Source organism: Topomyia yanbarensis, chromosome 2 (assembly GCF_030247195.1).
Source record: "Topomyia yanbarensis strain Yona2022 chromosome 2, ASM3024719v1, whole genome shotgun sequence".
Lineage (NCBI taxonomy): Eukaryota > Metazoa > Arthropoda > Insecta > Diptera > Culicidae > Topomyia > Topomyia yanbarensis.
This window is the reverse complement of record NC_080671.1, coordinates 298,994,243-299,222,660: the sequence shown is the minus strand read 5'-3', so window position 1 is coordinate 299,222,660 and position 228,418 is coordinate 298,994,243. Positions and strand designations below refer to the sequence as shown.

General features: G+C 38.3%; 5 protein-coding genes, 5 long non-coding RNA genes and 1 pseudogene across 19 annotated transcripts; 6 read left to right on the top strand and 5 right to left on the bottom strand.

Annotated features, from left to right (window-relative positions):
- Positions 1-6,606: 6,606 nt before the first annotated feature.
- Positions 6,607-6,957, top strand: LOC131680479 (hemiasterlin resistant protein 1-like). Its single transcript, XM_058961189.1, has one exon. It carries the CDS (start codon positions 6,607-6,609, stop codon positions 6,955-6,957), a length of 351 nt encoding a protein of 116 aa, XP_058817172.1.
- Positions 6,958-14,091: 7,134 nt separating this feature from the next.
- LOC131683343 (uncharacterized) lies at positions 14,092-16,400 on the bottom strand. The gene is made up of 5 exons (XR_009304510.1): positions 16,151-16,400; positions 15,535-16,080; positions 15,159-15,482; positions 14,425-15,099; positions 14,092-14,360 (listed from the first exon to the last, which is right to left on the bottom strand). It is a non-coding gene; the product is annotated as an uncharacterized LOC131683343 (long non-coding RNA).
- A 2,415-nt stretch (positions 16,401-18,815) lies between these two features.
- LOC131679291 (uncharacterized) lies at positions 18,816-20,185 on the top strand. Its single transcript, XR_009303822.1, has 3 exons — positions 18,816-18,901; positions 18,999-19,554; positions 19,611-20,185. It is a non-coding gene; the product is annotated as an uncharacterized LOC131679291 (long non-coding RNA).
- A 16,893-nt stretch (positions 20,186-37,078) lies between these two features.
- Positions 37,079-125,790, top strand: LOC131683342 (uncharacterized). Of its 4 annotated transcripts, XR_009304509.1 has the most exons (5): positions 37,079-37,458; positions 37,513-37,755; positions 37,815-37,868; positions 79,526-84,796; positions 84,861-87,523. XR_009304509.1 is itself a non-coding variant. In XM_058965222.1 (4 exons), the coding sequence occupies exon 4, from the start codon at positions 82,177-82,179 to the stop codon at positions 83,977-83,979; it is 1,803 nt and encodes a 600-aa protein (XP_058821205.1). In that variant the 5' UTR covers positions 37,079-37,458; positions 37,513-37,755; positions 37,815-37,868; positions 79,526-82,176; the 3' UTR covers positions 83,980-87,523. The 4 variants fall into 4 exon arrangements, 3 of the variants coding, with proteins under 3 accessions (XP_058821205.1, XP_058821206.1, XP_058821207.1); XM_058965222.1 differs by having other exon boundaries at positions 79,526-87,523; XM_058965223.1 differs by lacking the exon at positions 84,861-87,523 and having other exon boundaries at positions 37,089-37,458; positions 79,526-82,166.
- LOC131683341 (serine/threonine-protein kinase Pink1, mitochondrial) lies at positions 52,300-125,482 on the bottom strand. Of its 2 annotated transcripts, none has more exons than XM_058965220.1 (7): positions 124,931-125,482; positions 124,757-124,871; positions 124,151-124,702; positions 123,924-124,093; positions 53,028-53,622; positions 52,837-52,959; positions 52,300-52,660 (listed from the first exon to the last, which is right to left on the bottom strand). In XM_058965220.1, the coding sequence occupies exons 1-7, from the start codon at positions 125,230-125,232 to the stop codon at positions 52,382-52,384; spliced, it is 2,136 nt and encodes a 711-aa protein (XP_058821203.1). In that variant the 5' UTR covers positions 125,233-125,482; the 3' UTR covers positions 52,300-52,381. The 2 variants fall into 2 exon arrangements, with proteins under 2 accessions (XP_058821203.1, XP_058821204.1); XM_058965221.1 differs by having other exon boundaries at positions 52,300-52,657.
- A 6,646-nt stretch (positions 125,791-132,436) lies between the features above and the next one.
- Positions 132,437-132,928, top strand: LOC131680478 (dnaJ homolog subfamily B member 6-B-like; annotated as a pseudogene).
- A 1,429-nt stretch (positions 132,929-134,357) lies between these two features.
- Positions 134,358-136,691, top strand: LOC131683337 (uncharacterized). Of its 3 annotated transcripts, none has more exons than XR_009304504.1 (3): positions 134,358-134,824; positions 134,878-136,041; positions 136,102-136,691. It is a non-coding gene; the product is annotated as an uncharacterized LOC131683337 (long non-coding RNA). The 3 variants fall into 3 exon arrangements; XR_009304502.1 differs by having other exon boundaries at positions 134,878-136,299; positions 136,376-136,691; XR_009304503.1 differs by having other exon boundaries at positions 134,878-136,471; positions 136,532-136,691.
- Positions 136,692-136,735: 44 nt separating this feature from the next.
- LOC131683336 (uncharacterized) lies at positions 136,736-137,529 on the bottom strand. 2 transcript variants are annotated; one of them, XR_009304501.1, is made up of 4 exons: positions 137,484-137,529; positions 137,105-137,418; positions 136,939-137,050; positions 136,736-136,875 (listed from the first exon to the last, which is right to left on the bottom strand). It is a non-coding gene; the product is annotated as an uncharacterized LOC131683336 (long non-coding RNA). The 2 variants fall into 2 exon arrangements; XR_009304500.1 differs by having other exon boundaries at positions 137,105-137,518.
- Positions 137,530-146,903: 9,374 nt separating this feature from the next.
- LOC131683333 (exopolyphosphatase PRUNE1) lies at positions 146,904-148,322 on the top strand. 2 transcript variants are annotated; one of them, XM_058965213.1, is made up of 5 exons: positions 146,904-147,042; positions 147,097-147,586; positions 147,647-147,903; positions 147,961-148,074; positions 148,136-148,322. In XM_058965213.1, exons 1-5 carry the CDS (start codon positions 146,998-147,000, stop codon positions 148,283-148,285), a joined length of 1,056 nt encoding a protein of 351 aa, XP_058821196.1. In that variant the 5' UTR covers positions 146,904-146,997; the 3' UTR covers positions 148,286-148,322. The 2 variants fall into 2 exon arrangements, with proteins under 2 accessions (XP_058821196.1, XP_058821195.1); XM_058965212.1 differs by having other exon boundaries at positions 147,647-148,074.
- A 2,101-nt stretch (positions 148,323-150,423) lies between these two features.
- Positions 150,424-159,387, bottom strand: LOC131683338 (uncharacterized). The gene is made up of 4 exons (XR_009304505.1): positions 159,164-159,387; positions 158,779-159,107; positions 158,060-158,359; positions 150,424-150,850 (listed from the first exon to the last, which is right to left on the bottom strand). It is a non-coding gene; the product is annotated as an uncharacterized LOC131683338 (long non-coding RNA).
- Positions 159,388-188,037: 28,650 nt separating this feature from the next.
- Positions 188,038-213,166, bottom strand: LOC131683331 (putative gustatory receptor 2a). 2 transcript variants are annotated; one of them, XM_058965211.1, is made up of 7 exons: positions 213,052-213,166; positions 211,886-211,988; positions 211,112-211,826; positions 210,660-210,954; positions 210,529-210,605; positions 191,002-191,151; positions 188,038-189,924 (listed from the first exon to the last, which is right to left on the bottom strand). In XM_058965211.1, exons 3-7 carry the CDS (start codon positions 211,682-211,684, stop codon positions 189,868-189,870), a joined length of 1,152 nt encoding a protein of 383 aa, XP_058821194.1. In that variant the 5' UTR covers positions 211,685-211,826; positions 211,886-211,988; positions 213,052-213,166; the 3' UTR covers positions 188,038-189,867. The 2 variants fall into 2 exon arrangements, with proteins under 2 accessions (XP_058821194.1, XP_058821193.1); XM_058965210.1 differs by lacking the exon at positions 213,052-213,166 and having other exon boundaries at positions 211,886-212,260.
- Between the last annotated feature and the right edge of the window lie 15,252 nt (positions 213,167-228,418).

Genomic DNA, 228,418 nt, shown 5'->3' with positions numbered 1-228,418 from the left:
ACATCATTTGAACATCATCGTGGAACCAGTTTATATGGGAATTTGCTGTGTGACCGCACTCTTCAACCCGTAACTCCGGAACCGGAAGTCGGATCAACTTAAAATTCAATAGCAGCTTATGGGAGCGTTATACCTTTCAGATGAAACTAAGTTTGCGAAAATCGGTTCAGCCATCTCTGAGAAAATTGTGTGAGTTTAAATGACACACACACATACATACACACACAGACATTTGCCGATCTCGACGAACTGAATCGAATGGTGTATGACACTCGGCCCTCCGGGCCTCGGTTAAAAAGTCGATTTTTACAGTGATTGCATAGCCTTTCTTTATATGAGAAAGGCAAAAACATTTTTTAGTTTGTTTCCTTTTAGGACAATAACACATCCAAACCCATGAGACTTGCACGACTCCATAGGTTGCCTTATCAGATCTACCATAGTTTGCAGAATAAACTTGGGATGGCAGGCTGCTAGCGGATTGACAAAGTACCAGATCATGTTGTGTGGGGTGTTGTCCCGGTTAACAATGAGGCGAACGAGATATTAGCAGATACGTCATTTAGTAGGACAACTGTCAGTTTGCTGGTTGAATTTAATTTGAAATTTTTAAATTTAAAAATCATTAAAGAATAATTAAGGTTTAAGAAGGATATGAGTGTACTCGTAAGGACACCCGCTACCAATACATATGAAAAACTGGCACATTTTTTTTTTCAAATTAAAGATCCCTATTTGGACAACGTCCAAATAACCGTTCAACGAACGTCCATCGTTGGACCCGTGTTGAACGATTTTGAAACAATTTTTTGAACGTCTCAGTGGATATTGAGACATTCACCGAAACGTACACGCCGCACCAACTGCTTCCTCCCACCCACTGAGACGCCCAAAACATTGTTTCAAAATCGTTCAACACGGGTCCAACGATGGACGTTCGTTGAACGGTTATTTGGACGTTGTCCAAATTGGTCCAACGAACGTCCTTCATTGGACGATTTTGAAACCAACCGTTCTTAGAGGGCACCCACTGAGACGTCCAAAAAATTGTTTCAAAATCGCTCAACACGGGTCCAACGATGGGCGTTTGTTGAACGGTTATTTGGACGTTGTTCAAATTGGTCCAACGAATGTCCTTCATTGGACGATTTTGAAACCAACCGTTCTTAGAGGGCAGTTAAACTCATTCCGGAACCGGTTCGGATTTCTGAATGGAGTCATTATGGATTCCAAATCACTTAGAATCGGTTGTTGCATTTGATTTGGAATCCATAATGACTCCATTCCGGACTCCGAATCAAATTCCGAATGGTTTGACCGGGCTATAATGCTGCTGTAACCCAGTAAAGTTCAGTCGTAAATGAACTGGAATTCTGGCTGGTTCCTGTTCGTATTCCGGCTCCAGTGACACAACCGATTCTAACTAGAATCGGTTGTGTCACGAGCCGAAATGCGAACTGGAGCCAGCCAGAATTCCGGTTCATTTCCGGCTGAGCTTAACTGGGAAGGTTGCCAGTAAATTTTTGGTTTAACTAGAACATGTATTTGCCAAAGAGAATAGGGAAAGAGACGAATAGTGTGAATCCAAAAATACCTTATTGAGCAGACCAATCGTGCAATGTAAATAAACATTACTCACGCCTGATCTGGAAGAGATAAGTATTGTACATCTTTTCAATTTTCGTCAGAATTTGGTTTAATCACAGATAACAGACGTTTAGGCTCGATTTGAATCGTGTGTAAATACCCGCTACTGAGATTCCGAATAAATCAGACGGCTGAAACACGTTTGGTCAACGTTTGTAGATGGCGCAGTGATCGATACAATGCAGTTAGAGTGCAGCTGTCAAATACGTATAGCAAACAATTGCGCAGATGGCAATAGTGAAACACGGATTTCCAACATTTATCATACTATGTTGCGTTTCGGCTTCGCCTCATCAGAAACCGACACTAACACATTGTCGGAATAGATTAGCGCCGGCTTGACGCAAATCCCTTAAAACTAAAACACACTATGTGTTTCAATCAAACGACTGATCAAACGTGATGTCCCGTTCGAGCAGAAGTTCTGTTTATGCCGATGAGACACAAGTGAAGCCGAAACTTGTCTTGGCTTAGCAGGCCTATGCGAAAGCACTATGCTATATTTCACGCTAAGGAGGAAAATTTGGTAAAAACCAAAATTTCTCACTAGGGTGAAAATATAGCATAGAACATTTATCAATTTGAAAGTTTACACAGGTTTTTGAAAAAAAATGTTCTAGCCTAAACGTTTGTGGTGTGACCAAGAGGCCATGACGTATCCAAACGAACATGAAATTTGACGTATTCACGATAGAAATGCGTCAGATTTCTGCTCGTTTGGATACGTCAAACGCGTCTTGGCCGCACTCTAACTAGAGTGATCTAAGTAATAAGCCTCCCATTTTGGTTTAAACGCAAGGACAGTTCTGTAAACAGGATCTGATTAATTAGTTTAATTTAACCAATTTTATCAATTCTGTAATTTAAAAAGAATTTTTGAATTATACTGAACGTGGTGAATTTGGCACCTTTTGCAACCGGTATAATCAATCTACACAAAGTGTTGCATAACGCAGGGCTGTTTTTTGGAACAACATGCGTTATCATTCAGTTCTTCGCTATGCAAAATCACGATATTATGACAGATGGGCTAAGCGCGGCGTTCCATGGAGCGCGGTCGTTCCTTTCAATCGAGAAAGGCCGCGTGAAATTTTGGGGAAATGCGCTAATAGCATACTTTCTATTCCCGTCTCTTTTCTTCTACTGTGATTTTTATGCATTTTCATGCATATACTTCTAGTAAGCATTCAATGAGTGGATAGACCGAATATATCCAATGCATAAAATTTACAGCAGAAGAAACGAGAGGCAGATAGAACCGTATACTACACACAGAAAAAAATGTTGGTAAAAATAAGAGTTTTTCACTCTTAGCAAAAAACAACCAAGGCATACTCTTAGTTTAAAAATAAAACTTTTGTTTTGAGTACTATTCTTTATTTGCTTAAAAGGAAAACTTTTACTTTGATTATTATTCTTGATTAATTTAAAAGTTTTACTTTCAACCTAATAGTTGGCGTTGGTTCTTTTTTGCTAAGCGCGGAACACTCTTACTTTTACCAATATTTTTTTTCTGTGTGCATCGATGCATAAATAAAATTCTGGGTGTTGGGCGAACTCGGTTTTGCTTGCGTTTTCTGGCTAATTTTGACAGGAACCGAGCAAAACCCTAGTATCCAGCTTTTTACGTGACATAATGGCGGTCTAAATTATTCAGTTCGTAATACGATTAATGGCCCTTTTTCGACAATAATCGTTTACGTCAATCGCCCAGTGAGATTAAGTTATCCTACGTTAGTCCAATGCGTTGGATGTTTATTCAATGAACGCCCGACATCTTCAACTGGGCGTTGCTATCAAGCTGTCGTAAACGATTATTGTCAAAAAAGGCAATTGGGCTCTGCAAGATGACGACACGAATGAACTCATGATGAATGAAGTTCATATTTGACAATTCTCGGTGGTTTGTTTACTTTGTCAGTTGCGTGAGTGCGAGTGCAACGGGTGCTCATCTGTTGCATTTGCACTCACGTAACTCCCATGTAAACAAACCACCGAGAATTGTCAAACGAAGTTCATCCGCCTCATTTTGTTGGGTTATGTCGGTTGGTGTAAAACCTAATTAAACGTATTACGAACTGAACAATTTAGACCACCGTTATGGCACGTAAAAAGCTGGATAGACTACTTGACAATCTGTAACTGTGTTAGTGTGTTCAACGATTTGTTTTCCTCCACCTGTCATCCTGGTCAAAAAAATGCGGACGAACATGGTCAGGCGATTTAAACAGTTTGACTCAACTCGCCTGTGCTAATTGCCCCTAGGAACAAATGCAATTTGCGAATGCGATTTAAAGGCAATAGGGATCTTTAATTTGGAAAAATTGTACCAGTTTTTCATATGTATTGATAGCGGTTGTCCTTACAAGTGCACTCATATAATAGACCTTTCTCGTCAAAATTTTTTATGAGTAAATATAATAATATTTTTATTGCTGATTTTATTCTACTTATTGATTTCGTGATTTGAAGCCTCTATTGAAAAAATCAAAAATACTGTAAATTGTCCATCTCGCCCAACATTCTCATGTGTTATCTTGCCTTGATTCCCCATATTTTTCACCATTCGGATGAACTTCATGTGAGGAGAATGAACCCAGTTAAGTTCAGCTGGAAATGAGGGTGCCTAGACTAATATTCTAATAGCTTACCGCTTGCCAGCATCTATTCAAAACTGCCTATCCGCCATTTCATTTACTGGGTCTCAACGGTGCAAAATTCACTCGAACCCAGTTAAGCTCACGTGGAAATGAACCGGAATTCTGGCTGGTTCCAGTTCGTATTCCGGCTCCAGTGATACAACCGATTCTAGTTAGAATCGGTTGTGTTACTGGAGCCGGAATACGAGCTGGAACCAGCCAGAATTCCAGTTCATTTCCGGCTGAACTTTACTGGGAAGCTGTCGAAGCTACCCTCTAAGAACGGTTGGTTTCAAAATCGTCCAATGAAGGACGTTCGTTGGACCAATTTGGACAACGTCCAAATAACCGTTCAACAGACGTCCATCGTTGGACCCGTGTTGAACGATTTTGCAACAATTTTTTGGACGTCTCAGTGGGTATTTTAGTCTTTCGTGCAGGGTGGCCAGATAGAATTCCTTAATATCGGTAGGGTCACTAAATGTTTATCGGTAGTTATCGGTAGGCCAGGTTGTTGTCCCAAAAACGTAGTACAGCATACAATTGTAAAATACTGACTACACAGATCTTAGACCAAATCCAACCCAAAAAATGAATGTTGAGTAGGATGTGTCCAAAATCAATAAAAATCAGTAGTTTTCGGTAGGAATAACAAAATATCGGTAGTTTTGTCTTGGTCGTCTGTGAATCGGTAGGGAAGACCAAAATCGGTAGGACTACCGATAAATCGGTAGGTCTGGCCACCCTGCTTTCGTGGGATGAATTATCATTTCTAGATGAACTTTTCGAAAGGTCTTAAGTGCAAATGAGGGCCACTGTTTACTTTCTATTCCGGTTCTAGTAACACAACACTGAATAGTTAGATTAATAATTAGAATCGGTTGTCCTTGGAACAGGAATACGAACTAGAACCAGCTAGAATTCCGGTTCCTTTTACGGGTGAGCTTTATTTAGTCGCTTGCTTTTACGTGTTTCTGAATCCTTTCTAATTTATTTATAAGCACAACGAAAACTTGTCAGTTACAGAAACTACCCTTTGTATAATGTGCTAGTCGCAATCAGCCCGGATAGAAATTTAAAACAGCATATACTCTATAAACAGTCACAAAACAATGGATATTATGGATATTACTGTTTCAACATTGTTTGACTTAGTGTAGATCTACAATAAAACTTCATGTAATAATTAATTTTACTGCCCAGCGAAAAATTGATATAGCAATTTCACAAATAATGTTACTGTTTCCGAGAAAAAAAAGTTGGGAAGATATTTGATTTTTTTTAATGTTAACCTTTTACCACAGAGAACAGACATCCATGATCGAACAAAAATATTTAAAAAACGTGTGTAAACATTTGAATGAATATACGATGAACACTAGCGCCGCCACACCAACCTATCCCAACTATTCGTCAAATCTATTCTGGAACCGGTTCGAAATCCTGAATGGATTCAGTATGGAATCTTGCTCAAAGAAAACAACCGATTCCGACTCTATCGGTTGATGCATTTGAGCTGGAATTTATGATGGAAGTCCGAATCGGTTCCGGACTAGTTTGACTGGGTAGAGGAATAACCGCTGTCAATAGACCTTTCTCGTCAGACCTAACACCTGTTTTTCTTATTTTTAATCGAAAGATTACACAATTATAAGAACATTTCCGTAAAAATGAGATTTTTAGGAGCTATCATGATTTTTTAATGATTTTTTAAAATTTGAAATATGCAAGAATGTTGAATATTTTTTTCACCTCAGCAAGAATGGTGTGCAAGTAAAATGTGCGTTTGGGCAGCACTGTTTTGAATATTTTCACTTAAGTTCTTGGCAACGCGGTAAATGAAGTGGTGAATCGCAGTACAAAATTCATTAGCAATGTAAACAAACTAAAATGAACCTCTCGCTGTAGAACATTGCATGCATTGGATGAAAATGTTTAACCTCACTTTTTTGACATTTCGCAGAGCTTGTTTACATAGGCTTAGAATTTTTTTTTTGACCGCAGTATGAGAAACTTGATTTGGTTTACGAATATCTTGTATTAACAAGCTCGCTAGGCTTTCATTTTTATTTGACGTCATTAGGCAATGTTCCATTAAATTTGGCATTTAGATTTTTCTTGTCCACGATTCGTTGAAGAAAGCGATTTTATTTGTTGCGATAACTTGTTTTGTTTTTTTGCTGAATTACAACATTAGCCACAAAACATTTTGATGATCTCTGGTAATTGGTAATCTCTAGTAATCCTTGAAATTATATACATCGCAATATAGGTCCGCACCAGTTGCAGCCGCTCCACCTCGCCGGAATCGAGTTAGCCGATGGTCCAGTCTGCATCACACTCGGCTGTCGCTGCACCAATGGTAGCTCCCAACCAGGCCTTTGGATTAATTGCTCAAATCGCAGCTACTGCTGGTAGTGTAGCGATCGGCTTCGTCGGTAACACCGTTGGACATGATCTCATCGGAATGTTCAGCGGTTCCGATTCACAAGAGGCAGCCTCGCTAGGACAGGCTGCCCCGGTATCGGGCGAGGCAAACACTCCGGCAGAACCATGCTCGTGGGAGATCAAGCAAATATCTTGTACCCAAGGCCAGGTCGAGTGTGATTCGGAACAATTACCAAGTATAGAAGTCCATATATATAGCGTTCACGTGATACATTTTCCTTAAAGTTGATTGAATAAAAATAGTATAAATGTTGGCCAAATCCTGCAGCACTATAGGATCACAGATAGAGCATTAACACCAACTCACTGTGCTTCGGTGTTTTTTTGCAAACGAACTATCAGGTCTATGTTTTTATTTAGTAAATATTTTAATAAATATTAGTTCATAACTCTCCGAGCTCTCGATCGAAGCAGTTCGTTTTCTGGTGCTGTGCATAAAGTGAACAAGAATATATATTGTCAGTGAAGGTTAACTATTGTTTGAGGCAGTCTTTGTTCGCCGGTGCCCAGGCTGGTGAAGTGAATACCAGAATTGCCGGACACGCCGCTATATAAGCTAAGTATTATTTTTCTTTCTTTCGTTTCCCTTTCCCCGATCGGTCTCTACTTCTTCCCTTTCCCCTGAATACAAGTTTCATCTCTCGTTTACACCACGTGCTATCCTCGTGCCTAAATGGCCGAGGGCGAAGGAACATTGGATGGGAATGATATTCCCATGGATTTACCGGATAAACCCGATATTACTCCCTCCCCTGATTCCCCCAGTCCTCCCCGTATTAAAACATACCCAGCCAGTTCAAATGGACCCTGGGTGGTGTATTTCCGGCCCAACACGAAATCGCCCAATATTCTAGAAATATCACGGGAGCTGACTGCTAACTACCCGGCCGTAGCTCAGATAACACGTGTTCGAGCCAATAAGATACGCGTTATAGTAAATGACCTCGATCAGGCAAACCAGATTGCTCGCAGCGAGCGTTTTACGAAACAATTCAGAGTGTAGTTGCCTTGTAGGGCAGTGGGGATCGATGGAATAGTCGCCGAACCGGGTCTAAAGTGCGAAGACCTGTTGAAGTACGGGGTTGGCTGCTTTAAGGACCCTTCACTTCAAAAGGTGAAGATTCTGGAATGCAAGCAATTGTATTCCGCAAAAACAGAAAATGATAAGACAACTTATTCTCCGTCAGACTCGATTCGGGTGACTTTCTCCGGGTCTGCTCTTCCCAACTATGTCCTCCTGGATAGGGTTCGCTTACCCGTTCGCCTGTTTGTACCGCGGGTAATGAACTGCAGCAATTGCAAGCAACTGGGCCACACAGCCACTTATTGTGGCAATAAAAAACGGTGCGGCAAATGCGAGGGAGAGCATGAGGATGACGCTTGCGGTGGAGAAACTGAGAAGTGTATTTACTGCGGGGGCCCTCCGCATGCTCTTAAGTCATGCCCGGTGTACAAGCAGCGCGGGGATAAAATTAAGCGCTCCCTTAAGGATCGCTCGAGGCACTCTTATGCAGAAATGCTAAAGAATGCTTCGCCATCTGTCCCTTCCGAAAATTCCTTTGCTCTTTTCGCTGGCGTTGAGCAAGAATCTGACGACCCACAAGAGGGAACATCATTGGTTAACCCAGGGGAATCCAGGAAGAGGAGAAATCTAGCCTCCCCTACATTGCCTCGTAAGGGTGCCAAGGTGTCGTCCACTCAGAGTGCGCCATCTACAACCAATAAATCCAACGGAAGTGATGCACAAAAGCCGAAGCAATTTGCTCCAGGACTTGGAAATATTAATTCTAACAAGGAGTACCCACCACTTCCAGGGACACCAAAAACCCCAAGTGTCCCCGTTTTTCAAACAGATACTCAGTCCAGTAACGGACTAATGAAATTTTCTGACATAGTGGACTTAATTTTCACAGCTTTCAATGTTACTGATCCTCTTAAAAGCCTTCTGATACGTTTTCTCCCTATAGTGCAAACATTTTTGAAGCAGTTGACTACTAAATGGCCCCTCCTTGCAGCGATCGTATCCTTCGATGGCTAAGTCATCGAACGAGGTCACCGATTCGATCACTGTTCTACAGTGGAATTGCAGAAGTATCCTCCCGAAAATCGATTCCTTCAAATTCTTACTAAACAGTTTAAAATGTGATGCTTTCGCATTATGTGAAACCTGGTTAACTTCTGATATAAATCTCAACTTCCACGACTTTAATATAATCCGTCTGGATCGAGAAAACCCTTATGGAGGAGTACTTTTGGGGATCAAAAAGTGCTATTCTTTCAACCGAATTAACCTCCCTTCGACACCAGGCATTGAAATTGTCGCTTGTCAAGTTTTAATCAAAGGTAAAGACCTTTGCATTGCTTCCATCTACATTCCTCCTAGAGCCTCGGTAGGGCACCGAACGCTTTGTAATATCACGGAATCCTTACCGGCACCGCGGCTAGTTCTGGGAGACTTTAACTCGCACGGTACGGTATGGGGCTGTCTTCATGATGATAATAGATCAACATTAATCCAAGATCTTTGCGACAATTTCAACATGACCATCTTAAACACGGGAGAAATGACGCGGATTCCTACACCACCAGCACGCGCAAGCGCGTTGGATTTATCGCTTTGCTCGACATCGCTACAGTTAGATTGCATGTGGAAGGTGATCCCTGATCCCCACGGTAGCGATCATTTGCCTATCGTGATTTCAATTGCTAACGGTTCAAGACCATCGAAAACAATTAATGCCTCGTATGACCTCACACGGAACATTGATTGGAAGAGTTACGCGACCGCGATATCCGTTAAAATCGAATCCACTCAAGAACTTCCTCCGGAGGAAGAGTACAGGTTTTTGGCTGGCTTGATTCTCGACAGTGCGAATCAAGCTCAGACTAAACCAGTACCCAGCGCGAATACCCATGGACGGTCTCCCACCCTGTGGTGGGATAAAGAGTGCTCAGAGCTGTACGCGGAGAAGTCCACTGCATATAAGGCCTTCCGGGAAGACGGGTTACCCGCTAGCTATCAACAGTACGCGTCGTTAGAAAAGCGAATGAAGAGTCTAATGAAAGCCAAAAAACGCAGTTATTGGCGCCGGTTCGTCGACGGGTTAACGAGAGAAACAGCGATGAGCACTCTTTGGGGTACGGCTCGACGTATGCGTAACCGTAACGAGAGCGTGGAATATTCAAACCGTTGGATATTCGCTTTCGCCAAGAAGATCTGTCCGGACTCTGTCCCGGTACAGAAAACGTGCCGCGCCGCGTCTCCTCCCGATACCGCGAACGAAACACCGTTTTCGATGGTGGAGTTTTCACTTGCTCTCTTATCATGCAACAATAACGCCCCAGGGTTAGACAGAATCAAATTCAACTTGCTGAAGAATCTGCCTGACACTGCAAAAAGGCGCTTGCTGAACTTATTTAACAAGTTTCTTGAGGGTAACATTGTCCCTCATGACTGGAGGCAAGTGAAGGTCATCGCCATTCAAAAACCAGGAAAACCAGCCTCCGACCACAACTCGTATCGGCCGATTGCAATGCTGTCCTGTATTCGGAAGTTGTTCGAAAAAATGATCTTGTTTCGCCTCGACAATTGGGTTGAAGCAAATGGCTTACTGTCAGATACACAATTTGGCTTCCGCAAAGGCAAAGGGACGAACGATTGCCTTGCGTTGCTTTCTACAGAAATCCAAATGGCCTATGCTAACAAAGAGCAGATGGCATCAGTCTTCTTGGATATTAAGGGGGCTTTTGACTCAGTTTCTATCAACATTCTGTCAGAGAAGCTGCACCAGCATGGTCTTTCACCAATTTTAAATAACTTTTTGCTAAACCTGTTGTCTGAAAAGCACATGCACTTTTCGCATGGCGATTTAACAACATCGCGATTTAGCTACATGGGTCTTCCCCAGGGCTCATGTCTAAGTCCCCTGCTCTACAATTTTTACGTGAATGACATTGACGATTGTCTTGCCAATTCATGCACGCTAAGGCAACTTGCAGACGACGGGGTGGTCTCTGTTACAGGGCCCAAAGCTGCCGACTTGCAAGGACCATTACAAAATACCTTGGACAATTTGTCTGCTTGGGCTCTTCAGCTGGGTATTGAGTTCTCCACGGAGAAAACTGAGTTGGTTGTTTTTTTCTAGGAAGCGTGAGCCGGCGCAACTCCAGCTTCTATTAATGGGTGTAACGATCAACCAGGTTTTCACATTTAAATATCTCGGGGTCTGGTTCGACTCTAAAGGTACCTGGGGATGTCACATTAGGTATCTGAAACAGAAATGCCAACAAAGGATCAATTTTCTCCGAACAATAACTGGAACATGGTGGGGTGCTCACCCAGGAGACCTGATCAGGTTGTACAAAACAACGATATTGTCGGTGGTGGAGTACGGGTGTTTCTGTTTCCGCTCCGCTGCGAACATACACTTCATCAAACTGGAGAGAATCCAGTATCGTTGCTTGCGCATTGCCTTGGGTTGCATGCATTCGACCCATACGATTAGTCTCGAAGTGCTGGCGGGCGTTCTTCCGCTAAAAAATCGATTTTGGGAACTCTCATATCGATTGCTCATCCGATGCGACATTCTGAACCCGTTGGTGATTGATAACTTCGAGAGGCTCGTCGAGCTTAATTCTCAAACCCGATTTATGTCCTTGTACTTCGACTACATGGCACAGAGCATTAATCCTTCTACGTATACTCCCAACCGTGTTCGTTTCCTAGATACTTCTGATTCTACTGTATTCTTCGACACATCCATGAAGGAAGAGATTCGTGGAATCCCGGACCATATACGCCCTCAAGTGATCCCCAATATATTTTATAATAAATTCCGAAAAGTCGACTGTGACAAAATGTTCTACACTGACGGATCAAATCTCGATGGGTCCACTGGCTTCGGTATCTTCAACAATACTATCACCGCTTCATTCAAGCTCAATGATCCCGCTTCAGTTTACGTCGCAGAGTTAGCTGCAATTCAGTACACCCTTGGGATCATCGACACTCTGCCCACAGATCACTACTTCATCATTTCGGACAGCCTCAGCTCTATCGAGGCTCTTCGTGCGGTGAAGCCTAAAATGCAATTCCCGTATTTTCTGGGGAAGATACAGGAGTCCTTGTGTACGTTATCTGAAAAATCTTATCAGATTACCTTTGTTTGGGTCCCCTCTCATTGTTCTATCCCGGGCAATGAAAAGGCCGACTCATTAGCAAAGGTGGGCGCATTAAATGGTGACATATACGAAAGACCAATCTGCTTCAACGAATTTTTTAGTATTTGTCGTCAGAGGACACTCAACAGTTGGCAAACCTCGTGGAGCAATGGTGAACTTGGACGATGGCTACATTCCATTATCCCAAAGGTATCAACGAAGCCTTGGTTCAGGGGGATGGATGTGGGTCGGGATTTTATTCGTGTAATGTCCCGACTTATGTCCAACCACTACACCTTAGATGCACATTTGCGGCGTATTGGGCTAGCGGAGAGTAGTCTGTGCGCTTGTGACGAGGGCTATCATGACATCGAGCACGTTGTCTGGGTATGCGCCGGGTATTTGGACGCCAGGTCTCAGTTAAAGGATTCCCTTCGGGCCCGAGGTAGACCACCCAATGTCCCAGTCCGAGATATGCTGGAAAATCGTGATTTCCCCTATATGTCCCTTATTTATACTTTCATAAAAACGATAAATATCCCAATTTAGCCCCTCTCTTTTTATTTCTCGTTTTTAGAAGTTTCCTCTTGCCGTGTGGAACCGATAAGCTTCAGACTGCCACTATGTAACCGCCGTCGCCCTTATCACTACGGAATCTGAAGCGAGAGCGACTCGAGGTCCGAAGGATTCCCTTTGAAGGATTCCCCGCGGGTCCGAAGAATACCATCCGCCAATCCGACCTACTAGACTGAGGCGCAAATTTTTTTCGCTGATCTCCCGTTTGCCCGAAAGTTGCAAGTTTTGCTCTTCTCTACCGGTCACCATCTACGCCTTCTCTCCCCTGTCCTTGATACAACTACTTCTACACCGATTTTGGAAATGACCAAGCATAAGTATCCGATAAAAAATCAAATTTGTATTCCGTATTCCTAGTTTTAAGATAGTTGTAATTTCTATTCTTTGTTAAAACTATTGCCCCCCATCTTGTAAATAGAATTGTATCCCTAGTTTTAAAACATCTGTGAAATTTTTCATAAATATTTGTTCCCCCTTTTGTGTACCAAACTATATTGTTAGTTTTAAGATAACTGTAAATATTTCCTAAAAAACTATTACTATTGAATTCCTTGTTTTATAATTTTTCATAAAAAAAAATCTTTTGCCCCCTCTCTTATATATAGAATTTTTTTTTTCTAGTCTTAAGATAGCTGTAAATTTTTTCTTTTATAAAAAAAATATTTCAACATTGTAACCTCCTAGTTTTAAGATATTCAAAATGTAAAAACAAAAGAATTCGGCACCGCCAAGCTAACGCATTTGTGCCTATCAAATAAACGAAATGAATAAAAAAAAATATTAGTTCATTAGGAGTATGACTTATTTTTATTTTGATGGCGCGGTGAAGGGGTGCTTAAAGTGCGAGTCGTATCTTTAAAATCGATCACTTGAAAGTAGTATAAATAATTATAAATGCGATAACAATAAACTCATAACCTTTTTAATGGTTATTTAGCCATAGGTAACGAGGAAATCGGTATGTTTTATTCATGTACATCAAAAAATACTCAGCAATAATGTAACTTATTATTAATTGTTACGTAGTATAAATGATCATAAAATGCGATAACATAAGCTCATAACCTTTCTAATGGTTATTTAGCCATACTGCCGTGATACGCATAACTGTCCCATCTGCATAGGAAACCCAAATGGGACTGTTATGCGGATCACGGCAGCATAGGTAACGAGGCAATCGGTATGTTTTATTCATGTACAACAAAAATTACTCAGCAACAATTTAATTTATTATTAATTGTTACGCGTGATTTTGTCTCCAGCGATTGGCCAAAATTGGTCGCTTTTAGAATCTGGTGCTCTAAGCATAACTGTCCCATGTTAATAGCGAATCCCATAACACATGGAACAGTATAGCGACCATACAGCTGCAACAGCGAATTTAGCATTGACATCAATATAACCAGGTTGGTTGCAAGCAGAAAGAACAATACTAGCTGGGCTGCTAGCTGTTTGTGCTACTAATAACACTTGCAGTCTGTCAAATTAACATGATTCTATGATCTAGCTTCAATGACGATGGAATATAGCCGAATCCAAAGCCTAACCCATCAGCGCATTTGATCATGTAATGGATATTATAAACTCTGAAAGAAATACATTTTATTGTTGTCTGTTTTTGAGGTTAGAACTTTTATACTCTTGTGAGAATGGTCCTCAGCAACTATCCTTCCAAATCAAAAACTCGTGCTAGCAATGGCTTCGTTCAGAAGCGTCAGCATCACAAGCGATGAATATGCATGACTGACGGTCATGGTGTTGAGCGGCTAACCCTGAAATCTATCCCAAAACCGTATTCGTTCGTTCAGTCCGAGCGATATTGCGTAACTCGGGGAACAGGCAAGTGCGACGTCATGTCGTCATGGGCTTCAATTTTGTACATACAGGCACCTATAAATAACCAATCAATTTAATTATGTAGATTTAGGCCATACCGTAAATTTGGCTGACATACCCCGTATCAAGTCCCACACACATAGCACACCATCCTGGCAACCAGATGCGCCCATCTCGGCCTGCCACTGGTCTATGAAAATACATGTGATAGGACCGCAATGGCCGTTTAGGGTGAACTGCAATAGGTGGCTATCAAGCCGGAACACGTTAACAGTGTGGCCCTGGCTGCCAGTAATGACTGTACCGCCCGCCTCTTCCAAACATGTCACCGGTGACCCTGCTGGTGAAACTCCAGGATACATCGAAGCTCCTCCTCGGATGCGTGATGTTGAGCTGGCAACGCTGTGGACGGATTTGAGCCGGCGAGTTGCTGAAATAAACTAATGCTTCCTACCGAACCGCTGCGTACGTGGGCTAAAAAGAAAAAGAATTAAGGCACTTGATGACATACTCATTACAGACTGAAAATTAAATGACTTAGAATATACAGTATTTTAAAAGAACAAGTAAAATCTGTCTGCGCCCTAGGTGAGCTTAAAAAATTGCTTGAAACATAGAACTTACTTCGCCCATATGCAGACGTAAATCCCCAATCGATCTGAAAACCTTACGTGTACGTTTCCAGTCTCAGAAAATCGATTCGTTCACTCAACCGTGCGACTATCACTTTGTCACCGGCGAGGTTTATGTTAGTTACCCCATTGTTGTGGTTGTTTTCAGCTTCATATATATCCTGCAATGAAACGTCCGTCAATAGTTGTAATAAAAAACAAATGACTCCAAACAATTTACCTAAAAGTTACCAGTCGTTCCCTCCCAGAACTTTAAACGGCCATCTGCACACCCAATCTCTATGAGATCATCAAAAAAAGTCCAGATACCAGATCGGCGAAGTCTGGTAACATTTCTTCCGCGCTGAACTTCCTCCTCCAGGTGGCTGAAAACATTCCCCAGCGCTCATCTGCTCTCGGGGTGGGCAGTTCCGGCATCAAGTGCAAAGCGTCGATAGTTTTAACCGAGTATAGCGTCGAAAAAGGATCGTTTCGCAGCACCCCCAGTTTTAATTCTACTAGATCTTTGCGAAAAATTTCAATTAGCAAACTTGCATCCGCCGCGCTAAAAGATTAATCGGGTAATTTTAAAGCTGACACTAAATATTTCGACTTACTTGCATGCCTCTGCATTTTCCGTGGAGGAAGCTGTTTCTCCATATTCGCTTCAGCTCGTTTTTGTTCAGGAGCTATGGACTAGAAGGTTTTTCCGCATTCTCTTTCTCTGGACTGTCAGTCGCCGGTTCTGATTCCTTGTCCTTGGTCATACTCAGATCGCTAACCGAAGGAAAAGTTAAATCCCATGGAACAATGATGGTTCCAAAAATAGTTTAGGTGGTTATGACAAAAAGAACACTTACGAGTGCATAAATTCCCAGAACCTCCGCCTTTTTGACCCAGTTATCTGCATCGCTTGCCATCGCTTCGACCGGGTACAATGTATGGGAAAACGTCCTGAATCCGAACGGGTACTGTCTCATCGGTGGTTTATTCCTGGCAAATCGCTGAATTTTGCTCAGAACGATCATGTGGAAAAAAACGATGCCTTTTTTGTCTGCTCACTTCGCTGCCATGAAACCGACGATGAGTCCTTTTTCCAAATGAGTCACACGGTTGGCCCGAGTGAATATGTGCGTGTAGAATACGCTTCCATTATGTTTGTTCTGTAAATCAACAAGGACATCTAGACATGAAAAAGAATGTTGCAGGGGGAAGCTTATGGTAAAAACTTACCGAACGAGAAAGTCCTTTCCAAGTATCTTGCTGTTGTGTTTAATGTTGACGGTAACGAAGTCGGAAGCGACTCTGACCTATGAGATTTTTCTGTCCCCGAGCGCTATCAGCGGACACACTACGAATTTAACCGTCAAGTGGCTTTCACTTTTGCTGAGCTGGAAGCGGCCGCTCTGAATCTGTACAGCGACATCCTTTTGAACCACTTCGGATTCATGAACTATACACTATAATTATATTATGCAATGGATTTTTTTCATAACGTTTACTATTCCCTAAAATCACGAACCGATCCAATGGCTAATGATTGTGTAGAACTAGGGGAAAGTAATAAAAACATGAACGACAGCGAGCAGGATAAATTCGAGGATTTCAAGAGTGCTGATTCAAATAGTCCTTAGTGACAAATGTAAACAAACTGAGTTATTTGCAGCCGAGCATGTGATTACAACATAGCTAACGACTACCGAAAACCAGGATTCATTATACCCAGTATTTATCAAAATAACAAGCATTATATAAAAAGTCGCAAAGTTTTCATGATCATATTTTGAAATTTTACACTTGAGACCTTTTAAATTGAAAGGACCTATGTGTGAAACATTTCAAAACCTCTGCTGCTGTTCATAGGCGCCATGCAAAAACGACGCATGATTCATTTTATTCTATGTTTTTCAAACTGCACATAGGTACCTAGTAAAAACGTCCTAAGCATCAAAATAAAAGAAATTATTTTCTTCTGTTTATGCGACTTATTTTCGAAGTTGAATTTAGAAAGTATAATAAATTAAATGATAATTGGAAAGCTTAGTTATTCTAAAGTAACATGCCATTCTTTGGTTTTAACCACTTCCAGCCAATGGTTTGTTAATATAAACTAAAGTTTTCCGCAATTTTTTTCTGCAAGACTTCTGTTAAATCCAGTGCAACTATTTACAAGAGTAATGAAGAACATTCGTATTCCGGTGCTCATTTTGTCGAAAACTTTGAAGATATTCAATATTCGTCGTAAGAGGTACCTTTGCTGAAAAAAGCCTTATGTGCAGCGTCGTATGATTCTTAGGCCCGAAAAAAGACCTATGTGAAAGGTCCTATAATTTTCAAAAGGACGCATCATTTTAAAGCGCTTAAAAACTACATTAGCACTAAACGTTTCATGTTTTTAGTATTATTTACCTAAAGAGCATAGTCCATAGACTATATTGGCATAATTGTTTCATCAAAACACATATTTGTTCTCTAATAGGGATTTGTTTTAGCTCCATGAAACTTCAGCCTTGTTTTTCTCAGTTCGAGCTCAATGTCACTTAGGACCTTTTGAATAAGTACTCTTGATTTGAACAATCAGTTAAGTCAGCTGTTGCGGGGTAACACATAACGGGCGCGTTCATCCGAGGTGAGATATAATTTCAAACTGTAACTGTAACTGGTGCCCGACGTCGACAAAAATCAGTCGTTAGTTTTCTGAGATTTTTTCTGCAGAAAACTAAAATATTTAGAAGTGTCAAACAATCAAAAACAAATCTATCAGTGCAGCCAGTTTTAGCACAATTTCATCAAAGTATGCTGTCACTCTGACAGTGTACCTTTATGGGTGTACCTGGGTCATAAAATGTGTCCTCAAAAAATCGTCAGAGCATTCCGTATTAACATATTTGTATTTGGTAACCTGGCATATTGCTGAATCAATTTCCGGATGATTTGATGTGGAAAGGTGAAGACATTTTCTAAAAAGGCCCATACGTAATAATATTGATCTTATTATATCTTATTATATGAAAATCGTGATTTTTTGGTAAGAAAAAAGAAATCGGTATTTTTAGTAACATTATTGGTATTGAAATTAAAAATCGGTTTAAATATCGATAAATCGGTATATTCTGCAACACTGTTTTGGGGTTCATCTACGTCAAAACAATGTTTTTGACAAATTGGAATGAACTCTTGGAGTTCATACCCAGTAAACGAAACGGCGAATAGCCAGATTAAAACAGATGCCGGCTAGCGGTAGGCTACTGGAACTATGTTATAGGCTACCCGCCGTAACTTTATTTCATATTCCCCACTCGAAGTTCATCCAAATGGTGAAAAAGTACGGAGAATCGAGGTAAAATAGGACAGGGGAATACAGAGTAAAATGGGCAGCTCGAAGAATTTTTGATTTTTTCAATAGTTAGAGACACCAAATTAACGTGACAGTATTCAGAATTGATCCAGCGATGAAAACGGAAGCTGTTCCGCATATAAAATTTTTTGACGAGAAAGGTCTATTCTGTCGAACTCAGCCACAAAAAACATGACGACAGGAGCGCACCTGGTTTGAATATCCCAACTACCTTCGAAACCGTTAGAGATTTTACACAAGTTGAATGCTGAAGATGGACGTCTGTTCTTTGTGCTTTTACTTCAATTGTTTTTGAATTGCAGCAATTCAATTGTTTTTGAATTGCAGCAATACATTACACTTTATTGTAAATTATTGTAAAATTACTGTACTGTCTCAGTGAAAATAATAGTTTTATTACTGTACTCTTCTATTCGGGAGAGTCTTTTGATATATACTGAAATAAAATCAAAAAGTTTTATAAAAGAGAAAGTAGGCAGTTTTCATTTGCAGTTAGGACCTTTTGACATGTTTTACTAGATTTGTCGAAAATATCACTGACGTATATAGCAAAGTTTAGCTTCGGATTGTTAATTTAAATTAATCATTTTTATCGGATAGCAGACAACAAAACGACACACGACGAGGTAAAGTCAGTTAAAAATCGTAAAATTATTTTGCAGATATTCTGCGGACAATATAAAAACGTATTCGCAATAAAATGATTTGATTTGCTGAAAGCAGGTTTCTCGCATCCGATTCTCTCAGCACCGGCTATCTCACCGTCACTCTGGCAGCCGCCTTACACATATTGTAATACAATCACAATGACTAGTTTCAGAAACAACAAGACCGCTATAGCATATTAAGTAGTTCGCAATGTGTCATTGATGAAGGATTACAGAAATCAACGCACGAAAGCTGATACAGAAGTTGGTGTAAACTAGAAAAACTCTAGAAAGAGAACTGCGGAGACTCCATTTTGACTCGATTGGATTCGCGTTTAGCTGTCAAAAAAGGGATCCAATCGAACATTGACTATCCTTATAACATTGGACGTGTTGCCATACAATGCCGGGACATACGTTGCCAAAAATGCTGTTTTTCTCTCCGCAGTTCTCTTACTAGAGTTTTTCTAATGTAAACCAAAGTCTAATAAATAAACGAAGGAAGGATCGGGATTGGGATGCCACCACATGAACTTCACATCAATCAACTTCTGGTAATTGACAACATTTAACCGAAGGCTATTGTAATTGCTATAATGGTTTGTGACTTCTTTTGACCTTTATTGTCAATGGTAAGTGTTGTTTATCTTTTTCTTGTAAATATACTAAAACAATTTAACATTTTCAGCACTCTTTGCATTGTATCGTGTGTTTGCTGTGACCACAAAATTTTGTTTTGGAGATCGATTGTGCATGTGATCGACTGAAAGCGCGCCCAGTATTGGTTGTCGACTCACCGACAACTGGCATCAACATCCTCTATGCTACCTAGGTGTTCCGGAAAAAGTCTTCACCTATTTATGCATTGATTACAAATCCTTCAAAAATGTCGCATTTTCGCTCCATCGGCAACAATCGTTCTCTTTCTAGAGTTTTTCTAGTTACCAACATACTCATCGTATTCGAGGGAATCAAAATGCTAAGCCAAAAGACGCCCAACAACTTGCACCAAGAAAAAAATTGGAAACATTTCTTCACATCTTGTTGCGGGCTGGGATTCTGGCAGGAACCGAAGGCATTCCGCAATGCCCTATCGGTATAATTGTTTGAGCACAGGAATATCTCAGATAAATACACACAAGGATCGGATGGATATGTAGCTAAATGACATGAATCAATATGGTTCTCTGGAGAGCACATCCGATGATTAAAACATTTATTTATAGTAATATTTGAAAGCTAATATATTTATTTTGCAGTGCACGTCATTTTCGAAATTTTTCTCATATAATTTGAAAGAAATATGTTTTATCTAAAATAATACTTCATATGCATGTACTGCACTTTTAAGAAAGGGGAAACTTTTGCGCTAGTTGAACCGGTGTAAAATTGGTAAAAAAACATTTGAAATCTTGTTACGTAACAAATACGTAACAAATAATAAATACAATGAAATGGATTTGCCTTCTTTAAAATTTTCGTAGTATATTTTTGTAGGGCTGGTTTTTTGCTAGGATAGGATCCGCCAGCTCTGTCCCCTGTTTTTGAACCAATTCTGAACCAGCTCGTGATTGGACGAAAGTGACATAGGCAAACCTTCGGCGGCTTGGAAACTAAAAGTACTAAAGTGCTGCTTGGAAGTGTTGTCATATTGTGATATCAAACATAAAACGATGATTGTTAACTGTGTTGATTTTTTTGTTTTCTCGAGATACTGCTTTCTTTCTATAACATCGAAATCAAACATATTATCCAGAATTGAAGTTCCCGAGAGATCAGGTAGCGCGGTTATCATGGATTCTGTTCTGTGTGCGGAATAATGCGGAAATGCCTCTTTTCGAAATCAACAGGCTGTGTAGCGTAAGTATGAAAATATTTTGAACTTCATGTAAAAATTGTCTTTGTTCCAGTACCGAGTAAATTCGAGGGGAACGACACGCCGTGATTTGTTGATCAAATAAACTTATAATTTAAAATTCTTATTAGATTTATAAAAATTGGTATTGGTTAGATCAAAATGGATTCGAATTTCCGACATTACTTGATAATGGTTTGGAATAGCCGAGGATAGTTTGAAATGTGTCATAAAAAATAAATTGAATTGCTCGAATTTCACGTTTTGACAGTTTCAGTGCTCGATAAAATCAAAACAAAACATTGCCAGCAGCATAACTACAGGAACAAATCAAAACAAACATAAATTTTGTTGCCAGAATTATTGAACGTTTCGAAAATAGAGCATGCAGAGTTGCCAGTTACATCAAATTGATCGGAGTTCGAGCAAAATTGGATTGAGATTTGTTAAATTTGTTGAATTTTTTTTCAAATATTTTAGCAATACTCGATGTGATAGAAAATTGAATAAATTTTCTAAAATTGCCGAAAAAATGAAAATTCATGCAAAATCGAACGGAATATAACAATTATTCTGAAGTGACGTTCCCCTCGAGTTTTGTTTTAAAATTTAAAACTGTTATACGACTCCGTTCTATTTGTTACTGATTTTAAAATACGTTTAGAACTGTGTTTTAAATACATGCAAAGTTTTTAGCACAGACACTTAGACCCGATAGACTGGGGAAAAATAAATTTGAATGCAGTAATGCTGGAGGAATGGTGAGACATGAATTTTAAACTGAATAGAACATCCGCTACAACTGCTGCTGGGGACAGCAAGGTCTAGTTTTAAAATTTTCAGTTTTATATAATAGAACTGTCAAAATTATGAATCTAGAACTGAAACACTCCTGAACATGCTCTTATCACAGAGAACAGACATCCATAATCGAACAAAAATATTTAAAAAACGTGTGTAAACATTTGAATTAATAAACGATAACCACTAGCGCCGCCACACCAACCTATCCCAACTATCCGTCAAATCCATTCCGAAACCGGTTCGAAATCCTGAATGGATTCAGTATGGAATCTTGCTCAAAGAAAACAACCGATTCCGACTCTATCGGTTGATGCATTTGAGCTGGAATTCATGCTGGAAGTCCAAACCGGTTCCGGACTAGTTTAACTGGGTAGAGGAATAACCGCTGTCAATTCAGTCGAACTCAGCCACAAAAAACATGACGACAGTAGCGCACCTGGTTTGGATATCCCAACTACCTTCGAAACCGTTAGAGATTTTACACAAGTCGAATGCTGAAGATGGACGTCTGTTCTCTGTGCTCTTATATTTTACTAATCCATCACTGAGCCAAAACAATAACCAACGACACGACCAGACACTGGCATTTAAAAAATGTATCGCAAATATGACTACCCCTCAGTGACTCAGGTAACTGGTACTGTCAAGTATGACATTTGATTAGAAAATGTATGAAACTAGCAGCACTGAATAGTCTGTTATTTTTTCAAACAACCTGTTGCAACCCCTGGTTACGCAGACATGAGCAATTCGACAACAAAACATTTTTCAATAGGAATCAAACCGATTTTCTCGTGAATAATCGCTAATGTTTCTACTTTTTTAGCAATTTGGATACATTGACCTTGCGGACAATCCGGAAGAGCACACTACCGTCTCCGACATAGTGAACTGGTCATATCCGCTTCCTAAATCTGTAACTCTGCTTGCGATGATATCACTTCAAGGTGAAGCATTCCACCAATACAACCCTTTCAATTTGGTTCTCGCTCTTCCGAAGGTCAACAAGCTCGGAAGAAGTCGCATTGCGCTTGAGTTTAGCCGAAACAGACGAGCTGGAGATTGCATATATCTGATGTGGATGAGGATTTATAGTCTTTCCGAATGTGGGTGCGGTACATGCAAAATCATATCCGGATCAATCATCCGAATGGTTATCTATGGATTGTATACAGTACTGCGTTGCGGCCCGGTGCGGCTCAAGTTAGAAAATCCAGGCCCGTGTGATATGAATTCTACCAGCTCGGACTGCTGCAGATTGGAAGCATCTATGCTGAACTGCCTCTTGAGCGAGATCAGCATGGAATAGTATCAGGACCGTGAATTGATTACCATCATACTTTCAAAGGGTCGTTAGCATACATCCGGTTTTGCGTTTGTTTCTGCTATCGAATAATTAATTGAAGAAAAGAGATACATTGAAACTTAATGCTGGTCTCGTTAAACACAATTTGAGTTTGGGATTTCGCGCAACATTGACCGATAACCGTAATTAACAGTATATCTTTCTCGGTTGCACATACAGATCACACCAAGATAAGTCCTTCCATCGAACACAAGTGGGAGCAGAAAAAGGTCTATAAAGCCGAATTCGATTAAGTGAGGTGCAAACATCGGGGCCGCCCAACCGATTCATTCCCGTTGTGGAACGTGGCAGGATTCGCATTGGGTGCCGGCAGCTCTTTACTAGGCGATAAAGCGGCCATGGCCTGTACGGTGACCGTCGAATCGGCAATTGTTGAACATTACAATGACCAGCTGCGTCAACTAATGGAGGGTCCAAATTGCAAGGGTCGGTAGCTGCTTGCAGTCATCACCAAATGCTGGACGATGAGCAGGAATATCATTAATGAATGGACTGTTACCGTCGATTCCAATTTATATTTTTTATCAAAAGCGCTCAGAATCCTGATTTTTGCAAAAGTTCGTCACCTTTTAGATTTAAAAAAAAAGTTTTATCGTATCTAACGACGGTAATTGTTTACTTTAGCTACTTTTCCCCCTGTAAGTGGAAAACATGTTTTTCTTTCGTGAATATGCTAGTTTAGTGTTGTAGATTCATAAAAATGAGGCGAAAAGCGAAAATTTTTAATAATTCATTAATTAGCTTGAAAGTAAGTTGTACCTAATAACTTTGTTCATAGGGTTATTGTACTCCCGAAAGTGAGGTTTTTGGCGAAGCTAGTTTAATGCGGCTATGCCGCACAGCCGTAATCCTCGTACTCGTCATCGGAAACGTAAACGAACCTGTGATCCACTCGTTTGCCCGGTATACTCAAGCATAGGGGCTATCCCTAGTTTAAGTCCGACTGAGCGGTAGCGAAGTCGGACAGCATGAGAAAAAAATCGATGTGGCGTAGCCACATTAGGCATTAACAATGTTTTATTTAGTAACAATAGGATTGTATTCATCGGCAAAAATTAAATTATTGTCACTGCCTAATGTGGCTACGCCACATCGTTTCAATTAGGTGCTGTCCGACTTCGCTGCCGCTCAGTCGGACTTAAACTAGGGATAGCCCCTATGTTTGAGTATACCGGACAAATGAGTGGATCACAGGTTTGCTTGCGTTTCTGATGACAAGCCGCATTAAACTAGCTTCGCCAAAAACCTTACTTTCGGGAGCACAATAACCCTATGTGCAAGGTTAGTAGGTAGAACTTATTTTTAGTCTCATTAATAAATTATATAAAATTTTCGCTTTCCGCCTCTTTTTTATGAATCTGCAACACTAAACTAGCATTTTCACGAAAGAAAAACATGTTTTCCACTTACAGGGGGAAAAGTAGCTAAAGTAAACAATTACCCTAACGACTAACATATAATCATAGTTTTCAACAATAAATTAGCTACTGAATGATCACAAAAATCAAATGAAAAAATTACCACCCTCGCAGTATCAACGTTGGTCTCCGGGTGGGCAGGAAGTTTCCCGGCGCGGTACAGTTGCCCCCATTCATGCATTGTGGGTAACACAGTGCCGTCACAATCAAACAGTACACGCTGCGTTACATAGCGGTACTTTCCGAGCCCCTGCTCGGCCGGAATGACATTTGTTGCACGCTTTGCTTACTTGGCTAGGTCCAACAAAGTATCCAAAGCGGTTTACCGGAAAAACCCACACAACGTCAATAAAGAGAACAGCATGCGTACACGAGACCCGATGGACATTCAAAAGATCGATTTCTTTCCATTATACATTGTTAATATTAAAAGATCCACGGCTCAGTTAAGTTAACGCCAAACTGTGTCAAACGAAATATAAAAAAACACTTGCTCCGCCTTGGATAATTCTATCTATTCTGATTGTGGTATTGATATAACAACGGTTAATAACACATGAGTGTTCCTCAGAATTATTTGTTTCATTGGCACTTTCGTTTAGTAACTAGCATTCATACCGCCGTTCACCATTGCGAATGAGTTATTGCGAGTTCAAGTTACTCTGCTGTTTAAATGCATCACCACATACATAACATTTGTACGGTTGTTCCCCAGTGTGAATAAGGAGATACTGATTTAGGTATTTTAGATGAAAACTTTGGACTGGTGCTCGCCAGTGTGGATTGTAGCGTGTTGCTGCAGGTTGCTTCTGAAGGTCTTCTTTGCGTTCGCCAGTATGGGTTGATATGTGCTCCTGTAAGGTATCCTTGTGTATAAATTCATTGTCACATATCTCATACTTTGCTGTGCGGGCACTAAATTAACGCAATTTTTTTTTTTAATTTAGCACGTTTTATTTATTAGGTACTTACATTTGTTAAGGAAGCTAGTTCCTCAAAAATTAAATAACACTGTAACGATAGGCCGCAGAAGCTGCCGGTTAGTGTTGAATCCGTCGGTGTTCAGATCGAAGCGGAAAATTCGATCGAAATGTTTATATCCAGCGAATTTTCGGCTGTTTCGTAGCAACAAAACATTACATTGGTAGCTACATAAACAAAGAAGTGTTGCTGTAGAAAATATTTTCGTGTCCACATCGAGGGGTAACTCAATATACCGGTAAATGGTGGGAAATCACTGAGACACTTTTTCTTCGGTATGTTTCATTAAATGTCTAGTCGTGTCGTTGCTATAACTATGTATATGAATTCTTTAATAATAATGACATTAAAACGAAATCGCATTTCAGGATCCGGAAGTGAAAAAAAGCTGTAAGCATGGAATTAATGGAAACTGCGGAAGAGTTCACTGGTTTCTTCAACACATTTGGAAAAGATATGGAAACAATATGCTGCGGCTCTAATAATTGGCAATAGGTATGTTATTGTAAATTATTCAAGTGAATAGATAATAAATTTAATTCAATTCTATGTTTGCATATTTATTTTACATCTTACGGTCTTCTTAAATTGATTTTCTGAATGCCATTTTAAATGCAGCTGAAAATCGCACGAAAATCATATAAAAATGAAACGGATTTCATCTAGAACGTATATGATATTCCGAAGGAAAGTATCTGAATTTCACTTAATATATAGATGCAGTCGACAGTGATTTTAATTAGACTGACAATAAAAACTTTTATGTGTGAAACATATAACATTTATGTGAAAAGTGTTATGGAAAATATTTATATGTTTTTGCATATGATAGGTAAGTGATAATTTTTTTGAGTGATGTTGAAAACGACATACCCCCACTCGACCAATGTTGCCAAAATATTTGTTTTGTTTCGGACGTATATTTGTTCTGATTAAAATATTCTATATTATGTACCAATTTCATGCTTCTGGAAAAATCAAAGATTTAGTCTTTATATCCGCATTCAAACGATCATAACGTCTTTTTCCATCGGAATACAGCAAAACAAAATAATATATATTCGTTATTGGACATTACGAAAAATATCTTCATGCCTCTTCATTTTTGTAAGTTGCTTTCTGAGTCAAGCAGGCTTACCAATATGACTGCCTTTTTACTACTGTCGCTGTGCAACAGAATCCGATGTCTCTATGTGTGCTCAACGCTCTCTTGCTACAGCACGTTCGCTCGCCAAGCCGAACTGTAATGGCAACAGTGCAATCTTGTGAGAAAAAGTGCTGTTTGGTGACAGTCTGTACCGCGCTCGTTTTGTTGAGAATATTCTACGCTAAACGTAGCGAGCCGAATGGGCTGTCGGTTTACCATTTTTTGTGTCTGCTGTTTCGCATAAACTGTCCCGGTGACAGCCTTCTGAGAGGGATAACATTCTTCGTCCAAACTGGTAAAACTGTCGTCTAGGGCTGTCATATGATGAATGTCACCATTGAACATTTGCATGGAGTTTGAATCGGCGCAGCGGCAACAATTTGCGCTAAAGCGGACCCTACACGAGCAGAAATATTGACAATAAATCATAGATTGATTCTTTAGAATTTAAATGAGATTGATGGATTGAAGCAGTCTTATCAATATATTTATTGACAATATTTCTGTCTCGTGTAAGGTCCGCTTAAGGATCAACGCATGTTTAAGCGAACGATCGTGTAAAATGTAGTTTTCAGCATAACAGTTAAATTTTGGTTGCAGTTGAAAATCGAAATAGTGAACTTGCGCTTTTTGATTTTTCTCCTATTTTCAGCGTGCGGAACTAAAGCGCAACTGGTGTAAATGATGCGCAAGTTGATTCTCTAACATGTACACAAGATGCGCTGTAGTTGCCCACTCTGCAAATAGGGAAAAAAAAAACGAAAGGCGCAAGGTAATTTTTCGATTTTCAACTGCAACCAGAATACTGTTATGCTAATCATGCGCATTAATTTGGATGTGCTTTAGGCATGATAAAACGCAGTTTTCGAACGTAGAAAAAATTGCCCAGGATAGAATTCTGGCACGATTTTCATTGGATGTCATTTAACATCAGTCGTCAGTTTTCATTACGTTGTCTTGGGAAATTGATTTATAGCATGATGGATTCAATTGATTAAACAAATAGTCAGTTTTCTAATGCCGTTTTTTAATGAACAACCCCGGAGCAGTAAGTTGCAATTTCTAGCGAAAGAGCCGGCTACTAGACGTGTTCATTCCCACTTCTGCCAGAAAGTGCAACACTAGTGCAATTCGCTGCCTTGGATAAACTTAATTTAAATAATTTTAGCATTTCACTTGTTTAGTTCTCACTGATTACTGTGACGTATGCAATCTGTATATTGTAAAAACGAAAACTGAACCATTAAAAAATATTAAAGTTTTCAAAAATCTAAATATTGATCAAAATTAAAAATTCGGAATCAAAAAATCAAAATATTTAAAAATTGCAAAATTGAAGACTTCAAAGTTGCAAAATTAACATATTAAAATGTTGCAAATTTTAAAAATCAAGAAATCGATTTTTAGAGGGGAGTGGGCCAATTCGTGTAAAGCAAGTATATAATTTTCATGACTGTAATGTAGCTCTGTTTTTTCTCCCAAAATTTCTCGGTTCTCAGTTTTCGTGAGCGTGCGTTTTTTTGATAAATGTGTAAACCGAAAACAAGATTATTGTTGGCAACAACAATTAATTAAATTAAGTGCATTATCGTGATTTTGAACCTGCCTAATATCTTTTATTTAATATCTTATTTTAGGCGAGACTATCAACTGTTTTCGTTTAATCTGTGTGTGAATATGGGTTGATCCAATTCGGACCTTTTCCCAACTAGCATTTCTAGTTTTATTGCACACTACAAGTGCAATCTAAGTTTTAACGAGGGCTTCAAGAGTACCATAAAACTTTAAATGTTACTAGGGTTACCATATATACGAAATGATACGCGATCACGAAAAACCGTTTGAGAAGTCGAGCTTTCAGGAAAAGATAAGTTTTCGTAAATCGGTTCACAGATTTCTACGTTTATAGCTCATAACCCTAGTAACAATTGAGGTTTTTTCTCGAAAACCTTCTTAAAACTTAGAGTGCACTTGTAGTGTGCTATAAAACTTAAAATGTTACTTGGAAACCTATTGCTAGGTAATTTGGCCCAACTCTTACTTTTTATGGAATATTCGCCACAAAATTTTATATATCAAAGAGAACTTTTCAATTCACAATTCGAAACTTAATGAAAATTAAATAGGAATAACTTGGGTCAACATTGGCATTTATTTCCATTGCAAAAATCGGTAAGACATGGGTGGTCCTAATTGGAACAGGGTTGGGGTAATTCGGGCCTTTCATGTACTTTTGCGTAGAACCCTTAATACACAATACGGTACGATATCGGAAAAAGTTACCTTCGAAAAAATGTGCGCAATTGATCAGACTTTCGAGAAAAATATTTATTTGTGAATCGGTTGTAGTTCTATAGCTCATAAACCCTTATTGGGTCCGAATTGGCCGACCCCTAATGATTACTGTACATTAATATTAAATATGACATAAAAAATTTACCGAACATTAAATATGACATAAAAAATTGAAAATTAAAGAATTTAACACTATAAGTAGTATGAAATAAGGATTTGTGCCCTCCTGTACAAAGACTGGTTTTTACCAACAAATTTTCACCCTAGTGAGAAATTTTGGTTTTTACCAAATTTTCCTCCTTAGGGTGAAATATAGCATAGTGCTTTCGCATAGGCCTGCTAAGCCAAGACAAGTTTCGGCTTCACTTGTGTCTCATCGGCATAAACAGAACTTCTGCTCGAACGGGACATCACGTTTGATCAGTCGTTTGATTGAAACACATAGTGTGTTTTAGTTTTAAGGGATTTGCGTCAAGCCGGCGCTAATCTATTCCGACAATACGTTAGTGTCGGTTTCTGAAGAGGCGAAGCCGAAACGCAACATAGTATGAAATAAGGATTTGTGCCCTCCTGTACAAAGACTGGTTTTTACCAACAAATTTTCACCCTAGTGAGAAATTTTGGTTTTTACCAAATTTTCCTCCTTAGGGTGAAATATAGCATAGTGCTTTCGCATAGGCCTGCTAAGCCAAGACAAGTTTCGGCTTCACTTGTGTCTCATCGGCATAAACAGAACTTCTGCTCGAACGGGACATCACGTTTGATCAGTCGTTTGATTGAAACACATAGTGTGTTTTAGTTTTAAGGGATTTGCGTCAAGCCGGCGCTAATCTATTCCGACAATACGTTAGTGTCGGTTTCTGAAGAGGCGAAGCCGAAACGCAACATAGTATGAAATAAGGATTTGTGCCCTCCTGTACAAAGACTGGTTTTTACCAACAAATTTTCACCCTAGTGAGAAATTTTGGTTTTTACCAAATTTTCCTCCTTAGGGTGAAATATAGCATAGTGCTTTCGCATAGGCCTGCTAAGCCAAGACAAGTTTCGGCTTCACTTGTGTCTCATCGGCATAAACAGAACTTCTGCTCGAACGGGACATCACGTTTGATCAGTCGTTTGATTGAAACACATAGTGTGTTTTAGTTTTAAGGGATTTGCGTCAAGCCGGCGCTAATCTATTCCGACAATACGTTAGTGTCGGTTTCTGAAGAGGCGAAGCCGAAACGCAACATAGTATGAAATAAGGATTTGTGCCCTCCTGTACAAAGACTGGTTGTTACCAACAAATTTTCACCCTAGTGAGAAATTTTGGTTTTTACCAAATTTTCCTCCTTAGGGTGAAATATAGCATAGTGCTTTCGCATAGGCCTGCTAAGCCAAGACAAGTTTCGGCTTCACTTGTGTCTCATCGGCATAAACAGAACTTCCGCTCGAACGGGACATCACGTTTGATCAGTCGTTTGATTGAAACACATAGTGTGTTTTAGTTTTAAGGGATTTGCGTCAAGCCGGCGCTAATCTATTCCGACAATACGTTAGTGTCGGTTTCTGAAGAGGCGAAGCCGAAACGCAACATAGTATAAGGATTTAATGATTTTGGAACTTTGAAATTTAAAATAAAAATTTAAAACATGAAAAATATATTTTTATTTAAAAGTTTATAAATACGAGACGGAGGAAATATTTTTACAAACCATTTTCAACTATTCTTGATGATGAAAGCCATCATTTTTTAAAAAAGTGCTGTGTTAGGGCAGTTCACCACTAGCAATAATAATACATTCCATATTAAATATAAAAAGTGATTGAAATTTATTTTTATCATTCTGTAGTACGTACGCTATGTTAGCAATGTTAAAGGCATTATTTCTTATTTTTAATGGGCCCATAGAAGTTAAATTTTAAGATAATTCTAAAGTAAATATGAGTTAGAAAAGTGATCTGATTCGCAATGGATAGGTGACCATTGATTCACGCTAAACCTCCTGAATTCGCGGTAACGGCACGGGACGATTAAAATTGTGGTATAATCCTGTTTTTCGGATAAAATTGCTAATAAGAAAATGAGGTCATGACAGTAGAAACATTTAACAGTAGTTATCAAATTTTAATTATTTATAGCTTAGCGCTGCTCACAACTCCCAATACTTCACAACCCCCCAACGTCCCCTATTTCGAGGTGTGCCTGTACCTTGAAAAGTACAAAATGTTAGGACAATCTCGACAAACACGTTTGCTATTGAGTGGCATTATAAAACAAATAAAATCATCAGCTTGTTGATCACCTCAAACAAATTAGCATAACCAACAAATCACGAAAATATTTCAGGAGCCTGAAATCGGCGGCGCGCCCCTCTTAAAATTAACTTTAACTATATTATGTATTTCTCTATTGTAGCAACGCAATTTTTTAACTTCCCGATGAAATAAAAAAGCCTCATAACTCATGTTCATGTTCACCTATTATCATGCTGTGATTCGTCACTAGGTGCAATCTGCATTTTCATCTACACGGCATATCAAAAATCCATTTTCTGAAACCGTCCAACTTTCCGCAATACGTACTTCTAAACGATTGCTTTCTGCCCCGATACGCCAATTCGACTCACATCACCATTACTGAACAATTACTATCCAGCTTCACTCAAACGATTCTCCCCAGCAACATAACAGTCTACCACAGCGACTAAAAATATTTGCTCAGGTTTTTAATTTCGAACGACGTTAAAAATTCGCTAAAAACAAATCAAATAAAGCCGTTGGTTGTCATTCCGTCTGGGAAATGAATAAAAAAAAATGAAAACCTTGCATGCAGCATTTCGATTTCTTCACCCTCTCTTAACTTTGAAACCAGGTTTACCAGTACGTTTAAACCTGGCTTAAGCGCTAAGCGAGGGTGAAGAAATCGGTCCTTAATCGTTTTATACTCCGCACCGTACTGAGCTTAACTAATGTACAGAGCACGACTTTCACAGAAAAAAAAAGTTCTTTGATTGCATCGACGTGTCGATTCTACCACTACGAACGATAGAAATGTTACGCAAAACCAACTGAGGCTGTCATTGCTCATTAACTATAGTTGTAGACGTATGCGCAAACTGTCGTGTGCGGTACAAGACGGCAACGTTGCAAGTCGCATAACAGTTTTACTGAGAGCTGTCGTGCTTGATTCGGTCATCAAACAGTCGAAGCGAAAAGAAGACGACAGCCTCTGAAATACTGTCGCAAGGCTGTACTGTTGGAACCCCTGGAGTCAAGCAACCTCTGCCACAAGAATAATCTTCTCTGTTCGGATTTATTTTAAATATTCTAAAACTACTTTTCTGCAAGGTTTAATTTTTGTTTTGGAGCAATGTATAGGTTTGTTCCAGTACTACATTTGATCGTTTCGGAGAAAACAGCAGTAGAAAATACACGCTCCTATTTACACCGACGATCGATTCAGTTGAAAACTGTAAAATTCAACTGTATCGATAATACCAAAGGAAGAACAAGAAGCGACTTCCGTTCTCCCTGTTTGCTCAGTACTTACAATTTACTCGAGGGGAACGTCTCTTCAGAATAATTGTTATATTCCGTTCGATTTTGCATGAATTTTCATTTTTTCGGCAATTTTAGAAAATTTATACATCGAGTATTGCTAAAATATTTGAAAAAAAATTCAACAAATTTAACAAATCTCAATCCAATTTTGCTCGAATTCCGATCAATTTGATGTAACTGGCAACTCTGCATGCTCTATTTTCGAAACGTTCAATAATTCTGGCAACAAAATTTATGTTTGTTTTGATTTGTTCCTGTAGTTATGCTGCTGGCAATGTTTTGTTTTGATTTTTTTTTGAAACTGTCAAAACGTGAAATTCGAGCAATTCAATTTATTTTTTATGACACATTTCAAACTATCCTCGGCTATTCCAAACCATTATCAAGTAATGTCGGAAATTCGAATCCATTTTGATCTAACCAATACCAATTTTTATAAATCTAATAAGAATTTTAAATTATAAGTTTATTTGATCAACAAATCACGGCGTGTCGTTCCCCTCGACAAAACTGTTCGAAATTATAAAACAACGCTCTGCTGGGGATGTGAATGTTTCAGTTCCAGTTCTACTTTGAAACTCCTATATAAAATAAAACGCTCCTGAACATGTCCTTATGCTTTAGGTTCTTCTCCTGATCGAATTTCTATTTCTTAGTAAAAGTACCATTTTACGGAATCTTTGCTTTAAAACTTATATTAAAATACACATTCAAGTTAAATTTTATCCTATTCTTCTAAATAGTAGATCATTCTCATTATAATTCGGATAGTTTCACACTTTTTATCCAAATACTCCCATTTATTTTTCTAATCAGTTAATAAACGGGGTCCTCAGTGGAGAATCCATAACATTTACACAATTATAAATTTACACTAAACGTTTTTCGCGCGCCTTAGAGCATGTTCAGGAGTGTTTCAGCTCTAGATTCATAATTTTGACAGTTCTATTATATAAAACTGAAAATTATAAAACTAGAACTTGCTGTCCCCAGCAGCAGTTTTAGCGGATGTTCTATTCAGGTTAAAATTCATGTCTCAACATTCCTTCAGTGTTACTGCATTCAAATTTATTTTTCTCCATTCTTTCGGGTCTAAGTGTCTGTGCTAAAAACTTTGCATGTATTTTAAACACAGTTCTAAGGGCATGTTCAGGAGCGTTTTATTTTATGTAGGAGTTTCAAAGTAGAACTGGAACTAAAACATTCACATCCCCAGCAGAGCGTTTTGTTTTATAATTTTGATCAGTTTTGTTTCAAAATTTAAAACTGTTATACGACGCCGTTCTATTTGTTGATGATTTTAAAACACGTTTCCAAAATGTAAACACAACTGTTGAATTTGTAGATCTAGGTCACCAACAACATAGAAAACTCCGATTCAAACCAATACCGCGATGAAAGAATGAAAGACATTTCCATAATGTTATATTGTACGAACCAGCTATTAAATCATAGTTTGGAGAAATGAGAAAGGCACAATTGCACCTCTAGGTGGATTAAAACAGGTTTATATAATAGAACTGTCACAATTATGAATCTAGAACTGAAACATGCTCTACCCAGTTAAGCTCAGCCGGAAATGAACCGGAACTCTGGCTGGTTCCAGTTCGTATTCCGGCTCCAGTGACACAACCGATTCTAGTTAGAACCGGTTGTGTCACTGGAGCCCGTGTGCGAACTGGAACCAGCCAGAATTCCAGTTCAATTCCGGCTGAGCTTTACTGGGTAAGTGCATGTTCACCCAGTAAAGTTCAGCCGGAAATGAACTGGAATTCTGGCTGGTTCCAGTTCGTATTCCGGCTCCAGTGCAACAACCGATTCTAACTAGAATCGGTTGTGTCACTGGAGCCGGAACACGAACTGGAACCAGCCAGAATTCCGGTTCATTTCCGGCTGAGCTAAACTGGGCAGGAGCGTTTTCCCAGTAAAGTAAATGAACTGGAATTCTGGCTGGTTCCAGTTCGTCCACGGGCTCCACTGACACAACCGATTCTAACTAGAATCGGTTGTGTCACTGGAGCCGGAATACGAACTGGAACCAGCCAGAATTTCGGTTCATTTCCGGCTGAGCTTAACTGGGTTATTTTGTATAGGAGTTTCAAAGTAGAACTGGAACTGAAACATTCACATCCCCAGCAGAGCGTTCTATTTGTTGCTGATTTTAAAACACGTTTAGAACTGGTTTTTAAATACATGCAAAGTTTTCAGCACATACACTTAGACCCGATAGACTGGGGAAAAATAAATTTGAATGCAGTAACGCTGAAGGAATGGCGAGACATTTTAAACTGAATAGAACATCCGCTACAACTGCTGCTGGGGACAGCAAATTCTAGTTTTAAAATTTTTAGTTTTATATAATAGAACTGCCAAAATTATGAATCTGGAACTGAAACACTCCTGAACATGCTCTAAACGTGTTTTAAAATCATCAACAACCCGGTCAAACCATTCGGAATTTGATTCGGAATCCTGAATGAAGTCAGTATGGATTCCAAATCAAATGCAACAACCGATTCTGAGTCGGAATCGGTTGTTGCATTTGATTTGGAATCCATAATGACTCCATTCAGAAATCCGAACCGGTTCCGGAATGAGTTTAACTGGGAAATAGAACGGCGTCGTATAACAAAACTGTTCGAAATTATAAAACAAAACGCTCTGCTGGGGATGTGAATGTTTCAGTTCCAGTTCTACTTTGAAACTCCTATATAAAATAAAACGCTCCTGAACATGTCCTTATGCTTTAGGTTCTTCTCCTGATCGAATTTCTATTTCTTAGTAAAAGTACCATTTTACGGAATCTTTGCTTTAAAACTTATATTAAAATACACATTCTGGACCATCATGCCACCAATGAAGACCAAATTTCTAGCAGTTGTAGTGGACATATAATACCCCATACAATAACTCCACTGTCCCTGCGCTGAATTGCTGTTATGTTATGTTAGGCTTTCACGTCCAGGTCTGAGTTCGATTTTCTCCACTCGAAACAACATTCATTTGAGTCAAAGATGTTGAATTTGGACTCGTAGACAAAGTTTACAATCTTTCCAATATTCCGATAAAATGTTTCAATGTTGTTAAGTAAATAAAAAATCAGTTCTTCGTTCTTCTTCTCTTGCTCAGAACAGAGACAGACTTATACTTAAATGCTATGATTCAATTCATTTACCATGTATATAACATTAATTGCTCGATTTTCCCAAATTGTTCTAATTCAAAATCGTTTATCCCTCATCGTAAATATTTTACAGTTCAAGTTTTTCGCAATATCTGCTCTACGTTTCGGAACATCAAAGTTTTTAACGACATGTTAAATAGTTGGAGGCAACTTTTGAACAATTTGAAAGATTTCATGAAGTGATTTAGCTTCGTTTTGGTGAGAAATAATTAGTTTCCGTCCCATAATAGCAGTTGGTTAACTTTTTTAACCGTTACGTTAATTTGAGGGAATTTCTTAAACTAGTGTAGAGGAAACTGTGCCAATGAACACTTCTCTGTAGTCATAAAATCTATTTTTCTAAGCAAAACAAAAAAATAAAGAAATAACAGGTCTTAAATTACAAATTAATTGACTTTTCTAAAGTGTACGAAAATGAAATTGTGCCATTTTCACACCAATCAATGATTTTTTTATGTGTAGTGTACGGAAACTTGAACACTTTAGATTACAAATGATAAGAAAATGACAGATGATGATTCTACTACTAGGGGCAGATCACTTGTGATGCATTTTTAAAAATCAGCTAAATGCATTTATTCTTTCCATCAAAATAGAAATTCATAATGTATTTTGCGTTGCGTGCAATATATTTTGCGTTGCGTGTAAGACGTCAAAACCCTATAAAAAATTAGCCCTACATTCAACAAAACGTCGAACAAAGTGAATTAGCGTAGGACGTTTGTTAAACAAACTTTTCTGCGATGGAGTGCAAAGTTGATGCAAAAATGGAAATTAAATGCATTTTTTCTAATTTGATGCAAATTTGTTATACATTTCTAGAGTGATCTGCACCTAGTTCTACTACCACATTTACAAAACAATACCTATATTAAATAGCGCAAACATTTATGAAACAATATTAAACATATACACTAGAGGTGTACGAATATTGTGTCCGATTGTGTCACTGTAGGTCCAGAGAAAATACGATTGTCGCTGGTTGCATTTTCCAGTTTTCAACTGTAACCAGAATACTGTTAAATTCAAAATGATTTGTGGTAAATTTTATTACTTCTTGAAAATAGTGTTTTCTGCCACCACTGCATAGTTAGAAATATATATATGGTACACCATGTCCTTCTCCTCAGTGTAGGACAGAAATTGCGGCCAATTTTTTTTTCTCTCCGCGTGTCTTTATTAGTGAAGTCTGATTTTTGCAAATAATCGATTATCCGTTAATCGAATAATTTTGAGAGCTTGATTAATTCATTCGATTAATCGACCAAGATAATCGATTACTTAGTAAATCCTGTTTGTCAACCAAAAAAAAAGGTCACTCGACACGTTTCGATAAATGTGGAGAAGTCTGGTCATATTTTTTTGCTCTGCGACTTACATTTTCAATGCCACCCTTCATTAATTATGCTCTCGATTAATTGATAGCAGCTACTCGATTTTGCTCGATTATACCGAAAGCTTGTAATCGATTATTGATTTTTCGATTATTTTAGAAATTAATCGATTATTTGCGTTAATCGAGTAAAAAAAGACATCACTAGTTTTTATATTCAAAGCATCGTCTTTGTTCCAGAACAGAGATGCCAGATTTGCAGACAAGTCTGCAAATTCGCAGACTTTTAATTTAAGCTGCAGATTTTTTCGATGACGCAGATATTTGCAGATTTTCTAGATTGGTTGCAGATATTTGCAGATTTTTTAGTTTTGTTGCAGATATTTGCAGATTTTTGAATATAAAGGCTTTTGGTTACACTAGCTTTCCTGACATTTTTTGTTCTTCCCAGACTTTTAAAATTATTATTGCAGACATTTGAAAAAAGTACCTGGCATCTCTGTTCCAGAATCCAAATATTTTTTTTTTGTAAATTGTAACATATTTATATTATCGTTTGTAATTACACTTACTGTTATTTTTGCGCGATATTCAATGGGAGAGCAGACTGGTTAGTTTTTCTATTTTATCATTATATTTGTTCAAAAAAATTCATATATTTCAGAAACAAACGACCACTTAATTGTAACTACAAGTAGTTCACAAGCAACGCGTGATACTATTCAAATGTTGAATGATGACATCGACCACAAAGAGAAAACTTTAAATAGCTTGATGGGCGAACTAAAAAACTGCGAAACACGTTTGCAAGCACTCGTTGATGATATGCTTTACCTGGAATACGACAACAATAAAATAAAAGAGCAGATTCAATCTACCATGAATGAAAAAACGTATCATGAAACTCGTGCGTGTGAATTCATTTTGGTGTATAACTGTAATAAAATTCTATTTAAACAATTCTAGGCAAAATGACGTCCGAAGACGATATAAATACTCAGCTCGAACTTACGCGAAACGGTAAGGAGACGATCGACAGAATTTTACAGCTAGGTTCAGTTCGGATGAATATTTGAAGAGATTTTAGGTTAACATCGAATAATAATGTCAGTAGAACATTTTATTTCTGATAACTTCACGCACTATCTACATTACACTGCCAGGACAAAACGGTATTATCAACGCGCCAACAGCGATAGATTCACATCAATTTCTTTTTCGACTAGTATTTAATCCCATTTTTTGTACTTTTAAACGAATCCAATTAGTAATTTTAATTTGTAGTTTTATTGCATACGAAAATCTGTTAGTTTACACTGTACATCAGGTCAAAGAAAGGTTAGTTGTAGATTACTAATGGCGTTTTTCATTGAAAAACCCCGGGGCGGTGGATTGCACTGGTGTTGCATTTTCTAGCAGAAGAGCAGGCAACTAGACGTGTTTCATTCCCACTTCTGCTAGAAAGTGCAAAACCAGTGCAATCTACTGCCCCGGTGTTTTTCAATGAAAAACGACATAAGTTATAAATTTTTTTAAAATTTATTGTCATAATACTCTAGTGATAGCAAGGATGTACAGGTACAGATCGGAAAACTAGAAGTGGCAGGGTCATTATAAACGCGTAAATCTGATTGTATGTCGTTTCCCGGAAAACCATTTCCCGGAATGTACTATTTCGCGGAATATTTCCCGGAATATCGTTTCCCTTAATGTACCATTTCCCGGAATACTATTTTCCGGATAGTTCCATTTCCCGGAATACCATTTCCCGGAACGTACTTATTCTCGGTAATTTGTTATTCTATTGAAATCTGAACTGCCGCTAGAAGCATAACTGTCCCATGTGTATAGGGATTCCCATAGCACATGGGACAGTTATGCTTCTAGCGGCAGTGAAGTACTTTAAGAACATTTGCATTTGGAACTATGTTGCTACTCAAATATTTGTTTGGTTCCCTTCACAGCTTGTCTTTGCTCGCTGATCATGTTAATGAATTTGAAAAACTAATTCTCATGCATATGTAATTTTATTTGAAATCATTATCAATCAATCGAAGGTCCAGAAAATTCATTCGTAACCCAACTTTGTACCGGGAAACAAGTGCTTTTTGTTCTCTCCGGTGTGGTTTAGTTTTTTCGGTGGTACGAAGGTGCTTGCTGTGGCAGAGGCTGCAGTAAAGCATTACTAATAAACAGTCCCGCGAGTGATAATTGTTACCTGCGATATCAGTTAAAGTAGTGCAGTGAAGTGCGTTACTAAACATTTTTCTTGCCTGAAAGACGGCTTTGTTTAGACGAGCTATATCAGCTCTAATGTGTGAAGGTCACGCGGGTGACGAATAAAACAAACGAAGGATCAATTCACCTACCAGCTCGTCAGGAACCAACTGGTGAAGTGTTTCGTTTTTTACTTTTCTTATCGATTTTTTTCTTTTTATTGCTTTTGATTTTTTATTTTGATTTAAGTTAAACAGTGCGGTCGAGCGTGTTGCTCCCGCAACAAAATGGAACAAACAGAAGGATCACCCTCCGAAGAGGAATATTATGAAGAAGAAGAACGTATATCTGATACTGAGACAGATAATGTTATGGTCGATCCACTTCCCCCACTTTCCCCCAATGTCTCACAGCCCCCCCGAGTCAAGGTTTACCAGGATGGATCCGCTGGTCCTTGGGTGGTATACTTTCGGCCCAAAAATAAACCGTTAAACAGCATAACTGTTGCACGGGAGCTGACAAAACGTTACTCGGCCGTAACCGAGATTAAAAAGGTTCAGTCAGACAAACTGCGCGTAGTCGTTACTGACTTGAAACAGGCCAATGATATCGTTAGAAATAGCCTCTTTACGCTGGAGTATCGCGTCTACATCCCTTCTCGTGATGTGGAGATCGACGGTGTGGTAAGTGATGCGGGTCTAACTGTCGATGATCTGATGAATGATGGGGCTGGCCGCTTTAAGGACCCTAACCTTCAATCAGTTAAGATTTTGGAGTGCAAGCAATTGCACTCAAAGTCCATCGAAGATGGTAATTACTATCCATCAGACTCGTTTCGCGTAACCTTCGCCGGATCTGCACTTCCGAGCTACGTTGAAGTGGGAGGAGCTCGTCTACCTGTACGCCTGTTTGTACCGCGGGTCATGAATTGTTCCAATTGCAAGCAGCTAGGTCACACGGCCACCTACTGTAGCAACAAGCAACGGTGCGGTAAATGTGGGGAACGCCATGCGGATGATACTTGCAGTAGCCCTGCTGAGAAGTGTGTTTACTGTGGGGAGAATCCGCATGCACTTTTGACATGCCCAACGTACAAACTTCGCGCGGATAAACTGAAGCGATCCGCCAAAGATCGCTCCAGACGCTCTTACGCAGAAATGCTTAAAAGAGCTGTTCCACTTATCTCCGAAAACCCATTCGCTCTCTTGCCAACTGACGATAACGCCTCTAACGACCCTTGCGAGGGGCATTCTTTGGCTCCGCTTGGAAACTCTAGGAAAAGACCTAATCAAAACTCACCTGAACTTCCTCGTAAGGGTCCTAGGTTGTCCCAAACAAGGGTACAAAATAAAAATAATTCATCAACTGGAAGGGCTGGTACAAATCCGAAGATAATACCTCCTGGTTTTGGGAAATTGAGATACAACCAGGAGTTCCCAGCACTCCCCGGGGCACCAAAAATCCCAAGTGCTCCAATTTTACAGTCAGAAACTCAACCTAAAACGGGATTCCTTAAATTTTCTGACATTGTGGACTGGATATTCACAGCTTTCAACATTACCGATCCTATGAAAAGCTTGCTGGTTGCTATTCTACCAACAGTAAGAACATTTTTAAAACAGTTGACTGAACAATGGCCCCTCCTTACAGCGATCGTATCCTTCGATGGCTAACTTATTAGACGGAATCAGGGATCTGATCACTGTTTTACAGTGGAACTGCAGAAGTATTATCCCCAAAATTGATTCACTAAAACACTTGCTAAATTACAATCATTGTGATGCATTTTCCCTATGTGAAACATGGCTAACTTCTAATATAAACCTCAACTTCCACGATTTTAACATTATCCGCTTGGATCGAGAAGACTCATATGGGGGGGTACTTTTAGGGATCAAAAAGTGCTACTCCTTCAATCGAATCAACCTCCCTTCGACGCCAGGCATTGAAGTTGTCGCTTGTCAAACAACAATCAAAGGCAAAGATCTTTGCATTGCTTCTATTTACATTCCTCCTAGGGCCATGATGGGATATCGAAGATTCTCCAACGTGATTGAACACCTTCCCTCGCCCCGCCTGCTTCTTGGAGACTTTAACTCTCACGGTACGGGGTGGGGCTGTCTATACGACGATAATCGATCTTCGACAATTCAAGACCTTTGTGACAACTTCAATATGACAATTCTGAACACAGGGGAAATGACACGAATTCCTAGACCACCTGCGCAAGCAAGTGCACTGGACATATCTTTATGCTCGACATCACTACGGTTAGATTGCAAGTGGAAGGTAATATCTGATCCCCACGGTAGTGACCACTTACCAATTGTAATTGCAATCACCACTGGTTCAAGACCATCGACACCAATCAATGTTCCCTATGACCTCACACGAAACATTGATTGGAAGAGCTACGCTGCTGAGATATCCAAAACTATCGATTCAACACAGATACTTCCCCCGGAGGAAGAATATAAGTTTTTGTCCAACTCGATTCTCGATAGCGCGATTCAAACTCAGACGAAACGAGTACCCGACGTGAACACCGAAAAACGTTCTCCCAACCCGTGGTGGGACAAAGAGTGCTCAGACGTGTACGCGGAGAAAGCTGCCGCGTATAAAACTTTCCGGAACGACGGGTTAGTTGCTAGTTATCGAGTGTACGCGATATTAGAAAAGCGAATGAAAAATTTAATGAAAGCTAAGAAACGCAGTTACTGGCGCCGGTTTGTCGACGGGTTAACAAGAGAAACATCGATGAGCACTCTTTGGGGCACGGCCCGACGTATGCGAAACCGAAACAGTACTAACGAGAGCGTGGAATATTCAAACCGTTGGATATTCGATTTCGCCAAGAAGGTTTGTCCGGATTCCGCCCCGGCACAGAAAATCTACCGCGCCGCGTCGCCTTACAATACCGCGAACGAAACACCGTTTACGATGGTGGAGTTCTCACTTGCTCTCTTATCATGTAACAATAAAGCCCCGGGGCCAGATAGAATTAAATTCAACTTATTGAAGAATCTGCCAGACTCTGCCAAAAGACGCTTGTTGAATTTATTTAATAGGTTTCTTGAGGGTAACATTGTCCCACATGACTGGAGACAGGTGAGGGTCATCGCCATCCAAAAACCAGGAAAACCAGCCTCCGACCACAATTCGTATCGTCCGATCGCAATGCTGTCCTGTATCCGGAAGTTGTTCGAGAAAATGATCCTGTTTCGGCTCGACAATTGGGTCGAAACAAATGGCTTACTGTCAGATACACAATTTGGCTTCCGCAAAGGCAAAGGGACGAACGATTGCCTTGCGTTGCTCTCAACAGAAATTCAAATGGCATATGCTAACAAAGAGCAGATGGCATCAGTATTCTTGGATATTAAGGGGGCTTTCGATTCAGTTTCGATCAACATTCTTTATGAGAAGTTGCACCAGCATGGTCTTTCGCCAATTTTAAATAACTTTTTGCTAAACCTGTTGTCTGAAAAACAAATGCATTTCTCGCATGGCGATTTATCGACATCACGATTTAGCTACATGGGCCTTCCCCAGGGCTCATGTCTAAGCCCTCTCCTCTACAATTTTTACGTGAATGACATTGACGAATGTCTTGTCAATCCCTGCACGCTAAGGCAGCTTGCAGATGACGGTGTGGTCTCTATTACAGGTCCTAAAGCCGTCGACTTGCAAGGACCACTGCAAGATACCTTGGACAATTTGTCTGCATGGGCTCTCCAACTGGGTATCGAGTTCTCCACGGAGAAAACTGACCTAGTCGTATTTTCTAGAAAGCGTGAACCAGCGCAACTACAGCTTCAATTAATGGATCAAACTATTGCTCAGGCTTCAACATTCAAATATCTCGGGGTATGGTTCGACTCTAAAGGTACCTGGGGATGTCACATTAGGTATCTGAAACAGAAGTGCCAACAAAGGATCAACTTTTTCCGTACAATAACTGGAACATGGTGGGGTGCCCATCCAGGAGACCTAATCAGGTTGTACCAAACAACGATATTATCAGTGTTGGAGTACGGATGTTTCTGCTTTCGCTCCGCTGCGAACATACACTTCATCAAACTGGAGCGAATCCAGTATCGTTGCTTGCGTATTGCCTTGGGTTGCATGCACTCGACCCATACGATGAGTCTCGAAGTGCTGGCGGGCGTTCTTCCGCTGAAAAATCGATTCTGGGACCTCTCATATCGATTGCTCATTCGATGCGATATTCTGAACCCATTGGTGATTGCAAATTGCGAAAGGCTTGTCGAGCTTAATTCTCAGACCCGATTCATGTCCTTGTACTTCGATTACATGGCACAGAACATCAATTCATCTACATATAACGTCAACCGTGCTCATCTCTTAGATACTTCTGATCCAACTGTATTTTTCGATACATCCATGAAGGAAGAGATTTGTGGAATTCCGGATCATATTCGCCCACAAGTGGTCCCAAATATTTTCTATAACAAATACCATCAAGTCGACTGCGCCAAAATGTTCTACACTGACGGATCAATTCTCGACGGGTCCACAGGCTTCGGTATCTTCAACGAAAATCTTGCTGCCTCATTCAAACTCAATGATCCTGCTTCAATTTACGTCGCAGAATTAGCTGCCATTCAGTATACTCTCGGGATCATTGACACCCTGCCCTCAGACCATTACTTCATCGTTTCGGATAGTCTCAGCTCCATTGAGGCCATCCGTGCGGCGAAGCCTGGAAAGCACTCACCGTATTTCCTGGGGAAAATACGGGAATATCTGAGTGCTTTATCTGAAAAATCTTACCAGATTACCTTGGTTTGGGTCCCGTCACATTGTTCTATTGCGGGCAATGAGAAGGCGGACTCTTTAGCCAAGGTGGGCGCATTAGAAGGCGACACTTACGAAAGACCAATTTGCTTCAACGAATTTTTCAGTATCTCTCGTCAGAGGACGCTCGATAGTTGGCAAACCTCATGGAGCAATGGGCATCTGGGACGGTGGCTACATACCATTATCCCGAAGGTATCAACGAATGCTTGGTTTAAGGGGTTGGATGTGAACCGGGACTTTATTCGTACGATGTCAAGGATCATGTCCAACCATTACTCGTTTGACGCGCATCTCCGTCGTATAGGGCTTGCTGAAAATAATCATTGTGTTTGTGAGAACGGCTATCACGACATCGAGCATGTTGTTTGGCTGTGCGCAGAGTACTGTTTTGCCAGGTCCCAACTAATAGATTCCCTTCGGGCCCGAGGTAGATCACCCTATGTGCCAGTCCGGGACGTCCTGGCAAGCCGTGACCACCCCTATATTTTTCTTATCTATATCTTTTTGAAAACCATTGATGTCCAAGTTTAATACATTTTACCCTCTCTCATTCACAGTAGAATCTCACCAACCTATCCCTGTATCTACAATATGGCATTGCTTCACGAGTCTTCGGTGCACACTCTTCTTGATAACCGTCTATCCAGAACATCATGACATACCGCACATGCAGATGATATAGAGTGCCAATAATTATCCGAAATATCGACCCTCCCCTCGCCCCTGCGATTACAGGCTGGAAACTACAACACTACAACAAAGTGTGCATATCCGCCACAATGATCAATCAGCAAACGACGATGTCAATTACACAATATGTATCCCACTTCCTACCTTTGTCCTTTACTTACATAAGAGGGGAGCAAGCCGCCCCTAAATTCGGCTTTCCCTTCCCCCACTAACATGTGACATGTAATATAAAAAAAATGAATTATCGGCCTCGTTAAGCTACAGCATTTGGGCCTAAATAAACGTATTTTAAGATAAGGTCCAGAAAATAGCTTATGCTAAAAAGAAGACGATATCAAAGAAAGTCGTAATTTAATTTAAAATTAATAGCATTTCAATAATATGCTACGAAAATTTTAAAGAAGGTAAATCGATTTCATTGTAGTTATTGTATTTGAATCAATGAAGTTCTAAAATTATTTCCATTGATTTATTATTGTTCCAAAGAAGGCTAATTCACATAGAAATTTTTAATACGAAGTGAAATTTAAAATAACTGAAGGCGTTTTCAATGCACTGTTACTGTAAACAAATACTAGTGAGAATAAAAATCAATGAAAGTCCAAGAGTATTTTCAGAGAAACTTCATATAGATTAAAATAACATTCTACACAAAATTCCAAAGAAAAATGCATATTTATAAGAAGGCGGCATCTCAGACAAATACATTCACAATCTATAAAATTTCAAAAGTTCCAGGAATATTTATAACTAAATTTTAAGAAATGTTTTTATTTTTTCATTACCTTTTACCTAATCTTCGTGAAAATCAATCAACGCACTCAGGGCATTTTAGAGTACTGTGATTGGTTATCATAAAAATGTTGTCAACGGTGTGGAAAACATTGCCTTTTCAATTTCAAAGATGGCCGCATTTCGAGGCGTTCTAAATTGATCATTACGAATTTACACTATCTCCTGTAATGTTTGACCTAGTGTCAAAAACTAAAGTTTTTTTCGATACCTTAGAACGATAGCAAATGACTTACGTAGGATTTTTTCGCTATTTTAATTTTACGCGAAACGCTGAAAATATTAGAATCAGCACCTCATCATTTATAGAATACCCGTCTTTCAATTTCATTGCTTTCGTTTCTCTTAGCCTTAAATTTGCTGAAAATGGCCAAGAAAATCGATACAGACATAATTTATTAACTAAAATCCTTCGCACGTCACTGTAGAAAATAATTTAGAATATGCTGTGAATATTTCAAAGCTCGTGGTTTGAAGTGGATTTGAAAAAAACGCCTTTGAAGTTTTTGGTACGCTTGGAGTTTACCTAAAAACGATAGGACAGAATTAATAATATATACAATTAGGTATTCTGTTCGCCTTCAATTTTCTATTATATCATTTTATTTCAATAACAAAATTTCCAAATCTTAAAAATTCTGCAGTGGTGTATTATGCTTTTCACCGAAGATTACCACGCGAAGGAATCGATTCGAAATAGTAAAACAATTGAAAATATACCTTTTTAACTGAATCCGCAAAATTTGGAACAAATATGAGGCAAAATATAGGGCATGTTAGTCAGGAATTAGACGGTCATGAATTTATGAAATTTATTCACCTCTTCACTGTAGGGTATGAGCCAGTGTAAATAAAATAAATCAATATTGAACTTTTGGAGTAACAAATAGTTGTATTCGATATTCGTACAAATCTACTCAACCTCTATCCCGTTATTTGTTTTGATGCAATAAAATCAAACGGAAGAACGATTTTAGGTAAGCAGGCCTTGGTTGTTGGGACAGACAATCTAGCTTCAGTTTTTGGAAGGAAATAGATGAGAGCAGACGCAAAAGCTCCAGTCACGACAATGGCGCAAACAACGCTCCCGGTAAGATTTTGTCAGTAGTTTTTGTTAATAAACAGCAACCAGCTGGACACTGGTTCTGATTTTAAAACACAATGCTACTGTTTTCCGAAATTAGAAAAATTTATTATGTGATGTAGCTCCGAGTTGCTGCATAAATAAGTCTCCCGAGTGAGAAAGCTCTGTGTGGCAAAATACGCAAAATATGATTCCTCCGAGTGGGACAATTATTGCTCCGTGTGGCAACAGATCATTTCCTCGAGTGGAAAAACCATTGCTCTGATTAGCATTATATGATTTCCCCGGAATGGGAAATCTTTTACTGTGAAAAGCATGTTCAACAAGAACTTAACAGATCCACAACGATGTGGATGCGTTCCATTCCTCGAGTGCATGACGTATAGTTTTGGTAAACGGTAGAGAAAAGTTCATTTGGAAGAAGAAAGTATAACAATGCGGGCTCGGAATAACACGTGTTTGCTTTGATGGAAGTGTTCTTGTAGAAAATCGATGTTTTTTGTTATGATTAGTGATGTAGCTGTGTTTAAAAACGAAAGAAGCATAGGTTTTCCGAATGAGAAAGCCTTGAGACGCAAAATATTATTCCTCCGAGCGGGACAATTTTTGCTCCGTTCAGCAACAGATCATTTCCTCGAGTGGAAATCGTTGCTCTGTGTAGCAACATATGATTTCCCCCGAATGGGAAAGCTTTTGTTGCGGAAGCAAGTTTACCAAGAAATCAACAGATCCACAACGATGTGGATGCGTTCCATCTTTTGAAGGGATAACGCATAGTCTTGTTATTTGAAATACTTTTAAAAAACTAAAGTGTAAGCAATGAAGAGTAAAGAGTAACAACTGAGAGTCCAGAGCAAAGAGTAAAGAGCCAACAGTAAAGAGTAAAGAAGAAAAAAGTAAAGAGCAAAAAGTAAAGACTAAAAAGTAAACAGTGAAGAGTAGAGTAACGAGTAAGAAGTAAAGAATACAGAGTAAAGAGTTAATAGTAAAGAATAGAAAGTAGAAATGCACTGAATATTCGGGCCGAATACCAGCCGATTTTGATTTAAGCCGAATATACGGTACACCGAATAATAAAAACCGACTTTCGGCCGAATATGATAAGTAATAGCCTAATATTCATGAAATATTTAAAAGAAACAAAATGAAAGAAAATACATATATTCAAAATACTAGAGATGCACCGAATATTCGGTCGACCAAATATTCGGACAACCGAATAATCGGGCCGAATATCAGCCGATTTTGATTTCAGCCGAATATACGGTAGGCCGAATAATTAAACATTAAATATTCGGTATTCGAGTGAAAGCCGAATAGTACTATTCGGTGCATCTCTGGTAAAGAGTAAAGAGCAAAGAGTATAGAGCAAAGGGCAAAGAGTAAAAAGTAAAGTGTAAAAAATGAAGAGCTAAGACTAGAGTAAAGAAGAAGATTAAAAGAGTAACAATTAAAGACATAATAATAAGGAGTAACGTAAAGAGCAAATAGTACTGTAGAACAAAGAGAAAAACATGGTATAGTAAGGACCAAGGAGTAATTAATTCAGAGTAAAGAGTAAACTACTGAATGAAGAGAAAAGAGATTAGAAAATACAGCAAAATGTGAAGAATAATGACATGTGAAGTGTGTAGAATCAATACTATAGATTGAAAACATAAAAGGAAATTATGTCAATTAGAGAACATCCAAGTATTAAATATGACATCCTGTTTGTTAAAACAAAAATCAGGATTAATTTATTACTTGCATAGTGTTTTTATAAGTCGCATGGAATAATCCATGTACAGTTGTGTTAGTGTGAGATTGAGGTTAAAACGGGAGGAATTTTTGACAAATGTTAAATATGGTGGTTCTACTTATGTGTTCATACACATTGCAACTGTGTTGGTGTCCTAGACGTCAAATAAGTCAATTGTTGCATAGCTGTCACACAAAAGCCTGATTGAATGGAGGTTCACACTCTCAAATAGAGTAGAAGAGGAGGAAGATGTAAAGTATGAGCCAGTATAAATAAAATAAATCAATATTGAACTTTTGGAGTAACAAATAGTTGTATTCGATATTCGTACAAATCTACTCAACCTCTATCCCGTTATTTGTTTTGATGCAATAAAATCAAACGGAAGAACGATTTTAGGTAAGCAGGCCTTGGTTGTTGGGACAGACAATCTAGCTTCAGTTTTTGGAAGAAAATAGATGAGAGCAGACGCAAAAGCTCCAGTCACGACATTCACTACCTGCGGTGGGAAAATTGGAAAGTATTTTGTTTCTATTTTGGAACCCATTTAATTCATTGATATCACATCCATTTGGATGCTTTTTATTCCCCACTCAATTTTTTTAAATCCTTCAAATCCAAATTTCTTTTTTGTTCAAAACCAAAAGACGTTCGTAAGCTGTTCATATAATGATCAATTTTAATAAATTTTCCTAACATCGCGGAATCGAAAAGATTAAATCTTTAGAATGACAGTTTTGCAATCTTGTCGCTATCTTGTTTTTTTTACCACAATAACCACTCAAGATAAAAAATTTTGAAAATATTTTCAAACAACTTTTCATGTTCTGAAGTAGGTAAAATGTCCTACAACACAATTAGCTGCATAGCAGGTCTTCTAAAAATGAGTTTGGTCGGTGAGGTACGAGTTTTTTTTTATTTTCAGGGAAATGGTATTCCGCGAAATGGTTTTTCCGGGAAATGGTTTTCCGGGAAATGGTACATTCCGGGAAACGATATTCCGGGATATGGTACATTCCGGGAAATAGTTTTACGGGAAGTGGTATTCCGGGGAATGGTTTACCGGGAAACCCGTAAAATTTTATGGACTTATCTTTTGTCTTCTGCTGACAGAAGTCAAGCTTAGGCCAGAGATGGGTAAGAAAACCAACCGGTACGTACATTCACTGGTATGGTCCCCAAAATCTCAACACGTGTAAAGGAGTGATGCACATCGTATTCGGTTTGGATTTCGTTCACACGGTAAACGAAAGAAAAACCTCCACCGAGTCTCAGTTTATAAAACCAAACCGAACCACTCAGCACCGTTTAAATGTGTGTACGAATTTCAACTAGGTGATGTATTCTCAGCAGCGGTTTCGGTTTGGCTTTAGAAAACCGAGCCTGGTTTTTTTCTGTACACGGTGCTTCGGCTGAGAGAAGAAGCAGTAAAATCGTCTGCAGTGCTGCCGAATAGACATCTGAATTGAGTTCAATTAGTTGTTGAGAGTCAATGGGGTAATATCGAAATGGCTGGTTCTGAGCAGTTGTTAAAAGTTCAACAATTGATGTTTGTTTCAATGCTGTACCATGAAATGTAGATATTTTTGATTTGGCAAAGTTGTCTAGAGCATACAAATTGATGTTAATGTCAAAATGTTGAAATTTAAATTAAAGAAAACAATGAAATCAGCGATGTCAATAAAATAAGAAAAACAATAAAATCAATTAAACTAATGAAATCAATTAAACATGACTTGAATCACTTGAAACTTCACATTAACACTCAATGTATTCAAAGTGGCCTGTATTTATATCGCTAATAGTCGTATCAATGAGATCTAATCCACGTCTGGTTGCGCTGGTTAGGCGACTCTGGAATAATCTCGAGCACACACTCGCATTTTGTATACATATATCCTTATTATTACTGCTACGGCGCATCGTATTGATACATCTATCCTTGCACAGAGGCAATTGCGTGTATGTGTGTGTTATTCACATATGGTAAGCAACTCAAACGCAAGTGGGGGGAAACTCACGATTAGATCCTTATTTAGTGAGTGTTGGTAATACGTATTTCTGTTATTTTGGCTGTTACTGTACATCGTTTTGAAACATCTAGAAGGTTTGGTCGCGAACATTCGAGTTTAGAGAAAACTACCACTAAATTATTGCGAATCTTTTCTAAAATCCACATCGTGACGTTTCAGCCATGCGCCAGCAAGCCGTGCGCCGAATTACGCGAATGTTCACTTTGCATTAGTGCAAGCGAAAAAACGGTTTGATGTTTATTTTTGTTTCGTTCGCACTCATTTGTGTCACATATAGTAACAAATCGACGAAATGCTAGTTTATCTCGGGATAGACAATATTCAATAACAAAAAAACTTAATTCATTGAGAACAGCAACCAACTAACGAATAGCAAAAACACTTTCATTTTATAGACCGCCGATAAAAACTAAGTTTCTTTATGGAATAAATATTTCCGGCGATACCAGTCGATGTGTGTGTGTGTAAATCTACTGCAGAACAATTAAATTTTTAAAAAATGTTGCGCAATAATTTGAATAAAAAATATTGTTCACATTGTGTCCAATCACTAAGTTCTCTGTCTTATTACAACAAAACATGTAAAACGACCTTCAATCATTAATGTGGATATTGGTCCACAATGTAACCATGCTAGTTGTTAAATCATCATGAATAGGCCGCCATTTTGAATTTCTAATTTACGACGAAATTCAAGTTTCGTTTCCTTGGAAATATATGCCTATTTAAAATGCATGCTTTTAAATGCTAAATCGTCGGGAAAATAACGCCATATTGGGATGCAAAATGACGACGAATAGCAATTTTTAATCTCTACACAACTTTTCGATATCAAAAATACCCTTGTTTCATAATATTTTTTACCATTAAAACGTTATTGAATACCAGTAGTATTGAATATAGCTCGCCATTTCAGATTTTAAATGACGGCAGGCATCACTTTGCAATCTTTTGACATATTTCTTATATTTAAAATGTCCATGTGGCGTGATTCTGGATGACAGAATATCTTGAATATACAGTCATCTCAAATTTTGACCTGCTATCATAGATATAAAAATTGCGGAGGCTATTAAATTTCCTTTTACTTTCGATTTTTGGGCAGTTTTCCATACCAAGCATATCCATATTGCAAACTTCGTTATGATAAATCATTATGAAAATGTCGCAATATTGTGTTAAGGAACGCTATTTACGACCACGAACATAATTTATTTGAACAGAAATATGCCTGAAGACATTTTTTCAATTACCGAAAAATACTTTATATTATAAAGAAATTTGTTTAGAATTCAGAATAAAATACTAGCAGCACTAGCACAGCCGATAAACATCAACCCGAATACACAAATGCAACACAACCGAAGTTTGGTTTCGTTATTCTCGTGTTTCCTTCCCATACTCGTGCACCGGTAAACGAAAATCAAAACCAAACCGCGGTGCTGTGTAAACGAAAGTCGGTTTGGTTTTCGTGTCTCGTATAAACACAACCAGCGATAAGACCGCACACAATGTAAAGGAAACAAACACTTGTGAAAATTTAGTTTACCGTACCGGTACTCAACCGGTATTTTCCCACCTCTGGCTTAGGCAGCGTTACTACAAATCGCTCAAGTCTATCATTATGTCGCACGGTAAATACAGACTTCTGGAGAAAATTTAGAATAGGACGTAACATTGAGAGCCTCTCTTTATTTTCTCTTTCGATTATTACAACGTCACAAAACTTTGCACTAATTTTTCAGTACATATCACAATCCGATGGTTTTTACCAGAATATGCAGAGTAGAGTAGTAAATGTTGAAACGACCGAGTAATGGTCAGAAGAGAAAGCCCCCGAAGGGAATCTCTCATTGTTACTTACGACCTATTCTAAATGTTCTCTAGACTTGTCCGTCTATATATTTCATATCATGCTTCATAACTTTTTCTACTTGGTAATCTATAGTTAATTGAATGTCCTTAAAAAGTAAAAAAGAAAATTGTGACTACGTACTAGTCGAAGAAAATGTTCTAACTGTAGGCCTGAACGAATGGAAATGGATTTTCAAGTCCTTTAAATCAACATTTGAATAGAGCGCTATGACAAAATCTCAACAATATAATTTAAACTCAAATATACACAAATAAATCTTTAAAGCAACGTAACGTAATCTCACTGCATAACGTGAATCCAATCGAGAGCTTGTTTGATGCGTCGGATTTTGGCTCGTACCAAAAAGCTTGAAATTAGCAAGTATTCCGTGTATGTACGACGGCCCATTGTTTCGCTACTGGCCTGTAGGCGACCTTCACAGAGTATCTTTGTTGTTAGGCTTAGCAGCCACTGTAGAATCTCGTTACTGGATGGGTTGAAATTAGCCTTCATCCAAGATGATGGAGACCACAGAAAAAGCTGCATTACGTTGGCTGCTACGTCGGCACTCAGTCGCTGCTTGGAAAGTTTTTGAGATATTGTTTATTTTACTATAAAATATGGTCACATGCACTAACGGGCGCAGCGAAGGGTTTTTCAGAGACTAGAGACTAATGAATATGACCATTAGTCTTCTAACCCATTCACCAATTAATCTGTCTCCACAGCGCACGCCAGTGGACAATAATACAAACCTCAGTAACATTCCTGCTAAGCATATTTTTGATAAGTTTCCGGACAATGAGTGGAACTTCTGTGTCCAATTGTGGGAGTTCAGTTTCTTTGTAGTTTGAACTTTTTAATGGGGTTGGAGTGCTCTGAAAAGGAAAGAGTTGAAGGTTACACTAGATAATTTAATAGATAATTCATCAAAACTGGAACCTACCTTGCTACCATAGAAAGGATTAGGGGATCCAAATATTTCGTATGCAATAGCACCGCATGCCCAAAGGTCTGATTTGATATAATTTAAAACGGAAAACGTCCCTGGATGCTTGTTGATAATTTCTGGTGCCATCAATGCGGTATTTCCACCCTTGTCGATTTCGCTCGATGTATATGGAATCTGCAAACCGTTCGTTTTGTCCGCAATACAGCACCCGAAATCCGACAAAACCAACGTCGGTGGCATATCCGGGCGCATTTCTATAAGTATATTGTCGCTTTTCAAATCGCGGTGTGCTACTCCATATCGATTTACGTGTGCAACAGCCTCCAATAACTGGCTAAAAAGCAGAATTCTGGTACGCATGTCCAGTGAATTTGCGTGATGAAGATAATTTTGCAGGTTGCAATTGTAGCGCTTCATCAACAGGAATAAACTCATATTACGGCCGTATCCTTGAGGATTAAGGCGCTGCGGCAGCGCCATTGGATACAACGATGAAGACATGTGCAGTTCAGGAACTTGATCGCAAAATACTCCGTACATTTCAACGATGTTTGGATGAGGTGGTAAGAAAACTGTTTGCTCCATTAGCCTAATAGTGAAAAAAGTCAATTATTTTAACCATCATGTTGTTCTACGAACTCACAAAACAATGAATGATTTGTTGGGCTTTTTGCATGGATACAACTTATGAATAATAATCAATATTGCTTTTCATGGACCAGAGCTTTGGTAAATCATCTTTCTCCGGACACAGCCGGACAACTTTACATGATGAAATAAGTCTTAGCCCTTGGCTGGTTATTGGACTGTCTAAAGAACCAATTTTGGAAACATGTGTGCAATAGCACTTTTCACTCCGTTGTACTTGTTAGTATTTGTAGTACTTTGGTCACATCGCGACTCAGAGACTATCGTTTTTTGTTTCTCAGGAATACATTGCTTCTAAATGCATCCATACATACAATCAGGAATCAGAATATATTGGCTTGATTAGCACGTTCCCATACCATACCGGACATTTGTGTGTGAGCACACCAATTGAGTTTTTTGAGCCAAGAATTACCAGCACGTACTTAAGTTAATCTGCGGCAAAAATTTCAGAGTCAAGGAACTGCAACAAACGAGTTCCAGTTATAATCCTTCGTTGCGTGAAAAGCATTGTTGTTTTCTTCTTCATTGTTGGCACGGCATTTGCGAAAGTTTCTTACACCGAAGTTTCTTTATTACATAGTATGTTTAAGGTGACCATATCAAGCGAGTGAAAAACCAGGACAGTCCAAAAGGGACTACCACCCTCCATCACCTCTTAATCGATTGTGCCTTCTCCCCACGTGTTCAGCAGCTAAAACGTTCTACTCGGCAGTAAAACAGTTCTGAGGCCTTAAGCTACCAGTATACTGTTTGTAATAACGTCAAATAATTGACATCTTTCGTGAAATAAATTTGAACTGCTGTGTACTGGCTCTTCAAATATTTGATCAAACACAGTTTGCCAAACTTTTTATTCGTGTTTGTCAAAGCGATTTTTTGTCGATTTGTAAAACAGTGTACTGACCAGTTTGTCAAAACTTCAAACAGCGTAACGCTGCAGTTTGTCAAACTTGTTGATGGAGAAGTTTGTCAAACTTGTTGATGGTGAAGTATGTCAAACTTGTAGATGGAGAAGTTTGTCAAACTTGTCGATGGAGAAGTTTGACAAACATGCTTTGCTCGTTCAGGATAGCAAAATACGCCGTATGCGAAACTGATTCATTTTGACAGAATTTGTCAAAACGAAAAAAAAAGGTTTAAAATTCGGTGCTATTTTGATATTTTTGGTATCTGTTTAGAAGTGGCAGAGCTTTAGATTTTCCCCTGGTAAAATTCCGTGCGAATTCCCGTCACCCGTTTTCTAAACTTTAAACTTGGTGTAACATTGATTGGTGTTTGTTTTGATTTAATTACAATCTGCATATTATGCTTCAAATGACGTCAAAAAAAGTTATAAATCCAAAAAGCAAAATATGTGATTCATAGATAAATAAAATTCGAAAATGCACTCGGTAGAGGTAGGTATATTGAAAATGTCCACTGAATTTAATCAGATGTCAGATGATAATCACTTTGCTAATTCCGCTTTTTCATGTAGAACAAATCGCCATTTTTGATTCCAATGAAATAATGGAAACGAGCTGCTGTGATTACCATATCAGCGTTGCTGGTACTACAAGACCATTAAACCAGACGAGTTGGTAGGGTTGCCACCCCTCCGGGTTTGACTCGGAGACTCCGGTTTTCGGGAGCGATCTCCGGGTCTCCGGGTTTTACATCAATTTCTCCGGGTTTGGTGGAAAGAAGCATAAGTTCAATTTTTTGGAATTAATTGATTCTTTACAAAATATTTAAAAAGTCTAAATTAATTATTACTCTGGTTCAGATTTATTTTTCCCGACTAACCCTTCGTTTCAAGGTGGCGAAGAGTTCACCAAATATTGCTAATTTCTTTCACAAAGCAATGAAAATGAACCTTCCGGAAGTCGCGCTAGTACACTGAGTGCACGATGCTCTGAAAATCTAGCGAAATCGTCTTAGGGGACCAGCGGCTGCTCGTTCGATAAGCCATATGCGCGACTTCCGGAGGGTTAAGGAAAGTAATATTTCGCTATGTGCTACAATTTACTATTTTATTTACTACAATTTTACCAAATCATTTCACTCTTAGTGGTGCTTATCACCAGCTGCACTAAGGTCTGGCAGATTTGTTCTAATCCAACTGCTCGTTCGATAAGCCATATGCGCGACTTCCGGAGGGTTAAGGAAAGTAATATTTCGCTATGTGCTACAATTTACTATTTTATTTACTACAATTTTACCAAATCATTTCACTCTTAGTGGTGCTTATCACCAGCTGCACTAAGGTCTGGCAGATTTGTTCTAATCCAACTGATTAGGTCAACATCAAACGAGTTCTTGCGGTGCTGTTGCTACTCCAGCAGCGATCCGTAACTGGGCTAGGGAGGTGAGTTTTGCCCCTTTGTTGCGAAATTAAAATTTGTTGGTGACGAATAACCGACACCACATAGTGTGATGTCGCAGCTCTGCCTCCTTTGCTCTCCTTCTCCTGTTAATTGTGGAGGAGAGCAATGCTCGTTCGAACTCCACAGTGAGAGTAGCTGGTGCTTTTATATTCTTGGCACTTAGTCGGGGAAGTGAGATACTACACCACATTAAACCGATAAAACCGTTCTCAAGTGTGAAAAATTTACAGTTTTACTTTAACGTGGTAATAAAAAGCGATTAAAGTGCTCTAAAATGCCTAGATCAGTGAAAATCTCCGGGTCAAAGCCTCTCCTGAGGTGGCAACCCTACGAGTTGGCAAAAATCCGATGCTGCACGGATGAGCAAACCATTCTCAAAAATATATGGAAAACCATAGCCTGGGAGCCAACAACAGCAATTTTGGAGCAGATATCAATGGTGTCGTTACAATATGCAAAAAAAGTTAAATTGTCAGGAGTCTGACTGCCAGACGCTCCTAGACAGATTGACAACATTAGTATGGAGTTCTATTGGGGTTTTCGATTGATTGACACAGGGGGGCGCTGTCTAGTAAGTGTTTCGTACCCAACATCAGCTGGACCGGACCTGATTATCACGGTTAAAAAGCAATAAATAATACCTTTTATAAACATGTCAACGACTAGTATACGAGACATGCGAAGCCGCTTACCCCATATTCACTTTTTGGGGTGAAGTAACCAAAAAACGGGGTCCAACCCGGTCAAACCATTCGGAATTTGATTCGGAATCCTGAATGGAGTCAGTATGGATTCCAAATCAAATGCAACAACCGATTCTGAGTCGGAATCGGTTGTTGCATTTGATTTGGAATCCATAATGACTCCATTAAAAAATCCGAACCGGTTCCGGAATGAGTTTAACTGGGAAAGTGCTGGACCGAGGCGAGATGTTGGGTACGCGCAAAATATATGTGATTTGACAACCACAGCCTACCCCTGGATTGACACCGGTGTAGTGGAGTGCACTGAAACTGCACCGTTTTTGCACTTTCTAGCAGAAGTGCAGAAAACTGGGTATGTTCCATTGACACTTCTGCTAGAAAGTGCAAAACCAGTGCAATCCACTACACCGGTGTCAATCAATCGAAAACCCCATATGCAAATCATATCACACACACTAATTGGGGGTTTGTTTTCCTCCAGCTGTCATATATAAAACTGTCAGCCAATTTGAACATTCGAAATAGCTCGCCTAAAGTATTTATAATGGTTTTGAAATACTCTATGACACTGTAAAACTTATTCCGGACATGCACAATACCGGTTGGTCAGGTTCCATGATGAAAATAATCCGACCGAAAAGCTATTTTCGATTTGTTTTCCTCCACCTGACAGGCGCGCGGAAAACAAATCCAAATCAAATGTAACAACCGATTCTGAGTCGGAATCGGTTGTTGCATTTGATTTGGAATCCATAATGACTCCATTCAGAAATCCGAACCGGTTCCGGAATGAGTTCTAGAGAAAATTTAGAATAGGACGTAAGTAACAATGAGAGACTCTCTTTGGGGTCTTTCTCTTCTGTTTATTACTCGGCCATTTCAACATTTACTACTCTACTCTTTGCATAATATTCTAGTAAAAAGCGTCGGCCTTCGATATGTACTGGACAATTAGTGCAAAGTGTTGTAATGACGTTGTAATAAACGAAAGAGAAAGTAAACAAAGAGAGGCTCTCAATGTTACTTACGTCCTATTGAAAATTTTCTCTAGAGTTTAACTGGGACCCTCTAAGAACGGTTGGTTTCAAAATCGTCCAATGAAGGACGTTCGTTGGACCAATTTGGACAACGTCCAAATAACCGTTCAACGAACGTCCATCGTTGGACCCGTGTTGAACGATTTTGAAACAATTTTTTGGGCGTCTCAGTGGGGAACCACAGGAATCTATAGCTCTTTTTTCCTATACAAAAAAATCGGCCTATATCTGCGATAACGCTAAAAAATCCGCGAAGAATTCGCAGATTATTTTGTGAATGAAGGAGATCTCACTTGGCAATAAAAGTAAATTTAGGAATTTAGGATAATTTCGTTTTTACCTTTTTCTTATATTGTTTGACTAAATTATTGAATTTAATACTGTGTTTGTTTTTTAATATCAAATATATGCTTCTTTCCCTAATCCCTGGGCAGGTATTTCCGAACAAGAAGGTGGTATATTAATTCGCTTGGTGGACGATTGGCTTGACATTGGGTGCGATTGATTTGTGGGTGGTTGCCAGAGATTGAGGCGACGAAAAATGAAAGTGGCAAGAATAAAGCCTGCCTCGTAAAATCAAAGTCAAACCTGGGCTTGGAAATAGAATTTTCGAACGGATCGGGTTTGATCGGTGAAAGGAGTGGTTATTTTCAGGAATGTGGATGACAATTTCTTATGAACCGAAGTTAAGAATTTACTATTAACCAAGAGAATGAGAGCCCCCTAGTAATTTTCCTTAAACGTCGATACAAATATTTTCTTTGGGTAGTCATTTACAAATCTTTGAACAAAACATACAAACACAATGACGAACAGCATTATTGTGACTGTAATATTCAATACATGTATACAAAACTGTAGTATCTACATATTCAAAGAGCATCAATACTACTTTTTGCTTTAAAATAAAAAAATAAGTTTTGGAATGGTTAATAATCAAACAAGATAGTTGATGTATTGTCGCCAAAAATAAGTTAGAAAATGGTTCTACAAATGTTACTATAGCAATCAATGATAATAGCCAGCCATATGAAACTTATCTACACCAATCCTGGGACGAGGCTTGCGAATAAAAAAACCTAAGGTAAAATTCAGCCACCATACATAAATTACGTAATTTTTTAGCACAGATTGGGGGGTGGTTTACGACAATTTGTTACATGGAGGGAGGGGTGAGTCAAATTTGGGCAATTTTTACGTAATTTATGAATGCAGCAACCTGTATTGGAACCGATGTCATGATTTTGTAGCCACATTCGACTATATTCTTGATCAGCTGATTGAATACGTCAAACCCATTAGTTGAGTGGGAAGCGTGACCTCCGCTCACCCCAGCTAGTCTGGGTTCAATCTCAGCCGAGATTGTTGAGATTTTTCCGAGCTGAAAAAAATCTGAGGGCGGGAAGTAAAGCCGTTGGTCCCCGGTCTATGAGTTGATGGGTCGAAATCTAGTACAGATAGTGAGAGTCATCTCTCTGGCGTCGGTGTTCGGCGTAGCGGAAATAGGTCGACAGAAAAAAACTAGAACTAGAGAAGAAGTTTTCGATACGATACGGTACCGGAATGCAGTCGGGTCTCCTACTACGCAAATAACTGGGGGTGTGAAAAAGGAATCCGCGTAATAGGAATCACATAGCTTAGACCATTCATATATTACGTAATGCAACAATTGTTCAAAATTAACTCCCCCTCCCTCCCTGTAACAAATTGTCACAAACTTCTCTACCCACCCTCCCCTATTACGTAACAAAATTTAAAAAAAAATTCTTTTCTTCTGTAAAAACATGTTACGTAACCTTATGGCCTGCTCCCCCTCCCCCATATGTCACAATTTGTCGCACCGACCAACCCCCCTCCCCCCTCCTCCCCCTAAACGAGTTACGTAATTTATGAATAGTCCCTTATGGGATTTTCACTAATTGGGGCTGTGGCCGAATATTTCGTCTGCGTTAACATTTGATCGTAACCCTCCCCCCAAATATTCATCAGCGGGTCGAGTGTTACCTGAAGACGAATAGATAATTTCAGATTTCAGCAACTAGGTGGCGCTTGGGAGAACACAACTTCCAGTACATGTTAGCTAATGTTTTGTCACGAAAGTTTAATAATTCAGAAAAATGTTTTTTTGTAAAGTTTCTGAGGACGACAAGGGCTGTTTGGTTATTTAAGATTAAATTGGATTCACCTACTAGGCGGTGGTAGTGAGCATACATCTTTTTATTTCAGTATCTAGGGTTACTGCGCCCTAATTCATCTTAGCACCTCTATTCATCCCACCTATTTAAACACATTAGTTAGAGCAGTATCTGCTATCTCTTTTCAATGCATTAGCTCAAATGGTGAGATGAATAAGGGTGCGTTGTACTGGACTTTTCGCTTCGCTCTAACGCGAGTATTTTACATTTTCCAAGCCAGATTTTTTATTGATCTGCTTCTTCAGAACAAAGAAAAATGTTGATACCTATTTAAGCGCAATCCAATCAGTGTAAGCCGAGTTATCAGCGAAATAGTGTGACATCGTGACTAATGAGATGAATAAGGGCACGTTAACCCTACAAATGACGGTAATTTAGAAGGGTGATGTCTTCAGCAAAGTGGCTCGAGGTGTCAAGGACTGCCCGATGGTGACAGATTAGTTTGAGATACTCAGACTATGCGGCACTAAACCTATTAATTTTATTTGCCAACAACTTACCCTTCAATATAAACTCACTCCCATGAAGTTGAAAAGTTTTCCATTTTTATTCATCGACGGACCCTCATGTGCATTGGAAATGTCCTAAACTATTGATTTACACCTCTCAACAACTTGCTTTTCAATATAAAACTCACTCCAATAAAATTGAAAAAAATCGTTTTGACACACTGGCGGACCCCTTGTGCACTGAAAATGTCCACACAATTGGTTTTCATCTGCCAACAAATTGCCCTTCGTAATAAAACTTATTGCCATATTGTAGAAAAATTTCGATTATCAAAATTTCTACCTCTACAAGAATTTTGTAAAAACATATTTCTAAATAATCGTTTTTGGGATATATTGCTATCTGCCATGTACTGAAAGCTTGTATGCTCATTAGCGCCGCGTAGTGAGAGTATCCCAAACCAATATGTCACTATCGGACAGTCCCTGATATCTCGAGCCACTTTGCTGGCGACATCATCCTTCTAAATTGTCATCATTTGTAGATACTGAAATAAAAAGATGTATGCTCACTAGCGCCGCCTGCGGGTATATCCAATTTAATCATTACATTATCAAACAGCCTTTGTCGTCCTCAGAAACTTTACAGAAAACATCATTTCCCTAAATTATTAAACTTTCGTGACAAAACATCACCTATCATGCACTGGAAATTGTATTCTCCCTAGCGCCTAATGCCTGAATTCTGAAATTATCTATTGGACCTCGACTCGACCGGCTGAAGAATATTGCCGAAGACACCACACTTCTAAATTATCATGATTTCGAGATACAGAATTTGAAAAATAGTACATGCTCACTAGCGCCGCCTGGCGGATCTATTTCAGTTTGATTTGCCCGTAATCGTGTAGCCCTTGATCTCCCCTAGAACATTGCCGAAAACACTATCTTTCTATGCTATTAGAATTTTGAGATGTATGTACTGTAAAGTGGTACGCTCACTAGTGCACCATAGTGAGAGTATCCCAAACTAATCTATCACCATCCGGTAGTCTGATTTCTCGAGCATCTTTACTGAAGGCAGTGTCCCTCTAAATATTCTTGTTAGTGAGATAAAGAATGATGTTGACATTAGTTGAACATTTGCATTCGCACTAGCGCCGCCTGATGGGACAATTCCGATTTATTATTTCCACTATCCATAAACTCTTGACTTTCTTGACAAATCTTACTGAGACACCCACCACCTTTCAATATAATCAGTGTTTCGATATATTTCATGTTAAACCTGTTCAACGATAGTCACATTCACGACGAGTTTCGATTTATTTACGCTCTGTTAAAGCATCCCGGCGGCAGAGTTCTAAACTAATTGGATATCCAGTCACTCTAAATTGTAGGTATAAGTAAGCACAACAACTTTGCCGAAGAAAGTATGATGTAAATGTTAACGCAGACGAAATATTCGGCCACAGCCCCAATTAGTCAAAATCCCATAATCTATGTGATTCCTCTTACGCGGGTACCGCGCAGTAGTATCCGCGTAGTAGGAGACCCGACTGTAAAACTTTTTTTTTTCAATTGTGTGAACTTCTCCGGCGACAAGTTTTTTGCTTACGCTCTATCAAGTCACCATTTGCCGATTTTATTACATCTTCATACCAATGGAATGTAGGGAAAAACATGATCACTGTCACATCAAATTTCCCTGCATGATTTCTAATTTGACTTCGAACGACATTTTGTCACTGAAATCCGCTACAAAAAATCGAAAATGTCGTTAATGATTTCCGAAGTGTTAAATTACACTTTGCATTAAGGAGCTTTTATTCTCAGGTGATACGATTATCTAAAACGCCGATCAGCCATGCTGGTTTTAAAAACGACAGCTAACAACATTGTTTACTAGTTACTAGTGATGAAACATTCGTTTCGATATATGACTGCTTGGATTTCAGTTTGCACCCAAAGTTGTTTGCTGTCATTTTTCAACCCCGCAGCTAGTTGCACGCTTACCTAACTTCTCACCTAATTACTGCCAAAGACGAAACACCTTAGAACTCTAAACACCTTGCTGTGCTTAAGCTACCAGTACACTGTTTGTCATAACGTCAAATATTTGATATCTTTCGTGAAATAAATTTGAACTGCTGTGTACTGGCTCTTCAAATATTTGATCAAACACAGTTTGCCAAACTTTTTATTCGTGTTTGTCAAGGCGATTATTTGTCGATTTGTCAAACAGTGTACTGACCAGTTTGTCAAAACTTCAAACAGCGTAACGCTGCAATTTGTCAAACTTGTTGAAGGAGAAGTTTGTCAAACTTGTCGATAGAAAAGTTTGTCAAACTCGTTGATGGAGAAGTTTGACAAACCTGCTTTGCTCGTTCAGGATAGCGAAATACGCCGTACGCGAAACTGATTTAGAATTTGTTGTCAAAACGAAAAAAAAAGTTAAGATTTAAAATTCGGTGCGATTTTGATGTTGTTGGTATTTTTTAGAGTGGCAGAGCTTTAGGTTTTCCCCTGGCCAAATTCTGTGCGAAATCCCGTGAGCGGTTTCCTAAACTTTAAACTTAGTGTCACAGAGAATATTGATTGGTGTTTGTTTTGATTTAATTACAATCTGCACATTGTGCTTCAATAACGATAATGTTTGTGGACCATTCATAAATGACGCAGCATTATATGGAGGAGGGGGAGTTTTGTATTTTGTGATGATGTGCGATGGCAGGGGGGTAAGAGGTCATGTCATGCTACGTAGCTTTTTTAAAGGGTAATAGGGATTGACCACAGTTGATAGAGAATAGTTGCGCAAAGAGTGAAGTCAAAAAAAGTCTACCTATCGAGCACAATTGGTCAGTGTTAGGTCAGACCGGACTAAGTGACAATTTATTGATTTCGAGAAAAACGAGTTTAAAGTTTGAATCGCAGCACCCTTTACATTATAATTGGAAATTAATTTTCGACATAATTCTTGCTTATTGTTACATATATTTTCAAATCTGGCAAAAGTCGAATGTAACTGAAGAAATTCTTTATCAAGTGCTATCATTATCTCATTTTTTGATGTTTTGTGACTTAGTCCGGTCTGACTTAACACCCACCAATTAGAATCCGTCTCTGATACCTGTACAGCAAAGTTGGATTCTAATTTTGCTCGATAGGTAGACTTTTTTGGCTTCAAACTCTGCACACTCTTCGCGTACCTTTGTACTAAGGCCTTTGGGGTTGACCTGATGTCACGACAATCTTACCCGTTTCATCTAACATCGTTTTTGAATTTTTTTGCGAGGACAAGGCGGAAAGGGTTACCGTCAAGCTACGAAATTACCAGGGGGGGGGGAGGGGGGGGGGTTATTTAGAGGTTTGTGACGAAATGCTACGATGGGGGAGGGGGATGTTAAAAATGACTCAAAAAATGCTACGTAATTTATGGATGGTCTCTTAGAGGGGTACTGCCATCAGTGAAGTTGCTCGAGAAATCAAAGACTACCAGATGGTGATAGATTAGTTTCGATTCGAATAGATAATTTCAGAATTCAGCCACTAGGCGGCGCTAGGGAGAATACTACTTCCAGTACATGTTAGGTGATGTTTTGTCACGAAAGTTTAATAATTTAGGAAAATGATGTTTTCTGTAAAGTTTCTGAGGACGACAAGGGCTGTTTGATAATGTAATAATAATATTAGATATCACCCACTAGGCGGAACTAGTCAGCAAACATCTTTTTATTTCAATATCTTCTAAAGACGGTAATTTAGAAGGGTGATGTCTTTAGCAAAGTTGCTCGAGCTGTCAAGGACTGCCTGATGGTGACCGATTAGTTTGGGGTACTCTCACTATGCGGCACTAAATATATTAATTTTCATCTGCCAACAACTTACCCTTCAATATAAAACTTACTCCCATTGTTCGGGTAGAACAAAGGACACTATTTTGAGATTCAAATTGTAAATACAGGTTTGATCGGGAAAATTGAAGAAAAAAAAAAATTAAAGGGTTGTGTACAGGACACGACCACGGTGACATTAAAAATGTAGCTTTTTTCAAGAGCGTGCAAATTAATTTTATCTATCACACATATCGACTCACGCTCTTGTTCACTCGCCTGTTTTCATATGTTACAATTTGCTATATAACCTCCCCATCAAAACATAATTTATTGAAGGTCTTTTAACGGTAATCTATTAATTAATCAATTATCTCACTAGGTGATTGGCATTATTTGGCTGATCCATCTAGTAAAAATAGGCTGGTCTGTCCAGAAAATATATTCAAAAGAAAAGTTCCATATTGAGAACTGTGATGAGGAAGCCCATGCCCGCCAACGGAAATATACAGATTCTCCATGAAATATGAAATTCCATTTTCCATTTAAATTTTCAATAATGTACTAATGAACTTAAGTAAACAATCTTAAGGTTAAGCATTTCTTGATCGATTAGTGGTTGAACAAATGAAATTATTTGATAAATTACATTGTTATACAACGTTCGCACTACCAGTTAAAACGGGTTTTTATGCTATCTTGGTGACATTTTTCTTGTTGCTAATTATTAAAACGTGTTATAACTCTGTAGTGTTAACATTGTATTATTGAACCAATTCTGCAGCGTTTTATGTTATATAGGTGTTTTATGTGGTAATAGGACTGACATAATTATATCTTCAGTACAGCGGTTTGTTTCATAATTTAAAACAGATTTATTTTAAAATTTAAATTAGTATACCCAACCGTTCTATTTGTTGTATACTTTTAAACGCAATTAGAACTGTGTTTTAAATACATAGGGTAGGACAGATATTCTGACTGGATAAACTGGGAAAACAATTTTATGTCCAGTAACGCTTAAGACATGGCTTGAATTTGAATCGAAAAAGAACACCCGCTTAAACTGCTGCTGGGACGGTAAGTTCTGTTTTAAAATTTTCTGTTGTGTGCAGTACGAAACAAAAGTGTTTGAAATTAGAAAACAAAAAGTTCTGCTGGGAATGTGATTGTTTCCGATGCAATTACACTCAAATTTTTCACGCAGGGGATACACGCCGTGTAAATGAAAACCGCGTAAATTTAAAAAAACGCGTTAATGAAAACCGCGTAAATTTCAAAATCCGCGTAAAAAACCTGAGTGTACTCTCCTATATAAAATACTACGCTGCTGAACAGTGCAATAACTACAGAAGCACGTTGTCAGATGCCTTACTCATAAAAAACATATAACCGAAATATGAAACATGAAAACCAATAGGCTCTTTACCCTACGCAGCTACAAAGCGCCGTAAACATGGATTAACAAGTTACAACGCACACGCATGCATAAAAATAAATATATTTTTTTCAAACGCAACACTCTTAAGCAGCACACACCGTATTGAAATCCAAACCACCCCACCCACCCACTTTGCAAATCATTCTGTGACACCGTGCTGGTACCCGAAAAATCCGCACACGGCCACCGCTGCCGAAAAAGCATAGCTTCTACCGCTTAGTGTAGTGCCTAGACGCTGCAGCCATGATCTTACCCGTTCGACATAAGAACAAAAACTGATTCAAACGGGTGACGCGTACCTCTATTTATAAACTAACCGTATATGGTTTAGTCACTTAGGTGCGAGTGTGTGCGAATGCCAACGTTGCCGAAAATCGATAGCGCTTATTGCATCGCCCGGAGAAGACGTTGCTCGTTTGGGATAAGAGCAACAACTGATTTAAACAGACATGCGTTGCTTCTATTTATGACTTTTCGTGTGTGATTGAGCCACTAACCTACCCTCTAATGACGGCTGTGTCTGAGAAATCTGCATCACGAATGGTAATTTTCCCGTTTTTCGTGAACTTTTTAATTTTACCAATTTTTAAAAGTCTACTTTTATTGGGGAGATATTAAATTATTACCAATATTTAAGTTAGGTGTTTCTGAATCGGTTGGTGTATGAATGATTAAAATCCATCTAGTAATATCGGAGTTATAAGCGTGCAAACCTTACATAGTTTCGTTACATGGGAGATAGTTTAGATTTTAGAATGACACCTAGCCCCAGATAGTGGAGTAAGACATTTTTAATGTCAAAAGTATATAGGTTAACTTACAAAGTAGTGTACAATTTCAATAAACCATGTGGTTTCTTTGGCCTTCAGTTGCCGATAATTTCTTTTTCTTTTGTTAGGATGATTATTAAATTATAATTTAATAGTATTCTTATAAATTAAACCTACCGTTGGAGAGCTAAACAACAGCTAGGAATTAGTTTTAAATTCACTGTAATTTATAAATATGATTTTTCGATATAGTTGCCTATGCAGTAGGCACTACGCTGCTCTATCTTCTGCCAACATTTCGTTTTCGTCTGACAGACCAAAGGACAGGTCACTGTCCACGGGATTTGTCAAGCAGTGTTGCCGTTTATGTTGTTCCTGTAGCAACACCCATGAAGTTGAAAAATTTTCCATTTTGATACATCGACGGACCCACATGTGCATTGAGAATGTCCAAATCTTTAGATCTGCCAACAACTTGTCGTTCAATATAAAACTCATTCTCATAAAGTTGATTTTTTTCGTTTTGACACATTGGCGGACCCCCCTGTGCATTGAAAATGCCCAAAACTTTTGAAGTTCATGTACCAACAACTTATTATTAAAAGTCACTCCCATGAAGTTGAAAAAGTCTGAAGTTGAAAGTCCCCATGTGCATTTAAAATGTCCTAAACTATTGATTTACAACTGTCTACAACTAGCTTTTCAATATAAAACTAACTACCCCTTGTGCATTGAGAATGTCCAAAATGATTGATTTTCATCTGACAAAAACTTGCCTTTCAATATAACACTAACTCCCATAAAGTTGAAAAAAATCGTTTTTACGCATTGGCGGACCCCCATGTGCATTGAAAATATCCAAAACTATTGGTTTTCATCTGCCAAGAAATTGCCCTTCAAAATAAAACTTATTGCCATATTGTAGAAAAAATTCGATTATCAAAACCCATCATTCACATCACATCATTTCCCTAAATTATTAAACTTTCGTGACAAAACATTCACTGGAAGTTGTATTTTCCCAGCGCCTACCCGCATAGTTAAAAACCATTTGTCACATAGTCCAAACCTATATTATGGGATATAGTAACCATTAGAGCTGATACTTTTGTATTGTTCCAACAATTTGAACTTTGATTTTATTCAATGAATATAATAATCACTAGTTTACAAAATAAAAATAAAAATCTGAACTTCAATATTCGAACACCATTTCTGATGTAAAATTGCGTGCTGAAACCGAAAATGAGGTCCAAAAATTAAAGGGTTGTGTACAAGACACGACCACGGTGACATTAAAAATGTAGCTTTTTTCAAGAGCGTGCAAATGAATTTTATCTATCACACATATCGACATGTTCTTGCTCACTCGCCTGTTTTCATATGTTACAATTTGCTATATACATTTCCCATTAAAACATAATTTATTGAAGGTCATTTAACGGTAATCTATTATTACAATTAATCAAGTATCTCACTGGGTGATTGGCATTATTTGGCTGATCCATCTAGTAAAAATAGGCTAGTCTGTCCAGAAAATATATTTAAAAGAAAAGTTCCATACTGAGAACTGTGATGAGGAAGCCCACGCCCGCCAACGGAAATATACAGATTCTCCATGAAACTTGAAATTTCATTTTCCATTTAATTTTTCAATAATGTATTCATGAACTTAAGTAAACAATCTTAAGGTTAAGTATTTCTTGATCGATTAGTGGTGGAAAAAATGGAATTATTTGATAAATTACATTGTTATACAACGTTCGCACTACCAGTTAAAACGGGTTTTTATGCTATCTTGGTGACATTTTTCTTGTTGCTAATTATTATAACGTGTTATAACTCTGTAGTGTAAACATTGTATTATTAAACCAATTCTGCAGCGTTTTATGTTATATACGTGTTTTATGTGGTAATAGGACTGACATAATTATATCTTCAGTACAGCGGTTTGTTTCATAATTTAAAACAGATTTATTATGAAATTTAAATTAGTATACCCAACCGTTCTATTTGTTGTATACATTAAAACGCGATTAGAACTGTGTTTTAAATGCATAGGGCAGGACAGATACTCTGACTGGATAAACTGGGAAAACAATTTTAAGTCCAGTAACGCTTAAGACATGGCTTGAATTTTAATCGGGAAAGAACACCCGCTGAAACTGCTGCTGGGACGGTAAGTTCTGTTTTAAGATTTTCCGTTTTGTGCAGTACGAAACAAAAGTGTTTGAAATTAGAAAACAAAAAGTTCTGCTGGGAATGTGATTGTTTCCGATGCAATTACACTCAGGTTTTTTTACGCGGGGGATACAGGCCGCCTAAATGAAAACCGCGTCAATTTCAAAAACCGCGTAAATGAAAACCGCGTAAATTTCAAAACCTGCGTAAAAAATACCGCGCAAAAAACACGTAAAAAACCTAAGTGTACTCTCCTATATAAAATATTACGCTGCTGAACAGTGCTTTAACAATAACTACAGAAGCACGTTGTCAGATGCCTTACTGATAAAAAACATATAACCGAAATATGAAACATATGAAAGTCCCTACGCACCTACAAAGCGCCATAAACATAGATTAACAAGTTATAACGCACACGCATGCATAAAAATTAATGTTTTTTTCGAATGCAACACTCTTGGGGTTTTCGATTGATTGACACCGATGTAGTGGAGTGCACTGGTTTTGCACTTTCTAGCAGAAGTGTCAATGGAACATACCCAGTTTTCTGCACTTCTGCTAGAAAGTGCAAAAACGGTGCAATTTCAGTGCACTCCACTACACCGGTGTCAATCAATCGAAAATCCTATCTCAAACAGCACACATAAGTCGCATCCTGCCGTATTGAATTAAATCCAAACTACCCCACCCACCCACTTTGCAAAAAAATCTAACACCGTGCTGGTACCCGAAAAATCCGTACACGGCCACCGCTGCCGAAAATGCATAGCGTCTGCCGCTTATTATAGCGCCCAGACGCTGCAGACATGATCTTACCCGTTCGACATAAGAACAAAAACAGATTCAAACGTGTACGCGTCACCTCTATTTATAAACTAACCGTATATGGTTTAGTCACTTAGGTGCGAGTGTGTGCAAATGCCAACGTTGTCGAAAATCGATAGCGCTTATTGCATCGCCCGGAGACGATGCTGCTCGTATGGGATATTAGCGACAACTGATTTAAACGGACATGCGTCGCTTCTATTTATGACTTTTCGTGTATCATTGAGCGACTAAGGTGCCCTCTAATGACGGCTGTGTCTGAGAAATCTGCCTCATGAATGGTAATTTTCCCGCTTTTCGTGAACTTTTTAATTTTATTAATTTCCAAAGGTCTACTTTTATTGGGGAGATATTAAATTATTACCAATATTTAAGTTAGGTGTTTCTGAATCGGTTGGTGTATGAATGATTAAAATCCATCTAGTAATATCGGAGTTATAAGCGTGCAAACCTCACATAGTTTCGTTACATGGGAGATAGTTTAGATTTTAGAGTGACACCCAGCCCCAGATAGTGGAGTAAGACATTTTTAATGTCAAAAAATTACAGTAGAACAGTTTTCGAGGTACAGTGAAAAAATGAATTTTATCTTTAAAATTAAAATTACGTTTAGTAAAATCCAAATATCTTCAGTTGTAGTGCATCGATATGAAATATTATTATGTTGAATTAAAGATAATTGAATGCACTTTCGATCGTTAGAACATTTTTTTTTATTCATTTCGTTTATTTGATAGGCACAAATGCGTTAGCTTGGCGGTGCCAAATTCTTTTGTTTTTACATTTTGTATATTTTAAAACTAGGAGGTTACAATGTTGAAATATTTTTTTAAAAAAGAAAATTTTACAGCTATCTTAAGACTAGAAATAAGATTCTATATACAAGAGAGGGGGCGAAAGATTTTTTTTATGAAAAAATTTTAAAACAAGGAATTCAATAGTAATAATTTTTAGGAAATATTTACAGTTATCTTAAAACTAACAATATAGTTTGGTACACAAAAGGGGGAACAAATATTTATGAGAAAATTCGCAGGTGTTTTAAGACTAGGGATACAATTCTATTTACAAGATGGGAGACAATAGTTTTAACAAAGAGGTAAAATTACAACTATCTTAAAACTAGGAATACAGAATACAAATTTGAACTTTTTTAGCGGAGACTTATGCTTGGTCAAGATATTCAGAGGGGGGCTGTAGAAGCAGTTGTATCAAGGACAGGGGAGAGAAAGCGTAGATGGTGACCAGGAGAGAAGAGCAAAACTTGCAACTTTCGCTCAAACGGGAGATCAGCGAAAGATTACCGCCTCAGTCTAGTAGGTCGGATTGGCGGATGGTATTCTTCGGACCCGCGGGGAATCCTTCAAAAGTCATCGGACCTTGAGTCGCTCTCGCTTCAGTTTCCGTAGTGGTAAGTGCGACGGCGGTTACATAGTTGCAGTCTGGAGCTGATCGGTCCCACAAGGCAAGAGAAAGCTTCTAAAACGAGAAATAAAAAGAGAGGGGCTAAATTGGGATATTTGTCGTTTTTATGAAAGTATAAATAAGGGACATATAGGGGAAATCACGATTTGCCAGTATATCTCGGACTGGGACATTGGGTGGTCTACCTCGGGCCCGAAGGGAATCCTTTATCTGAGACCTGGCGTCCAAGTACCCGGCGCATACCCAGACAACGTGCTCGATGTCGTGATAGCCCTCGTCACAAGCGCACAGACTACTCTCCGCAAGCCCAATACGCCGCAGATGCGCATCCAAGGTGTAGTGGTTGGACATAAGTCGGGACATTACACGAATAAAATCCCGACCCACATCCATCCCCCTGAACCAAGGCTTCGTTGATACCTTTGGGATAATGGAATGTAGCCATCGTCCAAGTTCACCATTGCTCCACGAGGTTTGCCAACTGTTGAGTGTCCTCTGACGACAAATACTAAAAAATTCGTTGAAGCAGATTGGTCTTTCGTATATGTCACCATTTAATGCGCCCACCTTTGCTAATGAGTCGGCCTTTTCATTGCCCGGGATAGAGCAATGAGAGGGGACCCAAACAAAGGTAATTTGATAAGATTTTTCAGATAACGTACACAAGGACTCCCGTATCTTCCCCAGGAAATATGGGAATTGCTTTTTGGGCTTCATCGCACGAAGAGCCTCGATGGAGCTGAGGCTGTCCGAAATGATGAAGTAGTGATCTGTGGGCAGAGTGTCGATGATCCCAAGGGTGTACTGAATTGCAGCTAACTCTGCGACGTAAACTGAAGCGGGATCATTGAGCTTGAATGAAGCGGTGATAGTATTGTTGAAGATACCGAAGCCAGTGGACCCATCGAGATTTGATCCGTCAGTGTAGAACATTTTGTCACAGTCGACTTCTCGGAATTTATTATAAAATATATTGGGGATCACTTGCGGGCGTATATGGTCCGGGATTCCACGAATCTCTTCCTTCATGGATGTGTCGAAGAATACAGTAGAATCAGAAGTATCTAGGAAATGAACACGGTTGGGAGTATATGAAGAAGGGTTAATGCTCTGTGCCATGTAGTCGAAGTACAAGGCCATAAATCGGGTTTGAGAATTAAGCTCGACGAGCCTCTCGAAGTTTTCAATCACCAACGGGTTCAGAATGTCGCATCGGATGAGCAATCGATATGAGAGTTCCCAAAATCGATTTTTTAGCGGAAGAACGCCCGCCAGCACTTCGAGACTCATCGTATGGGTCGAGTGCATGCAACCCAAGGCAATGCGCAAGCAACGATACTGGATTCTCTCCAGTTTGATGAAGTGTATGTTCGCAGCGGAGCGGAAACAGAAACACCCGTACTCCATCACCGACAATATCGTTGTTTGGTACAACCTGATCAGGTCTCCTGGGTGAGCACCCCACCATGTTCCAGTTATTGTTCGGAGAAAATTGATCCTTTGTTGGCATTTCTGTTTCAGATACCTAATGTGACATCCCCAGGTACCTTTAGAGTCGAACCAGACCCCGAGATATTTAAATGTGAAAACCTGGTTGATCGTTGCACCCATTAATAAAAGCTGTAGTTGCGCCGGCTCACGCTTCCTAGAAAAAACAACCAACTCAGTTTTCTCCGTGGAGAACTCAATACCCAGCTGAAGAGCCCAAGCAGACAAATTGTCCAAGGTATTTTGTAATGGTCCTTGCAAGTCGGCAGCTTTGGGCCCTGTAACAGAGACCACCCCGTCGTCTGCAAGTTGCCTTAGCGTGCATGAATTGGCAAGACAATCGTCAATGTCATTCACGTAAAAATTGTAGAGCAGGGGACTTAGACATGAGCCCTGGGGAAGACCCATGTAGCTAAATCGCGATGTTGTTAAATCGCCATGCGAAAAGTGCATGTGCTTTTCAGACAACAGGTTTAGCAAAAAGTTATTTAAAATTGGTGAAAGACCATGCTGGTGCAGCTTCTCTGACAGAATGTTGATAGAAACTGAGTCAAAAGCCTCCTTAATATCCAAGAAGACTGATGCCATCTGCTCTTTGTTAGCATAGGCCATTTGGATTTCTGTAGAAAGCAACGCAAGGCAATCGTTCGTCCCTTTGCCTTTGCGGAAGCCAAATTGTGTATCTGACAGTAAGCCATTTGCTTCAACCCAATTGTCGAGGCGAAACAAGATCATTTTCTCGAACAACTTCCGAATACAGGACAGCATTGCAATCGGCCGATACGAGTTGTGGTCGGAGGCTGGTTTTCCTGGTTTTTGAATGGCGATGACCTTCACTTGCCTCCAGTCATGAGGGACAATGTTACCCTCAAGAAACTTGTTAAATAAGTTCAGCAAGCGCCTTTTTGCAGTGTCAGGCAGATTCTTCAGCAAGTTGAATTTGATTCTGTCTAACCCTGGGGCGTTATTGTTGCATGATAAGAGAGCAAGTGAAAACTCCACCATCGAAAACGGTGTTTCGTTCGCGGTATCGGGAGGAGACGCGGCGCGGCACGTTTTCTGTACCGGGACAGAGTCCGGACAGATCTTCTTGGCGAAAGCGAATATCCAACGGTTTGAATATTCCACGTTCTCGTTGGTACTATTACGGTTACGCATACGTCGAGCCGTACCCCAAAGAGTGCTCATCGCTGTTTCTCTCGTTAACCCGTCGACGAACCGGCGCCAATAACTGCGTTTTTTGGCTTTTATTAAACTCTTCATTCGCCTTTCTAGCGACGCGTACTGTAGATAGCTAGCGGGTAACCCGTCTTCCCGGAAGGCCTTATATGCAGTGGACTTCTCCGCGTACAGCTCTGAGCACTCTTTATCCCACCACAGTGTTGGAGACCGTCCATGGGTATTCGCGCTGGGTACTGGTTTAGTCTGAGCTTGATTCGCACTGTCGAGAATCAAGCCAGCCAAAAACCTGTACTCTTCCTCCGGAGGAAGTTCTTGAGTGGATTCGATTTTAACGGATATCGCGGTCGCGTAACTCTTCCAATCAATGTTCCGTGTGAGGTCATACGATACATTGATTGTTTCCGATGGTCTTGAACCGTTAGCAATTGAAATCACGATAGGCAAATGGTCGCTACCGTGGGGATCAGGGATCACCTTCCACATGCAATCTAACTGTAGCGAAGTCGAGCATAGAGATAAATCCAACGCGCTTGCGCGTGCTGGTGGTGTAGGAATCCGCGTCATTTCTCCCGTGTTTAAGATGGTCATGTTGAAATTATCGCAAAGATCTTGGATTAATGTTGATCTATTATCATCATGAAGACAGCCCCATACCGTACCGTGCGAGTTAAAGTCTCCCAGAACTAGCCGCGGTGCCGGTAAGGATTCCGTGATATTACAAAGCGTTCGGTGCCCTACCGAGGCTCTAGGAGGAATGTAGATGGAAGCAATGCAAAGGTCTTTACCTTTGATTAAAACTTGACAAGCGACAATTTCAATGCCTGGTGTCGAAGGGAGGTTAATTCGGTTGAAAGAATAGCACTTTTTGATCCCCAAAAGTACTCCTCCATAGGGGTTTTCTCGATCCAGACGAATTATATTAAAGTCGTGGAAGTTGAGATTTATATCGGAAGTTAACCAAGTTTCACATAATGCGAAAGCATCACATTTTAAACTATTTAGTAAAAATTTAAAGGAATCGATTTTCGGGAGGATACTTCTGCTGTTCCACTGTAGAACAGTGATCGAATCGGTGACCTCGTTCGATGACTTAGCCATCGAAGGATACGATCGCTGCAAGGAGGGGCCATTTAGTAGTCAACTGCTTCAAAAATGTTTGCACTATAGGGAGAAAACGTATCAGAAGGCTTTTAAGAGGATCAGTAACATTGAAAGCTGTGAAAATTAAGTCCACTATGTCAGAAAATTTCATTAGTCCGCTACTGGACTGAGTATCTGTTTGAAAAAGGGGACACTTGGGGTTTTTGGTGTCCCTGGAAGTGGTGGGTACTCCTTGTTAGAATTAATATTTCCAAGTCCTGGAGCAAATTGCTTCGGCTTTTGTGCATCACTTCCGTTGGATTTATTGATTGCGGTTGGCGCACTCTGAGTGGACGACACCTTGGCACCCTTACGAGGCAATGTAGGGGAGGCTAGATTTCTCCTCTTCCTGGATTCCCCTGGGTTAACCAATGATGTTCCCTCTTGTGGGTCGTCAGATTCTTGCTCAACGCCAGCCAAAAGAGCAAAGGAATTTTCGGAAGGGACAGATGGCGAAGCATTCTTTAGCATTTCTGCATAAGAGTGCCTCGAGCGATCCTTAAGGGAGCGCTTAATTTTATCCCCGCGCTGCTTGTACGCCGGGCATGACTTAAGAGCATGCGGAGGGCCCCCGCAGTAAATACACTTCTCAGTTTCTCCACCGCAAGCGTCATCCTCATGCTCTCCCTCGCATTTGCCGCACCGTTTTTTATTGCCACAATAAGTGGCTGTGTGGCCCAGTTGCTTGCAATTGCTGCAGTTCATTACCCGCGGTACAAATAGGCGAACAGGTAGGCGAACCTTATCCAGGAGGACATAGTTGGGAAGAGCAGATCCGGAGAAAGTCACCCGAATCGAGTCTGACGGAGAATAAGTTGTCTTATCATCTTCAGTTTTTGCGGAATACAATTGCTTGCATTCCAGAATTTTCACCTTTTGAAGTGAAGGGTCCTTAAAGCAGCCAACCCCGTACTTCAACAGGTCTTCGCACTTTAGACCCGGTTCGGCGACGACCCCATCGATCTCCACAACTCTACAAGGCACATACACTTTGAATTGCTTCGTAAAACGCTCGCTGCGAGCAATCTGGTTTGCCTGGTCGAGGTCATTTACTATAACGCGTATCTTATTAGCTCGAACACGTGTTATCTGAGCCACGGACGGGTAGTTGGCAGTCAGCTCCCGTGAGATTTCTAGAATATTGGGCGATTTCGTGTTGGGCCGGAAATACACCACCCAGGGTCCAGTCGAACTGGCTGGGTATGTTTTAATACGGGGAGGACTGGGGGAATCAGGGGAAGGAGTAATTTCGGGTTTATCCGGTATATCCATGGGAATATCATTCCCATCCAATGTTACTTCGCCCTCGGCCATTTAGGCACGAGGATAACACGTGGTGTAAACGAGAGATGAAACTTATATTCAGGGGAAAGGGCAGAAGTAGAGACCGAGCGGGGAAAGGGAAATGAAAGAAGAAAAAAAAAAATACTTAGCTTATATAGCGGCGATTCCGGCTATTCTGGTATTCACTTCACCAGCCTGGGCACCGGCGAACAAAGACTGCCTCGAACAATGGTTGACCTTCACTGACAATTTATTCTTGTTCACTTTATGCACAGCACCAGAAAACGAACTGCTTCGATCGAGAGCTCGGAGGGTTATGAGAACATTTTGTTTTAGTGCTACTACTGATTCTGACGTTATTTACGTATCTATTGAACTTTTTCTTAATTTTTCGTCATTTTTTGAAGAAAAATGAGCGTGTGGTCAAAATTTTCGGCAAAATAAAGCAGTTCTAAAAATTATATTTTCATTGGAAATTAAAGCAGAAATTGCAAAAGTTATTCAATTTTTGTAAAATGGTAATTTTTGTGTTTCTCTAGTTCAACTTATTGAACCGTCTCGATTACAATTTTTTCTAGGGCTTGTTTAACAATATATTCTGTTCTGAAAGAATTTTGAGAGAATTTAATGTGGGGTAATACAGTAGGATTCCGTTTTTGGCAACAATTTGATTTTTTTCAGTTGCCAAAACCGGATCCGTGCCAAAAATGGAACCTTATTTTTAAAGTTTAGATTTTCAATTAACAATTTCAAAAATGTTTCAAGGCTGTTTAGTCATATGTGAAACGGAATGAGATGAAAGAAAAAAATAAGCAAATTCAATTTTCTTCATGTTTTTATCAAATTCAGACGTCGTACGGTGGGGCAGAATGCTACTTTCGACGCTTAAAACCTCTAGCGCCTTGGGTATATATCCTGGAAGATTAGTGTCTTTAGCAAAGTATCTTAGATGAAAATGATAATTATTTTGACAACTTTGGTTTTGATCTAGATAAGTAGAAACTGATCTAGATCAGTTCTATCTTTTGACAGAGGTGTTCTATCAAAAAACTTTCTTCAGCAAAGTTGTTTGATATTTTTAACACATATACTAAAGACATCTATACTTTATAACTTATGTAGATGGCTCATTAACATTTTTTATGAAAAATATATCTAGAAATAAATGTTTTATTCCTAAATCTTCGAAAATATACAATAATAAAGAAAAGTTTCAAAGTGTGATAAATGTTATCATGACATTCGCTCCTGGGATCGTTATCTTTTCTTTCGTGAATATTAATGAACAATTTTATTTAAAAACACAGCTCTTTTAAAAAATAAACAGATTTTGTTCTCTATAACTAACCAATCGTCGATCTTCCAGATGGAATTGATAGATTGAAAATCAAACTGCAATGTTTTAAGATAGTTAGGTTTGAAGAAAACCTGTATAAATCACTTGCAACTATCCAAACAAAAGGGATTGAAACAAAAGAGATTATAACTGCTAGAGGTCGCATGCTGCTGTTAACACTGATAATTTATCATCTCGCTCTTACATATGCTAGGCCCATTAGTTTGACACATATTGCCCGGGTACACACATGTCCAAGTAATGGGATACAATATGCTAGAGCGAGACCCCATGTTTCAGTCCGTGAATACTCGGAGACAGTAGCGCTTTGTTCCCTCTAGTAGTTATAATCTCCTTTCTTGAAACATCAGTGCTACGGTGAAAATGTGCTCCAATAAAAGTTCCAAAAATCTCTAGAACAATGCATTTGCGAGAAATTAACACATCAGAAGATAATATAAGCAACACTGTTTTTATAAAATCTTTAAAAAAATCATAACAAATTAACCATTATAAATAGCCTTGTTTATTTAGCAAACTTGCTTCTATTCATTTGTGTTATTATATTATAGGGCATTGCGCAGGTAAACTTCATGCATCTAAACAGTCGATACTTTGTACACCTCAACCACAAGGACCACCCTAATTCCATTCATTTGAAAAAAATCGCCAAAAAACTAGCAAATTTGCCAAAGACATCATAGAGCTAAACCAAACTATTTGGGGGCCATCAGTTTTGTATTCCTAAATACGGCTTTGGGACGCATCATGGTCAGCTTTCGATATGTACTGAAAATTTAGTGCCAAGTTTTGTATTGACGTCGAAATAATCCAAAAAGAACGAGGCTCGCAATGTTACTAAGGTTCTATAGAAAATTTCCTCCAGAACTAGTCTTATTATGCAGTGTATTCCTTCGTACTTGACTCTCAAAATGCACAGACTCTGGGTCTTACTATACAAATTGATTCCGTCAGACACTAGTTACACTGTTACCAATTATATTATACATAAGTAATATATCTCTATACTTATTGTGATCATTAAACACATTAACATAGTATGAAATATAGGTAACACTTAAATGCATAACACTGTTTTAAAACAACATTGCGAAAAACAACTCAAAATTATCACAGTAATGTATTGAAACTATGAGACAATTTTAACAAAATTTGAAAAAAAAATAATTTGCGCCTTTGAGGGTTAATATGACTCCCATGTTTGGAAATAAAGTCAAATGTGATGTCAATTGACACAAAAAAATATCTATTGCGCATTTTTAAGACTTATTATGTACAACAAGAATGTTGCCAAAAACGGAACCCATTTGTTGCCAAAATCGGAGGGTGCCAAAATGGGAGCATGCCAATAACGGAACGTGCCAAAAACGGAATCTTACTGTATTCGAACTCGATTATCCAAATGATTAAAGACTTCTGATAACAATAATTTCAGGCTCAGTGGAGTAATGTAATCAAAAATTTGGCATTAAAAAATACGCATAATATTTACATGTGTCATACAGAATCGTATATGTACAAAATACGTTGTAAACAGCACGCTCCACAATGCCTTTATACACACATCGGAAGTTTATGACAGTGCAAAATGCTAAATTCAGGCATTAGCTTCACGAATGATGACTTATCCACCTCTAGAAGTTTATAATTTGAAATTATATTGGATTCACATTGGCTTCTACGATGTACCGATTTTACTGTACTGGTTCACAAAACTTCAACATACTGCAATATATTACGTAAAACATCTAAGTGCAATCCCAAACTATTCTACGTTCTTCAAATCTTTCTAACGTACAGATTTGAAGATTTTAAACCTAAAATAAGTCTTGTTCGATGTCCTACACAATTTCAAAACACGAACCGCTAGATGTTCTAGGAAGGAACACAAAATAAAAGTTTTACAAAATTATTAATTTTATAATACTTGACGTATGTAGTATCACATATTTCTACGGATTCGCATAGTTTGTATTAACATTGTGCAAAACTCAATTGAGCAGCTAGCGTTTCAAAATACAAATTTTATAACGTGTGCGGGTTTAGTTTACAACAAATTTTGTATCATAAGAGTGTTATTTTATGTAATACGCTTGTAAATATTACACGCAGTACTGCATACCAATCATTCGATGACTTATAATTTCTTCTGTCTTCACAGCTGAAGCAGCTGCAATCTTCACCGCAATCACCCAAAAACCCACCGATACACCCACGGCTGTATTTTCGGACTCCCTTTCGGTCCTAACTGCGCTCGAGACTGGGACCTTCAAACACCTGTACGTGCAAGCAATAGAAGCTAACTGCGACACCCTCACTACATTAGTGTGGGTCCCCGGCCACAGCGACATTAAGGGCAACTGCGAGGCAGACCGCCTGGCAGCCATCGGACGAAAAGCCCGCACCATGATCTCCTAAGAGGTTCCTACCTGCGATATCATCAGAGCATTCAAACAGAAAGTAGAAATCGATTTCACCAGCCACTGGCAGTCATCCCAAGGACACCTACAAAAAATCAAAGGCACCCACCAAAAATGGACAGACCGTGACAACATGTAGGAACAAAAAGCTCTCTCCAGACTCCGAACTGGACACACTAGAATCACCCACGTGCACACCGTGTCCAACATCCCCCCTCTCATCTGCCCACATGTGGGACCCGGAAAAAGATGGAACACATTCTCATTAATTGTTTAGAATATCAAGATCTTCGGACCAGAACTGACCTCCCGCTATCCATCAGAGACGCCCTGTCCAACGACCCGGTCCGAGAGGAAATTATAATCTGTTTCCTTAAAGACGCCGGCCTCTTTGACAGTTTATAAAACAAACCAAACCCACAATTATGCAACACAGACAACCAAGAATTTCACCAACAAATACTGCGGGCCCCTCGCCACACCCGGACCGGGTGATGGGAGGGTTCACCGCGGCCCAATAGCAACCAACACATCCCATCGCAGACCATCAGCCAGCACCCTGCTAGGCGCTAGAGAGAATTCCTGAGGACCCAATGAACGAAGCAACAGCAACCCAGTGAGCAAATTTTCTGGCAGAGACCGCTCTGCTAGATTTCTGTAAGTCTTGGTTTGGCAGCCCTGTCAGATTTCTGCGCGGATCCTGTCGGGTTAGTTAAGCTAGGGCGAACTCAGATTCGCTCGCGTTTTCTGGCAAATTTTGACAGGAACCGAGCAAAACCCTGGCATAACTCGGACATAAACTGTGCAAAGATCCTGGCAATTCATACCTGGTAGAATTTAGCACGAATCGAGCAAAACATCTGACAAGGATGTGGCAGGAAGCGTGCAGAGATCTTAGCCGTACATTACTGGCTGGATTCTGGATAAAAGTGAGCAGCATTGGTTGGTTTAACCGCTTCTGTCAGAAACGGTTGTTGCATTTGAGCGAATTCGTTGCCAGAATTCTCGCACAAAGCGCGCAAAATGCTCGCAGAAACTCTGCCAGCATCAATTTTGCTTTGCTCAATTTTTGCTAACTTCCTGCTTGCCAAGCTGACCGGGAACATCAGTTGACAGTTGATTGATCGTGTAAACTGTACTGTCGTGTGCTGTACTGTTTTCATTTTTCGTAGTGTTTTATTTGTGTGAATAACTCATCAAATTACCGTCGAAGTCGAAAATATTCGTTCACCGTGCCAATCTCCTGCATAGTTTTGTGTTGGTTTGTGTATTTGAAACGAAAAACCAAAGATTTTCAGTAGTGATTTTTTGTTTGTCTCGTGATATTGTTTACATCACTGCGGATTCACCCACTAAATTTTACACAACGCAGTACGTTCGCCATGTGCAGGCGAGTAGCGGAAAGTGCTTCCCACACGTCAAAAAGGCGGATAGAAAGAAACAATGAATTCTGCTTGTAAAACATGTGACTCTCCTGTTAATGGGATCGAGGAAATTGCATGTCGTGGCAACTGCGGATCGGTTTTTCACCGCACTTGCATTCCTGGTATGCAGAGATCTGCTCTGGATTTGTTGTCCGGATTTAATAAGAACTTGTACTGGCTGTGCGACAATTGTGCTTGCAGTTTCAACAAGTGGATGGAGCAAACCGATTCCGCTGCTTCCATCGCGGACACTAAAAAATTGTGCGAGGCAGTAGATAACCTGAACGCAGTCGTGTCTAATCTCTCCAACCGCATTGAGACACATTTTCCGGCTAATTCTGGTTCTGTAGCTCAAAGGGGGTTGTCTGTCAAGCGACTTCCGGGGGATCTACCCACTCCAAAAAGAAGTCGCGAGAATTACGCTAAAATTCGCGCCACTGCAGCCGCTGTCTGTGGTACTCGAGCAATTCAGCGGGAAATCAGAACAGTTGCTGATGAGCGGGAACAGTTCTGGGTCTACCTGAGCCGCCTCGATCCGAGCCATACAGTGGATGATATCGTCGCTATGACCCAAGAATGTCTTGGAATAAGCGATACACCCAAAGCAATCTTTTTGGTTAAGAATGATGCTGATCTAACAAAGCTCAATTTTGTTTCCTTCCGAGTCGAGCTTCCGAGTGAACTGAAGGACGTGGCACTCAGAGCATCTACTTGGCCAACTGGAGTGCTTGTTCGCGAATTTAACTTCGACCAGCAGAGACAGGATAGATTTCGTCAATAGGTTACATCGGCCTCCGGGATGCACCGCAGCTTGTACTGTGGAAGCCCTCGATCTCCCCGTCACAGTCCAGCTACTGCAGCCAGCGTTCACCAGTCGTCCCGGTCATGTGTGCGGGAGTGGAAAAAGGGTCTTCCAAACTTCATACTGCGGCAAGTATCCATCCATTTCGAAACCTTCTAGTACCGAAATGTTCTTCGATTCCAGCTCACAGTCAATTGCGCAAAGCTCCTATCGGTATCAGACGCCGCCTTTCATGCCAGCGACCCGCTGCCGTTCGCGAGTGATACCTAGCCCTACTACATTGAGCACAACCCTCTGTTTCCCGTTTTCCCGGTCACCGGGACGCACACGTGCCACCAGTCCTGAGAAAGCCCTTAGTTCCCCCATCAGAGTCGAGCCCTTCAAGCCAGCGACCAGCATCCGTCCCGGTCTTGTGGTGGAGTTGGGACGACGGGTTTTCCGCAAACCTACACCAGGCAAGTATGAAGCATCTGTGAGCTCTTTTTTGCCTCAAAACTCTTCGATTTCCAGCCTTGGACAACGACGGGACAAGCTGCTACTATACTACCAAAACGTTGGTTGTATCAATTCAACCGTTGAGGAGTATCGCCTTGCAGTCTCCGATAACAGTTTCGATATCATCGTCTTCGTCGAAACGTGGTTAAACGATGACACGCTTTCCAGTCAGGTGTTCGGTACTGGATATGAGGTTTTTCGTTGCGATCGGAACCTTAGAAATAGCCGTAAATCTACTGGAGGTGGTGTATTAGTAGCAGTTCATCGCAGCTTGAAGGCACGAGTTGTTGAGAAGACTTGCTGGGATTGCCTCGAGCAGGTCTGGTCGATAATCGAGCTTGGTGACCGTAAGTTGTACTTGTGTGCGTTGTACGTCCCACCCGACCGAGTCCGTGACATCGAATATGTTGACGCACACGGCAGCTCAGTTTTTACCTTCCTCGAAGACGCTAAATCGGTTGATGAGATCATCATACTAGGAGATTTCAATCTCCCTAGCATTTCGTGGAAATCTTCCCGCAATGGATTTCTTTACTCGGACTCCGATCACTCCGTTCTTCACTCAGGGGCGGCGAGGCTTCTTGACAGCTACAGCTCAGCCACGTTACTACAAATTAATCCTATTGCCAACGAGAATAACTGCCACCTTGATCTTTGTTTTGTCAGCGATCAGGTTTTTGCTACATCAGTAGTGATGGCTCCCTCTCCTCTAGTGAAACCAGTAGCACATCACCCACCATTGATCGCCATGATCGATCGCACCCTGGCGCACAATTACATTGTTCCTCCGGTCCTCGTCTCATACGACTTCCACAAAGCTGATCATCACAGTATTGCAGACCTCTTCTCCACTCTCGATTGGCTAAATATTCTGGACCCCGAAGATGTTGATACCGCAGTTCAAACATTTTCCAACGTTTTAGATTATGTTATTGACAGACACGTCCCAAAGAAAGTTCATCATCAACAAACCGGCCCTCCTTGGCAAACGAGCACGATGCGACGACTGAAGTCCATTAAGAGAGCTGCTCTGCGGAGGTTTACCAAGTATCGCACAATCTCACTTAGAAACTATTACGTCAGTCTCAACCATGCTTATAAACGAGCTAGTCAAGATTGTTTCTATCGATATCAGCAAAACATTCAGCGTAATCTCAAGTCGCACCCAAAACGTTTCTGGAAATATGTGAATGAGCAGCGCAAAGAATCCGGATTGCCGTCATCTATGACTTTCAACGGCCGCACAGCTACCACACCCCAAGATATGCGCAGACTTTTCTCGGAGAAATTCGCGAATGTGTTCACAGATGAGGCCTTAACAGTTGATCAAATTGAACTCGCTGTTAGTCAAGTTCCGGTCGAGAGCCAAACTCTAAGCGCTATCGATGTCAATGAAACAATGATTACCAGAGCTTGTTCTCGGTTAAAATCGTCTTTCAATCCGGGACCCGATGGCTTCCTTCAGTACTTTTGAAAAGGCACATTGACGTTTTAGCGACTCCACTTCTTCGCATCTTTAGAGCATCTATTGCCGGTGGCATTTTTCCATCCTGCTGGAAGTCCGCGAACATGTTCCCAGTCCATAAAAAGGGCAATAAACGAGACGTTAATAATTACCGTGGAATTACTTCATTGAGTGCTGTCTCGAAGTTGTTCGAGCTGGTGATTATGGAACCTCTTCAGGCGCACTTCAAGCAGTACCTAAGTGACGATCAACATGGCTTCACGTCTGGGCGTTCGACAACGACTACCCTGCTTTGCCTAACATCCTACATAACAGAGAGTATGGAACGTCGCGCTCAAACGGATGTTATCTACACAGACCTATCTGCCGCTTTTGACAAAGTGAACCATGACATAACAATCGCTAAAATGGAGAGATTTGGAATTAACGGTAGTGTGTTGCAGTTATTTCGATCCTACCTTTCAGGTCGAGAAATAGTGGTTGTCATTGGAGATTTTCCGGCACCCACATTTACTTCTACGTCAGGAGTACCCCAGGGAAGTCACTTGGGACCGCTGATGTTTCTGCTTTACTTCAACGACGTCCATCTAGTTCTGAAGACTCCACGCCTGTCCTTCGCAGACGATCTCAAGATGTTTCTTCTCATCCGCTCTACTGAAGATTGTAGATTACTGCAACGACAGTTTGAAACCTTCGCTGACTGGTGTAACACGAACCGTATGTGTGTAAATCCAAAGAAGTGCTCGGTGATATCGTTCTCACGAAAAAAGACCCGGTTTGTTTTAACTACCATCTACTGGATACTGAAATCGAACGCGTTAGTCAGGTGAAGGATCTAGGAGTGATACTAGATTCGCAACTCACGTTTAAACAACATGTCTCATTTACAGCAAGCAAAGCATCTCGAATGCTGGGATGCATCTTCAGGATTGCGAAAAATTTTACGGACATTTATTGTCTCAAATCGCTGTACTGCTCTTTATCGCGGTCAATCCTGGAGTACTGTTGCGAAGTTTGGAGCTCAAACTATAATAACGGTGTTGACAGAATTGAGTCCGTGCAACGACGCTTTTTACGTTTTGCGCTTCGTAGGTTGCCGTGGAGAGATCCCATCCGTCTGCCAAGATACGAAAACCGGTGCCAGCAGATTAGTTTGGAACCCCTGCTTGTTCGAAGGAATACAGCAAGGGCTTTGTTCGTTGCTGATACTTTGCGAGGTCATCTGGATTGCCCAGCCATCTTGGAACAAATTAATATAAATGTCGCACCTCGAACAACGCGTAACAACCTTATGCTCAGATTGCCATTTCGACGCACTAATTATAGCATGCACGGAGCCATTACTGGTCTACAACGGATCTTTAACCGAGTCGCATCAGCTTTTGACTTTAATTTGTCTCGCCCAACTCTACGTCTACGATTTTCCAGAACCTTTAACGGACCCGTTAATTTCGGCTGATTCCTTCATTGCTGTTTTTTATATATTTTTTCACTGTATTGTTTTTATTTGTACTGTATTATTTTTTTTATTAAGTTTGTAACGATTTGACTGTTAGCCATAAGTTTAGCATTAAGACATCATTGGGGCTTTGAATTGCCTGTTGGTGTATATATGACAAATACAAATACAAACATCACCACCAACGAAACATAGTAAAACCAGAGAAAAATTAACACAATGATTTGTAAAAATACTTGTAAACATAACTCTGTAATCCTTTTTTTCTTTTTATGGGCAAATGACCTAACGGTTAAAACCCAAAATAAACAATACAATACAATTGTTCGATGTCCTACATAATTTCAAAACACGAACTGCTAGATGTTCTAGGAAGTACCACAAAATAAAAGTTTTACAAAATTATTAATTTTATAATACTTGACGTATGTAGTATCACATATTTCTACGGATTCGCATAGTTTGTATTAACATTGTACAAAACCCAATTGAGCAGCTAGCGTTTCAAAATACAAATTTTATAACGTGTGCGGGTTTAGTTTACAACAAATTTTGTATCATAAGAGTGTTATTTTATGTAATACGCTTGTAAATATATCCAGTACTGTAACCATATGTGATATTGTACATGTTGATGGTCATGTTAATGGTTCGAATGTTAAACAAACAATATCTAAAATGGTTTCGCTTATTAACAATACAGTAAATAGACCTTATGTCAATTTGTTGCAATATATTGTAATGTGTTAGGATCCCTTATCTTGTAAATATTTTGAACATAAATTTATTATTTCTATTGCAACCTTTGCATAAGTACTCTAAATATTTACAATATCAGATAATGTTTCTATCCCAGGTAATACGTAATTCACTCAATTTGAAAAAAAAATATTTCGGCCAACCTTATGTTAATGATAGCAATAGAAATAATAAGCTTTATGTTCTAAATATTTACACGATAGGATGTCATTGTACATTATAATATATTTCAACAATCCCACATAATGTCTATTTACTGTTTTGTTTACTAGCGAAACCATATCAGATATTGTTTGTTTAACATTCGAACCATTAACATGGCCATCAACATGTACAATATCACATATGGTACTGGATAATTTTTTACTATAATTCAACCATTCAATTCATCGTTACTATTGAAAATATGGTAAAACTATTGTTATACTCATTGAATAAAATCTAAGTTTATTTTGTAGGAACATTATAAAAGCAACACCTCTAATGGTTACTATATCCCACAACAGGTTTATTGTTCGGACTATGTCAAATGGTTTTTAGCTATGCGGGGTTGCTAAAATAAATGATCATAATGTTAAGCAAATAATTTTTGTTATGGCAAAAGCACAAAAAATTGATGAATTAATTAGGCAAAATAATGGTACAATCAAAGGCTCTACTATACTACCTGATGATAACTTGTCTCTGTGGGACGAGCTCACAATAATATGAAGAAAATTGTGTTCTTTGCTTGATAGCGGAAATAGCTCAATTGTATAAAGCGGCAGTACCACTGATGTCAACACTTTCCAGATGGCAGGTAATCAAATCTCGATTATTAAATATCGATAGAGTCAAAACTATATGCGAGCGTTACAAATGTGACAAACTATGCGGAAAATACCAACATTGTAAGGTTCTTTACTTTTGCCTAATCCTTTTGACAGCGTCGGTAAAGAAGTTTCTGCACGCTTCTGCTAAATTGATCATTTTAACCTAAATTTGTTTTCACAATTAGTCCTATTATTGCATTATAGTAACCTATGGTGGACATGGCCAGTATAGTAACAAAAACATACTTTAACTATTTACAATATTGTTCGTCAAAATCCTACCGTTGATTTATACGTTTTTATTTGTATAGTATTTCGCTAGAAAAATATATTTGAACTATACGAGAAATAGTAGAAACTCGCAACTAAGCGACTATTTGTGGTAGTGTACATGTATAGTCCACGAAAAAAAATGTTCGAAAAAAATCGTCGCTTTTGTATTGTAACATAACCTAACGCCATATTCCCCAAATTGTTATCCGGCTGGAAACAATACCCCAAATGATGGAAACATTTTACGGTGTGGCGTGTTTATTGTCGAATCACAATATGTCAAATTATGAAAAAAAACTATTGTACAAATAATCCATTTATTGTTTTTTTTTTTTTTTTCAATTCGTTTATTTGATAAGGCAGGTTTGCGTTAGCTTAAAGGTACCAATTTTGTTTTGTTTTACATTTTAAATTACTTAAAACTAGGGGCTTACATATTGATTTTTGAAATTAAACTAAGGCTAATTTATAGCTATACATATACACAAGGGGGTAGTATAATTTTCGTAAGATTAGAGGGGTCATTTAGTTTTTATGGCAATACGGTTTGACATTTTTAGCAATGAGATTATTGGAGCAAATAATGTTTAACTAAGGGGGAAAATTTTTACGACTATCTTAAAAGTAGAAATAATTAGAGGGCGTGATTAAATTTTGTAAAGATTCGGAGACATTAATTAGAGTTATTTTATGTGGTAGTAGAGTTGGGCATTTTCAACGAGATCATATAATATAATAGTTAAAACTAGAAAAGGCAAGAAGAGCTAAATGCTTCATGAAGATATTTGGGAGGGGGGGGGGAAGGGGTGTTACTTCTGTGTATAAGAGTCAGGGGAAGTAGGGTGGACAAACATGGCAGGGGGAGAACATTATTTCAGTTTCAGACTTCGGGAGATCAACGGATGGATTACAGAATCAGGGTGGTCTTCATCAGGAAGAATCATGTACTGGGACGCCGGGTGGTCGTTCTCGAGATGGCAGGGGTTTCTCCAGACGATTTCGTAGTGCGGCTCAGATGTTGATCGGCTACATTTCGAGTTGTGCGTGTGATGTTCGTGCTTTAGGTCCCGTGTTTGTTGGCTCATTCGACAGGGATGTTTTGTGTCGCCTTGGAGTCGCATCAAACCATCGTGGGTGTATGGTACAGGTGGAAGAGAGCGCTTCTGAGAATGATAAGGAAAAAGGGGCAGTTAAATTGATGGTTTTTATGAAGGTGTATATAAGGGACATATAGAGGACATCGCGGCTTGCCAACACATCTCGAACCGGGACGTTGGGTGGTCTTCCTCGGGCCCGGAGGGTGTCCATAAGCCGAGACCTGGCGGAACTGTACTCGGTGCACGCCCAGACTATGTGCTCTATATCGTGATAACCGTCGCCACAAGCGCAGATACCACTCTCCACGAGCCCAATACGTCGGAGATGTGCATCCAGCGTGTAATGGTTCGCCATGAGTCGGGACATCACACGAATGAAGTCACGACCCACATCCATCCCCTTGAACCAAGGTTTCGTCGATACCTTAGGGACTATCGAATGTAGCCACCTTCCTAGCTCCCCATTGCTCCACGAGGTTTGCCAACTTTCGAGGGTTCTCTGATGAGTAATACTGAAAAATTCGTGGAAGCAAATTGGTCTTTCAAAAACGTCACCTTCAATGGCACCCACCTTAGCTAAGGAGTCCGCCTTCTCATTGCCCGGAATGGAGCAATGAGAAGGGACCCACACCAAGGTAATCTGGAAAGATTTGTCAGATAAAGCACTCAGTAGCTCCCGTATTTTCCCCAAAAAATACGAGGAATGCTTTCCATGTTTCATCGAGCGAATAGCGTCAATAGAACTCAGACTATCCGAGACGATGAAGTAATGGTCTGCGGGTAATGTGTCAATGACTCCAAGGGTATACTGAATAGCAGCTAGTTCTTCGGCGTAAACTGAAGCAGGGTCACTGAGTTTGTAGGAGGCGGTGAACTTTTGATTGAAAATACCGAAGCCAGTGGATCCTTCGAGGTTTGATCCGTCAGGATAAAACATCTTAGCACAGTCGACTTCTCGGAATTTATTATAAAAAATGTTTGGAACCACTTGTGGGCGTATGTGGTCCGGAATTCCACTAATCTCGTCTTTCATGGATGTGTCGAAGAAAACAGTAGATTCAGAAGTATTTATGAAATGCACACGGTTGGGATTGTAAGAAGAAGGATTAATATTTTGCGCCATGTAGTCAAAGTACAGGGACATAAAACGGGTCTGAGAATTGAGCTCAACAAGCCTTTCGAAATTTTCAATCACCAACGGGTTCAAGATATCGCATCGAATGAGCAATCGATATGAGAGTTCCCAAAATCGATTTTTCAGCGGGAGAACGCCCGACAGGACTTCGAGACTCATCGTATGGGTCGACTGCATGCACCCTAAGGCGATACGCAAACAACGATACTGAATTCTTTCGAGTTTGATGAAATGTATGTTCGCGGCGGATCGAAAGCAGAAGCATCCGTATTCCAGTACCGACAGTATCGTTGTTTGATACAACCTAATTAGGTCTCCTGGGTGGGCACCCCACCACGTTCCGGTTATTGTACGAAGAAAGTTGATCCTTTGCTGGCATTTCTGTTTCAGATACCGAATATGGCATCCCCAAGTATCTTTCGAGTCGAACCAGACCCCTAGATATTTTACTGTGAAGACCTGAGCTATAGTTTGACCCATTAATAGAAGCTGTAGTTGTGCTGGTTCACGCTTCCTAGAAAATACAACTAGCTCAGTTTTCTCCGTGGAGAATTCGATACCCAGCTTAATAGCCCATGCAGACAAATTGTCCAAGGTATTCTGTAATGGTCCTTGTAGATCGACAGCTTTGGGTCCCGTAACAGACACCACGCCATCGTCTGCAAGTTGTCTTAACGTGCAGGAATTGTCAAGACATTCATCAATGTCGTTGACGTAGAAATTGTATAACAGGGGGCTTAGACATGAGCCCTGGGGAAGGCCCATGTAGCTAAATCGTGATGTCGATAAGTCACCATGCGAAAAATGCATGTGCTTTTCCGACAACAAGTTTAGTAAAAAGTTGTTTAAAGTCGCTGAAAGACCATGCTGGTGCAGCTTCTCTGAAAGAATGTTGATAGAAACTGAATCAAAAGCCCCCTTTATATCTAGGAACACTGATGCCATCTGCTCTTTACTAGCATAGGCCATTTGAATTTCGGTTGAGAGCAACGCAAGACAATCATTCGTCCCTTTGCCTTTGCGAAAGCCAAATTGTGTATCTGACAGTAAGCCATTTGCTTCGACCCAATTGTCGAGGCGGGATAGGATCATTTTCTCGAACAACTTCCGGATACAAGATAGCATTGCGATCGGTCGATACGAATTGTGGTCGGAGGCTGGTTTTCCTGGTTTTTGGATGGCGATGACCTTCACTTGCCTCCAATCGTGTGGGACAATGTTAGCCTCAAGAAACTTATTAAATAAGTTCAACAAGCGTCTCTTGGCAGAGTCTGGCAGATTCTTCAACAAGTTGAATTTGATTCTGTCTGGCCCTGGAGCTTTATTGTTACACGACAAGAGAGCAAGTGAGAACTCCACCATCGAAAAAGGTGTTTCGTTCGCGTTATCGTGACGGGACGCGGCGCGGTAGATCTTCTGTGCCGGGGCGGAATCCGGACAAACCTTCTTGGCGAAATCGAATATCCAACGGTTTGAATATTCCACGCTCTCATTAGTACTGTTTCGATTTCGCATACGTCGGGCTGTTCCCCAAAGAGTGCTCATCGATGTTTCTCTCGTTAATCCGTCGACGAACCGGCGCCAATAACCGCGTTTTTTGGCTTTCATCAAACTCTTCATTCGCTTGTCTAACGTCGCGTACTGTCGAAAACTAGCGGGTAACCCGTCGTTCCGGAAGGTCTTAAACGCGGCGGCCTTCTCTGCGTACACGTCTGAGCACTCTTTATCCCACCAGGGATTAGGAGAACGTTTTTGTATGTTCGCGCCGGGTACTGGCTTAGTCTGAGCTTGATTCGCGCTGTCGAGAATCAAGCCAGCCAAAAAGCTGTACTCTTCCTCCGGAGGAAGTTCTTGAGTAGATTCGATGTTGTCGGATATCGCGGCAGCATAGCTCTTCCAATCGATATTTCGTGTGAGGTCATACGAAATATTGATTGTTTCCAATGGCCTTGAGCCGTTATTGATTGAGACTATGATCGGCAGATGGTCGCTACCGTGGGGATCAGGGATTACCTTCCACGCGCATTCTAACTTTAGTGAGGTCGAGCAAAGGGATAAATCTAATGCGCTTGGGCGCGCTGGTGGGGGAGGAATCCGTGTCATTTCACCCGTGTTTAGAATTGTCATGTTGAAGTTGTCGCAAATATTGTGAATTAAAGAGGAACGGTTATCATCATAAAGGCAACCCCATTCCGTACCGTGAGAGTTAAAGTCGCCTAAAACTAGTCGCGGTGCAGGCAGGGATTCTATGATGTCATGTAGCCGGCGATGCCCAATCGCGGTGTTGGGGGGAATATATATGGAAGCTATGCAAAGATCTTTGCCTTTGGTTGTTACTTGACAAGCGACAACTTCAATACCTGTTATCGAGGGAAGGTTAATTCTGTAGAAGGAATAGCGCTTTTTGATCCCCAAAAGCACTCCTCCATAGGGGGTGTCTCGATCCAGGCGAATAATATTAAAGTCGTGGAAGTTGAGATCTATATCGGAAGTTAACCAAGTTTCACATAATGCAAATGCATCGCAACTCAAATTATTTATTAAAATTTTGAAGGAATCGATTTTCGGGATGATACTTCTGCAATTCCACTGTAGAACAGTGATCAAATCCGTGACCTCGTTCGATGAGTTAGCCATCGAGGGATACAATCGCTGAAAGGAGGGGCCATTTAGCAGTCAACTGCTTCAAAAATGTTCTTACTGTAGGGAGAAAAGCTAACATAAGACTTTTAATAGGATCAGTTATGTTGAAAGTTTTTATTATCCAGTCCACAATGTCCGAGAGTTTGATAATTCCAGTGCCGCGATTATTCTCGAACTGAAACAGAGGAACACTTGGGATTTTTGATGTTCCGGGAAGTGCTGGGAACTCCTTCTCTGAGTTTAATCCTCCGAGACCAGGAGCTAATTGCTTCGGTTTGGTTGCAACACTTCCAATAGATGTGACTTTCTGAGTCCCGTCAAGGGATACCTTCTGGCCTTTACAACGAACTTTAGGAGAGGAAATGTTCCTCCTCTTCCTATAACTTCTAGGCGCCCTAGTAGATGTTCCCTCTTGTGGGTCATCAGCCTCGCCCTCGTTAGGAGGCAAGTGAGCATAGATGTTTGTTGAGGTTGGTGGTGTAGCTTTCTTTAGCATTTCTGCAAAAGAACGTTCGGATCGTCCAGCAAGGGAACGTTTTAGTTTATCCCCGCGTAGTTTGTACGCGGGACATGCCGAGATATCATGCAGATTCTCTGCACAGTAAGGACACTTCTCAGCATTCTTACTGCACGAATCATCTAGATGATTCTCCCCGCATTTTCCACAGCGGGCCTTATTGCTACAATGGGTGGCTGTGTGACCCAATTGTTTACACTTTGTGCAATTCATGACCCGCGGCACAAACAGACGCACAGGCAGACGAACCTTGTGCAAGAGGACGTAATTTGGCAAAGCGGTACCAGCGAAGGTCAACCGATAAGAGTTTGATTGGGGGTACGTTTTTGAACCATCCCCCGCAACTACTACTGAGTGCAAACGCTTGCACTCGAGTATTTTCACTGGCTGAAGTAAGCGGTCTCTGAAACGGCCAACCCCGTACTGCAGCAGATCCTCGCATGTCAAACTGTCATCGGTGACAACGCCTTCAGACTGTACTTTCACAGCTGGAATATACACGTGATAGTCCTTCGTAAAGTGCTCGCAGCAAGCAATATCGTTTGCCTGCTTTGAGTTAGTCAGCACGACCCTCAGCCTGTCTGAGCGGACCTTTTTTATTTCGATCACAGCCGAGAACCGTTCCGTTAGGTCTTTTGAAATCTGTAATAGATTCAGCGATTTTGTTTTGGGCCGAAAGAAGACCACAAAGGGACCGGTCGAGAGCTCTGGATATTGTTTGGGTCGGGGGAGAGCCTTAGGAGTCGACTCGATCTCCATTTGGCCATCCGGGGAGGAAGCCATCGACACCGTCAACGCACGGGGTCAGCACCCGCGCAGACGGGAAAAAGCCGTAAATGTATTAAAAAGGTAGATTTCACTTATCTGTATACTCGTTTCCCACGACGCACCAGTCCAGCTTAAATAGCTGGTTATTGTTCAATCCTCGCTTTACGAACAAAAGGTTGAGGAATGTGGCCTTGAACGCGGATTACTGCACTGTTCTTTTTCCAACAGACCGAAAACAAAACACTTCTATCTCGATCGAGCGATGCGTAGAGACTGATGAATCCATTTATTGTTCTCGTTTATGCGGGTAGTGGCTGAATTCTGAAATTATCTATTCACCTTCGGACAGCACTCAACCCGCTGATAAATATTGCGAAGACACCACACTTCTAAATTATCGTGACCTCGAGATATAGAATTTGAAAAATAGTACATGCTCACTAGCTGTACCTGGAGGATCTATTTCAGTTTGATTTGCCCGTAATCGCGTAGCCGTTGATCTCCCCTAGAACTTTGCCGGAAACACCATCTTTCTATGTTACTAGACTTTTGAGATGTATCATATTCTATAATGTGCTTTTAGGTTGTACGCTCACTAGTGCACCATAGTGAGAGTATCCCAAACTAATCTATCACCATCTGGTAGTCTTTGATTTCTCGAGCATCTTTACTGGAGATAGTACCCCTCTAAATATTCTCGTTATTGAGACAAAGAATGATTTTGATATTAATTGAACATTTGCATTAGCATTAGCGCCGCCTGATGGAACAATTCTGATTTCCACTATCCAGAAACTCTTGACTTTCTGGACAAATCTTCCTGAGACACCACCTTTCAAAATAATCAGTGTTTCGAAATATTCCATGTTAAACCTATTCAACGTTATGCTACGTTCACACTACGAGTTAAAACGTGTTTTAATGCTATCTTGATGACATTTTTCTTGTTGCTAATTATTATAACGTGTTTTAACTCTATAGTGTGAACATAGTATTAGTCACATTCACGACGAGAGGTTCGATTTATTTACTCTCTTTTAAAGTACCCCTGGTGGCACAGTTCTCAACTAGTTGGATATCCAGTCACTCTAAATTGTAGGTCTAAATAAGCACAACAACTTTGCCAAAGAAAGTATGGTGCAAAATGTTAACGCAGACGAAATATTCAACCACAGCCCCAATTAGTCAAAATCCCATAAGCTATGTGATTAATATTACGCGGGTACCGCGCGGTAAAATCCGCGTTGTAGGAGACCCAACTATAAAACATTTTTTTCAATTGTGTGAACTTCTCCGGCGACAAGTTTTTTGCTTACGTTCTATCAAGCCACCATTAGCCGATTTTATTACATCCTTAATTTCCTCTTCACATAATACCAATGGACTGTATGGAAAAAAATTGAGAGCCGGCTCCGTATTTTCAGGATCACTGACACATAAAATGTTCCTGCATAATTTCTAATTTGGCTTCGAACGAATTCTCCGACATTTTGTCACTGAAATCTGCTACAAGAAATCGATGATGACGTTAATGATTTCCGAGGTGTTAAATTACACTCTGCATCAATGAGCTTTTATTCTCAGGTGATACGATTATCTAAAACGCCGATCAGCCATGCTGGTTTTAAAAACGACAGCTAACATTGTTTACTAGTTAAGCACTATTTAGACTCTACGTGAAAATGAAAGTGAACAAGTGTTGAATACCTTCCATTGTTCACGGTGGACAACGTCGTTAACACGTATATGGCACCCCTATCCCATTTGTATTGAACTGACATAAGTCAACATCTCAGCGGGCACACAAATTATGGGCCTCACTGGCAGTTCATATTGTTCTGCTCATTTTACTCGAAGCTCGATTTTCACTAGTCAGATACCGTACGGCATGACCCAATTTTTAGACATTTGTTAAAAAGCGAAAAGATTGGACAGCTAATTGAAGAAGTGTTTTGTTTTGGACATGTCAGTGAATAACAAAAACTTTATACCATGGAGAACCAACAAATTAAACGAATTTGACTATCACAGAATTGTGTCGAATAAAATTGAATTAGTTTATTGTGGATCGACCCTAACGCGACGTTTAGATGTTGGCTTTGAAATCATGGCGGCGTAGCAGATACCTGGTCGTGAACAGTTTCATCAGTGAACAGTGATTTCACGCTCAACTGGCAGTTTACAGTTTGTCAGAATGCAATCTGGTATTCGAAGGTGAACGTTCGCGGTGAACAGCGATGACATTTATATTCACCTCTCCGCATCAATTCCGTCGATCATCGCGTTTACACTCCTGGTGAACAAGTGAAATATCCACTGCGAACACATTTCACCGTGAAATATTTAAAATATCGGGGAATATGAATATGATTGCGTTGATTCAATTATATCAAATAATTGTGCATGGATTCGCTAAGTATATTAATGTACTATCGTTTAGTTCCAGTTTCATCAATTTCTATGTACTAATAAGTGAGATATTGAAAAAAACAATTTGGTGCGCATCGAGTTCGTTTATTTTCACCGAGGCACAGTGGGACGGAATCAAAAAAAGCCGGACATTGATATTTGCGACGAACCTATTGGTTATGGCACTTTAATGTCTTCGGAAAGGTTTCTTTATTTTTTAAGTAGTTTAATATAATGTTGGAAAATTTTTATTTAAGGGGGTATATACGCAGATAAAAAAATAACCTTTCAAGTTGTTGCCAAAATCGATAGTCATGTATGGAAAGTTTGTAGACGAAATGATTTTATGAAACTTTGTAGAAGTAGCGAAATGGCTATCTGTTAAGCGAAAAAGTTATTGGGTGAAATTGAAGTATATGTCGGAATACCCCCTTAAAAAGTGTTTTTTCATTGTAACTTTTTTTATTTGATTTTTAACAGTTTCTCGATGTTCTAGAAAGTTGTAGATGCTTTCAAAACACACCTTTTTGTGGAATAGACCAACTCGCTATCTCTTCGTTTTTAAGGTGTATGTCTGTTTTTTTGGTTTTGTTGGGCTAACTTTAAGGGGCTATGGTTTGTAGAGTAGCAGGTAGTAGCAGCTAAATTTATTTTTTTGATGTTCAGCAAGAAATACCCAATTGATACATATATAAATCATAGCGGGATCTAATAGGATCCTTGGAATAATGTGGGGTAAAATAGACTAGCATTTCAATAAATTATTTGTATTATGAAGCATGAAAAACAAACTATTATGCGAAATTAATAAACATTTGAAATATTATATTTCATTCCATATATTCCGACATTCAAATTTAATTTTTTTTGTTATTAACATGCTCATAAATCATCAGTGTCCTGCCAATTATCTTCTTCGTTATTGGATGAACAAGGTATTTCGTTGCTTAGAATACTCGGTTATATTAATACCTTGTTCATTCAATAACGAAGAAGATAATTGGCAGGACACTGATGACTTATGAGCATGTTAATAACAAAAAAAAAATTAACTTTGAATGTCGGAATATATGGAATGAACTATAATATTTCAAATATTTAATAATTTCGCATATTATTATCAGGAAGGAATGGAATTGATTAGTGGTAGTGTCTGATTGGTTTGAAGTAGTTAATCCTACCGACTAAACTTAAACCTCTTGTATCTTGCCATCCTCATCCATCCGAGGCCACCGTTACACCGTAAAAACATTGTCCCCAAAATCGTGAATAAAGTACCATGAAATCTGGAACATTCACGTGTTTACGTTACGAATACGAGACCATGAACAGAAATCATGTGTTTTATAATTATGTTCAATTTCGCTTCAGTGACGCCCTCATAAAGCTTTTATTAGACGAAATATTTGTTTTTGTTTTGTGAAATTCAATCACGGTTTCCTTGTCATATCCAAATCGAAATTCTGTACGTGAACTATACAACTTTGTAATAATTAATCTCAGTCGACTCATGATGTTATTCATGGATAGTTCACAAAATCAGGACATTGTGGATATTTTCTCGTGCTCTATTTCACACTTTTATGATCCAGTTCACCTTGTCACGTTACTCCGAGTAAAAAAAACGATAGTAATCAAAAAATAACAGATCGCGATAAGGCGAAGAGAAATTACGAACACCACGATGAAACTGCTGATATGTCACATTACTCCACATATCAAACTCGAAAGCAAGCTCTAAAATATATCACGATAAGATGAACAGAAATTACAAAAATCGTGACTAAGGTTCTGAAATCATAAACACAAATCACACAACTCGTGACAAAAATATCAAAAATCGTCACTTGGATCCTGAAATCATTACCATAAATAAACACGAATCTCTACTCATGACTAAAACATGACATGACAAAGTTCATGCAATCATGGACATTACTGACATTACTCGTGATTCAAATATTCAAAATCGTGACTAGGATCCAGAAATTATGAACATGAATCACTTTACTCATGACTGAAATATCACGATAACGTGGAAAGAAATTGCGAAAATTGCGTCCTGAAATCATGAACATAGATCCCGCTACTCTGAAATAAAAATCGGATAGTAAACTCATGATTAAAATAGCACGGTAACGTGATAAGAAATAACAAAAATCGGAGATTAGCTCTTGAAATCATCAAAATCGTTTGACTGTCGAATCGGTATTCCCAAATTATGAACAAGATTCATAACAAAAACTAAACATGTCCAGCGAACAACAGTAACCCAACCAAACATTCGAATGTAACGACATGTAGATGGTCAGGGCGAACTAGTTTTGCAGAAACACAGATAGTTTCATGGATGCGAGGTCTATTGTCCATAATTTCAAGAACTTGGTCACGGTTTTCGTAAATCGTTCAGTTCACGAAAGAGCGATCATTTTTCATGAATTCATAAACGTATTTTTTCCGCGCAGGCACTACTTCAGTGGCGATTGTACTCATGCTCTTTTTATTGTTCATCGTTCATATTTTTTCCATTGATGCTTTTTCTTGCTTGCTGTCCAACCTTCTCGGTATATCTGACCTGCTGAGGTATGCTGCAAATATTAGGTGTGTTCCAGTACCAGGAGAAACTGGAAGTACTCCGTAGTTCCTGTATTCTCTTCTTCTCTTTTTTCTTCTTCTGATAGCAAACCGGAGTAAAAAGGAGCAAAGATTTTTTGCTACTGTTTACTCCGGAGTGACTTCCGTGTACTGGAACAAACCTATTGTCACCTGTTGAGACACGAACCGATCCGGAGGTGTCGACCACCTTCGCAGGGTTTCTTATCCTGCTTGGCGCTACTCGTTCCTATTTATTTGATAGCTGCTGCGGCAGCGGTATTTCTTCCGATACCGATGAACATTTTCTCGAGCCATTTAGCTGTCAGTCACTCCGACGGAGAGATCATACGCTGTAAAATTTCTGCAGATAACGATATCTCGATTTTCGATGATTTACTTAGATCCCGTTGCTAGTCCGCTGACCGACCTTTGCTATGTAACTGATCTACTCACAACTAGTGCTAATATCGAAACATGCCGAAACGTGAACCGAGATGCCGACCAACATAACTACATAACTTACATCTCTTTCCAGCCACGACGACTTGTTTCTAGAGTGACCAAACTCGAATGACACTGTTCGCTGTATAATTTCATCCCTGAACAGGAATTTAATTTTTTTTTCTAAAGTAATTCAAAATCCTCATGGGAGGGGTTTGAACCCCTAAAACCCTCCCCTTGTGCACGGGCCTGTGTGCATCGTTTCTAATGCTTAAAGCAACAAAATTTATCTTCGGTTTTTAGCTAGATTATGTTCAAGATCCAAAAACTTTCTCATGTTTATTTTGGTACGCACAACAAAGTGAATAAACGAATTATTTTCGTGGTACAAGTTAATTTCTGATAATAATTTTATAAGTTTTTACGTGTAAGCTAAAAATAGATAACTGGAAAGATATGACTAATCGAAGAAATATGGCGGTGACGAGACATTGACGCTCGGTGAGTCCCACTAATATGTATTGGGGCTATAGTGGTGATTACGAAATAATTCATGATCATGATAATTTATCGATGGTGGAGTGGTGGACGCACCCAACTCGAGCTTTGCAGAAAAAATACTTCGTTGTGGATCGACACCTCCTGGAATTGTACAGAAATTTAATAGACGATAGCGATGAAAGACACAAATCATCCTTCAATGTACGACTCCTGGTAGGTTCCCGGTGTTTATTTATCAGTATTGTTAAACAAACATTGCGAGCTTACTAGGAGCCGGTCGTGACTTAATGGAGATAGACGAAGGACACAAGCGATGTTAGTCCGACACAAATTGTGATTAGATTCTGTATATATTACTGCGTACTCAACAAATGGAGAAGAGATAGGGGTTTTAAAAAATTGTACTGGCATTTGCGTGCGATTCAAGATGTTCAAAGACTCTGGGTACTAGTCCCCCAGGAGTTATATTATTTACCTTAATAAATCTTCATGTTTACATAGAAATCTGGGTGATACTTCCAAAAAATGAAAAGAAGACTACCGTTTTTGCCGCCGGAGGGAAGTGGATCAATTTTTGGCTTCGGTCTCTAGAGCGAGTCAGGAAATTTGCAAACTGATATTTCAGCAAAATGACATCTGTTTACAGCGAAATATTTTCCGAGTCTCAGCTGTCAAATGTCACTTTCACTAAGATTTCAGCAAAAAATATGTTGGCTGAGATCTCAGCTGCTGAGATTTCGGAAAAAGTGCACAAAAGCTAAGATTCGGGAGAAAAAAATTAAATGTGTAACAGTTATTTAAAAATCTATTGAATTCTACCTTCTCGTTGTATATAAGGGTGTGTGTGTTAAATTGATTTTTTAAATATTTCATTAAACTGCAACGATGCCTTATTGCCTTATTGATTCTGACGAGTTGACGTTAATTCTTCGACTTCGAAACTGAGGTATTGTGTTGTTTGCGCACAAAATATTTTAATCTTACTTTTTCCTTAAAGCGAAATGTTGCGCTACCATTGTTCGATATCGTTGTTTTTTCAGCAGTGCGAGAATTCATTCGTGACTAGTCGTTTGCTCGTGAACTCAAATAGTGTGTTCCTTTTGAATCAAACTGATCTGCCATGATACAGATTGTTCATTAATTTTCAGAAAGTAGTGATAACAGCCCCAGTAGCGAAATCATCACTACCATGCAGTGAATTGTTTGAGTTTTGACGTCCAGTAGACCGAAGAAAAGCGATTCAAATTAAATGATATGATACACCTCCGTAATGAGGGGCATTGTACTCGAGATGTGCACGAAGATTGTAAGAATTCTACTGGACGACTCACAGTGTAGAAAACCTCACAATTTTATTTTGGATTTTTCATGATTTAACATTTTTCTCTGTTTGTAAACCGGTTGAATAGAGTCTTCTCAAAATATTACGTCTTGAGGACAAAAGATAGATTTTCTACAGACCTTCAAAGGTACAATAGATGATCAATTCTGGAGAAAACTGTGATCAAACCTATGTTATTCAAATGAATATATCGTTTTTGTTAAGGTTCCGATTAGGGTCAAACTGATTTCATTTGTTAGATTATTTACTGGAGTTATATTTGCCATTCAATTTAGTCGATACAAGGCTTTCCTCTCAGTCACTCTTTCTGAAGAGCAAATAATAAATCCTGCATTAATTTGTTCAAAGCGGCTGTACTCTTTTTGAAACAGTTCGGAAAGATCGCTTGTAGTTAATGACTCTTGAAAATTAGTGTACTTTTCGAAACTATATGTCTTGTTTTGCCCTTTTCTGCCCCGAGGTATGAATAAAGGTGATTTTTCATGATATGTCTGAAGGAGACACATGGTAACGTTTGATTACCCAGGGCTCGCAATATATATATATATATATATATATATATATATATATATATATATATATATATATATATATATATATATATATATATATATATATATATATATATATATATATATATATATATATATATATATATATATATATATATATATATATATATATATATATATATATATATATATATATATATATATATATATATATATATATATATATATATATATATATATATATATATATATATATATATTTGCATTCATCGCGGTATCGGTTTGAATCGGAGTTTTCTATGTGATCGCATTCCACAACCCGTAACTCCGGAGCTGGAAGTCGGATGGAGATGGAATTTAATATCAGTTTCCGGGGACGCAACACCTTTAGGGTTGTGGTACCGGTAATACCGGTACCGAAAATCCCGGGAATACCGACCCATTTTTGGTACCGTAATACCGGTACTGAATAAAAGCCAGTACCGGTATTTTCGGTACTATACAATTTTTCATGACAAATATTAACTCTGCAGGGGGATCTGTTTCAAAATATCGGTATGCAAGATAACGTTTAAATATATTAATTTGCCTTCTAGATAAATCGTTGAGATAACACCTTTGTGTGGGAATGAGGTAGGGCCATCATCATAATAATTCTAGAAGTTAAAGTTTTATTAGCGATATTCCGATTGGTTTCCATTATTCACTGGGTGGCGCGTAATAAGACTATGGTCTAAGTCATGTCTGTATTTGGTTTGCTCTTAAACCTTTATATGTAAGAGAACGAACAGCGTTTAGACTTGGTGAACTGCTTCAAATGCGGCGCCTCCCCCCGCCTTGCCCTTACACCTCCCTCGTTCATCACTCCCCTTCCCTTGGACCACCCTCACGCCCGCATTTCCTTCATCCACCCCGTATACGGAAATAAGATGAAGGATTTCTGACGCATCCTCTACTCCCACTCTACTATCCCCCCATTCCCTCCACTTTCAAACCCATTCCACCAACATTTCAAAATATAATCACATGAAGATAACATTGAACTCATGCTGATTAAGCTAATTAAATATTATTCTTTTGCCTTTCTCTTATATAAAGGTTATGCAATTGCTCCAAAAACCGACTTTCTAACCGAGGTCCGGAGGGCCGAGTCTCATATAACATTCGACTCAGTTCGCCGAGATCGCAAAATATCTGTGTGTATGTGTGTATGTATGTATGCATGTATGTGTGTATGTATGTATGTATGTATGTATGTATGTATGTATGTATGTATGTATGTATGTATGTATGTATGTGTGTGTATTTGCGGATTTGTTAACGAAATGTCCACATCGGTTTCTCGGAGATGGCGGAACCGATTTTTGCAAACTAAGATTCAAATGAAAGGTATAATATTTCCATAGGTTGCTATTGAATTTCATTTTCAACCGACATCTTGTTCCGGATTACGAGTTGAAGAGTATGGTTACAAAACAAAATTTGTTGATTTGTCCACATCGGTTTCTCGGAATTTTCTGAACCGATTTTGACAAACTTGATTTTAAATGAAAGGTCCATCAGCTGCTGTTGAATTTTGTGTGGATCCGAGTTCTGGTTCCTGAATTACAGGGTGATACGTACGATCACGCAGCAAATCCCGATTCTAACGAGTTCTGCGATGAATGTAAAAAGGTGAATTTTTTTCCAAAATGTAAACACAACTGTTGAATTTGTAGATCTAGGTCACCAACAGTCATTCAAAGTCTCTTTGGCCACACTGGCCGCCATCGACGGATCCGGAAGCATCCAAATTCAGAATAACAGTTATATTGGTTTCTCGAAAATGGCTAGAACGATTTGATCAACTTAGTCTCAAATGAAAGGTGTTTAGGGTTCGCAGTACCGACCCTTTTTAGCGAGAACCGGTACTACGGTACTGAAGCCCTCAGTACCGGTAAAGTACCGGTACTCGAATATTTTTTTAAAAAATTCGAAAAAAGCTTCTGAAATTGAATGCTCTAACTGATGATTTTATACTCAGATGATTGATTTGTGCTGATCAAAAACATGTTTATTGTTTTTAATTGCTTCATATAGGGCACCTTCTTTAATTTCGAAATCTAGGCCACTTTGAAATCAACAACTGCTAAGTGGTGCGACTTTTGTCGATTTGATGGTAAATGTATGAAACCCTATTAACAACAGTAAATCAAAGCGAGAATGGCAGTAAATCCGAGCAGGTTAATCGCATTTCCTCTCTTGCTTTTCTGAAAATTGGTTCCGACCTTTATGTCGTTTGCCCACTATTCTCTAATGCATATCAAGGCTCCTTGCTTTCCTGTAAACTATGGAGTTTTGCTGAATTTTACGATCACCAATAATTACAAATCGCCGCATTTGAAGCAGTTCACCAAGTCTAAACGCTGTTCGTTCTTTTACATATAAAGGTTTAAGAGCAAACCAAATACAGACATGACTTAGACCATAGTCTTATTACGCGCCACCCAGTGAATAATGGAAATCAATCGGAATATCGCTAATAAAACTTTAACTTCTAGAATTATTATGATGATGGCCCTACCTCATTCCCACACAAAGGTGTTATCTCAACGATTTATCTAGAAGGAAAATTAATATAATTAAACGTTATCTTGCATACCGATATTTTGAAACAGATCCCCCTGCAGAGTTAATATTTGTCATGAAAAATTGTATAGTACCGAAAATACCGGTACTGGCTTTTGTTCAGTACCGGTATTACGGTACCAAAAATGGGTCGGTATTCCCGGGATTTTCGGTACCACAACCCTAAAGGTGTTGCGTCCCCGGAAACTGATATTAAATTCCATCTACATCCGACTTCCAGCTCCGGAGTTGATCAAATCGTTCTAGCCATTTTCGAGAAACCAATATAATTGTTATTCTGAATTTGGATGCTTCCGGATCCGTCGATGGCGGCCAGTGTGGCCAAAAAAGTCTCTGACTGTTGGTGACCTAGATCTACAAATTCAACAGTTGTGTTTACATTTTGGAAAAAAAATTCACCTTTTTACATTCATCGCAGAACTCGTTAGAATCGGGATTTGCTGCGTGATCGTACGTATCACCCTGTAATTCAGGAACCAGAACTCGGATCCACACAAAATTCAACAGCAGGTGATGGACCTTTCATTTAAAATCAAGTTTGTCAAAATCGGTTCAGAAAATTCCGAGAAACCGATGTGGACAAATCAACAAATTTTGTTTTGTAACCATACTCTTCAACTCGTAATCCGGAACAAGATGTCGGTTGAAAATGAAATTCAATAGCAACCTATGGAAATATTATACCTTTCATTTGAATCTTAGTTTGCAAAAATCGGTTCCACCATCTCCGAGAAACCGATGTGGACATTTTGTTAACAAATCCGCAAATACACACACATACATACATACATACATACATACATACATACATACATACACACATACATACATATATACATACACACAGCTATTTTGCGATCTCGGCGAACTGAGTCGAATGTTATATGAGACTCGGCCCTCCGGACCTCGGTTAGAAAGTCGGTTTTTGGAGCAATTGCATAACCTTTATATAAGAGAAAGGCAAAAGAATAATATTTAATTAGCTTAATCAGCATGAGTTCAATGTTATTAATGGTTTGAAAGTGGAGGGAATGGGGGGATAGTAGAGTGGGTGTGGAGGATGCGTCAGAAATCCTTCATCTTATTTCCGTATACGGGGTGGATGAAGGAAATGCGGGCGTGAGGGTGGTCCAAGGGGAGGGGAGTGATGAACGAGGGAGGTGTAAGGGCCAGTGCGGTAAAATATCAATTTCAAACGAAAATAATCGTTTCAAGTGAAACTTCGAGCCTTTCACTGTAAACATACCACCACTATATCAGTTGAGTTCGGCTGCCGTCTTCGTTTGAGTCACTCAAAGTTCACTGTCAATTGAATAACAGGTTCTAGTCAAAGAGAATAGGAAAAGAGACGAATAGTGTGAAGCCAAAAATACCTTATTGAGCAGACCAATCGTGCAATGTAAATAAACATTACTCATGCCTGAGTTGGAGGAGATAAGTATTGTAAATCTATCAAAAAAAATTGAATTTTCGTCAGAATTTAGTGCAATCGTGATTGTAAGGTGCATTCTAGAGTCTATGCATGAGTAAAAACAAGTTTTAGAATTATTTCATCTCTTTGTTTCGAAATGCACATCGTTTGATAAACAAATCCAACGATCGACAAAAGGTTTGTTTTCAAAATATAATAGGAGTCATTTAAAGTGCTGCCTTTGGAAACGGTTGCCAAATTCTAGTGTTGAAATCATCGTAAAGGGAGTGTTGCTGTTTTGACTGATTTTCACTCTGCGTCTCTTTCACTATTCTCTTTGGTTCTAGTCATTTGACGTTTTTGCCTGTTTAGTTTCTATTGAACACCAACCTCACATTAGCACGGTATCAGCTAATGGAAGTGAACCATTCCAATGAACCACTCACAAATGAATATGAAGGAACACTCACTGACATAAAAATAACTCCGACCAAGATAATAAATAATATAGGGTAAAGGCTATGATAAGACGAGGCAACTCAAGACGGATACAGGTACGAGCATTTTTTCTCTGTATGAGTAAGGTTGTATTTTTTTTTCGATGAAGCTGATAAATCAGGAGGATATGAAAAAGAAAAGAATAAAACAAATGACGTAGTGGGCTTTTCTGCTTAACAAACATAAAACAAATTCACTCAAAAATGACAAATGTTCCGAACCTTTCTTTCTCTTCTTCTTGGAGAGTTTTCTTTCCTTTCTTGTGCCCTGGTGAATAATTGTTGACAGATGACTGTATGCAACTAGCGAGGTTGGCAGTGCAGCCAATTTCTTTGTCATATTTAGATATGTTGCTATAATACACATAATAATGACTGTTTTATTAACTCACATTTCGCCAAAATATATCTGGAACTAATCAATCCTAGATTTTTATCATATACTACATGTTTCTAGCAAATTTGGTCAGCATAACAGCCTATTCATCAGAATCAAATTTGCCACAAACTTTGAAATAGAGATGGACGTACTACCAAAATACAGAAATATACAGAAATCGTATTACTAGTTGCTTTATCTTGTCTTAGGTGTAAACGGGCGAACTCGTTAAAGGTCCAAGATGATAGATAACGGAAATCGATGGTTAGTCATTTTAAATGAAGGCGTAGTTGGTTGAGTGGTAAGCGTGACAGCCACCCATCCCAGTTAGTCTGGGTGCAATCCCAGCCGAGGTCGCTGAGATTTTTCTGAGGTGTAAAATCTTCCTTCGGAAGGGAAGTAAAGCCGTTGCCTAGCAAAAGCAAGTATCGGACTAACGTTCCTTCTGCGATCTACGTTCGGGCCAGGCCGGCGCCGGTTTTGTTCAATAAACACTTTAGGATTACCAGGAGTTGCACATTGAAAGATGTTTCTCTAATCCCAAGCACTACTACTGATTCCCTGTGCAACTTCAGCTAGTCTAGATCGATAACGGAGTAGCAGCTACGGGTGGTCGTACAAGGTCAAGCTCAAGCTCAAGCTCGATGGTTAAAGTCATTTTTAAATCAGAGATGAGGGCAACATGGATACCATTTGAAAGGAGGTTAGGCCATTTTGAAATCCAAGATTGCGGCCTATAGTGACCAAGAAACTGTGAAAACAACTATCAATATGGGTATCATTTAAAATAATCATAAAATACCGTAATTTATGAATTTAGGCCATTTTGAAAACAAAGATGGCGGTTTCGGGTAACCACCACAGTAAAAACCATGATCAATATATATCTATATCGCTTTTGCAATGATGGTCACTAGATGACGGAAACTGATGATTGAGGACATTTTGCAATCAATCAATCCAATATGGCGCCTTTTGGTTACCTCAAATCAATAAACCCACCTTCGATATGACCTATTTATAGCATTCATATCGAGCAGAACCTTTTCGAATTCTTTCTGAAAAAAAAAAGATTCTCGTAGACTATAGACTGTGCTCGTAATGTGTTCCTATATAACCAGTGTGGAAATGTTTTACCTCTTCACCATGTCATCGGAATTGTACACAGGGAACTATTGGTAGAGGTGCAAATAAATAGCTGAATTACATATTTGATTTCAGCAATGAATTTGACAGCTTCGTACAATTATGATAGCATACTGCGGCTATCATATTTCTTTTTCAAATTTTCTTAAATTCGCAGAGTTCAGACGAAAATAATGAATCTACTAATAACAGCTTATTGAAACTGGTTGCAATGAAAAATGTTATTTGGTAGTACGTTCATCTCTATAATATTTTTGTTGCAAATTTGATTCTGATGAATAGGCTGTTATGCTGGCCAAATTTGCTAGAAACATGTAGTATGTGATAAAAATGTTGGATTGATTAGTACCAGATAAATGCGAAATGTGTGTCAATAAAACGGTCATTATTATGTGTATTATAGCAACATATCTAAATATGACAAAGAAATTGGCTGCACTGCCAACCTCGCTAGCTGCATACACTCATCTGTCATCTGGCACAAGAAAGGCATGATAACCAAAAATACGAAGCCAGTTGTCTCTTTTTGTCTTAGGTTTACCCGGATCTCATTTGACTGGTGCTCACTGGGGAAATTGAAAGCTGATCTTTTCATTTGAGAGGATCAAACGAAGGAGGTTGAATATGAATTGCGACTCATTTGAAAGCAGCGGTGAGTGAAGTGCCATGAACCCAGCTTCAGATTAACAACAACTGATGCGTTAAATGAATGTGAATGCTACTGCAGACGACTGATTGACTGCGTTCATTCAGTTTCGATTGAATGAAATGAAATTTTACTGCACTGGTAAGGGCAAGGCGGGGGGAGGGGCGGCGACGCAATACTCAACTGAATATTTTGCCTTCCATTTGAGACTTGGTTTGAGAAAATCGGTTTAGTCATCACCGAAGAACCGATGTGACTTTAATTGTGGAATGAATATGCCCGGAATTCCGGACTTCCGGAATCGTCGATAGTGGACAATATATTCAAAGAATGTTTGATTGGTAATCAGTGATCTAGATCTGCGATTAGAAGTAATTTGGTGACCATTTCAATAGTTTTTAGCCTCTGAGGTATTACGATTGTACTGGGAAATTCCAGTGTATCCTTACTAATACCCCTGTAACTCCGGAAGCAAGAGTCAGAACCGAATGAAATTCAGCAGCAGTAAACGGTATTACTGCATCTTTCATTTGCAATCAAGTTTGTAGAAATCGGTAGGGAATTCGTTGGGGAATGGGTGTGATATTAGCTTAGGAACTTGGCGGGTTCCCCGGGGGCGTCATGAACTGTCATAGGTGGCCAATGTGGTCAAAGCTGGTTTAATTGATCATTACTGATCCAGACCCGCAAACTAGAGTAATGTTACATCAATTTTAATATGTTTTACATCATTTTAACATCGTGGTGGTACCAGTTTATATGGGAATTTGCTGTGTGACCGCACTCTTCAACCCGTAACTCCGGAACCGGAAGTCGGATCAACTAAAAAATCAATAGCAGCTTATGGGAGCGTTATACCTTTCAGATAAGTTTGCGAAAATCGGTTCAGCCATCTCTGAGAAAATTGTGTGAGTTTAAATGACACACACACATACACACATACATACACACAGACATTTGCCGATCTCGACGAACTGAATCGAATGGTGTATGACACTCGGCCTCGGTTAAAAAGTCGATTTTTACAGTGATTGCATAGCCTTTTTTTATATGAGAAAGGGACCATTCATAAATTACGTAACGCTTTTAGGGGAGAGGGGGTTCGACAAGTTGTTACATATTGTGACATAGGGGGGAGGGGAGTAAGCTAGATCGTTACGTAACATGTTTTCACCGAAGAATTTTTTTTCATGGAATTTGTTACGTAATAGGGGAGGGGGGGATAAAGAAATTTGTGACAATTTGTTACATGGGGGGAGGGGGGGGGTCAATTTTGGGCAATTTTTGCGTTACGTAATTTATGAATGGTCCCAAAGGCAAAAATGAGTATTCTGCTAAAAGTTTACTAAACCATTTTTTTTAAATGAATTTTCAGATATAGTGCACTTTATATTCGTAAATGTTGAATGGTGCCAAAATTTTGAGGTAAAAAAAATTAACACCAAATATGTATTCAGCGACGTAAAATTACTCCAATGTGAAGTTTTCATCAAATTCGGACCCCTTTTGAGGTTTTGTCCGACTTTTGAATAGAAGGTGATCACTGTGCTACGACTGAATTTGATAAAAACTTGAATAAAATTGAATTTTCTTATTATTTTCTTTCATCTCATTCCATTTCACACATGATTAAAAATCCTTGAAACATTTTTGAAGTCGTAAATTAAAAATCCAAACATTAAAAATTAGCTTCCATTTTTGGCACTGTTCCGGTTTTGGCAACTGAAAAAATTAAAATTGTTGGCAAAAACGGAATCCTACTGTATAGTTTTCACAAAGAAAAACTTTGTTTTCGATTTTATGGAGTATTCTCAATGATCTGTCACGTTACAACCAGAATCTGTCACGTTACAGTTCTATATTTTTATTGAAGCAAGCATATCGAGACAGTCGTGCACGAATCATCCTTGGTCTGGGAACTGAGTATTACCGGGAAATTTCATGTTTATTTTGAAAAAACATATTCGTTTTGATGAACAAACGTGAATAATTTATGAAAAGGTCGTAATTTCACGAAGTAATATATTATGTCGAAAAATATCTAAAATAACTTTAAAACATCTGCATTTTGAAGCACAATTTTTCATGAGAATTTTGAATTGAAAAACCATTTTGAAATTTATTCTATAACTAAATTATTTAAAGAAAAAATTAAATTAAAATAAAAAAATTAAAATTTAAAAATCAAAAGAATTTTTTAAACATGTTAAAACCTTTCATTGTTATTTTCTTCACAATATAATTATATTTTAAACATTTTTTATTTGCAATTAAATTTTAAACATTTTATGTTTTTGCCTTTGGTATCTGTGAGTTATTTATTAAAAGGGCGAATTTTCTAGATTTACTGGAAATTACTAGATATTTTTGTTGAATAAAAAAATCAAACTATTTCGGAAAATTTTTCTTAACAGCATTTTGCTTCAAAATTATATTTAGTATTACTATTGTATAAGAACATTATATTTATGACTGGCAAATACTAAGAAAATTAGGAGCATAATTGAAGTTAAAAATGCTTCCTTACCAGTGTTTCAAATAAACCACACATTTCACACCAAGGAGCCTTTTTCCAAAGGAGCGGTGGAAATCAATCATTGTTATGTACGTTTTTGGGAGTTAGTGAAAAAATCAAAACAAACCAAATAGGTTTTGATTCTCAGGTTTTCACTCCTGGTTTTGGCTCCTCCTGTCCACTCCAGTTTGTGATTTTTGTTCTGTCGCCGCTTATACACCGAATTTAATTTCAAACTTTGCTAACAGGTCTTCAAGATTTGCACGTTTAATTTCTCGATTATCCCAGCAGTATGTATATATTGAAGCAAGTCATTTGCTTTCATTTTAATTTTCTTTAACAAATATATAATTATAACAATAATCACGGAGAAACATATCTCAAATCCGGTGTAAAAATATTTCTGCTGGGGTGATGAAATCCAAAAGTTCATATGCATTGGGGAAGGATGCAAAACAGGTGTACTATTTATTATTTTAATAGCCGTGTACGCTAATCATTGAGTGTTGACCTTCGAGGTCTATCAAAAAGTAGGTGTCGTCATGAACTATACCAAGGTTCTGATTTGCTTTTGTGCTTAACAAAACGAAAATTGAAAATCTCAATTGAGCTCGGGCTTTTAAATTGTATGCTGGCATTATAATCTAGAAACCTGTTTTCACTCCTTGGCGATTTTCACTCCTCAGGAGCTAAAAAACCATTTTTTTAATGATTTGTCAAACTATGGTTTTTTCAACGCATGCTGATTGGAGTGATTTTTGAAACACTGTTCCTTACTAATAACTTCCTAATAATGTAATTACAGTTTCTTCAATTTTTAGGTTTTCGTTAACAAAAAAATCATTTTTTTGTGATTGCATTTTTTAACATTTTTTTGTTTTCTCATTGAAAAATTTCACCAAAAAATATTCACACAGAAGAATTGATTCCCTAGAACTCGCTATCATATAGTTTTGCGATTTTCGAACAATAAATTTTGAAAGTAGTGCATTCAAGATCTGATACGCCCTTTTTAAATATTACTATTGAATAAAAATTGTTTGTTTAATAATGCAAAATACTTAGTCTCCCATAAAGATGAAACGTAAAAGGTTTCATCAGAATCAAAGATGGTCACAATTTTTGACGTAATTGAATCAAACTTGATGGAATTGCTTCACAGCAGAAAACATCTGTCACGTTACATAAGATCAACTGTGTTTTCTTAAAAATGAATAAAGCTTTTTGGTTTTCACAATACAATCTCAAAAAGTAGACTCAAAGTAGTAAGAAAAAATATAGGTTGGACATTGTATGCATGCTTTTAGTGTGGTCCACAAATTTTTTTCGAATTTTTTATCTGTCACGTTATAAGTTATATGGTTTCCATTACTTCACAATTGAAAATAAGCATTTATCCATATTCATCTACATTTTTCAAGCAATATCATCAAATTTAAATTAGGCTGCGATGGAAAAATGTGGTTCCAGGCAAATAGTTGAAAATATGGATTTTGTGTACATTTTTATCTCCTTACGGTCTTTTAGTCATTTTCAGGTCATGTATGTAGCATCAACAAACTTTTATAAATGACAGACATAAATTTTTTTTTCTGGGCTCACCATTCATATTTTTAATATTAGAGGTTATATACATACGGAAAACAAACAGTTTGACGTAAAATTTGATAAAAAAAATTTGGCCTGTAGTTGCCATTTTCGGAGCCTTGACCATATATTATGATTCACTGGTAAAGGTACAGAATTAACACTCGGAATACCAAGGGGAACCCGGATAGAATTTTACAATAGCATTTACCCTACAAACAATCATAAAATAATAAATATTATAGTTATTACTGTTTCAACATTGTCAACATTGTTCGATGCCTAGTTCTCACAGTAGATTTTCAATAAAATTTCATGTAACAATAAATTTCACTGTTCAGCAAAACATTAATACAGTGCATTCACATTAAATATTACTGTTTTCGAGAAAACAATGTATGGAGAAAAATTGATTTTTTTAATGTTAAGATACATAAGGGATCATCCATAAATGACGTAGCATTATATGGGGGAGGGGGGACTTTTGTATTTTGTGATGATGTGTGACGACAGGGGGGGTAGGGGGTCATGTCATGCTACGTAGCTTTTTTAAAGGGGAGTAGAATAGATTTTTTTAAAAAATTTCGGGGAAAAGGGGGGCAGAGTTATCGGCAAGCTACGTAATTACCAGGGGGGTATTTAGAGGTTTGTGACGAAATGCTACGATGGGGAAGGGGGGTGTTAAAAATCACTCAAAAAATGCTACGTCATTTATGGATCATCCCTAACCACCCCCCTTTTTCACTGTAAAAGTCTATTTTACATTGAAATTTACTGTAAAAACGTTAAAGTTTATTATTTTTGTATTGTAGCATAACACTAAAACTTACTGTAAATTATTGTAAAATTACTGTACTGTCACAGTGAAAATCATGGTTTTGTTACTGTACATTTCTATTCGGGTACAGACAAAATCAGCTTTTCAGTTCAAACAATCATATCTCAGCCGTTTGTCAACCAATTCCAGTTTTCCTTACACCTATGATATTCCTAGAACTTCTGGATTTGTTATGCATGCAATAGATAGTAGATTTTCAAAAGCTACTATACTTTTTAGAAGTTTTAGGCGGTTTGATTTTCACGATGCACGTGGCACACGCTAGGTTAAAATTTTTTGCGTCTTGTTTAGTTTTACGGTTTGAAATGTAACACGTTTACTAAATTTAGAGGGTGTAACTTCGTGTCATCTAGTCTGGAAATTCTATGGAAAATCATCCTACCATTGGGGTCAACGTCATATTGGCAAATTTCGCATTGAATCCGCTTCTGTCTCTTCCTAATCTCCTTTTTGTCTCATAGGTCCGAAGCGGATCAATAGACTATTAATTGAAACGGTAAACATACATACTAGCAGTATTAGCACTCCTTTCCTGAACTAGTCTCATACCCACGGTCTAAAGAGTCGACAACTAGTAGGATCCACATGTCCCCCACCCAAGCGAATTGATCAACTTGCAAGTAGGAGCACATCTACCAACCAGCCCAGAAGACTTCCGAATCAATGAGAATGGACCATGCCAGTCGAAGGCCACAGGCCCAGCGCCATCTCGTACAGTTCCTGAAATTAAGAATTTTGTTAGTGCTACTTACAGATTCCATTTCAATGGTAGTTTCATTCTCTCATGTTAAACTCGCTTGCCGCTGCTCATCTCTTCCGGCACTTCGACTCCGTCCATCGATCGTCTCATAGAAGAGATTTCTTCCATCGAATCCTCAATTTCCATCGGAACTCGTATATGAGACGCTCAAGGGATTCTACAAGCACGACTATCAACTACCTGTCAACATAAGTTTTTGCAACCGGCTGAGACGGTTGTGCCTCCAGGTGGAGGGTTTTATTCTCGCGAGAGCGACGGAGTGCGAGACGCTGTATGCGTTTTTACGGGAGAGAGACCAGTTTGTTAAGTGTGAGTCGACAGTTGATACGTCGGAGGCGTGGTCAACGGCATCCTCGACTGGTGTTTTGACAGCAAACCGCGGGTAGTCAAATTTGCCTAGCGCGGTGGCAGAAATCGACAGTGATCGTGCCTGTACACACAGAAGAAATATATTGTATTGGTGTTGTCGGGCAATTCTAATCGACGAGAGGGGAAGCGTCACAGGTAGAGCCATTTGCTCTATTTGTCTACCGCAGAAGCGGTACGACGAATAAGGAAAACAAGTGGCACCGAAAAGTGCCGCATCGACAGTGGGGTTTTCGCAGCAAGCCACAGGTAGCACTATTTGTCTACCGCGGTAGTGGAAACGGAGAGAGCACGCTTGTGGTGGTGATACCGACGAGCAGCTTAACCGGATAGAGTTTTGGGGTGTGCAGGTAGGCATATTTCTCTAGTGAAGAAGCAACGCGACGAAGAAGGACATCAAGTGTCACATTGTCAAACAACGGGCACCGAGTTTACAACGTAACACACGAGGTGTGTTCTACCGGTGCCTTCGTCACCTTAGAGATAGCAGATAACAGGTATATTTTTAATTTCTTTTTGTGATAGTTTTTCTTGCTAGGTAAAATGGATGACGAGATGGGAGAAAGAGTAACAGACCCTCCCCCTAAGCCTTCTGCTGAAAATATAAACCCGATTAGAATTAAAATTTACCCAGAGTCGTCAACAGGACCACGGATTATTTTTATTAGGCGTAAAGTAAAGGCGCTAAATATCATCCAAATTTCGAAAGATGTGACTTCGGGATTCTCGGATGTAAAAGAGATTGTCAAAGTTAATAAAGATAAAATACGCATTGTCGTTGGTAGTCTCAAACAAGCCAATGCCATTGCTTCTTGCGAGCTTTTTACGCGTGAATATAGAGCGTATATTCCTTCAAAGGAAATTGAAAATGATGGGGTCATCACAGAATCGAGTTTGACTGTTGATGACTTAATTAAGCATGGGGTTGGTCGTTTCAAAGACACCATACTTAAAGACGTAAAGATACTTGAATGCAAGCAATTGCATTCAGTATCACACGAAGGAGATAAAAAAGTTTATCGTCTGTCTGACTCGTTTCGAGTGACTTTCACTAGGTCTTCGCTGCTCAACTATGTCATTATCGATAAGATTCGTCTCTTGTTCGCTTTTTTATCCCTCGTGTAACCAAACACCCTATATATATACATATATATATATATATATATATATATATATATATATATATATATATATATATATATATATATATATATATATATATATATATATATATATATATATATATATATATATATATATATATATATATATATATATATATATATATATATATATATATATATATATATATATATATATATATATATATATATATATATATATATATATATATATATATATATATATATATATATATATATATATATATATATATATATATATATATATATATATATATATATATATATATATATATATATATATATATATATATATATATATATATATATATATATATATATATATATATATATATATATATATATATATATATATATATATATATATATATATATATATATATATATATATATATATATATATATATATATATATATATATATATATATATATATATATATATATATATATATATATATATATATATATATATATATCATCAGAGGAATATGACGCATGAGACCGAAAATAAATACAGTAATGTTTCGATTATATCACTATGCGTTTATATCAATACTCGTTTATATCACCCTCGATTATATCACGGTTTTATCTCGATTATATCACGCTTTATGAAAAACAGACAAAGCACACTACGTTTTGATCCAATTAAGCCACATATTTTGTCCTGGCACTTTTAGGATTTTTGCCTTTCTCATATAAAGAAAGGCTATGCAATCACTGTAAAAATCGACTTTTTAACGGAGGCCCGGAGGGCCGAGTGTCATACACCATTCGATTCAGTTCGTCGAGATCGGCAAATGTCTGTGTGTGTATGTATGTGTGTGTGTATGTGTGTGCGTGTCATTTAAACTCACACAATTTTCTCAGAGATGGCTGAGCCGATTTTCGCAAACTTAGTTTCATATGAAAGGTATAACGCTCCCATAAGCTGCTATTGAATTTTTAGTTGATCCGACTTCCGGTTCCGGAGTTACGGGTTGAAGAGTGCGGTAACCCAGCAAATTCCCATACAAACTGGTACCACCATGATGTTCAAATGATGTAAAACATATTAAAATTGATGTAACATTACTCTAGTTTGTGGGTCTGGATCACTAATGATCAATCAAAGCAGCTTTGACCACATTGGCCACCTATGACAGTTCATGACGCCCCCGGGGAACCCGCCAAGTTCCTAAGCTAATATCACACCCATTCCCCAACGAATTCTCTACCGATTTTTACAAACTTGATTTCAAATGAAAGATACAGTAATACCATTGACTGCTGCTGAATTTCATTCTGTTCTGACTCTTGCTTCCGGAGTTACAGGGGTGTTAGTAAGGATACACTGGAATTTCCCATATAAATCGGTACAATCGTAATACCTCAGAGGCTAAAAACTATTGAAATGGTCACCAAATTACTTCTAATCGCAGATCTAGATCACTGATTGCCAATCAAACATTCTTTGAATATATTGTCCACTATCGACGATTCCGGAAGTCCGGAATTCCGGGCATATTCCACAAATAAAGTCACATTGGTTCTTCGGTGATGACTGAACCGATTTTCTCAAACCAAGTCTCAAATGGAAGGCAAAATATGCAGCTGAGTATTGCATCAGAGCCCCTCCGCCCCCCGCCTTGCCCTTACATCTCCCTCCTTCATCACTACCGTCCCCTTGGACTACCCTCACGCCCGCATTTCCTTCATTCACCTCGTATACCAAAATAAGATGAAGGATTTCTGACGCATCCTCCACTCCCACTCTACTAACCCCCCATTCCCTCCACTTTTAAACCCATTCCACCAACATTTCAAAATATAATCACATGAAGATAACATTGAACTCATGCTGATTAAGCTAATTAAATACTATTCTTTTGCCTTTCTCATATAGAAAGGTTACGCAATTGCTCCAAAAACCGACTTTCTAACAAAAGTCTCATATAACATTCGACTCAGTTCGCCGAGATCGCAAAATATCTGTGTGTATGTATGTGTGTATGTGTGTATGCATGTATGTATGTATGTATGTATGTATGTATGTATGTATGTATGTATGTATGTATGTATGTATGTATGTGTGTGTATGTGTGTGTATGTGACCAAAAATGTCACTCATTTTTCTCAGAGATGGCTGAACCGATTTTGACAAACTTAGTCTCAAATGAAAGGTGCAACGTTCCCATAGGCTGCTATTGAATTTCTAATGGATCCGATTTCCGGTTCCGGAATTACAGGGTGATAAGTACGAACACGCAGAAAATGTCGATTTTAATAAATTCTGCAATGAATGTATAAAGGTGAAATTTTTTCCAAAATATGACCACAACTGCTTCGATTTGTAGTATTAGGTCACTAACATCCATTCAAAGTCTATTTGGCCACATTGGCCACCATCCTCAGTTCCGGAAGCCCCGGCGGAAGTATCTAAATTCAGAATAACATTCACATCGGTTTCTCGGAGATGGCTAGACCAATTCGACTAAACTTGGCCTCAAATGAAAGGTATTGTCCCCGTAAATGGCTATTTAATTTCATCCCGATCCGACTTCCGGTTCCGGAGTTACAGGTTGTGGCGTGCGATCACATAGCAAATTGTGAATATCCACTGATGCCATGCCGTTTTACCCAATGCGTTGAACAAAGATGGCAGACGCTGCTCTAACCAACGGCTGCAAATGGGTAGTGTGATTATACAAGCAAGACAAAAATAGGCTCATTACCCTACTATGATTTATTCTTTTGACTAACTTTAACTTTTTATTACTTTTTGTTTATAGAAATACATGAGTTAATGCTTGAATGTAATTTTTTGTTTTGTTTTGAATATATCACGCTTCAAATATATCACGCTAAAATACAGACCGACCGTGATATAATCGAAACATTACTGTAAAATGAAATGAAATAAAGAGCAGAGTTAGTACTGTTATTGAATATTAATTGAACAACACACATGTACCATGCAATAAAACTACTTTGAATCGTCTAAATGCCAGAGAATGATATATATTTACCATTAACGACAATTGCATTCCGTTAGAAGTTTCTCATGCTATGCTGGACAGGAATGGATGATTGACGTGCGTCGGTAAATTAATCGTACCTTCATTTATCCAATCCGAATGAATCGAATAGAATGCACGAATTGAACACCAGTAAAAAGTGACCAACGAATCCCAAGAAGGATCATTTAATTTACTGGCAACCTTACAGCGGCATTTAGGAAGCAGTTGGTGCGGCGTGTACGTTTCGGCGAATGTCTCAATAATGCTTTCGGAATTGTAAACATGACAAAACATTAACGTAAACGGTTTTGTGGGGTACATTTGTACTAGAGATGCACCGAATAGTACTATTCGGCTTTCAGCTGAATACCGAATATTTATTCGGCTTAAATCAAAATCGGCTGGTATTCGGTCGACCGAATATTCGGTGCATCTCTAGTATTTTGTATATATGTATCTTTCATTTTGTTTCTTTTAAATATATCATGAATATCAGACTATTGTTATCATATTCGGCCGAAAGTCGGTCGACCGAATATTCGGTGCATCTCTAATTTGTACCCCAAACAAACTTTAAGCGGGCACTGTTAAGTTGTTCAAATGCAACAAATAGGTTGTACCTGCTTTAATGGAAGTTTAATAATAATCAAATTGATTTATGATAAAGATTTGTGGTGTCACACCTGTATGATGAACTACATTGCGACTAAAACGATAAAAAGGCAGCGAAGTGAAAACGATAAATATAATTGCGTATCAGAGAAATAAAAAGGACAGTACTAGTAAATGATTGAATCCGATTGGACGCGTTTTCATTTCCGCTCGATTGTTCCGTCCCCAAATTGGTGGCCCTGACGTGATACCGGAAAACTCGATATTTTTCAAACGGAAACCAACGAAAAAAAAAAGTTCTTCTCAACGCTATCATAAAATGGAGCACAGTAACGCAAATCTGCCAGCCGCAGGTGCTGCTGCTGTTGCGGTGAAACTTCCAGAATTTTGGAAATCGGATCCTCTGATGTGGTTCGCCCAAGCCGAGGCCCAATTCGCCCTCGCTGGGATTCAGAACGATCAGACAAAGTTCTTCCACATACTGGCCAAAGTGGACCAATCGGTGCTCCGCCATATTTCCGATCTTGTCGCACAACCTCCAGAGGAAAACAAATACAAAGCAATTAAGGACCGACTAATCTCCAGTTTTGAGCTATCAGCGCAGGAAAAATTGGAAAAACTTTTGAGTTCTTGTGATTTGGGCGACATGCGTCCTACCCATCTCCTTGCTAAAATGCAAGAGCTTTCTGCTGGCTTAAATGTAAACGAGGAACTCCTTAAAATGCTGTTTTTGCAACGAATGCCACCGAGTTTCAAAGCTGTGCTATCCATCAGCGACGGTAGTCTAGCTAAACTTGCGGAGATGGCGGATAAAATGGGTGATTCCTCTAGTCCACATCAGGTAGCTGCCGCATCGTACCCAGCGACTCCAGGAAGTCTCCAGGATCTCGAAGCTCAGATCGCCGCACTCTCAGCAGAAGTTCGCCGGTTGAAAACCAACCCGGCCGGTAGCCGAAACCGAAGCCGTTCATCTTCTCGCCAGCAAGATGTCATCTGCTGGTACCACAGAAAGTTCGGTGCTAATGCTCAGCAATGCCGCTCGCCGTGTCGTTTTTTCAAATATAAAAAACTAGACACACTCTCACCTCAGACGGCGGAGATGGGAGCCCTTGCATCAAACAGCCGTCTAATAGTTTTCGATAGGTTAGCAAATAGGCGTTTCCTGATCGACACCGGCTCAGATCTTTCGATTATTCCTGCTACATCAAAGGAAAAAAATCAGTCGACTGCACCCTGGACACTTCATGCTGCAAATGGAAGTACTATCAAAACATATGGCAACCGTTTTATAACTACCGATCTAGGACTTCGTCGAAAGTTCACCTGGAATTTTATTATTGCTGATGTTACTACGCCCATCATCGGGGCCGACTTCCTGGCCGCCTTCGGAGTTATTGTCGACCTTAAGCATAATCGGTTGATCGACTCGAAGACTAATCTGCATTCGCTTGGGGGACTAACAACTACTGCTGTGCATAGTGTGACGACAATTAATATCGATCATCCATTTCGCGAAATGCTAGCGGATTTCCGAGAAATTACTCTACCCAACACTATGCACTCCGGATTGCATCATGATGTTACTCACCACATTCAAACAAAAGGACCTCCACAATCATGTAAAAGTCGACGATTAGCTCCGGACAAGTTGCAAGCCGCTAAGAAGGAGTTCGAATTGATGTGTGAACTTGGAATCTGCCGCCGCTCTAGTAGCTGTTGGGCAAGCCCTTTGCATTGCGTCCCTAAAAAAAGGTCAATGGAGGTTCGTGGGCGACTACAGGAAACTTAATGCCGTAACCATTCCTGATCGGTATCCGGTACCGCATATTCACGACTTGTTGAACGCCCTACATGGTAAGTCGATCTTTACTACTCTAGATCTCGAGCGCGCATACCACCAAATCCCAGTAGAGGAATGTGATATACCAAAAACAGCGGTAATCACCCCTTTCGGGTTATTCGAATTTACGAGGATGCAATTTGGTTTGTGCAACGCTTCGCAAACATTTCAACGTTTTATGCACAAAATATTCAGCGATTTGGATTTTGTTGTAGTTTTTGTGGATGACATCTGCATCGCCTCGACGTCCCCAGATGAACATCGAAGTCACGTACGAGCAGTTCTGGAGAGGCTTCAGAAAAACGGACTGGTTATCAATCTCGTAAAAAGTTGTTTTGCACAGGAAGAAGCCGAGTTTCTGGGCTATACCGTAAATAGAGATGGTATTCGACCCCTGCCGGAGCGAGTTGCAGCATTGCAAAATTTCAAGCTACCAACGACAGTCAAGGAGTTACGTCGTTTCCTAGCGTTGATCAACGGATATAAGCGTTTTCTTCCGCATGCCACGGACCAGCAATCTGCCCTGCGAGATTTGATACCTGGGAATCGAAAAAATGACACAAGAAAACTGAAATGGAATGAGCTAGCTTTGTCGGCATTCGAGAACTGTAAAAGAAGCATAGCAAACGCAACGCTGCTGCACTACCCAAATCCGACCAAGCGATTAGGAATGATGGTAGATGCTTCAAATACATCGGCCGGAGCAGTGCTACAGCAGCATGCAAACGGATTTTGGCAGCCGTTAGGTTTTTTCTCGGCAAAGTTCTCTCCAGCACAAATGAAATACTCCACGTTTGGGAGAGAGCTAACCGCGATAAAAATGTCCGTGAAATACTTTCGCTATTTCATCGAGGGTCGAAAGTTTACTATATTTACCGACCACCGCCCTTTAACTCACGCACTTGCTTCTACCAGCAACAATTATCTACCGCACGAAGAACGTTACTTGCAGTACATATCCCAATTTACGTCCGATATTCGGCACATTTGTGGGACGAACAACGAAGTTGCTGACGCTCTCTTTAGTGTGGATTCTATCGATGTTCCTGGTCTTCTCGACTGTCGCACGATTGTCACCGACCAGGCAAACGACGAAGAGCTACTAAAACTCTTGCAAGAGCCGTCTTCACTTCGTCTCGAACAACGAACACTTCAAGGCACATCGATACCAGTATATTGTGATGTTTCGATAGGAAATCGTATCCGTCCATTCATACCGAAAGGACATCGCCAGCTAGTAATGAAGAAACTACACGAACTTTCGCATCCCGGTATTCGAGGCACCCGGAAACTTATTACTGATCGGTTTGTATGGCCGTCAATTAACACAGATATAAAGAACTTCGTTAAAGGTTGTGAAAGTTGCCAACGTTCAAAAATCCATCGGCATACATGGGCGCCGCTACAGAAATTCAACCTTCCAGGCTCTCGATTTCAACATGTGCATATAGACATAGTGGGGCCATTACCAGTATCGAATGGAAATCGATACCTTCTCACGATGATCGACCGCTTTACACGTTGGCCTGAAGCTGTACCATTGTCCAACATAACAGCAGAGACAGTAGCCCGCGCGCTTTGCTCAGGATGGATTTCTCGTTTCGGGGTTCCGGAAAATGTGACAACCGATTAGGGACGACAATTCGAGTCTGAACTTTTCAGTGAATTAACAGTGCTTCTCGGGATAAATAGAATTCGCACAACAGCTTACCACCCTCAAGCAAACGGAATGATTGAGAGGTTTCACCGAACAATGAAGGCTTCCATCATGTGCGTCGATCCATTACACTGGAGTGATAAACTGCCTATTATTCTATTGGGATTACGAACAGTGTATAGAGACGAAATGCATAGTTCTTCCGCCGAGATGGTGTACGACCACCCATTGAAGCTTCCTGGCGAATTTTTCGAAACACATACAAAAGGAAATGATGATCGTACGGATTTCGTGCGTTTCCTCCGTCGTACGATACAAGAAATTAATCCAGCCGATGCATCGAACCACACTAAACAAAAGATCTTTGTTCCCAAAGACCTGACAACATGCGGTTATGTTTTTGTTCGAATAGATGGTGTCAAGCGCTCGCTTCAACATCCATACGAAGGTCCCTTCAAAGTCGTGCATCGAACAGAAAAATTCTTCAATGTCATCATCAACGGTAAGAAACAAACAATATCTGTTGATAGGATTAAGCCGGCATACATACTGAAAGAAGAAAATCAACAGCCCAGTGATGATGTCAAGACAAAAATTACACCTTCGGGACATCGTGTCCGCTTCTTGGTGTAACTAAGGGGGGCCCTGTGGTGTCACACCTGTATGATGAACTACATTGCGACTAAAACGATAAAAAGGCAGCGAAGTGAAAACGATAAATATAATTGCGTATCAGAGAAATAAAAAGGACAGTACTAGTAAATGATTGAATCCGATTGACGACGTTTTCATTTCCGCTCGATTGTTCCGTCCCCAAAGATTGCTTGCAGTTAAAATAAACTGTAACCATTGACTAAAAAGGGCGTTGTAGCCCGGGGACGATTTCACAAATCCCATATATTGAAATCATAAATTTGGTGGTACTGCTGTTGCCAGTTACCATAGCTAATTTAATACATGTGATAAATCATACAAAATTGCCTTGCAGGAATGGTTTTTGATACAAAATTAGAAATTTTGGTTAAGTACGACGGGCAAGGAAACTGTCACCATTAAGTTTTTTTTGTTTCCCCATGAGTTAGCGACCGATTTATTCTACTTTCCGGTTAAGATGTCGACGATTTGTAAGTTTCTCAAAACATTACAAATTCGACGTTCAATAATAGCAAACAAAAATGCGGATTCTACTCGCCAGTGATTCGTTTTGCCATAGACAGATATACCTCAACACGTATGGTGCTACTTCAGATTCGAGTGATTCTACTATTCTAAGATGAGCCTAGGGTGCCTAAAATTAAAAATCTTTGAGATCTTTTGTGGATTCTCCATATTAGCAAGTTAGGTTCGGATCGGGTTTCTGAAATTAAAAATTTTCGGGTTCGGGTTTTTAAATTTTAAAATTGTCGGGGTCGGGTCGGGTTCGGATTTTACAAAATTTTCATTCTCGAGTAAGGGTCGGGTCCGGGTTTTCTAATTTTAAAATGTTCGGGCTCGGGTCGGGTGCGGGTTTTTCATTTTTTTTTAATTTCGGGCTCGGGTCGGGTTTTGCAATTTTCAAGCTCTCGGGTTCAGGTCGAGTTCGGTTTCGAAAAAATTGAAACCCGACCATCTCTAGTAAAATCATATTTATACGTTATACACTTACGATTTCTCCCAATTGTCCATCTCGGTAGGATTTCTCCTTTTCGCTGGAACTGTTTCCTTGTGCATGGCCCTAAGAATTGCCATTGCATTACTTTGAATGTCGTAGTTGAACATCATCTTCAACGCCAGTGGATATTGTTCTAGAGAGGCCTGTAAGTTATACTCAAGTAGCTGCAAAACAATGATTCAAACTGAGTCGGTAGATGGTACATTTCAGTCGCACCTTACCGTCGTCGTGACACCGCTTGTCGTGGATCGTCTGTCAACATATTCATCGATGGCATCTGATAGTATTCTTGATCGCTGTTTGGAAAATGTTGAGCTATTAAAATGTACTCGAATATCTTTCGGAGTTTTTCTTTTATCTTCAGTTAGCGACTCTGATTTAAGCACCGTCTGTGGAATACTGTCATGCGCGATTTCATATAAACTTCTTTGTAGTGAAAGATGAACGTTTGGATAAAAATTGCGTGTTTCAGTAAATGAGACACGCAAGTTGTCCATACTGCTACCAAATTCGTGCATCGAGCGTCCCACATCTTGCATTGGAGACATAAGCTGTACCCTCGTTGTCGTTAAATTAATCTCCTCCGACGACCCAAGCATCGAAGTAGTCGAACTTTGTTTCTGCTTTCCTTTAAGAGCAGCAGCGTAAACTACTGCTGAACAGCCTTTTGCCAAAGGTGGCCCAACATCTAGATTGTTCAAACCTAATTCTCCGTCCAAATGTTTCTCGAGATCCTGCTCGCTCACTTTACTCTGGAAGCGGGCTACAGCGTTCTACAGTAAATATTGTATTAAAAACATTTAATAATATCGCTATCTAGAGGTCACCCTTATTTCCCAGCACACTGCTTCAAGTTGGTCGTCTTTCGTAAGCATGCCATCACCAGAAGCAAGGCTGATCCCAACCAAAGCAAGAAACGGTGCTGAATCACCAAACATAAGTCTGAAAGCAATGATCAATACTTTTAGAATACAACCTACCGTGCCAATGCTAAGTAGCACCTTTTGGTGGCTTGAGCCCGAAGCTCGGCCGAGTATGGATTTGTTACCCTATTCAACACATTGTCAACAAATATTCGTCTCGCTTGGCTGCCGAGACGAAGCAGGCCGTTGGTGCGAAGATTTTGTGGGCCTTCCCGAAATCGACTCCATTCATGTTGTTGGAGACCGCTGCCAGCTTTCAGCTCGCTGGAAATGCTCCGAAGGCGACCGTTGTCCAAAATGTTAATGTCTCGCTTGAAATAACACTGCACAAACAAGCGACCATGTTTATAAAGTCGAGTCGTTAGCAGACGAAACGACATTTTCTTTTGCGTAATATTCAATGTCCTGTTGGTGAAGCACCGACACCTGACAAACTGAACTGTATTTTTTAATTATCGGAAGATATATTATTCGACAATCACAAGTTCGCATCAAAACGAGCGTTTTCCGTTGGCCACACCAAATATTAAACTTGTGATACCAGACGTTTTGCTTCTTTTTCGCAGTAAAATATTCACAAAGTGTTAAATGTTTTTGTTTTTACAGCTGACTCACGGCCAGAGATGCCAGATACTTCCCAAAGAGAATAGTGAAAGAGACGCAGAGTGAAAATCAGTCAAAACGGCAACACTCCCCTTACGATGATTTCAACACTAGAATTTGGCAACCGTTTCCAAAGGCAGCACTTTAAATGACTCCTATTATATTTTGAAAACAAACCTTTTGTCGATCGTTGGATTTGTTTATCAAACGATTCGCATTTCGAAACAAAGAGATGAAATAATTCTAAAATTTTTTTTTACTCATACATAGACTCTAGAATGCACCTTACAATCACGATTGCACTAAATTCTGACGAAAATTCAAATTTTTTTTTCATAGATTTACAATACTTATCTCCTCCAACTCAGGCATGAGTAATGTTTATTTACATTGCACGATTGGTCTGCTCAATAAGGTATTTTTGGCTTCACACTATTCGTCTCTTTTCCTATTCTCTTTGATACTTCCCACAAAGTATCGATATTGACGTATCGATATTAAAAAAAATAATTTATCGATATGTCATAAGAATCGAACTTAATCGTGAAGCGAAATCACAAAGCTCTTGAAAGACTCATGTTATTACGCTGCATTTCAAGTATATTCCATTTCATCTAATGTGAAATCGTAAATCTAACGTTATGAAATCGTAAATCTAAAATTGTCCAAAAATCGTTTATATATTATTTATTGTTCCAGTATTCGTCATCAAGTGACCCAAGAAAAGCCAATTGTGACATTCGCGTAGCATTCATCATAATATCATAATAAAATCAAGTACCCATTAATGCGTAGAAAACTACTCATTTTCAATAAAAGTGGAATAACCCATTGAATGGGTAAAGCGTTTGCGTTTGCGTTGTTTTGTAAATGAGTACAGACCTTGTACGTTAACCTGGGTATGTTTCACCCATTATTTTTCGCAGAACTGCTACAACAAAATGCGTAAAAAATACCCATTCATGAAATTCGCGCCAGAATGAAAAATACTGTCAATAGAATTATTGCTGAATTAAAAAAAACATAAAATAACATTCATTTCACATTATTGTTTCCTTATAAAAGTATAGGAATCTAGATAGAAATCCTATTCTAAAACTACTCAACAAAATAAAACCGCCAACTGGATATATTTTTGATGCCTGGATCTTTTGGCTGCTCTAAAAATGCCGAACTGGCGCATATTTTCAACATCCTCAGTAGATTAAACAGACGTTGTTTTTGGGAGCATTGCCGAAATGTTCCGTTTCCGCCACGGACTCCGATGCAGGGCGATAATTTGCAGGTTCCACTACGATCCTTAGTTTGCAGGTTAACTCGCTTGAAATAATGCTTAAGGATTTTTCACCCATTATCAAGATCAATATACCCATTGACATTACCTCATCGAGTAGTTGTGAAATGGATTAAAAGTACTCATTGTTAGAAACAAAAAAATACCCATTTTTTGACAGCTCGAATAACTTCCGAAAATGGGCTATTTGAATACATAAAATGGGTAAAGTTTTTTTACCGTGTATATTGCTTACAAAAATCAGAAAGTTAACAATAACGTGATGAATGCATATTTTTACTGATTCTCCGAATCTCTACAGTGCCGTTGAACGACTATCAGGTTTATTTTTACTTTTTTTTGTATGGTTGATAAATTCACAAACGGAACGTTACAAAACGCTCAATTATCCCAGTAAACGAAATGGCGGACAGGCAGGATAAACTAGATGCTGACGATCGGTAGGCTATTGAAACGTTGTTCTAGGCTATCCACCGTAACTTGCCGTTTACTGTAAAAGTAGTGTGGGATCCTATTGCGAATATTATGACATTCTTCTTCAAAGATATTTATTATGAGTGATTTCATGAGTGTTGCCAGCTTTGATGAAACGTTTTCATTACAAGGAACGGACTGGTACGTTGTCTTGAAATATTCTCTCCAGTGCGATAAAAAACAAATAAACAACTTCCGTTACATACAATAGTGCTTCCCCATTAAAATCTTTAAGTATAGTATACTTTGTAAATTGTTTTAAAAATGGGGTCGTACTAATACATGGTGTAAAGCGTGCCTCACAAACAGTACAGTTTTTCGGGACACTCTTCAAAATGTATCCTGCAATATGGTACACTAGAATACGTTTTGAGTTTTCGAACACGCTATCGCCAAAAATCTGTTCAGAAAACTTTAATTCTACAAAATCCACCTGAAAAAGGAAGACATTTTAGACCCAGACTATATTTGGTGTTATCCACCTGGTTTACTTTCTCTTCCATCTGTTCATTATACTCTTTTTGATCTGATTTGATTTGTTTGATTAGCGGATGCCTTCGGTTAAGTTCATTAACCATTTTATATCGTCCGACTTATAAAATGATGAAGGAATTTCAGACATGAACTGTGATAAAGAAAGCAGCTTCAAGTTATCTTTAAATTGAAGAGCAGTTGGAAGTTATTCAAGCATTGTTCTTGCAATAAATTTACACTAAAAGTTCAAGTAATAATTAATTTCATTTTCCAACAATAAATGACGCAGTAAATTAGCAATAAATGTTAAATGCGTGGAAAAAAATGATTTGTTAAATAAAATTAAAAAAAAATTAAAGGGTTGTGTACAAGACACGACCGCAGATACATTGAAAATGCAGCATTATTAACCCTTAAATGCAAAAATAATTTTTTTCCATTATATATTCGTTCTAATAAGGACAGTTTGCTAATAACTATGTTTTGGGATACGGGACGAGAATCCTTTGAATCAATTCGAACCTTGTTGCGCCGGCGATTCGTTTCTGCCGCATACACACAGTAGAGATGGGCGAGTGAACCGCGAATCAATTAAAAGAATCGACTCTTCAAAAAGAGTGAATGAACCGCGATTCTTTTTTAAAGAACTGCGAATCACTGAAGGAGAAACAATTTATTAAAAACTCAACGAGAACCAAAAAGAACTGAATGAGTTTGCTATGCTCACAGAGAACAGACGTCCAACTTCAGCATTCAACTTGTGTAAAATCTCTAACGGTTTCGAAGGTAGTTTGGATATCTAAACCAGGTGCGCTACTGTCGTCATGTTTTTTTGTGGCTGAGTGCGACAGAATTGACAGCGGTTATTCCTATACCCAGTCAAACTTGTCCGGAAGCGATTCGGACTTCCAGCATGAATTCCAGCTCAAATGCGTCAACCGATAGAGTCGGAATCGGTTATTTTCTTTGAGCTAGATTCCATGCTGAATCCATCCAGGATTTCGAACCGGTTCCGGAATCGATTTGACGGATAGTTGGGATAGGTTGGTGTGGCGGCGCTAGTGTTTTTCGTATATTAATTCAATTGTTTACACACGTTTTTTAAATATTTTTGATCGATCATGGATGTCTGTTCTCTGTGCTATGCTTATGAATCACTCTAAAATAAACGAACACGATTAACACATGAGCTCTGTTTGTCTTACACGGAATAAAATATCAACTCATAACTAATTTAAATTTAATAATAGTTGTAATTTCAAGGGAGAAACCAATCTTGAAAACGAAACAATTTTTTGTGGAAAATGGCAATTTTTATTTCAAATGATTACAAAACTGTCTAAATTGAAAAATTATCTCGAAAATTCAACGTAGAGGCACAGAGAACAGACATCCATGATCGAACAAAAATATTTCAAAAACGTGTGTAAACATTTGAATTAATATACGATAAACACTAGCGCAGTCACACCAATCTATCCCAACTATCCGTCAAATCGATTCCGGAACCGGTTCGAAATCCTGGATGGATTCAGCGTGGAATCTAGCTCAAAGAAAACAACCGATTCCGACTCTATCGGTTGACGCATTTGAGCTGGAAATTCCCTCTAAGAACGGTTGGTTTCAAAATCGTCCAATGACGGACGTTCGTTGGACCAATTTGGTCAACGTCCAAATAACCGTTCAACGAACGTCCATCGTTGGACCCGTGTTGAACAATTTTGAAACAAATTTTTGGACGTCTCAGTGGGTTATGCTGGAAGTCCGAATCGGTTCCGGACTAGTTTGACTGGGTAGATGAATAACCGCTGTCAATAGACCTTTCTCGTCCGACCTAATCCCATTTTTTCTTATTTTTAATCGAAAGATTGCACATTTTTAATAATATTTCCGCTAAAATGAGACATTTAGGAGCTATCGTGATTTTTTGATGATTTTTTTAAATTTGAAAAAATGCAAGAATGTTGAATATTTTTTTCACCTTTGCAAGAATGGTGGGACTCAAAATGTGTGTTTGGGCAGCACTGTTTTGTATATTTTTGTTTGAGTTCTTGGCAACGCGGTAAATGAAGTGGTGAGTTGCGGTACAAAATTCATTTATAATGTAAACAAACTAAAGTGAACCTCTCGCTGTAGAACATTGCATGAAAATGTTTAACCTCACTTTTTTGACAGTTCGGAGAGCTTGTTTACATGGTCTTGGATTTTTTTTTAATTCGATCATAGTATGAAAAACTCAGCTCAGCTTACTTCTTACACATGATTCGTTGAAGTAAGCAATTTCTAGCCAAACATTTGAAAAAGGCCTACTGCCAAATGCATACAAATCGAATTTTTATGTTCTCCATTGAATCCAGGGACAGAACCTGCAAATAGATGTTGTCTTCTTAATTTTTTGTTCATTTTATGTTTTGTCTCGCATTGGCTGCATTTCACAGTTCCCCTTAGCTGCATTTGACGTTAGATTTTTTCATATCCGCATGTCCCGTCTCAATTAAAAACTATCTATCCGATCATGTACATAACGCAACAATGGATTATGAAGAGTTTTGATAACGATTCTATCACACTTTATAAAAGGGCCTGGCTCATATAAAAGTACTAACTAGCAATACATTTATTATAAAATGATTATAAAGGATTATTATAACTGATTACAAAAAAAAATAAAAGCAGTGGAATCCCTAATAAAAAAATATAATACACGAACTTTAACCCATATAGTGCAATGATTATTGTTTGGATGATACCCTGAATAGGTCGTTAGGCTCTTGAATCATAAGATGTTTATTAGGGATACCTACTCAATGAATTAAGGGGTGATGTAAAGTGCTCAAACCGAAGGTAATTTTGTTTTACGATTTTGAAGGCAAGGCAACAATGGACCTCTTGTGTAATGTATAAAAAAAGTATTTTTCAGTCACGCAGAGTTACACATACGAGTTTCCAAGAGTAGATGTCAAACTATTTCCACGCGGAGCGCCACGGCGGACATGATAACTCTCCATAAAATTGTCTGGAACAGGAAATTTAGTAAGATTTATAAAGTTTCGACTTGTAGTTCTTCGATGAACAAAAAAAAAAAAAACAAAAAGAAAATAGTTTGAATTTCGGAAAATGACATCATAAAAACTGAAATAGATTATATATTAATGTAACAATCGCTCACTTTTTTTTCAAAATAATGTGGAGAAAACTTTTTTTATTCAGTTTTCCGTGGTTCATCGACTTGCTACACATATTATGCATTCACATTAAAATATGATGTCAATCCGCTGAATAGTTTATGAGTCATCGTGTCTGCCAATTTGAAAAATGCGGTTTCGAAACAAACCCCTGTTAAATTGTCGATTGATTGAAATTGCAGCAAATACGCGCGAGGAATGCATGGCTGTTTAAAACAAAACAAGTTCAGCGTGGCCACCGATTTTTTTACTCACTACAACAGACTCCCCCATTAATCGAAACTACAACTGCTTTAGGCCTAACTTTTCCATAATTTACATACAGAGCCAATCTGATTTTATAAAGTTCAATATGGTCATCAAATCAGATTAACTTTTATAACTTTTAGTGTAATATCAGACCTTAAAAGAATTTTTTGCAATCAAACGAAATAAAACAGTAACAGCTTTTTAAATAGGATCATAACGAATTTGACCAAAACTTCTTTTGTCTATGTTTACGTTTGGCAGTTAGGCCTTTTTCAATTGTTTGGGTAGAATTCAGTTTATGTTTTCGTTGTTAATTTGCTAATTTATTGTCAACTATTGTACACGGTAACCTGTTGTTGCGATCAATTTAATTTGGTTTGTTTTGTTGCTGAATTACAAGGTTAGTTACAAAGCATTTTGATAATATATGGTAATTGATGACCTTTACACCCCATTCTAGGTCCGCACCAGTTGCAGCTGTTTCGCCCCGTCCGGCGATGGTCCAGCCTGCACCGCACTCGGCCGTCGGTACCTCAATGGCAACCACCAACCAGAGACTTGGATTAAAGGCTAAAACGTCAGCCACGGCCGGTGGTGTTGCAATCGGTTTTGCCGTCGGTCACAACGTTGGACATGCCCTCGGCGGAATATTCAGCGGTTCCGATTCGAAGGAGGCAGTTCCAGTAGCAGCCTGTCTTCGATTCTGCAATACGCAATTGTGACGAGGCTAACACTCCGATAAGACCATGCTCGAGGGAGATAAAACGGTTCTGCTCCTGTGCCTAAGGACAGGCCGATTTGACCCAGCGCGAAGGTTTCAACGAGGCGCTCAGGTATAAGTAACAGTCCCGCAGAATAAGATACATAGCAAAATTATCCAAAGAATAAGAGCTGGCAGCCGAAGCGAAGTATCATACATCATCACATACAGAGAAGCAATATACAGAACGCAGCGTAATTCCTCAAAATTTTCATAGCGGAATTTAGTCAACCGAAATTGTAGTCATCAGTCGAGAGAGAGACTGATAGGTTATCAGCAGCAACCAGGAAGTCGAAATCTCGCAGCGGTTTTGCGTATCCTAAAGTGAAGTAGAGTGCCTTAAGTTATAACGAATATCGGTTAACAATGGTAGACTATTACAAACTGCCGGATGTGACCTGAACCGCCACCGATGTGGAAATCAAAAAGGAAAACAAAAAACTAGCGCTACAATGGCACTCAGATAAAAATCCAAACAATTCAGCAGAATTGAATCGGCGATTTAAGGAGATCCCCGAAGCATATGAGGCGCTATCAGATGAAAAAAACGTCGCAGCTATGACCAGTACGGCAAGGAGGGTCTGATGGCCAACGGTTCCGAGTGGTACCACCATAACACACGGCACTGGTGGTACAATGGCGGTGGTATCAACGACGAGTTTGATATCTTTGACGGATTCCCGTTAACGTTCCGCAACCCAAAGGAGGTGTTTAGGAAGTTCTTCGGTGGCTAACCGTTTGAGGAGTTTTTCAGGGTAACATACCACCATAATGGGCATCGGTCGAATAAAATCAGCAATGGACCGCGACTTTCACACACGCAGAACGTAATCAGATCGCCGTTTACGCCACCCTTCGTGAGCTTCAACCTGGATCCAATGGCGCACCGAGGCGGCGGTTTCACCTCGACATCGGAGTTTAGCGTCGGCAGTGGTCCGGTGAAGCGGACGTCCACCTCGACAAAAAAATCTATTTACTTATTGCTAATACTTGACTACCATGAAAAATCGTTCATGCAAGGTAAATAAATAAACAAAGCGATCATCACATACTAAAACGTCCAAATTTTCTGCTTCTTAACACCGGTGCTAAGAAGTGTCCGAACAATAAACACACTTTTCTCTCAAAAAATATTTTTCCGACCAATTCTTCAGTGATTTAGCAGGGTAGGTAACATTCAAGTATAATATTTTACATTTTATTTACCTTTGAATCGATAAAAAGTGATGCGCACTGTTTGGAACCGAGGATAATCGATAACGCAAAGGTTAACTTTCCGGTTGATCGGCAACGACTAAAGGCTAGTTTACAGTTATTAAAACGTGTGACGGGATTTGGGTCGCTGTGTATTTTAAATGCAGCTCGGGATTTAAAATCCCATGACGGGAAATGAGTCTCATTAAAATGAGTTTTCCTGAAGTGTAAACCCAACCGCGGGAAACATCACGGGATTTTAAAACTCTCCACAAAGAAATCCGGCCGGGAACAATTTCAACACAAATTGTTTCCGACGGGGAAAATAGTATTTTTATAGGGTTTGCAATTTGCCGCAAGTTTGATTTTGTTTGTATTTTTAAGAAGGAGCAGAGTTATAGTTTGACAGTTTGGAGAGATCTCGACGGGAAATTTTCCCTGATCAAATCCCGCGACCCATTTCTCGTACTGTAAATTAAACTTAAGGACATTCGTAGCGTATACGTTTGGCTTATCAGAGGGAAACTAATAGAAATAAAAAGATCCGTTCACCGATGGTATTCCCGGTCGGAAGTGATTGAAATTGTTGCTCAGAACTCAATATATCTCCGTGAATCCATACTAGTGCGCTATCGAAGCAACGGACAAGTGTAAAGTATGTTGATTTTCTTTCAAAGAGCATCGAAAGTATTCACTCAAGCGAAAAATAATGTTTTTGACAGGTATATGAATGAATTATTTTAGCATCAGTGATGCCAGGTCTATTAAGCAATAGCCAACAGTAAAAATATAAAAGTCTGCAGATTGACACAAAAATCTTCAATAAATTTTACATAGAAATGTAGTGTGTTGATAGTTTAAATGATCAAAAATGTTGAAGGCTGCTTAAAATTAGCTGGCACAGGCTTTGTTCTGCAAAATATTTCTAATCTGCAAAAGATCTGCAGCGAAATAGCAAAATCTGCAGATTTACTAATATATATGCAGATTTGGCATCCTTTTACTATTCCCCACAGGAAATTCATCCAAATGGTGTAAAAATACGGGGAAATAAGGCAAGATAGGTATTCAGAATATGGGGTTAAATGAGCAGTTCGCACTATTTTTGATTTTTTGAATAGTTAGAGGTACCAAATCATCGCGGCAATATGCAGTAACGAATCGGGGATAAAAAAGGAAGCATTCTAGCATATAAATTTTTTTGACGAGAAAGGTCTATTCTGTCGAACTCAGCCACAAAAAACATGACGACAGTAGCGCACCTGGTTTAGATATCCAAACTACCTTTGAAACCGTTAGAGATTTTACACAAGTCTAATGCTGAAGATGGACGTCTGTTCTCTGTGGTAGAGGTAAGGTATCTTGCACAAAGAATATGTATGTAAAGGTTGAAATAAATCGATTAAGTAGTTTTTGAATGACAGTGATACCGCAAATCGTGTTTTTCCAGAGACATTCTACAAAAAGTTTCGTCGCCGAGCCGCTTGTCGATATTTATGTTATTGAAATGATACAATATAATCAACGACACGACATGAAACTTAGTGCAACATCTCTAAGAAAAAGTGTTCAAAACATTTTCCGCCAGTTACCACTATATTGAGTAGCCCCCCGATGCAAACCAAAAAATAATTTCTCCAGCAACTCTTCTTTGTTTATTTGGTATTCAGATTCTGTTGCTGTAAGCAACAATGTTTACAGCATAGTAAATAAGAAAAAAAATATCCAGTAACGGATTCGTAAGTTCTGTCTATTATTCTATATTTCTGGGGTAATTTGAAAACATTTCCAGGTTTCGGCGCAGCTAGTTTTGATAGATTTATCAAAGGCCAAGTTGGCACTATCACCGAATAATTTTGCCTGGTGGAGCAGCAAGTTCGACGTGTCCTGGTAGACGAGATTAGTGAAAAGTTTGCCCCGGATCGTCCGTGACTATCTGGACATACACACAGGTTATATTAATTTTCAAAAATAATTGTCAACTATTCGCAGCATGATAACGAGTCAGCGCAGAGCGAGACATATAAGGAGTTTAGTCTAATTGTTTTGCACAATTGTCGTATTCTCTCGTGGAAAGTACGTTAGACTACTGAGAGAGCGTGGTGGAAATGGTTAGTCAAGTTGAATAGATATGAATGAATAGCGTGCATCAAACATTAAATGTCAGCAAGGAATAGAGACACCAAAACTGGACGATAGATTGGAGGACCTAGACGGCTGAACCTACCGGCCCGAAACTTAGCATGGAACGGCAATCCAACTCGTAGAAGAAGCACGTAAAATAGCTAAGAATGAGTGCAAACATGCTAATCCCGCAGCGGCTTAGACTGCGCTACTAGGAATACCAAGAATTGCGTTTTACATAAGCCTCTATGCAAGCCCAGGTTTACCGATATATTAATGCCATCAGAAAAAAATCTGCTAAAGGATAAACGTAACCATGAAATAATTACATACACTGATTAATTAAAGAAAATTGATTTTGGAGCCGTCGTTTGTTCTTTTGAGCGGAGATTTCTTTAATTTGACTAAGAAGTACGCAACAATGAAGTCGGAAGTGGTCTTTCGCGAAAATGTCAGAATCGAGGCTAACTTGCGGCTAATATTTCACCCTAGAATCATGTGGAACTTTCTAGCCATGTGTTAGGTTTTCAATGTATGGAAATGAAATATGTATTTTGAGGAAGACAGCAGAGGTGCCGGTATCATTTGAGATTCTAGATCGAAACAGGAAGCGAAATTACATGAGAATGGACCGACAAAGACGGCGGTATTGCTTGTGGCAGCTGCGCTCGAAGGACAAATGTATGAAGGTTTTACCACAGAGAACAGACATCCATTATCGAACAAATATGTTAATAAACTTTTGAATGAATATACATTAAAGCACTAGCGCCGCTACATTGGTGCAGATAACTTAACTACCATATCGAAAACGTTAGGGATTTTTACATAAGTTGAATGCTGAAGATGGACGTCTGTTCTCTGTGGTTTTACTGTTCATTTTAAATTTCAGCTGTTAACAGCATGCAGTCGACCGTCAAGGAAACACTAGACATCACCGTTTTCGGCGCTGCGCAAAAGGTCGTGCGAGTATTACAAACAATATCAACAAAGGACTGCCAGGATTGACGGATAGCGGTTTTCATCTGTCGTGGAAGTTAACGTCCGTATAAGGCTCCCTCAGTTGTTAAGAACGAAGAGAATCAAGAGGGTGATAAAACTAAGGCTTTTCCAATTGTTTCCTGACAGAAATTCTGACTATTAATGCTTCATCTTTTCGTTCACAGTATCGATCACTTGCTTGGGCCACACCAGGTAAAAATTGGTCGATCGATTGGAAGGAATCGGATTTCCGAAAACAGTGTATTTTTTTTAAATCAATTGTACTGTCGCGAAGCCACCATGCAGGACATCAAGCGACTCATCAATTTTACCCGTTTCAGGCAGATGAATACCAAGACCCCCCGAAACCGTGTCATTTTATATTTTGGTGTTGAGCTTATGAAGAATATTGTACAGCGAAACAAACGATTTATTCACTGATAAATATTCTATAACGAAAACTAGATCTTTCTTCATATTTTATTGACATATTGTAGTGTAATAATATAGAGCAGATTATAATAATTTGATCCTATTTATCTTAATTTATTTTATTTCATACTTAGTCAAGCCAGGAAACTATTTGGCTGCCAGTTCGTTCGTCTGATAAATTTACGTATTAAACGCAGTCTGATCAGTACCGGTTTTCTCATTCGAATGTCGATATATATTCGATTTGCTTCACCTAAATTGAGATGTTTGTAATTGGGTTTTGACGAGAGTATTTTAAATGTCGGAATTTACTTACATGAAACGATATCTGCCGGAATACTAAACCCTTTAGTGATTTCTTTGCAGTGTTACTCGTTTTCTAACTCGATTTGAGCTTTTTAGTTCAGCGCAATAGTCTGTATAATATACTGTAAAAATGAATCGATCTGGTAAAAACGTAACCTATGCGTAAGCGATCCAACCTTCGAAAATATGACGGTAATCTTTTCACTATCCTGGCCTGGTACTGTTCGACGGACCAATCTCGACCGAGTCACTCTGCATAGACACATCCGATATGGATGTCGTAGGAGATGTGATACCAACTTCATCTTGTGTAATTGTATATTTTGATTTCCTTGAAATTAGTTAAATTTTGCTGCCGTTGATTTATTTGTTGTCCTCCATTTCGGAGTCAAATATTATGACGGGGGTGCTATTGTTAGACACTTTTTAGAAGGTGTGGTAATAAGTTCACGGTCACAAAACTGCTTGTAGCTAATTTCTTCGGTAATTTCTAAAATAGTGACGGATTATTACTAAACGACTTTTGAAAAGCTAACGAGTTGTTTTGTAATAAACTTGTTTTTTTTTTCTGCGTAACCATGGATTGCAACGGTATCCAACCAATAAGTTATATGAAATAAATAAAAGATTATTAAGTGTTGCTGGTTTTATTAATTTACTATCAAAATGTCATATTTGACATTACCAGTTACCTGAGTCACTGAGGGGTAGTCGTATTTGCGATACACTTTTAGAATGCAAGTGTCTAGTCGTGTCGTTGGTATAACATTGGACTTCACTGTAAAAGGTTTTCATTGTTCTGTCACAATGACATTGTTTCGTTACTGTTCTATTTGATTGTCAAGTTCATCCGAGAAAACCCCGCTTAAAATAACCTAAGTTCCGCTTTGGCTTCAATTCTTTAAATAAATTCAAACACATTATTCATTGATTAAATAGCATTTAATAAATTAGATGAAATAATGTGTGAAATGGTTTTCGCTAGGATGTTCCGTTTGCCACGATAAAGTTGCTTAATTTTTCATTCAGCACGAATTTATTTTGTAATTCGATCAAAGCTACTCAAAGTTACAGCAAATATTCCGGTTGCCAGAAAACAATAAATAGTCTGTATTCCACGCAGTGATGCGCATTCCTCTGTACGGGACTCTATATTGTACACGCAGAATTTTATTTATGCATCGATAGCATACTTTTCTATCGGCTCTCGTTTCTTCTGCTGTAAATTTTATGCTTTGGACATATTCGGTCTATCCACTCATTGAATGCTTACTAAAAGTATATGCATGAAAATGCATAAAAATCACAGCAGAAGAAAAAAGACGGGAATAGAAAGAATGCTAACTATGCATATTTTTGTTTCTCAGTGTATACAGACTAGTAACACGCAGAAGAATCAGGCCTTTTTGAATCAACAAAACTTTTTGTTGAATCTAAAACGTGGCGAATGACTGTTTCAAACTGAAATGGGCGTTTTTCAAAAGCATGTATTTGGTTTAGTTCAACAAATACTTCTATTTACATTTTAAATAGAAACATTGTTGAATCAAAATAAAATTTGTTAGATCTAACTGATCCCTTTGTTAAAAACCAACAGAATCTTTGTTTAATTTCAACTAAATTTGAGTTGTTCTCTCTTTTGGTTGATACAAAATATTTGTTTTTGTTCCTTCAAACTTGTTTGTTCGGTTGAACCACAGAGAACAGACATCCATGATCGAACAAAAATATTTTTAAAAAATCGTGTGTAAACATTTGAAATAATATACGATAAAAACTAGCGCCGCCACACCAACCTATCCCAACTATCCGTCAAATCCATTCCTGAACCGATTCGAAATCCTCAATGGATTCAGTATGGAATCTTGCTCAAAGCAAACAACCGATTGCGACTCTATCGGTTGATGCATTTGAGCTGGAATTCATGCTGGAAGTCCGAACCGGTTCCGGATTGTTTGACTGTGTAGAGGAATAACCTTTGTCAATTCTGTCGAACTCAGCCACAAAAAACATGACGACAGTAGCGCACCTGGTTTGGATATCCCAACTACCTTCGAAACCGTTAGAGATTTTACACAAGTTGAATGCTGAAGATGGACGTCTGTTCTCTGTGGTTAAACTTAAGATGATTTTGTTGTTTCAAACGAAATATTTGTTGAAACTACTGAAAAGCCAACAAATGAATTAGTTGGTAATTTCAACCAACAGTATTGATTGAATCAAACCTGAATCTTGTTTGTCACTATATCAAACGGGAAAATTGTTATTTAAAACCAAAATTTATTTATTTTTACTATTTTTTTCTGCGTGAATCCCTAGCTATTGCCCAGTTAAGCTCAGCCGGAAATGAACCGGAACTCTGGCTGGTTCTAGTTCGTATTCCGGCTCCAGTGACACAACCGATTCTAGTTAGAATCGGTTGTGTCACTGGAGCCCGTATACGAACTGGAACCAGCTAGAATTCCAGTTCATTTCCGGCTGAACTTTACTGGGTGGATACAGGCCCAGTGAGAAAATTTTCTGGCAGAGACCGCTCTGCTAGATTTCTGTAAGTCTTGGTTTGGCAGCCCTGTCAGATTTCTGCGCGTATCTTGTCGGGTTAGTTGAGCTAGGGCGAACTCGGTTTCGCTCGCGTTTTCTGGCAAATTTTGACAGGAACCGAGCTAAACCCTGGCATAACTCGGACATAAACTGTGCAAAGATCCTGGCAATTCCTACCTGGTAGAATTTAGCACGAATCGAGCAAAACATCTGACAAAGATGTGGCAGGAAGCGTGCAGAGATCTTGGCAGTACATTTCTGACTGGATTCTGGATAAAAGTGAGCAGCATTGGTTGGTTTAACCGCTTCTGTCAGAAACGGTTGTTGCATTTGAGCGAATTCGTTGCCAGAATTCTCGCACAAATCGCGCAAAATGCTCGCAGAAATTCTGCCAGTATCAATTTTGCTTTGCTAAACTTTTGCTAACTTTCTGCTTGCCACGCTGACCGGGGGGTGGCATTACGCATCTCGAAATGAAAGGTTTATTGTATGCAAGCTTGTATGAAAAAGTCGATTCGAAATGGTTCAATAATGTGACATTATTGAACCATTTCGAATCGACTTTTTTACAGCTGTGCCATAAAATTACTGTGTGATGAGATAAACAAACTCAGCACACAGACCAGAAAGAAGAAGAAGAAGAATCGACTTTTTTATTCATACATTAAAAGGGGCCCATATTATTGGCTCGAATCAAAACTCGTCGAAATGTCAATTGACGATAGGTTCATCCGGAGTGTTCATTTGTGTTTACATTTTACTAGTGTTGCCAATTTTATTTTGTGTCCAGCACCCAATGTGGCTGCGCCACATCGCTTTTGCGCGCGCTGTCCGACTTCGCTACCGCTCAGTCGGACTTAAACTAGGGATAGCCCCTATGTTTGAGTAAGCCGGGCAAACGAGTGGGTCACAGGTTCGCTTGTTTCCGACGGCGGGTCGGTGGCCACCTCGCCCGGCGGATCCTCAGCGGCTTTGCGCCGCTTCGGTTCCTAGGCCTCGGTTATTCGGCTAGGCCGCATCGAAATGGTACCCCTTGAACATTCTGACACAGGGAACAGACGTCCATCTTCAGCATTAGACTTGTGTAAAATCTCTAACGGTTTCGAAGGTAGTTTGGATATCTAAACCAGGTGCGCTACTGTCGTCACGTTTTTTTTGTGGCTGAGTTCGACAGAATTGACAGCGGTTATTCATCTACCCAGTCAAACTAGTCCGAAACCGTTTCGGACTTCCAGCATAATTTCCAGCTCAAATGCGTCAACCGATAGAGTCGGAATCGCTTGTTTTCCACGCTGAATCCATCCAGGATTTCGAACCGGTTCCGGAATCGATTTGACGGATAGTTGGGATAGATTGGTGTGACGGCGCTAGTGTTTATCGTATATTAATTCAAATGTTTACACACGTTTTTGAAATATTTTTGTTCGATCATGGATGTCTGTTCTCTGTGATTCTAACTTGAATCGGTTGTGTCATAGGAGCCGGAATACGAATTAGAACCAGCCAGCATTTCGGTTGAGTTAAACTGGGAAGTTTAGTAAAATTTAATCTGGAAATAAAATTTTTTTGGCAGCTATCAGGTATCAGAATATATTGGCTCAAATGGCACGTTCCCCGTATGTAGTCGGGGATTTTTTGGCAACGCTCCAGCACTCCGTTGATTTCACCACCTGGGCGCCAGGTTGACGATATGAAATGAACTTTGTTTACTTTCGACAAGTTTTGATTCGAGCCAACAACATCCAGCCCATTAAATGTCACCCCAGGTTAAAATATTTACTTCTAACGGTATCCTTAAAGAGACTAGAATAACAAAGAGACGCCATCTTAATTCAGTGAGAACAAATCAACTAGCAACCAGGCTACAGGTCACAGGCAACACTGCAAGCCTCACCAAACTTGTTTGTTGTTACTGCACAGTTCCCACCAAATCGAACTGCACAGTATGAAAGTGTGATGAATCAAAAGAATCCTTTGACCTGACAGATTACTGACATTGAAAAGTGTCAAAAACAAACTTCTTCTTACTTTTAGTAGCTGGTAGGTTAGCATGGCTGCCAGTCTAGCTGTTTTAATAATATATTTGATCGAAAAATGGGTGGGTAATGTCAAAGACATAACCGGAGTGAAGTAGAATACACTTTAGACTGGTTATACAAATGCTACAATTTTGACTATCTTCTGATAGGTTGTATTAAAAGCAGTTATTTTGTTATTTTTAATGGAAATACCGAAATATCGATACACGTACATCGAAATCTAAAACGCTCCATAACAAATGCCTACCATGTATAGATTTTTACGGCAATCGGTTAAGCCGTTTGGGACTCCATAAATCATATACATACAAACATTGACTTTTATATATATAGATTAGATATGTGCGTGATTAATAAAGTGTGAGTATGTATGATGCAAAATATGTGCTTTTTATTGCTTCATCGTGTAGTGAGGGGAAGAAAGTTTGAGAGCGTAGTACTATAAATAAGAGTATTTTATGCTATAGGATTATTTATTGATATGAGTATTTCCAAATAATCCTTGTGCACATCATTGCAACCTCCAGCGTCATTTTATTTCGTAAGAGAAGATTTGCAAGCGTTCTACGTTCTGCTAATTGGATTCATTCGCTTATAAGTGACACACACACTTCTTAGTAAAACTATCTTTTTCAGATTTGATTTTTCGGACTCTGATTATCAACGATCTATTGGGGTATACATAATATCACAGAGAACAGACGTCCATCTTCAGCATTAGACTTGTGTAAAATCTCTAACGGTTTCGCAGGTAGTTTGGATATCTAAACCAGGTGCGCTACTGTCGTCATGTTTTTTTGTGGCTGAGCTCGACAGAATTGACAGCGGTTATTCATCTACCCAGTCAAACTAGTCCGGAACCGATTCGGACTTCCAGCATAATTTCCAGCTCAAATGTGTCAACCGATAGAGTCGGAATCGGTTGTTTTCTTTGAGCTAGATTCCACGCTGAATCCATCCAGGATTTCGAACCGGTTCCGGAATCGATTTGACGGATAGTTGGGATAGATTGGTGTGACGGCGCTAGTGTTTATCGTATATTAATTCAAATGTTTACACACGTTTTTGAAATATTTTTGTTCGATCATGGATGTCTGTTCTCTGTGATAATATCATTGTCTCATTGTGATAAAGTTTGTCTATGACAAACCAAGAGAATACTAGAAACACAGAGAACAGACATCCATGATCGAACAAAAATATTTCAAAAACGTGTGTAAACATTTGAATTAATATACGATAAACACTAGCGCCGTCACACCAATCTATCCCAACTATCCGTCAAATCGATTCCGGAACCGGTTCGAAATCCTGGATGGATTCAGCGTGGAATCTAGCTCAAAGAAAACAACCGATTCCGACTCTATCGGTTGACGCATTTGAGATGGAAATTATGCTGGAAGTCCGAATCGGTTCCGGACTAGTTTGACTGGGTAGATGAATAACCGCTGTCAATTCTGTCGAACTCAGCCACAAAAAAAAACATGACGACAGTAGCGCACCTGGTTTAGATATCCAAACTACCTTCGAAACCGTTGGAGATTTTACACAAGTCTAATGCTGAAGATGGACGTCTGTTCTCTGTGCTAGAAATTCGGTTTGATGAGCTTTTTGCAGAAATAGCAAAAGCTTCGATAGAATTAGATAAGGAAAAATTCCAATTTTTGATTTTTAAAGAAACTTATAAGAAATAAACACAATAAAAGTATTTCTTTGTATTTCAGCTATTACTATAGTATGCTAATAGTGTAATTGAAGTGTCACTAAGATCCCCAGCCTTTTGTAATGAATCGCAAGTAAACACAACCATCTTAACAGTGTGTCGGTTTACCCTAACCAAAGGGTGTCGGTTTTACCCCAACAGCGCACATTTTTTTATAAAAGCAATTAAAAATATTGAATTTCTCAAACTCGTCTTCAATGCACCGACAATAATAGGTACTGAAAAATGGGGTGATTTGAAAAGCTTTTGTTCGAAATTTTACATCCAGACGAGTATGAACGCTGCTGTCGTATGTTTTGTTTATTTTTATGACATTCGGCAAACTAACGTAAATCCAATTTTTCTTCAAATGCTCTACATAAACGTACTAATAATAATGTATCATTATGAAATGAATAAAAATTTAATTTCTAGGAAAAGTTGTGGGGTGTCGGTTTTACCCACAGTGTCGGTTTTTCCCACAATTCCCCTACATTACTCTCTTTACCCTGAGTGTTCGATAATCTCCGTATTGGAAACACAATTTCAATTTTGTTCTTTATTAAAAATATGTGGTCGACCAATGGAGGAGTGGAGCTACGAAGAACACATATTGAGGGCAACACAAAAAAGACGAGCTTATACTATGTTCACACTACAGAGTTAAAACATGTTTTAATAATTGGCAACAAGAAAAACGTCATCAAGATAGCGTTAAAACACAGAGAACAGACATCCATGATCGAACAAAAATATTTAAAAAACGTGTGTAAACATTTGAATTAATATACTAAAAACACTAGCGCCGCCACACCAACCTATCCTAACTATCCGTCAAATCGATTCCGGAACCGGTTCGAAATCCTGGATGGATTCAGCATGGAATCTAGCTCAAAGAAAACAATCGATTCTGACTCTATCGGTTGACGCATTTGAGCTGGAATTCATGCTGGAAGTCCGAATCGATTCCGGACTAGTTTGACTGGGTAGAGGAATAACCGCTGTCAATTCTGTCGCACTCAGCCACAAAAAAACATGACGACAGTAGCGCACCTGGTTTAGATATCCAAACTACCTTCGAAACCGTTAGAGATTTTACACAAGTTGAATGCTGAAGATGGACGTCTGTTCTCTGTGTTACAAGCATCAGAAAGTGGCTTGTCAAGAGCGTTGGATGGTAAGTGAGCCACTTGTGAACAATACCGTCGCTTTCACGTAGAATGGCACAAAATCAAAAGTTATTTGTGATTTGTAGACAGTTTAGTGTAATGATTCAATTTACAAAAAACTAACGTTTCGATATAGGTGTTCCGTTTCAAAATTTTAAGCCAGAATATTGCCTGTTTTTTTAAGCGTGAAAATCTGCTTTTGTACTGAATAAAAACCTTCGATTTTTGCGCTGATTGGAAATAGTTGTGACTAATTCTGTAGAATGTACAATTACTGAAAATAACGGATTTTTGTGAAAGCAGTGGTTGGTCCGTACAATTCGATTCCAACAGACGACGCTTAAAAATCTGGAAGAATCCAGATAAATCTGGAAGGTTGGCACCCCTGCTAACAGGCTCTTATACACTGAGCAAAAAGCATCTGAGAATTTCATAAGTCTCGGCATATGAACCAACCTTCTGACGATGTCATTGAACACTTTAGAATGTCATAGCACAGAGAACAGACATCCATCTTCAGCATTCAACTTGTGTAAAATCTCTAACGGTTTCGAAGGTAGTTTGGATATCTAAACCAGGTGCGCTACTGTCGTCATGTTTTTTGTGGCTGAGTGCGACAGAATTGACAGCGGTTATTCCTCTACCCAGTCAAACTAGTCCGGAACCGATTCGGACTTCCAGCATGAATTCCAGCTCAAATGCATCAACCGATAGAGTCAGAATCGATTGTTTTCTTTGAGCTAGATTCCATGCTGAATCCATCCAGGATTTCGAACCGGTTCCGGAATCGATTTGACGGATAGTTGGGATAGGTTGGTGTGGCGGCGCTAGTGTTTTTAGTATATTAATTCAAATGTTTACACACGTTTTTTAAATATTTTTGTTCGATCATGGATGTCTGTTCTCTGTGGTCATAGGCAGGCTTATGAATTCATTGATCTTTATTCATGCACTCCATAGACGTACAAATAATGAATTTCATAAAACAGTCCTATGACTTCGCTCCAATATATGCCTTTAAGAATTTCATAAGTTTTTCTCATGAAACCCATATGAGATCTATTATTGATTCTATAAAATTGTATTTTGTTTTTCATAAACGTCACTTTTGTGAAAAGTTCATAATTGTTTCTTATGAATTCAGTACTGGCCTGTGTCGTGTCCGGACGAACCAGTAGTCGAACCTCCTCGTTCAAAATCAATTTTATTTTAATATTTCTCTCTCTTCGTCTCATTCCCTACAGCCTGGACGGCCAACCAGGAGTTAATAGTTTCAGCACTTTTTGATTACCGCTGTTTGAAACAAAAGAAGTGAGATTTTCAGTCAAATTGCAACAATTTTAAATTGTTTTTATGTTATTGAATAAATTACTGTGAGCATTAAATCTGTATACATGGTTATGATTTTTACAGAAGATATCCGATTATTTGAAATGAAATAAGTTGTGCATATAATTAGTGTCTGACGCGTATTTTATAATTATCAAAATCATTTGAGAAGTAACAATCATTATCATTCAGTCCAGTTTCCCAGTTGTCTAAGCCCAGTTTCCCAAGAAATATTGACGAAGCGTTGCTCATAATGTGCAAATTTTAATATTTAATGAGAGTTTTCTCTTCAATCTTCTGAAGGGATCTATACTTGGCGGTTAATTTGTCCCGAATTGAGTTCTACAAGATGACCACACGAATGAACTCATGAGGAATGACGTTCATGTTTGACAATTCTCAGTGATTTGTTTACTTTGTCAGTTGCGTGAGTTGGAGTGCAACGGGTGCACATCTATTACATTCAAACTCACATAACTTCCATGTAAACAAACCACCGAGAATTGTTAAACGAAGTTCATCCAGCTCATTTTGTGGGGTTATGTTGGTTGGTGTAAAACCTAATATCCTCTCAAGGTTGATTTTTACTTTTGTTTTTTTGTCTACTAAAAATGCTCGAGAAATGTCAGCCATGTTTTTTTTTATATAAATGCACAATAATATACATAAATAACAAACATGGCATTCATTCGAACATTGTAATGAATTTCATAAGACTGTTCTACGGAAATCGTTATTTCTACTATGTTTTCTACTTATAAATGTCAGAAATTTTCATAAATGGGCACCTATGGCGTTCATTCGGACATTTTCATAAATTTCATAAGACTGTCTTATGAAAATAATAAGAGATGGATTTGGAAAATTTCCCTTCCAAATCATAAGACAGATTTATAAAATCCATTTAAAATCCTTATGTCTGAAAGTCATAAGACGTTTTTATGGAAATTCAATGTAAATTTTGCTCGGTGTAGATCTAGAGGGATTAACCTTCGTTCAGAGATGCCAGATTTGCAGACAAGTCTGCAAATTCGTAGACTTTTAATTTAAGCTTCAGATTTTTTGGATGACGCAGATATTTGCAGAGTTTCTAGTTTGGTTGCAGATATTTGCAGATTTTTATGTTTTGTTGCAGATATTTGCAGATTTTTGAATATAAAGGCTTTTGGTTACACTAGCTTTCCTGACATTTTTTGTTCTTCCCAGACTTTTAAAATTATTATTGCAGACATTTGAAAAAAGTACCTGGCATCTCTGCCTTCGTTATCCAGGACAATGAAAATATTAAAATGAATCAGTTTTTGAAAACCTGCCGTTCTGTTTTAAATAATAAGGTAATATTCATATTGACTTCGTATCGCAAAATCTAAAGTTTTGTTTGGGTACAGGTGCCTAAAATAGTCGTTATCGGGAACGAAAGCTGTGATCTGGATTCTGCAGTTTGCAGCATTTCTGTTGCGTTCCACCTGTCGAAATTTCCTAGTTTCACCAAATCTTTCGAATGCTGTCATATCATACCAGTCCTGAATGTGGCCAGATGTGATCTCCCACTAAGAACGGAAGTTATATACTTTCTGCAAGAAAACCGAATCGACTTACACGACCTGGTGTGTAATGATGAAATCGATCTCCCAGAGGTAGTTTCTCCTAGAACAAAATACGTTCTGGTGGATCATCATCAGTCCAAATATCGTCTGAATGTTATTGGAGTGATCGATCATCGGCCATTTGATTATTGTTCATTGTTGAATGACAATGTATTCAAGTACATAGAATTAGTTGGGTCATGCGCCACGCTCGTCACAAGAATGTTCCAGGAATCGAAAGCTTTGGATGAAAACAAAACTGATTATTTGCCTCTTTTAAACTTGCTTTACGGTAGGTACTCATATACGAAAAATAATATCTAAAGCAACTTTATTTAATTTTCAATAATAGGCGCAATAATCTTAGACACGGTAAACTTTTGTAAGAAAGCAGACAAAGCTCGGCAATTGGACAAGCAAATGGCAGAATTTATTGAACATCATCTCAACATGAGTGACATTGCCAGGAGACGTCGCGTTCTATTTGACACTCTTGTTTGTAAGAGATGCGATATTTCTCATTTAGATACACTGCAAATTCTTTCAAAAGACTTAAAAATTGTTTCCCGAAATGGATATACCGTAGCCATTCCAGGATTACCAATTCTTGTACAAGATTTCGTTAAACTAAAAGATACAGAATTTAATGTGCAACATTTCGCGCAGATAACCGGTTCAAATGCAGTTGTCCTCATGGGTATACAGATAAACTCGAATAACGTAGACGTCAGAAGAGATTTGGGCATAATCAATGTTAATGCATTGGATTTGTTTCAAAAGGTTTGAGTCATTATATATTTGCAATTACTCAATTTAACTAATTACGTCATTTTATTTTAAGATCTTGAATGAATTGTCTTCAAATAATAATTTCTGTTTAGAGAACATGGACCTTGATTTACTAGATGGCACTTTTTACAATCTCCGCAATGTAGGTATCTCCAGGAAACAAATTTTGCCATTAATTTGCAGTGTTCTGGATAACATGTAATAGTTTTATAAAGGAAACTGATAATTTTCTCATCAAACGTAACTTCGTATTATTTGTGTAAGCATATGAACAAATATCACTATCTTCGCCATATCAGTATATCTTAGATGTATAACTCAAGATTACTATTTCCCATAAATGCCGTTGAAAAATTGTTTTTAGTGTCCCTCATTAACCACTAATAATCCACACGATAAAACTATATGAAATTGAACAATATTCAAAGATAATTCAGCCTAGCGAAAAATTCATTTTTTCCCGCATATCTGGAACCATCCAGAAGTGCCATATGCCAAATGTTCAGGCTTATTCTGCATTAAGACGGACCGTTTTCCTGAACGAATGTGATTCGCATTCTCAATAACGACAGCAAAATCAAACGGGAGTCTCATTCGATCGAGCCAAATTCGCTCGAAAATGCGAATTTCGAATAAGACTGAATAAAAAGAAACGAAAACGGGTAAAGTCTTCACCCGAAAATCCAATTTATTCCCACTGAGACGTCCAAAAAATTGTTTCAAAATCGTTCAACACGGGTCCAACGATGGACGTTCGTTGAACGGTTATTTGGACGATGTCAAAATTGGTCCAACGAATGTCCTTCATTGGACGATTTTGAAACCAACCGTTCTTAGAGGGTTCCCACTGACACGTCCAAAAAATTGTTTCAAAATCTTCAACACGGGTCCAACGATGGACGTTCGTTGAACGGTTATTTGGACGTTGTCCAAATTGGTCCAACGAACGTCCTTCATTGAACGATTTTGAAACCAACCGTTCTTAGAGGGATGTAGCAACTCATTCCATGTTTTATTAGGGTGACCATACGTCCTGCTTTCCCAGGACAAGTCCTGGTTTTCACTTGATTGCCCTGATGTCCTAGGACACCGAGGAAAACGTTTGATTTGTCCTGGTTTTTCTCCTCTAAGCCTATAATCACAGAGAACAGACATCCATGATCGAACAAAAATATTTAAAAAACGTGTGTAAACATTTGAATTAATATACGAAAATCACTAGCGCCGCCACACCAACCTATCCCAACTATCCGTCAAATCGATTCCGGAACCGTTTCGAAATCCTGGATGGATTCAGCATGGAATCTAGCTCAAAGAAAACAACCAATTCCAACGCTATCGTTTGACGCATTTGAGCTGGAATTCAGGGAATTCATGCTGGAAATCCGAATCGGTTCCGGACTAGTTTGACTGGGTAGAGGAATAACCGCTGTCAATTCTGTCGAACTCAGCCACAACAAAACGTGACGACAGTAGCGCACCTGGTTTAGATATCCAAACTACCTTCGAAACCGTTAGGGACCATTCATAAATTACGTAACGCTTTTAGAGGGAGGGGGGGGGGGTAGGGGGTACGACAAGTTGTGACAACACAGCAAAAAATATCTTGTGATATCACATCAAAATCGCTGCACATCGCTCTTTAGATAGAGTAGTGTGATATTACACGATTGCATGGTATGTGGAACGACGTAAGCAAAATGATGTAATGAAAAGGATGTGTTCAAGAATGATGCATTGTACTCGATGTTATGGCGAACGATGTGATGACGAACGACATAATGTCGAATGATGTAATGGCAAATGACGTAACGGCCAACGATGTAATGGCGAACGATGTAAATGGGAACAATGTATAGCCAGTTGCGAAATAAACGCAGAATAAAATTTTGCTCCAAAAACACTTGATAAGGTCTTTTGTAATTTTGTCAAATCTCATTATTTTTGGATGAAAATTTCGCACCCTAACGCTTCAATATATTATTATATGCGCCATTAAAATCGTTTGATTCATACAAGAAGTAACCTATCAAATTTGGCTCGCATAATAACAATATACGAATAATAAACTGGCGATTTTTAATCCAATCATATTGAGTTTTGAAAAAGCTACAGATCATATCAAGCATTTCTGTGGCCAATGTGTTATCCGGCGTTAATTTCGCCTCTGAATGAAATAGACAAGTCGCTCCAAAAGTATAAAATGCGGTGTGATATGAAAAACTTGTCAGCTATATCTTACATTAAAGCTAGTATATTTTTATAAATTTGGTATGTTCGACGAATCCATAACTTGTTAAAAACAAAACATTTTTATTGGAAAGAAAACTATTTGGGAGACCATTGGACCAGTTTCGTGAACATGGTTGCAGAGAGTGGCAAATCGCTAACTTTATCATGCGACGATTCAAGAATCGTTGCTGGGCTTGAGAAGCGCTTAAAACTAATTTTGGGGCCATTTGATCACATTCCAGTGAATCCAGGATATGGTCCCAGAGGGTGACTTTTTGTTCGGCTCATTTTATTCTGGCTCATGATGTAACGGAACGTTTTGTTGATCGATTAATCGTTGCATCCAAGTGAAGATAGTTGCATTTCACACTGGTTGTTCAAAGTAGTTCCTGGAACGCCACATGGTCGCAGTAATTAAATCAAGTTTCGCATCAGAGTGCCAGTTGTGCGTCGATTTAAGCTGGTGGCAGTGTATTTGAAGAATTGTTAGATTTATTGTAGGTGGGGTACGTACACTGAATTCGATGTCATCATGCTGAATATAAAGGAAATAATATAAATTATTATTGTTTTACTGTTTACGATCCGTCTGTTCTTTCGAGATCAACGAGATATTCTAAGCTGAACAATGTCTGGTCGCTTCTGTCTTCACAATTAAATATTTAAATATTCTTGTTTTTAATTTTTCGGTATATAAATTATAAAACCCTCAGGTAGGCCTATAAAAATCGATTTATTTTATTTTGTGATGTAATAAACCTACCAAGAGAACATATTCTTTGGAAAACTAATTAGCCCTTATCAGCGCTATCAAACCATCAACCAAGAATTAAATTTGAAAATCTTTTTATCCGCTAAATACATGCATCGAGCCGCAAATCATGAACAGTTTTTGTTAGAAGCTCCTCCTCGTTGATGATGAAAGTAAACTGATTTCATTCGATGGCCAGCCTATTTCGCTTCGAACGCAAACTGAACCAAGTAAAAAACCGGAGTCGTATGCGAGTGCGGCATCATTCGTATGTTAGTGTGTTACACTCATACTGGTAACATACGGTCGTCTGGTGACGGTATAGGAGGTAAGGCTAAGAAAAAGCAAAAATCCCGCTTGGTTCGTGCCGGTCTCCAGTTGCCTGTCCATCGTTTGCTGAGAAAGGGTCACTACGCCGAGCGTGTCGCTACCGGAGCACCCGTCTACCTGACAGCAGTGAATATCTTGCCATCGAAGTGTTGGAGCTGGCAGGAAATGCTGCCCCGGATGACAAAAAGATCAAAAGAAGGCCTACGCAACTGAAAAAACATACTTTCTTTCCGAAACAACGAGAAAACCACCCTTTTCAGGGCGACTATTTTCTTCGCATAAAGAATTAAATTGTTTTCACTAGGAGCCCACGGCGCCATGTAGGAAACGCCATGTAGCGTGTATGTCGCGGAGCTGGCTGGTTCTAGCTTCTGACAAATACTTCATTTTTCATCTCAGTTCAATCGATGCTCTCCAATCAATGAAACCAAGTACACCTCGTTCTACCTGGTGGAAATACAAAGAAATCTTTTTGCTCTGGTTAACCAGTCATTTCAGGTGACATTTGTGTGGGTCCTATCCAGGACAAATAAAAGGCTGACGAATTGGCTAAAAAGGAGCCATAGAAGGAAATGTTCTCGAGAGACCGATTACGTACAATGAATACCTCAATATTCCTCAACAGAAGGCCCTTTCTGTCTGGCAATCGAGATGGACCATGGGCGACAAAGAACGATGGCTACATTCAATAATGCCAAAGGTCTCACTTAAACCTTGGTTTAAGAGTTTTGATTTGTTCAGAGACTTTATTTGTTTCACAGCAAGACGCAAACGCACATCATTCGCGCATAGGGCTTGCCGAGAGCGCCCTATGTCATTGTGGTAAGATATCGACCATATCGTATGGTCACAGAGAACAGACGTCCATCTTCAGCATTCAACTTGTGTAAAATCTCTAACGGTTTCGAAGGTAGTTTGGATATCTAAACCAGGTGCGCTACTGTCGTCATGTTTTTTTGTAGCTGAGTTCGACAGAATTGACAGCGGTTATTCCTCTACCCAGTCAAACTAGTCCGGAACCGATTCGGACTTCCAGAATGAATTCCAGCTCAAATGCGTCAACCGATAGAGTCGGAATCGGTTGTTTTCTTTGAGCTAGATTCCATGCTGAATCCATCCAGGATTTCGAACCGGTTCCGGAATCGATTTGACGGATAGTTGGGATAGGTTGGTGTGGCGGCGCAAGTGTTTTTCGTATATTAATTCAAATGTTCACACACGTTTTTTAAATATTTTTGTTCGATCATGGATGTCTGTTTTCTGTGGTATGGTCATGCTCAGGACCTGACGCTGATCATCGCAAAACCAGAGCACAACTGAATGACATGCTCCAAACCCGGGGAAAATCACCCAATATGTCGATCCCGGAACGCCCTGGCAACTTGTGAAATATTTTTCCAAATATGCCTTTTCTTTTAGTCCATCCAATGTTTAACCCAAATTTCAATATTTAACGTTTCTTTACGACTTAATACACTCAGTAGATATCTACACTAGTTCCCCTCTGACCCATTCTCGTTATGGACTTATATCTGTAGCTTTTGTTGCTGATATATTGGCTGTAACGAGAATTGGGGTTTTCTCGGTACAGATGAATCATCTGTGGCGAGATTCGATGGCGGACTGCAGCAAAAATCTCGCACGGTTTCCCAAATAGTGGACGCAACACACGGATCCTCCCACCAGTAAGGAAAATTCACCATCTGTCAGCGATGGACAACAACAATCGCACGACGAACTGAAGCATCGCATGAAACCACGATTTATCCACCCCTACTAAAGGAAATAATGTTACTATGTTTTAATTGCCGCAAGGTTCTACTGTATCGATTTTGTTGGCTATTTTCGGCAAATTTGAGACTAAGAGAAACGAAAGCAATGAAATTGAAAGACGGATAGGTATTCTAGAGCGAATCAGTTATAAACTTAGAACGGAAAACTAGAACTAGGCAGGCTCATATGGGCATGATCGAAAGGAAATGTGAAGAGAATTTTTTGCCTTCTGCATAGTAGGAGTTGGGCGTTCCACCCAAGTCTACCGCATGGTCTATGGTAGAACATAACTCATCATCATGTTTTACCGCCGACGCCGGCAAAAAATTCTTCACAAATCCTCGCCTAGAACGACCATGCGATCATTCTTCTCCCTTTCTGCTAGCATCAAGCCGTGACGTATGCATTCAATCGACACCAAGCTATCGGTGTCGCACCGATCCTATTGTGATTGAACTACTTATTTATTTTTTCGTTCCGCACACACGGATGGCTGATAGCAATTAATGACACAGCTCAGCTAGCAGAAATCGAATTTTTATCTACTTTTTTACCAACTAGTTTATATGTTACTATGTTTTAATTGCCGCAAGGTTCTACTGTATCGATTTTGTTGGCTATTTTCGGCAAATTTGAGACTAAGAGAAACGAAAGCAATGAAATTGAAAGACGGATAGGTATTCTAGAGCGAATCAGTTATAAACTTAGAACGGAAAACTAGAACTAGGCAGGCTCATATGGGCATGATCGAAAGGAAATGTGAAGAATTTTTTGCCTTCTGCATAGTAGGAGTTGGGCGTTCCACCCAAGTCTACCGCATGGTCTATGGTAGAACATAACTCATCATCATGTTTTACCGCCGACGCCGGCAAAAAATTCTTCACAAATCCTCGCCTAGAACGACCATGCGATCATTCTTCTCCCTTTCTGCTAGCATCAAGCCGTGACGTATGCATTCAATCGACACCAAGCTATCGGTGTCGCACCGATCCTATTGTGATTGAACTACTTATTTATTTTTTCGTTCCGCACACACGGATGGCTGATAGCAATTAATGACACAGCTCAGCTAGCAGAAATCGAATTTTTATCTACTTTTTTACCAACTAGTTTATATGTTACTATGTTTTAATTGCCGCAAGGTTCTACTGTATCGATTTTGTTGGCTATTTTCGGCAAATTTGAGACTAAGAGAAACGAAAGCAATGAAATTGAAAGACGGATAGGTATTCTAGAGCGAATCAGTTATAAACTTAGAACGGAAAACTAGAACTAGGCAGGCTCATATGGGCATGATCGAAAGGAAATGTGAAGAATTTTTTTGCCTTCTGCATAGTAGGAGTTGGGCGTTCCACCCAAGTCTACCGCATGGTCTATGGTAGAACATAACTCATCATCATGTTTTACCGCCGACGCCGGCAAAAAATTCTTCACAAATCCTCGCCTAGAACGACCATGCGATCATTCTTCTCCCTTTCTGCTAGCATCAATAGGATCGGTGCGACACCGATAGCTTGGTGTCGATTGAATGCATACGTCACGGCTTGATGCTAGCAGAAAGGGAGAAGAATGATCGCATGGTCGTTCTAGGCGAGGATTTGTGAAGAATTTTTTGCCGGCGTCGGCGGTAAAACATGATGATGAGTTATGTTCTACCATAGACCATGCGGTAGACTTGGGTGGAACGCCCAACTCCTACTATGCAGAAGGCAAAAAATTCTTCACATTTCCTTTCGATCATGCCCATATGAGCCTGCCTAGTTCTAGTTTTCCGTTCTAAGTTTATAACTGATTCGCTCTAGAATACCTATCCGTCTTTCAATTTCATTGCTTTCGTTTCTCTTAGTCTCAAATTTGCCGAAAATAGCCAACAAAATCGATACAGTAGAACCTTGCGGCAATTAAAACATAGTAACATATAAACTAGTTGGTAAAAAAGTAGATAAAAATTCGATTTCTGCTAGCTGAGCTGTGTCATTAATTGCTATCAGCCATCCGTGTGTGCGGAACGAAAAAATAAATAAGTAGTTCAATCACAATAGGATCGGTGCGACACCGATAGCTTGGTGTCGATTGAATGCATACGTCACGGCTTGATGCTAGCAGAAAGGGAGAAGAATGATCGCATGGTCGTTCTAGGCGAGGATTTGTGAAGAATTTTTTGCCGGCGTCGGCGGTAAAACATGATGATGAGTTATGTTCTACCATAGACCATGCGGTAGACTTGGGTGGAACGCCCAACTCCTACTATGCAGAAGGCAAAAAATTCTTCACATTTCCTTTCGATCATGCCCATATGAGCCTGCCTAGTTCTAGTTTTCCGTTCTAAGTTTATAACTGATTCGCTCTAGAATACCTATCCGTCTTTCAATTTCATTGCTTTCGTTTCTCTTAGTCTCAAATTTGCCGAAAATAGCCAACAAAATCGATACTAAAGGAAATAATATAAATTATTGTTTTTACTGTTAACTATCTGCCTGTCCGTCCGAGGTGGATCAGATTTTCTGAGGCGAACTTTGTTTGGTCGAGCCTTTCTCCGCAATCCAAAATTTGAATATTTATATATCCTTGTTTTTAATTTTTTGGTATATAAGTTCTATAAAATATCACTGTTCATGATGTTAAAAATACGAAATAAATCAGTAGTAAATTTATATACAGTACTGCAACAATCACACGGGGCTGGGAAAGTGAAACAATGGATATGATAATGGGAGCTTCACGACCAGTATGCTTGGTGCGAAAACTAAAATTCTTCGCCCGACAGTCCGGCTTGAACCTTCCGGTCACAAATCTTGATAGCTCCTGGTTTACCTATAGTATTTCAACAGCAACAGTCTTTCTCAAGACTACCTATATTTTTTCGATAATCAGTCTTTAATAGCTACTTTTTTATACTCATTCAGTCTTTTTCAAAACTAAAACATTTATCAAGAATAATTCAGCCCAAAGAATTATTTAATTCTTCCAACATGTCTTGTTCATCACAGAAAGGCCGTGCGTTATATATAAAATTTGTTATTGTTATTGTCAGTTATTGTTATTTACCAGTCTGCAATCAGATTGTCTCAACAACCTATTTCTGCAACCTATGTACATTAACTGTACACCTACCGTCTCATCCTTGCACTTGTCAGTGTGTGCAGTGCTTTATGGTCGAGTTTATGGTCACACCTATGACCGCGCACCCGGCTTCTCATGAACGTTTTGGCGGCTCAAAGGGCTGTCCTTCCATGTTGCTCAGGGATACATTGCTCCTATACACATCCATACATACAGGCATACATTCATACATACGAACTTACATACCTACATATCTACTGTTTGGCACAAGTTTGTTGCACAGAGCGTGCAATGTAGTGTCATTTAGTCTGCTCAATTCTATGGAAAATCATCCTACCATCGCCTTGCAAAATTTCGCATTGAATCCGTTTCTGACTCTTCTTAATCTCCTTTTTGTCTCCTAGGTCCGAAGCGGATCAACCGACTATTAAGGGACCAAGCATAAATTACGTAACGCAAAAAATGGCCCAAAATTGACTCCCCCCTCCCCCCATGTAACAAATTGTCACAAATTTCTCTATACCCCCTCCCCTATTACGTAACAAATTCTTTAAACAATTTTTTTTTCTTCAGTGAAAACATGTTACGTAACGTTCTAGCTTACTCCCCCTCACTCATATGTCACAACATGTAGCAATTTGTCGTACCCCCTCTCCCCTAAAAGCATTACGTAATTTATGAATGGTCCCTAATGGATACGGTAAACATACTAGCAGTATTAGTCCTTACTAGCGAATACTTTTTCCTACAACTGTGCTGTTTCACCTTGATCTTATAACAGAATTCGATTATCCCTGTTCCAATCAATATTCGTATTCATTACGATATGGATCAGGCAAATCCTCATTTTTTTCTATTATCATTATGCTGAGTAGCTATAGGAGTGAAGGCATTTTAGGGTTTCACAAAAAGAATCTCTGCCTATAAAGGGCATGAGAAATATTTATCTATTATTCCCCATAAAGTTTGCTCGAACCGAATGTCCATCTGATTCGACTCGAACAGACCACACCGACCCGAAAGGGCTGCATATCATTTCTAAGAGTCTGTGTGCTTGGTCGAATTAAATAATCATAAAAACAAATCCTGAATAATTAACTAACATTTAACTACTCATCAACATGATAAAGGCAAATATCTCAGAGGGCTATTCCACTGGAGTTGCTCTTCTAGACATCGAAAAAGCCTTCGACAGTGTGTGGCACAAAGGATTCATTGCCAAAATGTGGGATTTCAATTTTCCAATTTACATAATAAAGATAATTAAAATTATTAATCTTAATATGTAGCCTTCGATACTATGCAAAGAGTTGAGGGGTAAATGTTAAAGCGACCGATTTATTAATAGAAGAGAAAGTAAACAATGAGAATCTCATTGTTAGATATATCTTTTAGAAAAAGCCTCGAGATTTTTCGTTGGGACTATGGTCGCATTTGCGATGGCGCCGCTGACATAAGCACAAGTGTACGGGTGATAGACCACTAGTGGCCAATTCTTCCCAAATCTGAGGGATAACCCACTAGCAAATGAGAGGTTGGGACCGTGTATAAAAGGTGGAGTTAGTGTTTTGGGAAAATTGGCGGATCGATATTTGTTGGAGGAATTTGTTTATAGTGCCATGTCTGTTAGTCTGTGGTATTGAGACAAGCTAGTTTTACGAAATATCTTAACTTTCGAACCATCCGTGTTATAGTTAATCTTTTCACATTATAGAATAAATGGATTATATAGAATTACTAGCTTTTGTTGTATTTTTTTTTAACTGGAGAGGCGCATTTAGCAGACCCTTCATGTACCTAAATTGTTTTCGGAAACTAGGTGCTTACCTCGCTCTAAGTAGCGATATTGTCTCCCGCCGACCAGTCATTATTTAATTAAACCCTGAATCACTTGAAGGTCTGGTGTGTCGTCTCTTTTTTTAGTATTTTCAATATAAATCATTCGTAGTTGACTTTGAAAGATCCCTCAAAAAGCAGCAAAGTTCGCCAACATCATTCTTGTCTTCTCGGAGGGTGTGTTTGCACTCGTCCTCAAACGCGTGAAAGTTTTTACGTAGCTACTCGAGGTACTCGTTCAACAAGGGCATTGCCGTACATGAAGAACACGTTGAACACGCATACACATATCTGGAACAGAGTTGGTCGGTGTTAAGTCAGACCGGACTGTTATAGGGCTTAAGCACTATTTACACCTATCCGATCCGTTTCAGTGTCGGTTCAGTACCGTGCACGGACACAAACATTCTATCATACACATCAAATGCATTCATACTAATCCGTGCACCGGACAAGTGTGGCTCGCATTTGAAGTATATGAAAGAATATTGGCGCCCATGCACGGTACTGAATCGGATCGGAAAGGTGTGAATATTGCTTGTCTTAGCCGGAAAGTGATTAGAAATTTCAACCCAAATACAAAAATCGATTCCGAGTCGAAATTGTTTCCTTTTAACCTAAGTTCTAGTAGAAACCAGCCAGAACTTTGAATCAAATTTCGGCTGGGAAATAGAGGACGGTTTGCAACAGTAAATCTTATAATTACTTACTTCCACTTTGATATGGCTTTCGTTTTAATTCTTTTGCTCGCTGTTCAATATTGTACATAATTGCATTTTCACTGACTCATTCATGTTAACCAATCGAATAATAAACTCCGGGTCCTTGGTTCCGACTATAGATGTCAACGCCCCCGTCTCTAGCAGATGGTTCCCGTTTATTTTCATTTTTCCACTCGTAGATCAACTTGATTCGATCGAGCAACTCCAGTACGTCCTCAACTGCTGTTGTCGAATGAATTAATATGGGTTTCATGCGGTAATTCTCCAGCAAACAGTCAATGAGGCCGTATTCCAGCAATGGATAAACGGCCCAAAAACTAGAAAAATGCATTATTAGCTCAATACAAAAGTAAACAAGGCACAAAAAACTTACGAAGTTTTCAGATTCTTCCGGCCGAACATATTTTGTTGGTTCATTATTCAATCGTGCACAGCGTTTAATTATGAAAGTTTTTGTTACTTTTATGCTAGTTTTATCAAAATTTAGAAAAACTAATTTTCGCATCCTACTGTTAGAATAACGAAGGAGAAAATGGACGAAATTGCTCATCACCGCACTGAAAAAAAAATTATACCACAGAGAACAGACGTCCATCTTCAGCATTCAACTTGTGTAAAATCTCTAACGGTTTCGAAGGTAGTTTGGATATCTAAACCAGGTGCGCTACTGTCGTCATGTTTTTTTGTAGCTGAGTTCGACAGAATTGACAGCGGTTATTCCTCTACCCAGTCAAACTAGTCCGGAACCGATTCGGACTTCCAGAATGAATTCCAGCTCAAATGCGTCAACCGATAGAGTCGGAATCGGTTGTTTTCTTTGAGCTAGATTCCATGCTGAATCCATCCAGGATTTCGAACCGGTTCCGGAATCGATTTGACGGATAGTTGGGATAGGTTGGTGTGGCGGCGCAAGTGTTTTTCGTATATTAATTCAAATGTTCACACACGTTTTTTAAATATTTTTGTTCGATCATGGATGTCTGTTTTCTGTGGTTGCGGTTAGCTGTAACTTCAACCTGTACCATAGTGAATAAAGCCAAAAGTTAATGAAAAGAAATATTATGGCACAGAGAACAGACGTCCATCTTCAGCATTCAACTTGTGTAAAATCTCTAAGGGACCATTCATAAATTACGTAACGCAAAAATTGCCCAAAATCGACCCCCCCCCCTCCCCCTATGTAACAAATTGTCACAAATTTTTCCATACCCCCCCCTGCCCTGTTACGTAACAAATTCCAAGAAAAAAAAATTTTTTCTTCGATGAAAACATGTTACGTAACGATCTAGTTAACACCCCCTCCCCCCTATGTCACTATAGGACTAGTATTTCACTTGGAAGAAAATCTGGTAGCCTGCACACAGCAAAAAGAATTGTAATAATTGTCGATGCGATATCCATTGATGCACATCAAATTAAGACGTAATGATAAATAGATTGCAATATTGTACGATTTTAGATGCAATTATACTTGGATCACCTAATATCATATGCAAACAACGCTCATAGAATATTGCATCATTTTCACTAGATATTGCATTCAAGTTGAGATACTATTGTGATGAAAAAGATGTACAAAATGTTTCAGTTAAAAGCGTGTAATATCAATCTGATGGAAGTTTGTTCCGTTGTGACGCGTGATATTGTTTATTTGCAAATGTATGTTATTACACGATTTGGTGTGATATTATACTCAATACAGTGCACATCACTCTTTACACGCAAATATTGTCATATCGCACGCACCAAACTTATATTAAACAGTATAATCACAGAGAACAGACATCCATGATCGAACAAAAATATTTAAAAAACGTGTGTAAACATTTGAATTAATATACTAAAAACACTAGCGCCGCCACACCAACCTATCCCAACTATCCGTCAAATCGATTCCGGAACCGGTTCGAAATCCTGGATGGATTCAGCATGGAATCTAGCTCAAAGAAAACAATCGATTCTGACTCTATCGGTTGACGCATTTGAGCTGGAATTCATGCTGGAAGTCCGAATCGGTTCCGGACTAGTTTGACTGGGTAGAGGAATAACCGCTGTCAATTCTGTCGCACTCAGCCACAAAAAAACATGACGACAGTAGCGCACCTGGTTTAGATATCCAAACTACCTTCGAAACCGTTAGAGATTTTACACAAGTTGAATGCTGAAGATGGATGTCTGTTCTCTGTGGATAAAGGTTTAAGAGCAAACCAACATGATAGATAAAGGTTTAAGAGCAAACCAGACATGACTTAGACCATAGTCTTATTACGCGCCACCCAGTGAATAATGGAAACCAAAGAGAATCCCAGTCAAAAAGGGCAAGTTGCTGGCTAGCGGGGTGCTATTTGCCAACTCGGATGCGCTAATTGCCCTACAATTTGCCAGCAATTTGCTGGCAATTAGGGGGCTATTTTATATGCAACATTTGGGCGATTTGCCGCCGTCATTTTTTTGCCGCTCTACCCGCCCTTAAATCGCCCCCAAATCGCCCAGGGAACGCGCCATTTAATCGCCCTTAATTGCCTGATATGAAAATTAAAAATAATAATTATTTTCGGATTCACTATCTACTCACATAAATTTATCGGTGCACTAGATAATCACCACCAGACTATAGGAAGAATCGATGGTGAAATTCGTATTGCACACCAAAACTTACCGCAATCTGACTTTCATTTAGACTCAGAGATCTTGTTCCACTATACTTACACACGATTCCACAATTTTCCACATTCGTTGGCTAAATTAAGTGCACTAAACAAACAAAATACAAGCGGGAACGCGCCAATTGTTTAAAAAAACAATTTTAAACTTAAGCCAAACATGAACCGCCATGTTTGAAAAACGCAAAAAACAACCAAGTCCATTTCAGCCGCCAGAAAATTTGTTTAAGTATTGAAATTGCCTTTAAATCGCATTCGCAAATTGCATTTGTTCCTAGGGGCAATTAGCACATGCGAGTTGAGTCAAACGTCAAACTTTTTAAATCGCCTGACCAGGTTCGTCCGCATTTTTTTTGACAGGGATGTTTTAACTTTTAGAATTATTATGATGATGGCCCGACCTCATTCCCACACAAAGGTGTCATCTCAACGATTTATATAGAAGGCAAATTAATATAATTAAACGTTATCTTGCAGACCGATATTTTGAAACGTATCCCCTGCATAGTTAACATATTTGTCATAAAAAAATGTATAGTATCGAAAATACCGGTACTGGCTTTTGTTCAGTACCGGTATTACGGTACCAAAAATGGGTCGGTATTCCCGGGATTTTCGGTACCGGTATTACCGGTACCACAACCCTAATCTCTTCCTAAATTATCCTATCCGTTTCTAATACAAAACACGGAGTATCTTTGATCATATGTGACTTTTTCAAATAATGTAAAATATGTCGATTCCACCTATCGAAATCAAAGAGCAATCCTTTTACAAATATTCACAGCTTCTATCAGAAACGTTTATTTTGTCTTTTAATATACTTTTTATGAACACAAATTTAATTCGAAAATCATTCTATTCATCCGTATTTTTTCAGAAAGTTTGAACAATCGTTAGTAAGTACATGGAAACAATTCATATAGATATAAATGATTTTTTTTATTAGATGCAGTTTTACCAATAAAACCACAGACTTTTTTTTAGTACCTAGTCAACAAATTTTGACTATTAGACAGAAAATTTTCGAAAAAATCATCTCTAGCCTTTCAAGCAATTTTCTTTTCTTTCGGGATGTCGCGAAGTTGAGCTTTGAAATTTCCTTATGCAACCAATCATTCTTTTGTACGTTGTTCAGCGTTGCCAATGTTCCAGATTTATTTGGAATCTTCCAGATTTTTCCCAACTGAACAGACATTCGTTCAGGCCAGATTTTTCGCATTTTTTTTTAAATTTTGCCAATTTCAAACCTCTTATTCTATCAGATTTTTAAATTATAGATATTGTTACACACAAATTTTGGAAGTCTGGGTCATATTTTACCAAACAAAAATCAATCCTGACGGTGTTTCTAATTTCACTCGAAAATTACCCTGAGAACAAATATACAACAAAAAAGAAATAATTCATTCAGCAATTTGAATGTTTCAATCAGTTAGTGCCAATAGGGGAACATGGGGAGACTTGACCAAGCGCAAAATTCTATTTTTGGCTATGGCGTCTTCTATTCGAGTCTTAAAATTTGTTCAAAAATATTTTTATACTTGTTACGATCCCTTAAGGTAATTTTAAAAGTTTGGAATGAAAAATCTTTTCCTTACAGAAAATATTACGTGATTAATAAATTTGCATTAAATGATGTAATTTTTATCAAACTTTGTATGGACATATCTACTCGACTACTAATGACTATTGATGTACTAATATACCATCTTAATCCTTGTGAAGCAGTGAAATGATTCTACATAAATTGGAACATTGGAATAGTTATTACTAGAATTTGCATGACATTGAAAGCAATAACTAATGTTGGGGAGACTTGACCAAGATTTTATAGGGAGACTTGACTAAGTGGCAATCAGCTGAAGAAAGATACAAAATGCCTGATATTTATTATGCTTTGGTATCTAATGTTAATGTTAATCACGCCATAAAAAATCCCACCTCAAACTTAAGTCTTTATATTTTAGTAATAATAACAAAGTTAGCAACAAGTAGGACTGATTTCGTGACGTGTGAACACGCAATGCAAGCAGTACAGTTAATCCTTAAAAAGAAATGTATTAAAAAAATCGAATGCAACCGTTTTATATTTTTTACTGCTACCTAAGGACCTTGACAATATGGAAAAAATAATTACAGTATGTTTTATGTCATTATTTTTTGTTATGATTTTTCAAAATTCTCTTGGTCAAGTCTCCCCACGCCTTGGTCAAGTCTCCCCGCAGTGGGGAGACTTGACAAAAAAACGATCACAGAAAAACTTTTGTAACTTTTCAAAAATGAAATTAACCCTTGTGAAGGCAAGCAAAAATTCTAACGCTCAAAGGCAAGCCGAATATTTTAAAGGATTCAAAATTAAAGCTCACGCCTGTAGTTATTAGCTACACTATATACTAATAAATTCAAATTCTCATAAAATACGAATCTCCGATAAATACTCACTACTGGGATTAACTAGAGTAAGCATTGGGTGCTGCCTCTCTTTCGCATATGCTTAGAATAGGACATTTTCAAAAATTCTTCTTATCTTCGAAGTTAAATAACTTTGCCCGGTAACCTCCAATCATTATGCAACTTTCAACAAAGTTGTTCGTTATGAAAAAAAACCTGTTTTAATCCACCTAGAGGTGCAGTTGTGCCTTTCTCATTTCTCCAAATTATGATTTAATAGCTGGTTCGTACAATATAACATTATGGAAATGTCTTTCATTCTTATTACATTTGGTAAGTATATATAAGAGCACCTTTTTGCATCCATCGCGGTATCGGTTTGAATCGGAGTTTTCTATGTGATCGCACTCCACAACTCGTAACTTCGGAGCCGGAAGTCGGATGGAGATGGAATTTAATATCCGGGGACGCAACACCTTTCATTTGAGACTAAGTTGATCAAATCGGTCTAGCCATTTTCGAGAAACCAATATAACCGTTATTCTGAATTTGGATGCTTCCGGATCCGTGGATGGTGGCCAGTGTGGCCAAAGAGACTTTGAATGACTGTTGGTGATCTACAAATTCAACAATTGTGTTTACATTTTGGAAAAAAAATTCACCTTTTTACATTCATCGCAGAATTCGTTAGAATCGGGATTTGCTGCGTGATCGTACGTATCACCCTGTAATTCAGGAACCAGAACTCGGATCTACACGAAATTCAACAGCAGCTCATGGACCTTTCATTTAAAATCAAGTTTGTCAAAATCGGTTCAGAAAATTCCGAGAAACCGATGTTGACAAATCAACAAATTTTGTTTTGTAACCATACTCTTCAACTCGTAATCCGGAACAAGATGTCGGTTGAAAATGAAATTCAATAGCAACCTATAGGAATATTATACCTTTCATTTGAATCTTAGTTGGTAAAAATCGGTTCAGTCACCTCCGAGAAACCGATGTGGACATTTTGTTAACAAATCAGCACATACACTCACATACATACATACATACATACATACATATATACATACATAGATACATACATACACACATACATACACACATAAATACACACATACATACACACAGATATTTTGCGATCTCGGCGAACTGAGTCGGATGTTATAAGAGACTCGGCCCTCCGGGCCTCGGTTAGAAAGTCGGTTTTTGGAGCATAACCTTTCTATATGAGAAAGGCAAAAGAATAATATTTAATTAGCTTAATCGGCATGAGTTCAATGTTATCTTCATGTGATTATATTTTGAAATGTTGGTGGAATGGGTTTGAAAGTGGAGGGAATGGGGGGGTTAGTAGAGTGGGAGTGGAGGATGCGTCGGAAATCCTTTATCTTATTTCGGTATACGGGGTGGATGAAGGAAATGCGGGCGTGAGGGTGGTCCAAGGGGAGGGGAGTGATGAAGGAGGGAGGTGTAAGGGCAAGGCGGGGGGAGGGGCGGCGACGCAATACTCAACTGCATATTTTGCCTTCCATTTGAGACTTGGTTTGAGAAAATCGGTTCAGTCATCACCGAAGAACCGATGTGACTTTAATTGTGGAATATGCCCGGAATTCCGGAATCGTCGATAGTGTACAATATATTCAAAGAATGTTTGATTGGCAATCAGTGATCTAGATCTGCGATTAGAAGTAATTTGGTGACCATTTCAATAGTTTTTAGCCTCTGAGGTATTACGATTGTACTGGGATTCGGCAACACGGCCTTGTGCAAATGTCGTCTACTAATGTTGAGCTGACTTTTTATCAAATTTCTTAGTGATATTTGCAATTTAAAAGTTATAGTGGATATTAGTTTTCCAAATAAAGCCATGTTCTACTAGTTGATAATGAAATTAAGTCGAGTACTGCGCGAGTGAAGTGATTTGATAGTGTAAATGAATGAAGAAAATCTCCAGAGATTCGGCCATTTGCATTCTGCCAAAAGGCACACATCTATACAACCAAAGGAAGTATCTTTTTATTCTATTTTATACCGGGGAGCTGACTTGTTTTTTTATATAACAGTACAAGTAGCGGCCATAAGATCGCTTTCGATTCATTCATCACTATAAAGACCATATAGCTGAATGTGTTAAATTCCACCAGTCACGATATTCCAGAATATTCGATTCAGAAAGGTAGTGAAAAGCATATGCGATAGGAGACAGATTTATCTTATTGGATTCGATTCACAAGATGGTTGTAGGCCAACAATTTTACAGCGAACTTATCAGGGTTACCACTTTCACAGATTTTTTCAGTGGAGGCATTGTTCGATGCACTTTCACAGATCACACATTATTTTCAAGTTCCGCTGATTTCTTTATTATTTCCTCAAATACTCAGATGCATTGACGTATTTTTTTGAATTTCTCATAATGAACAGTCATGGCGATATTGCGCATTGGTCTCGGTTTAATTATATTTTGGGGATATTATGACGTTTGGCTGTACTGGCCTTGTCCCGAATTACGCGAATATCTATTTTTGAACCAAAATCTGTGTATTCGTACATACAGTTTCTTGGTTTATAAAAAGCATATGAATCGGAATACATACTGATTTTTATGCATTTTTGGCAACTTTGATAGCAGTCTGTCAACATGCTATCTCTATTCCTCTCCCCGCACACGGAGTAAACGGTAGTGAGGTGATCAAAGTTTCATGCCACACATATATACATGCAAGCATGAGCGACACTGAGTACCAGAAATGCACACGCTCGTATTATTATGCACAGGTCGGACTTACACTGGGATAGTTGGGAACCCGAAAATGATTGTAGAAAGACAACGGAGTATTTGTGTCACGTGATTTATTTGAAAGTGTTCGCGATGAAGGGATAGCGCCTAATTCATGTGATCTCGGATCAGCATCGTTCATTTTGTTTGTCTCTGGATTCGGGAGCTGACACGTACAACCACATTCAAGAGAAAGGGGAGCAATTTTTTTTCTCGAACAGTGCTAGCGGATATCAAGACCCTATGTGTATGATATTTGATACAGGCAGCCCGTGAATGCAATGTAAGCTTATTCGTGGTACGGTTTTCTTATATAGAGTAATATTCATGTTTTTGCACTGTTTATGCTGTCGCCCCGCCGGTTTGGACCCGTTGGACGGGGCATCGTCTGCCGTCTTTAAGCACTATATGCACCTGTCCGATCCGTTTCGGTGCCGTGCGCGGACACCGCTATTCTTTCGTACGGTTCGGGTACGGTCGTTCACGGTTGTCCGTCACAGTGTCATGCCGGACGGGTGTGAGTGCTCGCATTTGAGTCGTGTTGAGGAGTGTTGATGTCCGTGCATGGAGCTGGGCCGTCACTGGGACGGATCGGATAGGTGTAGGTCTGGCTTTGCCATCGTATTGGCTCGGATGGTGGACGACTGTTGGGGCGTCCAATTCGGGTTTTCGCTGCGCATAGGCAAGGGCAGTGCGACGTAGCATTAAGTTTAATTTTTTTCGACGCGTTAAAGAAAATAATTTAATACTCCTCTATTCTAAAGAGAAATAAATGTAAATTCACAAAAATTACTCTTCATACGATTTTTCATATAGTAAGTTTTTCAATTCGCGGTATTGTAAGATATCCAAAAAACGTTAAGGTTATTTGTACGCTGTTACAAATTTAATCCATGACATATAAAATTCAAAACAAACCTGTCAACACGATTTTTGTCATGTAATTGATTCATTGTGTATGCAAATTGTTGTTATAGCGAAAAAATTTGAAAGAATTATACGAAACAAATTTGAATTTTTTCGTCAGCCGGCAGCGGTGCGAGGGGGATGGGTCATAGAATGCTACGTTGCTGACAAGGGTGAGGCTAGAATTTTGTGACCAAATGCTACAAGGGGGGGAATAAGGGGTCGAAAGCCGCCGAAAAAAGCTACGTCATTTGTGCACGACCCTTTATTGTATTGGTTCTACGGAACGGGACGGAGATGTTGATGCCGTTTTCTGTGCGTTCCTTGGATTGTGGACCGGGTGATTCGTGGGGTGGAGCAGAGCCCTCACTGGTGTCCGTGGTGGGGTCTTTGTCATATTACTGCGGTATACATTTTATTGCAAATCATTTTCTGCGGGTATGATTTTCGAAGCCGATGGGATACATTGCCTCTATTTATGAACCAATTTATTATGCGATTCACCGACACATATCACAACATCTCGCGTGCATAATGAAGGCAATATAGAGTCGGCATTTTGTTCACTCATTTGAGGAGAAAGTATGTAATACATTATTGTGATACTGTCACGATTTAATCAAGGTAACTGTTAATTATAATAAAATGTAATTAGGTATCAACTTTTTTATTACGAGATAGCTTGAAGCATAATCGTACCAAAACTATCTTATTATTTTAGTATTGTAGAGTTTCACCGGAACAAAGAAACACGAAAAAATAACATTTTCACTTGTCGATTGAAAAATTCTATTAAATATAAGCAACACTCCCGACAGCCGGCTATCCGGAGTTTAAGTTGCATATTTCGCGCACTAATAATTTCCGTATTAATACAACAAACGATAAATCTAATCTCAATTCTCGGCAGCCGGCTGCCCAGAGCAATAAATACATGATAACACTTCAGAGAGTTGCATAGATCGTATCATTTATCAAGGTGAATCCTGATCTATGTAGCTATTGATCCCATCCCACTAACCAAAATTCCTTCCCATGACAACCGCAGAGATGCAGAGGTATACACGGTCTCTATAACAACGGTTGTCACACTAACATTCCCTTCCTTCCCCGATGACTGTAAGGACGTGGCCAGCGCCGTTATTGCCACCTCAAAATTTAGAACCCTCGAAACGTGCACATTGAGGATGGAAAGCTACTCCCAGGCTCCATTCGTTGATTCTCTGTGCAATTTTGCTTGTTCTGGTCAATCACGGAGTAGCAACTACGAATTGTATGGTCATCATGCTCATGCCCATGCTCATGCTCTGAGGTATTACGATTGTACCGATTTATATGGGAAATTCCAGTGTATCCTTACTAGCACCCCTGTAACTCCGGAAGCAAGAGTCAGAACCGAATGAAATTCAGCAGCAGTCAATAGTACTACTGTATTTTTCATTTGAAATCAAGTTTGTAAAAATCGGTAGAGAATTCGTTGGGGAATGGGTGTGATATTAGCTTAGGAACTTGGCGGGTTCCCGGGGGGCGTCATGAACCGTCATAGGTGGCCAATGTGGTCAAAGCTGCTTTAATTGATCATTAGTGATCCAGACCCGCAAACTAGAGGAATGTTACATCAATTTTAATATGTTTTACATCAATTTAACATCATGGTGGTACCAGTTTATATGGGAATTTGCTGTGTGACCGCACTCTTCAACCCGTAACTCCGGAACCGGAAGTCGGATCAACTAAAAATTCAATAGCAGCTTATGGGAGCGTTCAGATGAAACTAAGTTTGCGAAAATCGGTTCAGCCATCTCTGAGAAAATTGTGAGTTTACATACACACACACACATACACACAGAGACATTTGCCGATCTCGACGAACTGAATCGAATGGTGTATGACACTCGGCCCTCCGGGCCTCGGTTAAAAAGTCGATTTTTACAGTGATTGCATAGCCTTTCTTTATGTGAGAAAGGCAAAAACTACACCACTTGAAGTTTTGAGGTATGCAGAGTAACTGTGAGAATTTTTTTTGAATTTTGATTTCTTGTTTTCGATTTTCCATATATGAGCGACCGAAAATAAAAGTGGCAAAGATAGAACATGCTTCGCGAAACCCGTTTGAAACATATTGGAATATAAAAATCGGAAATAAATTGCAAGCATAAAAATCGGACAGAAATCCTTCAGCATAAGAATCGCTTAAAAAGTTCTCACCCGTAAAACTCGCAAGGATGAACCTCCGACATAAAAATCGTTTAAAAATAAATAATTCGCTCGTAGGAGCATCCGTATATCTTCATGTTCAAGATTAAAAGTCGGCTAACAAAAACTACTTTGTAAGAATCGGATGTATTTCTTTCCGTTTTTTTTACTGGAGGTTTTTTTACCCGACTCTTACAAAGGAATGTCTTAGTCCGATTATTATGCTTGAAGTTTATATCCGGTTTTTATACTCTAATATATTTGAAACGGGTTTTACGAAGCATATTCTGTCCTTGCGACTTTTATTTTCGGGTGCTCATATGACACTATAGAAACTTCAAAACTCTTGTGAGTGAACTAGAGCTGTAGGAAAAAGCTCATAAGTGACATATGGTTTGTAGAGCTAATTGACACTTAATTTAGCAGTGTTCCAAAAAAGTTAAAAAAAAATTGCCGGTCTAGTATGCGTGCACAGTTCTGGGTGCATTGAAAAGTGTTTATGTGAGCATTCTTTTCGCCTAGTGTGTTCTTTTTGCATTGCTTCGCTTGTGTATGTCGTAGCGCTGTTTGGCTTCTAGCTCAAGTGTAGTCGGTTTGAAATGAAAGTTGCATGCTATTGTGAATTAGGTGATAAAGAAGAAGATGATTACATTGAAATGCATTGTAGTATGTCCAATATAAGAGATTGGTTTTTTGCCTACCACTCGGTCTTTCGATGACGCTGTATAAACTACTAAAAGTTTAGAAGTAACTTGTGTGCGTATACCGGGAGAATCGCGGATACATAGTGCAGTGAGAGAGAGAAGTGGAAATTCGATGTGTTGTGGTGAATGGAGCAACATATGGAACCGTGCACCAAAACCTATCCATGTATGGATGGATAGCTTCTTTTTCGGGTGAGTTCGTTCTAAAACTATATACATATACATTCCTAGGCCAGATGCTAATATCTTTTTAAGCGCATATACATATACATTTGTCTTTTTTTATTCGATCTTTTGGCTTCGAACTCTTGACATCGGAGCGCTTTCTACATGTGTGCATCATACGTTTTTGGTATGCTAGCTGGAAGCAGTTAAAGTTGAGTAGAGAGGGGGCAAGAGTCGGGAGCGAGGGGGGGGGGCGGATTTTTCGCAAAGTGTGTTGGATCTTCGTAGAGATTAGTCAGCAGTACTGAAATAACATTCTGCATAAGCTGATTGATTGTGGAGGGGGACTGCTTTTTTCGTTTTCGATTTTGCCCATTCTCTGTGCTACCTTAATGTTAGGTACTATACAGCGAAATTGTGTTGGTGGCTCGTATTCTTTCATCTTCATGCTCTTCGGGTGTTCAAATATGTTCGGTACGGTACCGGGACGGACAGTTGTGTATGCTCGTATACTTAGGGTTACCAAATGGGCTGAAAGCGAAATAAGGACATTTTGAATTTTGACCGAGACTAAATTTTACTAATCTTTGACTAAATGTGTTTGGTTGAGTGGTGTTAAGAAAAGATTTCCAATATTTTTTTAGAACAGCGCTTTTTTGTCCTTCTGGGGTCCTAAGAAACTATGCAGAATATTAGGTCGTGGCATACCGTGTTAGATTTGAAATTTGTATGGATATTATTGCGAGAAATCCTATATTTTTCATCTTCATTTCCAGAAATCAAAGTTTTTCCTTAAGAGAACTTATTGATTAAAGTCCATGAAGTTACTAAGAAATTTGCCGACTGTGCTAAAAAGTGATAGCTGTTTAAAATTCGATGGTTCGAATTAGAGGACAAATCTTTTTTTTTCTGTCTGCGCTCAACAAGATGAGAAACATGAAAAGTATTAGTTTGTAACTTTTCTTCAGGCAATAAAATTTTTGGATGAACTAAACTTTTTGAATCATTAATATGAACATAACAAATCAAAAGACTCTAAGGAAGTGAACAACTAAAATGGTGAGTAAAATGTTTCATTCGCTTGAGTGAATTTAATCTAATTGATTTCAAAAATAACATAGATTGAGATTAAAACTAAGGACATTTGAAGTAAAACTAAGGACGCTTTCCCAAATCATCGAAATTAAGGACATGTCCTTTAAAATAAGGATAGTTGGTAACCCTAGTATACTGCCTATAGTCGCAGGTCAGTCCCATGTAGATAGGGAACGCGCGGTGCTGGGCCGTCACTAGGGTGGTTCGGATGGATGTAAATATTGCTTTATCGTTTGCGGCCGTTTCCTCCATTTTGTACAGCTGGTCGTCGGCACGAGTACTGTGTTTATGGGCATGCATTACACGAGACGCTGGCAGTGTCACTTTTATTATGCGGGTATGCTGCCCATGAAAGCATAAGAGTCCCATAACAGCAAGACGAGGTAAACGCTGTTCAAGATTTCCATTTCCACTGAGCCTTATGGATGGGACAACCATGTTTTGATATTTTTTTTCAATATTTACTAAACAATGGTGGTACAGAATTCAATCCAACAGATAACTCATTTTCGACAAAAATCCATAGGGGACTCTTATAGGCAGTATGGGTCCATCTAAGTTTCTATCACCAGTTACTGCAGCATATAGACTGTGACCCGATCTAGATTTGCAACTTCACTGCGTCCCATTTAAGTTCTGTGGAGCCAGAATGTTTTGAATGTCCTTGCACCATCAAAGTATTAATCAGTAAATCGTTTATTGTCAACAGTTGTTATTGCTCTTGTCGTGGTAGTAGATCCTGTAAGGATCATTACGTGTAGCACTTAGTTGTAATGTTTAATTCTTGTATTCTATTTTTTAATTCTTTACAGAATCCTTGATTAATTGATTTTCCCATTCGGCCCTAAAGTTTTAATACACTTGAGAAAGATTTTCCTAAGGTAATAGCGGTAAAAAAAAACTTGTACTCAGTGTTATGTATAGTCACAGATAACAGACGTTCAGGCTCGATTTGAATCGTGTGTAAATACCCGCTACTGAGATTCCGAATAAATCCAACGGCTTAAACACGTTTGGCAAACGTTTGTAGATGGCGCAGTGATCGATACAATGCAGTTAGAGTGCAGCTGTCGAACACGTATAGCAAACAGTTGCGCAGATGGCAATAGCGAAACACGGATTTCCAACGTTTATCAATTTGAAAGTTTACACAGGTTTTTGAAGAAATTGTGTTCTAGCCTAAACGTCTGTTATCTGTGGTATAGTTATATAATTGGCTGATTATTCTGAAACATGTGGAATTCTTGCAATTACATTACATTACATTCTCAGAAGGAAAATGAACACACACGATATGATAAATCAGATTCGAATGTCAACATTAAAATGCAATAACATTACAAACTTAATATAATTCGGTATATGTGTTGATGAACAGTTTGTGCAGGATCGTGAAACATATCAAAACGAAAAAATAGAATAACAAAGTCTTACAATTTATACTAGAAAAAAGCTGATAACAGACATTTCTATCGGAATGAAACAATAGTCATTTCTTTAGCATATTCAAACTTCTAGATTTTACTACATATATTCAACATTTTTGTTATATTTACTATATTGTGTCCTTTGTATCCACTATAGTAATCATTTCCATTATACTCTCCAAATTTGAAATATATTTTATAAAACTTGTTTTTATTTTATTCTAAGTACTCCTTTTCAGCATAAGATGTATTTTGGGGTGTTACATAATTTATTTTCATTATATTTAAGTTGAACTAGATAATTATTTCTTCATTTATTACTCAATAAGCATTATTAGGGCATGGGCATATGGTGATTTATTTAATTTCCTCTAAATTATATTTTTTTTTGTATTTCGTTTATTTGACACGGCTCATTGTGGTAACTTAACGGAGCCGTGGGTCTTTTAAATTATTACAATATGTAAAAATAAAAATGAATAAAAAAAAATATTATGAGGTATCCTTCGGGTCTCGTCCACGCAACTTTCTATTGCGCGGGGAGATCTTCTTTCGTGGTAAGGTACTATTTGTCTGCTCGCCTAGTGCATCTTGTGGGTCGCTTAATTTTTTTTGTTTCCGTCGATATCATCATCGTCTATGGTGTCTACATGTTCACGGCCAGATGTTCCTCCTTTCTTTTTGCCCTTACGGGTTACGAGAGTAAAGCTGCTGTCATTGGTATTGGCTTCCTCGTCGATGGTGCTAGCAGTTGATTCTGAAGCATTAGATGCTGCTTTTATAGTTGTTATTATGGCCTGAACAGCTGCCACAAAATTGGTAACCGTTTGTGGTTCTGGTGATGGAGTTGAGGTCTGTGTTTCAGATTGGTTTTCCGAAGATGTGTGGCGAATTGGCTGTGATGAATTCTCCTCTTCCGCACAAGGTGTTCCATGATGTGCCGTCTGGTTGCAGTATTTGCACGTAGGTGTCTGCCCTTTGTGGGTGCATAGCGTGGTCTGTTTAATGTTAGTTCCATTATAGTTGAATTGTATAGTCAAGTGGGAGGGAATAGGTCTTTCCACTCGCATCCTCACTACAAGAACACCGTTAGGAGTACCCGGGAAGAAGTTTCTCCAAGTATCAGGTGTACCCGAGCAAACGAAAAGCCCATAATACACCCATGTTCATGGGGTTTGACATGGGTGTTTGAAATGGGTTCAACCCATGAAAACACCATCACCATGGTCCGGTAGATCCCATATAAAATACCATATGTTGGTGTATTTATGGGTTATTGAGACCATTTTATGGTGTCTTGGTGGTTGTGAATTTTGGCACGGACCATGTTCAAGGTCTTTTCAAGGGACTATGTGGTGTTTGAACCCATGAGTATTTGCTCGGGTAACGGATTCCACTTCTCCGAATTGCGACATGTATTTTGTAATTGATTCACGGGGAGTACGCGGTGATAAATCATGTAGTCTCACATCTATAAAATTATTTTCTATATTCCCCAGTGTATATCTTCATTTCAACACTGTCACTTTTAATCATGTGTTTCAGGTTGTTCTGTGAAGCGAACTTCTTTGCTTGGTCTAATGTGGTGAATGATATCAATACTGCACTGCGCAGATGATGATATTGAAGATAGGTGACGTCCTTAAGTTTAAGCTTCATGTTCACCTTCAGAAAATGTTCCAGCTCACGGAGACTCGGTCGTGTAGAACAAAATCTCAAGTCAACAACCGCTGTGTTGGGTCGAAGCAGCGCTTTTTCATCAAATTCACTCATGATGGCAGGAGTACATACAATGGTTCTTTTGTTCTAGACGCACTAACTGTCGTTCACTTTGCTCGTTTGTTACTCTTGTTTAGAGGGACTTTGGCAGATGTAAAAGTAGATCGAACGGTTTCCTTTGTTCTTAAGACAATGCACACAAGATAACAGTACTGTGTTGTGGTTCGTTTTGCGCTGGCTCAGGCAGCGGCAGATTTTCGTGACCAGTGTCTTTGGTGGTTGTAAATCGACTGACCTCTAAACTATATTGCTTTATAGTATTTATTTATTTATTGGTTTCATTTATTTATTCATTTTATTATTGGCTAATACACATCGTTGCTGCGACTTACAATGAAATAGGAGTAAAACACAATTTGTGCCGAAGCGCCATCTGGCGGGCAGATAATCTCCAACCCATAATAAATGTCTACCGCGTAAATTTTTTTTTTGGCAATCAGATAATCTGTTTGAGAGTTTATATATGTATATATGAATTATATTATATTACATCAGATTGTATTATACTATATTATGTTGTGTTGTATTATATGGTGTTATGTCATATTATGTTATACTACATTGTATTATATTGTATTATATTATGATGAAATTCATGAATCATGAAATTCCTTATACTCAAGATTTGCACGTTGTCGTATATTTTCATTATACAGCGAAGACTCGTTTTTATTAACCGCTTTGATGTATCTTAGGTTGACAAAATGGGGACAATACCAAAACATATTTGTTGATTTTTTTAATAAACCGAAGTTGTTAAAATATTCTTCTTTAGTCCCTAGATAGCCTCCAAACCCTGACTGGCTTATAAAATTGGCTCAAAAGCGGTGGCTGATAAAAGCAGATCTTCATTGTATTAACAATATATATTCAAGTTATTAAATCCATCATTATATGCATTATATTTGTTATTTCCATCGTAGGCACATATAATCTAATATACGAAATTCGATAAACTGTATGCTATAAAATTCACAGGAAGAAAAGGCCAGCGGTAGGATACCTTACGTTTTTTAGTTGAAACGGCGCAGTCCTACTATAAAACATTACATATAAATATTTTTATTATTGCATTGTCTACTTAATTAGGTGCACAAGAATACTTTCTCGTTATATAACCATTTTCAATGAAACATAAAATATATGAAAATTGGGAGGGACCATCAGGGCACCTGATTAAAGCGATTTGGACAGGAAGAGTGGAGTAGCCAGCTTCCTGTTGCTAACATTTCGTGGAGATTGGGCGGGCTCTTCTCCCCACCTATTGGAACTACCTTTCACTACAATGGCTTGCATTGAGACTGACTTATATGATCTTGTTATTAGAAGGAGATTCTCGAACACTCCCGTGGTACGCGTAAGCGAAGTTGCTTACCGACCACCCAACCCCATTTTGGCCCTTCATACGGTAGCATGCTGATTAGGGTCAGTGAGTAATGCTTGATCTAATTGTTGTGTAAGGACTGTTCAGTAGAGTGGCTCGAAAATGACATTTTTCAGCACAGCACTTTTTGAGTTCCTTTTGTGGTCCCAAATGCCTGTGCAAAGTTTGGGAGCGGTTAATTGCTTCCCGGGTTTGCGCATTGCGTTTAAAGTTTGTATGGGATTTTATATGGGGAATTCAATTATTTTGCATTTACGTTAATAAAGATCTCTATTTCACTCAATATGAGAAACCAGCTTTATAAAACGATAATTCCAACCTAGTAGCTAATTACGGTCTTCGACAAGGTTGTTAACCAAACTTTGTCGAAGACCGTAACTAGCTACGAGTTTTCAAAAAATAGTTATAACGATTTTAAAACTTATGGTTTAATCCAAATGCAGAAATTAATTATTTCTTCCAACACTGTCAGTACACCACGACAACGATACTTTAAACTTGAATAAATGAGAATATATTCATCGCAGCGACTTGGTACCTTTGAATGAAATGTTCAGAATGAATTGCTGAATAACACAGACGTTGTCAGAAAATGAAAACAAGAGGGTATGTGGCTTGTGTACTCCCCAGTTCCCTGTTTAGATAGTTTAGTATAACATAAGGAGCACATCTTCAACGCAGGTTTAAATCGCCGAATTAAAAATTAATCTTACGCGTTTGAGTACTACTATTTAAAGGCTCTACTGTTATCTCATTTAAAATGGTACAGCGGTTTATAAGTTTTACATATTTTATAACCCTATTTCTTATCCGTTCAGAGTTAGAATTTAAAAAAAATTCATATCCTTAGATTCCTTGAAGTCTCGGAATTGTTTCTATTGACGTTTTCGTTTGAGAATCTAGGAACGAAACCAGGATAGTTATTTCATGTAAAACAGCGATGATGGTGGCGAACCATAAATATACTTCAGGTTAGAACCCAACGCGATTTCCAGACCTGAGTTAGTTTTTTCTCCAAGCAAAAACAACACATAAATTTGTAGGTGTAAAGTCTAAATATTGTAAATGTTATTTCCCACAACAAAGATTGTAGTATGATTCATATTTGGGTCTATCAAAATATTAAGAAAGTTCAGTCGTTGACATTAACAAGGACGTAATGAATATTTGTCTTATACAAAACAATCTAAACAGGGACTGGGGAGTACACATGCCCCCCCCCCCACCTTCTTCTTTTCATTTTCTGACTACGTCTGCGATATTCAGTAATTCATTTTGAACATTTCATTCAAAGGTTCCAAGTCTCTGCGATGAATATATTCTCATTTATTTAAGTTTTTAATGTCGACGTCGGTGGTGCACCGGCAGTGTTGGAAAAAGTCATCAATTTCTGCATTTGTATTTTACCATAAGTTTCAAAATCGTTATAACTATTTTTTGAAAACTCGTAGCTAGTTACGGTCTTCGACAAAGTTGTTAACCAAGGTTTGAACTATAGTTTTATTGGTTTTTCATATTGAGTGAAATAGCGATCTTTATTAACGAAAATGCAAAATAATTAATTTCCCCATATAAAATCCCATGCAAATTTTGAACGCAATGCGCAAACTGGGGAAGCAACCGACCGCTCCCAAACTTTGTACAGGCATTTGGGACCACAAAAGGAACTCAAAATGTGCTGTGCCTGCTAGTCTAAATCATTTTGAAGTTTTCCCATACAACCGCGAGCCACTCTACTGTTCAGTGCTATGGGCGGTGGTTCTGCTACAATAGGTGGTAGTAAAACACATGACACACATCATTGAAAAGTGTTTACGTGAGAAAAATTATATGATACTAATAAATGGTAAATATGTTTTAACTTGATCAAAGATAAGTTCGTCAAAGCTTAGGAAATACTTGTAAGAACTGAAATGAATCCATAAAAAATTGATTTTTGGATGCAAACATACGTGCCAGAAATATTATTTGCATCACCAGTATGCACAGATGATGTCGAAATACCTAGCGGGCCTGCTAGGTCCCCTTGCCTTTTTGTGCATGTAAAAAGTTTATACGAATCTATGAAGCACACCATATGTGATATTTCCGTAATATCTTACTTTTTCGATGAATTTTAGCATCAGTTAATGGAATTTCCTTGCTCAAGTTCTTACTGCATGCATAACGCTTTGTAACTAAGAAATCGATAGCCGCCGGGCCTGGAAGACCCGCGTGCCTTTTTGACGGTTAAACATTCTGCAAAAAATCATGAAGAAGAACAATAACTTTGCATATTATATATCATTGACTTTTGAGGGATTGAAGGCTTTTTTAGAGATTTATGCAGTTTTAGTTGAAAACCTGGTCAAGTCTCCCCATGTTCCCCTAGGGGCCGTACACAAATGACGTAGCTTTTTTCGGTGTTTTTCGACACCTCCCTCCCCCATCGTAGCATTTTGTCACAAGACTCTAACCTCCCCCTTGTAAATAACGTAGCATTTCTGACAACCCCCCCCTCCTTTCCAACGCGACGGGGGGATGAATTTTTTTTAAATTTATTAAATGTTTGACTGTTTGTATCTACATTTTTATTTTATTTGCAAATTGCGAACAAAATAAGCCCATTTCATGTCAAATATCGCGTTAATAATTTTGTTTTGATAGTTTTATGTCATGGAACATGAACAAAAGATCTCTCAGTTCACGATACTGCAGCTGCCCATAATTCTAAAAAGCATACATTCAACAAAATTACTAAATTTTGTTTGGTTGAATCTGAAGAGAAAATTTAATTCAGCTAACAAACGAAGTCTACTAGTTACCAAGATTAGCTAACTAATGTAGCAAGTTAAATCCGCATACACGCAAACTTACCACATTAAAAATTTCATGAAAAGTAACTTGTGTGAATTTAAATTTATTTCTCATGGAAATCGAGGACCATCAAATTGTTTTTTCTAATCAATGGGTTATAATTCCCGGAAAAAATATTAATCTACGTCACGCAACTTCTGACCCTACCCTCCCCCTCGTCACACATCGTCACAAATTTAGTATACCCCCCCTGCCCCCAAAATGCTACGTCATTTATGCATGGCCCCCTATTTGTTTTCAGAATATAGAACATAGCATCTACTTGATTCCATAAAAGTTATTCAAAAAACTATCCAAAAAGTGATCGATGTTCCCCGTTGGGCAGTAATAAATGTAAATATCGTGTGCCTTGGTCTAGTGGTTTTACGTAGAAAAACTCTAGAAAGAGAACTGCGGAGACTCCATTTTGGATCGATTGGATTCACGTTTAGCTGTCAAAAAACGAATCCAATCGAACATTGCCTATCCTTATAACATTGGACGTGTTGCCATACAATGCCGGGGCATACGTTGCCAAAAATGCTGTTTTTCTCTCCGCAGTTCTCTTACTAGAGTGTTTCTAGTTTTACGGTGCTCGGTCTCCGACAAAAAGAAATAAAGTCTACATGACAATTTACATGTAGACTAATAATCTGATGTTGAATTTGTCAATCTGAATTTTCTAACATTTTACTGTAGTTTGCAATGTTTTGATTATATGGTTAATAATTCGGCAAATATCTCATTCATACAACTATTCTTATTAGATAACATATGATAGACAGGAGCGGATCCAGAAAAACATTGCGGAAGGGGTCCGAAATTTTGATTTTGGAATGAGCATTGTACATTCATCATACGTAATGCGTCAAAACCTCATTTCATGCAAATCAGTTTTGGTGGTCAAATTTAGTTTAAAATGAAACTAATATAAAATTGAAACTAAATCAAAATTTCTCAACAAGTTGAAAATTTTCGGAAGGGGTCCGGACCCCCAGGACCCTCCTCCTGGATCCGCCACTGATGATAGAATTTGAAGTAGTTTGAGAATTTCTCCATTGCACTCCCTTACCTTTCTTTTTTATTTACTCGTCCTGATAACAATGCGTCCCAAAAAAATTAGAGGGATGAGTATAAAACACGACCACAGTGACAAAAAATGTAGTGATTTTCACGAGCCAAATAATGACAACCAATCAAGATTATATGTATACTCTTCAGTCCTTATACTATTCCCGTATTACATTGACATGAAAAATAGAGCTAGAATATTTTATCATTTTCAACAAGCAATTCTTCAGCTAGTGTGCTACAGTGTTCTAGGTCGATAGAGCACTTTCAACTAAAATATACCACCGATGTTTTATTTTTTTGAGTCAATCAAATCAGACTGGTGTATAAATGAATAAAATCCATCGACCAAGAGAGGAGTTATAGGCGTGCAAACCTTACATAGTTTCGTCATATAGGAGATTTTGACATTAAAAATGTCTTACTCCACTATCAGGGGCTAGGTGTCATTCTAAAATCTAAACTATCTCCCATGTAACGAAACTATGTAAGGTTTGCACGCTTATAACTCCGATATTACTAGATGGATTTTAATCATTCATACACCAACCGATTCAGAAACACCTAACTTAAATATTGGTAATAATTTAATATCTCCCCAATAAAAGTAGACTTTTGGAAATTGGTAAAATTAAAAAGTTCACAAAAAACGGGAAAAATACCATTCGTGAGGCAGATTTCTCAGACACAGCCGTCAAAAGAGGGCAGCTTAGTTGCTCAATGAAACACGAAAAGTCATAAATAGAAGCAACGCATGTCCGTTTAAATCAGTTGTTGCTCTTATCCCACACGAGCAACGTCGTCTCCGGGCGATGCAATAAGCGCTATCGATTTTCGGTAACGTTGGCATTTGCACACACTCGCACTTAAGTGACTAAACCATATACGGTTAGTTTATAAATAGAGGTTACGCGTACCCGTTTGAATCAGTTTTTGTTCTTATGTCGAACGGGTAAGATCGTGGCTGCAGCGTCTGGGCACTACAATAAGCGGTAGACGCTATGCATTTTCGGCAGCGGTGGCCGTGTGCGGATTTGTCGGGTACCAGCATGGTGTCACAGAATGATTTGCAAAGTGGGTGGGCGGGGTGGTTTGGATTTAATTCAATACGGTGTGTGCTGCTTAAGAGTGTTGCGTTTGAAAAAAATATATTTATTTTTATGCATGCGTGTGCGTTGTAACTTGTTAATCCAAGTTTACGGCGCTTTGTAGCTGCGTAGGGTAAAGAGCCAATTGGTTTTCATGTTTCATATTTCGGTTATATGTTTTTTATCAGTAAGGCATCTGACAACGTGCTTCTGTAGTTATTGCACTGTTCAGCAGCGTAGTATTTTATATAGGAGAGTACACTCAGGTTTTTACGCGGATTTTGAAATTTACGCGGTTTTCATTAACGCGTTTTTTTAAATTTACGCGGTTTTCATTTACACGGCCTGTATCCCCTGCGTGAAAAATCTGAGTGTAATTGCATCGGAAACAATCACATTCCCAGCAGAACTTTTTGTTTTCTAATTTCAAACACTTTTGTTTCGTACTGCACACAACGGAAAATTTTAAAACAGAACTTACCGTCCCAGCAGCAGTTGAAGCGGGTGTTCTTTTTCGATTCAAATTCAAGCCATGTCTTGAGCGTTACTGGACTTAAAATTGTTTTCCCAGTTAAACCAGTCAGAATATCTGTCCTACCCTATGTATTTAAAACACAGTTCTAATTGCGTTTTAAGGTATACAACAAATACGGTTGTGTATACTAATTTAAATTTTTAAATAAATCTGTTCTAAATTATGAAACAAACCGCTGTACTGAACATATAATTATGTCAGTCCTATTACCACATAAAACACCTATATAACATAAAACGCTGCAGAATTGGTTTAATAATACAATGTTTACACTACAGAGTTATAACACGTTTTAATAATTAGCAACAAGAAAAATATCACCAAGATAGCATAAAAACCCGTTTTAACTGGTAGTGCGAACGTTGCATAACAATGTAATTTATCAAATAATTTCATTTTTCCACCACTAATCGATCAAGAAATACTTACACTTAAGATTGTTTACTTAAGTTCATTAGTACATTATTGAAAATTTAAATGGAAAATGAAATTTCATATTTTATGGAGAATCTGTATATTTCCGTTGGCGGGCGTGGGTTTCCTCATCACAGCTCTCAATATGGAACTTTTCTTTTGAATATATTTTCTGGACAGACCAGCCTATTTTTACTAGATGGATCAGCCAAATAATGCCAATCACCTAGTGAGATACTTGATTAATTAATAGATTACCGTTAAAAGACCTTCAATAAATTATGTTTTAATGGGGAGGGTATATAGCAAATTGTAACATATGAAAACAGGCGAGTGAACAAGAACGTGTGTCGATATGTGTGATAGATAAAAAAGCTATATTTTTAATGTCACCGTGGTCGTGTCCTGTACACAACCCTTTAATTTTTTTGATTTATGAATGACATCTAGCCCCAGATAGTGGAGTAAGACATTTTTAATGTCAAAATGTATTAATGTTTAAAATGACCTAGTGCTCTCGTTTACCAAGCCTGTAGTTTAGGTCTGGTAGAACAAAAATATTTGGAAAAGGTATTATATCAAAATTTTGTTTAATGATTGAAATTCACTTTTAGGTACCTTTTGCACTAATTAATCATCTACTCAGTCATTTTTTAACTTACGCCAACATTCAAATGTTTTAGGTAAAAGAAAAAAGGATAACATACTTTTCAGCGCCTTCTGAATTATTGCGATTGGTGAAAAAAGTTGAGTGTTCTTCATTATTGTTACTATTTTTTCTTTGACAAGCATTTTCCACATCTATTTCGCAAAAAAATTTAACTGATGATGAATAGTTCAAAAGAGTGTTGATTTTCTATTAAAATATAAAATGCTGGATGCATGAAAAAATTGCGTCAAGTAACGGCTCAATAAATAAATTCGGTTGAAATTCGTGAAAGTTATGTAAAATTTTATCAATTACAGAAAATATCGCTATTATCGTTTAACCAGTTTTGAGAACGCTTTTGTACGTATGATCCATACTTTGAGTCATAAAGCCTTTTCCGATAAATCGAGCTGGGTTTATCCTTAAGTGGAAATTTGATATTAATTCTTAGGTTGCAAAGTTTTTAAAGCGATTGGTTCATCTTTTTGAGAGGTTCTCCAAAACCTGAGCATTCTACTCACTCCACATTCTGCAAATCTGCTTTTTTCGCGCTATTGCAACAAATTCGAGGCGGAAGAATAAAAAACACTGACGAAAATAGGCACACAAATCATTTTTATCATGTTTTATGTCTACTTGAAGTTAAAAACATACTTTACCTAACTCGTTAGATTATGCAATTCTCCATGCGATGCAAATTGGAGAGAATAAATTATTTAATCACAGATCAATATTTAAACTGAATCAGATTAGTTTTCCGTTCGAAATGAAGTGATTTCAGCCATGTTCTAATGAATTTTGCATCTCGGTGCTAAGGACGCGACGCCGTTTTTGTTTTCCGGACATCACGTTTAACCTAGCTAAATAAATGTTGACGTACTAATCGTATGTTGTTGCGGGTGATTCAGGCGTAAACGAATCCGAAATGTTGCGCAAGCTGCCGTCGATTACGCCTGCATCGTTGCACCGTTATAAACGCTTTCAAAATAAATCCATTGTACCCTCCCTTTGCTGGAGGCTCAAGTTTACTCGGTACATGTTAGTATGTGTATACAAAAAATGTGCTTATCTTCACGTCCATCATGTTTCGAATTATGCAAAATAGTTGCTAGAAAACCTATTCGAATGCTACTTTTGAAAAATACCTGTGATTTTTCGTCGCAACTGTACTGGGACACACAGAGACGAGAAACCACAGTTAATTTTTCAACAGCAGCATTTGGGTCGTTAGTTTTTCTAGCAACTATTTTACATGATTCAAAACGTAATCATCAAATAAATTTTATTTTTTTACAGTTTAATAACAGTTCTATATGAATAAAACGGATGTGAAATTGAACACATTCCTTATGCACCTATAGTAATATGCTACCGAGTACACTTGAAGTTTAATGGATTGAGATTTGGTTTGCATGATTTTCTTTATTACAAAGAGATTTTCAATATTCCGCATGACATAAATTCATCAATTATCTAGGCACCAAGAGTAAATGAAATAAAACTGGCGCTTTTCTCCATACGTTCAACTTTTATCATACGTGTAATGTAAAGCATTCATTGAATTTACCCCACCTAGGGTTAAATTATATTATGTATGTAATGTTCGAAATCGAAAATATAATCAAAACATGAATGATAAATATTTAGCGTACTTTGCTCGAGAAATCGAGCAAAGCATAAATAGATCGAATAAATCGAGGCTGGGCCTCTTTTACGTTTGACAGTTAGTGGAGTGAACATTATCATCCGAAAGCATTTAGGGAAGTGTTGTCCGCTAGAGTCTCGGTGAAATATAATTATAAAAGGTGGCGACGAGGAGTTTTCCGGACCGACGAGTGCAGTTTGCGCAAGCTTTGGCAGGTTCGCCGGAGTGATTTCTGGTAAGAATTCGATGCCTTTGATAGGCAAAATTGCGTTTAAATTGTTCACATCGTAAGTACGGTATTGTAAAAAAAAGGCACATATATTAAGTGCGGAATCATCCTTTTTCAGGCTTTTGTTTGGTGTATGAATAAAAATAAAGCAAAGCAGAATAGTTTCTTTAATTTAATTGTCTTTCGATTGAAAGAGATTTTATTTAGCTTTTTCTAATATCGTTGTATTTTTTTCTCGCTTGTTGGAGTTTATTGTTCATCGATTCCTTTTCATCGATTCCTGCTGATCGATTCCTGCGGATAAAATTCAACCCTCCAGTGGTATTCGGGAGTGAAACGGAGAAAATTTTCTGGAAAAAAGCACAGGCCGAAGGAAAAGTCGAGGAAAATTTTAGAAATCAACACGAATAAGTTTCTTTCGGTGTAACATATTGATTTTAAGTGCAGTGTTGCTAGTAATTTGGTTTTTGCGAAAGTTTTGTTTGAGTTTTCCGATTCAAAGCTTAATGGCTCAGTCATTTTCCTCCTCAATGGAGCCCTTCCGGAGGGGGACCTCGTTTACCCACTGGGTAGAACGGCTAGAGTTTTTGTTCATAGCTAACAAAATTCCGGAAGTTGACCGTAAAGCTCATTTTATAACCTTGGTGGGCCCTTGCGTGTATTCCGAGATAAAATTGCTATTTTCTACCGGTAGCCTCACCGACGTACCGTTAGCTACTATAGTAGATAAGCTCAAGGTTAGACTAGATAAGACTGCTTCTGGGGTTTGCCAACGCATCTCGTTCAACCAGCGCAACCAGAATGCTGACGAATCAGCAGAAGATTTCTTGTTAGCACTCAAGCTTCAAGCGGAGTTTTGTGCCTACGGGGCCTTCAAGGAAACAGCGATTCTGGATAGATTGTTGGCTGGTTTAAGAGATGTTATGTTGAAGCAACGAATCTTAAGCGAACCTGTTCAAACTTTAGAAGCAGCAGAAAAAGTAATACAAACCTGGGAGGCGGCGAAAAGCCACGTTCAGGGACTAGCATCGAACAATTTTTCGTCGGATTTCATTGCTTCGGTGTCCAATGGCGGATTAATGGGCAAGGCCTTGAGCAAAATAGCGGCCGTATATAACATTGCCAAAGAATTAAATGATTCAAAAAAACTTGACAGAATCCCGGTGAAGGATAGGCTGGGATTTAAGCCGCATCAATTTTCTCAATTTAGACAAAGAAATTTCGAATTAAACAAATCTCAGCAAAAGAATAGATGGCATCAGCATAGCAAGTTTAAACCGGCGGATTTTAGGGAAAGTTTTGAGTCCAGACATTGCGATTTTTGTGGGGTTAAAGGTCATCTCAAAAAGAGATGTTTTAAATTAAAAAATTTAAAAAAAGATGCAGTTAACCTGGTGGAACAAATGAAGCCAGGGCCGTCCGGTTCCAATGAGAAGGGTCTTTCTGCTTTAATGAACAGGATGAGGACAACAGACTCCGATAGCGATGATGATATGGACGAAGGTAACTTGGAATGCATGAACATAACTTCAATTAACAAATTAAACGAACCATGCTTGGTAAGGGTGAAGGTTGAAGATAGATATTTGGAAATGGAGGTTGACTGTGGTTCCTCCGTTTCTGTAATAAGTAAAACACAGTATTTTTCGCAATTTACTAAACCTTAACAAAAATTTTCTAAACAATTAATTGTTGTTAATGGAGCAAAACTTATTATTGTCGGAGAGGTTAAAGTCAGGGTTGACTTCAGGGGAAAGGAAAATATTTTGCAGCTTTTGGTGCTAAATTGCACAAATAATTTTATTCCCCTTTTTGGCAGACCATGGTTGGATGCCTTCATTCCAAACTGGAGAACATTTTTCTCGGATTTTTTATCAGTAAATAGTCTGACTGATAACAACAGTGATACAATTATCTCTGAAATTAAGCAAAAATTTAAAATTTTATTTAAAAAAGATTTCTCCTCCCCAATTTTGGGATATGACTCAATGATATTTATTTTATTGTTGCGCAACAATAAATAAATGTGACACTGAAGCAATGCAGCAAGCGTAAGGCTGTCAAACGATTATATTTAGTCAAGCAGCTATTTATTATATTTTTATACTGTGTGTAATGCTGTTGCGAATATCAGTAATACGGTCGAAGTACAGACATTTCGAAAGAGAATATTGCTCCTCCAGTTCAACCTCTGGCAATTGTACAACCATTTCTACTCACAGATCTTCAAAACGACACTTAACAGTGATGATTGCGGAAATTAATCAAGATGACGCAGTTTTAAGCGATTTTCGGAAAAGAAGTGAAAGACCCAGCTTTTTGAAAATTTATATATACTACGGCACAAATAGACTTTTTGTTAAAAATTTTCACACAATTGCGGTCTTATGGAGCAGCTGAGCGGCTTGTCATTAGCTAAATGATGGAAAACTGCCGAAATTCGTGAAATCATATATTTTATTAGCGGTATTTGAGAAATATCTTCAAGATAAAATTTTGACTTTAACGTGCTATAAAAATATTAAAAAGCTGCGTTAAACTACGATTTATGGTTTATGTAGGAGAAAATCAATTCTGAAAAGATAAACCGTGGTTTGTTTCAAGTGGCCAACAACATTCCCTTCAATTTGAAATAATATTAAAAGAGGACGAATGAGTGACATTTCCTATGACCACATTCGCGTGCGCTCTCATACTTGTTTGTAGTTTTAATGCGTTCCATTCTATATCTCTGAAATTACTTTGAATTGTGTTCTGAAAATGTTGTGTTATATTCTTAGATAGTTTATCTATTGATACAAGCAATAAAAAACTCGAATATTTTTCGATATCATAAGGTAGACTTCCCCCTCAATAGCATAGCCTCCCCCCTCTCCCCCGCCCCTTTAGCTCTATATACTACTTCACGGCCCCGCTCTTGGTGAAATAGGTTAGTTAAATAGTTTAATGTCTACATCCTGTTATGTAGGCTCTTAAAGTAACTACAGAAGGATTTATCGTAATAATATGCTGTAATGAGAAGCGCTAGGCGACAACACTTCAGCGCACCCCTGTGATGGAAGAACGATTTCAAAACTTGTTATATACGAATAGCACATTTTAGAAAGGTATTGATGAGTACGAATTGCTTTAGAAAAGTTTTCAAGGATAATGTTCCATGTTTTCGCACAAAATCCAAAAAGCATTATTTTGCGTTAGGGGACAACATTTATCCGGCGAGCTATTCACTCAATAAATCTGCGTCCAAAGATATCTTCGTACAATACGCAAACAAAAATAGGCATTTAAAATTACTCCGATTTATTTTAGAACAAACCTATCGGTATGGTACGGAAAAAATCAATTTAATTACTAAAAACGAGTCATAAATGCATTACTGGTTTTCATTGATGGCCGACATAAAATTCTTCTGAAAGAGTTCTATATATCTATGATTTGCTAGCATCAAACCTATACCAACATATTTCATAGCGATACAATACTTGACGCAAATAGGCTCATTATCTCCATAAATATAATTACACTTGTTTATGTTTGATAATAGACATTTAAATTAAACTTTTTTGCGTTTCTTTTAAATTTAGTTTCAAGCTTAAACCCTCGGGTCATTTTATTATTGCAAAATGTGATAACAGTGTGGTCGTCATATAGGGTTGCCACCTCTGGAGAGGCTTTGACCCGGAGATTTTTACAGACCGGCGAAGGGGGGGGGGGGGGATTTTGCGTGGAACTAGACAGAAATTTGGATCAAAGCGATTGCTCGGCATTTTAGAGTAGTTTAATTGCTTTTTATTACTACGTTAGAGTAAAGCTGTAAATTGTTCACGTTTGAGAACGATTTTGTCGGTTTAATAAGGTATAGTATTTCACTTCCCCGACTAAGTGTATAGAATATAAAAGCACCAGCTACTCTCGCTGTGGAGGATAAGCGGAACGAGCATTGCTCTCCTCCACAACTAACAGGAAAAGGCGAGCAAAGGAGACAGGGCAGCGGTATAGCATGGGAAGCACTTTGTGGTGTCGGTTATTCATCACCAGAGGTCGCAACAAAGGGGTAAAACTCACCTTTCAAGCCAACAGTTAAGGGTCGCTGCAGGAGTAGCAACAGCACCGGAAGAACTCGTGTGATGTTGCTCTAGCCAGTTGGATTGGAACAAATCTGCCATACCTTGGTGCAGCACCACTAACGGTGAAGTGATTTGGTAAAATTGCAGCAAAATAATTTTTTACACCATTTTGAGCGACTTAGTGGGATGCAACATTGCAATTGTAGCATACAGCGAAATATTACTTTCCTTAATTTGGAGTAAATTTGATTTATTTTTCATTTTCATTGCTTTGTGAAAGAAATCAGCAATATTTGGTGAACTCATCCTCGTCACCTTGAAACGAAGAGTTAGTCGGATAAAATAAATCTGAACCAGAGTAATAGTTTACTTAGACTTTTTAAATATTTTGTAAAGAATAAAATAATTCCACAAAAATCAAAATAGCGCTTCTTCCCACCAAACTCGGAGAAATTGATGTAAAATCCGGAGGCCCGGAGATCGCTTCCGAAAACCGGAGTCTCCGGGTCAAACCCGGAGGGGTGGCAACCCTATCGTCATATAAATATTCTCAACAGATTTAATTGAATTATGAGTGTAATTAACCATCCTAATATTGTGTCCAACCGGACGAATGTCGGTCTTACTCTCTGCACATGATTTCTTAAACCTACAAATAATAATACTGATGCTATTTGTGTTGTAAAAATATTAAAGCCTGCCAACGACAAGCAATACCCCGTACAAACATATGTTTTACATGTTTAGTTTAATGTTCATACTTTTGACATATAAATACAGAAGCTTCAATAAGTTCAAAATAATAGCCTTAACAGTGACAAGCATGTATTGCATTTTCATTTCATTCAAGGTTCGTTTCCTAGAAAAAGTCGTGGGTTGTTGATCTTATCCAGTATCTAGTGTACCCCCCTCTCTCTACTAGCTCTGTGTGTTTGTTGTTATCAGTAACATATTCCATAGCTTTCCAGTGACAGATTGAGTGAGCATTATCTGCAGTTTGCTGGTCGATGAGGAATAATTAACTAAATCAAGACTGGTACATAGTTTCAATTTTGCTCTAGTTGAAGCATTATGACGATATAGGTAACTGTTGCTGCCAACGTCTGAAAAGTAAAACACAGGATTTAATTTTATTAAAATATAAGCCTTATAGTAAATAAATCAGAATAACAAAGAGACGTCATCATAATTCAGTGAAAACTATTCACCTACCCGGTCAAACCATTCGGAATTTGATTCGGAATCCTGAATGGAGTCAGTATGGATTCCAAATCAAATGCAACAACCGATTCTGAGTCGGAATCGGTTGTTGCATTTGATATGGAATCCATAATGCCTCCATTAAGAAATCCGAACCGGTTCCGAAATGAGTTTAACTGGGTAGTAGCCATGCTACAGATTAGAAGCAACACGGTAAATGTTCAAGCATCTTGCATCTTGTTGTTTCGCTTGTTTCTAGCTAGAAAAATATTCGCTGCGTTTGTTTTTTTTGAATGTGCAAAAATAGAATAGCTGTCTAAACTCTATCGCCGGTATACTAGTATAGTCCAAAATAGAGGTAAGATTTTATTGGCCAATTTGCCATCTTTTTATAATCAGCTGTCAAATCAGTCTAACTCAATAACGCACCTAGCGGGAGGTATGCAACTTACCTATGAACAGATTGTTCATTTTTACACAATTTAAATGCTCGAGATGGATATCTACTATCTATGATGGTTACATTCGCAGAAACATAGTGTTTGAATTTTGTTTGAAGATTTAAATAATTTTACAGGTTGTTTTTTTAATTTTATCAACTGAATAACAATACTTGGTCTATATTAATACCGAATACAAATGTGTATTTGTTAACGCTAAACATTTTAGGCTCTAATATTTGTTTGGAATGCTATTGACAGTTAAATTGGTTTTTTAAACGAAACATGACGTCGTTTTGTTATTCCGGTTTATTCTCCCTATACCAATAGTCCCTTCATTGGAAGGTCCCAGCCGCATGCGTCAAAACGATAAACGGTCTTTTGCTTGTTTATGTTGCAGTTCATTCGGCGCTTAGTAGCAACCACGTCATTTGTATAGCTTGTCTCTGTTTAATACCACTAATATTTTTGACGCATGCTAGGGCCATGTTTGGGAGGACTTTGCCTCACACCCAAGCCCATACCAATAAATTTACTCACCGATCCTAGCAGGCTGTAGTCTATATTAAAGAATCTATTCGCCGTACTTTCAAAAGACTGATGTTGTAGCTGGGATAGAAAATCACGAGCATCCCAATTCTCGAGATTATACTCCACAGGCTTCAGTAATACTTGAGCTGTTCTAGATGCCTAGTAGCCAATGAAAGTGAAAGATTACTAAAATTGTGTTTGATTTCGAAAAAGTGAATTGATAAATATAATTTAATAACAGTTTTGAGTATGAGAATGATGACCGTACAGTTACTACTCCGTGATTGGCATAGAAATTGCACAGAGTCGATGAATGAGGCCAACAGGTTTCGGTAAATCCATACTTCGAAATCCTAATAATGGCACCGGTTGCGTCCTTACAATCATCGGGGAAGGAAAGGAAGGTTCGTGTGACAAACGGCTTTATGGAGATTATGTATACCACTGCATCTCCACGTTTGTCACAGAAAGGAGTTTTTGTTGGTGGGATGGGATAAAGAGTTACACAAATCTGGATTCACCTTGATGAGTGTTACGATCTACGTAACTCTCAAAAGTATTAGAAAGTGTTTGTTGCTTTGGGCAGCCGGCTGGCGAGAATTTATGATAGATTTATCGTTTGTTGAATTAACGGAAATGGAATTGAATGGAAATTCTTTGTTTGTAAAATTGCAGCTTAAACTATGAACATCTGACTGTTTCCAGTGTTACTTAAATTTAATTGATCAATTAATCAGTACGGCTTGAACCTTTGTTTGATCCGGGCACAAAACTTGATAGCTCCTGGTTCAAATAGAGTTTTTCAATAACAACAGTTTTTCTTAAGACTACCTATATTTTTCATCGATCAGTCTTTCTCAAGCCTACTTATACTTTTTTCGACAATCAGTCAAGACTTTCCATATACCTTCGTACCTTTTCAAAAAGAAGAAAGGCCGTGCGCCATATATTAAAAAGAAATGAAAACGGGTAACTTTTCTAACCGAATATCCAATTATCCGAATGTGCGATGAAGTAATTTGTAAATTTCCACGCATTAAGCGCAATGCCAATGAGAAGAAACCCCAATCTCCTCCGCTGATCACAGTGATATTCTCCGACATCAGAACCTTTTGAACTGATCTTTCAAGGTTCCTTCCGCACATGAAAGCCTTGTTTCAGATCGATCGAAGCGGAGAATGTCGAGTTGCAGCGAATTGAATAATTGGTCACAAACGTCTGCTTCTGTGTCTGACGGAGAAGTTACAAAAAATTTATTCATATGATTTTAAGACAGCTAGGTTGTTAGGATTTCAAGGCTGCCTGTACAGGGTTACCGCAAGGTCAAATTTTGAGAAATATTTAACGAATTTTAAAATTTACTTGTTTTTACTGCCCATGATCGCATATTTGTTCCATTTTCAATGGGATTTCATATCTTTATGGGACTGATTTGTGATCATAGGCATGGCATGTTTTTCTTATGAAGAGAATGGCTAACAGAACTAACATTCCAACACGTTCTAGTACTATCCAGGAGCTTTATTTAATAATATGTAAAGTATTAGAACACGTTACATGTTACACATGCGGGTAAAGTGGGAATACTATGGACGACATGGGGACAGAATTCACAATCTGACTCAGTTTCGTCGATGGCTTTTGGCCTAAAATTGTCGTTCAGATTTCAAAAGTATTTGCAGTGATAACTCGCACAAAAAAGAACGTTTGTCCAATGAAAGAAACGAGAGAAAGTTTGAAATACGCTAATTGTCGCGTAAAACATAAAACGAATTTTTGAGCATGTCCTATTCAAGAAAAAAAAATTAAACTATAGTACTAAGCAACAAAAGCAGGAAACACAACATTTATCTACTTTTTTGGATCCCTTTGTGGAGGGGGGGGGGGGGGGGGGGGGTTTAAGGTTTACAGCGTGAAAAAAACATTTTTGTAATATTTTTTTAGAACTTTGCGTGAAGCGAATTGATCAAGACTTTTGTACATTATAGGGGATTTCAGTAACATTCTGTAATTTTTCTATGCAAAAATATCGACAAAGACGAAGCTTTTTGTAGAACGTCTCTGGAAGGTCTGGAAAAACATGATTTGCGGTGTTACCTGCCATTCAAACTCCTACTTAACCAATTTATTTCAAACTTTACATACTCATTCTATATAAAAAATACCTAACTCTTACGTTGAGTTTGCGAGATAAATTTACAACTGGGCGGGTTTTTTACTCATTTTAAATAAAAAATGCTATTTTTCACAAAAAACGCTTTTAATCCACCTAGCAGTGTGATGATACATTTCTTATAACTCGTTTTCTTCGGGTATTATATCGATTGAGAATATTTAGAACTTGATGCTTCGCGATATTTTTGATAACACATACTACATGGGATAGTGGCAGGACTCAGAGAATCGCTCAAATTAGCATAGGACAATATCAGTGCAAAAAATCTCAAAGGTTAAACCAATTTAATGGAAAAGCGGAAAGATGGCCCATAAAATGGAAATACAAACGAATTATAGCTAATGCTCCGTTAATAACATATAAATTCTTAAATCAATGCATTGTATAGGGAAAACTGAATTTTCCTAAAGGGGTTATATATGTTGCGCTGAGTCAAAAATATCGAAAAACAAATTTTCGAATAGATTTGTTCATACTCAATAGCGTTTACTCAAATTCCCAACGCTGCTGAGAACTAAGTACTGAAATTTCAGCTCTTGATATCTCGCTACCTCTGAAGTGCAGGCATGCATAGTTCAAACTTTACTTCTATATCGAGTTTTTCTAAAAATGACTTCCCAGTAGTATCTTTGATCTGAATTATTATCCCTAATCCTAATGCCAAAGAACAAATAAAAAACTCTCGAAACTCGTTAGGGAAAATCATTATCATTACTGGAATTTTCTTTTTCGCGAAACTTTTCGATAACCTTAAGTCACTTCTATTAAAAATTTTCAAATACTTTATAATTTACATAAACTTATTAGGAACAGTTGTTTAAGAAGCTTTTGTAATATTGTGTAGGAAAAGCTGAAAATTTATGAATTTTCTCTATGTGCAACATATAAACCCTTAAATATACCAATTAAGTTAGGATACCCTTTTTACTTCAACTATCGCACAAATGGGAATAGCTTCGCCGAATTTTGGAAGAAGTTGATAAAATAACCCCTCAAAAACTACCTAAAAATTGGTGTAGTTCGATGCAATTGAAAAAACTATCCTCAGAAAATGGGATGTACCTATTACTGTGAATAATAAATACAGTGAAGACCCGTTCTTATCATCTCCATGGTGTGTTTAAGGCTGACAAAATGGAGACATTGACTAAATCGCGACATTTTTCTTCATAATAAACTGAAGCTGTTAAAATATTCTTCCCTTCCCTTGATGTGGTCTAATAACTATTTCTGATTATTTAATATACATGGTCAACATGGTCAAGAAAGGATTAACTCAAATTCAGCCTTGTTTGTCTGCTAGAGCCCATCAAACATATTTTCATATGAGGCTGATAAAATTGGGGGCTGATCAAATCGGGTCCTCAATGTATTATAATAGATAGGCAGTATTCGAAGAATTTTCTTATGGACGAGTGTAGAACGACTTTGTTTCTACTTACTTGGAGTCAACGGCGTAGTCAGAAATTCGGTTTGGTGGGGATTTGGTGAAAATCTAATTTTCTGTCCAAATGGCATAATTACTAAACCGCCATCTTTGAAGTTTTAAAATTACGGAGAATCATTTTTTCAAAAAATTGTAAGGAGTTCCTGTCTTTAGCGAATTTGTTGAGAATTTCATTTAAAACAACTTTATTGTAGACATGAATACTATGTATATGGAGTATATCGAATTATAAAATGATATTTACGAAGTGTTCCTTAATCTAGTTTTTTCTAAAATAACTTTCTATTGTGGGTTTCACAAACTCAAGCTTTGGATAAAATGTAAATTTCATCGTTTATAAACAATAGAAGAGATTTATCAAAAACAGTAAAATCATAAACATTTTATTTAAAATTAAATAGAAATAGCCTAAAATATGTTAATACCTTGAACACATGGAGCCTTCATCACAGACTAACGGACATAACACTATGAGGGAATTCCGTCAACAAACATCTATCCAGCAATTTTCCTAGAACACTAGCTCCACCTTTTATTCACGGTCCCAAACACACATTTGCTAGTGGGTTACCTCTCAGGGTTGGGAACATTTTTTCACTAGAGGTCTATAAGTACGCTTGCTCATATGTCGGTGGCGCTATAATTGCGAATGTGGCCACAGTCCCAACTACAAATATATTTAAAATGACCGTTAAAGCGGGCGAAGCATTGTTTTCGACTGTTATGCCTGTTAGTCTGTGCCTTCATATCTTCAACAAAGTGGTTTGTAATAGCAATACCCAAAATTTTGCTGAAGACATTAAGTCTGGAAATAAATTTGTTTGAGGAGTAAATTCGCCATAAATACTTCTTGGAGGATATAACGCCAAAATTATTTTATTAAATGATGTGCTGTTTATCGTTTGTAAAATTCATCGAACATACTAAACTTGCGAAATTGGCCCCTACTTTTGGAGGTTGGTTTTCTCATTATTAATTCTATAACGTTTTCGCCTCAACTCGACGCATTCCCAAATGAAATGGAATGAAGTTCTATTCGAGTGTTTTAGGCAAGTATTTGATATTGATATTATTAGACAACCGTGAGATCAAGACCAATAGATCAGTTACAGATCAGGATCGCATTCCCACAATTTTTCAAAGGTCCTCATGATGTTTCAAACAATAGGTAATCAATGTACTGATCAGCTAACTGTCATTGTAATATTGAATTAAATCAGTCAGCATCAATAAATTTTAAACTTCAATCCACTTTTTTCGGTGGGGGGGGGGGGGGGGGGTGTTTAAACCCCAAAGCATCCTCTTGGCTACACCACTGCTTGGAGTTATTCATTTCGTTTTCCGAGATATGTTTCAGATCGATCCGATGGTTATAATTCAGAAGGTTCGCGTAAATGAAAATGTTTACACCGATAAGTGATCAAATTCCATCTAGACAAGTTGGAATTGTTCGGTGGTTATTCTAACGGTTGTGGATAGAAAAATGAAATACGATATTCGTTTTTTTGAAATAATATTTGGCTTATTTAAATGGATTATTACTATATTGAACAATAAATAGGCGACAAAGGATAATCCACAAACAACAAGCCATAACTTTTAAAGTATTCGAAATATGTGTTTGATGTCTTCAGTAAAGTTATTCGCAAAAGTAAGAGCTACAAATTTGCTGAAGGCAGTATTTCAATACAATCACTTCCAAGAAAATTTATGAAAATATCTCGCTCTTAGGGGGATTAATCAGTAAAATCACAATACCAAATGAAAGGGCATATTGTATGTTGTAAATTCTCCGTAGATACTATTGACCTGAAATTATCCGTTTTTGCGTTAATAATACATTGAATGTTTTTGGTATTATTTCTGGCTATGGGAAATGATAAAAATCTTTCGTCTACATTTAATGTTAAATATCTCTTTTGATAATAGTCCGATTTCAAAAATCTATAGTTCGTTCGAAAGGTATTCATATAAGCACTCTAAAAATATATAAATTGTTTCGGCAACAAATTTCAAAAAACTACATAGAACGCGATTTTTGCATCTTTAAACATTCATATCTTGGAAACTAAACATCAGAATCAAAACCATTTAATAGCGTTCTGTCTGGGTGATTGGCCTTTCATTTAAAATTGGTTTGGATAAGATCGGTTCAGCCATTGCTGAGAAACACGAATGAGAGTTTGTCCGTTGCATACACACAGACATTGTTCCAAATCGTCGAGCTGAGTAGATTGGTATATAAGGCTCGGCCCTCCGGGCCTCGGAAAAAATCTTGAAAGTTTGAGCGAATTCTATACATTTCTTTTCTAAGAAATGTAAAACGAACTTTTTTGAGTAAAAACCCCCTTAAATGAAAAATTATCTCAAAAACTCAACGTAGGGGTTAGGTATTTTTACATAAAATGTGTATGCAAAGTTTGAAAGGAATTGGGTAATTAGTTTTTGAATGGCAGTTAATACCGCAAATCATGTTTTTTCCAGAGACGTTCTACAAAAAGCTTCGTCACCGAGTCGTTTGTCGTTATTTTTTCCTGTAATAATTACAAAATGTTATTGAAATGATATTGTACATGTATGATACATATTGTACAAAAGTTTTGATAAATTCGCTTCATGCAGTTCCAAAGAATCTACCCCAATTTGATCAGCATTTTGACCCGATTTTGTCAGTCTTTCATGCAAATTGATAGTTGGTAGTTTGATGAGCTCTAGCAGACGAACCAAGTTGATTTCGAGTAAATCCTTTCTTGAGTATACTTTTCTTATCTTAGCGATCCGAAATATGCAATAAACAAAATTTTAATTTTTTTAATATTTTGCACTGTTAGAAATTTGATCTAAATAATCAAAAACCTGTTTTAATCCACCTAGAGGTGCAATTGTGCCTTTCTCATTTCTCCAAACTATGATTTAATAGCTGGTTCGTACAATATAACATTATGGAAATGTCTTTCATTCTTATTACATTTGGTAAGTATATATAAGAGCACCTTTTTGCATCCATCGCGGTATCGGTTTGAATCGGAGTTTCCTATGCGATCGCACTCCACAACCCGTAATTCCGGAGCCGGAAGTCGGATGGAGATGGAATTTAATATCAGTTTCCGGGGACGCAACTCCTTTCATTTGAGACTAAATTGATCAAATCGGTCTAGCCATTTTCGAGAAACCAATATAACCGTTATTATGAATTTGGATGCTTCCGGATCCGTCGATGGTGGCCAGTGTGGCCAAAGAGACTTTGAATGACTGTTGGTGACCTAGATCTACAAATTCATCGCAGAATTCGTTAGAATCGGGATTTGCTGCGTGATCGTACGTATCACCCTGTAATTCAGGAACCAGAACTCGGATCCACACAAAATTCAACAGCAGCTAATGGACCTTTCATTTAAAATCAAGTTTGTCAAAATCGGTTCAGAAAATTCCGAGAAACCGATGTGGACAAATCAACAAATTTTGTTTTGTAACCATACTCTTCAACTCGTAATCCGGAACAAGATGTCGGTTGAAAATGAAATTCAATAGCAACCTATGGGAATATTATACCTTTCATTTGAATCTTGTAAAAATCGGTTGAGCCATCTCCGAGAAACCGATGTGGACATTTTGTTAACAAATCCGCACATGCACACACATACATACATACATACATACATACATACATAGATACATACATACATACATACATACATACATACATACACACATACATACACACAGATATTTTGCGATCTCGGCGAACTGAGTCGAATGTTATATGAGACTCGGCCCTCCGGGCCTCGGTTAGGACGGTTTTGGAGCAATTGCATAACCTTTCTATATGAGAAAGGCAAAAGAATAATATTTAATTAGCTTAATCAGCATGAGTTCAATGTAATCTTCATGTGATTATAGTTTTGATATGTTGGTGGAATGGGTTTGAAAGTGGAGGGAATGAGGGGTTAGTAGAGTGGGAGTGGAGGATGCGTCAGAAATCCTTCATCTTATTTCGGTATACGGGGTGGATGGAGGAAATGCGGGCGTGAGGGTGGCCCAAGGGTGAAGAAGGAGGGAGGTGTTAGGGCGAGAGGAGGGGGGGGGAGTAAGGGGCGGCGACGCAATACTCAACTGCATATTTTGCCTTCTATTTGAGACTTGGTTTGAGAAAATCGGTTCAGTCATCACCGAAGAACCGATGTGACTTTAATTGTGGAATATGCCCGGAATTCCGGAATCGTCGATAGTGGACAATATATTCAAAGAATGTTTGATTGGCAATCAGTGATCTAGATCTGCGATTAGAAGTAATTTGGTGACCATTTCAATAGTTTTTAGCCTCTGAGGTATTACGATTGTACCGATTTATATGGGAAATTCCAGTGTATCTTTGGTAACACCCCTGTAACTCCGGAAGCAAGAGTCAGAACCGAATGAAATTCAGCAGCAGTAATTGTATTACTGTATCTTTCATTTGAAATCAAGTTTGTAAAAATCGGTAGAGAATTCGTTGGGGAATGGGTGTGATATTAGCTGAGGAACTTGGCGGGTTCCCGGGGGGCGTCATGAACCGTCATAGGTGGCCAATGTGGTCAAAGCTGCTTTGATTGATCATTAGTGATCCAGACCCGCAAACTAGAGTAATCTTACATCTATTTTAATATGTTTTACATCATTTGGACATCATGGTGGTACCAGTTTATATGGGAATTTGCTGGGTGACCGCACTCTTCAACCCGTAACTCCGGAACCGGAAGTCGGATCAACTAAAAATTCAATAGCAGCTTATGGAAGCGTTATACCTTTCAGATGAAACTAAGTTTGCGAAAATCGGTTCAGCCATCTCTGAGAAAATTGTGAGTTTAAATGACACACACACATACACACACATACACACACACACATACATACACACACAGACATTTGCCGATCTCGACGAACTGAGTCGAATGGTGTATGACACACGGCCCTCCGGGCCTCGGTTAAAAAGTCGATTTTTACAGTGATTGCATAGCCTTTCTTTAGATGAGAAAGGCAAAAAGGTTATGAGGCTATATCTAAGGACTTAAGTAGAATATTTTAAGAGCTTCAGTTTATTAAAAAGAAAGAAAAGTATATGTCTCGATTTTGTTAATGTCCCCATTTTATCAACATAAAATTCATCAAGGGGAGTTTGTATATCTAACTTTGCTATTGCTTATCTGAAAAATCTTTACAAAATACAAATACTGATTTTGACATTCTGCTTGGTTACTGAGTTATAGCGAGACACGTGTTGAGAATTGTATTTTTTTTTCTTCAAAAGACTGCGTATTGGGATCGGCTCAAGTTATTTTGATGTTTTAGATGTTTTGCCTTTCTCATATAGAAAGGATATGCAATTACTCTGAAAACCGACTTTTTAAAAGAGGTCCGGAGGGCCGAGTCTCATATACCATTCGACTCAGTTCGTCGAAATTGACAAATGTCTGTGTGTGTGTGTTTTCAAAACTCACTCACTTTTCTCACGAATCGCTCAAACTTGATTTCAAATGAAAGGTATAACGCTCCCATAAGCTGCTATTGAATTTTTTGTCGATCGGACTTCCGGTTCCGGAGTTACGGGTTGGAGAGTGCGGTCACTCAGCAAATTCCCATATAAAATGGTAACACCATGTTGTCCAAATGGTGTAATACATATTAAAAAGTGTGGAACATAACTCGAATTTGCGGGTCTAGATCACTAATGATCATTCTAAGCAGCTTTGACCACATTGGCCACCCGGGCACTTTCCAAGTTCGTAAGTTAATCTCACACCTTTTTGTCGTGGAATTCTTGACCGATTTTCATAAACTTGGTTTCAAATGAAAGATACAATACTCCCATGGACTGTTATTGAATTTCATTCGTATCTGATATTTGGTTCCGGAGTTACAGGTTGTTTATTGCGACCACATAGGAATTTTCCATATAAACCGGTAACATCGTAATACTTCAAAGGATAAAAATCCATTTCTATTTGCAAGTCTAGATCACATCATTTCTATTTGCAAGTCTAGATCACTGATGGCCAATCAAAGATTCTTTGAATATAATGTCCACTATTGTCAGTTCCGGTATTTTCGGGTTCCTGGACATATTCCAGAATTAGTAACATCGATTACTCGGTAATGACTGAACCGATTTTCATAAACCGAATCTCAAATGGAGGGTATAATATGCTGTTGGGTGTTGCATACTCCATCAGCCCGCTCTCAACTTCCCCTCACACCGTCTCTTTCTACATACCCGCCCCCTCCCTCCCCTTTGACCTATATTCTCTTCATCCGCCATATACATTTTCAGACTATTTCGTCCCATAGCCATATATTATAAGTGAATTTCTAAGAGAAGAGACGACAACAGGCTTCTTGCTCTTCTTAATTTTCTCGACTTGGCCCTGCCGTAAATCTGAAGACAACAAGCGTTCATCGTTGCCAGATTACCTTTGAATGTTTATTACAATTGCCGAAAATAATTGTACCTAAAAGATCGCACCTCTACCAAGAATTTACAATGCTAGCTGCATTTAAAAATTAAATTAAATATTTATTCATGTCTCTCTTAACAATACACGTAACTATATCGTCATTCAGGTCTTTTATTTAATTTGCACGAAATGTTGATGAGTATGAAAAATAGCCAGAATAGATTCAGCAGCACTGTTTTCCATCCCGATTGTAAATATAATTAACTGGCAAAATGACCAATCAGAAGCTGGTTCAATATTGAGGTTAGGACTGGATCAAATTGGCTACGCGATTGTCTTCTCTTCTCTTAGGTGAATTTGGAGTCGCTCAGCTCAAATTTGATATCGAAAAGATCAGATCAATTCATCTTATAGTGATAAATTGATTTTGTCACATTTTATGATATAAGTTTTGCCAATAGTTGGTAATGAATACGAAAGAGAACAGAAATAAACTATCTGATTTCATTATCTTCAATTCGGTTCTTGCATATTAGATTTCAACGTACTTTAGTGAACTGTAACTTTTTTTACTACAAATTTTATATAAGATGATAGAATCTATCGACATTCTTACTATGACTTTCAGCTATCAACTCGGTATCGTTTGTTGGTTTTAATCGACGATTTTATTAATTGTGTGTTTAGGCTAACCTCAATTCGGCTTATTTCTTAGCTGTATTTTCGCTTTAGGTATAACACTTTTTTACATTTTAACGACATTTAATTAGCTTGAGATCACTGGGTTGGGTAGGAAAAGTTTTGAAAATTTAGAGCCATAGTACTCAAATGAGAACAAGGGTGTGAAGTATACAGATCGGAAAACTAGAAGTATCCACTGATGATATAAATTCGTAAATATAATTAAATCGATCATACAATACACGAATTCATTCGTCGTTTTCTGCAACGACGTATTTTCATGCATTCTAAATAGTAGGTTTCGTTCATTTCATGAACAAGAATGGCCGCTTGGTGAACGAAATCTTTCGTAAATTTTACACGTTTAATGTATACTGCACGAATGTTATCGTTGATAACGACATTATTTTTTGTGAATGAAACGAAATGTTTCGTTTATTTTAATAAACAGTTGTGTTAATTACAAACGATTTCGTTGGTCGCACGAATTCATTTTGTACATCCTAGAAAAGTTTTCGTATTATTAGCCTCTTATTGTTTTCAGTCAATCATTTGGGATCGATGTTTGACAACATCGATTTTTTTATTTAAAAAAATCGATGTGGCCAAATCGATTTTACCGTGGTACGAAGAAATGGCCGCTTGATGAACGAAAATTTTCGTGAATTTTACTTAATTAGGTTACATTGCACGAATGTAATCGTTGATAACGACATTATTTTTCGTGAACGAAACGAAATGTTTCGTGTATTTTAATAAACGTTTATGTATATTACAAACGATTTCGTTTGTCACATACGAAGGATCAATGTTTGACTGCACCGATTTTTTATTAATTAAAAAGATCGATCTGGCAAATTCGATTCTATTTCAACCTGCTCATCATTATTGAGTACTAGAAAGATTGTGGTGTGAAGAAATGGACGCTTGATGAACAAAAGTTTCAGTAACTTTTACTTTCCTAGTGTACATGGCACGAATGTTATCGTTGATAACGACATTATTTTTCGTGAATGAAATGAAATCATTCGTTTATTTCAATAAATGTGTGTGTATATTATGAACGATTTCGTTGGTTGCACGAATTCATTTCGGTCATCTTAGAAAAGTTTTCGAATGTATTGTCTTCTTATTTTTTCATTCGATCTTTTGGGATCGATGTTTGACAACACCGATTTTTTTAGTTAAAAAAACAGATCTGGTAAAATCGATTTTATTGTGATATGAAGAAATGGTCGCTTGATGAACGAAAGTTTTCGTGAATTTTACTTATTTAGTGTACATTGCACGAATGTTGTCGTTGAAAACGACATTAATTTTCGTGAATGAAACGAAATGTTTTGTTTATTTTAATAAACGTCTATGTATATTACGAACAATCCTGTTGGTCGCACGAATTCATTTCGTTCATCTAAGAGAAGTTTTCGTATTTAATAGCATATTCTTTTGACATAGCTCCGGCAGAGAAAAACTCAAAATTATTCATACAAAACCATCGAACAGTTTGCGATGACTCAACTGAATCCGTACTGCTCCAGATTCTGGATCAACTAGAAGCGGAAGAGGTTTAGAAAATCTTCCTGAAACCGGCGGACACGGATACGGCTACTAAATAGTCAGACCGAGACCGTCGTGATCATCAACAATTATATGACGTATAGCAACAATGACTCCATATTGAAGCTCTGTTGACGTTGACGGTTCGACGAATGGAGCTCGTAAATATTATAAAGATATTCGTATATAGCAGCGAACAATTCGTTTGCCGAACGAAGCTGTTTCGTAATAAGCCAACGAAAGTCGTTTCGTGGTTTTCACGAAAAACTCGTAACAAAAAATAAATGTGTTTCAATAGAACTACGAACGATTCATTACATGTACGAAAAATTCGTTTATTTTATGAAAATTATCTGTATGAAACTAATGCATAGCGATTTACGAATATATTCTATCAGTGTTTAGAAAAAGCGCTTCTCTTATAATCTAGCCAAATATTAAAAGGCGCCTTTCAACTATTTATGCGCAAATTAATAAGTATTGATGCCTCGTTAGCTAAGTGTCGACTATCAGAGATAGTACTTCATCATCCTTTAACTTCGCAAATTCTGTAGCATAAGCACTCAAGTTAACTAGCAGAATTTTCATAATAACTTGCATCAATTTTAGACAATTCTAATACAGTGAAGATCCGTTTTCAACAGCTCTTTAGTGAGTTTTAGGCTGTTAAAACGGGGATATTGACAAAATCGGGACATATATTTTTCTTTCTTTTTAACAACCGAAGTTCTTCTCTAGTCCCTAGATATAGCTTCATAATTCTTTTCGATTATTTAGTATAAATTTCGCTTAATAGGGTCAGACAACGCAAAATTTAAAATAAAATTAAAATTTGGATTTTTTCTTATTAAGGATTTCTAAGATTAGAAAAATATGCTCAAGAAAAAATTTACTCGAATTCGACTTGGTTCGTCTGCTAGAGCTCATCAAACTACCAACTATCAATTTTCATATGAGGTTGACAAAATCGTGGGCTGATAAAAGCGGGTCTTCACTATTATCTATCAATTGTACAATGTAATGGTACAACAACATGACAACAATGTTCCATAAATACCTTCTCGTCTCATTGTGACTGTACTCTCCGCAAAATAGATCTTTGCCACACACGTCCATAGCGAACTAGTCCATTGTTCACATTGTTCTTTCAAATTGATATTCTTTGGGTGTTTTTTTAAAACAACTCGAATAATTAAAAATCATATTCGATTTTGTTCTGTTTGCTTTCGTCCATTTCGGGACAGCCAGTTTATAAAAGGAGCAAATGAGTTATTTTAAATCTGCAATCTTTTCCTAATACACTAGTTATAACACTATTTGTAACTTGTATGGACTTGTCAGCTTCAGATTCATCCAAATCTGAAAAAATCAGATTCGTCCAGATTTCGAAAATATATATTTTAGCTAATTGTCAGATAAGGGGTCATGCACAAATGACGTAGCTTTTTGCCTTTCTCATATAGAGGATATGAAATCACTCTAAAAATCGTCAACCTAATCCCGGCATTGACATAAGGTTTCTGGGTTTTAACAGGAGAGATTTACATCCCCCTCCCCCTCACCGGTCACCGCCAATTTGAATTCCCCTTAGATCAACCCTCATTGCACCCCCCCCCCATCTATCACTCATACCCCTCCTCCTCTCAACACATCATCTTTATACCACCGCTATAGCACAAGGCATTCCGAATTAAGCTGGGGAGTGGTTCGTTCGTAGTTAGCAGGAAGGCAACATTGAACTAATGCTGATTAGGCTAATAAAGTATGAAATTTTTTTTGTTTCAAGTGTTTCACTGTTGACACATAGCTCATCAGGTTCGTGGCTGGCAAACTATTGTTTGTAGGTGTAAAGTGTACTAAGAATGTAGTGGATGTTTCCATAATTGAAACGAACATGACCAGCCATAGACTCATAGTTTAAAGAAATGAAAAAGGCACAATTGCACCACTAGGTGGATTAAAACAGTTTTTCTGTATGAAACTATCTAAGAAACACAATGGCTAAACATTTTCAAATCAAAAATACACGAACAATGAGAAAAAATCAGTTCTGGACATAAAACACTTTTGGCAACACCGTAACCAAAAATTACTATTTTTCTAGATTCCCTGACTAATTTTCTTCAAAATGCATCTCACAGATTGATTTATAGACCAAATTAAACCAAAAATATGAATAAAAGTTATTTGTATAGAACATTTTCCATATACGATTATGACACGTCATACAAATTTTGTCATCACTAAACACTCATGACACGTGTGAGTGCGACTTTTGTTTACATTTTTGGCAAAAACTCTCGCTTATCCTCAGCTACTCACTGCAACAAAAAACGTTTTTACTCAAAAATGAGTAAAATTTGTTTGATAGTTCTCCATCCGATATCAGTACTACATCATTTCGACTACTCTCACCTACTTGTACTCATTATTGACAAGGTACGGTTTTTGTCAGAAATGATTCAAATCTACCCATTTGAACAATGAGAAAAAATCAGTTCTGGACATAAAACACTTTTGGCAACACCGTAACCAAAAATTACAATTTTTCTAGATTCCCTGACTAATTTTCTTCAAAATGCATCTCACCGATGGATTTATAGACCAAATTAAACCAAAAATATGAATAAAAGTTATTTGTATAGAACATTTTCCATATACGATTATGACACGTCATAACAAATTTTGTCATCACTACACACTCATGACACGTGTGAGTGCGACTTTTGTTTACATTTTTGGCAAAAACTCTCGCTTATCCTCAGCTACTCGCTGCAACAAAAAACTACTTGTACTCATTATTGACAAGGTACGGTTTTTGTCAGAAATGATTCAAATCTACCCATTTGTGAAAAAACCGTACTTTGTCAAAAATGAGTAAAAGTAGTTAGAATGATGTAGTTCCAATGTCGGATGGAGATGACCTACTTCGATCAGACATCATATTAAACTTACAAACAAATTTTACTCATTTTAAGAGATTAATACTAAGTAGATAGAAGCATCACTGGTCTTCTTTGAATTGTTTCTACCATTTAAAGGTTTCAGGTATCCAATCTAAAACTTTAGATATCGTTTTTTTCGAAATGTGCAAAATGGCGCTTGTCATAAGATATCCAGGCATTGTAATTCTCACTCACTCACGTGAGAAGAAGCTTATCCGTTGTCCAACATTTCCGAGATAAGATGAGTCGCAAAATTCTTCGTCTCCAGAAATAGCGTGAGAATAATTTTCCCGATAAAATTTATTTAATTTTTTCCATTTCACCGTAGAAGGTTTCTCGCATGGCAAAAAAGGGATTCAAATGGGCTCGTACGATTCATGTACACACGATGCACAGAGGAGTAACTAGAAATGATTCCTGGCCAATAATCAAAATCTTTTTTTTCGATTTTCTAATTCGTTATATTTTTTTACATAGCTAAAAACCTGCTGAATAACGTAAGGATAAGGAGTATGTCAAAAATTGCTAAAGATTTTTTGCATGTCGGATTTAAAATGGTGACATTTTAAGGGATTTTTTAATCATATTATAATACACAAAAGTTTTGGTCTATTCGCTTCATCAAAAGTTCTAAAAAAATCGCAAAAGAAGTGTTTTTTGTCTTACTAAAAGCATTTCCCTTTCACTTAAATGTCCTTTTTACAAAAATTGTTTTTTCCCGTGATCACGATTGCCGAAAAACCACTCAAAAGATTTTCATCAATTTGTTTTCAATTGATCGTAACTACTCATACCTTAAGGTTCAAGTTACCTTTTTTGAGCATGTGTTAGTTTTGAACGCTGGGTAGTATGGGTAGGCAAAATTGTGTTCAGCTTTGCCACCGGATTATCCATTTAAACCTTTTCAAAACTCTAAAAGAAGAATATCAGTCGATTTATTAGATCACAACGATTCAAATCATACAAAATAGCTGCTGGAAAAACTATCGGTTTCGCTAAATGGTGCTTTTGAAAAAGTGGCTGTGATTTTTCGTCACACTACCACACCGTGCTGGGGTACGCAACACAACAGCGCAATGAAAAAACCACAGCCACTTTTTCAAAAGCACCGTACAGCTAAGCCGATGGTTTTTCCGGCAGGTATTTTGCATGAATTGAATCGTGATGATCTAATAAATCGACTGATATTCTTCTTTTAGAGTTTTAAAAAGGTTTAAATGGATAATCTGGTGGCAAAGCTGAGCACAATTTTTCTTACGCACACTACCAAGCCTTGAGGTAACTTGAGCCTTAACGATTCTTTTTTTATGCATAAATTTTTGTTTCGTAGATGAGAATTTTTTAATGCAATTTTTAGAGCTTAAAACAGAGATTTTTTAGGAAAAACGTTCTCGAATGCAGGAACAATTTATTATTTATTCAACTTATCGTTAAGGTACGAAAAATATTCATATACTCGTGGATTTTTTTTGAGTTTTGGGATTTTAGTTGATCTATTGGTCTTTAATCGTGATCACCGCAAACCTCTTAAATAAAGAAGGGTTACGGGAAAAAACCATAACCCTGCAAATTATTAATTAGGATCTGCGTCTTGATGAAGTAGGAGTAGTTCACGGCGAGCTGCTGCGCGAGATTGTTTATAAATCCTCTATTTTTATTTATTTTGACATACAAAAAAAGTTTTGTTGAGTAAATGTATGTTAAAAACCTGTTTTAATCCACCTAGAGGTGCAATTGTGCCTTTCTCATTTCTACAAACTATGATTTAATAGCTGGTTCGTACAATATAACATTATGGAAATGTCTTTCATTCTTATTACACTTGGTAAGTATATATAAGAGCACCTTTTTGCATTCATCCCGTAACTCCGGAGTCGGAAGTCGGATGGAGATGGAATTTAATATCAGTTTCTGGGGACGCAACACCTTTCATTTGAGACTAAGTTGATCAAATCGGTCTAGCCATTTTCGAGAAACCAATATAACCGTTATTCTGAATTTGGATACTTTAGGATCCGTCGATGGTGGCCAGTGTGGCCAAAGAGACTTTGAATGACTGTTGGGGACCTAGATCTACAAATTCAACAGTTGTGTTTACATTTTGGAAAAATATTCACCTTTTTACATTCATCGCAGAATTCGTTAGAATCGGGATTTGCTGCGTGATCATACGTATCACCCTGTAATTCAGGAACCAGAACTCGGATCCACACAAAATTCAACAGCAGCTGATGGACCTTTCATTTAAACTTAAGCTTGTCAAAATCGGTTCAGAAAATTCCGAGAAACCGATGTGGACAAACCAACATATTTTGTTTTGTAACCATACTCTTCAACTCGTAATCTGGAACAAGATGTCGGTTGAAAATGAAATTCAATAGCAACCTATGGGAATATTATACCTTTAATTTGAATCTTAGTTTGTAAAAATCGATTCAGCCATCTCCGAGAAACCGATGTGTACATTTTGTTAACAAATCCGCGCATTGTTAACAAAATCCGCACGCACATATATACATACATACATACATACATACATACATACATACATACATACATACATACACACATACATACATACAGATATTTTGCGATCTCGGCGAACTGAGTCGAATGTTATATGAAAATCGGCCCTCCGGGACTCGGTTAGAAAGTCAGTTTTTGGAGCAATTGCATAACCTTTCTATATAAGAAAGGCAAAAGAATAATATTTAATTAGCTTAATAAGCATGAGTTCAATGTTATCTTCATGTTATTATAATTTGGAAAGGTTGGTGGAATAGGTTTGAACTTGTAGGGAATGGGGGGTTAGTAGAGTGGGAGAGGAGGATGCGCCAGAAATCCTTCATCTTATTTCGGTATACGGGGTGGATGAAAGAAATGCGGGCGTGAGGGTGGTCCAAGAGGTGGGGAGTGCTGAAGGAGGGAGGTGTAAGGGCAAGGCGAGGAGGGGAGGGGCGGCGACTTTGCCTTCCATTTGAGACTTGGTTTGAGAAAATCGGTTCAGTCATCACCGATGAACCGATGTGACTTTAATTGTGGAATATGCCCGGAATTCCGGACTTCCGGAATCGTCGATAGTGGACAATATATTCAAAGAATATTTGATTGGCAATCAGTGATCTAGATCTGCGATTTGAAGTAATTTGATGATCATTTCAATAGTTTTTAGCCTCTGATTACGATTGTACCGATTTATATGGGAAATTCCAGTGTATCGTTACTAACGCCCCTGTAACTCCGGAAGCAAGAGTCAGAACCGAATGAAATTCAGCAGCAGTCAATGGCATTACTGTATCTTTCATTTGAAATCAAGTTTGTAAAAATCGGTAGAGAATTCGTTGTGGAATGGGTGTGATATTAGCTTAGGAACTTGGCGGGTTCCCCGGGGGCGTCATGAACCGTCATAGGTGGCCAATGTGGTAAAAGCTGCTTTGATTGATCATAAGTGATCCAGACCCGCAAACTAGAGTAATGTTACATCAATTTATAATTTGTTTTACATCATTTGAACATCATGGTGGTACCAGTTTATATGGGAATTTGCTGTGTGACCGCACTCTTCAACCCGTAACTCCGGAACCGGAAGTTGGATCAACTAAAAATTCAATACCAGCTTATGGGAGCGTTATACCTTTCAGATGAAATTAAGTTTGCAAAAATCGGTTCAGCCATCTCTGAGAAAATTGTGTGAGTTTAAATGACACACACACATACACACACATACATACACACAGACATTTGCCGATCTCGACGAACTGAATCGAATGGTGTATGACACTCGGCCCTCCGGGCCTCGGTTAAAAAGTCGATTTTTACAGTGATTGCATAGCCTTTCTTTATATGAGAAAGGCAAAAATACGCAAAAAAATAATTTGTTTCTCTTGTTGTTTTCATGATCTGAAAAACATCCTAAAGAACTCCTTTTTGAGGCCACTGATGAGAGACCCCTTAAGCTGATCAAGTACAGTGAAATAGAAATACTTTCAGTAACATTGCTGTCCCGTGTTAGTTATCTTTTTTGGTTTTTCTGGAACAAACCGAAGTAAACTCAACGTGTATTTTTGCTTTGTTCTGAAAAATCTGGTGGGAGTATTGAAATAAACCTACTTTAACCAATAGTTCCTCAATTTCCCCTAAAAAATCTCCAATATTCTTGATTACGACGAATGCAAGATCAGTACGAACGAGATTCGCGTTCTGGTTTACGACTGTGATATCAAATGGATAACTATTTGTTCAAATCACTTCCGAACGAATCGTCGTAAACAAAAATGAAGGTGAATATATGAATCATACCTCTTTCTTGCAACCTGCTGCGGAATGACAGAGTAAGAATAAAGCGCTAATGACGGTTACTATTTCCAATGCCAATTCTGAAAATGAAACAAATCTTTCGTGAAAATTTTATTATGCATGCAATGACTAACCTGTTTGCTCCCACAAATTGATTCCCATTTTTTTCGGTTTGTTTATACACCAAAAGCTAAGGACTATTAGATACACAAATTGCTTCAGTACCAACAATATAGAAGACCATCCGAAAATTGTATTTATTTTTTTGAAACATTTCCAGATTTTGGTGTATGTAAACTGAATTTTTACGATAACTTTCCTATGCGCTTCTCGATTCTGCGTCGTTGAGTCGAACAATTCTCCACAGATACGCAATTCCTCATTCAGGACTCTCAGTCGTTCGCTTACAGAATCGATATAAAAGATTTGCTTAAATTTTATATATATTTTATATATATATATATATATATATATATATATATATATATATATATATATATATATATATATATATATATATATATATATATATATATATATATATATATATATATATATATTACATTAGTTGATGTTATTTGCTTACCATTAAAAGTCTGATCATTACTGGCATTATAGGGAGTGCCAAGTGAAGGCTGTGCAGTATAGTGCTGATATTTTGTCCATTAACTACCATCGAGTTCTTCAGTATAAAATTGCCTCCGAAAAATGCAAGTTTTAGCAAAGTACGGTGCATAATTTTTTTTTCGGCCAGTTTTGTTGAAAAATGTTTGCGAAATATGAAGTCTACTTCATTAAGCTCATATAGAAGCAACATTTGTGTTTTTCGGCAAAGCAATGCTTGTAGAATTGAACTAGTTAATGTAGCAAGTGCCAATATTAGAACTACCCATTCAGAAAAAGCAATCATCAGTCCATGCCAATTGTGTGTAAACATTTTTGCTTTATGTTGATAACAAAAGTTTAATGAGAATATGATTAGTACGAGAATAGACCACAATATTTTCGCTACATTTTCCGTGATATGACCAGTTTTTCTATTAAATGAAAATGGCGCTAGGCCAATGTTAAGAAAAATTACGAATAATCCCCAATTGATAGCTACAAAATGCGTTTCCATTTTCGATACCACCGTCTGTGTACTGAAAATTTGTAACATTATGATCGACGATAATTTGCTTTATTGCACTTTTGCATATTTTATGATCAGTTGACAGGTAATGAATTGCCCCTACACACATATTTAGTTAAATATCAAACTGCAACAGTATGACCAAGTAAGTAATAACGGATCCAATCATCTGTAAGTACAAACAAGGTGTTATTGAAAATCTGTTTTATTGTAATTAATAAAACTTACCAAATTTAAAAAATTTCAGATCGACATTGAAAAAATTATTGGTGTTAAAAACCAATCGTTGGTGAAGTAGCTGATGCTGCAGCATTTCCAGGTCCAGATTTTTCTAAAAGAATGAATGGCATTATGCATGATCATTAATAGACTATTTCATAATAATTGTCGCTTGGGTATATATAACCAAAAAAGCAGAGAGACAGTCAAATGACAAGATATTTATATATTTTTATTTAGTCAGATAGTCCATCTGAAAAGAATAATAGTCTTAATGAATATGAATCTCAAAATGGTCGAATAAAAAATTATAAAATTGAAGATAGCGACATTTTTTGTGCGATGGTTCACCAAAACTAAACAGATGTTCGACTGCGGAGAAAGTTCATATGCATACTGTCAGCGGTTTTGTTTGGGTCTAGGGGTGGCCCTTGATGTGGGAAATTTGCAGCTTGCTTTTGGTGGCTGGCAATGTTTACACTTCTCGACAAACATATGATTACGGCCTAAAAGCCAACTGTCACAATCCACTTTGAATGGAAATTCTGGACAAACCGTTACACGCCAATCACAGATGTTGGTAGTAAACGAAAGAGAAAAGTTTTCTCTTTCATAAACTGTTGTGAACTGTCTTCGACTAGTAACGGTTTGTCTGGAATTTCCATTCAAAGTGGGTTTTGACAGTTGGCTTTTAGGCCGTAATCATATGTTTGTAGAGACTTGTTCGCAGACAAATAAAACTTCTGGGTGGACCACTGACAACAAACCGCAAACAGCTTTAGTGGACTGTATTTTGGAAAACATTTGCTAACTGGATGTGATTTGATTAGACCAAAAAGCACTGTTTTACACTTTACACTTTATTTAAAATATCTCTTATTACTTGTTGAAATAACTTGGTTGCTGCGATGCGCAGAACGCGCATCGTTTGTTTGTTTTGCTTGTTTTGCTGATTTCTCCTAATTTGTTATCATTTCAACACAGAAAACATTTGAAATTGATTCTACCAAGGATAAAGATGTTGATTCATGTGTATTTTTCATGAAATTCAACTCGGTAGCGGAATAATGAGCGAAATAAGTTTGTTTACAAAAGTCTCATTAGCCCTTTTGAAGAATTACTTTTGATTTATGGATTGTTGTTTAACACACTCTTTTTTATATTTTGATGTTTACCGCTTTGAACATGAAAAATTTACGTATCAATTCACATTACGGTTCAGCCCGGGGACAACTTGCCAGCTCCCATATATTGAACTAATAAGCAAATTTTGTGGTGATTTGGTGATGTCATGGCGGCTCAAATGGAGCAAAATTTGAAAAAGGCGCATCCCATATATTATTTTCCATATCCGTAAAAAATAAACAATTTTAGTATTTCTATCATAAAATTTATTTCGCTGTTCAAATTAGAAGTTGTTCTCATTCCGCTATACTTAAACAAAAACATAGATTCCATTTTGAACTTGAAAAATCCAAAATAAAATAAAGTCGATTTTCGGAAATACAAGAAGATGACTTTCAAAATCAAGCCACTTTCACTTATATTGGAATTTCCGAAAATCTTCCGGATCCAATCAATATTTCCAAAGGCATGAAATCCTCCGGTAGGTGCCGTTCCGTTAGGTTTCTATTAAACTGGAGTAAATTGTCAGAATTTTGTCTGAAGGGATCCTTACCAAAACCATCGCAATATCTGCCGGACAGAATAATTGCAAAAGTCGAACAAAACACAGGCAGGAGTCGAACAAAAGTGTACATTCCTGGCAACATTCTTGCTGAAACCGAGCACTAGCGGTTTGCTGCCAGAATTCTGACAAAAGCACCCAAATTCTATTTAAAATCAATTTTGCTAAATAGGTAGATTATCCTACATAGAATTCTTGACGTTCTTAATGAACTTGAAACAAGTCAAACAAGATGTCGTAGATTCGCGAATTGTTAAACTTGGTATTTACTTTCATTGGCCAAAATGTTCTTCATTTATATTTCTCGAGAAAAAGCACCAATGATTTGCCGACTACAAACTTCACACAACAAGAAAACTAAAACATTTTCAGGAAGGAGGTGAGCCGGTTGCTAAAAACAACGACTTCCAGCTAAATTTATAATAAGATTTATGTAACATTGCTGATGGGTTTCCAGTGAGGGATAAATTTATTCTCTAATAATAGTTTTCTTTATCCACATTTTGGAAAACGCTTTTTCTAAATGTTGTTCTAGCCGCATTGACGGCGTTCATAACACACCTAACGAAACAAGCTTTCCTCTTGAAACTTTTTCGTTTCGTTGTTCGTGGTACTCGTACAGAGAAGGCATACTATGCGCCACCATCAAATCGGTGGTACATATATGAAACAAGCACTATCTGTCAAGTTGTCCCTGCACGCTACCAGTAAATAACCTACAGAATAAGTTCTTTTAACTTAAATTTAGGTACTTTTGAGCTGTGCGTCGCTTTCGCACTTATTAGTGTTGTCAAAAACAAAACGAGAGATTCGACTCAGTCGAGGTCTTCTGTGCAGTAAGGTACTTTTAAGTTGTTTGGGGTATACTCAAAATTAGGTAAATTCAACTTAAATTTAAGTAAAGTAAACTCAAGGTTGAGTTATTATTTTTGCCGTAGTTAAATGGAAACTAGCTTCAACACGGTTTACCTAATTTTACCTTCCTGCACGATACCACGAGATTGAGTCAAAAGTACTGAATTTTAGGTAGTTTTTCGGTGGCGTGTGGGTTGTTACGGTCTTAAGGTTCAACTGAGAAAGCGTGGAAAAGCAATCATCTTGGAAAACGCAAAAAGCACTTTTTTCTCACACTGTTGGAAAAATCTTCATGAAAATCGATTAATAGTACTTTACCAATGCCCCGATTATATTGATTCATTTTCATGAAGATTTTTCCAACGGTGTGAGAAAAAACTGCTCTTTCGTTTTCCAATATGGCCGCTTTTCCACGCTTTCTCAGTTGAACCTTAACGCAATCGCTAAGGAAATATGCAAACATGACCACCACAAGAACGCGCGTTTTATATTAATATTTTGTAAATGTATGAGTTTCCAGAACAAAATTGTTCTCGGTCGAAACAGATAATCATAAGCCTTAAATGTGGCTTAGAGATGGCCGGGTTCGGGTTTTTGGACCCAAAATCAGACCCGACCTGAACCTAACGGGTTTCGGGACGGGTTCGGGTTTTGTAAATTTAAACTTCTTGGGTTCGGGTCGGGTTCCAGGTTTTCAAATTTGAATTTCTCGGGTTCGGGTCGGACCCGGGTTTTGAAATTTTAAACTTTCTGGTTCGGATCGGGTTTTTCGAATATGGAATTTTCGGATTCGGGTCGGGTTTGGGTTTTGAAAAGATTACACCCAACCATTTCTTGACGCTGTTTGCGGTCATACACAACACCCAGTCTCTTTTTGTAGTATTAACTTTATTTACTTACTTTACTTTGCGATATGAATCGATTACACATATAACCGATATTAAATTTCACCACCTTTAGATCGCTAGAATTCGTTATATTTTCTGATGCTCAACCTGTATTTTTTGATCATGTATAAAATTTCTTTTCTTCAGATTTGCAAACTGCCCGAATTATTTTATTTTTTAAACGAGTACTCATGAGAGCGTCTAAAATCTATGCGATTTATTTTTCAAGACAATCATGAATAAACCAAGCCAAAGTAAATTTGTTGGAAAATATATTGGTCCAAGCAAGTAGAAATCTCCGAGAAGTAGAGACAATCTATCAACGATAGAACTCATATGGTAATGGTATACTAGCGCCACTATCAAATCAGTGGTACATATATGAAAACAAGCACTTTCTGTCAGATCGTCCCCGGGCTAGGCCGTTGCATGATCCGTATTCCTTCATGAAAATACATGAATTTCCATTATTTTAAGGAATTAATCGTAAAAATATTGTGTGTTCTATGCAAGCCATGAACGGATATGTAGAAGTTTGTCGTTCCGAGAACTCCATTGGAGATGTCGCAGCATCTCTACTGGCGCATACCGTACTAGCTAATGATGTGACATCAAGAACGCGTCAGTACACCTACTCAGTATCCGCGGAAATCAAAGAGTCTCGTTCCAGCAATATGATCCAACAGATTGAATAACGGATTTCGCGATATAATATAATATAATATAATATAATATAATATAATATAATATAATATAATATAATATAATATAATATAATATAATATAATATAATATAATATAATATAATATAATATAATATAATATAATATAATATAATATAATATAATATAATATAATATAATATAATATAATATAATATAATATAATATAATATAATATAATATAATAAAATATAATATAATGTTGGTGTCGCTACCAACATAAGGGAAGAAGACATATTCGGGTGCAACGGGAACGGTCAGTTGGCACTTCACATCGATGAATTCCCCTGGCGCCGCTTCCTTATACGACGAGAGAATCCAAACTTTCAATACTGGGTAAATTCCCCTGGCGCCGCTTCCAAAATGCGACGAAGGAATTCCGGCTGGATGGAGGCGAACTGCAACTGACAGGCTAACGTGTTGCTATACTAGTGCATTTGCAAACGACTGCGGGTGCAAGCGTTCTGAAAAGAACACTGCTAAACTCTACATTGCAGCGAGCAACGATGCACTGCAGCAAAGTTAGCACCAGGCGGAGCAGGAACGTTCGGAGTTCAATAATTCCAAATCAGCTTGACTTTTTCACTTTTATTTTACATTACCTTTACAGAGGTTTAAAACTTAATGAATCATTGAGAACAGGACGCTTGTATTTATACCTGAACTGCTGCTTCGGCGAACTGAATGGCTGACGCTGATTGGCCCACCCATCAACGCTCAGGATGGCGTCATCGGTGTGTGGCGTGCTGCGGCATGTTGGCGCGTGCGCATCCTTTTTCTAACTCCCTCGTTCGTAGCATCGCTAGCAAATTGCGCAGTTTGCTGGGTTCGAGATGTTTCGCTGAGCGGTGTGTCGGGCTGGTCAGAGAATGTTCTGGTCGGAGAACATTCTGGTTGAAGCAAATCTTCGCTATCGCGAACATCCTCCCCGGCATGGTTGCGGGTTGATTCGGAAGACCTATCTTGAGATACTAGTTTGGAACGATTAATTAAATGCTCATTATCGTCAATAGGTAGTAATGACAGTTTAGTGACTGGACGACGGATTACTCCGTCTCCCACTTTAACATCAACTGTACGGACCAGATTATCATCACCAGGGTACACGTTAACGATTCGTCCCAATTTCCAGTTGTGGGGAGGCATATTTTTATCTTCTACCAGAACTATCATACCAGGAGATACATTTGGAAGGAGACGATAATTCTTTCCTCTTGGCTGTAAACTTACAAGATAATCACGGGACCAAGACTTCCAAAAATGTTCACGCATTTGTTGTAAATGCTGCCATCTGGAAAGCCGATTCATAGTTATACTTTCATAGGAAGGTTCTGGAATGGCAGTAAGTGGGCGTCCTATGAGGTAGTGTGATGGAGTAATTACTTCAGATTCGGTTGGGTCATCGGAATGAGAGAACAGCGGGCGGGAATTCAAGATAGCTTCTATTTGAGACAATAAGGTAGCAAATTCTTCGAATGTTAAGTTAGTTTGTTTGATAATGCGTTTGAGGTGGTATTTCATGCTTTTGACGGCGGCTTCCCATAAGCCACCAAATTCAGGGGCATCAGGTGGTATAAAGGACCAAGAGATTTCCTTGCTATTACAAAAAGATTCGATGTGATTCACAGCAACGCTATTGTGGAATAGACGGAAAAGTTCGTGTAGCTCATTTTTTGATCCATGGAAATTTGTTGCATTATCAGAATGCAGCTCGCGGACTAAACCACGACGACTGACAAACCGTTGAAGGGCAGCAATAAACGCAGCTGAGGTCATGTCTGACACAAGTTCCAAGTGAACTGATTTTGTAACCATGCATACAAATACAGCAGCATAGGCCTTTACGAGGGCTGGCTTTCTTGTACCTTGTTTGACAAAAAATGGGCCTGCGTAATCTACACCTGTTATCTCGAAAGGAGCGGAAGGAGTAACTCGATATTTCGGAAGATTACCCATGTACTGAGTAACGCTGTTTGGTTTGACACGGAAACATCGAACACAACTTCGTGTAATTTTTCTTACTGCGGACCTGGAGCCAAGCAACCAGAACCGTTGGCGCAGAGCTGATAAAAGAGCAGATGGGCCGACATGCAAATGCTCTTCGTGGTATGCTCGAATTATGAGGTCTGTAATCGGGTGTTTAGGGAGAATATATTGATGTTTTGCTGCTAACGGCAGGCGAGAGTTTTGAAGTGTTCCACCTACACGCAGTGCATTATCTTGAAGGACTGGACCAATCATGCCTATTCGCTTGCATGGCTCTTTCTCCTTCAGGCGGACGTTATCGTCGAGCAAAACACTCTGCTGTATGACAATCACTATTGTGTGTAGTGAATTTCTAAGTTCTGCGACAGTGGGGAATTTACATAAGGTACGACCAGCGGGAGATTTAATTCGACAATTACGGATAAAACGTTGTACATAGGCAAGAATGCGTTGCAGCTTTCGGAATGAACTATATTTTTTGAAAAGCGGAAGGTTATCAGTATTAAACAGGGACATTACAAGAACTGAAACCGGCTTTAGATCAGGCAATTCACTGTCGGGAATATCATCGAGGGGCACTGGTTTGTATTCTACAGATCTGAGAAATGGAGAGCTTTCCCACCACAACTCGTTAGATTTCAATAATGCGGGTAGCTGCCCGCGGGATACTACATCCGCAGGATTATCTTTCGAACGTACATAAGACCAAGGGAAGTTCGCACCATCTTTAGTAATTTCTCGTACTCTTGTATGGTTAAACGATTTTAGCATTCCTAAGGGTTTTTTCAGCCAAGCTAGAACAATCTGGCTGTCCGACCATAGCCGAACAATCGCGAAATTCATTCGGAGAGCAGGGATTACTTTACGAACCAAGCGGGTTAGCAATAAGGCAGCACATAGCTCCTTGCGAGGAATCGTCATTTCTTTAATGGGGGCTATCTTCGATTTGGTGCAAAGTAGACGTACTATGACGATTTCATGAGAATTGGTACTACGGATAGAAAGACAGGCGCCGTATGCAATTGCTGATGCATCAGCAAACCCATGCAACTCATAAACATCACAATAAGAGGAGACAACTGGTCTTGGAATTTTTATTTCGTTAACTTGTTGTAGGGATGAATAAAACTGTTGCCACTCGTTAAGAATGTTTCCTTCTAAAGGCGTATCCCAGTCAATCTTGGCGATCCAAGTTTTTTGCATCAATTGTTTTGCTACTACAATGGTTGGGGACAAGAGTCCTAATGGATCGAATAATTTCGCAACGATAGAGAATACTAGTCTTTTGGTTATGGGTTTATCATCATAGGACAGTGAATCTGTGGCAAACAGAAACTCATTTTCGGTTGGATCCCAGATGAGCCCGAGGGTTTTAATTACCTGGTTAGTAGATAGTTGATCAAGATTCACTAACCTTTCACGCTCAGACTCTGGTATATCTTGGAGAATCGCTTCATGATTTGAGCACCACTTGTGTATGGGAAAACCTCCTCTATCGAGCATTGATCGGAGTTGACGTTGACACTCAACAGCTTCTTCGATCGAGTAAGCACCGGACAACACGTCATCCACATAGCAATCTTCAAGGATAATGCGCTCAGCTAAAGGGAACTTATCACCTTCATCTTCGCAAAGCTGTACTAATGATCTAGTGGCAAGAAACGGCGCTGCAGCCGTACCATACGTCACGGATTGTAATTCTAAAACACGGAGGGTATCGTTTGGATGGGAGCGCCAAAAAATGCGCTGAAACGGTGTGTGCTTAGGACTGACACGAACTTCTCTGTACATTTTAGTTATATCAGCTGTGAACACGTAGGGAAAACGACGGAAATGTAATAATATTGTTAACAAATCACTTTGTACAGGAGCTCCGACTTGCAAAACATCGTTCAACGATTTAGAAAAGGGGGATGACTTAGCCGAAGCATCAAAAACAACTCTTAGTTTTGTGCTCGAACTAGCTGGACGGAGGACAGCATGATGAGGCATGTAATATTTCAACATACCGGGTGTATCATTCCTTTCTTGAATTTCTATACAATGACCAAGCAATATATATTCTTGTATAAAATTAGCATATTGGAGGTGTAACTCAGGGTTTCGTTGGAGACGCCCTTCAAGAAACATAAAGCGCCGAAGGGCTACTGATCGATTATCCTCAAGTTGTGAGACATTTTCACGAAAAGGGAGATCCACCATGTATCGTCCAGAGGTATCGCGTTGATGGGTGCGACGGAACGTTTCTTCGCACTCTTGTTCTTCGATGTTGGGCAAGGAGTTGTCTTCCACTTCTTCGATTTCCCAAAACCGTTTGATCATTTCATTCAAAGATTCCAAAGTTACTACATTTATCTGCAGCACACTGATGAAGACCGCCGCTTCATCACGGATTTCACCGGAAACGACCCAACCAAATTCGGTTTCACGGAGCTCAGGTAAATTTTCACCAATAATGAAATGACCAGTTTTCATTAGCGCGAAGAAGTGGCCTAGACCAATCAGTAAATCTACATCAGCCGGGGTATGGAATTGAGGATCAGCCAAATGCAAGCTTGGGGGAATGTTCCATTTTGATACGTCAATGGGTTTACAAGGTATAGGATTCGCGATCTTAGGGACAATCAAACACTTCATATTGGTTTTAAAATCATTGTACAAAGAATGGAGTTCAACCGAAACAAGGCAGTTAGTTTTGGTACGGACGTTGCTCACTCCTACGATATCAACGTTTACGGGACTACCTTCAAGACCTAGTTTTTGGTACATGGCAAGGGACAGAAGATTCGTTTGAGCACCGCAATCTAAAAAGGCACGACAAGGGATTGATTGACCATGCTTATCAATCAAATGTAATGCAGCTGTAAATAATAAGACATTTGGTAAGGACGTTTTTTGGCCATTGATGGAGCATGATGAGGAGACGGTAGCAGTTTGGGGTTGAGGTACTTCAACTGGATTCTTCTGGTCTACTGGTTTGGCGGGTAATTTCATTGGTATACTTTCTGCTTTAGAGGGTGAACTGTATGATGTGGGTGAAGGGGCTGTAGCTTCATTGTGTAAAAGGGTATGGTGACGTTTTTTGCAGTTGTTGCAAACACTTTTGGAGGGACAATCAGCGGAACGATGTCCACGGCGGAGACAATTAAAGCATACTCTAGCATCTCGTACTTTGGCTAATCGTTCGGGTATAGACATTTTTCGAAACTCTGGACACTGGTAATTAAGATGGCTTTGCCCACATAACTGGCAGGAATCAGCCTTGGATTCGGAGGTTGCCGCGTGAATTTTCACACTAGCAGGCTTAGGGGACGCTTGAGGGGGTTTACCTTGTGATTGTTTCATGGGAGGAGGCAGATCAGACTCACAACGTTCGAGAACACGGCAAGAATAAACAATGTTCTTTCCCAATGCTTACGAGTGATTGGATCAAGGGACAGGGTTAACAATTTACATATAAACAGGGCAACTGTACCATCAACTGGTTGATCTAAAAAACTTCAAACCTTCTATGTGGCGAGTACAATTATCAGCCAGATCACGCAACTCACTGTGAGACTCTTTATTAATTTTCTTCATTGTTAAAAGCCCAGAAATGTGCGTATCGATAATCACACGTTTGTTTTCAAACCGTTCTACCAGAATCTCCCATGCATGATTATAATTATTTTTAACTAAAGTTTTTGAATCGATAATGCCAGCAGCTGCACCAACTAATGCCTTTTCAAGGTGATGCAACTTGATTGCATCGGAATCTGTGCAACGACCGATGATTTCTGTAAACAATGCTTTGAAACGAGGCCAGTTTTCGTATTTACCATCAAATGTAGGAATGGGAGCCTTAAGAGGTTGCTGTTGAACAATTACTTGTGCTGGGAGACCGGAACTGGTAGAAGGGATTGGCACAACTGCATAGGGAGAAGGCTTTGATAAGGATTCAATTAAGTATTCCACACGTACCATAGCTTCAGTGTGGATGTTTTCAAATTCATTCAATTTTTCGTCTTGATCATCAATTTTACCAAAAGGAATCGCGCTTAAAATCTCTTTATGGAGCGCGTTGAATTCATCATAATGTGCATCAAGTTTTCTGGAATAAACTCTCAGCAATGGGAGACTCACCTGAGAAGCATCTCGTTCTACTTTTTCAATTTGCCTTATGATGGCGGTGACCTTTGCTCTCACTTGGCCACGTTGATGGATGAGGGGCTTCGCATCTTCCATGGTGGTTGGCTTCTTGTCTGGGGTGTGAGCTAGTGGCATCGGGAATGGAATGTTGCTACAGGAAGCGGAACACAACTTGAGTCACCAACAATAGCACACCTTTTCTAGAGAATAGTTCTTCACTAGGTAAATGTCACTGTTTCTTGTTTAAAGGTTTTCTGTTCAGTTCACTTTTTTATCATTCACAAATCACTTGCAGTGGGATATTTCTTCTTACTACATTGAGTATAATTTTCACGCGTTCCATCCGGCTCAAAGGACCATAATTATGTTGGTGTCGCTACCAACATAAGGGAAGAAGACATATTCGGGTGCAACGGGAACGGTCAGTTGGCACTTCACATCGATGAATTCCCCTGGCGCCGCTTCCTTATACGACGAGAGAATCCAAACTTTCAATACTGGGTAAATTCCCCTGGCGCCGCTTCCAAAATGCGACGAAGGAATTCCGGCTGGATGGAGGCGAACTGCAACTGACAGGCTAACGTGTTGCTATACTAGTGCATTTGCAAACGACTGCGGGTGCAAGCGTTCTGAAAAGAACACTGCTAAACTCTTTACATTGCAGCGAGCAACGATGCACTGCAGCAAAGTTAGCACCAGGCGGAGCAGGAACGTTCGGAGTTCAATAATTCCAAATCAGCTTGACTTTTTCACTTTTATTTTACATTACCTTTACAGAGGTTTAAAACTTAATGAATCATTGAGAACAGGACGCTTGTATTTATACCTGAACTGCTGCTTCGGCGAACTGAATGGCTGACGCTGATTGGCCCACCAATCAACGCTCAGGATGGCGTCATCGGTGTGTGGCGTGCTGCGGCATGTTGGCGCGTGCGCATCCTTTTTTTTCTCCCTCGTTCGTAGCGTTGCTAGCAAATTGCGCAGTTTGCTGGGATCGAGATGTTTCGCTGAGTGGTGTGTCGGGCTGGTCAGAGAATGTTCTGGTCGGAGAACATTCTGGTTGAAGCAAATCTTCGCTATCGCGAACATATAATATAATATAATATAATATAATATAATATAATATAATATAATATAATATAATATAATATAATATAATATAATATAATATAATATAATATAATATAATATAATATAATATAATATAATATAATATAATATAATATAATATAATATAATATAATATAATATAATATAATATAATATAATATAATATAATATAATATAATATAATATAATATAATATAATATAATATAATCGGGGGTTACTTTACGCCAAAAATAGAACATTTTGCAAATTTCACTCAAGAACTACGATCACGCAACTTCAAACTTGAAACTGGTTGATGTTTTACATATAGCAGAAGTACGTCCAAAGTCAGTGAGAAGAACTTTTGGTAAATCAAGATTGAACATGGGATGTAAAGAACTAAAAAATGGCGTAAAGTCAGGGGGCTGCTTTACACCAAAAAGTTTTTTTTTTCAAAATCATGTTAACTTCTTGATTTATTGTTATAGATTATGATCGTCATTTATGTGTGAATTTAAGTGAATGTCGTGCTCGTAAAAATAAAAAGGGTATGTTCAAGAACTGCATACCACGCATACAATAATCTTGTTTTGGAGAGTCAATAGGTCCTACAATTAAAAACAAGCTGAGAAAAAACGCTCTTCATTATATGTTGTTTCATTGAGCCTTATGAATTAGGCAACCTTGTTTTAGTATTTTTCTAAAAGTAGTTTTATTCCGGAGTAGTTGTATTCCGGAGTGCAAAGGTTTTTTCAACAGAAATGCGAATGGTACTGTTATATTTAATGGTCAGGTCAGTTCATTCAATATATTGATGACCTTTTTGTTCAGTAAGCTTTTAACCATAAGTTCATTCGCCTACACTGCAGAACTATTCCCCGCTGCTTATTCTGTCATTCCACGACGAATTGCTTCAATACACATAGGGGAGAGAGGGTAACAATAAAACACATTTTTTCTACAATTTAATTTTGATGATAATACTTGTTATTTGTGTAACCAAAAGTGATCCATAGTGCCACTCTGTTGTTAACTAATACATATATTTTTTCCAGCTGGTAAAATTGACGGGAAATAATTTTTTTTGGATAATAAACAGTCGGTGGTAAAATGTATCAGTGTGCCCCATGGGTAGGAACTATGAAACACGATGTCGTCTATAGTGAAATATTCTACTTATAAATTTTATTCTTTTGTTTTGACGAAGAATGATCCTAACGCTTTGAATTAAAGTCATATTGAGGCGAAAATCGTTTGTTTACAAAAGAATCCACTATATCATCGCGTAACATCGAACCACCATATATGCATATTTGCTACAATCCTGAAATAAGAGACAATTTCTACAAAACTTGCCCAAATTTACTAATTTTGCACTATATGAGTAGTATTTACTGTGGTAAATCGGAACCCATTCACATTTTGAGACAGACCAAAAAAACAAAAAAAAATCACTGTTCCCCATACTCCATCGTTCCACAGTTACCCAATGGGTCTATTCATGAAAATTGTGAAATTACACAGAACCATGAGAAGTTACCAAAAAACTTTGTTCGCTGCAAATGTTGAGCATAAAATTTGCTATAAATAGCAAACATTTATTCAATGAATGGTAACTCATAAAGGTGGAATAATGTTTTTCATTGCAAATTTACTCTGGTTATCACAAAACAAACAAATATCCATTAAAAGAGATACAGTTATCAGATCTCTTCCAAAATATAGCAACACGTGTAAAGAATTGGAAATCGTGAAATATGAGGGAATGAGACGATTCTGATCAAGCATTATGATTTTATTGCGAATGTTTCATAGTTCCTGCTGATCCACTGTTACCCTCTCTCCCCTAGTTTAAATACTTCTAGAAACGATGGCGTTTTTATATGTTTGCCTCCATTGCAACTACACTACTCAACTTGTAAATTACCGATTACTGTTATTTTTCAAATTTAAGATTGTGCAATATAGGCTTAAGTAAAGCTTGGCGTAAAGTAGCCCCAATTTTAGATAAAATGGACATATGGTCACCAATTACCAAAAAATCAAAAATTCGACAAAAATTACAAACACAAATAATTCTTTTACATTGTCAGTTTAATTTCATGTAATCTATATCCTCTTATCTAATAATTTGACTATTATATCACACTTTCCCAAGAAAATTTAAGTTAGAATGCTTTTTGCGTATATTTTACATTTCAGTTTCATCGCCTACTACGATTATTTACAATCATTTTCTTAAACCTATTTCCATTTTTTATATTTGTGTTGAACCAGCGAATGTTTTGTTTTTGTCAAAATATAACGTTAAATTTGAACTAGAAGCTCAAGTGCCATTCTTTAATTTTGGCATAAAGTAGCCCCCGATGACGGTAATATAATATAATATAATATAATATAATATAATATAATATAATATAATATAATATAATATAATATAATATAATATAATATAATATAATATAATATAATATAATATAATATAATATAATATAATATAATATAATATAATATAATATAATATAATATAATATAATATAATATAATATAATATAATATAATATAATATAATATAATATAATAAAATATAATTTCGAGGTCGGGCATAGTGTAGTTGGTAAATCGATTGTCTTATATGGAAAAGTTTCAATTTTCAGCTATGGATAAAACATTGGAATTTTATCATTTGAAACTTAAAAAGGTACCTGGGTACACCGTCGGACACATAACGGTTAAAGGTCAGACGAAACGAGTGCCCGGCGCAAACCACCGTGGACGGTCTCTCACTCTTTTTTTTATTCAATTCGTTTATTTGATAAGGCACGTTTGCGTTAGCTTAAAGGTGCCATTATTTCTTTGTTTTATATTTTGAATTGCTTAAAACTAGGAGGTTACACATTTAATATAATTTTGTTTTTATATAATGAAACTAAAGGAATTTTACAGCTAACTTATACATATACAAGAAAGGATAATATAATATTCGTAAGATTAGGGGGTCATTTTGTGTGTTCTTTGTATAGCAATGCACTTTATGATTTTTAGAAGGGAGATTGTTGGAGCAATTAAATATTAACTAAGGGGGACATTTTACAAGCTTATTAACTAGGAGTGGTTCAATTTTATTAAGATTGGGGGGGATTAATTAGGGCTATTACTGTTGGTACTGTTGGACATTTCTTAACGAGATTAAATATTGATCAACTAAAACTAGAATCGTTGAACACACAAATGCAGTTACAGATTGCCAAGTACTCTATATAATCATATATGAAGAGCATGCTTTGATCGAACAGCGCTTCCAAATTAATTTTTCTTCTACAATTCGACCTGTCAACACGAAGGGTAGACAAATTTGATTGCGTGGTGAGTCATAAAATGATTACCCTTTTGTATGGGACCTTGGCGTATTTAATTTGTATTTGATCACACTGCATAATCACGAACAAAGGAGTGCGATATAGTTGCTTCGACCATTCATAAAAATAAATCAAATTTTCTGGAAAATCATTTGGCATCCCTGCGCTAACACAAATATTTCATGTGTTTGCACTCTTGAAAATTCACGAAGTTCAAACAGCACCAATTTTTTTTCGCATGGCGATTTGTTTGACGTATCGCCGGTTTGACTATATTTGACAAATAGTGTACTGATCCATCAAACTTGTTTTATTATGTTTGTCAAACAATATTAGGCGTAACGTCCGGTAACGCATCAATGCAAATATTTGATGAAAAAAGTTTGTTAAACAGTTGATCTCGTGTACTAACCTTGTCAAATTTGTTTGTCAAACACGTTTATTTGATCAAATTTTGCTTCATCAAATATTTCACGTTAGGACAAACAGTGTACTGGTAGCTTAGTGTAAACATTTGACGAGCGCGCGTCAAAGAAATCGTCGGCGAAAACAATTACATGAAATTCATATATTGTTTGCTGCTAACGACACCTGATAAATCACAAGGAAGCTATGCCGATGTCCAAAACCTTTGCTGTGAACAGAAAATTACAGTGGGATAAGTCCCGATTTACGCTAGTAATCACATAGATGCACTGATTATCCTCTGTGTCTAGTGTAATTATGGGATAATTTACGTCAAGAATCCATTGCACACTATTTTTTCCACCGCAAGAGCTCAAATATTGTCAATTAACAACTTTCGAGAAATCCGTTTGTTTATCGCAACGATTTCTCTGACGTCACTGAAAACTGTCAATTCGCGGAGTAGCAAGCGTCGTTTCTGTGAGCCGTGGACAGATCCAAATTATCCGACTAATGCAGTATATAGAGATATGGCAAAGATGGCACTTTGGTATTTGTAAGATGAATCTTACATGAGTGGTGTGAGTGATCACAGAATAAATCGACTCGCTTTCGTCATACCGGTCGATCCGCTCCTGTAGTATATTAGCCACATTTCACTTCTTCCTTTTGTCAATAAACATTAACCTCTAATAATTACTACCTTGCCCTTCTATAAACCTTGAAATACGTTGAAGAATGCGCACACCTTTGGTAGGTGCATCTTGGAATGAGAGGGGAGCTTTTGGCGTGTGACTGTCGAGAAGACTGGACGCAATTACAACAACTGGCGACGAGAAAACGGAAAATGTAAGTATGCCGGAACGGAACGAGGATGATTTACAAGGTTACTGTTTTCAATTCATTGCTTATGAATTTAATGAAACACAGAGCCATATCGTATATGGGCAGAAGCAAGGATATATTTTTTGTTCCGACAAAAGATGTATCACTAACAGGCGAGAACAAAGAGTGTTCTCCAGAGGCGAACTTGATATTAATTAGTAGAGTTCGATGGAGCAGGCAGAAATCAATGGATTTCTCCAGTTGGAAGTGCAAGAATCAGAAGGATTCTTCATGTAGAAAGTTTGCGAGAATCAGTTGGATTTTCCGGGCGGTAGCAGAAATCACGGATTTCTAAGATAGCGGTAAAACTCATCCACATGAAAGAAAAGGCGAATGACGTTTAGCGTTCGATTTCACCTCTACAGATGTACTAGGTTGTGTGACAAGGTGCATGATGCTGCGGGTTTGTAGTTGACGTTTATTAGTTGATGTTGATTTAATCGCTCCAACACATACAAGGTTCAGTTGAAGACGACGATTGTAGAAACACATTGACGATGGATTGTTTTGGTTGATGTTCACTAAGAGATTGGTTTCT

Bases quoted from the DNA above. Each gene is read 5' to 3' on its own strand.
- LOC131680479 (XM_058961189.1), top strand. From the start codon at position 6,607: ATGGTCCAGTCTGCATCACACTCGGCTGTCGCTGCACCAATGGTAGCT.
- LOC131683342 (XM_058965222.1), top strand. From the start codon at position 82,177: ATGTTCTTCGATTCCAGCTCACAGTCAATTGCGCAAAGCTCCTATCGG.
- LOC131683331 (XM_058965211.1), bottom strand. From the start codon at position 211,684: ATGTTACAAATTTTCAGTACACAGACGGTGGTATCGAAAATGGAAACG. The intron at 210,606-210,659 runs GTTAGTCATTGC...TTTCATTTTCAG, and splicing joins CAATTTGTGGGAGCAAACAG to AATTGGCATTGGAAATAGTA. The intron at 189,925-191,001 runs GTGAGTAAATTT...TTTACTTTTCAG, and splicing joins ACTACAGCCTGCTAGGATCG to ACGTTGGCAGCAACAGTTAC.
- LOC131683333 (XM_058965212.1), top strand. From the start codon at position 146,998: ATGAATCAGTTTTTGAAAACCTGCCGTTCTGTTTTAAATAATAAG. The intron at 147,587-147,646 runs GTAGGTACTCAT...TTTCAATAATAG, and splicing joins TCTTTTAAACTTGCTTTACG to GCGCAATAATCTTAGACACG. The intron at 148,075-148,135 runs GTTTGAGTCATT...TTTTATTTTAAG, and splicing joins CATTGGATTTGTTTCAAAAG to ATCTTGAATGAATTGTCTTC.
- LOC131683341 (XM_058965220.1), bottom strand. From the start codon at position 125,232: ATGTCGTTTCGTCTGCTAACGACTCGACTTTATAAACATGGTCGCTTG. The intron at 53,623-123,923 runs GTAAGTGTATAA...TTTCACTATTAG, and splicing joins ATGGACAATTGGGAGAAATC to GCTAATGGAGCAAACAGTTT. The intron at 52,661-52,836 runs GTTTGTATTATT...AAACTTTCCAAG, and splicing joins TTAGCAGGAATGTTACTGAG to CAGCGACTGAGTGCCGACGT.